Source organism: Ixodes scapularis, unplaced genomic scaffold, assembly GCF_016920785.2.
Source record: "Ixodes scapularis isolate PalLabHiFi unplaced genomic scaffold, ASM1692078v2 PGA_scaffold5__190_contigs__length_132052651, whole genome shotgun sequence".
NCBI lineage: Eukaryota > Metazoa > Arthropoda > Arachnida > Ixodida > Ixodidae > Ixodes > Ixodes scapularis.
Window position 1 is genome coordinate 47,765,176 of NW_024609880.1, and position 253,164 is coordinate 48,018,339.

The following is a 253,164-nucleotide window of genomic DNA, read 5'->3' on the forward strand; positions in this document are numbered from 1 at the left end:
TTTCTCAGTGAAAACTAAAATTTATATATATATATATATATATATATATATATATATATACATACAATCAGCTCCTAAGGGCTAGTTTCCCCCCATCGTGTCCGGTACCAAACAAATGTCGACACAACCGTCGCTCATAGATGGCGGTAGCTGTCCAGAGTGTTGTGTTTGCCGGTTGTCCGCTTGCCGCCGTCGCTCATAGATCGTGGCAACCTTTCCAGCCTCGGCAACCAGACAACTGGTTTCTGCCGTCGCTCATAGATGGCGGTAACATTTCTTTAGAAAAAAAAAGAGCGGGAACGGAACAAGCGGCGATGCGCGCAGGAGCGCGAATGGTTCCGCAACCGCCGCGAGGCCGCTATCGCCTAAAGTTCCACTGCGTCGAGTGCTTCAAATTCCCTTGCGAAAGAAGAGCAGATCGCTCGCCTGGAAAGCCACCGCCGAGAAGTAGGCCTGGGCGTCAATTAAAAATTTAACCCGATTAATCGCCACCGTTTAATCGATTAATTGGTCGCGCCGATTTTCAGGTATGATATGCCTAAAAACGAAACTATTCAATTACCTTTGACGTATTCGTTTACTATCTAATACACGGCGCAATGTACATTTCATACTGAGGATATGTAGTTCGGTGTGCAGTTAACAGGCGGTTCAAAGACGCTCACTGGCTGCTGCTCCTATTCCAAGGCAAAGAATTTTTTTTTTTTAATTCTTCAGCAGGATCGAGGTATTTTGTTTGTTGACATTGTGGTAATGGTAGTTATAGAAAGTAAAAGAAAAAAGATTTGTAGTTTACATTTTTGGGGTACCGATCAAAATATGATTAACTGATTGAAAAGATTGATCCCGATTAATGTCTTAAGCGATTAATAGGAAGGTTAATCGATCAATCGTCCAGCCCAACCGAGAAGCTACCAGCTCCGCTGCTCTTCCTTCTTCACCTGAGTGGAAAGGCTGAAAGTTTTTTGAAGTACATTCCGCTTTTTCACAAAAAAGTAACTCGGTGTGAGATGAAAACGGTTCATCGGCAAGTTTGATACTTCTCCATGCGAGAAGCCAAATGCTCTAAATGGCTGTCGTTAAGAAACCATTTCCTCGTCGTATTCTCGTAAACAAATAATCTTCTCCAATTCTACTTTTAGCCTTTTTTTCTGTCGGCCTTGTCTTGTACTTGCTTTGCGATGCCAAATTAGACGCGGCACTTGTGTTTGTTGTCCCTTCTGTTCCTCAAATGTAAACGATTTTTTTTGTGTGTGTGAGTGATGGTCTGTAAAGGGATAAACTAAAAAAAAAAAAGAAAAAAAAAACGCTCAAAATTTTGATTTGAAAAGTTGCTTTCACCGCTTACGAGTTTACGATGGACGAGTAACCGTTGTTACGGTCGTTGTATACATTCCTCGCAGATCCCGACGCGACGGTGTTAATGCGCCGAGAAAATGAGGGAGAGGAGGATACGAGAGGGGACGTCAGAACTCCGAGCTCTGAGTGGATGGATTAGTGGGTAGACCTAAAGCTTTATCTCTACTGCACTCTTCGAACGCGTTAGAACGCGAAAGCCAAACTTAGGACACCGGCGTTCCGCGCTCTAACAACGAGTGCAGTGGAGACAGAGGCAGCTAGCTTCAGGTCTACCCACTAATCCATCCAATCAGAACTCGACGTTCTGCTGTCCCCGCTCGCTCTCGTCCCCATCTCTCCCTCACTTTCTCGGCGAATTGAATCCTCCGCGTAAGCTGTGGTTCTGCCTAGTACAACCAAAAAAAAAAAAAAAAATATTCCAAAGGCGCTCTTAGTGCTCAGCATTTATAGGCCCCCTGTGACGGCACGGTGTCACGTGACGACTGTCACGCTGATGACGTCACGTGAACACCGTCCGCTGAAGGTAGCGCGACACTTCCCTCCCAAAGCTCACCTCCTCTCTTCTAGATGAAAGTTGTAGACCAAAGATCGCGAAAGCGCTACTGAGCCTATAAATGCTACGCATAAAAAAAAAGAAAAAAAAAAGAAGTGTGTTGGAGATTTACTGAACGAAAAGAACTGTAACAGGAACTCCAAATCGAAAGAACTCACGTTTAAGACACTTTTACAACTCGCTTTTCAGGCTCCTCCACAACTCATTTGGTCGAACCAGCCATGGGACAGCTGGTTCGACGTTCGAACGACACCCTTGTCCCAGACAAGTTTTCGTACATACCATATGCGCGACATCCACGATGTCGCCGGCGGCGCACCGTACAACTTGCGCGGTTATTTTCGCGTGCGTACAGGATACGCGTTCCCAGGACGCGCCTTTCCAAACCGTTCCCAATCTCTCCGCGGGTCGACAACGGCACGGCGACGGCCGCAGAAAACGGAGCCGTGTGAGAGACGGCCGCGCCGCCGAACTCGGGCAGGTAAGGACTTACTCCGTTCACACCTAAGCTGGCAGTGCGACGGAAGTTATGGATGCTCGTTGGACCAGTCGTACGTTCACCTTTCACGACGTGATCACTCTGCCTTCCCGGCACCCGCGCGCGGAGAGAGCGAGGTCAGGTGACCAGATGGAGGCTGTTGATCGGTCCAGCGAACGCGTATAGCTTCTACCGCACTGTCGGCTTAGGGATGAACGGAGTGTAGGCCTTGCGCGAGAAACAAAAAGAAGCGCGTGGGTTGATGGCGTCGTCGACTGTCCATTGTTTCGGCTTCCCATCGTTAACGGCCGATTGCCGAGTCTCCATGTGTGTGTCGCTGCCACGTTGCGTCTTCGCGCAGATAGTGTGCCTGGATTCCGGAGTGCTTCCAGCTACTCGATTGGGGTCACGTGAGTGACGGACCGCGTTGGCAATATAAGCTGCGCGTGAGGAGGGGACGAAAGAGTTGATCGTCTGTAAGCGTTTCCGCACGCCTCCTTGCGCGCACCACAGTGCGACGCACGCGCACTTGCGAGCAATCTGAGTGGAACGCGTCCGCCATTCAAATTGTAAGCACTGTTCGTGGTTTCAGCTGCTTCCTCCCTTCGATCCAGGTTTCTACGCACAAACCCCGTGTGGTGTTCTCTCCCGCGGCCGGTGGTGGCGCAAGCGAAGCTGCCGGTACCCTGCTACATTCATGCGGGGATGGACCTAATGACTCGGCAGGACTGTATGACGGCTCTCGGAATCGTTTGCGGGGTGCTCTGTGCGACGCGTTTCTCTTCCACCGAGTGTTTTCCTACTCGGTCGCGCGCAAAGGATTCACGCGAACGCTGTAATGCGGTCGGGCGAATCGGCACGCCCCAGCGCTGGTCAGTAGATAGTTTGAGTAGACCGTTTCGATACCTCCGATAACGATACGATGCTTGCGCAAAGGCGGCGGCGAAGTATCGGGTATCGCCGGAGCCAGCGGGACGATCTCCTAAAACTCTATAATGCTGTCTACGATCGGCGTGATCTCATCGTCAGCAGATTAGGCAAAGTCAACACTTGTACACGCATAACTTGGTCATCCCACCTCAATGTGTTATTTACTCGTATACTGGGCTTTTATTATTGTTCTTTGGCAGAGAGACAGGAATTATTTGTCGAGAACTGGCCAGTTTGTCCTTTATCCTTTGTTATTATCTCGTTTGTGTGGTGGACTTGCAGTTGCGACTTGACTGCGCGGGGCAAACTCAAAGCTATCAGCTCGCAACTTCGCTGGAAATAAGATTTTTTCTTTTCTAAAATGATAATAAGGAACGACCAGCAGCATGGTTTGATGACGTCACGCGGGCAAGCCACGTATACCAACCTATGACTTGCACGTGACGTCAATGTACCATGCTGGTGATCATTCCTTTTTGTTGTTGCCGAGAAAAGACAAGCAAAAAGCGAATTCGGTGGTATGAAACTAATACTGCAGAAGGTGCGCACTGAATAGCACGGCCACCGCAATCGCAGCTGATGCGACGTCAATGCGGGCCATGTATTGCATCTTTTCTCTACGCACAAGATGTTGTTGACCCCCTAGACACCGCAATGTTCCTATCATTAAAGAGAGCCTTGTGTGGGTTCCGCATCGCACGTTTTAATGGCATCTTTGTGAGTCACGGGAAAGTCAGTGAGGGTCGGCTCGGCTAAAGAGCGCGCTAAAAGCGTCACGCACCGGCTAAATGCTTGCTCGTCGCTGCTCGCGAGGGGAAAACCTCGACAGTACCCTTTCCGTCGTGTGCGGGTTGACACAAGCACAGTGGAGGGAATTGTTCCGAACTTTAAAGCAGCCTTAACGGAGCGACACATCGGGTCTCGTGGTGTCATAGCGTCGAGCAATCCAAGCACACTTAATCGATGGCAGAAAACAACAAACAAGGATCTACCAGACGTTGTTCTGGTTTTCTTCAACGTTCCTTCAATTTGCATCGTAAGACTTGCATTTACTTCTTTTTTTTTTTTTGACGGCGGGGGAAAAAGAAAAAGAGGGGGAGGAAAAGTGAAGAGGAATGAATAACAGAGCGATGAACTGCTTTATGCGTGACGAGAAGATTCCTGTGGACAAAAGTGTGCATCGTGTGCGCGCTTGGTCGTTGTTCGGCTTCCGGTGTGTGTTTCGAGGGTAATTTATCGAGAAAGTCACACACACACAAGAAAAGTAGCGCTCGTTTACGGGCGTTTCAATGCGCGAGGCGTTGTATAGCCTCGTGGATTTCACTTTTTGTCGTTGTTTTCTCGCGGCACGTTGCGACGTGGGCGAAGGACAATGTTCTCTGTGGACGGGGACATCCTTGAACTTCCGCGTGCCGCCGCGACTGCGATGACTCCGTCTTTTAATGGCGAGAGAGAGAGAGAGAACTCGTAGTCGTAAGTCGTGTCGCGTCTGTGTAAAGTGTCCGGGGACAATGAAGAGAGATGGAGGTCCGAGACGAGAGGACGACGCGCGGTGTGTTCTCATGGACGAAATGGTTTTAAATGCGGCAGCATTTCTTTACGTCAACGCCCTCCTCCTAAAAAAAATATGGTCGTCATATCCAAACGCATGCACATGCACGGGAGAGCGAGGTACATGTGCCGTCCTCGGGATGGCACATGTACCTCACTGTCCCGTGCATGTGCGTGCGACGACCATACGAGACGATGCGCTCGCCGCGCGCAGTCTTCGCACTGCCTTGCAAGAAGGGGGAGCGGTCTGAGCAGGAGAATGCTGTCAAGAAGCGGCGACGTTCTGAACATGACCGTGCTCGACGTGCCAGAGAGACGCCGGAGGAAAGGGGAGCGGCGTTCTGGCTATAGGGACAAAGAATGAAGCCTTCGTGTAAGACAAGCAAATACTATCGCTATCGCATTTCAACGTGGTCCTCAGCAAAGCACGACAAAACCACACAGTCGCTTTTTTTTTTTCCTTTTTGTATTTGAGGAAGATGAGTAATTAAACTAGTCCCTAATGTGCAAATGTGTAAATGTTTACACAGCGAAAAGTCATCTTCTTTGTTACCCCTTTCGCCACAGTAGGAGCGGTGTACTAAATCCCTTTGAGGTACGGTCGGGTATACATCGGCCGTGGGCGCGAACATGCCCTGTCACTGCGCTCAACAACTGAGGGACATCTGCCTTTACACTGTGCCACTTGCTTGTGTCAGCCGAATTTTGAAAAGATTACGATTGTGGGAAAGGGGGTGACAAAACTGCGAGAGAACTGCTGGAAGCGTACTTGATAGAAAAGGAGGGAGATAATTGTGTTAGCCAGGCTTCGGTGAATTTACATAAAACAGAAATAGCTTATTTTGAGCGTTAATGCGATAATTGTGTGGTTGTTTACTTGGGTGTGTTCTTTTCATCAAATGTTCAGCTGAAGTTTGGCGCTCGTCTTGTGCATTTCTCCCTTTGTCTTTGCATTTTTTTTGCGCGCTGCTGCCAGTTGTAGTCATCTTCTGACGCCGAAAACGTTTGGTCTAAAGTGAATTGCATTTTTTTTTCTAATAAAATAAAATGAAATATAACGGAACGTGCAATGCAGAATGTAAAATTTACTGATTTTTTTAAAAATTATTTTTGTGTACATGTGTGTCGGGGGGGGGGGGGGGGGGGGGTGTGGAGGAGAGATTGGATTTAGAGGAAAGAGTGTAGAAATGGAGGAGAAGATTGTACACTGCTGCCTGAAGTGGGAGTGCTCGAGGTCGTGATGCGCCCTGATCAATGTGTCAAGTTCCGCCTGGAGTGCAGCAGCCTGATTGGTAAACGTGAGAACGTCGTGTTGAAGTTACTCAGCTGTTACAGTTATGTGAACCTTCAGAGCGATCGTGTCGCGCCAAAACCGGGCTAAAAAAAAAAAAGTCTGCTGTAATGCGGTGGTTAAACTGCATGGAATAAAACTTAATTCGAGGTATTCCGTTTCCTTTTCGTATTATCATAAAAAAATGCAGGGTTCTTTAGAGTGACCTCTTTCTTTCTGTGGTACCTAGTAAGACGGACTCCTTCGAGTGTCTCAAAGATAAACAAGTCCCAATAAAAAGAATAATTCAACAGCTGAAGATAGAACGCGGAGACGTTCTTACGCAGTATCAACACGCTCGCCTCAACAACAACAAGAAAACTATAAACTGACGCTAATGCTGTCCTTACCTCGCTGTATTCTCTCGCTCAAAATGGGGGCATTTTCCACACAAAGAAAGCGAAACTTTTCATTCAATTTCGTTATAGGCACTTAAAAAATTTGCGGTCGCCGCCCGCACGTACTTTCAGACCATGCTTCGCGAATTCGCAAGTCCCATAAACCGCTACCGCCTTCTCTGGCACACAGACCAACAGAGCCAGCGTGCGGTTGGGAGGGCCTGATGTCTGGCCCAGCGGCCTCGTTCCGCATGCATCGAAGACGGCTCGCTCTGGTAACCCAGCAAGCTGTTCCGTGGCCATGGCCAGCAACGGCGTGGCCATGGTGAGCAACGGCGTGTCCAGCAGCTTCATGCGGCCGTCGACGTCTGTGTGTACCTCCCCTGGCAGCGCTTGTTTGGTCTTCCCTGACGGCTGCCGTTGTCTCCTCTGTATACATTCCACGTCCCCGGTCCGCCGCATCTTCGCCGTGGATGCTTGAGAGTCGAGAGCCCGTCAATCGGAGAACTGGTGTACGCGTTCGCCCACTTGTTCTGATGTCGTAGGTTGAACGGGATTCACCTGCCGTCCCTCGAGTGCGTCCGTGTGTGCGCGCCCCTGGGCGGCATCTGTACGTTCACGTGTGATGTATGTATGTATCCGTTTCCGTATATGTGTGTGCATAGCTCCGCGCGTGAAGATGTACTGTACCACGTTTGTGCTAGGCGCACATTGCATATAGTTGTGTGAACGTGCTATCCGGTTCATTCCGGTGGCGGAACTTCCAACGCACCACTGGCGCAGCGTCGATGCTTGGGGTTTTGCTGGGCGATGGTCAAACACGTCGTAGTAGGACGCACACCCTGGCCGCGCCCGACCCTCCACCTGCCGTTTTATCAGTTTCCGGTGGCCTCCAGGAGGCGTAGCATGTGTCGACGGTTACGCGCTCCAGAGTTCGCATTTCATTTGAACCCGATGGTATACATGCATGTGTTGTCAATGTGAGTGCGTGTTTATCTGTTAGTTTTTTTGTGCCCTGGAGGCTTTTCACGTACAGAGCAGCGAATTTGTTTAATAAAATATTCGGTTTGTTCTTTTTATAACTTACAAAGCGAATTGAACATGAAGTATAGCCATACTGTGCTCTTTACGCCATCATGTGTCGAGTTTGCCGTTTTAAGCACTATTTTCTCAAGTAGATGGCCGCCATGTCTTCTTTGATGCACGTGAGGATGCGGAACGTCGCATAACGGAATGTAGGGGTAAGCAGCAAGTTTTTTGTCGTAACGCGACCAGTTAACGAACCGAGTTCATTAAACAGGCTATAACCATTACCGGCAGGCCGGTCTTCTCATAAAATCATTCGATTTGGGGGCCTGAGTTCTGTCCTACAACCAGATGCAAGTCCCGCTCCGCGCCCATGCCATGGTTAATCCATCTTCCCTCAGCCCCAATATGCCTTCAAATGCCCCCCCCCCCCCCCTATTCCTCCCCTCCAGTCGCCGACCCCTCGGGGCGGGGGCAGCCTCCCCAAAGATAGCCCACAACCCAAAGTCATACCCAGAGCCATAGCCAGAGCTGCTTCACTCTTGTTCCGCCGCCGACGTATCAAATGACGTCTCCGCCACATGGTCGACGAGTCTATGGTTCCTTTTTTTTTTCTTTTCTTTTCCTATTCATCTTTCTCGAGGGCCATCTTCACTTCACGTCTCCCCCCTCCCCCTTCTCGTCTTCTTTTTTTTTCTCTTCTATTGACTTTTGAAAACTTGTGTTTGCATTCCCACGGTGCTCTGTTCCGTGTCGTCTATATGGTATAGGGCCGCGTCGTCTGTCTTCTGTCTCTCCATAAGATCCTCGCGAAGACGGATTTGCGACCGCGGGATCGTGCGCGTCAATGTGCTTTCGTTCCGTTCCTGGATCGTGGCTTCGTGCACAATCTTTTCAGTCCGGCAAATGTGGACTGTGAATGAACGCTATTCTTTTGCGCGTATTTCTCGCCGAGTTAGTGGCAGCCACAGCAACCCGTGGATATTGAGTTGCGCCATCGAGAGTTTATGGATACGTGAATTGCGCCGAGTGCTAAACTCGTAACTCATGCGTTGTAAAAAAAAAATAAAAAATAAAAATAGTTTATCAAGCAAAACGACAGAAAGCCGATTCGAAACATCCGCCACATAGGCAAGCTTACGCAACAATGGAACGCTTTGAAATTTGAGTGAACGACTTCCGGATAGGGGGAAGTGCGCAATGAGTTCTTGGATAACCTAAAATTGTGCAAAAGGTGATTCGGGGAATCTGTCAGAGCTCCTTTCTGTAACAAGCCGTAAGGCAGAATCTATCATACATAAATCCCGTAGCAGCCTGGTAGCCGTCGAAGTGAAATAATCACGAAATAAAAGTTAATAAACTTAATGATACGAACATTTTCAAGTGTATACTGTAGGTCCGTGAAGGGACAGATCTCTCGGGGAGCGATGATATAAATAATGCTGTACCCGCCGTTTCTTATCGTCATTTGTATTTTGACTTAGCATCGAGAAATAAGCGTGAGTTATTTAGCACTTTATTAGCTGTAAGACGCAGACGATGACCACGTTGGAAGAGCGTTTTCAGTGGCGTGGACACGCGCTATTAGTTCGGGGAGCACCTGCAATGCTGTACTCAGTGACCGCGCGCAATAATACGTTCTTTTATGAAAAAAAAAAAAAAAATGTAGACTCTATGTACGAGTACTTTTAGAGTGGAAATATCAGAAGCCACAAGTGCCTATAGACCTTTTCCGCTTACTCTCGCCCCCGACCGCCAAGTAGGCATATCTGGTATGGGCGACGAAAAAATATCGAAACGTTTCAACCTGCAAATAGTAAAAAAATAGAGGGGAGGCAAAACGAGAATGTGTGCCGGTCACTTTTATGCCCTAAATGCCTTCTTTCGGCGTGGCGACGGCAAAAAAAAAAAAAAATGTTTTCGCTCATACTGGAAGTGACGACAATGCAAGATGGCGGCGCCCTGGCGAAAAAGGTTTATAAATACTACTGCCTCACCAAGCAAACGAGGTGAAAAAGTTGGCTACTTACTCCCCTTTCATGGCTGAAACTAAAAGCGCAAAAAGTCGTAGTCTGCAGGAGGTGTTTGACAACGCAAATATAAAACACTTTTCTCTTTCTTTCTTCCTTTTTTTTTTTTTAAGACAAGAAACAGGTTTTTGCAGTCATAGAGGGAGTATCAAACATTCGTCCCAAAACCGTCAGACCCCACCCGACAAAGATTATCGTGTCCAAAACGCTCTCGATGCAGGTGGTCGTTCCTCCTCACGGGCTCGAAATACGACGCGTACTACAAGTCCACCCCTCGCTGAGTCGGGGGAAAAAGCGAGCGAGGTGGCGGACTTGACGCATGAGTCGGGATTACGTTCGCCGACGTTTTGCGAATGATCCGTCGCCGATCGTTTGTGCTTAAAGGTTATGCGTTCAACACCTATTTTTCGCACGTCGAGGTTCATCTTTTACCTTATCCCTGACCTAAATTCGTGACTTTTACCTCTTCACGCTGCATTCCATATGCATGCATTTTTTCGTTACCGAATGTTTCGCTCCGATGAACAATTGTTTCGAGAATAGAAGGAAAAGGGACGATGGCGCTGGTTCGGAAAGATATCTACGTCGATGCATTTTTGACCCATTTACAGTGGAATCTCCAATGGAATTGAGTTTTTTTTATTTTTTTTATTTTTTATTATTTTATAGGGAGCATTCACTGGCGGTCATAGCTGTGTGCGCGGCTGCTCAGCTTCCGTAGTTCTTTTGCAGCGTGTATACCGCACCATCGAAATTGCCGGTCTTAGCATAGGCTATTAATGTGAGCTCGTTCTGAGCATGCGCTCTAAAGATCGCCTTCAGATAAGGCGGCCAGTGAATACCTCTTTTTTATTTTATTTATTAGGTCTCTGTCACTTCAAAAGTGGTGTCACATTTGTTTATTTTTGGCATTATTATTATTATTATCATGATTGTTATTTTTAGTTTGGTCTTCCACCGTTTTTACAACGCAATTGTGAAAATTATGTTGTAAAAAATGTAATTTTTCTTTTTAAAGGACGGAAATAAAGTATTTTGCCCTTTTACATCTCTGTATAGTGTTTTGTATCCACCTAACCACGATTAAACCTTCCGTTACAAGCTCGCAGTATTTTATTTTCTCGCCCGATAGGTTTTAAAATAACATTGGTGACTATAATAAACAAAGGAGAGGATCCATCCATCATTCTGTGTTTTATTGTGCTACAAAGCTAGGCCTTAGGAGGGTTACACTTGCACGTAAGGCCTTAGGAGGGTTACACTTGCACGTTGTGAAAGACAATCGAACCCAAAATATTTTCACACTACAAAGTGAGCCTCAGATTATTGCATTTCTTTTTTTAAGCATGCAAAGGTAATGAAAAGGTCCACGTCAGGGTTAAAACACTTTTCATACGTGGTCTGCATTTGAGTCAGCGGAGGTATAGTTTCTAAGTTAGAAGGGTAAACAGAGACCATAGATCGATTTTTTCGCTGGGCGAAGTGGGATTCTACTCAATAATAGGGGGGAATCAATAGCAGCGTTGAGCAGTTTATATTAAGAAACTATGTCGTGAATCAGTCGTCTATCCGAAAGAGGATAAAGACCAAGTGTATCCGAGAAACGCACGTAATCATAAAAAAAAAAAAAAACCTCTCCGTCCAGTGTGGCAACCATAGATAATTCTTACAAATCGTCACTGTACGCGCTCTAACCTTAGCATTTGACTGACTCCCAGGGAATTCCACACAGTAGAAGAAAAGTTCAACCTTGATAAAAACTAACGACCGAAATAGGCGCAGTACTATGCAGGTGTAACCGCCATTGTAAAAAATGGTAAAATAAACATTGAATTGAATTGAAATTTGTGGTAACACGTGCAATTACGCCTAGGATTAGTAAGGAATCATTGACAGTTTTGGAAACATGGTAATTAAAATTGAGGCGTGAGTCAATCAAAACACCAAGGTCACGTACAACTGAAGATCTTGAAATGTTTGAGTCGTGCAATTTATGGAGATGAACAATCACATTTGCCTTAGGGAGAAAGATACAACCTTAGTTTTTGGTGGGTTGGTTAGATGGATGCAGTGTGCAAACTGCCAAGCAAGTGTTTCTCTAAAGGTTACTTGTCAACACGAGGTTTCGAATATACGTATGGTACGCACAGGCTTCGTGTATATCCAGCGATACAACGTGGACAAATGACTCTGAGATTTGTGAGCTTATCGACACTGAAGGCCCGTTCACATTCTTTCGACCGAGTAAGACAGAGAGAGACCAGACCGGGTTTTAAGCCTCTTGTGATCTCTTACGACCAGCCCCGCTTCAGCGCATCCGGTCCTAGTCGAAAAAAGCTTAAAAACCGGTCTGGTCTCTCTCGGTCGTACTCGGTCGCAAGAGTGTGAACGGCGCTTTAAGCGCCTAGCGGAAGATCACACGGATCAATTGCGAGGTTTTCCGCTGTCTCGTCACGAGTCACGCCGTGGTGGGTATTAGAAAATAACAAAAAGACGGACATAATGAGATTAAGAAAAAAATATCATAAAGAAGTGGTTTTGTTTTGGAGCGAGATCTCCGGGTCTTGAGGCCGCGTCGCTACATGAACTCGTCCCGCAAATAGCCCCCGACAACGCGCGCTCTGCGAACGCGTGGAAGGAACGCATTCGCTAACTTCCTGCGCTCGTGCATCATCTACCCTTACAAGAATAGATCCCGCGGTATCTAGGATAAAACATAACTCAAGAAGAAAAAAAGAGAAGACCTAATAACAACGCGCGAACGTCTCGCTTATTTCTTTTAGTGTTTGCATGAGTGTCGGCATTCGGCGTTGGCGCCTTTGCCACCTTCCGGTCCTTCGTCCGCATTCGATTGATGGATAGATGGAAGGATATCCATCGAACCATCCACTCAGCCACCTGGAGTTGGATTTATGGGTCAGGCCTTGGGGTGAAAGGGGGGGGGGGGGGGGGGGGGAGGGGAGTTTGCTGAGAGATGACGTTACGGCCGAAGCGTTACCCAGATCTATTTTGTTGACCCAATATTTGCTATGTCGCCAAAAACTAAATATTTGGCTAGTGTCTATAAATTTATTTTATTGAAAAAAATTTTTACCTTGAAGGGCTTAGGGGGTTGGGGGGGGGGGGGCGGGGGGGAGTCGCCTTTCGCCCCCCCCCCCCCCTTTTTCTAAATACGCCCACGCCAGACACCGTCTGATGTAACCGCGATGAGACGGCTGCAACCCAACTATTCAAAGGATACCCTCTGAATCGGAGAGCCAGTCTAAGCCGGGTTCTCGCCGACGTAGTATAAGCTTGCACTCCTTTCTATAAGGACGAAATGCTGAACAAGGAGCTGGAACTGCGACGGTTTGGAAATCTTAACGTAACAAGTGTATCGGCATGCGTCCGAACTCCGAAGGAATACATATACGTTGTGACTTTTTTTGACACTTGTCACTTGGATTGTAGCTCTTTATAGATTACCAAATCCAATGTAGCAGTCTCTTTTGAGTACCCTCACCTATAGCGACCAGAATGTCTGACGTTTGGAGAGTTTCCGCGATATACAGCCGCACATTGTTTGCAAACAAGCCCGCGTTTTCCCACACCAGGTGTAGCTGCTGGTGCGCACAAATCAGACTCGCGAGAGATGAAGCAACTGCGCATGCGGAGTAGCGAGAGCAGCGCCGCCGCAGTGGGGTGACGTACCGCATTGATAAAAGTAAAAATACGAGTCTTACCTCCGAGAACATTCGTACGGCGGAAAGCACTCGCGTTGAGAGGTCTATCGGTACATGCATAGTGTTTTTATTTTTATTTTTTTTTTTTGTCTGGGAGCTTTTTCAAAATTTGTATCAAATTGCTCGCTTGATTGCGTTCACGGTTTACGTAACTCAGCTTTGTTATTGTCGTGGTTACGTCACATGTTATCTGAAATGCCCTTGGTCTTGTCGACGTAGTTCCATGTTATTTCGCGCCTCTACTTTAGAAACGTCCCTCATTATCAGTGCCTCGCATGAGAACAAGTGCGACTTGGCGGGTTTTGAATTATAATTAAATTACAAAACAAGCTCTTTTTCTTTCTTTTTTTTTTTTTTTTACCGAGATTGAAAAAATTTGTTTAAAAATTAATTCGTCTTTTTTTATTTTTTTAACTGGATATTATGGGAATTTGGGAAGTGGTGAAATATACGTTTCTTTCTGCGGTCACTTTTTGCGCGATTGCACGAGCTATCTTTGGGACAGATGTACTCCGTTCACCCCATATGCTGACAGTCTGGTGGAAGGTAGGCGTGCCCGTTGGGCCAGGCAAACGTCTATATTTCGTCGTGTGATCCCGCCCCACATCCCACCGCGCAGATAACGGGGTCACGTGATTAATTGGAGGCTGTTGATTGGTCCATCGAGCGAGCGTACAATAGCTCCCATCTCAGTATCAGCTCATGGGTGAATGGAGCATAGTTGTAGATCGAGAGGCCCTGCATGGTTCGAGACATAACATCCAGCCGGCAGGTCGTAATTTCATAAGGGATAATTTCTTGCCCCCTCCAATATTCGGTCTCCGCAGGAGCTATGACTTATGCATGTACCTCTGTTATAGATGCCTGGGAGATTATCTCCAATAGTGTGTCTAATTCCTTCCCGTAATCGGGGGTATAGAACCTTGGAGGGCCTCGTATTAGGCCGCGACATTTCTCCGGCCGACGGTGGGGAAACGAGATCGTTATCTCAGGTCCCGATCGTGGTAGTCGTCGGGCCGTGAAAACCAAAAGCACCAGAGTGGTTTTACCAACTAAATAGACGAGCAACAAAAGTAGAGGTGAAATCGCCACCGTTAAGTCCGGGTGTGTTTTACTCGATAGAGAACACAAGCTGAATCACGCGTCGTGCTCGAAGTCGCGTTTTTTCTTTTTTTTTTTGCGTGGAATTTATTTGATTCAACGTTCTTGCACTGTCCCGAGAAACTTTTAATTGACCGGCTTGCGAAGAAAACGGGACGCGGACGTGTAGCTGCTCAATTAAGTGGCCGGATGCAATCCAGAAAATCCAATTAAAGGTCTCAATCATAGCAGGCACTTAGCTTGCCCGCAACGTTTCACTGTTCACTAGCTTAACGATGTCATCACGCTCGGCTAGTCACTAACCCGATGATGTCGTCAGACTGCGCTACTCACTAACTCAATGAAGTCACGGTTTGCCACTGACTCAATGACGTCACGAGCCCAGGGGCGTCGGAAGTATTTGGAGGGGGATGACGAGTGGCGGTTTTCCCCTCACTGGTTCCACGCCGCTGCACGAGCCGAAGATTTCCAAAGGTTATTTCCATGGCATCACGTATTACTTTTGGGCATTTAACTATATGCCCGTTCAGTAGACCGTAGAGTCCCGAAGATAGTGTACGTGGTTTTTCGTGGGTCTACATTTTCCGTAAGGCACGTGGAGAGGACTGCAATGCCGTTTATAGAAGGAGACCAACGACAAACGGCAGGGCGCAGATAGCGTTCTGGCTCACCCCATTCGCTGGCCCCGCACCATGAAGTCCGCATAGGCGATTCTTGTTAAACCGAGTGAGACAATGGAGGAAAATTCCATAGCAATTTGGTAGGGAGCATTTCAGATATCTGCGTAGTAAGGGAGCGTGTATTCGTCACCTTGGTACAGATATAGTCACACGTGCTAAACGAAAAGCGCCGAACAAACAGGGACAAGGAAGTAGACAAGACGAAGTGCACTCTTAAAGGGGAGGTTTATTGAAACAAGCCCGCACTATAATTACTATAATTCATTCATTCATTTAAAACGTAAAACCCTGTGTCTGTCAGGTGCGTTGCTCCTCGAACGAAGATCCAATCTTGCGTGGTCTAAGCATGCCTAGGGGAAAGGGCGACCAGAGAGAGGGAAAGAGGGAGCTATAACACGTCTTGCCATGGATCTCTAGGTTTTGCGAGGGGCGACGGCGAAGGGAGAGAGGGACATAGCGAGGCAGCGCTATCACTCCCCACGATGATGTGGGATTTTGCGTACGAACGCCGTTGGATTTCACCGGAAGGGGCGCTACTACCGCTGTAAAAACTCGTACTATCTGTAGTATACTTTAGGGTGCCCATCAAAACTTTTTTTTTTGTTTTTTGTTTTTTTCGGAATTTAGCTTGTTCGCGCACAGGAGCTGCCAGTGTGGCATATGTTCCCGCCTGTCCGTCATCATGGTCATAATATTAGACCAATGACGTCAGAACCGACAGCGAGCTGTCACGTTTTCAGCAGCTCGGGATGAATATCTCTCGGTGTACCAGATTGCCCGACTTTAACGCTCCGGTAGCCGAGGTTTTCGTGTACCGTGAACAGGAAGGTTCGTGCGGCGATAAACGAAATCGCCCAGGAGCTGCGCGCGCGCGCGTGTTTCTGAAACTTTGATGCGGTTTCCTCAAGTCCTTCCATTGTTGTCCGCGGAAATGAAAAAAAAAAAAAAAGAAGGTGTTGGCGCGTTGCAAGTCAGAAAAGGCAAAGGGCGAAGAAAGTGTCTGCCAGGTCGTGCGCTCTCGAGAAATCACGGAAGGAGAACGAGCTCCCTCAAAGAAACCTCGACATTTCTCTCCGAGCGTGGAGGGAAAAAGAAGAAAAAATAAAGGTGCAGAAAATGAAGCAGCCATAAAGTGGTAAGGAGGTGCGGTTTGGAGTTTTGTGCGAGGTGTGTGCTACGTAAACACGCAACTCGGCCTGACCCTGTTTCCGGGGATCGCCCAGCGTCCAGCCCAACTTGCTCCGCTTAATCTGAGCGCTGTGGATCGCAGCGGTGGCAGAACGATATTTCTTCTTCTTTCTCTCTCTCTCGGCGTTTGACTTTTGCGGAATTTGGCGTGATAAATGAATGCACGCGCCACAGACATAAAATCGGATTTTTTTTTTTTCTGTGGTTGTGGAAGTTGGTTCCAGCTGTGTTGTCATAGAACTTTTATAAAAACTAGATATACGATTTTTCAGAATCGTATTTCTTGCATATACACAATAGATGGTCACTATCTTCGGGTGAAGAACATGAGGAGCACATGTGTAATTCTGCCTCGCCAATGAGATGTAGGTTTTTCTTTGTACGTGCGACGTTGGAGACGCAGACCACGAAGTGTTGTCTCTCGAGCTTTTGAGAGGCCTCGTGGCACGCAAAATTCTAATTTGTGGTTCAGTATGCTTTAGGTATCCGTGGGCTTCTGCATAACGACGATGTTATTTCACCGCCGATTGTTCGAGTGACGGTATTGGAATCGGTTCGGAGAAAGAACAGTCTGGGCCGGACATAAAGAAAACTTGCCATCGCAAGTTTTCTTTTTGGAACCGCCTAATTTGAAACTGCTATATTAAAATCGAGTTTTTGTTCAATCGTCTAGATCGACTCATGCCATTTAAGTCACATTTCATGTTCAACATTAGCCCGCGTAATCTATCGCTTCGTTCAGTCTTCCGGACGAAACGGAAGACCCCTCTGAACCGGTCGCGGACTCAATCCCGAAGCCATGCCTCGGGAGGACCGAGTCTTGGCGGCAATTAACCGTTCCGTTAATAGGCGCGTCTTCTTCGGCGACGCCAGGGGGCCAGCTTCCGCCATCTTGCTCGGGGAGCTCGTCGTGACATCGTTGAGGAGACGGACGCGTTCGTGACGCCGAAGATTCGGTTGACTGATGGAATGAGGACGGACGGCATTCCTCCGTCCGAAGGGGAGATTGTCGGATGCATCGAGGATCGTTTGGAAGGCCGAGCTTGCCGCGCGTGTCGCCCGTTGCCCCTGCGGAAGCACGCCATTGAACACGTCGATAAAGAGCGGGCTCGTTTTGATTGGCAGACTGTTCCGCACGAAGCGGTTTCGTAGTATAGGGAGGGAACATATTAAATTTATCTAGCGGGTTCTTACAACTATAAGCTTGTATAAAAAAAAGAAAATAGGAGTAGATGGGTTTTTCTGCCTTTACCGCCATGTAACTTGGAAAGAGAGGGGGGGGGGGGGGGGGGTTGATTTTATTCGAAACGGAGTATAATAGGTATATGTAAACACTTCGGGGGTAGGGGAGAGCAAACCCCGCTCCCCCTTCTGGATTAAATTGGTGCATATACTTAATCACCAGTTCCCATATATCATTATATTAATGCCTGCGAAAATTTCAACGCATGAAGGCATTCTTTACCCGCTATATTTTTTGCCTCGTTCTCCATTGTTCAGAGGGAGAGCAAACTTTTCTTATTATTCTTTTTATTATTATTATTAGCATGGGCAGTGTAGCTCTCTCGTAAATTCCTGTCACCGCGAGCGGAGACATACATATGTCATTTGCCCCTGCCTGTGGGCGACAGAATTGCGGTGTCTTGAACTATATGCCATGCGGGGGGAGAGGGGGACACCTTCAAGCCGCGCTGCCGCTCCATTTATCAAGTGGAACGAATTCGCCGGAGTGCGGCTTGCTTCTGTTGCATCCGTCAGCGCTCTGTGGCCGCCGACAAGAAGGGGGGACTCAAGCAGATCCTCGAAGGACCCTCGCGCCGTTGTTTTTTTTCGGGGGGGAAAATGGAACACATTTGAATAACGGAAGTTGGTATAGGTCACTGCGGGTAGATCCGATAAAGGTATACGGATTTCTGCGCTTATTTTAAACGTTGCGTTATAACTTAGTGGCGCGTCCGTTTGGGTAGCAAGTGGAACTTTAGAAACTTGCGTCTACTTTAATCTGTTCTTATGCTGTTCCGTTTACGGGGACATTTGTATTTGCGTTTATTTTAGCTCGGGAAAGCCACCTGACGCCGCATAAAGGCCAGCGGGCCGTGCCGAGGAAGCCCACGGCGCCACGTAATAAGGCGAAGATGGGGTGAATATAGATGGATGAGTAAATGATGGGTGACGAAGGTTCGCGATTCAGGCTATACATTTAGGATGCTGCTACAGTTAGTTTCACTTAAAGTAGGGGGGAAGCAGACGAGCCGAGTGGCCAATCAAGCAGTGCCGAAAGCGCAACATTGTGGTTGTCACGTTTTTTTTCTGCGAGTGCTCCTCCGTCGACTCATCTTACCAAGAAGAGCTGACTGAGTGTCCGCCGTGACTTCGTGCTTTTAGTCTGTGTGTATAGGTTTCTTCTGGGCTCTGATAGTGAGTGACCTTTCTGATGGTGGTGTGTTTTCTTTTGTGTGGGTTGGGGTTGCGCGTGTGTATGTTCGAGTTTGAACGTGTGTGCGCGTGCGTGTCTGTGTGTATGTGCGTGTAATGGGTAAGATTGACAATGCTGACATCAGTGCCAGCAAATGTACCTCAAAAGCAAAAAAAAAAAAAAGAAAACTTTGGTAGATGCACAAAGTTCCTCAAGTTCAGAATACCTGATTAAAATCTTTATGTAGACGAACATACACGTAACGCTTTGTTTGAAACAAACGTCTCGAGCAAACTCGTACGCTACGAATCCGCGCATATTTTGCTTCCAATATAGGAATTCGATACTTTCGACATCTCCGCGGCGTTCTTTTTCTTGTTACGCGAGAGGACGCGGCGCGAACGGGGCCGTGATCTTGTTGCTCGAGGCTGTATCCGCACGCCTCTTCTGGCTCGTCGCCGAGGCGGCGAGACGGTCAGATGCACACGCCCAACCTTGAACCACTTCGAGCTAAGTGGAGGGGGGGACCCTCGCGTTCGTTTGACTGCCACGCGTGCAAACGCGCGTTCATGAGTCGACTCGACCTCTGAATTCGACTCGCATATCCGCTTTCACGAGACGAGAACGCGCTCGCTTGTGGGTACGTATACAGAAGGACGCGGATTAGCTTTCTGTAGTGTAAACCATGCACCCGAGAGCACACGATGGCCGACGTCTTTACAGATCTGGACAATGCGACTTCTGACTCTCGTTGTCATAGCAGAAGCAACGGCGCTCTTCATGCCGAAAAGCGGTGGTACATACTACCATAGCCTCCTCTCTACTCACAAAGCCTGGCAGTTCGACCAACGACGGAGCCATAGAGTGCCCGGTCGCAGATTTGGAGCGCGATGATCTGGTAGCACAGAGCATTAAAGAGCCATTTCTCGGCGAACCTGGACCTCAGCGCAGAGCTTTTGCAGCGGCGAGGACCCGAAACACACTTGTTTGCTCGGGAGAAGAGTGTTTCGGCGTCTCGCCGCAGCGGGGCGCCAGTCACCTGGCGCCCCGCTGCCGCTCCAGCTTTTCCATTTCGGCGTCCGCTTCTCGTGGCGATCTGCCAGGCTTCGTCAGTATATAGGAGGCTATGATACTACATATAGTACATGAAACGCGTCTCAGAGTAACGCTATAGGAGGCATTCACTGGACGCCATATTTGAGGGCGATGTTTAGGGCGCATGCTCAGAACGAGCTTACATTAATAGCCTGCTAAGACCGGCAATCTTGATGGTGTAAAGTGCACATTGCCAAAGAACTGTGGAAGGTCGCCGTCAGCACGCGCTCAGCAACCACCGCGGTCACACTGTTTGTACATAAGACAGTCTGCAAACACTGTCTGAGGTCTTCCTCCTTGAATGACTGTTACATTTCCCATGCAAAAACCGTCTGCAGACGTGTTCAAAGCATATACGAAGCAAGCGTGTTTCGAGCATGCTTCAGACGTGGCCGTAGATAACACTTGATTGAACGCCATTTCATCGAACGCTGTTTCATCGATTAAGTGGACATTTCATCGAATCCCCGATTCAACGAACGCCGTTTCATCGAATTTCACTTGACCGGATTTTGGAGCGTTCGAGTGATTTTTAGATGCTTTACTTACGCTTTTGAGTTGTTTTCACGCTGTTCTCTAGTCACCCTAGATATAATTACTACCCTGGTTACCTCTTTCACCAAAAGATTTTTTTTTAACCATTGAACATAACAAAACTTGAGAGGGAATGCGACTTAACTATTTTCAGGTAAGACAAGCGACTCTACTCCACCACATACTTCGTTCCCTATTTGTTCACGCATGAACGGTACATTGGGAAAGGAGTGCAACTATTCTTCGCTGCATCTTTTTTTTTTTTTTCGATTTATCTCTTGTGTTTTTATTCTATCCTAGGAGAATAGCTTCCGTTCTAAGAACGAATAGGTTGAAATGCCGGCAGGTCCACGGCTCTGCCGATTACAAAAAAATAAAGAGAGAAAGGGATACGTCTTTATTATTATTTTTTTTTTCATGCGACATGAAGACATGCCATTGCTTGAAGGACGGCTTCGTGCTTGAAACGGAATACGTATTTTTAACGACAAGGATACACTTTAGAAGGGACCTACCTTTGTCACCGCACCCGATGATCATAGGTTTCATAAAATGTCAAGGCGGTGTTCCCGTTTATTCTTAGCCACATTAACAGCACATGTAATCAGTTACTATAACGAAAAGGAAATGGAAGGTGTAGGAGAGAAAATAAAGTTCATTATTATTAGTTCCCCTCTCCGTAGAAAAAAAAACAAAAAAACTGCTATCCTTCCGGTGTTAAAAAAAAAAGGAACTATTTTCGAGATCAGTTTTCTACTGCTCAACTAGGCGGTGTTTGATGAAACGTCTTCGATGAAATGGCGTTCGATGAAACGGCGCTCGATGAAATGGCGTTCGATGAAATGGTGTTTGATGAAACAGCTTCGATTTGAAACGGCGTTCGATGAAACGGCGTTCGATTAAACGGCGTTTAATGAAATGAAGTTCGATGAAACGGCTTCGATATGAAACGGTATTGGATGAAACGGTATTCGATGAAACGGCGTTCGATGAAATGGCGTTTGATGAAACGGCTTCGATATGAAACGGTATTCGATGAAACGGCGTTCGATGAAATGCCCGGACCCAGCAGTGTGACTGCAGCTTTATGTGTTTTAGCGTAAAGGCCCGTTCACACTCTTGCGACCTCTTGAACCTGGGTTCCTTAAAAGTTCTTAAACCAGAGAACACACTGGCGCCATCTATTGGGAAGCAGTATAAACTCGGCGGTCCGGCATATTTTTTTTATTTCTCGCGCATTATCCTTTCTTTCTTGGCTCGAAAAACTTTTGTCAATGTTATAAACGAGCCTTTCTATGGGTATAACGCACATTTGACCTCGGAAATCCCGCAAAACCTTCGCTCTTGTGAAATGCAGTTCCAGGGACACCGCATAGATGGCGCCACAATGCCAGAGTGTTCCGTCATTCTAAAAACACTTAAGAGGGCGCGGTACCTCTATTTATTCGTCCGTTTCAGCCACCAGATGGCGCGCGGCTCGAAACGTGGTTGAACGCGCAACTTCTAGATGGCGCCAGTATCGAGGTGTGAAAAGGCCCGCGTTATCCGCTGCGTGAAATAGATCCCGAAATCTGCCGTGTTCTCCCGGCGGAGGAAGTTTCTGCATCCCTCGCGCGCGCTTGGTATGTACGCGCGGTGACCGAGTCCGGCCTCTGTGCTGTGTGATGCAGTGAGTGGCGCTCGTTTCTGTTCGGAGGTAGGAATAAAAATGCCGGTCCCCTTTTTTACGACGCTCGTTTCTATAGCTTGTTTTTCTTTTTTTTTTAATCTCAAGTGACCTACAGTACCGCCTGTTCGAAATCGTCCTTTGCGGTGAGCGATTGAGAGTCAGGTTAGCATTTTATTTGGGTCAGCACTACACGTTTAATGGAGACCTCGGGCGGCGATGTAAATATGCATTGCTTCCCAAAGTGTGTCCAAGGTGCGCAATGACAATTGGAAAGGGTATTGAAGGCGCGCGACCGTCGGTTGGTAAAATACGTGCGTTAGATTGACTTATTCAGTCTAATCATTTTTGCCAACGTCTTTAATCTGTTTCGACAAATAACATGGTCGAGTCTATTGATAACCTTAGCTAGATTGGACGTACGGAGTGTCCGGGCTTTAAATAAATTTGCTTCGTTTATGTGAATGAATAACTGTTTTCTCTTTTCCGTGCTCGGTGCTATGCAAAAATCGCTGAGATGTTATGGTAGCTCAGTGTGGCGGCGTTTTGCACGCTGACTCGCTATTGCATTCGCTGTGCACAATATGTGTTCAGATGGAATGTGCCAAATCGTATTTCCGATCGATATGATAGATTTACTTTGCTACAGTGTTAATTATATTTTCCTGATTTAAACTGGTTCGTCCCTGATCTGAGCCTAAGTTTAAATTCGAAGGGCAGCCAGACTTAACAGCCGTAATGCGCAGAAAGAAATTAGTACCATGAAAGAAAAACAAAAGGATACGAGGTGGCTCAGTGTTATAGAAGTAATGAGTGTGCAAAGGATGGGATACGGTCCATTCGTCACATGCACACTCGTCACAGGACGATTCGTCACAGGACGATTCGTCACACAGGAACATTCGTCATAGGATGACTCGTCACGCGGCCAACCGGTCTCACAATAGTTCGTCCCCCCAAAAATGTATTGTTCAATTTGGTTCGGGCGGACAAAGGCGAAGAATTTGTAAGGAACGTTTTAGCTTCTGATTCGGTCCCGAACATTGAATGTTGGTTGGGCCTCAGAAAGTCGGTCACCTCTTATCTTAGCATGTCTTTCGCTTCTCGAGGTCAAAGAATTTGTAACAGACGTTCTAGCTATCTGGGTCCGTCCTGAACGGTGAATGCGGAGGCCATAGAAGAGCGACTATTTTTGAACTACATTCAAAAGGATGGAGGTGATCGCAACAGAGAGAGCCATGATGCTGCACGAGGGGTACTCGTACACATTCGGCAGAAGGAATTCCGATACTTGTTGGTTTTGTCGAATAGGTGTATGCAAGGCAAAACTAAAAACTAATTTGGCTGCCAGTCGGATTATTGCTCGTTCAAGCCTGCAACTGAGATCAACCTGCTGAAGACCCGTAATATAATGAAAGGAAAAGCGGATGAGTATTGTAATATTAGTTTATATAACCATTGGTTTACGTGACAGTGGAAAATTGTGAAACTCCTCATCAGGGTATGTAGGCAGATGTTGAAATTTACAATTTACTATCGTCCCCTGCTCGATCAATGAGACCAGTTGCCCGCATGACGAGTCATCCTGTGACAAATGTTCCTATGTGACGAATCATCCTGTGACCAATCGTCCTGTGACGAATGCGCATGTGACGAATCGTCCTCATCCCGCAAAAGATGCCATCGTACGTTTTTTTTTTTTTATTTTTTTTTTGTTTTTTTAACTCTCCGCATTGCTGGGAAACGCTCAAGGTACCAGCAAAGACAGCGAGCTGGCGTGAAATTTCCATCGAGCGGAAAACGAGTGTGACTTTTATTTCATCATGCGCTTTCATTTTGATATGGCTCAAAATGGGCGCGAAATAGTAACAGGTAAGGCAACAAAATTTAGATGTTAGGTCTGGAGCACCGCCATACTCAGCCGTGTTGGGGGCATCTCTCGCGAGTCAATACGGCAAAGGTATTGCGCGTCGAACTGTACGTGAGAGTTATCCATTTCAGCGAAACCTTGATTTCGCAAAACTATTGTGGCTCGAGTCGTGGCTTCCAGTACTTGAAAGCCACGAGCGAGAAATAAATGACAGTTGATTTTGAAGGACAATCGCGACGTGGAAACCCATAAAAGAGAGTTCCAATAAGACGAGAGCTTCCCCTTCTCTTCAAGTGCGTGGGTTACGCTCTCAATCCTGCACCTGTGGTAACACCGCAGGCTCCTAAAATGGCTTTGAAAACGTTCCTGATCGCAACAACTTTTTTTTTTTTTTTTTGTCGAGGCTTCTTCATTTTTTTTTACTTTTTGTCTACCTTGATACCCCATCAGCGCAAAAACTACCATAAACTGAAAAAAAAAAAATAGTGGGCATACAACGACAACGCACCCACTGGGACCCGAGTCAAGGCAAGAACAACTAACTACTAAAAGGGGAAAAAAATCATGTTCGCATACACAGACAGAACGCCTCCATCGAAAGAAATGAATCATGCGCTTGTTCTGCCAGTCTCGTTGTGCGTCTGTCAAAAGCCACAAAGGAGGAAGACAATCAGCGCCTACACCACTCCCCTTCCCCCCCCCCCCCCCCCCCCCCCCCCCCCCCACCACCCCTAAAAAGAAGAAAAGAAAGGTTTCTTGGGCGCGCGCGCGGTCGCCCAAGCGATGACCTTGGAAGGGTATGCGATTGTAGCACGTTTGTCCCCCGGTTGTGCCCCTGTCTCAAATGCCACAGTCCGTTTCTCCCAAGTGCCCGTCTTATCTTCCCGAGTATCAACTCCGCAGTGATTCTGAATCATTCCGATGCTTTCCAACATTGCAAAACTGTTAGACGAATATTTGCACAGAAGTATACTCTGTTCGCAGAACTATCTACGGCGCTAAAATTCAAAAGCGCCGAGTTGGATTGGGGAACTCGTGTAGGTTTAGCTCATCGTTGGAACATTCTTATTCGCTCGATGAACTCCACAAAACGTGTAAATATTAGAATGAACTTTCCAGAGAACGAGAGTTGTTGTCGGGGTTCCAGGCGACCGGACAGGTCGCAATTATTGGCTGATTAAAAAATTTATTTCATAATCACAATCGTATCATCAAGGGCACGCCATTTCCTCATCACTTCTTCTACGAAAATAGTTGCTGTATTCGTAGCACACACAGACGGAAACGGTTGAGACTGCCCAAATAATATCTTCTTTTGGCAGGTACTGCGCAGCGATTACACACAATGCCTCTAACATAAACATGCTGCTCCACATGTCTATTCACAAGATGCAATACATCGTTCTCCCAACTTTGTTGAAATGGGTATGAAAGCGCGTAACCGTCACTTTTTTGAAGTTCTACTTAGAGGTGAAGTGTTTACCGTAAAAAGTCGTTAATTATTTATTTTTTTCCGTTTACTACAAAGCTCGATTCCCTTAAATTTTTGTTTTTATATCGTCTCTACAGCGCTTTTACGTCGGTACTTTCGTGTTAGAGGACATCACATAATGTGCGAAAAAAACAACAAAAAAACGGTAGGATCGATGCTGCATAGCCTTTTTTCTTTTTTTTTTGTGGACATCAAGAAAAAAAAAAAAAAAGATAGTAGTTGTCTTCACTTCGCACTGCATGTTTTGGCACGGAAGTTCCTATTTGGTTATGATGTCTTTACTTTCTTAAAAATTATATACAGTAATTTAAATTACCGAATTACAAAAACGTCGAAATTGTATAATTGCTTTTCGTTGGGACGCCATGACGACAGCGACACTCGTGTTCCCTCGTGGTTTTCGCCAGCATTTCTACGATGAATTGCCAGGATCGCGAGATGCAACAGCGTGACACTCCGTCTTCTGTGACGTCATTTGTTGCACTTCGGGACAACTTTTGATGTATGGCCAGCATAAGACGCTAACCACACCAGTCGGAGACGCGCTGCAGGTGCCATAGTACTGCTCGTAAAAGTAGCTGTCACGTGCTTTGCTCCGCGACTGAGGGTTGCCAAATTACGGTGAAACGGAGTATAGACAAAACAGACTGGACGACATTTACCGGGCATCTTTAGAGCTGCGAAGCTCAAAATCACGCGTACTCATAAGATTTCTTTTTCTCGCGTGTTTGTGATTTTTATGATGTCCTGCAAGCAAGAAAAAAATATATATGGTGAAGTCACTCCGAGGGGGTAGCGATAACTGCGAGCCACGAACATGAAGGACTCGCTAACATCCGTCAGGAGTGTGAACGGTAAATCGTCACGCAAACATATTCTCACAAGCTGCAAATATTTATTTGGCTTAGCAAGTAGAATACTAGTATACTAACGACATGTGATTATTGTACACAAGATACCATTTCTCGGTTCTTCAAAACCATTTCCCAAGTCTGAACGGTCGCGCTACGGGCCGCGGCTAGCCGTGCCCTCGATAGACTACGGAGCTGCGTTGTGTCGTCTGCTACTGTACCGCCAACAGGAGAGCGATAGCTCTGTGTGTTCCACAGATGCGTGTTGCGGTATAACTCTGTACGTCTGTCCTAGAGGAAGACAAAGAGATAGGCTCTGTGACCCCCTCCTAAGCTAACAAAAACAAACAGAAGTATACTCGTTTGGACTGAAAGGTTTACAAAATAGTGACCAGACATTGGAAAAGCATATGTCACAGAACTTGCCCTACCGAAAAATCCGGTATAACTTTTCACTATCCGGATTATGGAACCGGAAATTTGTTTCTGGAAACCCGAAATCCAGATTGCAGACAAAGGAATGATTTCTGAAAACTTAAATTCCAGATAGAATCCGGATAGAATCCAGATAGATTTCCGGTTCCATAATCCGGATAGCGAAAAGTTAAACCGGATTTTTCGGTAGGGTGGTTTATGAAATGGCATCATTGTTTCGAGCAAGAAATCACCTGCTCACCACTGGGACGATGAAATCGTCACTATTTATTGCGTCAGGTATATTTGCGCTCATGAAGAAAAATCTGAACACATCCTTCTCCCAAAATCCTATGTCGAATAATAAACACTTTTTTAAACATCTATGCACAAATAACTCATTTTTTTCTACACTTGTATATGCACGTTAATTGACGTCAAGCCGCATTTTTGATTAGATCTTGATGTCTACACCAACTACATTCATATTTTTTAGGGCTTTATTGAACGATAACTTCAACTATAGTTAATGGAACACGATGGCTCGATCTCGACAAAAACCTCAACGTGCGAAGCTTCCACAGACGGTCGCTAGCGAGTATTCTCAATGTGAGACTTCAGAAGCTTTCGCTTGCCATAGGGAGCTTGCTTTCGACTACAGCACTGCACGGGCCCGGAAAGCGCTGCTGTGTGGAGAGGTTGACTTACAAGATGACGTGTTACGTGGTCACGTAAGATGGCGTCATTTCGTGCAGCGTGATCACGTAAGATGACGTCATTTCGTGTAACGAGATCATGTAAGATGACGTGTTTGTGTCACGTCATCACGTAAGATGACGTCAGTTCGTATGAACTGACGTCATCTTACGACAACGCCAACAACATTAGTGCCGTCCGGAACCATTGACCTTAGAAACGCGCTTCTTCGCTTGAAGAGCTGATATGCGTTGATTGTTATTTGTTTCTTTTGCCTACTACAGACCATTCAAGAACTCGCCTTCTGGGTGCCACCAACTTCGTCTACTGGGCTGTGAAGCGCGTTCGAGCGTGCGCAATACCTCTCTAGGCCGAAAGATTGTACACTGAGTATGCGTTCACAGCTCAATGACTTTGGCATTTTTCGTCAGGATAGATGCTCCCACGAGAAGAGCGTAATGGATATGTGAATAGAATTGGAAATTTGAAATGTTCTTGTCCAATCGCATTTTTCTTTGGTTATCAACGCTTTTTAGCGTCATCACAAGACGTTCAACCCATAATACACTGGTGATTAAAAAATAAGCACCGAAAAACATGCACCGATTTTCGCTCAAAAATAAACACCGGAAAAAAACATACCGTAATCATTACCCATGTCACCTTTTTGGGTGATATGTGAATTTCCAGAAGAACAGCGAGTTATCACCCTCCCCTAGGAATACCCTGACTACAGAGCAGGCGACCCGTTTTTCCCCGCGTTAGATTGTGGTGACCACGAACCGTACGGAGGTCACAGGACGTCCGTGAAAAATAAAAAGGAGGCAAACAACGATCTACTCTGTGCACGCTTCATCCCCAATTTCCACGACCCCAAGGCCGAAGGACGTTTGTGTGAAGGATAACGATAAAAAAAAACTTTGCGTCAAAAAAAAAAAAAAAAAAAAAAAAGCCCGTTTTTAAAAGAAAAAAAAAAAGTAGAAACAAGCACAACGCGTTGACGGACCGCGAGGTTGTGGAACACCTCGCGGTCCGCTTGCCACAGGACGGTTGTCTTCGACCCATAGCTCCAAGGTGAATTTGCCACTTGCGAAAACACGGAGACCTACCCAGCGAGAACCAGGAAAGCAAGACACGCACACTGACGCCTCGGCGTGCAGAATGAAACAGGATACGGGCGCGGAATACGGGCGCGGAACACGGCCGCGGAAGAACACCTCGCACAGTGCCGATCCGGCCGATCTCCGAACGGACGATTTCGCATTTCGTGGACAGCGAGCGCCACCGCACGGGAGAGAGAGGTACCTTAAAAACGACGAAAACAAGCACCGACACCTTGGTTCTTTATATTTGCTGTAGTTACGGAACAAATCAACTTACATGAATAATTTGAATATTATTCGATTCCGTAATAAATTTAGAAGACATTAAACGCAATTCTTCTTATGTTTGAATTTAGATAATTTTGTAAATTCGCTCCGAACGCAAGAGTGCCGAATTAGCCGATTTTGACCATTTTCATGATTTTTTTAAAGAATATAATTAAATTTATGACGAAACATCTGTTGCGTTTAGTGTCTCGATAATGACTCAATGTCTTTAAAGCCGAAATTTTCAAGAAGATCCGCGCAGCCGTTATTATGTGAGAATTTTTTTAATTTGGTGAAAAACCTCATGTATTCTCTATGGGGCTCTGAGGTGCGAGATCTCGTCTCTCTCAGTCGTACTCGGTCGCAAGAGTGTGAACGGGCCTTAAGAATCCCCGTGAACTCCACACAGTGCGGATAAACATGACTCCCAGAACCCAACTTGAATCTGTTTCAGCGGTCCCGAATCTTTCCGAGTCAAAACCGCCTACAGTTTTGGTATTCTGAAACTGTCTCAAACCGGTAGGTCGACTTTCGAACTTTGTTTCGTTATAGACTGGTTCAGAACCGTCCTAAATTCAGGCTTTGCACCTTTTCAGTTCATACATCTTCGAACTATACTAGCGCAATATACCGAGCAAGCGCCCACTCAAAGGTGGTATATAATCTCACTTCAAAGCTTAAAAAGCAAAAAAACTCCAGAAGGGGCACATGATACGGTAGGCTTCACCGCTCTGCACCGGCGTGCTCGGAAAAGCGACTGACAAGGAGGAACATCATAGATGTCTGGGTTGGGCTTTTGATATCTCCGTTGTCTAGTTCTGAAATATTTCAAAAGCAGCGAGTGGGCACTTATCGTGACAGGATTGGTATATTACGTTATATCAGTATCAATATTCTTTTTTTGGATTTCAAATTTATATATATATATATATATATATATATATATATATATATATATATATATATATATATATATATATAGATATATATATATTTAGTGAATACGCTTTTAATGTGTACTAAAATATGTGTTTTGTGGAAGAAAACATTAGAAGGAGCTTTTGGAGGAAAATAAATATCAAGGGGGCCTCCGGGCACGCCAGTCAGCTGGTAACCTAGAAGACACGCAGAGAGTCCGCGGTCACGAGGTAGCCAAGATCTCAATTTCATTGGTGGAAACTAGAGGTACTGAACCAGGTACGCTTCAGACCTGTCTGCCATCTTGACGCTTCAAATCATGGTTGCCATTTATCTGTAGCTTCACGCGACATAGCAGGCGACGGTTGTTTCGCCCTCCAGAAATGCTAAAAAAAACGATAATTCCTGAGCTTTCTGACACCGCTTATACAAGTTGCATTTTTACCCGCTCTGCATTAAGCACGAAAATGGCGGCGCCTATCAGGAAATCGGGGAATGTGGTTCCGACACTCTATATACTCCCCTCTATACTCCATCCATGCTTCACTCCACAAATGTCTGCAGTCAAGGCAAAGGCACAGCCGCGTGAGCCTATACCTCAGCTGAATGCTTTTGTTTGTATGAGCAGTCGCGCATAGGTGGCGCTTTCCAAAGCCACGCGCTCGTGCCCCATGCCTTCGTCTGCGCTGCAGACGCTTGTGAGATGTTAGTGACTCTAGTGGAGGCCGACGGGAAACAAACGCGCGTGAGCTCATTTTAGGGCTAAACAAGCGCACAAGGTACGCAACTTGCGGACGAAGAACTTGCGGATTCGATTATTCGAATGAAGTTTGGGTTCAATTATATTCCGAAACGTGACTTGATTCATCGCTTCCCCTTTGCGCAACCTTCATTCCAACCTTCGGGCCTCAAGGACACGAACTAAAGAGGACCGGGGAGGGGGGGGGTTATAAAATAAAGAAGAAGTTTAATAGCTACTCAAAAAGAAGAAGAAAAGAAAACGAACAACAGCACGAATAGGCGAAGAGACTCGCGGCAAAGACTGAGCGCTCGTCGGACCTTCGGTGGATTCGGTTCGCGAGTCACGTGCGCACGCATCAGCGGCCATTCAGCGTAGAGGAGCGCTCGACGCGGGTCGCTCCACATACCTCTCTCGAGCCGCGAGATGGCGACACGGACTCCCGAGACATTCAGAGCGCCATTCTTTGCCGCTTCTGTCTGGTACAGGCGCTTTGCACACGCGCCAGATTACATCCGCCATTGCTGACCTTCTCTCGTCTCTCCGAGATGCCGAACCGCTGAAGCGGGCGTTGACAAGCCTCCACAAAAAGCCGATGCTAGGGAGAAGGACGCAGTCGAATCCACAATGTGAATAACCTGGCCAATGATGAAGTGAAGTTAGCGAAATACGAGGAAACGAAAACGGAAGGTCGCAATTATGGCGACGCCCATGCACAGCTGCTGCAAAGCGTCCATACTCCGCTACACCTCACGACATACCGCAGAGGACTCTACGAACCATCGACACCGATACAATGCCGCTTGAGTCTCGCGTGACCTTCGGGGGGATTTCAGCGACACGTAGTCACGTGGTACAGTCGGGGACAAAAGTCCCCAGGACGCGCGAGCTGCGACTGAAACGCATTGCTCTCCCATCTGCCGGCGGGTCGCCTGGTTTCGAGATCACACAAAAGCGCATACGCATCCTACTCTGCCTGCAAACATGTGTGTTCTCCCGCTCTTCTGCGGCGCGGCGTTTAACTCGAAATCGGGCGCGCTTACTGACATGGCACCTATAAAGCAAGAAGTCACGGCAGCTCAACTAGTTATAAAGCAAGGTGCGCTGACACGGCGAAATGCGGTGCAATGCCGCAAGCGCTATCTCCGAGGCGGTATTACGTGCCCGATTCCGAGTTAGGGCCGCGCCGCAGTAGAGCCGGAAAACACACGTTTGCAGGCACAGTATAGTACCGGCACAGCATCGTACCGGTGTGCGGTCGTGTATCACTACTGCGTGGTGCACGTTAAAGACCCCAGGCTAGCGGTTGTACCGCACTGGCTAAATTTCTCATCTACAGCTGAGACACCAGACGCCCACTGAGGCAGACTAACTTCCAGTTGTATAAACATTCACACAACAATTTGCTTTGCAGGCACAGTATGCGCATGGCGCTTTTGTGTGATCTCGAAACCAGGCGACCCACCGGCAGATGGCAGAGCAATGCGTTTCAGTCGCAGCTCGCGCGTCCTGGGGACTTTTGTCCCTGACTGTACGTTCACGGCGTTGGATTGGCTGGGATTGGCTCCTACCGTCGGCTTCGGTCCAACATAAGGACGTGCATCTACCTTTCCTTTCGACACACGCACCGGCTGCACGGGCGCACACAAACTCTCCGCGTTCCCTCCATTCTCCGAGGCCTCCGAAGAGCGAGCTAGTCACAGTGTTTCATCGAAAGAGACGTTTCATCGATTTAGCAAGCGGTGCTCGCTTCGTCGCACGATCGTTTCATCCAGCGATTGTTTTACCGAATTGCGCAAAACGGACTCTTGTTGAAGGACACGTCGCACGTGCCCCTATAACGCTTGACCCCACGTAGAAGGTTTATCAGCCGTGTTTCTCTGTCCAATAAATGTTGGATGCGTTTTTTTGAAAGAGTCGTTTAAGAGCGGCAGCAATATTACGCAAGCTTGATCATGTTGACCAGGACTGGGGATGTCTTGAGTGCAAACTACAACCTCGCAGAAATTGACGTTACGTGACAATAATTTCCCCTCTAAATTTATAGCGGGCAAATTGACGTGACGCTTCTTTGTGATGGATCTCTGTGACGGTTTTTTGATGGAATTCATCTGATAAAACACAATGATAAAATTTAGCTGCCGCCTTTTTGGTCTGCGCTTATGCGCCGATGTATAAAACGCAGGTGTTCCTGGTATTGCAGCCGCGTAGCAGCAGGCCGTTTGACGGAACTAATGTCGGGCATGGTATAGCCACTTCAGGTAGCTAAGTTATTGACCTAGAATAACCAATTAAAACTGCCTCCTCTTGGACACCTATTAGCCCTGAAAAATCGTCTCTACAATGCTCGCAATTGGTTTTGCGTGTGCTCGATACGGGAGCTTATTAGGCAGTAATGACGCTAACGAATGGCCCACAATAAGAAGATTAAAAAGATTAAGAAAAAAGAAAATTGTACTCCGCTAAATACCCGCTTACCTTTTTTATTATGGCCGCGCCGTGTCATTCTCTTAGTTCGTTTACTTCGATTGAGCACAACGAACTTCGCCGCGAACCACATGTTTAGTAGCTGTAAATCGATGTCCCCCTTGAGAGTGTAACAGCTGAATTCGGCAGATAATTGACTTTCCCGATATAGCTGAAGGAATCACTCTGACTAAAAACCGTTTCACTGTAAGTTTTCGTTTTGGTTAGGATTGCACGTGCCACCAGGTGTTTGTAGGATTTTATTCTTTTTACTTTTAATTGCGCAGTTCTTTTATAAAGTGTTCTTCTTTCTTTCTTTTTTTGTGCACTGTTCGAAAACATAGTAGAAGGTCTAATTGAATCGGCGTTTTAGATCAAAGTCATAACTTCCCTACTGAAAAGAGAAACATTTCGTATGAGATTTGTCCAATAAACGTACCAAAACTTATATAAAATATACAAGGCATATACGTATAAGTTCTAAATGACCTTGTACATTCTCATATGTTTATTGACGTTGTTTATTAAACACATTTATTATTTTTTTCAATAGTGTACTAATTGGTTGCACCAACGAAAGACAAGAGAAAGAGAGAAGGTATTCTGCAGCGACGTCTGAACTGAGCCTCTGGTCGTAGCTGCGGCTCATTTATCCACAGCGTAGGGTTCCAAATTTGATTGATTGCCTGAAAGCTGAGAGTGTGTTAAACTTTTTTTTAAACCTCAAATTAGTTTCTTAGAAAAAACAGCAACAAAGTAATTGAGTGTTTTGCGGCTGAGACATATTTCTAGAAAGCTCTTCCATCACCGCTACACGATCACCCAACGCTTTTCCGCCGCACACGTAAGGAATACAAGCAAAAAAAAAAAAAAGATAATAATGATAAGCACTCCGAATTTGTATCTATAAATGCGCATGCCCTCACGACATATATCTGAAGCCTCGACCATGATACCACCTAATCTGGAATTCCACGGACGTATAGCATGCAAGCCGGGCTTAGCTGCAGCCAAGTTCCGCGCTCATACTGCACACCACGAACCTTTGACGTAAGTGTATACGCTCCATCGCCGGAAATTCTTGGCTCGCAACCTATAATCGCCATCTTGCGGAAAGAAATTCTTGGCACAAAACGCTGCTGTCGCGCGATAACGCGCTTCGTTTCGTGTACGAGACGTATAAACGAAAGCTAGCCAATGGCGATCTTTCTTTTATTTTTTGTTTTATTATTAACCCATTTGAAGATGCGACTTCTTGAGCTTTATAGATACATTGTCAGGAAGCTCACGCGACATCGCAAGAAACGGGAAAACGCTGTAAGCATGCGGAGACACTTGGTTGGTCTGCTTCTTTTGCAGGGGGTTATGGTGACGTCAGAACTTCGAGCTCTGATTGGTTCTGAATGAAGGATAGTGGGTAGACCTCGAGGCAGCTTGCTTTGAGGTCTACCCACTATCCTTCGATCAGAGCCGATCAGGGCTAGGCGTCTTTTTGACGCCACCGCAACTCCTGCGCAAAAAGCAAACGACTTGCTTTCCGCATAGTGCGGGCAAACGCGGACTTGTTGGTAAACAGCATGTTCGTCTACAACTGTATCTGAACCTGGAAAGGGGGGGGGGGGGGGGGGGGAGGGGGGCGAAGACCACGTTTCAAGGCATTTAAAACTGTCAGATGCGCACCACAGCGCGTGACTATAGAATTGATTTGACACACTTGGAGGCGCCTTTGTTAACGTTGTGCCAGAGTATGCGGTCTCCGGAACAAACCTCCGTTAAAGGTGCGACCAGCCCGCTCGTGTTTGATACCGAGATCGTGGAAGCACAATGCGGCTACGCTTCTACCTCCTCCGCCGATAACATTGAGCCGGCGATTTCAATTTGATGATGGTATGAAACAAAAGAATAACCTCTGTTCTCCGACCCCGTGACTTACGACCATGTTAGGTAGTGACCTTAACGATGTACGTCCTTATAGAAGTCACGGGGCATTGCACTAAGGCGTAAATGAAAGGAAACATATTTAACGATGCTTAAGTACATGTTTCCTTAGTGCCGAAAAACATGGGCATGTGCAAGACGTTAGGGGCACCGCTGAAAGCACGAAGCCCATTTGGTGGCCACTTTCGAGGATTCTCAGGTCTGGAGAGCTCTTGTTGTCACTACCTAAATATACAGTTGCAGGTGTCTTACCTGCAACTGTATATTCGAACGCGTGCCGGTACGAGACTCATCCAGATCGAAACGGGCGGGGGCGGTGGGGAATCGAACTCAGGAGGTTCCCAACGCAAGCTTTCGCTCCACGCTCCGAGCTGAGACGCGTTAGCCCACTCGGCCACTTCCTTTTTTTTTTTCGTACATAAAAACAGGCTACCCAGGTCTTTTGACTCGGCCACTTCCTCCCGCTGACGCGTCTCTTGTGACGTCGCGCTTCTTGGCCTCGCAACGGTCACGTGAGATCAGCCTTCTCCTCGCTTCTCCCGCAATTCTCGGGACGTCGCCCCAGTCGATCCCGGCACGATTATTACCGCGACTTTTTGCGCGGCACACAAGCGCCGGTTTCGGCTGAAATTTGGGCATCGTGACCTGAGACGTGCCTGGAACCCAGTTCAGTCGCCAAAGAAATATCCGAAATTGCCTTCATTGTTTCTTTAAGGCATCTAGCTTTGAAATCTACCCCCTACCCTTCCAATCAAAGCGAATCACAACTCGGCGTCGTTATGACGTCACTATAACCCCTGCAAAAGAAGCAGACGAACTTGCGCTCCGTATACACCGACACGCGGGCTTGACGTCACGGCGCTGCGGCGGCGCTGCGATCGCGCCGGAGCCGAGGGGTGTGGGCAAAAGGGCGCACGTTTCACATGGGCGTCATAGCATTTCCACATGCCGCGAAGCTGTGTTGCCGTTCATCTCACCGAAATGTACAAGAAAAGTAGCGGACTGAGCTTCTACAAGTTCCCGGCAGGCTCTGAAAGGCATAGAAGGTGGATAATATCCGTGGATCGAAAATTATGGTCGCCTCGCGCGTTTGTGCGGCAAGCGTTTTCTTGGAGGCAAGTGCGGCTTCCATTTCAATCTCCGTCCCGAGGCTTGCTTATGTACAGGGAAACCGTTGTCTGATCAAAACCACCCGGATTTTGTTCCCATGGTGTTCGCGCACAATGCACCGGCCAAGCGCTCGTCGGAGGCTCGTTACGCCCGTGCTATCCAGCAGAAGGGGATCGGCGACAGACCGGCAGTGTTGTAGGCGTTACCAAAAAAAAGTAACGAAATACGTTACTCGTTACTTGCAAATCAAAGGTACGCGTTACCGAGCTACGTTGCCTAAAAATAAAAGGAACGCGTTACCGCTACCGATAAGAAGTAACGCACGTTACTTCTGCGTTACTTTTTAAATTATGATTTGCACGTTTTACGGTTTTGACGATACAGGTAAGCATAAGCACACATATCAAAAAACATTATGTTCATGCAGAAACAGAACATAATTACTTTATCTCTTTTTACGGTTGCACCTAAATACTGACGAGAAAAAACGCAAAGAAAAACATGGCTTGACGCCTAAAAACACGGAAAAACTTGAAGTGTAATTGTAGTAACGAGTAACGTAACTACGTTACTTGAAGTAGCAACATAAGGTTACCCGTTACTGTGTCGAAAAAGTAACGAGTAGGTTACTATGTTACTGTAAAAAAGTAACGCGTTCTTGGTAACGTCGTTACTTGTAACGTGTTACCGCCAAGACTGCAGAACGGACAAATCGTTACCACTTATCATGCCTTGTGGTCATGAGAGTAGAAAAAATAGCATACCTTGACTTGAAGACGCCGTGTGTATTTGTTTAATTAATAAATACACTTCCGCAGACCCAGAGTCTGCTGATCCCGCCGGCAGTGCGGAAACCGACTAGAAGTAATCGTAGGCCTCGAGAGACTTGTACGCCTGCTCCGTGTCGGCCGTGAACTGGCTTGGCGAAAAAACTGAATAAACTACGACGTGAGCCGTCGACTTCGGTGGCAGCAACTTCACGTCGGAAGTCCAGCAGGCCTTGTTTACGGCGTACGGATCCTCGTAGGCAACGCGGTCCACGCACGGTTTGTTTCGATACCGCCGCCGTTCAGGCTCGGGTAGCGAGCTCAAATAGTCGGGCATAGCATACGACAGACGTTGCCAGGAAATACGACTCACAAATAAAGCTAGAAGCGTCCCTACAACGTCAACAACGAGCGCACGCCACACAACGCAATGGCGAAAACACGGAGGGCCGGGTTGCTTTTGCCCACACAGCTACCGCGCATGCGCGGCCTTCCGGCCGTGTTGGTAAACAGAGCCGCTCCGCGTGTCGGTCTATAGAAGTCGGAAAAGCCTATACAGCGTTCTATACCGCCTTGCAGCAACTGTATTCCGTTCCACCTTTGTAAACGGCGAGACCCACTGCTCCAGCGAGCCAATCAGAGCGCCAGAGCCAGACACGTGACAACCCGTCGTCGGAGTGCACTCCTCGTGCGAAGAGCTGTTACGTGATTCGCTTTATCACCTTGAATGGCCCGAAGGGGCGTTTGCTCTTTGCCAGGTTACGCTGACGCGAAGTACGGTATTCGCGACTCCAGCGAACTATAGAGGGCGCGATGCTCAGACAAAATGGCGGACGAAAGGAGGTCGTTTTCGTCGTTCAGCACGCGGACCAGCACAAATTCCTGCATTGCAGCGTAAAATCAGTGTTACATTTCAAAGCAAAGCGATTTTTCGACGGTAGAAGCCTTCTTCTAGTCAGTGGGTAGGAATGACGCGGCAGAATCATAAAAATAATTACTGGAAACGATGTTTGTTTCTACGCCGCCTACGAGAACCCAGCAGCGATAGCAGACGACAGAGTCGAAACGACGTCCTCTCGTGAGCTTCTCGGCGCTGCCGCTACGCGGCGACAATTTCGCTGGAGTCGCGAAAGGCGGCTGACGTCAGGCGTGAAAATTTGTACGGCCTTCTCCTCGGGAGGTTCCGCGTATTGTGAGGAGTTTGTGAGGCGGGAATTGGTGGAAACACTTCCGACGTTCTGCGTTTTCCGCACGCTCTTGGCACCTCTGTCGAGTTGATGACCGCATGTCACGGGCATGCTGCTCACTTTAGATGCAGCCAGGGTTTCGTGATCGGTTGAAGAAGCAATGAAAGGCGTCGTAACTCGCAAGATGAAAGTTATGAGTTTTTACATGTTACCCGGAGGCGCGAATTTACTCGAATGAAAACATTGTAAAAAAGCAGAACTAGAAAAAAAAATTAGACGACATGGAAAAAACAATGCGCCGTAAAGAGAAAAAGAAATCGCGAATACGTTTTTAGCAAATTTACAGTTAAACAAAGACAAAATCACTTTGTTACGCCACACGGTGTTCATTACCGCTGAAACGTGCATTCGTTGTCTCAAACTTTTTTCTTTTTATCGTTTTAATACATTGCGACAAAAGAGACTAAAACTGGGATCATGCCGAAAGAATATGTTAAAAATGCTCCTTTCTCTCTTTTCAAGGTGAAATATTAGACAACTCGAATAAGTTTCCCACGTAGATAAAGCGACCTTGTCGGCCAGGGCAAGTACGGTTGCAGCGTGCCTGTCGATAAACACCGTAAACTAAGTAGCGTGGAATCGAGTCCTCCTCCGTTTATCGTTAGAGCGGCCCTCTGAGCCCTAAATGGGGCGGGAATCATGCCATCCGTGGTCTCGACAAGGACACGGCAGTCTCTCCGCTGGACTGGATTTCGAAACGCCCGACCGCGGCGAGAATTGCGGGTGCAACACGCGCTTGCACGGGGCCTGTTTGCGTCCAATTACCCTCGTCGTAATCCATTAGTGATCGCCCAGTGTTGGTAGTACGTCATCTTTTCCTCTTTCTTTTCTCTCCTTGTCCATCTTCATCGAACCTCGTCGTTTCTTTTCTCTTTTTTTACACCATTTATGAAGTTTATTGCTTTATTTTGAGCATGTGGCGCCGTGGGGCAAAAGCTCAATCCAGGGATCTTGGGTTCAGTCCCAGTCTGCCCATTTTGAAATGGATGAGCATCGTACCGGCGTGCGGTCGTGTATCCCTACTGCGTGATGCACGTATTACTGCACTGGCAAGATTTCTCATCTACAGCGGAGTCGCGACTCACCGACGCCCTCTGGAGCATGTAACCCGAATTTTAATATTCGGAAATTCTACTTGGCGTATTTCGTGCCCAGCCTGACTTTGTCTTGCAATGCTTCAAATCACACCTCTCTTTTTGTCCAGCTTTAGTCTCCCTCCTTCTGAAATTTACCAGCTTCAATTTACGTCATCTTTACATGTGTGGCGTTTATGAGCCATACCTTCTCATCTGCTGTATCCCTACAGCAGGGGTCTCAAACACGTGGCCCGCGGGCTGCATGCGGCCCGCAACGTTCTGGGAAGCGACCCGCAAGCATCCCGCGGCTGCGAGCTCCTGTTCATATGCCTCGAGTGCCACGTGCACCACGAATAATAGTTTTATAGCGTTAATTTATTTCCGCTCAAAAAGAAACTCTGCTTTTGTAACTTTTCACTATTCTGCTTATCTTTTGGACGGAGTATTGTTTCGTCTATATATTGGCTTCTCATTCTTTTCTTCTCTAAATCAACCGGAACGGCAATACCACCACTAGACTGCAAGCGCGAGCTCTTTGCCCAAGGAGTCATCCCGGCAGCACGAACTCTTTATCGGAGGAACCTGCCAAAAATAAAGCTGTGAGCTTGGGCTTCTAGCTGCCATAGAAAAGCTTTAAATTTTTTTTTTTTTTATAATGCTGCTATAAAAATTGCGAAAAGTAGAAACTGCCGTATGAAGTGGAATTTGTACATATATACCTCTTGAGCCTAGCGAATAGTTTGACAAGCCAACGACGGTGTGCTTGCTCTCGCTCTTTTAAAAACTGCGAGTGCTGTGGTGTGGCGGTATTTTAAATCTTCTTATGACATCATGTGGGTGCCCAAAGTAGTCGTATATGCAAATGAAAGCTAAACACGGCCAAACTGGGAGCTTACAAAAAGCAGACAGCACAAGATTCCTTGTCTGGAAAATCTTTGGGGTGTCGCCGGGACAGTCAGCTGCTTAGCAGCGTGAAACACCACTGCTGTTTGTTCGTTCATACCTTTGTCCCATAATAGCAAAATATCCCCCCCCCCCCCCCTCCTCCATCTTTGCTCTCATCCTTTCGGGGGTGGGATATCAGGCCCTCACATTCAAATGAGTTTGAGACCACTGTCCTACAGTGTTCGGTTTCTCAGTCAACGTTTTGCCGCCGAATCGCCTTTCTTGTTTTATTTCTTCCTCTCATTTTTTTATTTTATTTTCCATGATCTAATATTGTTCTTAAAGTAATTCCCAGGTTTATCGAGAGCTGCTTCATGGATGCGAGTGATACCAGAAATACATTCCACGCGGAGGGACAGCACCATACGACAACTTTGTTTTAGAAACAGGAGAAAAAACGTATTCCCAATTGTCATCCACAGTATTTTTTTGGACTTGCATGCGTTGGCGTCGTATCATGTGTCGCGACGTCAGCACTATGCCGCTAGCGTGCATTCTGACGAGTACCTGATATTACAACGAGCCACAATATCAGTATAGTTGTCATTGCATCTTTATTGAATTCATATTACCATCACGCGCCTCACATGTGCGCATATTATACTTTACAGTGGTTCAATACAGTAATGTCTCCTTGATATCTACCCGGTTAATACGAATTCTCCGCTATGACGTAATTTCATGGAATGAACGTGATAAATACGCGCAATGTTTTTCTCGTTATTATGCAACTTTTTTTTTCAAGGGGGGGGGGGGGGGGGGGGGCGGGCGGGCGGTGACCAAAGTGTCTGTATTCACGAGACATGGCTGTACATGATTTCTGTACATAAACAAACAAACAAAAAAACGATTTCTGAAGTACTTAATGTTTTTGAAACGCCGAATTTCCTATCCATATGGCATACACGCACGTGTCCGTGCTCGTGATGCACCGAGTCAATTAACCGCACGACCTTGCGAGCTAATGGGGCGCCTCAGGACAACATGAACAAGCTGCACTGCCCGGAGAGTCGAGTCGAGGCGAACTCGACCGCCTAACTGCGTCGCATAATCGAAAGGCCGAACGGCAGCTTTCCACCCTGCACGTTGCATTGCGTGCAGGGCCGTCGAAAATAGAGATTGGGGGGTTCCGCAGCCCGTCCTCGAAACTGTCGCTGGCGCACACTCTTTCCATTTGTGTTGCTTTGGCGAGGAGGCTTTTGTTTGTCGCTATTTTGGCCGTTATATAGCGTCGCGACGTCGTCGGACAATTTCAGACGATCGCTTCGATTACGGGGCAAACTCTCCTAGACTGGCGCCGAGATCTTTGGAGATGGTTAGTTGACGGAGGGCCAAATGCGGGGAGCGGGAGTTACCCACGGAATTTAGACGTGGAACGACGTCTGAAGCATCACGTCGTTGGAACGACGATAATCCGTTTCACCTTATACGATTGACCGCAGCGGAGGCTACTAACCATTCCAGCCAATCGAACGCTGCGGACGCATCACGTGACTTTACGCGACATTAGATAGTCTTAGATGACTCGTAACGTCCTTCGCGCTTCACCATAAGGTTAGACGAAGTCAGAAGTAGCCTTTATCAGACAATGAATTTGGGACAATATCAGTCCGGCTGTAACGCAAAAAAAAAAAAAAAAAAAAAACAACAGTCAGTTAATTTTAGTGGCAGTTGACTATCAAAATAAGGGCGAGACATCCAGCTGTATTCAGCACGTACGCGTTGCACAGGAATCATGAACATGTTGCAGAAAGGCAGGTGGGTTATGTTGAGCGCGTCACCTATAATCCCTTTGGCACACGCGGCCAAAGAAAGACGAGATGAGCGCAGAAGGAAAACCTCACGAGACCATCTGGGAGGCATTGCGTTCTTTGAGGTCTTCCTCCCGTCTTATTCGTCCTCGTTCCGCCGCAGTCTCAGGTAAGGCTCACCTGTCACCATGTTCGTATTCCGGCTTCGGGTGAGCCCGAACAAAGCACATGGGTTGCAGAAGCCTGCAGGAAGACTAAGAGATAGAGAAAGAGATATCAGAAAATTATAAGCGGGGAGATTAACCTATGCTAGGAGCTCTGGTTAGCGCGAAACAGAACCATCCGGCAGTTTGACAATGACTGCAGAAGCCAAGTTTTAGCGAAACTCCGAGCGTGCGGGATATTTTTCGAGTGCTTCGGTTAAATTGTGAGACGAGGATGTTTTCCTTACTGATCGCTCCCGGAAGCGGTTGACGACAGCGGCGCCACTTGTCTCGAAATATGTCGTCATTGTTTTCTTGTTTATAACTTGCGCGTAGGCGCGTGCTAAAATTAGCCGGAGGGATTATGAATAAGGGTTGTGGCCATAGATTGAGCTTTGAGGCCCTCCTTCCTTTTGTGGACGTAGGCCGCTCCGGAAAGAATTGCTTAACTTGACGCCGCCAACGCTCTGATGTCGAGAAAAGTTTCATCCTGTCTATTAGTGTTTATAACTCGCATGAAGGCGACGTAGGCGGGAGGAATGTACCAAATGAGGAGAGGAGGAAGAGCTTGGAAGGGCGGAAGGGGCACTCCCTTTCCATCCCCTTTACATCCTTGGGGCCGGCAAACCCCACCAGAAAACTTTACAGGAGCTGTAGGGCTGACTAAGCTAGGCACCTTCGTCAACAATTTATGCCTCCACACAGCGAAACATTGAGGCTGGATCCGCAATTTCCTTTTGACTGTGGCGGAGTGCGTTATGATCTTTAGTGACCGCTTACGAGAGATCACACTGGCGCCTCCTGTCGGGTAACCCTTTTTATTTTTTGCCAGGCGATTCGTTGTGGTGTCGGAAGACTACCCAATCAATATTTTGCTACAGCGTCTCATATATTTTTAATAAAGTAAAAACAAAAAAGAAACGCAACTGCTCCAAACCGAAGCCGAAATTTGACTGGGGAGGAAGAGAAAATATAGACGAGAAAACTTACGATTGAAAACGAACGTGTTGGTTAATAAATACAAAACTTGAAAGTATAAAACAGAGAGGGCGAGCGCGGAAACAAGACATCTTTTGTAAAAAAAAAAAAAAAGACAGTTTTTTTCTTTTTTTTTTTTGCGTAAAACAAAAATGTCCTCTTCCCGTCCTCGTCCTCACTGTTTTATACTTTCAAGTTTTGTAGACGAGAAAGTTACCGGAAATCACGGAACTGCTCATTTTTCTTTTAATTATTGTATTTTCAGCTTTTTAGGGGCCACAAAAAGTGGTATAACATTAGTCAACTTTCCGAGGGAGGGCCTGGACCTGGTGGTGTAGGGATGGGCGCGTCCTGGTCCGGATGGTGACGACCGATGACGGTGCTTGTCCGATGACAGCCCTCGGGAAGTTGATAATAAAAAAAAAACTAAAAGTTGTTCGATCCCGCTGAACACATTGCGACGTTGGTTGGATTTACAGTGGCCAGTGTGGTCACGTTTATTATGAAACAAAACAACTCAACATTGAGTTAAAATTCCAAAATTAAACCCCGTACTTTTGTTCCCAGTCTCCCAAAATCGAATCGAAGCCAATCCTCTAGAATCCTCTCGGGGACCCTTTTGTACCCTAGTAGCACCGAATGTTGCCACAATGTTACTGGAATGTGGTCCGCCAACGTTGTGTATACGTGGCTAATGTCCGCAAAATGTCATGTCGCTGGAACGTTATCTGAAAACATTCCCGTAACATCACAGTAAACATTTGTGCTATGTTATGCCCTCAACATTTGTGCTATGTTATGCCCCCAACATTTGTGCTATGTTATGCCCTCAACATTTGTGCTATGTTATGCCCTCAACATTTGTGGTATGTTATGCCCTCAACATTAATGGAACATAATTTATTAACATTGTTTATATATTTCCAATGACCACACAGCAAACATTTGTGGTATGTTTTGTCCTCAACATTCGTGTAACATTAACTTGGTGTCTCAAGTAGCAGCCAGGCTCTTTAAATCAACCGCGAAATTTGGTTTCTTAACCTATTGCGCTAGGAGTTTTTGCAGCGTTGCCCACAGGCGGTGCATTTTTTTATTATAAAAATTGCAAAGAGCGAACTTACCTGAGGAAAAAGTAAAGAAAGAAAAAGGGTTAACTCCTTTGGAAATTCAGCGAAGGCACCAGTCTTCAAACAATAGGGCGCCCTATTTTTGAAGACCGTTGGCTTCGCTGCATTTCCATAGCAGTTAAGCCTTTTTCTTTCTTTATTTTTTCCTCAGTTAGTTCGCTCTTTGCAATTTTTACAGAAAAAAATACACCACCTGTGGGCAACGGTGCACAAAATCCTAGCGCGACAGGTTAAGAAACCGAATTTTGTGGTCGATTTAAAGAGACTGGCCACTATTTGAGACACCCAATATATTGCCAATTGACCACTACTTTTCTACATGAGCTACATTATAAAAAAATCAATTTACCCACAACAAGGACAGCTAAAAACGGACAAGCACATATACGTAGCCGCAGTGTGCTAGCTTCGTTTCTATCTTTCCTCGTCTCGGGCAAATTAGTCGCAGACTAGCTCTCTCAGCGATTTCACCCCACCTTTGCCTGTGTGAAAGTCGTTCATCAAATAGCACTGCTGCTGAACCGCTCTAAGAAGTTATTCACTTCACTTGAGAAAACGTGAATACTCTTTTCTGTAATCTGCTTTCAATCATGTCGATCTATCCCAGTTTTATTTCGAGGTAATAGCTTTTATAAAAAGCTCCACTTTTTTTTTAAACTTTTTTCAGCCAATCAAAATGTTTAACTTTCAGATGTTTGTCACTCCAATGTTCTTGCACAAGACTTTTCTGAGCAGAGAAGTCACTAAAAAAGACATTTAGCCTAATTGTGAAGTAAACTTTGTGAGGAAAAAAAAAATCTTTCTTACGTGACAGAGAAATAAAGAACTTCTGATGATCTTAAAGGACAAACATTGATTTTAATTCCCAAAATAATTAGCACTTATAACCAACAAAGGCTAGACACATTTAGCTAATGAATGGGTATACTGAAGATAAAATGTTTGTTCCAAGTTGCCTTAATACCCAAGTTGACATCTTAGTAACTGTTGAGCACAGCACTTGTTGACAACATGTCGGTTACCAGAAATGTAGCCTGTAATATATATGCCTCACGGAACTCCAAAGCCAAATTTAGCAGCTATACTCCGTTTCACCTTCAGTTGAAGCACAGCATACACTACGAGCCATCCCAGTCAATTTAGCGTCAAGTCTGATGCGACTTTGAGCTCTGCCTCCCGTTCCACACAACTGGAAAGTCATGATACTCTTCCGGCGCTGGATCAGCTGGGATGGCCCCTACCGTTCACTATGCTTTAACTTAAAGTGAAACGGAGCATAGTGGAGACAGCACTGTAACTATTCAGACTCAATATTTCGAAATTAATTAGTGTTGATTTTCATTTCTTTTATATTAAACTTTCACAACCCACAAAAGTAAAAGGTTTCATGGATTACCAGTATCCCCAACCATTGGGCAATTGATTTGCATGATAACTTCTACAATTGTTTCTCCAATTGCAAGATTTTGAATTATTTTGGAGTGGATTATCTACTCTCTACAGTCTATTAGTCAGTCTCTACTGACTAATAGAACATGCATATCACAAGATGCATTCCCCCCCCCCCCCCCCAGACAGTATAATTTCAGCAAAATTTTCACTTTGTGACACAATTTAAAGCAGTCCTCCACTCTACCTTTCTCTCTCGCACCTGCTCGTGGCAAGCAGAGAAGGAAGCAGGGGTTGCTGGGAAAAGTATGCACATCCGTCTCCATCACTTCCTTCCAGCCAATAGGAAGTTACAAAAAGAAAGCTATCTCCTTGAAATAGCAACCACTTTTCAGGCAACCATGTAAAATCAGTCTTGCCAAAATGAGTCTTGCACCCTAAATAGTTATACTTTATTTTATTTTTTTTTCAAGGAAAATGCATTTCATGACATGGGTGTCCTATCCATGTCATTCTAACTTGTTCTAACTTTTTTAGTGGCCCTCTAAGAGGCACCTGTCACTGACCATAAAGTAGGACGCTTAGAGGAATCCAAAAGATTTGTTGAGATAGGGTTTATTTTCATAAATCTTCCAAGTTTTACATTGCACTCAGTAGAAGCTGTAAGCTCAGCCAACTTGATTAAAATAAACTGTGAGAAAACATCACGAAAAAGGTTGCAGCAACAGGACCAGACATATACTGCGGAAACATTTGCAGATTCACTAAGAAACATACTCAACTTCTCAAAAAGTATAATGAGTGGTAACAACCAAGCTTAAGTTAGCAGAAGAAACATGTAGTTTGAAAGTAACTTTGAGTTAAATAAAATTGACTAGATATATAAGCAAAGGTGTGTTACAAACGGATCATTCTTGCATCCATAGGGCAACTGCAAGAGGAAAAAAAAAAGTAATTACACAGACGAAAATTATAACAAAAATGTTTACATCCTATTCATAGGCAGTATTGACGTTTACCAGGAATAGGTGTGACAGCTACTCGCTTAGTTCTATATACACAGATATTAGATTGTGAAAATAGTGGTAAATAAGTTCAATAAAAAAAACCACTAGAGTAACCTGCCACTGATGTTACCATATCTGTTGCTGCTCAAAGTTATCATAAAACAAACATATGTCATATTAATGAACAGAGAAGGAAGAGGAACAGTTACATAAAACTAGAGGGCACACAGTCCCTTATCGCCATCTTGAGCGCAGTGTCACCCTTTCTCTACACCAAGTGTCATTATTAGCTGTAGATTACTCCCCGAAGTCAAAAACTTATTTTCGGAAACCTCAATGAGACAGGCAAATGTCCTGCTTGTCCTCTGTCAATAACATAAACGTCATAATTATTGTGATCAATAAATTGCATGGGTCCCCACCCCCTAACCTAAAAAAAGCTGTGCACATGGCAGGCTTCATGTTGCTTAGTAATGACATTAACGAAATAAACACTCACTTTTCTTAGTACTGTTTCTAAAGTGCAGTAAAAGTCAGCAAAACAAACTGACATATTAAGGAACATAATTTCCACATCAAAGGTCACTCAATGCCTGGAAAGTAGTTATAAAAGGGAAAGTCAGAGTGAAAGAAGCTGACTATAAACATAATAAGAGTAAAAAAAGTGCTTGCCTCTTTCTACAAAGTCACCTCTAGGCAAAAGCAGTGCCCTCCTGCAAAAAGCATATTAAAGAGTGAAGCTATACAGGGCGTTTCTTTAATTCTTTACGGAATTGAAAAAAAAAAAAAAAAAAGCTGATAGCTACGTGGATTCGCCTTCAGTATATGTTTGTGGGGCTTGGAGGGCATTCTATGAGGGGATAAATGTCACAGCATGTTGGCTAACAAAATTCTGTTAATTAAATTTTTCATAAACGGTTTAATGGGTCACGTTGCAATTGCAGTTTTAAAGGGAGCCATTAGTAAAGGCTAACCCAATTTATACAGTTTGCAAAAAAAAAAAAAACATTAAGATATTTATTGTTGAAATTTTGCCTTTCTTCGCTTGATTAAAAACCGCGTGCTGAATGGCGCGCCTGGTTAGGATTCGTAGAATAGTGAAGGATTTGTTTCTGGTTCATCGTCACTATCTCTACAGCGTGCCTTTCATAGACGCGCCGGCGTCACTCTTCTGAGATTGTCACAGATGGACAGAAGTGGCTATGTCACTCTTCTACCAAGCATAATCAGGTGCGCGTTTTGAATCAAGCGAAGAACGGCAAAATTTTAACGACGAGTATCACAAAGCTCATTGTCTTTTCGCAAATTACCTCCATTGGGATGGGCTTTATTGATTGCTTCCTTTAAAACTGTAATTGCAACATGGCCAATTAAGCCATCAAATAAAAAGTTAATTATCAGTTTTTGTTAATTAGTGAACATACTTTGACATTTATCTCCTCACCTAATGTACGCCGAGCCCCAGAAACATACAGTGAAGCGGCATTCACGTAGCTATCAGCTCTTATTTTTAAAAGATTTTGTAAAAAAATAAGAAAAAACATTCTGTATGCTCAAATCTTAAAAGCTTGCAAAAAAAAAAAAAAATGGGTTGTGGATATTTAAGCAGCGTGATGTTGATCAGCCATTCAAATGATACGCATACGTCTACGCTATAGATGAGATATTTAGCCAGTGCAGTACAACTGGTAGTCTAGGTCATTCAAGGAAATATCATCGTCTCCTTCGGAAGTAAATTCGGAGCCTCGTTGACTTTGGACTTCAATCAAACTTTCTGTTGCCTCGGCTTCTGCCGCCACCGGAAGAGCGCAAACATCTTCATCTGTGCTAGAGTCCACAGGATCTATCAGGGAAACGTCATCGTCTTCGTTTGAAGTAACTTCGGAGCCTTGTTGACTTCTGACCTCAATCAAGCTTTCGGTTGCCTCACCTTCTGTCGTCACCGGAGGAGCGCAAACGTCTTCATCGGTGCTGGAGTCCACGGGATCTTCTTTGCGGTACCTTTCTAGTTCCCTCTGAGCGTTTTGCGCGATTCTTCTTTTCTGGCGATCGGACAACTCCGACAGCGAACGCTTAACGCGCTCCATTCTCCACAATAACAAGTAACAAAATACCACGTACCTTGTTTTGTGTTATTTGCAGGGAGAACGGCGATTGAACGATAGGGCGATGGTGACGATGGTGCGGATAGCGCTTTCAAAAGCCTCGGCCTTGCGCGGGAACACTAACGGCTGCGCAAACAAAAGAAAAGTGCTACTTCTGGCTATGGCTAGAGACGAAAGGCCTAGAGCCCGATAGAGTCCAGAATGGCCCCGCCAACCCCCGGACGGATTCCATAGGGCCAATGGAGTCGAGTTTTGTACAGTAGCGCCGAATTCCTCGTCCGTGGTGGGGGGCTCTCATTACTTGAACGAGTTAACTTATTATTTTATATTCGGTAAATTGTAAAATTATATTAAGAGCTAACCATGCTATTAATAAAATATCTGGCTTACTTTTCAAAACGACTTCTATATACACGTTTGGGACGTAGTAGCCTACTTTGAAGCCGTTTCTAAGCCAAGCCGTAAAGAATCCAACATGGCGTCTCTCTATTTTTGTAGGGTGGTTCTCGTATGGATCGCTTAGGGGTCGTGCTGGAGCCTGGATCCAGGCTCCTGAGCATCACGCCCGGTCCCGGTAGTGTAATAATAGGGACTTTTAACAAACCGTGTTCCGCGCACTATCGGAGCCTTTGAAGCATGCTTTTAAGTGCGCGCCCCGCTGTCACGGTATCACTCCGGGTGCGCGCCTATAAAGCATGTTTCAAAGGCTCCGATAGTGCAGTACGCGGAACACGGTAACAGTTCGCTAAAAGTCCCTAACGTAATATACGATGTGCGATTTCGCTTTCAGCTGTATAAGGTGCGTAGTCATGTGTGTTCGTGTTTCTTCTGTTTCGAGGCGTCCCGCCGTCCAGTAAGCAATCCACAGCTGCGACCGAAATATTTCGAGGCACATTTATTGCACATATGCTAAAACGGAATTAAGTACAGCACTGCACCTGCATACGCGCAAAAATAAAACATTGGCAAAATCATTTCGTCAACCTCGCCCACAGCTGCAGTTGCACATCGCCAGCACCTCTCTGTCATCTGTGCACGATCTCATCACTTCATTATTACATGCTTGGCCGCACACCTTCTTGGGAATGGGCTTTATCACTAACTTTATCACTATCACTTCTTGGGAATGGTCACTAACATATATCTTTACAAGTGTACACATTGACCCAGATAATTACGCATTCAACATGCCAAGTTGGATCAGCTGTTCACTGAAAGTAAAGTTGTTCACTGATTTAAGAAATATAAGCCACTTAGGTGGCCCCCAGCAATCCTTAATTTTATTTTTACATATTCAAAGCTTCTCACGCAAGCAAGATGAAAATGTGAAATAAAGCTTCGAAAAATGTTGGCACTCAACAGGCTGGATAACTTGTTGGGAACCACGAAGTGTCCGAAGCTTTCTTCCTCCTTGAGACGACGTTCAAATGCTCGTTCTATATGTCCCAGCATCTGTAATGACAATGTGGTCATGATGTTTAAAATTTTAAACTGATTTAAAACAAAACAAATGTCCATCTACAGCGAACAAACTAATGACATAATGCCGTTGTCGCACCCGGAACCATGCAGAAATAAATGAAACTTCAGATTAATATATAGGAAGCCTCATTCTTTCGTTTTATTATCCTCCGTCTGTTCGAGGACCGCCAAACACCATTTTCAAGATTAAACCCAATTGTTACACTTTAAATAAGCAATTGTGCACAAATCGAAGTGGAGCTAAGTGTATACCATTAACTTCATTAAAACCGTACTTGTTCGGGGGAAAGCATATGTTTTTACTGCGAGAACGACCCTGCAAACTAACAGCTATGGGCAGCAGAAGTTTAATGGTAAGTTCGCTGAGCAAATAAAACTGAGTACGGGAGATACATACTCACCTGCCTTATCTTGAAAAAAAAAAATGAACAAACAAAAACTTGTGGACTTGGCATTTGCGCTGTTCGTGCACCATCGGGATATGGCCACGTAAAATGCACCTCTCAACAGTCTCTGAAAGTTCGCACCAAAATATCCATCGAGTTCGACAGGCGCGCGGAACGCCGGAGCGCGAAACTACGCTCGCACGACCCTTGGGTAAACAAAACCACGCGACGCCGCACGCCGCCGTCCGCCGTTACGAAGTTTCAAATTTGGGCGAGGGTAGAGCGAAGGGGGGGGGGGGGGGGGGGAAGGGCAGCGGCGTCTTCCTGGGCACCGGCGAGCCCAGCGGGTCGGTTTAGAGTTTTGTTTTTAGACCGAAAACAGAACGAACAGAAAGAAATATATAAAATAAATTGAATTTTATTTTCATGGTGCGGTGAAGACGTTTTGTTGAAATTACTGTTAGCGGACAAAGTTTCATATTTGTATTTTTGTATTAATGAGAGCCCCCCACCACCTAAGCGCTGCTGCCGGTGGCGACGCTATGCACAGCGCCGCTGATGGTGGCGACGCTAATGTCAGCGCCGCGAAACTGGGACTGTGACCGGGGGTTGGCCCCGCTTTCGATCATTTTATTAATGAACAAAATAAATAATTTTATTGTATATAGTACCAAATAACACGTATAATTTTTTTAATTATAAAATTGTTTTTAATCACTTTAGCACTTTAGTCGATAATAAAGTTTGGTTGTGTTGGTGAACATTGGTCGACGTCGCTAGGTGACGCAAGCTACCGCTCGTTACTACTCGTTACAATGGGTATTTATCTATCCATCCAGGCAGCGTACTCAAAATGGCAGCCGTGTTTTCCCGTTCTTCCTAAGCGTTTTTCCAAGCGTTTTTCCGATGACACCGATTGAGAGCAGACGAAGTGATCCGCGTACAAGCTTTTCATCATCAGAAGTTTAAAAACTCAGGTTTACGAGTGCTACATCTGTGCATACTCTTTGATAGGCGCTTCAGATGTGTGAGTTCATATCGCGAGTGACGAAACTGTAGAACGGAAGCTCTGCGAGCGCTCTACACGGCCCTCGTACTTCCCATTTTGGACTGGAGTATTGCTCGGCGACCTGGTCCGCGCCCCAGCAGCACCTCTGGGAACGGCTCGAAAGTGTGCAGCGCCGTGCGACACGGATCATCTGTGGCACAGCGGACGGCTCGTACGATGCACGCCTGGTGTGGGTGCCCTTGGTCGGCGACCCCCCACGAGAGGCGACGGGCCTCACGGATGCGCGCACTGTGCCGGATGCTCGATGGACCGCTTTCCGGGATCTCGTTGTACTCCGCAGTGCGGACAAGCAAAAGAACTGGGCAGCCTGAGCCTCTCCGTGGGAGGACCACCCGCCACTGCTAGCTCTTCTCTCGCCAACTGGCTTTGAGCTCGTGACGACCAGTGACTTGCACTATTATTTTTCTTGTTGCTGTGTGTGCTTGTTTTGTTTTACCCTACTGAGTCCCCTTTCTCCTGTCTCCTGCACTGTAGGGGGCGGCCTGCTAGTAGGCGCATATGCATAAGGGTTATCACCTTCTTGTCTAGCCTTGCACGTCGTCGCATACACGTCAAATCCGTGTGCAAATAAATTACAATCGCAGTTACAATTACAGAAACAAAAACAATGGTGAAAAATATTCCTGCACAACTATACACTGCATTGACCCTTAAATAAGGTGCAGCGAAGGCTACAGCCACTAGACCGCAGCTTTGCAGCGTGAGACGGCCCTTTGGACATGAGTGAGCGAAAGGGCACGTGGTGCATGCATCCTGCTTCGTGGGCGCTTGCTCACTGGGGCCATTTGAAAGCTTTTGAGCTTGCTCGTGCTGCATGCAGGTGTAGCTCTACCAAAACTGAAGTGGCAATTGGGGAGACTGTGCATTCCGTTTACTATTTCTGATTACTGGGAGGCCATGCTCCGTCCATTTTAATTAAATATTCATTAGTTAATTCAGAAATTACTTCAGTAAAACCAAACTGCTACATCCATTCAATGGAGCCCTTTACACACAAAAGTACAATAGTTTCCAGACCATAGTCTGCAGACTATACATGCCTAAAAGTTAATATTTCACTCTGCAGACTATCTGCAGGTGCAAAGGATACAATACATTTTGTGTCTTTCGTTCTAGATATTTTACAATACAATATTTACAATATGTTTTGCTTTGCTGAAGTGAGAAACAGGTCATACTGTCAGTGTGTCGTCCAGGCCTTTGATGTCTTGGGGTTGACAGGCTGTTAGCTTAAGTGCCTCCAGGCAATCTTTGTCTGTCAAGCTTAATCCTCATGAGCTCTGTGATTCACCACGACAAGCGGGCTCAAAAGGACCTCTCCCCATAATGTGGACCGTCTAAGGAAACAGATATTCAGTTTGAATTTGCCCCTGTGGACTATACACCGAGTTGGGACTGTATAAGAAAAACACTTTTTTCGAGCCAAAATTAACCCTTGTGGGCTTCACGCCGGGTGCGGACGAAGAAATATTGTAGCGGTTTATTTCCTTAGGGCATTGAGACATTAAAGAGTGGAGTGGACAGAAATATCTAATTGCAAACAAACACATTAAAAACTAAATCAAAATATTGTTAACAAGACCCCGAATTCATTATCACACTGCATCTTTAAATTCGGTGCAATCAGCTATGCCAGCGATAAGTAGGGGGGATGATTCTTGCCTAGTGATGACATAGGCGGGAATGACTGACAATAGGTGGAGGTGTGACAAAGGGGGATGTCATTGTGGTGGTGGATCTTATGAAATAAATACAGGCGAGATATGTTTCTGCAGACAGAAAGGCGTGTTGTCCTCTCAAGTTGCGGGATGTTTTTGTAACATTTTATAAGTTATCACAGATGCATCTCCTTAATGTTACCTTTGAAACATAGGCTCTTTGTTTCTGGATTATATTGCCCTAACATTTCTGCAGCAACATTTCAGTAACATACGTAAAAGTAGTGTAACGTTGCATCTCACTTGTGTAACATTGTGTTGATGTTTCGAAATAATGTTTTTGCAATATGGTTTTAGTAATATTGTCGTTACATTGTTACACGTTGCATAACGTTGCACAACATTAGCCACGTTGCAGTAACGTTCCTGCAACATCTCGTGCTACTAGGGTAGCCTCGTAGGGGCCTCCTTTCCCCTCAGGGACCGACCAATCCCTTCAAATTTCACCACTCCCACGTGGTACACTGTTCTCCAATGGTCGACGAGCTGTCAGTCTGGCACTCTAACCGCCAAATCCAAATTCTTTCTAGAGTCAACCCCTGCATTTTACGCAGACGGGCTGGAGCCAACAGCTAAATTATTACATCGGGTAAAAAGCGACAATTTGATACTAAGCGGCAAAACCGTCTATATACAGGCACATTCGGCTAAAAGCTACACGCTTCTCCAGGCGGGAGCTCTCCCGGTCCCGGTTCGAGCAGACTCCCGAAACCCGAGACGCTTCTTAACGACCGTGGGGGGAGCCGCTCCCGCACTGCGGCCGCTCTGGCCCCGCCGACACAAACAGAAAGCTAGAAAAAAACAATGCCGACGCAACTCTGGAAAGATAAACTTTCCTAACAAAAATCACCTTAACTAATAAGCAGGATTTCTACAAACTTAACAACATTTTTGTCCATTTTTAGTATTGAGTGTGTGCCTTCGATGACCCACGACTTTGATTATGTTTGGTGGTTATGTCTAAACAGTAGACAACGGCACGTGACCACAGGGAAGAGAGTAAGCGCGACTGAAACCGGCCAGTTCTCGATCGGCGGCTTTCGGGTTGAAAGGTTGAAACAAAACAAATTTCGAGTCGCGAATTGTGTTCTGAGCAGTTCATTGGGCTCTCATGTGTCATGCACAAATAAAAACCTTGGCGAGCGTAAATACCCTGTCAGTGTCCCTTTAAGCGATCACGAAAGGTCACAACGCGCTCGTTCACAGTCAAGCGCAAATGTGTGATTCAGCATTTACTGCTGCTGGCACATCGAGCAGAACGGGAGGCACTCACTTGATCGAATGACGTTTTAGCGAACGCCCACGTTTCACCGAATGACACTTTAGCGAATAGTCGGACGCCGCGAAGCGGCGTTTTCGGGTGGGCCAAATGGGTTCACATTTTTGTAATGAGCCGCCGCAGACTGTCGCCGCGAAGCGGCGTAAAGCGCAGCGCCGCGGATGGGTTAACGCGCGCCCCCGTTATTCGCTAAACGTCGATTCGCTCAAATGTCGCTGTTCGCTAAAATGTCATTCGCTCATGTGATATGGACCCATTTCGTTTATTCGGGCCTTTTGCTTAATTAACCGTTTTGCCTAACTCACATGATGTGATTATTATTATTTTTTTTTACTTGCGATTTTGCAGTTGCTACGTTGCTTGTGGGGCCAAAAGGGCGTTGTGGAAGCTGTAGTGCTAAGCGTCGCAACCGCCAAATCGCAAGCAAATTCGCAGCATGTGAATCGGGCTTATCCGCTTTGTGTATGGCACTTCGTGTTGGTGGTCGCTATGCAACTTCGAATGAGCGCCATTGTATGTATGTCGGGGTGTCTCGGCCTTCGGCTGTGCTGGGGTCAACGGAACGGATTCACGACAGCGCGAGAGCGAGCGCCAGAGAGCGGAGAGGCCGGCTACGGCACGTGGCGCCATCTCGTGAAGTCGGAATGAACCAGTAGCAAGAGCGGGTCACTTGAGCGTTATAATTCGATCTCTGCAAAGCATCTGCAAGCGTGCGTTAGATCTAAAGCTGGATCGCAGGTCACATAAAAGGCTACTACTACCAGTGTTGGGTAAAGTACACATAAAAAGTACTTGAAGTTAAGTGCAAAAGTTAATGAGAGCGTATGCACTTCAAGTAAAGTAGTACTTTCCTCGGAGTTGGAGTTGTAAAAGAGTTGTAAAAGGAGTTGTGCTTTCCTCGAAAAATACCGAAAAAAAAAGTGCAAGCACATACTCAGAGAATATACTTCAAGTAAAGTACAAGTATTCTAAACGTCCTTGAAATACTACTTAAAAGGGCTAATAAACGATATCGGGCTTGAATGTTCGGGATTTTGCATGGGCATTCATGTTCGGGAATTAGCATGAACATCAGTGTTCATGCAAATGAATGAACATGAATTTGCATGAATGTTCAGGCAAAATCAGTGATTATAAATTTCCATGAACATCAGCGTGCCGCTGACCCTAGTGACGCCACTGGTCAGGCAGCCCCCCCCCCCCCCCCCCCCCCCCCCCCCAAAGGAAAAATAAATTACACCAGCGCTATTGATAAACATTTAAAAAAAAGACACATATTCAAGATAGCGAGCACTGTATTCGGTCGTGACGGGATGTCTTCAAGTGAGATTGGAAAATGGAAACTGGAACTGTTGCCAAGGGGTCCCAAGATGCATTGCGCGGCAGTACGCCGGCAAGTCAGAGTGGAAAGGCTGCCGCCAACTATGAGCGACGGCGGCAACCATATACGTGGCTTGCCGCCGTCGCTCATAAATGGCGGAAGGTGTCCAGAGTTCGGTGTCTTCATTTGTTTGCGGGGGACACGATGCTGGGGAAACTAGCCCTTAGCAGCTCCGCTGTAAGAAAGGAGTGTAGTGTTGCATAGGGTGTCTAAAACGAATATCTGCGCTCATTTTACCTGGCGAAATTTCGAGTTGCAACTCACTTTCTGAAGAAAAAAAAAATAAAGAAAAAATGGATTAATAGTCTTGTTAGGGTCAATGGCGGGTGTGTTCCCAAACGACCGAGTTAGCGGTGGTTCTAAAATGTACCGCCATCTGCCGAGAACCGCAGAGAATAGTCGAGAAACACTTTATCTCCTCGTGCGCTTATCGGGGGGTGGCGCCCCAAGTTACAGCCACCGCTAACTCAGTCGTCTGTGAGCATGTCCGCCGTGGACCCTGACAAGTTTGTTGGCCTAATTTTTTTACAAGGGAGCTACGGTTTGAAATTTCACCAGGTGAAATACACTACACATTTGGCCAAAGTTTGAGCTTGCTATATGCAGATCCCGATTTTTCCGGCTCGTTTTACAGCGTCCAGAACCACTTCAGACACCCTATATATTTTTCGTATTTGTAAATACTATCGTCGTTCTCTCGAAGGCCATTACAGAGAATATTAAAAAATAATTATACAATTGCCCCAAACCTACGAAAAAAAAAAAATTTTTTTTTCACTTCGTGAAGTGGCCAAAACAAATCGGCCATGCCTGACGCCGTCTGGCGAAGTGCACGAAGTTATGTGAAGTTATGTGGCCGTGCTCAGACGCCAAAGTGGTCTCGTCTGCTATTTATTATCTCACGGTTCACTGCTGCGCTATTCCTTCGAAAGCTCGGTAGTACACACGCCCGGAATGAATGACCGGCGCTGTAAATACGCCCGTAGCAAAATAAATAAATAATAATAACAATATTCGCGCGCTGTCCGCCAGCCGTGACGCTCACTGCCGATTTTTGTTTTCTTTGGCTTTGTTTTGTTTATGTGTGTGTGTCTTTTCTCTTTTTTTTTTTCTTTTTTTTTTTTTTGCGTTTGGAGAGCAGACGACGGTGTGGTCTCCAGTCGTGGCCGATGCCCCTTTTGCCTTGTGTCATTACGACTCAGAAAAAATAAATAGAGAGAAAACGTTGTCGTTGGTCTTCTAAACAGCCGGAAGTAATAAGGAAGGAGAAGTAATGACAGAAAATACATGAATCGTGAAAAATAAGGGGAAAAATACGTTTTTGAGTAACGGCAAATGCGCGAAACTAACAAATGAACAATCAGTGAGCATACGAGCACTGCGTCAAGCGTTGGAGTGGTGCTCGTGCTCAATCACCGAGGACACGAGCTCCGGTCGAACACTGACGCCGCCTTCGTGTGACGGTCTTCCGTAACAGGAATGCGAAACCGGAAACGATTAGGTGCCAGCCAAATAACAGTAACAGAGCCCCCGGTAACCTTCGGCGAATGATCTCAATTAATGGAAAATGGCAGAAACCGAGAAACTGGTATCGGACGAAACTTCCAGAAATTCCCTTCGTATCCCAGCGTTGACTCTGCAAGTCAAGTTTGGTCGAGGGAACGAATAAAAGTTTTGTTATTTCTTTCCATCCGTTGGACGGAAGGTGCGCACATCGGGTTGCGAAGGAACCTGGTTTATGAATGTACCGTATTAAAAGGTTTGACCTTAATGTTTTGTACATCGGATCAAATAACTGTTAAAATTTAAATCATTGACTAGGTGGCGCAAGCCGCTGTCCAATGAAAGGTTTCAGGAACATCTGCCCATGCATCCATTCACCCATCCGGTCAAAGCTTTAGTTGTGTTTCTTCTTTCTCTTTGTGATTGTGCGACTGCATTTTCCGTACTACGACATATTACATAATAAACATATTTACTGCTACCACATATTATGTACTGTTGCCATAACAGCAGGATAAGCTCTTCACTTGCAGATCACTCCAAACTTCCTTCATCGTTTTTTTTTTTTTTTTTTTTTAATATTTGTTTGCGCCGGTTTGGTTGGCAAGCTCTAATTACACGTCCACATCAGTTCTAGCCTCTTTCCTTTCCCGTCATCTTAGCTAAATCTGTACTGTGCTATTTTTAGACTATTTTGTTTCCCGTTGGCGGGCTCAGCTTTCTGCTCTGCCGCTCGTCTACCATTGTTCGAAAAGGTGCTAATTGTAGCTTGTCTCGTGGCGCAGCAGAACGTTTAACGACAACGTCATCATTGTCCACAGCTCGATCTGGGCGAGAATTTAAATATATTTGGGTGCATGTCGCATACACAGTGAAGTAATTGTGCATTTTACGCCAAACTGCGCCGAAGTTCTTACCCTAATACATCCTGCTACATTTCGCCAGAATGGGAGGAATTTGCGCCGGTATAATAGCTAAAATATAACTATTATATTTGCATTGCACATAGTTGCATTCTAACACAATGAAAATACAATAGATAAAATCAATATATAATAAGACATTAACACTTAGTATTATTGTCTTATTATATATTGAACAATCCGGCCGTGTAGGCCCCGGTGCACAGCCGGATTGTTGCGGTATAGTTTTGCGAACTTTCAGAACTTTCGATTACGCTTCGAATAACGTGCTATTCGATTCGATCTATTTTACACTGACAGTACTCGAAAGTTTCGCAATATTTCTTATGTTCGTGGTCTGTTCTGGGGGTTAGTAGGTGTCGTTGAGTGCACTCCTCACCGGGAACTTGTGTACTGCAGTGAATTTGCGAGATTTTGCGTATCTTCTTCGCTGCAGCATACCGGCGTGCTAAGGGGAAAGTTCTCCAACAAAGCTGGACGTCACACACGCAGGCGCCAAAGGAATAAAAATAAATAAAAATAAATAAAGATAAGAATGTTGTGAGTGCTAAGGAAACAAATCCGCCCTGCAATTAACCTTACAAAATACAACTACGGCGATATATTTTTAGAAATCAAGATTTAGCAAGGATACTTGGGTTTTGCGAGAAGATTTTGGTGGACTGCTTTGCAGGTTTATTTTTTTACGTCAACTCTTTTGTTTAGTTTTTATGGGTTTTACGTGTTCGATGGCATGGTCAATAGAATTAATTAAAACTAAATTAGCTGGACCGGTAGATGGAAGCTTTGTAATAACCTTCACTAGTTCGTTTGTCGTGCCTGGTGCATCTACGCGCAACTAAACAGGCAGTCCTGAGATTGTGGGATGGGAATCAAAGCTGCCGTGCAGTTGATGCTGACAAAAGGTTGCAAGGAAGTGTCAAGGCAAAGTAGACATTGTCGTTTAGTTGGAGCTAGAGACCAACGTACAAATCTGACCATAATATTCCCAGTGGCATGCTCCAAGATAGACTTTTGACTGCTCCAACAGGTGCTCCGAAATTACTCAGACCAATCACATCGCTGCGAGGGAGCAACTCAGGACCATGGAGAGCTCTCGCAATTTCATCGCGGATGCCTCCTGCCAACGTTGCCTCCTGCGAATATTTGACGCATGTGCGCATGCGTGCGCTTTCACATGGCGAGGAGCGGGCGGAGAGGCCTAGCAAAACCTGGAGACTTGTGATGCAAAACTATGGAAAAATTGACTATCAATACTATATCGATCGTTTTTTTTTCTTTAAAACTATCGATAATGTCGAAAACTATCCATAGTGAACTATTTATAGTCAGATATCGATAGAATTATCGATAGTATTATCGATAGTTAACAATCGACAGTATTATCAATACTTGACTATCGATATTACTATCGATAGTACCATCGATAGTTGGCTTTTGGTCGGCAATTGATAATATCGAAAGTCAGGTTTCAGAAAACTGTCGAGTGTTACGGGGATGAAAGCACTACCCAAAAAGGGAATGACGACGGATATGTACGCGTGCTGACAACACGTGGTTCGGGGAAGAACATGAAATTGAGAGGAAACAAAGCATTAAGTTGCATTCTAGTACAATGAATTTAGAGGTGGAACGAAAATGGCGTTTCGCTCGTTTTCCGGCGCATATATTTTGTATATTCATGGGGATCAGGTCAAAAATAAAATTAAAATCAATTTATTTTCGACAGACAAGATACAAGTGCGACAAGAGGGCTGGAAATTCAGCTGCAGGTAGGCAGCTTGACGTGTTCCAACACCCCTGGAACGTGGTTTCAGCGGAAATGACACGCAATTAATATTAGTATACGCAAGCGTCCTCACTAAAATAACGAATACTTATAATACGTGGTGTAACGTAATGATTATATGTAGGTTTACACACTGGAGAAACGAAAAAAAAAAACATACAACAACACGTCAGCATGGACAGAATTAATGTAATATATATAGTTTAACATAATAATTATACATAGGTTCACAAACTGATACGAGCGTGAAGATATCATTCTTCCCCTTTTAGTATGCCCGCATTTGTCAAACTAATAAGTATATTCATTGTTGTTTTTTTACTTGGAGCTAGGGAAAACACCCGTTGAAGACATTAAGCATCAGGGTTTTCGCAAGTTTATTGCACGCTTGTGTTTCCTTTATTATTCAGTTGTGACATATTACTTTCATAGCCTTGTCTACTGACAGGTGAGAATGAACACTCTGCTGGGAATCAAATTTTTTTATTTTCTTTTGATGACCATTCATAGCGAATTCCAGAAAATCGGGAATTAGCTCTTGACAAAAGCAGTTAGGCTTGTATGCCATGATACGTACTCGCCATTTTTTGTTAGGTTTGATTTTGGGAGATTTTAATAACGATGTCCCGGAAGAGATTTACCTGTTGGTATATTACAACTTCAAGGTGAATATTTTTTAATCAATGAATGCAACAGAAATTTAGTTGTAAACACTTCAAATAAAAAAAAAAAACATACAGGATACAAAGCTTATACCAAGCCAACATGGTTAGTTGCTTACGATTTTAGATTTCTTTTTCATTCTTCAAATAAAATAAGTTTGGAAACATGACCTGGATCAAAAAGAAAATATAAAGACGAAAATTTCCTGTGATCCAAGGAACGCTATTTTTGACAATGAAAAAAGAGCTTGTGAATCCGAAAGGCAATATTGTTTCCTTCCTTTCTAACAACCTGTCTGGTTAAAAAAAAAAAAAAAAAAAAAAAAAAAGCCACACTTATATTTTCATTTAGGTAAAGTCATGTTCCCATACTTGCGCATTCGACCACCATCGCTAGCATCATATTCAAGCAGGGTTCCGGATTTATGCAATACGTAGTTTAATTATTAGGGGCGACAGGAATTTCCTTTTTTTTTTTTCTGATTGAGTTGTGCTTGTAAAAAGCAAAGGGCACACTTCGGAAAGCAGCAAAATAGTTTGTTGGCCTAGTAGGTTAAACATTAAGAAAATAAAAAGCGCGAAACACAAGGACAAGTAGAAGTCTACACAGGACCTGCGCTTACTCGCAACTGACGTTTTAATTCGGAAGATGAGGAAGACGAAGACATAAAAAAAAAAAAAAAAACTAACGTTAAAAGCTACACATATTTTTTTAAAGGAGAAAATATTTTCGTTAATTTGTTTCTTAAATTTGCTTTACCTTATGTTAAGTAACAAAGTATTTTGTTTGTAATAAGTAAGATTTGTTTTAGAAAGGTTTATCTTTCTATAGTTGCGTCGGCATTGTTTTTTTTTTTTTTTTTTCCTACGTTTGTGTCGGCATTTTTGGCCGTTTGCTGTATGCTCGCGGGGGAGCATGAACGGGAAGTCGTCTTCCGCCCCCGCGGGCGGGGGGCTTCGAGCAGCCGCGGGGCTCGGCAAAGACGAGTCGGACCCCGGTCGTTAACAAACGGATCGGGTTTCAGTTTGGGGCGCCGGAACACCCGTGTCTCGGGCAGAGGTACTTCTGTCCGCACTTGTGGCTCTTAAGCGGGTGTGCTTGTGTCCGGTGTATTTCGCCGCTTAGTGTAGAAACTTCGCTTTTAATCGAGGCAATAACTTAACTGGGTGGCGCCACCCAGGCGGCGAGGAAAGCATGCAGTGACTCTACAAAGAATTTGGGCTTGACCGTTGAGGTGTCAGAGGGGGGGTCACGTTGACAGCTCGCTGATCATTGGGTAAGAGTGTACCACGTGACAATGGGCAAATCTGAAGTGATTGTTCCGTGAGGGAAAGGAGGCCCCTACGAGTCTAGAAAAGGACTGCCGAGAGGATTCTCGGGGATTTGGCTTTTGAGATCAGGGAGATTCGGCTCTTGAGACTGGGGCAGTGGCGTAGCCAGGATTTTATTTCGGGAGGGGTTCAACGGCATCTCCTCCCCCCCCCCCCCCCCCCCCCTGTCTTCCGTCAATGACGGAGGGTGAGCTCGCCGACACGGACGCTCAGGCAAAGATTCAGGAGACGCAGTATAAAATGGGTAACGCTGCATTGTCATTTTTAAAAACGGAACAGGCTTCATTTACAGGAATACGGGCGGGGTGGCTCACTGTTCTACTGTCGTCGTACTTGCAGCCCACCAACTTTAAACGCTTTCTCACAACACAAAACTCCCTTCGCTTTTCCAAGTAGCACGCAATACCAACGCGTGAAGGCCAGAAAAAACACAAAAATAACTATACTTTCACAAAAAAAAAAAAAAAATTTAACAGCAAAAAAGATTTTTTTTTGCTGTTAAATTTTTTTTTTTTTTTTTTGTGAAAGTATAGTTATTTTTGTGTTTTTTTGACCTATTAAAATACCCGAACATCGAGAAGAACGCTGGAAGTGTAATTCTACGATCCGCGCGCGCTGGCCTTCCACTTATAAAAAATTTGAAGTAAATAATCATAATAAATCTTTAGGTTTTTTGCTTCAGAACAGTTATTACTGCAGACGCCAGCAGGTGCAGCGCGTGTAACTACACTCGTAGCATGCACCTCGGTGCTTTTGAAATTTAGCAAGAGGTCTATGGGAACGCTCTATGCTTCTGCGTGCTATCAATACCCGGCCGATTGAGTCAAGGCAATCCACTTTCCAAAGACGTTGCCATGCCGACAAGTATCGCGTTCATTTAGGCTTAGGAATGGTCAGAGTCGAAAGTCTATCTAAAAAATGCGGCGAGGTCATTGCTCATGTTTTGCGTTTTAAGTGAGGTAATGCAGCGCGAAAACCTCCTGCACCATTCATTGCTGATTAACGCGCCCGCTACTGCACTGCAGCTACTACGACGTATTAGTTCCAAAGCGAGCGGAGCTCACTCACCGGGGCACCGCCATGTTTCCCCGCCGTCCTTACTCTGCCGGTCACGTGACCCAAAATTCCCCGTCGTAGGGAAATCCGGTTAACCGCGGTTAGTTAACCAGCTTCGAGCAAACGGGCCCAGGGGCCCATATTTAGGGCGAAGGTAAGTCTGAACAATCACACAACCAAAATCTATTATCTATTAAAGGTTTAACAAATTTGTGCTACAGAACCAGATGCCGAAGGAAAGATAGTGTTATCTTTGCTAGGCCGTTTTATCTTGCACCGTGACCCAAAGGCAGCAGCAGCATATCCTCGGGGTAAGAAGTCACCAGTCCGAACTCGTCGTTTCGTCACTCGGAGAAATGACATGACGCACCACAAAGAAACTACACGCCGAACGTGGAAAGGAACTTGACTAGCCTTGCGCCTGCGCGTAGCGAGAATATGAAGGCTTGTCTCTTCAAGTTTCTGATGTTCCGTGCAGCGAAGAGATTAAGCTAATAGTAATAAGGAATTGCATCGCATGCCACCTTGACATACAAAGCAGAAAGCAGGACGGACTTCATCGCATTCGTGAGCGACGATCTTCGCAAAGTGAGAGAAACTTCGCGAAAAATAGGGAAATTTTAGGCGTCCACTTCGTGTGAGCGACTGCTCGGTCTATGCTTCGTTTCAGCTTAATTCCAGACGCAGCCGATGCTACAGGCATGAACATGTGACCCTAAACAGTGCTTGCACTGCACGAGCGCGCGTGCTTGGCAGGGACGCTGAAAGCCCGGAGCTCGCACTTGTAGCTTTGGCTGCGTCTGGACCGAAGCTGAAACGAAGTATAGCGTTTTTGAATGTTCACCGCGACATTAAAGTTCAAGCGGAGGACGTCCGGGATATTTTTTTTTTCGTGAACGCAGGCGGCTTCATTTTAATGTGTAGGCGCTTGGCATAAATGAGACGATAAAGAGAACCTGTGAATTCCATTCTAATATCACTAGTCACAGTTACCTATTTATTCGCGGTAATTTCTAGTCGAAAGCACGTAATTCTGATCACAAAAGGTGTGCGTGAGCGCAGCGCCACCCGTTGCTTACAGTGCGATTGTTTTTTTTTTACAATTTATTTATTATTCCTTACATCACTGACATTGTTTTATATTATCACCGTGTGTTCGTTTTATTATGTTCACATTGGTTTGATTGAACTGTGTATTTCAGTGAGGATAGTTTGTCATATTTTGCGTTGAAATTGCCATCCTTCACCCCACAAATGCTTCGAAATATCCGTTCTGTATATATCTGAGATCAAGTTCCGCATCCTATCGAATTAACATGAATTAAGCAATACTGCATATTTTTTTTTTTTTATTTGAGCATTTTCTACCCCACAATTTTTCCGAAAGCCTGTAAGTTGGAGATGGTCCGTGCTCCCCCGTTGCTCCGTGCCTCGTGCAAAACTGACTGCGTGAGCAGCGTTGGGGAGGGAAGGGGGGGGGGGGGTAGCTTTGGCATTTCGGGAGGGGTTTCGACCCCCCAAATTCCCCCCCCCCCCCCCCCCCCCCCCCCCCTCTGCCTACGCCACTGGACTGGGGGACTAAAGTATGGGTTTTAATTTTGGGAGTTTTGAATTGTAAGTTACTGTTGGCTTGTTGTCGTTTTGTTTTGAAATAAACGTAGCCACACTAGCCATTGTAAACCAACCAGCGTCGTAATGTGTCCAGCGAGATCAAACAACTTTTAATTGTTTTTTTTTTTTTTTTTTTTTTTTTTTTTTTATTCGACTTTTGGGGACTTGCATCGGGCAAACGCCATCATCGGTCGTCACCATCCTGACCGGCCCCTTCCCCCCACGGAAAGTTGACTCCTTCCTCTTTCTCTCCCTTTTTAATTTTATTCCCACTGTTACTTTACTCATGCCCACCATTTCCTCTTTGTTTTTACTATTTTTTTTACCTTTTTTTAGTGTTCAGTTTTTTTTTTCAGATCCTTTCTCTCCTTTCTCAAATATATGTATATATATATTTGTAGCTTTTAACTTCCGGGTTCTTTATGTTTTCATCTTTGGTCATCTTTCGAATTTAAACGTCAGTTGCGAGTAGGCGCTAGTCCTGTGTAGTCTTCCACTTGTCCTTGTCTTTCGCACTTTTTATATCCTGAAAGCAATCTGAAACAGAAAAAAAACTTCGACAACCTATCAGCTTGATATATTTTACTCATAGCTTTTCAATAACATTCAATCGGTATTTGTTAATAGTTCATTGTCAACAGTTTTGAAGGAGGTTTTCTACCAAGTTTCTGATTGTTTTCCAATAGGTTTTAAATTGTTCTCACTAGTTAGCGGAAGTCCCTAATTGCAGTTGCGTTTTTCTCGGAGCTACGCGACATTTTCTGGATAACCCACGTGACGTCCTTCGTCACCCGATAGATCCCTATCGATAGCTTTACGGTAGGTTGCTATCGATAGTTTCTCGATATTCGACTATAAATAATTTCACGATATTCGATTATAAACAATTTCACGATATTCGATTATAAACAATTTCACGATAGTCGACTATTTAGTATGCCATCGAGTTTCGCGATAGTATACTACCGATAGATGTACGATAGTCGACTATTGGTAGTACACTACCGATAGTACTATGGTATAGTTTTTCGATAGTCGATTATTGATTGTCGATAGTACGTACTGTCCATAGCTTTTACGATAGTCGACTATCGATAGCACTATCGATAGTTAAATTTTGTTTCCCCTATCGATAGTATCGATAGTTTGGCGCCACTACTGGAGACGCTTGTAGACTATCGACGCTTTCGCCTTCTCCTTGTATTGCAGATGCGACTCGCAGACCACATGGCGCTGATTGAGAAGTTGGTGAATAACGTATTCAGCGTTAGTTCAGTGGGTAAACAAAAGCAAGTCTGTTTACCGAACACACTGGAGGACGATATCTGACGGGCCCCTCGCATGATACTTCAACATCTTCTTATACGTGCACGTGGTATGGACGCTACTCGATGCCCTACGCGGCTTGCCAGGAACGCAACTGGCCGTTCGCCAGTTGCGTTCCTGGACGCGTAAGCAAAGCGTAAACACGCGTCTTCCTTTCCTGGAAGCTAGCCCAAGTTTATCGAGGAGAACTGTTTTTAATTTTTTTTTTATTATCTATAATTGATTGCGCAAACAGCAGCTTCTTTCGTGCCAGAGCGATGTGATCTGCCAAAAGACGATCACGTTTAGGCTCCATATACTCGAAAGAACGAGGATATGACCCCGTAAGAAAGTACGCGATGTTACAGTGGGATCGCGCTCTCAACCAGGGTTTTGTTGAGGTTTTGTTGTTTGTTTGTTTTGTTTCCTGGGAGGCTCGTCGGCAGACGCGCATTCGCCGACGGACATTCGCTTTTCTACTTCACCTCGCCAGTTCTCCTGGAAATACTGTGGCTTGTACTCTTGCAAATTATTATTATTCCTAACACCGGTGCGACTACGAACCTATCACTGATCCGTCCTACATCGCATTGTAAAAGACAGCATACGACCGATTCGACTCGTGAACTTGAAGACGCGCTTTTTCCCCCGTATTCCGCGCAGACATCCTTGCAGAGCGTATCTCTCTGCGCTTGCGCGTAATAGCCGATTCACACGACGGACTGATCCGCGGACGGATTGATCACGTGATGACATATCCGCGGTTCGGTCCGCCGTGTGAATCGGCTATAACCGATGGAAAGGGGAGAGAGGGAAGGGATCTCCTCTGATATTTCGAACGCCACCCGACCACCCGCGGAAGGGACCAAAACCAACATAAAAGCAAAGAAAAAAAAAAAGTTTTGCGCCTTGTTTATACACCGCGCAATGTACTTCTTAAAAGATTTGGTTGTCAGAGGCAGAAGCGATGCTTTTGGCGTTTGAAACGTGCCTGTCTTAATAAAATAACGTATATGTACTCTAAAATGCGCCTGCGAATTTCCTAACTTTACACATAAAGAAGGAAATTCGAAATGCTCCTCAAAAGGTCCGACTTTTATTTTTTTAATTTTTACTACGATCTTTCAGCTGAGAATGAGTATGCAATCAAGAGGCCACCGAGCGCCAACAGCGGGGGACATATATTGGACGCGAGAGCTGCCGTCGGCTGGAACCCTTGAGGATACGAGCGCCAGCCAAACGCCTGATAGAGCACTCGAGTTCAACCTGTCGCAGTTCCCAGTTAGCCTGGTCTTTTTTTTTAATTTTATTTTGCTTAACCGTGCATTAGACCGGTCCCGAGCGTCTGTCACGCTTATTCAAAATGCACTGAATGAGATTTCGACAAAGACTTCGATTGTCCCCTCTAGCGCACGCAGAGGAGACATTCGAACTCTTCGTCGAATCCTCGGTTATGCTCTTCTCAGTTTCCATTCGCAGCCTCTCCGGCATCCTACTATAAAATAATCCCTTTAGGGAAAAAGAAAAAAAAGAATTGAAGAAGCCTTTTGCTTAGGCTCGCACTCGACCTCCTTTTTCGTGGTTTTCAATGACGGCGGCGAACCTCGAAGCATCGTTTGTAGAGCAAGACAGGATATATACTACTAGAAAACTTCTAACCGTCCGGATCCATATGATGGAATCGCCCCGCAATAGATGCGCGGCGAAGCATTGTATGACATTATGACCAGCTGACAAAATCGAAGGCGCGACCAGTCAAAACTTATCTCTAGCGATGATAGCGTTGCAGAGTCTTTTCCGCGTGACTGACACCGCACACCCTCGGGATCCGGTTGCCTCAGTCACGCCGAACGAAGCGATGCGGCTAAACCAACGTTGGACCGAAAAGTTAGCGCACACCGCCGGACGTCCGGGACGTCTGAGCAAACTCAGCTGCTCGCGAGTGTTGTTTGGTTCCCCCCAGACTGTGGCGCAAGCGAACAGATGATAAAGCGGTGCGACTGGAACCAACTATCGCGGACACGCATCGACGCAATTGAGAGAGAAGAGAGAGAAAGGGAATAAACATCTTTATTAAGGGGGAGCTCCGGCGGTTTCTAAGCTACTCAAACTCACACTCTTAAGCCAAAATTAAAACTTCAATAACCTCTTGAAAACAAATTAACGTGACTTGGAATATGTGTTACTATAGTTCATAAGTGTCTACATAGTAATATGTTTAACCAATTTTGAGGGAAATCAGTGACTAATCCCCTTCGGGTCCGTCTTTTAGTCGACGACGTCGGCGGTGAATTCCTGGCAGCTTCTGAAGTGGTCCACCAGGTGCCTCCAGATTAGGTTGCGCTGTGCGGGAGAAATCTATTCCTCCTAGCCGTCGGGTGTGGACCTTTGTGTACCATAGTTTATTGTAGGGTTTGGAACGCAATCGATCGGTTTTGCCGTTGACACTTTGCACGCACATATATCTTCGGCGCTTCGCGTGAACAAGACTATATGCCTTGCGTCTTGCAGTGCACCGGAAGATTGTCTTTTGCTGCAACAAAGGTGGACGTATATATAATTGGGACTATTTTATCTTCGAAATAGTTTTGAAGTTTGTAAACTTTTACGAATGCCATTACCAAGCATGACTTACTGCTCTGTGCACAACATGGTGATCCTTTCATGGTCCCGTCGCTCACCTCAGCGACTTCCCTTTGTTGAGTGATCAGCTCAGTTTCGTCTCTGATCAACTTTTTTTGTACGAATTTGTGATCGCACATTTTGTGGGCTTGCGGAACAAACCAACAAAGAGCATCCGGCCCACCACAGTGGAGGACTGGAGGTTTATTTAGACCACCTGATGATCTCTTGACGTGCAGCAGGAATCCACCGAGCCTCCTACGCAACGTGTCTTTGTCAAATTGAGGGTGCGTCGGTCCCGAGATTCGATTCGTCAAGTGGGAATCTGTAAATCGGCGCGTTGTAGAAGCAGAAGAGGCGGGATCTTAAACTACCCGGAGAAGTGTCTTTGTTTTGCTTGCGCACCAGCAGTGCCCCAGATGTTGTGGGAGCTTAAAATAATAAACACATTTGCGTATTGCGGGTTGACATTCTGTCCGTGTAACAAACTCTTGGGATCGTATAGTTTACGCGCGGATAAAGGTTGCGAACACTGGTTGAATAACAAAAATACTCTCCGCTCTAGGGTCATCCCCATCTCGATGGGAAAGAGCCGTAGTGCCGAGTTTTCTGCGTCACCATACCCAGGGTTAGCTCGGGGTACACACTGCAGCATTCGGCTGTGACTCAACGTTCACTCAGCCAGACGACGAGTCCCGTGCTGAACGTACACACTTCACCCTCTAATCCGGGAGCCGGTGTGTATAGGGCTCTATTGCACCTCTGGGTGATCCTTCTATCGTACTTGGAATGTATGGAGTATCATTAATTTGAAAGCACGTGGCTGAAAGGATGAAATATACTTTTACGCGGTTGCGGTTTGCTCGCCGTGAGTCAGAGATATACGAACCACACTGATAAGTGAAGCGCACAGAGGCGTGTAGTACGCGATTGCACGGCAAGAGTTTGCTTTGGCCCAGTATACGGCCGCGGACATAAGCCAGCTGCCGGCCCGCTCTAACTTATCTCAAGGGGCGGGAGCTAGGGCAGGCACGCGAGCAGACGTGATTTACGGTGTATGCTTGTGTGTGCGGTCTCTTGATTTGCTCCCTCTGTTTTCTTTCTTTATCTCGAGGGCCTCGCAGCTGCTGGTCGCTGGGCTTACGCTTTCCGCTTTCAATTGCCGTGCTGTGCTGATGTTGCTGGAGCAGAGCCTGTGCTGGAGTTACCCGCACCCGCTACTCTGATTCCTCGTGACGTTTTCGCTCCGTGTGACTCTGGAGAAAATCTGGTGGGCGTCATCCAGATGGTTATCTCGTGAAAAACTCATCGTGCGTCATTTCTTTATCCGGTCTTCGGAGATGTGTCTGGGGACTCGTGGAACCGACGAGATATATGACTAACGGTCCCTGAATCAGATAGGATGTATTGCCTCGAGTGTCGGCAAACTGATTTCCTCGAGCACGGCTTGTGGAAGTGACGGCCAATAAAGTCTAGGAAAGTGTTTGTGATAAACTTGTTTATAGCCATAGCCGCCACCAATTTAATTGACCCTATACCTGAAAGTTATCGGTCAGCTTTTCATCCTTCTCACCCTCATTTTACGAAACTGAGGAATAACCCCACCTCCTTTTTTCGGAGAGAGACGTCAGCACGCTGGGAGTTCACGTCTCAAAGGCTATAAAGTCCCGACTTAGTTCGCGCTCGCAGCATATTTAACCGATCGATTCATACCTTCCTTAACGCCAATTCCACGACCGAACTGCCCACACGTTCCAGAAATTTCTCGTCTATTTGGTTTTCTGTTTGCTTTCTTTACTGGTTGGATAGCGGCGGCGACGTATTTCGTCGATAGCGTCTCCCTCGTTTGTACGCACGTATTTCATCGTTGGCTACGGGGAAAACAATTGGTGAAATAAGAAGAGAAACGAACACAGAAACTTTCCAGTCGCGGTGTCGGTTCCGTCACGGTGCTTGAGGCGTAACGGTTGCTACGCGTCAGCCGGGTCCATTTCCAGCAGCGCGTCGCCCGTACCTCGACAAGGAGTCGTGCAGGCGTTCGGCCGTGAATCGATCTCCTTCGACGCGCTTCCGTCGACACACGGCGAGACCGAGGAGCGATGAATGAGTAAAAAGGTCGGGAGGGCTAGCGACAGAAAACACTGCGGGTTCGATCGTTCTTGAAACTTTTGTACGAAAGCGAGATGGGGCTCAAATATGTGCCACTGCACAAACTCCCCCTTCATGTTTTTTTTTTCTCTCTCTCTTTCTTTCTACTTCCCTCCCTCCCTCTTTTGTCTGCGTGTGTGTGGGCGTGTTGTGTTTGCGTGCGGTTGTGTGCGCGCGCTCGCGTTTGTTGTGTATACGTGTGTACGCGTGCGTCTGTCGTGTGTGTGTATATGCACTTGTGTTGTGTGTGAATGCGCGCGTGTTGTGTGTTTGTGTGCGTGTGTTGTGAGTGTGTGCGCGCGCATGTGTGTGTTGTGTGCGTGCGTGCGTTGTGTATGTGCATGCGTGCGCACGTGCGTGTTGTGTGTGCGCATGCGCGTGTTGTGTGCGCATGCGCATGTTGTCTGTGTGTGCGTGTGTGTTTGTCTGCGCATGCGTGTGTTGTGTGTGTGCGCGCGTGTTTATGTGTGTGCGTGCGTATTTGTACGCGAGCGCATGCTCCCGCGAAGACACGTGTCCAAGCGCAGCGTGAGAACGCGCGCAGCAGGAGGTGAAGGCCGTCGCGTAACGAAGACTTCTCTTGACCTCTGAATGAACTTGTTGCAATCCATTCCACGATATGGACCGCAGAAGATGCTACGGGCCTTCCCAACCAATCCAGCGCTGTGAGCGCGTCGCTGCGCCCCTGCCGAAGCTCACGTCACACTATACACTGCACTGAGTTGGCTCCAGTGGCTCGCAGCGTCTGTTGCGGTCCATCGTAAGGTGAAACAAAGCATAATTATGTTGCAGACCGTGACCGCGGTCGTCCGGTCTGTCCGGTGACAATTTTATTCTGTTTTAATCAATCCATTTTGTTCTCGGCGCAGGCTGTAGTTCTTGCTACATGTGCATGCGTAGTCTGCCTACGTTTCTTTCGAGGAGTTATGCATAGGCATTGAAATAGAGCACCGCCTGCGGTGGTCCGCGTGTGTATTTCCAGAGCAAATTTAAATAGGGCGTGATATGAAGTATACAATGATGTTACGGACGAAGAGAGTGGTCACACGGTGATTCATCGAGATAGATGCGGGGTGCCAGCATGTTTGGGCACTTACCTTCACGGATGATACCACATCCGCTTACTCGCTTACATTGAAAGTATCTCCATGATCGTTTTTGGGCGGCCTTGAGCACACGCGCTTCAGTGCAATTCTCTGAGTGGTAACACGAGCAGGGCGGGCATACGTCCGCATCAAGCGGCGACTTCTTTCCCCGTGTCGGCAACCTCGGAAAATAATAAAAGAGAGCGCGCAAGCAACGACACGAACACCCTACCGCTCTCAAAACTCGCGTCGTACACATTTCTCTTCGCCAACACACTCCTCGCGAGGGTGATATGTCACTTCCGAGGTACGCCCAACACCAAAAACAAGCAAACAAAGTGACAACCACGTAATCAGAAGGCGCACAGAAGTGGGGCGGTAACAACCAACACTCACTCCACATCGTCCCCTCGTCGTGTAGCTCTTCGAGCCTCCGACGGCGCGTTGGCGTTGGTGGCGGCATCAACTACCAGCCCACTACCTGCATTCGTCTCGGAAGAAAGGAGCACGGAGAGTGGGGGGAGAGTGTGGCTCCAATTTTCGAGTAGCTAACTACTTTTTGCTTCGTCCGTCGCCCGCTTGCTTGCCCCTCCTTCGTCCGTCGTTTCGGTAGCGAGATCGGCCCGCGCGAGCGGCGGCGAAGATAGCGTGCCTAGATTTCAGAGAGTTTCCAACTGTACCGATCGCGGTCACGTGGTTTACGGGCAATACGAGCGGCGAGGTGACGACCAAAGCGTTGAATCGTCTGCAAGCGTCTCAACCTTTACCGCCCGCTATCTCCTCCTCGCCACGCGCCAACGCCACGCATGCGCACTTGTGATCTATCTGCCTGCCCCTAGCGGGTGTCTGCCATTAAACTGCGAACGCCCCTTTTTGGAGTTCGAGTTGCTAGCTCTCCTAAATCTAGGCTCTCTACAGCAAAGCTCGCGAAGCTGCGCCACCTGTGACGGGTCTTCTATCCGGGCGCTCCACGCAGAAGAAAGGGCCGCTACGCCCCGCTCCCCCAACCCCCTCTCGCTGCGTCTCCGGCGGCTCCCGAACACCGGAACTACCGAGGCGACCGACGGACCGACTTCGCTCTCCCTCCGAGTTGGCACAGTCGGAGCGGCAGACGTGCACAAGCGACCGCCGCTGCTCTCCTGTCGTTCGTCGGACGGTGTGGACCGCCAAGACTAGTTTATCGTTTCACACCGGTGCCGTGCGCGGTCGGATAACGGAGGAAACCAATTCGGGGTGTTGTGTGGTTTGATCAGTGGCACGGTGGTGGTGTTGGCTGGCTCTCTGGGGAGCGTGGACAGCGCGGCTGCTCGACCACTTTGACCCGCGTGGTGTTTGTGTGATTTTCGGAGCGACCGCTTCGTTTCTTTGGCAGCGTTTTTGGTTCGGCTGTTGTTTTTTTCGACGGGAGCTCGGTGCCTGCTGACGGCGTGGTTGGGAGGAAGCAGAAGAAGGAAGGAAGTGAGCGTGAAGGTGTTGTTTCCGTCTCGTGGCTTGGATTTGTACGTTTTCGGCGGACCGGAGGATTGTTTCCGGGCGGAAAGGACACGGTAACTGACGTGTTTTGCTGCGGTGAGTGTGCAGATTTTTTTTTGTTTTACTCGTATCGAAGAGAGCGCGCTGGTGTTAAATATTTACTCGCTAAGGACACCAAACACCTGCAAGGACGGAGGGAAAGTAATCTTTGTCCCTGTGTCTAGTCTATTTGAAATACGCGTTGTAAATCTTTAATTAGTTCCTTTTTTCAAAAAAAAAAAAAAAAGGAAAACGAGTTTTGAGACTGGGTGGAATCAACCGCCCTGTCTAACTGCGTTCTTTTTTTCTTTTTTTTTTTTTTTTGACGCATGTTTGCGTTTAATTTTGAATCTCTCGACGACCTTAACTTATATTCTAGCGATGTGCCAGTATCGATTGGGATCGAATATTACAGCGTCATCCTTAGCTTCATCACACACAAGAAAATAGCGATAAAACGACAACACTTTACGTCATCAAACGTATCTTCCAACTTTCTATGTAAGCAAAAAAAAAAAAGAATCGATTTGGTTTGTGTTTTGCAGCATTCGGTCACGGCGATAAGCTTCGTCTGTCTCGGACGAATTTCGGTTCGTCCCGTAGCCGCCTGTTTTCAAAGGGTCATTCTATGCCATATCCGAGGCATGATCCGAAAGACCACCCTGAAAGCCCGCAAACGAGACGCGCCGTGGCCCGAGAAAAAAAGGTTTTCGGCGGCACTGGCACACCGGTCTTCGTCCGGGACGTCCCGTAAACGATCCTGGAAGAAGCCGAGCCGAGGCGGGTCCCTGCCGAGAGGTCGTTATACAAGAGCCGAAGATGGGTTGAACGATCGGGCGCTCCGGTGTGCTCTTCTTTTTTTGGGGGGAAGAATCCATGACCGTGGGCGGTAGACGTTGCGCATACTTTGGAAACTTCCCGCGACCCCACGACCCAAGTTCGACCGTGTGGTTTCAACGCTGCACTTGCCGACAAACCCTGGCGTTTTAAAATAGCGCACTCGGGCAACGCCGTTGCTCGGTAAACAACCCGGAATACCGGCGCCAGGATCGATGACTTGGCCCCTTCTGGCTTACTTTACGGACGAACGCAACAGCGTCTGCGGGCAACAGCACCTAAAATTAATTGTGCGTTAGTCTAGACAGCGGGAGGTTAATCAACCCCAATGGACGTCTGGCGTCTCTTCTGTAGATGAACAATTCAGCCAGGGCTTTAGCTTGGTTCTTTATCGTGCACCAGTAGAGTGTTTTTAGTGGATCGTTCCGATGACTCCGATAACGAAACCCGATACTCCGCCACCGCCTTTACGCATGCATATCGTATCGTTATTGGGCGTATCGGTGGTTCGGAGGTACCCAAACGATCTACGAAACAGTTTTCGTAGACTGCGTTTCCCCCTCCGCTAAGTCCTCCGCAACGAAGATGCCGCTACTGCGCCTGCGCGCCAGTGGCCTTAGCTGTAGAGTTCTGGGTATCGTAGCGGATTCCGGAGAACGTTGCGGGACGGCGAAGACCATCTACGAAGACTCCCTAATGTTGGTCGCGCGTGAAGGCGCCCTCCGAAAATGGCGACAGCGAGAAGTCAGGCAAGGGGAAAAGGATGTACGGATGCGCATTGCCTCATTTCGCGTACACATTTTGGTACAAACAGATCGAAGGGATTGAATGGGTGCTTCTCCTATGAAGTTGGTCCCGCGGACCTTCTTACGGAGGAAGGGGGAGACAAAGTGCGTGCAAGCTGTTACGTCTCTGCGTGTTTGTTTGTGTTCTTCGTGCGGCCTGATTCTGTGTGACACGTGTAACGTGTGTGAACGCGAAGCGCCGGGAAAGGAAAGGCGGACCGGTGGGCGTGAGTCTGCACGAGTATAAGACGGAATCAATTACTCTCCGCCAGGTCGCACTTACGGGGAATGCGCGCTGGGTTCCACGGCTGCTGACCCACATGCAAAAAGACCTCCGGAAGGAAGCAGCCGCGGAAATGCTGAAACTGTGCGAGAGCGACCTTGATAACTTTTTCGACCGCCCCATCACTATGGACGAGTGTTGGGTTCACCACTATGATCCAGAGACAAAATTACGAAGCAAATAGTGGCAGCATGTAAACTCTCCAACGCAAAAAAAAAAAAGAAAGCCAGGACTGTGTTGTTGTTGAAAAAGGTCATGCTGAGCGTGTTTTGGAACTGCCGTAGTGTTCTCTTAACAGATTATGCTTACCAAGGCCAAACGATCGTAGGAAACTATTACCGTGAGCTTCTGACAAAGTTGCGAGAAGCTATCGAGGCGAAGCGCAGAGGGAAACTCGTCCGTCTACTTCGTGACAATGCCCCGGCTCACTCGGCACAGGCGACGTTGTCGCACGCGGTTTCTTTAGGTTACGAAATGTTGCGTCATCCCCAATGGACCCCTTGAAACGGTCGATCTGAAAATACTGCAAGGTGGCATGAGCAAAAAACACCAACAAGCTGGCAAGTCTAGACTATAACTGATATAACAGGGGTTATTCACTGGACGCCATATTTGACGGGGTATCGGTGGCCGAGTGACCTAGCCCACACCAGCTCGGAGCACGTGGAGTGGAAGCTCTCGCTACAGAACCGAGGGATCCTGGGCTCAATCCCCTCCCTTCTCCCCCCCCCCCCCCCCCCCCCTCCCCCCCTGCCCGTTTGATCTGGATGAGCATCGTAGCGGTCGTGCGGTCGTGTATCACTACTGCGGGGTGCAAGTTAAAGACCCCAGGCTAGCGGTTCTACTGGACGGGCTATATTGCTCATCTACAGCTGAGAGACAAGTCGCCAGTTGAGGCCACGTGGTTGAGGTAGACTAAGTTCAGGCTGGAACACAAGAACACATAGCGCCATATTTGAGGGCGATGTTTAGAGCGCACGATCAGGACGAGGCCGGCAAATCTTGATGGTGCGGAATGCCGTTAGCACGCGCTCAGCATCCGCGCACACAGCTATGACCGCCAATGAATACTCCCTTTTTTTTTCTTTTATCTCTACTGCGTGGTGCACGTTAAAGACCCCAGGCCAGCGGTTGTAGTGCACTGGCTAAATTGCTCATCTACAGCTGAGAGACTCGTCGCCCCTGTGAGGCAGACCAAGTTCTAGGCTGTATAAACATACCACACAACCCAATTTTTTTTTTTTTAATACTCCCTATTCGCTCTTTTACGCGTGTGGTGAAACATTGTGGCGCCACTGTGCAACTAGCCCCCAACCACTTCCTGTTCTGAACTACTCGGGAGGTTTCGCAGTATTTGCGAAACCAAATATACGCGCTGTCTTCTGGAAAAGCCCACTTTTAGCACTGTCAGACCCTATTCACTCTTATCATAAAAAAAGAAAATGATGAGTGAAGAATTAGGAAATATACGTGAACTTGAAATGTGCCGGGGCTACCCTTTAGATGGCGCCACTGAGCTTGTGCTTACAACAGGTATGAGGTGGTGAGAGAGATTTGGAAAGAGCCTGGCTTGACTTTTGGAAACGCAGTGCTATGCATGAAATCCGAAGTGCATGCAAGACTAGAAACAAAACAGCGCGGAGTAGGTAGGCTGGCCTTGGGGGCACATTGCAAAAAGCCAAACCAGGGAGTACAAGGAGACATGGGATGGGCGTCATTTGAGAGCAGGGAAGCGGTGAGCAAGATAGAATTAGAGGATCGGTTGAGGCAAATGAATGGGGAGCAATGGGCACGAAAGGTTTTCAGCTATTTATACATGAGGAGTATAGACACAAAGTGGAGAATACGGAAGAGCAAGTCTCAGTTAAGAAGAAAGTTAAGGCCACAGAAACAGATCGGTGGCTAGAGGGAATGCAGACAAAGACGGCTCTGGAAAGCTATAGATTAAACAAAACAGTTATTGCCAAAGAAAGCATTCATGACAATTCTAGGGGAGGCTCATTGTTGTTTGAGGCGAGGACGGGTGTTCTGCGAACCAGAACATACAGAGCGAAGTACCAGGAAATGGATACAGTGTGCACTGCTTGTGGAGAGGAGGGCGAGACGGCTGAGCACTTGATACTCTACTGTAAAGGGCTTCACCCTATGCCTACCGAAGACAACATAGATTTAATAAAGTCATTGGGTTTTACAGACCGCGAAGGGAGAGTGGATTTCAAGACTGTAGAGATTACCAAGCAAAAATTAAGTGAATAGTGGCAGAAAGCGAGAGAAAACTAGGTATTTTCTTATTAACTGATGGCAAGGGAGTTTTTATAACCTCACCTTCTTTGCAGTGCGGAGTGAATATATATTCCACATTTAAATATTTTAAGCTTGAATGGTAAAACAAAATGGCTAGGTGGCATAAGCTACCGCCCGATCCAAAGGGCTCAGCCGGACTCATCCATCCATCCATCCAAACAAAAAAGGGCGAATACTTACTTCCAATAGACTGTGTACAATTAATGGACTTGCCATTTTATCGTGTCTTTTGCGCACGCCACTTTGCAGCATTTTCAGATCGACCATGCGAGGGCGTAATTTTTTAAAGGGTCTATCATTCACCCGACCTCGCACCTCTTCCTATCCCCACGCATGAAGACTCCACTGCGTGGAAAGCATATCAAGGACGACTACCAAGTGATTGCTCAAGGGGAGCGATTCCTGAACACTCAACGTGGAGTTAGAACAATGGCAAAAGTGCGTGACTTTGTGTGGCGAATATTGTGGTTCTCCTTAGGGCCACTGCCTTTGGGAGTACCACGTTCGCGGCGAGACGCTCTACCGCGAAGCGGGTTCGTACTCGCGTGGCATGCTGCTCGTTGAGCGCAAACAGACACCAGTCACGTTGGTAACGGTGATAAACTGTTTATTTACAATGAAACAAAATAAACAACAACACAGCGGCTATGAGCTGGTGAACGCCGTCGGTGTGGAGATCGCCCACGGCCGAACGGTCGTTCACAAATGTACAAAGGACGGGGTAAACGCTCACCGGTGCGCCGGAAGGTTCCCCGTTGTCGCCGCCGCCGAATCCCAGGAAGAAGAGACCAGCGAGACTGCTGTCCGCTGGTTTTAAGATAACGGCGGGGGCGAAGTGACCAATCAAGGAGCGACACGTCGATCTCCTTTGTGCGGGGGTTCGTTACGGAAATCGCCCCAAGGGGGGAGAGGAGGAAGCCACTCAGAGTGGTAAGCAGCGCCACCTCTCGCTACGCCAGCGCGGCCGCCACGGCGCGCCAAAACGCTGACGCGACAGAATGTTGAGGGATCACAATCCCCACAATATGAAGAGAAAGACTAAACTTCTACCCGAGTTTCGTTGCTGAATGTCTATTCCTTCGTGACAATAACGCGAACTTGGAACTCTCGTATATATACACCAACTCATGTTTACAAACAAACCGGAGCGCCCCTAGCGGACGCCACCGGCGCCGCGCATGCGCGATGGGGGTGTGGGCAAAAAGCTCGCCGTCGCCCATAAACAAACCATTGAAATGCGATGTTGTCGGCGTCGGTGTGAGTCCCCCTGCCCTTTTTCGCGTTCGAATTGTTGATTCTACGTCTTCCTGGCGATGTCTGACTACTTGAGCGGTGTTAGCGAAATTATTGAGGCTCGTTACTCCGCGAAACTTCGCGTGAATAATGTGACATGTGGCGATTCATTCCGCGTGGACGCCGCAGTATGTACGCTAAAACCTGATTCGCATGATGAGATTTCGCTCGCAATTTTCAGTCGCGATGCCGCTCGGGCTGCAAAAGCTTGTACCGTAGCTGAGATAGTCGACGTCGATACTGAAAATCGCAAGTAGAATCGGATAAAGTCAATTAGGCATAGCAAGTCAGTGATGGTCACTCGTTACAATGATCATCTCCTTGTATTTACTGTTTACATGGAGCCTGCTTACCAACCTTCAAACTTAAGTCTTTTGAGGCCTGCACTTACTTCGTATAGCAAGTACCGGGCCAACATTTAATCTACGGCCGGCGTCGTCTAAGAGAGCAGACGACAAGCAGAAACGTTTGAAAGAGCAGACGAAAGTTCGAACGATCAGGCGGCCGTTTGAGCTTGAAGACGCACTGAACGTAGTCCGCAGGTGGTCCGCACAACTTGATGGTTTTCTGGCGTTCATGTTGGAATAAAACAAATAAATCTGATGACCACAAGTATCCGTGAATTCAACTCAAAGTGCTTCCCGCCCAAGCAATCGTTGTCCGACGGCGTCTGCTTTTCCCTTTTCACGGCACATATCCAGATTCTCGGACGAATCGAGCACGTGAAAACTGACATTCAAACCTTTCTCGACTCTTTTTTTACGGCCTCAGTCCCGGCGTTTTGACGAGAAGATAGGTTTTTGTCTGGTTTCCTTCAAAACAATGCAGGAATACACGTCTGGCATGGGGACTTCTGCCCACAGCCCCAGACCGGAAATGCGACCGACGCGCCACCACCGCGCCGTGACGTCACACAGATGAGTTGGTGTATAGGCGAGGTGCAAATTCGGGACGCGTACATGCCGAAAAGCTTCACTTAGAACTTAAACACTGCAAATCAAATATTCCTGAGCGATGCAAGCTCAGCAAAAGCCGCGCTAAGACAAACTTCTACGTTAATGGGCATCGTTGAATCGATGTGCCTTCTTTCTTTATAAAGGCGTCGCTCAAGCCCTCGTTTTGACAGTCGCTGACAATAACAAAAACAAAGATGCGTAGATTTTTGTTTCTTGTTATTGCTTGCTTGTTTTTCTGCGTTTGTTTCTTTTTATCCTTGAGATTCCTGTACTTTACCCGATAGACGCACCGCACCCAATACGTTATCCGCCATGTTTTTTTTTTTGTTTTTTTTTTTTTGTGTGTTTTTCTACTATTATACGACGCGTTGGTAAGGCGTGGTACGGTGTGATTTATCGCCTCATACGAGGATTGACAAGGTGTCATACGAGGCGTGATAAGGTGCGAAGGTCTACTAGAGTGTGTTCCGTTTATAGCAGGCACAATAGGTACATCACTCTGGATAAAAATTTAAAAAAAAAGCTTACACATTGCATTAGTCTAAGAAAGGTTCTCCCTAGAAAAAAGAAAAAAAGGGGGGGGGGGCACGTTTTAATAGTCGAATTTAAATAAACTAGATCAAATTGCTCAATTAGTATAGAAATCCGAACTTTTCTAGTGGTTCGAAAGTTTGCCAAACCGGTCGAACCTCAGATTGTACAAAAGTTACTAATACCACCCCAACTGACGGAGAGACACACACACGAATGGAGGCACGTTTATAGAACTCGTGCGAGCGCGTTGCACCAGTAGAAAACACTCAATATGTATACTTTGTTTCACCTTGCGTTGTACCGCAGCGAAGGCTAGAAGCGCGAGCTCGCCGAGATGTGCCCCAGAGCAAGGAGCTCGCGCTTGTAGCCTTTCCTGCGGTACATCATAAAGTGAAACAGAGTATAGAAGACGGGACATTTGCGTAATGGCCGCATGGCAATTGGACCCACCCTTTTTCTTCCTTACCCTTCTGCATTCCGAGGTACTTTCGGCACCACTGCCGGCTCCCAGGCAACCCCCTGGCCGCGGTTGTTGTCCTTAATTCGCCTACCCTGGTACTAGGTGCGGGCATCTTCATTTTCTTGCCACTCCTTCGCAGCGACGAAAAACAAAACAAAAAGAAGCGACTTTTACTTCGCCATCGCCTTTTGCTACCGGAACTTCCGTCACGTTTTTCTTTTTCTTTCAATTTTTTTTTGTACGTTTTCAATTTATTTATATCTCGGAGATGCTTGCCCGTGATGTCCATGCCTTGCATCCCCGGTGGCGTTTTGGGGGAGTGAAACAAAATAAACAAGCAAGAAGAAAAAAAATAAGTGTACCTGGTTTGCACGGAAGAAGCACCGCACACATTCCTGCTCTGTACAATCTGGAGTCGGTGGCTGCTCTTTCTGGGGAAACTCTGGAGCGAGCAAGCTTGGCCATCCGTCGTCTGCTCTATGGTCCGATCACGACCATAGGGCATACGTTTCTGCTTTCGTTTCTCTTTCGCGTGTTTCCGAGGGCTTCCTGTCTTCGTTGTAGTTTTCTTTATTCTGTTCGATTTCTGCTTATCTCACGTCCTGCGTGAAAGAAGCTCTGGACGCCGTTCCAGGTGAATGGGCGGGGAAAAGAGGAGTCGGGGTGAGACGATGTGCTCAAATGTCTATGATTTTCGCTCTCCTCTCTTACACAACAGGCACGGATACACACGGATATACCGTGCATACACAGAATCTCTCAGCTGGATCGTCTTCTATTTTTCACCACGTACTCGTTTTTGGAGGTCGCGCAGTGCCGTTATCTCGTCGGCGGACACGCTAAGCTTGGTTCTCAGTTTCTCGACGCCTGGGTTCTTTCTGGTGGTGCTTCGAGGATAAAAACAATCTTACGCTAGCGTCGAGCAGTGTCGGAATTTCTGTGTAGCCCCGTGTTTTAACTGTACTTTATAGCTGAATCGCTTGGGTTTTCGGGTGTATACGTAAAAATCACACAAGGTAAACAAAAAAAAAAATTACAAACTAATGCTGTTTCGCTCTAACAGAGTTTTCGTTGAGCAGCTTTTACTGATTTTAATGGTGTTATAATTAACAAGCCATCCTAAAACTAAGTCGAGGAATCATCTTCGTTTGGTAACTTTTGGGACATGTTACGCGGTGTCAGTGGCCAGCCAGGTAGCCAGCCCCTATAACCCAACGCCCACGCGCTTTCCTACCAAGTCGAACCTGGTCCGACTCGAACCTGGTCCGACTCGAACCTGGTCCAACTCGAACCTGGTCCAACTCGTACCTGGTCCAACTCGAACCTGGTCCAACTCGAATTTGGTCCAACTCGAACCTGGTCCAACTCGAACCTCGGTGGATTCGCAACATCGACACACATTGAACGGCGACTCGTTTCGCGCATGACGACTTGAGGATCTGGCACGTCATTGCTGTCGGTCACGCAACCGCGAGGTTTCTCGATGATTAGGCGCGGGGGGCGTTGTTCCGCGCTCATACTATACATTATCGGAATACACACTCGATCTAAATCGGGTCAGTATTGACGCAGTCCGGTGTTTATACGGCATACCACGGTCTTACAATAGCCACAGGGGCGCTTGCTACGCGGCAGTCGCGGAACAATATTATCGGTACGCTTAAGAGCTTGTGTGTGTGTGTTTTAGTTGCGTAATTGAAACAAACGAGAAGGGCCCGTATACGAAGGACGCGACGCTGTAGACACGATGACAAAACTATCGGCGGTGCACGCCTCCAGCGTTTTGGAAACATGTCTGCTTCACACGTATGTGTGCTTCGAGCATGTGTACATACACACAGGGTTTTGATGAGCAATGTGACAGGACCCCATACTATGGTGCATGGAGTGCGTCTCCGACTGGTGTGTTCAGCGTCCTATCCCGCGCTCACATCAAAAATGGTCCCAAAGTGACAACAAATGACGTCACAGAAGCCGGACTGTCATGCTGTAGCCTGTCGCGATCTTGGCGGTTGGTCGTAGAAATGCTGGCGAAAACCACAGGCGAACGCGAGTGTCGCTGTCGTCACAGCGTTCCAGGCGTCCCAACTTCCGGCTGCTTTAGCTTCCGTGTACTGCCGCATTGGAGAGCGACCTGCAGCAGAACAGGCGTCTGCCACATGCACCACAGCTATTGGGACGTCGCCAGGTTCGCGACCGGCGACAGCGTGACACTTGTATGACGTCATCAGGCGGAAATCGAGGGACCACTTTTTTGGACCCGGTAAGCACACCAGTCGGAGACGCGTTCCAGGCATTGTACCCATACACAAGGAAGGAACACGACGTCTGCAGTCTGTCTTTTGCGGGATGCATTAGTAGACTCCGCCTTGTGAACAAACTCGTGCACAGGCGTACAAAAAGAAGGTTGCTAAGTTATGGACAGCTTGACATGTCATGCGAGCGGTAATATTGATGTTTGCCCCGTGGGACATGTGGCGCGATGCTTTCAGAACTATGGCGCCTCTCCTCGAAGCTCCGGCTCTCGAAGTTATTCTATAACTTAGACTATATAGTAGGCTGGGGTGTCCGTTGCGCAAACAACGTTTTCGAGACCTATACGCAAAGCAGGGGCATGGCAGCGCACTCCATGTCGAGACCGTTGCGCTTATATTTCCTCGTACCACGACTGTCGGATACCTTCATCCAGTGCTTTGATTAAGAAGCAGACGATTAGAGGCACCATATACGCCGCGCTTAGAGTGTCGGCACTTCATGTCCCGATTTCCCCGTGGACGCCACTATTTTGACACCCTGTGGAGAGCGGGAGCAATAGGCCCTTTTCAAAAGTTCACCGAGCAACATTGGCGGTCGCCATTGCTTGGACTCGAAGCGCGTGATTGGATCCGAGTCCTCGCCGAACGCTGACGTCAGCACTCGTGTCCAATGCGAGCGGAGCCGAGTTCATGCCGAACGCTGACGTCACCCTCGTGCCGAATCCATGCTCAGAGTACGGGATCGAGCAACGGCGAACAGGCGGTGGCGCGGACTTTTGAAAAGGGTATAAGATCGTTACTACTCGAAACTGTGATTTCCTGAACTTTGTAATTACGGTCTCGGGGAGGCTCGGGCGACAAACTTTCTCGGCGCATAAAGGACAAACCCCCCCCCCCCCCCCCCCCCCACACACACACACACACGCACTTTCACGAGGACGTGCCTGCCTTTAGTGGAGACGACAGAAGGCTGGATCTAACCTTGACCGCGACTCGAGCGCCTCTACGTATATCTGACGTGCTTATTTGTCGCTTTTGTTCGGAAGGGTACGATGGCAGCTCGGAGAGTCACGCTCCTCCACGTGCATGCACGCCTGCTGGTGGTGGCGGAGGTGGCGCCGTTACCCACCGCGCCCTTTGCGGAGCGCGCATGCGCAACGATGACCTCAATTCCGCCTAAGTGCCTCTTCGGCCATCTGGAATTTGTTTGGCAATATCGGCCTTGATTTGTTGGCTAGATTTTTATTTTTTTTATTTTTTACGACAAGGGTTATATTTATGTTGCCTCTTCCGTGTGGCGTTTAGAAGCGACCACGTTTTATCTTTTGGACAGTTCTGTCATACCCACTGCCGGGTTGTTGCTTTTTCCATTTTTTTTTTCGCACGGCGGGCTAATGAGGAAGTAGGGCGTACATACGTTTTAGTGCCGCTTAATTTCTGCTTCTTTTTTACCGCCCCCTCCCCTCTCTTTTTCTCTCTCTCTCTCTCTACCTAGCTTCTCCTCCCTTCCTTGTTCCTCATATTTTTTTTCGGTCGATATTGTTGCGTGTCCTCTGCGTAAGACTAGGGTGTCCAATTTAACTGATGACCTTTTTTGTTTAATACCAAACTGCTTTTTGTGCGAGATTTTTTTTTCCTGCACGCGACTGTTTTTTTTTTTTTGTTTCTCAAGCTTAACGTAATGCTCACTTCTTTATTTGTTTTCCCCCACATTATTGCGATACAAAGTATCAGGGTATCGGTGCTATCGTCCTTTGATACTAAAAACTGAAAAAAAGAAGAAAAGGCGAACAAACAGGTGTAAATGCAAACAACGCGGAAGTGGTATTGGAATATCATTGCAGGCTCGGATACGTGACATACAGTACATATATGCATGCATATCCTTGGACTGAGCTTGCGTACGTTTTGGGCAAAATTCGTATCGACAAACTAATTTTCCCAACAAAAGCCTAATCTATGCATGCTTCTCGTTCATTTTCTGGGTGTGACCTCCATCCGGTTGTCGTTTTTTTTTATATATATTTTATATTTGAAGTAGATAAAACTGCGCTTAATCTCCCCAAGCTGAACCTGAATATCAGCGTAAAGGCGGCTTACGAAAAAAGAATTACAGAAAAATAGATTTTTTTCCTTTTTACGTGCTATTGCAATTATAAACTTTTTCCGCTAACTCCCGCCCCTGACCACCAAGTAGGCATGTTCGGTATGGGCGACGAAAAAATATCAAAACGTTTCGACCTGCAAATAGTACAAAAAAATAGAGGGGAGGCAAAACGAGAATGGGTGACGGTTACGCTTGTCTCCTAAATGCGTTCTATTGGCGTAGCGACGGCAAAACAATCATTTCACCCATACGGGAAGTGACGAAAATTCAAGATGGCGGCGCCCTTGCAAAAAAGGTCTATACGTTGCCTATTTGGTCGTTTCTGAAGCATGGGTTTCTGGGATCAGGAATTCAATCGTATTCATGATAGGTGCGTTGCACACCGCAGAGCACATCGTTAATAATATTTATGTAGAGCCATTTTTCTTTTCGACGCTTATGTCTGACACAATTCGGTGCAGTATATCGACGTTTACGCAAGTTTACAGATAAAGTCGGCGTTTAGCGCGCTGTCGAGAGCCTCTAAATAAAAGGTTATACGCTTAAAGTAAATTCCCACTCCATTTCCCGATTTTATTGTGGGCGCCGCCATTTTGGCGCTCCGGTGCATACGAAGAGAAATAAGCGATCGCAACGATTATAAAAAATCAACTTTCCGAGCTTTCGAAACGGTGTTGCGAAGCTTAGGAGATATCGTTTTGTATTGTAACGGTCTGTTTTAAACATTTCTGGAGGTTGTTAAACCGTTTTCAGCGTTTTTGGGCAATACGTGAGTATGCTTCAAACAAATCTGCAAAATGTTTATTTTTTTTTATTTTTTTTTTAATGGCCATTAGGGAGCTTTGGGGAACCGTTTTTGCACGTCCGATACGGCACGATGGGCCCTCCGGTACGAACCGCGCATGCGCTAGCAGGGGTCTCTAAACTTTTTGGCTAGGGGGCCGGATGGAGGCTCTGTCTCTGCCTCGAGGGCCGGAAACATAAATGGGCAGATATAAATGAGAAAAATCTAAATAAATAATCCTAGATATCTAAGCATTTAAATATACAATATTTAAAGTTAGAGTAAACATGAAACAAAAAGATTCTAAGGTGGATTACTGCATTCACTTTGTTATGAAATTTAATCATTTAGCTGCTTATGACATCACACAATAAGTGGAGCCCAGAAAACATACCAGCATAAACCAGAGCGAATAGGAACTTTGGCACTTTCACACAGGGCAGAAGACTAGTGAGAACGATAGAAGTTATGCTGACAGTATCTAATAGCTACGACACAGTACACCAAGCACAATATGCATAGAGACGTACACTAATTTTAACGTACTTAGTTACCCAGATATGGAAAGGGGGACTAGGAGTGTGGATTCTGCTAATGAGAATGCCCAATTACTAATATGACCAGAAGACACGCCTTACGGTAGGCAGTTTTTTCTCTTTTTCTGGTAACTTCGTTTACGTGGTTGGTGGGCGCCGCGGTGCCGTTTACACGCGCTTATTTTTTCGCCAGTAGCAGCGGGCGTGCTGAAAGCGGGCCGTGGACCGGGCTCTATTGGGAGGACTGCAGCCAGCCATGGGCCGGTCGGAAGACCTCCGCGGGCCGGGGTTTGGCCCGCGGGCCGGGGTTTGGAGACCGCTGCGCTACAGCATAAGATTCGCACATGCGCAGTGCGTACCGGAGGGCCCATCGTACCCTATCGGATGTGCAAAAACGGTTCCCTAAAACGCTCGAATAGGGAGTTTTAGGGAACAGTGTGTGGACATCCGATATGGTACGATGGGCCCTCCGGTACGAGCTGCGCATGCGCTACAGGATGAGACTCGCACATTCGCAGTGCGTACCGGAGGGCCCATGGTACCGTATGGGATGTGCAAAAACGGTTCCCTAAAACGCTCGAATAGGGAGTTTTAGGGAACCGTTTATGCACATCGCACATGATACGGTGGGCCCTCCGGTACGAACTGCGCATGCGCTACAGGATAAGACTCACACATACGCAATTCGTACCGGAGGGCCCATCGTACCGTATCGGACGTGCAAAGACGGTTCCCTTAAACTCCCTAATAGGGAGTTTTCGTAGATCGCTTTTGCCGTCCCGCAACCCGCTGCGCAACCCGCTACGATACCCGGATCTCCGCAGTGAAGGCCATGGGCGCAAGCAGGCACAGTAGCGGCTTCTTCGTTGCGGAGGGCTTAGCGCAGGGAGAAACGCGGTCTACGAAAACTCCCTAATGTTTCAAGACCGTCGCACGAGGAGCTCTAGTTCATACTCGTCCCGCATGAACGTCGAGAGGGTCGCTCCTCCGACGGATGGGGGCGGCCTCATGCTCCCACTGTATACAAACGGCGCATTACTACACGCGGCGGCATCTGATTACACTGCGGCGTGCGTGCCGGGCTGCTCCGACTCGAGGCTTTTCCCACACGTTCGCTCGCCGTAAACCGCGTGGCCGTGGCACAGAGAGACGGGCTCCCCGCTGCTGACCGCGCACCCGTTTAACATTCAGGATGGGTCGTCGGAGCGGGGAATCTCTTTCGCGCTCTTTCAGTGGGTTCTCCTCGCTATCGGCGCAATACCCATTTCGCTGCCTCCCGGCCAGCGCCTTTATTTATTTTTTTGCTTGGTAACGATTTTTGGAGCATCTGGAAAGATAAGAGAGTCCGGGAATGCGACACCCATTAGCGATTCCGTTTCAGCTATCGAATCGAATTTTCGTAATAATTACAAACTTTGAAACGACGCATTGATTGCTCTCGCGTTAAATCATTGTTGATAAAGCGTTAACGACGAGATTCAAGATTTTGGTAAATCGTTTCCTCCGTCCCGCAATGCTCTGCGGAACGCGCTAGCCTGGTAGATCTGGCACGCTACAAACAGGCAAGGCTATTCGGCGCGCGCATGCGCAGTAGTAGGGGTCTTCGCTGTGGGGAGCGCAGTTTAAGGTTGGAGAAGGTCTACGAAAACAAGTATGTCCAGTAAAATGCAGTTTCGGCCTGCAATAGATATTTTTAGTAGATCATTCCGATACCTGCAATAGCGACAGCCGACAACAATACGACGCATGCGCCAAGGCGTCGACGAAGTGTCGGGTATCCTTATTAGGGATGTCGCGAACCACCCTAGGTTCGATTTCGAAAGGTTTCGATATTTGCGAAGCGAACTGAGGTTCGATTTCGAAAAATTTCGATATTTTCGTACCGACCGAGGTTCGATTTCGAAAAATTCGCAACTTTTGTCCACAGCGGAGTTTCGAATTCGAAAATTTCGAAGCTTTCACGGTTTCTAAAATTTCGAATTCGAATATTTCGAATATTTTTTTTACTTCAGGTTCGATAAATTCGAAGATTTCGAAATTCTTTGTAAAAAAAATTCGAAAACTTCGAACGCTTCGAATTTTTATAGACATGAAGTTCGAACAATTCGAAGATTTCGAATTTCTTTTGGCATAAAGTTCGAAAAGTTCGAAAGTTTCGATTCTCTTTTAACGCTAAATTAAAAAAAAAAAAAAAAACTCTGAAGATTTTGAATTTTTTTTAATCCAAGTTTTCAAAGTTTGAAGTCCGATTTTCAAGTTTTTCTACAGTTTCAGTTTCAAATAACGTTTTCACGACTCACTTGTTTTCACAAAATCAAGTTTAGAAAAGTTAGGGTGTGATATCTAGATTCTGCGAAGTTGGTAAGGCAATTAAATGAGACGACGAGTGTCCCGGACGTGCTAGAATATTTGCCAGTGCAGAATTGTGACCGCCAGCCCCCGGGGGGGGGGGGGGGGGGTCTTTAACCTGCATCACGCAGTAGTGATTGCACGAACACACTGTTTTACGAGACTCATCCAGTTCGAAACGGCCAGGGGCGAGCAGGAGGTTGAGGCTCAGAGAAACCTTGAAGCGACCTGGCAAACTAGCTCGCCACCCCTTGCACGCTGGTAGTAATCCGATCCGGTGAAGTTTATAATTGTACTGGAGGTTTATTTTCTGGGACGGAGGAATCGCCTCGCAAAAAGCACGAAAGCCGACACAACTCGAGGTCGAGGAGCGTTCTACCAGACAAGTGGCGTCGGAAGAGGAAAAACGGGGAGAAAGAGGGTAGCGGGGGGGGGGGGGGGGGGGGCTTCAGCCTCATTCTCCCCCTTGCAGGTATTTCGGACTGTTAAAGAAAACAATACGGGGAAAGAGGGCGTGGTCGAGCTTATTTTAATCTGAAATTATTTATGCATATGTATAGCTACTGTCGCTCTTCACTGCATAAAAGGTTGCGTAGATGGTCATTGTTAGAAACTCGTTGTCAGAAGGCACTGCTCGTCACATGCTTAGTGGTTCGGAAGTTCAAAGCTGTCTTTTCGACCTAAACACCTGTGCCGATAGTAACAAAAGAAAAAAAAAAAAGAATAAATGCGGGAATAAAAAGCAGGAGAAAAACAAACTATCAAGAATTCGTCGGAAGTGTTCTATTCTTGCATATTCAGAGGTTCAGAACTTCGAAACAAGTTTCTTTTACCAAAATGTGTACAGGCTAAAAGAAACACGTCCCAGGAACGTGAAGCGAAAAAAAAAAAAAAGTTTTCTTTTAATGACATGCTGAACTTGAACACTACTAGAAATCTTCTGCCATGAGTTAATTTATTCCTTAACGTGAAAAAACAATAAATATATTATTTTGTATTCTGCAGATGGCAATGATATGTACTGTCTGTGGTGTTAATTTAAATGCGATACCTCAAACAACTTAGACGAAAATAAATATCAAGTTTAGGTCATAATTGCATGCAGATACATGTTTGGACATTTCTTCGAAACTCACGTTGAATAACAATAATCACATCTTAAGACGGCACTTACCTACGCTATACATAGATCATTCTTTAAAAAAAAGTATAACATATCTACCATAAATAGCTCCGGCTGCAGCTTGCTTCAAATCTGGCACAAACGATAATCGTCAAAAACCCGTCGTCCGTCCTCGCCCCTTCGGGGATTTATTTCTTTAAACCTAAGCATGCCAGAACATTGAAATAAATGGCATTGTCTTTCGTAAGGAACGCAGCACCGCGTGTGAAAGTTCCAGAAAAAAAATTACGAATGTACCCCACTACTTGAAATCAAATGAAACCGTCCGCCGGTCTTTCGAAGTTCGACGAACGTCGAACTTTTACCCTATAAGTTCGAAGTTCGTCGAACTTCTGACTTTTCAGAATTCGAAAGTTCGAAACTTCGAATTTTCTTGATAAATAAGTTCGAAAGTTCGAAATTTATCGAATTTTTTGGTCAGTCAAGTTCGAAAGTTCGAAATTTATCGAATTTTTTGGTCAGTCAAGTTCGAAAGTTCGACAAGCATCGAACCTTGCAGCGCAATAAGGTCGAAAGTTCGAAAAAGATCGAATTTTTTAGCGTAATAAGTTCGACGGTTCGAAAAGCGTCGAACTTCTTAGCTTAACAAGTTCGAAAATTCGACCTCCGTCGAATTTTACGATATAGACAATTCGAAAAATCGAATCTTTCGAACCTTTCGAACCGCTTGATTCGATCATCGAACCGCTTGATTCGAAAAAAGTTCGCGGCATCCCTAATCCTTATCAAGTCGTCGGAACGATCTGCTAAGACTCTCTAATGATTTAGGAACAAACGGGGTGCGTCGAAAGCCATCGCAACTAGCCACGGCGCTTTTAAAACAGTGAATAAGACCGTGCCAACACCAACTATTAGGGATGGTCAATTGATAGTGAGCATATGATTTTAGTACCTGAGAGAAAAAGTACAGGAAACGAAAGAGGCGGTCGTAGGAGACATTGATTGAGCCGGACTCACCGTCCCTCACTTAGACGGGGGCGTGTCGCAGAAGTAGTTGCGTGGGCAATCTTCTCCGAGGGGGTGACGTCATGCCGCACGGAAGGGGGCGGGAATTTGAACGCACCGGTGATTTCGGCCTGTGTGTGCCGCATGCTCGCTGTCAGCGAGTGAATGGCCTTGGACGAGACATTCGAACGGGACCTGGCAATTTTCACCGCACAAACTTCCGGAATGAAATAAAAAAAAAAAAAAAGGAAAGTGTTTATTGTGAACGAATAAGCCAGCGTTAATATTTCGCTTTCGTTTTCCTTTTTTTTATATTCTTCGAAATAGAGGTCGTTGAAACCAGTTGGAATGTGTAACTGGTGTGCGATGATATCACGGTGGATGATAGGGAAGTGTATGAATGAGCGCGCGTGGCATTTGAAAGAGTCTTCAGGTTGGACGACTGCTCGTGTGAACAAAGCTTCTTGCAAAGTTGCAGGAGGCTTTGTACGCTACTTAAAAGGCAAAGTATGGCGCCACCCTCGATCGGGAATTGCGGATGGGCGCTACCCGCATGAAATTCATTGGAAACTTCCGAGATGAAGCGGAGTCACTATATCGCTCGCTCGAGGTCGAATTGCACAAACACCCGACCTACCTCTTAGGAACTCCGAAGCGTACATGACCCCAACCGCCAACACTGATATGCACGAAAAGACATTGGCAGTATTGAACACGAGCTTATTTTCTGCTCGGCGTGGTCTGCCCTCTTCCGCCATTGAAACCGAAGAACTGTGAACAAAACCTTCAATGTTATCCACAAGTTTCTGCGGAACACGGGCCTGGTAGACCGCCTGTGAAGAGACATCCCTGACATGAGAGCCGAATCAATTATATCTTTATATTCGTTATTTATTTTTTTTTTAGTTTCTTTCTACTTGGGCAAATATGGTAAGGGTTCAGGCGAGCTGCTGATTTTGAGTTTGAGACGTCGTCCTCTTCATTTTCTGTCCCTTCTAGGATTTAACGTTTCTTCTCTACCCCAGTCTCAGGTTAATTCAACGCGGTTTATATTCGAATAGATAATTATATATTTGGACACCCCGCTAAATTTCCACCCCATCTCTTACGACCATTCTCGGTTTCCCTATGCCCTAACCGGGTAGTGGCTTGCCCCGTAGACTCGGGCCCCCACCTCTCCCGTTGCCTGCAGGTCCGCACCTCTCCCGGCTACCCCTCTTTCTCTCGACGACAACAACAACAACAGCGACTACGAGAACAGCAACAACCCTTCTTTTAGACAAGCAAGTCACCATATAACCAACACACAAAAGTACATAAATCTTTGACCGATGCCGGTACTGCAGAAGATATACGGAGGGAAACTGAGGGAGAGGGGGAGATGAGAGCGGGTGCGACGACGTCAGAGCGCCGAACTCTGATTGGAAGGGTTAGTGGGTAAACGCAAAGGCTAGCTGCCTTTTTCTCTACCCACTGTCTCCCGCCAATCAGAGCGAACAGGAGCGTCGTCTGCCCCTCGCGCAGGGTCTGGAAGTGAGCATACGACGCTCCCTCCTACAACTTCTCTCCAAATAACCTGGGTCGCCAAAAGATTTTCTATAAAAAAAAAAAAGAGAACGCACACACACACGAAGAAAAATGTTCGGTGTTTTTAGGGGCTAGTAGGATTGGGCCATGGCCCTGTCGGTGACAGGAACGCGAGACGGCTCAGTTGGTGTCGGCAGCCGCTGGTTCCCACGCCATTGTCTCGACACCAGCTCCCACGCGGAACGGAGCAAGAGGCGACAATGGCGTCGCAAATCAGGACCATTACGGACCGGCCCGTCCGCTCTTTTTGCCCGACTTTTTTTTGTGCACGGGGCGTCCTGGAATGCGTGACACGCTGCCAAGGAGCGCTCGCGTGTGTGTGCGATCCGCCGGGAACATATGTACCGCGATGACGCGACATCCGACTACGGTGAGCCCGCCAAATTCCTCCGGTGCATCCGGTGTCGAAACGGTACTGATGATGTATTTGCTGATTCAAAAGGCATGTCAAATGAGCGTTTTCCATCAAATTTCCAAATTACACCTTTTTTTTTTTTCTTTTGGAGGAGCAGTCTTAAAGTGGTTTTTGAGATTGTGTTTTAACACCCTAAACATAAAAAAAGAAATGTTAGAATAATGCTGATAATGCAATTAATGCAAAAGTGCAAGCGAGCTGGACAAGAATAACGATATTAATCCCTGGAGGAGGGGAACAAAGGACAAACACAAATCTCCGTGACTGAAAAAATCCGCCTGGTCCTGGTATGGAACCAGGACCAGGCGTTCGCTTTACTGACGTCTTAACTCCTGGTTAGCTCAGTTGGTAGAGCGCTCTACTGGAAATAAAGAGGTCCCTTGTTCGATACCAGGACCAGGCGGATTTTTCAGTCGCGCACCAGTTGCCTAGTTTTGTTTGTAGATTTGTGTTTGTCCTTTGTCCCCCTTGTTCCCCTTCTCCGGGGATTCTGATCTTTACAATAATGCGTGCCCTTTTTTTCCTCTCTTAAAAACGCGACCACATATCGCGATACGCTCACGCGTTATTGGATACATAAAAAAAAACAAAAAAACATGTCGCGTTGTTTGATTGCGTTGCTTAGTGTAAAAAAAGGCCACATATGATTATAGCACCTGATTTACTAGTATGTTTAGGGCAGGGGACCCTGTCGCGATGTGTCACTTTTTAATTAAAAGAGAGAAAAAAAAAATGAAAACGACACCGCACATTAATACATGTTTTTGGTTTTCTAGGATGCTTAGGAGGAGTAAGTTGAGTTTGCGTCAAAAACACGATCTTAAAATTCACTCTTACCCCTTCATTGAGCCGTGAAGTTGTCTCAAACTGTTTCACCTCAAGGAAAAAACAAACTGGAAGCAGGAAAGCGTAGCAGAAGACGCAAGGGACAAGCACGAAAGAAGACAAGCTGCCTGTTCGAGTCTCGTGTTTTGTGCTTGTCCGTTGTTTCTACTTGCGTTCAAAAACTTATTTTCTCGTGGATATGATATAAAAGAAACACATGACCTCCCTAAATGTGACGGTTCTGAAATGCTCTCGGAATTTTTCGTCGGCGTATACCTCCGTCATACTCATAACTCTATATTCCCAACTTTTGCTAATAAATAAATAAATAAATAAATGACGTAAAAATTGTATTTCCTTTTTTATTGTTTCTTTTATTTAGCCCGACTATGATGCCCCTGTTGTACTTATACGTATATTGTTTAACTCGAGCTCTCTTCAAGTCAGCGCATCCCAAATGATTCCCAAGGTCCGCCTGTTTGGCTCGCTTGACTTGGCGACTCTAAATTCGGCATGCCTTGAGTGGCGCCTACGCCATCAGAGGGTTCGCTGCTTCCTGTTCAACCAGGGATGTGCCGCGAGGTCAACATCGCGTGCAGTCCCTGGCGAGTGCCGTTGTTTATTCCAGCCAGTTACGAGCGACTGGGGAAGAGAGTGCGGACGGGGACAGCGACTTTTGTTACAAGCGAAAATTTTATATTTGCGTTCGCGGTGCTTTATATATATATATATATATATTAGGGGGGGGGGGGGGGGCGGGGGTGGCACCGTTGCAGGTTCTTAGATATATTTTATATGTATTCTATCTTTCACCTATAGATCTCTCAGCTATTCTGACTTTTGAGAGGCGACATGAATACCCCTCGTATTGCACTCCGGAGATGTCCTTGTTGACGACCCATCGCTGTACAGGAGAGTGAGCTCCGCGGGGATGCTACGTCTAGACAGCTCGCGGAAGTGTCTTAGAAAACGAGTCGCCGCGCACACATTTTGCCCCTACATTCGCGGCACCAACAAGTTCGGTACGCCACCGGCGACCCGCTCCGCTTGGAAGCACATCTCCGACGCGGGGGTTCGGCATTGGACCTGCGGCGTACAGAATGCGGAAGCTTCCCGAAGGCCGTTACGGCAAGCTTGAACTTGAATGGCGACGAGGGCGGACCTGTACCCGGTCGTGCGGCGATGCTTGCGACTTCCTTCCGCGCGTGTACGAACCCGCATCTTCGGGCGCTCCAGGACGCATCTCAGACTCTAGTGTGTTTAGCGTCCCATTCCGCCCATGCACCGAAAGTGGTCCCGAAGTTGCTACAAATGACGTCACCAAAACTGGAGTGTCACGCTGTCGGATATCACGATCCTGGCGGTCGATCGGATCGTGGAAATGCTGGCGGCAAAAAAAAGCGAGCGAACGCGAGGCGTCCTCAAACTTGCGTCTGCTTTGGTTTCTATCCACCGTCCGGCTCCAGAGTTTTTTGCAGCAGGACAGGTGTCTGACGCATCTACCTCCGCTGCTGCCACCGCCAGATGCGTGTCAAATCTACAATCATAAACTATATTGTCCTTATCTTTTAAGAGTACATTATCTCTTTTCTTAACCTGTATTCACTTCAAGTAACACCCCCCCCCCCTTCTTTTTTTTTTTACAATATTACCCTCTCCATCATTGCTCACAATATATATGTTTTAACTTGTTCAAGACTTCTAGTAACAATGCGTCATCAGATGTCCCGCAAGGCTCAGTTCTTGGTTCGCTTCTCGCTACAAGTTACTGATTTGCCTCATAACATCGTCACAAAAATATGTCTCTACTGTGACGACTGTGCCCTGTATTACATGATCAACTCCACCGATGATCATTCTTTAAAAAATTCATTTGCGAGCTTCAGCCAACGTTATTAGAACCACTCAGTTGGGAAACTGCCATAGAGACTGCTCTGAAAAAGTGGTCCCAATCTGTCCACCAGAACCGAGCTTATGGCGATCACAACGCCGCCATTTCTCCCGCAGCGGGCACTCGAGGAACTGCACGTTACTTCTATTTTGGCTTTGATCGACATTTTGGCGCTGAAACAGATACAGCGGAAGAGGTTACAGGGGTGCCACCCCCGTCTCCCCAGCGGACGCGCCGCGAATTACTACCGAAGTTAAAATGCACCTAGGTCAAGACGCGCTACCTGAAAGTACCGCCGAGGCATGGTTGTATAAAAACAATATTAATTGTGCCGCAAAACCCTGCAAACTAAAGATTTTAAAAACATCACGCGCCTATCATTTTGTACTAAACTCCAATAAATTTCATACAAAAAGAGTCTTTTCCTTTTGTTTTTACGCAAAAACATGCTTTCTAAAAGCTCGAGGTGACCACAGTACAGACAAATGATAAAGAGTGGCGCTGTTGTCGTATTCAGCTCGGTCTCAGTGGACGCCAGCGGCCCAAGTTTCGACGGCGAGTTTCCCAACTGAGTTTTCTAGTAACGTTGGCTTCAGCACAAGGTGTAACACCTGGCAAAGCTAATGTTGGCAAATTTATCTAAAACCGTCCTCCTGACTTTTTCTAAGAGTTCATCCCCTTCGTTGTTCACTTATTCATTTAACGGTTCTTCCCCGCAAAGAGTATTTGAACGCAAGTACCTTGGACAACTCTTCACGCACGATATGTCTTGTTCTAAACATTATGTCTTCTGGGCGATGTAAGCACTTCAGTCTCTTCCCGAAACCTTGTGTAATAAAGCCTCTACTGCTGTTCAAACATTTTTCTACGTTTACGACTTTCTTGGTGGAGACTTGTTTATTAATACATCTAATACAAAAACAAATATTGTAGCGAATTCGATTTTCGCACAAAATGGACCGGAGCGACGTACTATATACTGCGCGTCGGAGTTGATGTGTGTCGGCGGATCCTTTTCAAAGAGTTCCGCCTCTTTCATTACGGTGCGTGGTTGCGCTCCGAGAAAGATCGTTCCTGTCTCGTCCCGCTCTGTCTGTGTCGGCGTAATCAGCGTGACGGGTTCTCTGCCGAGCTGGTGTGGCCGAGTTCCTGAGGCTTGCCTCATTCATTCACGAAGCTTGGGCGAAGGACGGCATTCGGGAAACTAGTTCGTGTACCGCGCAGCAAACGGAACGACTCAATAGGCCGATCTCGATAAGCGTTCCACGCAGGCGTGACGCCGCCGTAGGAACTGTATAGTTCATAGAGACAGGCACCGGTTCACGAGACGGCTCGTGCCGCCTCGTGCAGACCTTCGGCGGAGTTGTGGAGCGTGCTGAAGGACAACACTTCCCATGATGCATGGCTGCAGTGGTGTCGTCACGAAACTGGCTGTGAGATCGGTCTATTGTATTTACATTGGTTATTCCGTTTTTTTTTTTTTAGATTATGGAATGAAAGCATTTTTAAGTACAGCGATCGCGAAGAAGTCGCCCTTGTGAAGACATACTCTGTTTTTGCCTGTGCATTTATTTGAATTATGTGTGAAACTACGCTTGCAGATTACGTTGAAATGGAAGCATAAATAAATGGGTAAACGAATCGGTCAATCAACAAAATTCGTGCTTCGATCTCTTCGTTTGCTACTTTATTTTTTTATGTTTGTCCGAGTTGATGGCTACTTTGCTGCTTTTGGAAAAGATGGGGGATCATTGGCAGGCAGTTTCATGCAATCTTTTTAGTCTCCACATCCGTCTTTGACATTTTTTTACCCTGGATTGAGGAAACAGAAGGACAGGTCCTGTCCTTCTGTTTCCTCACTCTCCAGGTTAGAAAAAAAAAAGTAAGTTTTTAATAAACTTGCTTGCATCGTTGCATTAACTTTCTCTCTTGTATCACTGCGCGACACTGTTAATCTCGAACACGATGTCAACACTAAGCTTAACCGCTTAGTTTAATGCCCTGAATGATGGATTTACACTATATAGCATAATTTACAATAGAAAAAAAAAAAAAAAAAAAAAAAAAAACCTGCAATCTCTTGTTTTGAGATAACAATGTCGCGCAATGTAAACAGAAAAAGTATTGAACGAATGATTTTGCGAGACGAAAATCGGTGCGGCACGTGCGTCCTCCGCGTATTCTTTACCTTCATTTCGTCCTCGTATGTGCATTTTTTTTTTTCGTTCCTTGCGTTAAAAACAGGCGCACTCGCCGTCACTCGTGAGCAAAACAAGCCTTCCCCCCGGAAGAATCGCACGGAAACCAACAAGGCCGTTTTCAATGGAGCAGCGTCCAATTTTCCCCCTCCCTCTCATCAGCTCCGGATTAATTGTCCCTCATTCGGAGCCCCCGATTGTGCTTTACTTCCTCTCCCCGACTGCTTTTCTCACCCAGCTGCCCTTGCCAGCAGCGCTTGAGTTGAGATGACCGAGATGGTGCGAGTTAGGTGCTGCTGTTCATCTGATCGGCTGCGGTGGCCTTGCGCCGCCCTTTGTCTTCGCCAACAAGCAAATCCCCCCCCCCCCCCCCCCCCTCCCCGTTTTTAAATTGGGGCAGACAAGTGCCTCCGTGCCTGTTGTGGATCTTGGCAGGGATGTCCCTCGCCCTGCGGACTCGCGTTGGAGCCAGTTTATGTTCCCGTGCCAGCGCTCTCTCCGCCCGGGCGTTTTCAGCACTCTAACGGGAGGAGAAACTTCGTGGCGGACGATTTGAACTTCCGTCCAATCGTCGTGAAGTGACTAGTGTCGACATTGCATATTGGTTATGTTGTGTTATTTTAGACCTTTCTCAAATCCTGTTCGCATAACGCGGCACCGTGGGGTACGTGCAACATACAGGTGTATGTTGCTCGATTAATCAGACTCGTTGAATTTCATGTTGTGAGCGGGGAATGCCCACGCAGTTCGACTATCCTCAGTTGTGGTCAAATATTTTGGGCAGTTAAGACCTTTGTAGATTGCGAGTCCTGAGTGCATGGGGCCGTAAAAAAAAATCCTAAAAATTATATAACGAAACTTTCCAGTTGCATTTGTTCTGTCGCGCACGGACTCACCAAAAATAACTTTCATATGTTTGTTTTGTTCCGCAAAACAGAGCAATCCTTTCTTAAAGACCTCGAGAAATTCTCTTCGCCATAGAACGCAAAATATAAAAAAAAATATATATATATATATGTATAACGAGGCCATTTAGCCTTCACCATGCAGCGTCCGGAATTGCGCCTATGCAGGCTGCCACAGCCCACTGACGAGGAAACCCACAGCCCAGCGCAGTCGGGCTACACTGACCGTACACTCTCAAAACCAGGGACGCGCGCTGTAAATCGATTCGTTCGAGACTGCCGCTGGAAAGGTCCCTTTCGGTCACGTGTAGATAGACTCCGCTTCCGGTTGTGGACAACAGATGTGCCACCGATCATCTACTTCCCAATTCTCTTCATCTTACTTCCTGCCTTCCACAGTGCCACGCTCTGTATACTGCAGTTGCGTTTAATCCGCGGTCTCACTTTTAATACGTCATACAAAAGACAGTTTGCAGTCACTGTCTGAGGCGTGTTTCTTTCTTGTCATCATGGGTGGATGGGTGTTAATGGCCCGTTACCCTTGGTAACGGGCGGCAGCTTGCGCCACCTGGCCTAATTAGTCTAAAAAAGAGAAACATACGATTCCTTTCGCCCTTCTAAGCCAATTTTCTCCCACCAAATATCACCAAGCAGTGTGGGATATCACCAGGATGACCTTTGGGGGATCGGGCAAAACAACTATATCACTTCTGCAGCGAGCACCGTGTATTTTGTATGAAGTATGGGTGACTGCGTCTTTTTAGGGTCGTCGCGTCACCACTCCGTCGTATGCCAGACCAAAGTTCGCAAGGAGAGTTCCGTTTCTAGCACGCAATTTTCTGTCGAGCTATCTGTGATGTGATTGCTGCGCCATTTGCGCCAAACTATGCCGAAGTGCTTACCCTGCTACACCGTGCTACATTTGACCCAAATGTAAGGAATTTGCGCCAACATTGCGCCAGAACTTAAGTTCACTTAAATAATACTGAAAATATAACAGCTGCAGGCCTCGCCACCGCGCCGGATCGTTAGGGTAGGCTCGTGCGGGTTGTCAGGACTTTCGATAATTGTCTCAAATAATATACCATTCGATTTGAGTTTACACCAAGCACTGACAGTACTCGGAATTTTTGCAATAAGTCTCGTGGTTTGTTCTGGTGGGTTAGTTAGCTTTGTTGAGTGCGCTTCTCACCGCATAGTGGTGTACTGCAGAGAAGCGACAATTTTGCGCTTCGCCGCAGCGCACCCGCGTGCTAAAGAGAAAGGTACTCCTCCAAAGCGAGACGTGGTGCAAGAACGTATATATAGACTCTTTTGTAGGTTTATTTTTTTATGTTTTGTTTTTTGTCTGAGTTAAGAATTGCAGTTTTGTTACAACCCCCCTAGAACTTGGACACATAAATCTAGGTGCTCAAAATGAGTGTATTTTAACATTTGTTTAGTGGGATTTCGTACCTAAAATAATCATTCACGGCAGTTAGCGCTGTCCTACATCAGTCGTCTTCTTGTTACCTTGTCTTGTGCTTCCACACGCAACTAAACAGCTAGCGTTTGTTGTCCTCCTAATATTTGCCGTCTCTCCTCCCCACATTTGCAGTGGTATAAACCAAAAATGAAGTGTGCAGTTACGCTCCAAAAGCTCTTTTTCCTTCTCCAAAATGAACTTTTCGCTGCTCCAATAGCTGCTCCAAAGTGACTACGACCAAGCACATCACTGAGCTATCCAAAATAAAATCCGACAGGATATATCCCAGCCAATCCAACTCTGCGGCTACTTGCCCCGCACGTTGCTTGTCCCTTTCAAAGGTCACGTGACACTCGCGCGGCATGTGATGGCTTCCATAAAACACGAAAGGGATTTTGTTTTTATCAAGTTTCAAAGTACCGTTATGTTGCTGCATTCTGGGACGGACCTGAGCCAAAAATGGCGGTGCGTCACCGCCAATCTACTGTGGACCAACAAGAGCGTGCTCGGAGACGCGTCGGCGCGTCACCGGCAGCCACAGCAGACGAGCGTGCGCTTCTGGATGTGGGATGCGCCATGAGCCAAAAATGACGCTAGCATCCAACAGCTGCTCCCGCGGCACGTTGGAACGATGGCGATACTTGGATAAGGCAGGATATCCAGCGCTTGAGGCTTCGGTTACTTTTGTAGTCTCCTCTGCGGTCTATCGCAAGACGAAACGAAGCATACAGAAGGGGATAACCCAGTGACGAATCAATATGATCACTTTACTTAAATATTCGCAAGTTTAACGGTAGTTCGGCTTCTCCGCAGTGACTCTCTGCTTCACGGGAAAGTATACCCACGAGCGTTTCTCACTGTCAGTCTGGTGAACCTCTGAGGCCCTGGTGTAAAATTGGTAATCTTACAAGTGTGTTCAGATTTAGACGTGCAATTAAAATGTTCTTACCCCCCCCCCCCCCCCCCCCCCCTCTTTTGTTGTCTCCCTTCCATTCTTTCTTTGGAAAAAGAGTGTGTACTAAGGATTCGCAAACTATTAGCAAGTTTTAGTAGATCGTTCCGATGACTCCGATAATGATACCCGATACCCTACCGCCGCCTTTGTCCATGCGTCGTATCGTTATCGTAAGTATCAGAGGTATCGAAACGATCTGCTAAAACTCCTTATTGTCGAAACTCCAAGTATTTAGAAAAATTCGAAGAACGTCCACTTATAATCAGTGTTGTTTAACGATTACGCAAATTGCCACATCTTTAGCAATAAATAAATTGTGCGGTAGTTTATTTTAACTTCTATACAATTCTTACCAATGTTTACATGATTAAGCAAATTTAACGTATGAGCTTTAGGTGCTTCCCGGTAAGTGTTCCACCCCCTCCTCCGCCAGGTGACGTCACACGCGCATGCGCATAATAGTCCAACTTAATTATGTCGAACTTTAGTCGAACGTTCGCTCTTTCCATCTACGCGCTGTGTGCGCGCGCTCCTTCTTAAAATCTACCGTTTGTTCACGCTGCCTTTCTTTTCTTTTTTCTTTTTCACGCTATGTTAAACTAAGTAGTCCAGCTCCAAGCCTTGTTATGTCGTCTTGCAGGATTTCTGGAAGCGTAACTGTTACGTGTGCATTAAATATAAAATACTAAAAACAAAAAAAAGATTGTTTTTTTTTTTTTTTTCCTATTTGGAGTTTTTGAAACGCCCTAAAGCTGAGCAGTCTGAGCGCCAGTCGACCGACTAATAAGCAGAACTGAGCGTATAATCAAGGGAGGCATTCGCTTTCCCAAGTGCTAACGAGGCTTCCCGATGGAGAAACCTGACTTGGATGCCGAGCCCATCTTCTCCCCGACGGCAGCAGCCTTGCGAACAACAGGTATATACGCGGCAGGAGAGGAAGTCATTAAGCCTAATTTCGCTAAGCCTACGTACGCAGGCTCCGAGTTAGCAGACGACGAACAAGCAAGCAGACGCCGCACTCCGGCAGACTACCAAAGTGAGATATGGCGCGGCGCGCGGCGGCGTGTCGAGATTCGAAAGTTCGCTCTTTTCGTCTTTGCAGCTTTTTTTCATTTTTCCGCGTGTTTTCTCCGACATCTTCCTGGTCCATTGCGGGGAAAGCCGACCCGCGAACAGTGACGGACCGTGGCGGTGTCAAGGACGTGCTCGAGCCCCCCCTCCGAAAAAGGGTTTTCGTCTGGCGTTCGGCCAGCTCCGCTCCCCCCTCCCTCTGCCGTGACGTCGATCCTTCTGGTGGCGTCCGCGCGTCCGCCCCAAGTCTGGGTGCCTCGGAGACTCGACGCGTGTGCATGCCGTCCTCTTCGTTTGTGGTACGCCCAAAGAAAAAAAAAGTATTTTGCACTTCAACGTCCAAAGTCCAAAGGAGATCCACCTGCGAGCGTAATACTGCAGTGCGAGACGAGTAAGAAAAGGGGTGCTGCGTTGGCTCCACGCATACCCAGCGTCGTCATCAAAGTTCCGCGAAAGACTGGGAGGAAGAGGTGACGGACGACTCTGGCGGTGAGGTAACTCGCTTTTGATGGGGGTACTTGCCTTTGGCCGCGGTTCCGCCGGGGCGGGGCTCTGCGGGGGAAGGGACTATTTTTCTACGCGAAGCAAATCAGGGGTTTGTGCGCGGCGGTGCCTCGGGTTATAGAGGAAAATATACGCGCCGTTTTTTGCTTGTGCGTATTTTGAGTTTGTGCGATCGCTGCTTTGACATTTTTTTCCGCACGAAAGATGGGGTTGTAATTTGCTGGACGTTTCTTTTCTTTTTTTGAAAGTGCCGTTGTAGTCTGGAGATATGTGTCTGCCCTTAACTTCAAATGGCTGAGATGCGTGTGGTCCTTTTGCAGTTTCGCGTGACCTTTTGTCCGGCCAAAGAACTTCAAGCTGCTGTCGGACTGCGTATACACCCCACGAAAGACACGGTGGTGTACGATGTATTTGCAATCTGACTGCCGCTCTAAACGCGCCCGGAGAGTCGTCCTTATCGTGGGCTCCGAGTGGCGTTCCGATCCAAAGTCGCTCTCGTGAAAAAGTCTTCCAAACGTTCAATAACGGCGTCCAATCGGTTTGCCCGAGCGTATACACACACCTCGCGAACAAAAATCGGTACATTAGGGCACACGCTCGTTCCACCGTTTTTTTTGTTTTTTTTTTGCACGATTTTATGTTAGTTATTGCGTCCTGAGAACGACAAAGTCACGCGTGTCAGAGGTGCAACGTCACTGCGTGTTTTATAGACACGACGACTTATACGTGGTGGTCGAAATATCGTAGGCGCCTCTTTATTTAGACGTCTCTTCACGCGCGAATCGGTGGGAACTGACGATCCAAGATGCTTCCGTGTGTTTTTGAGCCTTAGAAATGAAATATCGCGATTTTTGGGAGATCCGTAGTTTATTTTCACGTATTTATTTGCGGAAGACTTCGTTCGTGACGTAGAATTTTTGACCAAATAGGACAGGTGGTGCAGTGCAGTGTAAGTGTAAACCGCCAACCAATAAAACAGTAAAAAAAAAAAAAAAACAAAAAAAAAACATTGTTATAAAGGCGTTATAACAACATGCATTACCCGAACGCTCCTGTCTGGTATATGCGTCAGTGTGGTAGGTATTGACATGATTCCTCAATAGTATCCGGGCCAGCGCTGTCGGCGTTATGGCGTGACATTCTTGTAAGGGCCGCGGATTGTAAGAACGGCGGCACGCCGTTATAACTTTTTCTTTGACTCGTTACGCGTCAATTGGTGTGATCTCTGGCCCGATAGATATATAGATAGATGGATGGATGGATGGATGTTAATGGCTATACCATTTGTAACGGGCAGTAGCTTGCGCCACCTAGCCCAAATCTAAAAAAAAAAAAAAATCGCAAGCTTTCTTTTTTTTTTTTTTTTTTTTTGCTACAGCCTGAAATAACTATTTTTGCCGTGGAGTCGCTTGTAGCCCGAAAGCGCCCACGAGTAAATTGCGCGCTCAATGGACGTTTTACGATCTCCGAGCACTTTATTTTTTTTTTCTTCGCTTTATTTTAGTATATTACGGTGGCCGCTTCCTCGAGTTACCCAGAAGAAAACGGAAGACATAAACGAGGAGAAAGAAGGAAAAAAAAAAAGATGATAGTGACAGCATCCGTTATCGCGTTTGAGGACTGGAACTTGTATGCCCACAGCTTTCTTGACGAGGCTGACCTCTTGATGACCCTCTGAACTTCTTGCAGCGAATAACGCACCCTAGAGAATGGTATTGCTGGATAAACGAGCCGCACGGAAAATGGACCTTTTCCGAGAAGCGTTCTGCGCACGCGCGAGCGCCCGATGCCAAGCGGCGGAACTCGGCACAAAAAATCGAGGAAATTCGGAAGGAGGCTGTGGATCAGCGAGGTAGAACACGTAATTGCAGCATATATATAATTGTGCTACACACACACACAAAAAAGAAAGTGGACAGAAAGAAAAACACGACGTTTAAGTCGTGTTTTTCTTTCCCCTCTTTAAAGTCGCGTTGGGCATGCGCGCCAGCTCAGAGAGCGAAGAAACTGGTAGCGTAGCTCCCATTATCGATTGGTAGCGCAGGTAGGTCACTTCCTCGATTTTTAGTTCGTGCAGCCACCGCCTGGTGCCGTCGGTATGTGGAAAAGGTCCATTGGCATTTCCGTCAGAACGGCCAAGAAGAAGGAGAAAAAAAAAAGCGTTCCCAAACAATAGCTTTTTTTTATTGAGATACGCGATTGGGAACGGAAAACCTAAGACGTATAAAGGAAATCACATCAGTTTATGCACACGAACGAGTGTTGGGCGTATTTGACAAATGCCCCGTGCCCGATTAGAGGGAAACGTTTTTGTGAGATTCAGTGACCGGTGTCACTCGGCTGCTTTGATATCGTTCGTTTGTTGGACATGACCCCCAGATAAGAGAACACTGAGAGAAAAAGATACGCGCTCGAATGAATATGAACACGATATTAATTGCTTTTGCTATAGTCCAATCACTGCTGCTAATAAGCTCAGGCTAGCAGTGCTATATTTTTTTATCTACAGCGTGAACCAGTGCCGCCATGCTATGGCAGATCAAGCTCACGCTGTGTAAGCATGTAAACTCAAATTTGCTTTTTCACATTTGAAGAGTTTGTGTGCATGTTTGTGTGTGCGAGAAGAAAAAAACAGAGAGAGAGAGAGAGAGAGAGAGAGGGGGAAAGCTGAGTTGCCGTGTCGGCGTGTGTTATTAACTGTGTTCGGCTTGAAATATTTTAGAAAGGGCTCCAAACTATTTATTTTGCTCCAGTTTGGTATTATATTTATTTGCTCTCCTACAGGTCGGAGAAGACTTGGCTACCTTTTTATCGAAGAACTAATTCGTAATACGTTCTTCAAATTTTGGGCGCATTTCGAGCAACTTTAGTGCGCTGCTGGACACTCATGCAGCCAACGCTGGGTTGGGACCTTTTGCGTATTGAGCTCGTTGCCCTTGTTTCGGGGCTAATCACGCCTCTCCGCGCCACCATTCACGTTATGCATCTTTGCAACGTTCTCGCTCATCACCGTTCGCTCTCGCAGCCTGTCCTCTCGCAGGATTTTCGGAACGTATAATGGCAGTCCGCGCCACATGGACGGGTCAAGCGAGCTCGCGTCGACTTAGCGGTTCGGCGTATCCTGCCTGGAAGCGTCGTTTCAACCCCGTGTTTTCTGTCACGGTTGTTGCGGTTTGGTGTCGAATCGATTTACTCACCCCCGCTCCGCTTGCTTAGCGCGCTGGCCGAAGCGCGACCGTTCTGGGCCCGCGCGCCAAGTGTAAAGTTCACAGTCGTTAATCGTTCGGGTTTGCGTGCACGTTCGTGCTGACCGCGCGTCAACGTGCGGAGAAAAGCACACAACTCTTTCTGGACGCCACGGGTGGCTGTTTTTCTGGCGCCCACGCTGCGGCGGCGTCACTGAAGGAAGGCGGCTGCGTTGCTCAAGTCCTTGCTTCATTCTCTCAGCCGCTTGCTCGGTCGGTTCGTATACTTCTTTTCATCTTGGACCGCAGCGGACGAGCCATCCCGACATAGCGCTGCGAATTTATCACGTGACTAGGCTCCCCGCGCGCCTTTGCGCCTCTCTGGAAGGACACGTGACGCTCAGATGACATTGGATTGGCTACGATGACTCGTCGCGTCGGTTCATCGTAAGAATGGAGTGTAGGAAGGGCGACGCCTGTTTTTTCTGGTCGTTCTCTCGGGAAGGCATATCGACGATTGTTTTGGCGTCGTCGCCTTAAACGGCCTTGAAGGTTCGCGCAGCGTATTGTTTCTGCGTGTACGGTAGGGGTATCTTATTATAGTTTTAGCATAGCCATCGGGGGCACGGCGACGTTCCCGAGTCCTGGTACGTGCGCGCTGGAGAACGTGGATGGATGGATGGATGAATACGGCTGAGCCCTTTGGATCGGGCGGTAGCTTACGCCACCTAGCCATTTTGTTTTACCATTTAAGCTTAGAATATTTAAAGGGTAACTGCAAAGAAAAAAAAGTTTTTTTTTAAATAGCCTAATTGGGACAAGCATGTCAAAAAACAATTTTTCCGCGAGAAAAAACATTTTTTACAGCAATATTTATTGCGTGAGACTGATTTTAGTTTGCGGCTATTTCGCCCGTTTTAAATCGCGCGCCACGAAGTTGTGATTATGTGACGTCAATCCCAAAAGGTTCTCATTGGCTAAGAGTTTGATTGACAGCTTAGATCTTGGTTGTTAAACCTTTGTAATTCGTTGCAATTTCCTTTTGAGCGGCATATTTTTACGTTTAAAGAATAACCCATGTGATGAGAGTTATTATTCTTTACAAAAGGTTTACAAGACGGGCACTTCCGTTTGGATTCAGACAAACAAAAGCTTCGCCATCTTTCATGGCCGCCGAAGTCTGCTCCCGCCTGTCTCGCCTACCTCGACTAATCGTTTCGCCGAAGTGATCAGTGATTCGTCGTTTCGTGCTGACCCAGGTGCTTGAGTGAGACTTCTTGAAGTGAAGTAGTGTGTGTTTAGCAGCTGTCGCAGGTGTTAGTGATAGGAAGCGACGCGGGGTTTTGGCTTTCATAGCGCGGTTCTTTCGTTTTCCTCTTTGCTTGCTTAGCGTGCTTTTTTTTTTTTTTTTTGCTTGTTTGTGCGTGCAAATGCTGACTTTTCGGAGATGTTAGATGCGTGATCCCGACAGTGAGCCTTCCAGCAGCCATGTCGCCCCGAAAGGAATGCTATTTGGGTGGAGGCAATCGGGCGTTCGCGTAGCGACAAACGTGTCCAGTTACGTTCTCGTCATATCGCTCTGGAGGCCGTCGAGATTCGCCCCGTGTGCACCTAACGTCCGCGACTAGACAGAAAATAAAAAAAGCACTATGTCCACTACATAAAAATGGTCTCAGTTCATGCATCTGTAGGCAGGTACGAAATCGTGCCCAAATTTATTCACACCGCACGATGCAACACGTCGCTGTGCAAACGCAGTCCAACACGAAGCATAAAAACGGCAGATTTAGGACAACAATGCGGAGTCCATTGTTCAATTAAAACGTAGTAATTTTGTTGAAAACGCCCGCAGCTTTTTACTCACGGAATGCGTCGGGAAACTTCCACATTTTGAAACAGAACGAGGCAGATCTACTTTTAAGAACGCTCCCAGCGTCCTCCCGGACCAGTTTGACTGGATCAGCTGACGACGACGGGACTTAACTGGTTGAACGTCAACCCCACAACAACCAATTTGCGCTCCGTGTTAGCACCGCATTACACACACCACAAACGTTTCAGCTCTGTCTCATCGCCGTGTTGCACCAAACAGAACGAGATCGCCGAAACCAACGCAGCGCTGTCGTGAACCTTGGCTCGTGGTTGCGCACTCGTGGATTCTGTGACTCCCTTCGCTTTGAAAGCGCGCACGACGATTACGAACGATACTTTCCATCTTCCGAGAACATCACAGGGGCACTTCTCCGGTCACGTCTTCGCTACATGTGCTCGCAAACCGCACTCCGGAGTGCGCTTCGCGCGGAAATGGCTATACGCACTCCTCCGAGAGATCATGCCGCTCGGGCCACCCTTTTCGAACGGCGCGTGAATCACTGGGGCGCTCGTTAACACAGCCCCCCGCCTGCGTTCACGCCGCTTCGCGGCGACAGTATCGGCTGCTAATTACAAAGCGTAACCAGTACACGCCGCTTCGCGGCGTCCAGCCGGCAATCCAAGCCCCGCTGTCCCCGATCGCACCTCCGGAAAGGGAGTCCGATACCATTTAGTTCTGCGAAGTTTCTCGACAACATTCGATTTTTTTTTTTTTTTTACTGTTCATCGCAGAAAAGGAAATGTCGTAAATATCGCCAAATGCCTCGACAAAACAAAATGTTTGAGAAAAAAAAAAAAAAAAAGTAGGCCCACCGCGGATCGAACCCGCGTCCACTTGCGTATGAAGCGGACACCCTAACCCCTATGCCATGGCACCGCTTAGGAAACTCGTTGTGTCCACTCTTTTTATACGAGAAAAGGGAGTGCGTATAGCCATTTCCGTCCGAAGCGCACTCCGGAGTGCGTATAGCTTTACTCACCAAAAAAATACCACGGCCTGGCGTGGTTGCCAGATCTTGCCGGAAGTCGAGTCGCTGCGTCGTTCAACTCCGCAACGCAAGGAGAGTGAGGGGCGGGGCGTACTCCTCTTCCGCGGGGGTCGAAAGAGCGGGAGTTTCAAATGTGGAGAAATTCTGACTCTACTAAATTACGTCCTGTGGCGTAAATATTGATAAAAAAAATATTTTTTTTCGCGGTACATTTGTTTTGTGACATGCTTGTCCCAATTAGGCTGTTTAAAAAAAAACTTTTTTTTCTTTGCAGTTACCCTTTAAATGTCAAATCTATATTCACTCCGCAGTGCAAAGAAAGTGAGGCTATGAAACCCCCTTGCCATCAGTGAATAAGAAAATACCTAGTTTTCTCTCGATTTCTGCCACCATTCACTTAATCTTTGCTTGGTAATCTCTACAGTCTTGAAATCCACTCTCCCTTCGCTGTCTCTAAAACCCAATGACTTTATTAAATCTATGTTGTCTTCGGTAGGCATAGGGTGAAGCCCTTTACAGTAGAGTATCAAGTGCTCAGCCGTCTCGTCCTCCTCTCCACAAGCAGTGCACACTGTATCAATTTCCTGGTACTTCACTCTGTATGTTCTGGTTCGCAGAACACCCGTTCTTGCCTCAAACAGCAATGAGCTTCCCCTAGAATTGTCATAAATGCTTTCTTTGGCAATAACTATTTTGTTTAATCTATAGCTTTCCAGAGCCGTCTTTGTCTGCATTCCCTCTAGCCACCGATCTCTTTCTGTGGCCTTAACTTTCTTCTTAACTGAGACTTGCTCTTCCGTATCTTCGCTATAGCCCAAAAACTTTCCTCTTAATTTCCTAGTGCGCTGTCTCCACTTTGTGTCTACACTCCTCATGTATAAATAGCTGAAAACCTTTCGTGCCCATTGCTCCCCGTCCATTTGCCTCAACCTATCCTCAAATTCTACCTTGCTCACCGCTTCCCTGCTCTCAAATGATGCCCATCCCATGTCTCCTTGTACTCCCTGGTTTGGCGTTTTGCAATGTGCCCCCAAAGCCAGTCTACCTACTCCGCGCTGTTTTATTTCTAGTCTCGCATGCACTTCGGATTTCATGCATAGCACTGCGTTTCCAAAAGTCAAGCCAGGCACCATGACCCCTTTCCAAATCTCTCTCACCAGCTCGTACCTGTTGTAATTCCAAAGTGCTCTATTTTTCATTACAGCTGCATTTCTGTTGCCCTTACCTATTATATACTTTTCATGGTCTCTGAGATATTCTGCACCATCACATATCCATACTCCTAGATACTTGTATTTACTAGCTCTCTCAACTGTAATATTCTGTATCTTCAGCCTCTCAACTTCATCCTCGTTAAAAATCATGACTGCTGATTTTTCGCTACTGAATTCTAAACCTAATTCCTCTCCTTCCCTACCACAGATGCTCATTAATTCCTGCAACTCTGTCCTGTTGTTAGCCATTAGTACAATATCATCCGCATACATCAATCCCGGTAAGGATTGCTGAATTTTTTGGCCTAGCTTACTGTAAGAAAGGTTGAACCCAAGCCCACTCTTCTCTAGTCTATCCTCCAATCCTCTCAGATACAACATAAACAGCAAAGGCGATAACGGGCACCCCTGCCTAAGGCCTCGTCTTATCTCTATTTTCCCCGTCACCTTTCCTTCCCATGTTATAATCACCTTGTTATCTTTGTAGATGTTCCTTAATAGTGCTGTTAGTCCTTCATCTAGGTTTAAAATCTCCATTATGTCCCACAGGTTTCTTTGGTTCACATTGTCATAGGCACCCTTGATATCCAGAAATGCCAGCCAGAGCTGTCTGTTTTCTTTTTGCGCTATTTCTATACACTGTGTTAGAGAAAATAAATTGTCCTCCAACCTTCTTTGTTTTCGAAACCCGTTCTGTAACTCGCCCAGTATGCCCTCGCAATTTACCCATTCCTCCAGTCTGTTCTTTATAATCTGCATTACCAACCTGTAAATAACCGGTGTCACGTGTTTCGAAGTCGCGGCGCCCTCTCCCGACAGCAATGCTGCTCTGAACCAGGGGCGGATCTACGGGTCGGGGAGGGGGGGGGGGGGGGGGGGGGGGGGGGGTTTGCTGAGATATGATGTTACAGCCGCGACGTTGCCCGTATCTATTTCGTTGACCCAATATTTCCTGTCACCAAACTGAACTGTTTTGCCAATATATACCGTTATTTTTTTTTTCATTTAAAAAAATTTGACTGGGATTATGCGACTGAATCTGCAGCTTACGGCGTGACAAAAGCTCGCTAATATTGCATAAAAAATCTATCAATCTAAATCGTGTTCTACGGGTACCCAATACTCGTCATTTCTCCGCCTTCAACACGCGCTTTGGCTGAGCGTGGGACAAAGTACTATCGAGGGCAGAAAGCTCGTACTCGAGGTCGAACATCTGTTGGGTTAACTTAACCTGTCACCGACTGTAGAAACCTGTTTCTTGTGGCTCTATATATCGTGCCTTCTTATCCAGGCTGACGTGCATATGCAAGGCAGCGCCTCAGATTTCGTTAAAACCCCCGATATAGGCAGTGCCATATACTTGTTCCGGTGCAAATAAGAGAGAGCACGGCGGGTGAACCGATCACCCGTTCGTGTAGAGTGAGAACCATTCCTACTCAATATCGTTGGACGGTCCCTTGAAAACAGAATATGGCGATACGTCTCTCCGTAATACGATAATAGCAGACGGACTGGTTTTACGTGAAGGGCACGTTCAGAGCAGACAGAGTTAACACGAACAAAAGACCGCCAATTTTGCAGCTAAGGGGGTATATATGGGCATAGAAATCGCACGCTTCTCCGAAGTAATGTTTTTTGTTCAATTCTCTCTCCGAGTAAAACTGCAAATATGAAATATCACCGCGTGTTCGTGCCTCCTGTGGCGCGCGGGGTAGTATACGTCACTGATCAGTGTGCGAAGTGTTTAAATTACCGCGTCTTCGAGGGCCTACGTATAATGCAACGAGGTAGAGGATCTTGGAGCGTGACCGTACCAAATCTTGAGGCTCTTAGGAAAACGGAGCCGAGATTTGTATTGCGATCACTGTAAAAAAAACACGATCAACTATATTTAAATACTGTTAGCCCCAGAGACCAGTGTCTAGCTCCAATAAAAAAAAAAAAAAAAAAAAAAAACAATATTGCAACGCGGTTGACAGCATCTATCGAAGCCACTGCGAGCTGCCCGAGTTTTTGTCGTAAAAGCACATTTTTGACTTACAACAGACGAAATATACGTTATCTCGTCGGTACCGTTAGTAAAGCTCAATAAGCAATTATCTGTGCGCGGTACCTCATTAAAATCTAGACGTAAAACTATAAGGTCGCGTGTCTAGTGCTCAAAAATGTGCAACATGGCGGCGGCCGGTTGGGGGGTCACTTTCAGCTGCCAGTTTATCGCTCTAAGCCCCTCTACTTTGTTGACGTAATATCATATTAAGGCTTAGTTCACAAGACGTGGCACAGTTCTGTAAGCGGACAACTTATCATTTCCAACTTAACTCAACATTTTCCTTCTTTTTTTTTCTTTGCGTGTTTTACATACGGTCGGAAACGACGACTACACCCCCATCGCATATCCCGCTCAGCCCGTGCCCGGGCGTACGCTCTCCGAATACAGATTGCATCGAACGCTCGTCTCGTTTATCACCGCGCTGTCCCATGACGACGCATGCTCCGTAGCCTGTAACCTATACCGCGGCGCCGTCAGACAACTCAAGACGACGTAGCACCGTGCCCGATGATGACTCTGCTATCGAAAGTGCGACCGTGCATGTCATCGGGGAGGGAACTCGAGTGTGTGTTGTAGAGCGTCAGCAGCCGGCAGCCGCATAGCAGCGGCGACGGAGCGCGTGTTGCGCCGTTGCGCGCCGCCGACAGCGGCGGTGTACCGCTGCGCATCTTGGTCATTTTGTCACGCGGGGAGGCCAGGATCGAGACATGCGACCCCGGAACGCGGGCGAAGCGCACAAGCTCGTCCATGTGCTAGACCGCATCTACGTTACTCCAGAACGCGTGCAGAAACGGTGAGTGGGCATGCCTGTGTGGACAGACGCTGTCGAAGTATACAGTAGTTCACGACTCTACGGGTAGACACAGAGGGAGAGGAGGAGAGCGCGTTGCGATATACGAGCGCCGAGCTCGGGTGGGAATGATTAGTGGGTAGGCGCAAAGCTTTGTCTATACACTGTTCGAACAGTGAGTATAAGAAGAAAAAGGCAGCTAGCTTTGCATCTAACCACTAAGCGTTTGAACAGTAAGGGCAGCTATATCCCGCTTTCATCTCTTCCTGTTTCTACCCGTATAGTATAGCCACTGGCAAAATGTAAGGGAGCAGCTTCAGCTTTCCCTCCCCGAGCTTCCCTTCGGCGTCTCTTGCACCTCGGAAGGCATACGGACCACGATGGAAGCACGGTGGAAGACGCATACGGAGCGTGTGCTGGAGGCCGGAGCGTGTGCTGGAAGCCGGGGCGTTCGAAAAAAAAATATATCCTGCCGTTCTCATTCTGTCTAGGTCCCTTCTTAGCGCCGGACAGGGCGCTAAGAAGACGGATATTGTTAATGAAGTTTGGCAACACGACCACCCCACAGCCAATTGGAGCGTGACATTAGGGAATAGCAGCGCCGACGGACCAATCGCGAAGCTTGAACGTAAAAATAAGCCACGCCCGCGGCGACTGTTGTAAAAATAGACTGAAGGCTACTTCGAGAGTAATTGCCATATTTTTTTTATTATTTTCCTGGTTCTCGTGACTATGGGGACTACATACCCTATTTTCCGGTGCGGACTATAGTCCGGAAGATATGGTACTCGTTCGTGCTGCTTATATTTGTACTACGATGAATCGGATTTATTTGATGTATGCTTATTTATCATGGTATATTGTTTCTCGTCGTGTACATGACCGAAACAAGGGGAAAGGTGCGCGCGACATTTTGAAGTAAAATCTTGCCTAGGAAAGTGATTCATATATATGACCCCGGAAGTGATGATTACTAGTATTTTGATTGCCTCAGAAAGTTAATAAATTTGCCTGCCGCGTGGCTCATCAACAGAAAAATATCTAAAGACTACACACGATGTTAATTGCTCGTATCATTACTCGATATGCGCGGAGCACGAGCCTGAACGCCTGTTGCATTAGCAGTGCCACAGTGGAAACTTTTAGCAAACCGTTACCGCGTACCGCACTACCGGAGCCTTTGAAACATACTTTAAAGCATGCTTCAAAGGCTCCGGTAGTGCGGTACGCGGAACACGGTAACGGTTTGCTAAAAGTCCCCATTGTCGCGTTTGCACGTCCTTCCGATTTATTGATAGTGAAAACAACAACAACAAAACCCAAGCGCTTTACGTGTGTGGCACGGAACCGAGCTGTCAAAAAAACGGGCGCTTCTCAATTGAGTTTTAGTCGCTTCACTTTCGAACTAGTGTAATGCGATCACTACTTCTACCCGCCGTTTATGCCTACTGTGTGTAGCGTCGTATTTAGAATTGAATTATGGCCATGCGTATCTGACTTTCCAGGATTGATACATGATCGGCTTATATAATCTATGATCGCTACTGTGATTGGGTGCTCTGGAGAACTCTGGGCAACGTATAATATCCACTGATGTTGTAGGAATAGACCCCATTCGAAAGTCTAGCAGACTGTTGGAAGCTGCGGAATCTGCGCAGTGGTGGACAAGCAAACACGCTCACGATCTAAAACCGCTACGTCATGGCGCGCGCGCCTCTCGTAAGTTTTGTTGGTTTACAAGGCAATGACCGACCAGCAGAAAGTGATGACCGCAGCGACGTTGCACTTTCGCCGCTGTTGGATTGAATTGTCGGCTCCTGTAGCGTTGACTATACACTCCGACGTGTGTAATGACTTGCATGTTCCGCGGTGTCGGTTGCTTCCCCGTTGTCCAGTGGTTCCGACTAGTCAGTTGCGACCTTTTAACGATCCGCACCAAGTTTCGTCGGTGCTGTGGCCGATGGAAGTTTCTAACGTTTGCCACACCGAAGCTTGCATATCATGGGTTACTCACATATCTAAATCCACATAAAACTGCAGTGGTTTCTTTAAAAAAAAATTTTTTTTTTGCGCTTTGATTAGTTTGTTGTGACGAGGCACTTCCTAGATTGCAGGCGCTACGAGGCAGCTGCAGCTATACGATTTCAGACGCAGACGCTTCCACCGAGATAGCTGCCGGTGCAACTGGAGCCGGTACTGGTCGTAGTCGACGACATCTCCGATTTTTTTTTTTGTTTAATTAGAACATTGCTCGGGAGTGCGGCGTCGTGACGATTGCGCCACCGTACCGTCATCGGCGTTACAGCTTTGCCCGCTTTTGGGTATACGTTACTAGCATTTTTCGACAGCCTTGTGACGAGTTGTGCGATTGCTGATTATAGTTTCTCTCTCTGTCTCTGTGTGTCGTTGCAGGCATAGTCGGCACGAGTACCGCGCCCGGTAAGTAGATCAACTAGAATGTGATGGTTTTTTTCGGGCCGCCTTTTAACCTTTTTCGTTTCCGTTTCTGCTTGATAGCATCCGTTTTGGTCTGTTCGGTTCGGTGATTTGTCTCTTGGTTTTGAATTCTGTCTTTGAAAACAACTTTTCCTTTGGCTTGGTTCCTCCTTTCGGCGATGCCCGTTCTCGTTTGGTTCGGTTTTTTTTTCTCCAGTTCTCCCTGCAAGCTCTGCCTTGTCTTTCGTTTCCATTGTTGTGCCGATTAATGGGTTGTTTTTTGGTATCCCGCACTTTGTACTTACGGTGTGTGCTCGTTACACTTATTGTTTTCTTGAAATTGGAGTTGCATTTTGGTGCACTGATCAAGAGTGTCTTTCACTGTTCTACATCACATGTTATTCGCAAAAAGTGGGAAACTGTATACGGTATTCTTCCGATTTTGCAAGGACTTCATGTGCCAAGGAGTTCCTGTACTTAAACGTCCTAATAAGCCGCAATCGTTCTATTTTTTTACTCGACAACAACAAGTGGTACTAGGGAAAAAAAAAAAAAAAAAAAAACTGTACGGTGCTCGGGTTTCTAATAATACCGGCCCGCCGCTTCAAAGCGGCCTGCGCTGACTGGGCGCGAGCTCCCCTTTTCATGCCGGGAACGACTGGGCCGATAACCGTCTGCTCGCACCCGAAAGCAGACAACACAAAGCCGCGCGGGGCGAATGTAGAAAGATTCTGAAATACCCACTAGACGGCGCGTGAAACAGAAAAACGCAGGAAAAACGAGACTCGCGCGGCCATCTCGACTGTTTTCTGTCGTCTGCCGACGAAAGGTTTCTTCTAAGTGGGCCGAACGAAGCGCGGGAATCAGACCGCAGCAACCTATCCATTGTTGCTGTTCCGCTCCACCATGTTTTCTTTCGCCTTTATTGTTTTCTCGCAAGGCACCATGACCCGGCTTGCACGTGTTTCCAGCGAAACAAGAACAACACCGACGCGAATTCGGCATGATGGACTAACCGAATTCGGAACTGAAGTCGATGAAACCAATAAAAATGCTAGTAGTGAAGGGATGAATGAAGGGTTGTTGCTTGACCCTTTGAATCGGGCAGTAGTTTGCACCACCTAGGTTTATTTTTTGGGTATTAAGGTATTTGGGTTGCAGAGTGTATCTGTGTCGCCTCGGGCCCTCTGGCACAAAGGAGCCGATTGCTTATGCCGCCTACGCAGTTCGCCTTTCTGGCTTTGTCCGCTCACACTTATGCGCGGTTTATATCTCGCATGGAGCGGGCAGTCAGCAGTTCTTTGGCATCAGTCGCTGACGCTGCTGGGAAGAAGCATTTGCATTTGAGGTTATCGCCTCGCGCGGCGTCCCGCTTGTTCCTCCTTTTGTTCCAGTGGTCGAACGCGAAGAGGCGGACTGCGCGTTCGACGTACCAGCAGCATAGGCCTGTAGCTCACACTGTCAAGTCTTGACCAGCGCCGCTGGCGTGCAAAATCGATATTTTCAGGTCACGTTTTTATCGTGGGTTACCATGTTAACCCGCGGTGATATAAATTTGTAAAATTAAACAAGCACACGGAAGTTTGAGGGAAAGTATTATAGTGTTTTGATAGGACGCCGAAGACGCGATTAACACTGTTTTTGTTGCGTCTTCGGCGTCCTATCAAAACACTATAATATTTTCCCTCCAACTTCCGTGTGCTTGTTAAAATTTCATGCCGCATACTGTTCACACTGTGCATTCTTAAAACTTTGATTCATTGGATTAAGTACGATTTATTCATCTGCATTTGTTCGTTCATATATATATATTAATATAATTTTGTTAACGCTTTGTTAGCGCATGCGGTCGTACTATGAGACCCGATTAAATGGTCGCGTCTTGCGGACGCTACAGCGCCCTCTGGCCCAGAGAAACAGGCCTAAATGGGTAGAAAATGAGGTGAGGGTACGATCTCGAAGAGGAGATGTTTCGCTTGTGACGGCTATGGCGACGCGTGCGGAAGATACACCCATCTTTTTTTTAATGGGCCCCAAATTGAGCGACGGGTGTTTGCGATTCCATTGCGATTCGGGCCCGCCTGCAAGACGTGGCCTTTTTATTTCCATGTTTTGAGCCTACATGTGGTTCTCTGCTGCCTTCGCGATTTGATCGGAGGAAAAAAGCCTTTTGGATAACGTATGCGCATAAATATTCTCGGGGCTCAAGCGTTCCGCTATGCGGTATTTATTCGTAGACAGAATGTATATGTTAGAACGCTTTTTTCTTTTTTTTTTTCTCTGCACATGCGCATGGAAAAGTAGGTCAAGCGTACTATAGGGTGCGTGCTCATCAAGTGACGTGTATTTTCTTTTTAGGGGCGTGGTTGCATCGTTTGAAATCTGCCTTTTGACGGATTAATTTGGAAGTCTAGATATTCAATGTGTTTTTAACCGCGTGGAGGCTTGCCACGCATATGATTTAAAAGATTATGCACTAAGGGATGACGCCATATTCTGAAAGTGACGACGCGCGCTTTAGATGGTCATGTTTTAATATTTCGTGGTGTTTATATATAGAGTTAAAAACTGGTTTCAATTGGACCTTTCAGATTCCCTCAAGGAGGGTATTACAGAAGGTTTTAACACTCGCGTTTTTTTACAATAAGAAAACAAGAACAATAGGAATAAAATGAGACGAGAAAGTATACATGGTTAAACTGAAATCAATCAAGAAGTGAAATATTACTTCTTTTTTTTTTTTTTTTTTCTTTTTTTAATTATGAGGCATGGCTTCGCTCAGTTTCTTTGAAGTGAAGAAGTTCGGATATGGAAACGATGTTGTGGGGAAAGTAATTCCATTCCTTCGCTGCGCGTGGGGAAATGAAGCAGTCGAGGTCACTGTTCTAGTTTTGGTGCGCATTAAGTGATCACCAGTACGATAAGGAGTTCGTGCAGACGGCAGTGTGTACTGTGAATTTGGCTGGAAATCGTATAGAATTTGTGAAAGAGTGTTAGTGTAAAATATTTTCGGCAAAGTGATAGGTTATCTAGTTCAGCACGTTCCTCTAGGCCGGTGACACTTATTTCATATGAATAGCGAGAAATAATTAACCTGACTGCACGATTTTGAACTGCTTCTAATTGATGGCTGAGGTAATTTTGGAATGGGTCCCATATAGCGGCGTTGGGCAAATGCTTTATAGGCGGTAAGTCTTAAGTTTAATGGTGCGAATTTGAGGGGACGTTTTAGTTGTCAGATTGATCGGTTAGACTCGGAGATGACATGGTTAACATGTAGTGCCCAAGATAGGTTGCTAGAGAAGTGTACACCTAGGTATTCATACCTTAGTGCTGATGGAATTATGGTTTCATTGATAGAGTAGTTGTAGGTGAGTGGGTTAGAGCGCCGATGAGAGGAAACTAATGTACACTTACTAATGTTTAATGACATTTGTCACAAATCGCACCACGTTTGAACACTATTGAGATCATTTTGAAGTGATACTTGGTCACTTTGATCAGTAATATTACGATACACGACACAATCGTCGGAAAATGGGCGGATGTTGCGTGGGTGTGTATACGCGTCAATTCACCAGGAAATCAGTCTGCCTTGAAATTGCACCGCACGAGTCCTACGCTTATACAGGGTGTTTCTCGAAAGGTGGACAAATTCGACATTGCAAAAACTACGCTTCGCAAAATGTTTTGGTTCTGGGCCAGGGGCCTATTTATAAAAAAAAAAATATATTAAAGTACGGTATAATTAGATTGTTAATTATTTTTGCGTAATCAACTTTTTTAATGTTGTGTTTAAGGGCATGGTTTCAATTAGAAAATTGCTCAGCATCATCAGAAAACACTAAATTAACAAATTGCAGAAGAATGGAAGGCACGCGCGGTATTTTACAGCTTTCTGAAAAACCGCACAATTTCGACGGGTTTTTAGGTTTCGGTTTGCAATCGGAGCGCTTCTCGGCACCAACGGCACCGCACCCCTTGGAGAAATAGTTCAACCAACCTCTGCTGCGCTGTCCTCACGCAACGCAGCAGAGGCTGGTTTCGCCCACACCTGGCTAGAAAGAGTGGGTGTAGTCCGTCCAGCGGGAAATACGTGGTCGTTTTCTCCCGTTTCGTTTCTCGGTAGCGGGACTTCTCCGAACACAAAACGAGAAATGAGGAGAAATTGCAATTGTTTCTAACGTCTATTTTGACCTCGTTATCTATGGTGCCACTAGTGCCAAGTGATAACACACACAAAAATTTAATCTCGGGTACATCTGGTTAATGACGGTACGATTCAAGCCACCGTCGTATTTTGTGGAAAGCGGCTTGTAATTTTACTCCATATTGCTCGACTATACGCTCTGTGGTATATTAAAAAAAAAAAAAAAAAAAAAAAAAAAATTTTGTGTTTAATGGAATACACACAAAAAAAAAAACACAAAAGTACTTCGGCCCACTAAGGGCTTGCTATTTTAGGTTGTCAGCAAAGAAAGCCTACATGGATCCATATAAGCGCTGCCCACTAACGGCTTGCAATTGCTAGATATTTTAGGTTGTCGTAAGCAAAGAAAGCCTAGAGGGATCCATACACGCGCTGGCCCGGAAGGGTTTCAAACATTGCCGTAACAATTTATTTCGATAACCTTCGCTTTGTCGACGCAACGCTTCAACGAGGCCGCCAACACAAACGTGTCGAAAACAGACGTGTCTTCGGTATAAATGGTCTGCAACTCCTGACACACGTAGGCGGTCGCAATTGTCATTAGGCGTGTGCACGCCCTGGTGGCAGTGGGACGTAAAAAAAAAAAAAACGTTGTGACATTGGTTACCTTTTTCTGAACCGGGGGATCGGTGACTGAGTATGTCAACATCACAGCAGCATCCTACCGCGGCGTGCGGTCGTGTATCGCTACTGCGTCGTGCACGTTAAAGGGATACTGAACCGAAATTTGGATTTCGCAAAGTAAGGCTGCAGAAGTGTTGAACGGGACGCTATGAACTCCAAAACATCACTCGTACATCGATATCTCAAACGGATGGCCGTACTTTTGGAAAAGAAGGGTGCGATCAAGCGAGTTCTTTGACGTAACTGTCCTCCGGGAGAATGTGAGAATGAGGAGAAGCGGCCTCGCTTCTCTCCTCCTCGCTTCGGTTCTCCAGCTTGACGGGATGTAGCGAGGAGGAGAGAGAATGGGAATCGTGACGTGCCTTGTCCCGTCGGCCTCGTCGGCCGGGTTCAATCGCCGCACTTCTTTTCCAAAAAATGCGGCGATCCGTTAGATATATCGCCGTATGAATTATATTTCTTGGTTTTGCAGCTTCCCGCCTATCCGCCCGGCCTTGTTTTGTGAACTCGAATTTTCGGTTCAGTATCCCTTTAAAGACCTTTAAGCAGTGGTGTACTGCACTGGCTAAATTTCTCGTCTACGGCTGAGACAGCAGACGCCCGTTGAGGCTCACTAACTTCCCGCTGTATAAACATAAACACAGCACAGAAATTACCACACGGCCAGATTTTTTTTTTTTTTTTCTGAATTATATGGCATTTTGCCGGTCGCGATTTTACATGACAGAGAGGCGAGCACAACCATCGCTTGTGCTCGGCAATCCTTTTCATTTAGTCGCCTCGGATCCCGTATAAATTTGCGCGCTGTAGGAGTTCGTAGTTTTCGAATGTCCCTTAACCGTGCAGACACTTGTGCAGCAAAAGCGCCTACTAAAGCTCTGAAGTCCGGGTCAATATGACTTAGGTCCGGCTACAGATAAAGGGCAGCTCTAAGTCAGCGCTATAAACGGAGCTCGCTGCATCAACGCTCCACTGCAACTCTGTTTATGCACAGAATGCAGCGCCAAGTCGGTGCTCAATCATCACTGACACTGGTGCTGATGCAGCGCTGACTTGGTTTTATCTCGGCGCTGCCTCGTCTCACTAGCATTCGATGCATTGTCTCGCATCGACTCAGCGTTGCGCTTCGTCTCGAACAACAAACTCGCAAGGCGTCCGTTCAATCCCTTCTGAAATCTAGGCTCTCGCAAGTTAAGTCTGTAAAGGGAGTTGTGCCCCCTTGGACAACACGAGCTGCAAGACCCAATCCGGCTTTTTTTGTGCGTCTGACTACAGTTCAAAGAATGGGACCCATGCAAAACGCATGTTCGTTCGCTTTTTTTTTGGCAGGGGTCGTGATGACGTCAGAACGCTGAGCTATGATTGACTCTGATTGGAGGAAGGTGGGTGAGCCTCAAAGCAGCTGCCTCGAGGTCTACCCGCTAACCTTCGATGAGAGCCTATCACAGCTCGGCGTTCTGACGTCACCACAACCCCCGCAAAAAAAAAAAAAAAAAGCAGACGAACTTGCGCTCCGCCTGGGCTTCGCGTATCCATCAAACAATCTGGACCAAAGCTTTCTTTTTTATTATTTTTTTTTATTTTAGAAACCTGCAGTTACGCCAAAAATGGATGAGGACAGTCGCCGCTCGGATTGTCCGCGATAGTACGTATGCGAGAGTTCAACGTGCCCTAGCTGCGGTCACTTACAAAAACGTCTGGAGACACTGTCTGAGGCATGTTTATTTCTTGTATGACGGTCGGAATTCTGTTGCAGACATGTTCGAAACATGAAGCAAACATGCGTGAGGAGTAGATAATTCTGTCGGCATATCTCTAGCGAACACCGTGTTATACCCTCTAAGAGCAGTATACGTGACTGCGACTTTCGAACGCTCTCACGGTTACCGAAGGAAATGTAAGGATGGGCGTTGACCATCGCCTCTTTGCCTCGATCGTTGCCAGGAAGCAGCAGCAGCAGTCGAACAACAACAGCAGCGGTCAGCGCGAAGCCGCGGGCGGCGGCGGCGGGCCCGAGTCAGCCACGGCGTCGGCAGCGATGAAGGCCCTCTTCTACCTCCTGCTCCTGCTGGCGGAGGTGCTCCTCTTCGGGACCATCACCCTGACCATCTACTGGATCTTCAACTACCAGGGAGGGGTGGCGTGGGCCAACGACACGAGGAAGCAGTTCAACCTCCACTACATCCTCATGGTCGGCGGATTCATCTTCCTCAATGGACACGGTAACTCGACTCTATATGACGTATCGCGCACGTGCGATGGCGCTGCTGTCGGCACAGCGCATGCGCGGGACCTCGCTCGAGCCTGGTTTCCGCGCACGCGCAGTTCCTCCCCACGCAGACATGTACAAGTTACTCAAAAAAAGTAATCAAGTTACCGAGTATTGACGTCAAAAGTAATTTGAGTAGAGTAGAAATTGCTAAAAAAAAAAGCAATTGAGAAAATTACTAATGACCTTAAAAAAGTAGCGAATTTCTTTTGAAGTTACTTTTATATGTTTTTTATGGTAAAAATAAAGTACAGAGGTTTTGATCCGTTAGCAAAATTGTGCTAGCCAAATATGAATCGGCTTGTTTTTTCACAGAAATGCTTTAACAGCTAGTTCTGCTTTTGCGTGCTTAATTGTTTTGTTCTTTCTTGTTTGTTTGGTCAGTGATGTACTGCGACTGTGTCATTTGTACTTTGAGGTTTAGCACTGTCTGAGCTCGATTTTTAGACAGTGTTTGCTTGTTTACAGTACTGCGTAAAGTACGTCTAAAAAGTACTTGAAGTAAAGTACAAAGTAAATGAAAGGTTCTGTACTTCAAGTAAAGTAGTAAGTACATACTTGAAGTAACGTATATAAATACAGTATATTTCAAGGTAAAGTACAAGCACTTTTAACAGAATCTTTTATGATGCCCTTTCATTCCCTATAAAGTGTTTTTAACTGGCATGCATTGCTCCAAGGGTAATCGGAGGTGCATCAGTTTTTTACGGAAATGGCAGCACATATTGCATAAGGTCAAGTCGCCGCAGAGTAGTTGTTCTACTCTCGCTGTCGAGCTATTTAACACAATCAACTTGTAAGGCACTTATTTCCATCGGTCTTACAGCCGCCATTACTTCACTCAGAGAAATGAGCCGATGACGTCTCGAAAGAGCGCGTTTTCACACGACGATACCGCCATTTTTTTGTTTCCAAATTCGGGGAATGTACATTGAAGTCAGGAGTTTTACTTTCTCGGAAAATGCAAGTACATGTTTAGAGAATTTACTTCAAGTAAAGTACAATTTTTCTGAGCAGTAGTACTGTAAGTACCATGTACATAGAGTACGTCCCAACACCGTTTGTTTATTATATTTATATAAAAACGTTGGTGGAATTACTACAGGTTTCTTGAACGATCTTTGAATCTTTGAAGATCTGCATATTCTGAGTTTTGGGAGTAAAGGCAACGCAAAAAGATAATCTTTGCGTTGCCCTTTAGCACGCGATTCTTCGAGTATATCACAAACTACGGAAGCACAAGATGAGTTTCACAGCAGGTGCTGCATTTTGTTGCCTCCTTTGAGTGAGGATGCAGTGCGTGCACCTCCTGTAGTGGGCGAGAGTTTCTACGTTGGGGAGAAGCGGGGACCAGTCTTTTCTTCAAAAGGGTCGAGTCTCCTTGACCTTCGGGACACACAGAATCGCCAGTCTTCGGCTCTAATCCCGCAGTTACTCGACCTCTCTTGCGTCGTGTCTGTTCGCTCCGCGCGCCTCGTAGCAGTGTTGTTGCAGTAGGGGCGGGGGGTTCGGATTTTCCAAAGCATTCCCCCCCCCCCCCCCCTTTCCTACGCCACATGCTTCCCCCTCTTTGCAAATATCAGCTGATCTTCGAACAGCTTATCTCCTTTCTGCAGGAATGTTTGTTTATAGGCTAAACAACCCCTAAAATTCGAAAGTAATTCGTAACTTGAGTAGAAGTTACTCAAAAAAAGTAATTAAGGTAAACTACTAATTACCGAAATAAAAATGTAATTGAAAGTTACTAAACTACTCGGGAAAGTAGTTAAACTATTCTAACTTGACTAGAGTAGTTGAACTACGTACAAGTCTACCCCCACGCCATGGTGTGGGCAAAACGGGACCGGCGTGTTCCGCCTGTTGTATACACACTTCCTTCTATACACTCGGGCACTATCACCACCTCGTAGATAAGAAAGCCTTAGCGCTGGATTTTTCTGCGTCCTTCTGTGTATACCAAGCTGTCCCCGCTTTGGTCTTCTTTATATGGCGCTAAAAATTCAGGTGCTCTCTCTGCTATTAGGAGGCGTTGGACGAATCCGGCACTGGCACGCTGCGAGTGGCGAATCCTTCCGATCGGTTGATGGAGCTTTAGGGAACCGTGTTTGCAGATCGGCGTCGGATGTGCAAAACCGGTTCCCTAAAATGCTAATAATGCGAGCTGTTCGTATTTGTCGCCCACATCAACTTTGGCGGAATTAAAAAATGCGGCGACCTCAGGGTCACCGCAGGAGTTACATTCGTGTGCTGCTGTTCCGTTGTAGAGCTTTGTAGACCTCTGTACGCATTGAACGATAGATGGATCAGTGGAAGAATGTAAGCCTGTTGTCGGTTTGCCTTGCCGCGTACCCGACCCGGAGGAGTAACACGGAACCCATTGGTTTCATGCGATTATATATACTACATTTAATGGGACATGGATGGAAAAAGAACGTATTCTTGCCGCGGATAAAAGACAAAAAAAAAAAAAAAAAAGCGCGGGCGCGTTTTCGCAGGGCTTGCGCCTGTTGCACGAGGGCCAACTTTGGCGCACCACTGCGCTTTTCCACGCGCCCGAACTCTTTCGAAAATTAACTTATTTGGTGGTTTTCGATGACTGAACAAGTGTCCGATTGGGCCCATATATTTATCTTCAATAATTAAAAAAAGCTAATTCGCAATTTTTAGTTAATGAACAGACGTATCGTGCCGATTATCCTCCATATAATGCCCCCCTCGCCTCTAAAGGCCGAATTTGTAGCTTTTACGGCTTTACTAAACCAAATCTGTAAGTCTTAAAAAAAAGAAAAAAAGTATTATGGCATTTTATTACGCTGTCTAACGTCTATAGGCGATGACAGGTTAAGAACTGAGTAGATGCTCCGCCTCGAACCCAAGCTTTGTATCTTTGATAAGACTTCCTTGAACGCGCAGCCAAAGCGCGCTGCATGAGGCAACGAGCACGTGCTGGAGACGGACTTTGTACTGGGTTCTCAACCTGTCACCGACTATGGTATTATCTTCAAATAACAACCCTCTGGAAAATTAGCTGGATGGGACTCTTCATTTATCGTTCTAAATCATTAAAAAGAAAAAAAAAATCCGGAAGTAATTTTGCGGGGCATTGGAGGATGACGTGCCATTATTTCGCGTGGGGCTTACTAAGCGCGTGGTCTCTGGGTCTTTCTTTTCAGCAATGTTAGTGTACCGCAGCTTCACGTGCTGCAAGAAGATCTACAACAAGGTGCTGCACACCATCTTCTTCGTGCTGTCCATCTCGGCCATCACCATCGGCATCGTGTCAGCCTTCCAGGCGCACAACAACGTGGCCGACCCCAGGCACTTCTATTCCCTCCACTCGTGGATCGGCCTAGGCACCATGGGCCTCTTCGCTCTTCAGGTGGGGATCGCCTTTTGCCGCACCTTTTCGAGGGTGGAAGCGATCTGAAAGGGTGTTTCCCAACGCTTTTGGGGTGTCAAAAAGATTAATATAAATGAGCCAATGAACGGAGTGCGACGAAACTTTTCACAAATAGGTTCTTAGGATTCGCTGGCGGCCATAGATGTGTGCGCGGCTGCTGAGCGCGTGCTTACGGCGAGCTTCCCTAGTTCCTTTGCATCGTGCGTTCCGCATCATCAAGATTGCCGGTCTTAGCAGGCTATTAATCTGAGCTCGTTCTGAGCATCCGCTCTAGACATCGCCCTCAAATACGGCCTCCAGTGAGTACCTTCTATAATAAAATTGTGTAAGTATAGGGTGTCTGGAATGCCGAGGCTCGATCTAAAATGTTCCGCAAAGATCGGCGCCTGCACATAGCAATCCAAACTTTTCATCAAAGTTGTATTTCACAGGTGGGTTTTACCTTGTAAAATTGCAAAGCGTAACTCCCTTTTTGTAAAAAAAAAAAAAAAAAAAAAATTGGGCCAGAAATTTTGCCAGGGTCAACGGCGGATGGCGACGCAGACAACAGAGTCGAGTGGCGGAGCGCGTTTTAATAGATGGCGTCGGGGAAAAAAAAAAAAAAAAAAGAATATATGTTGTCAATCGGCATCGTCCTGTGTGTTCCTCCTTCTTGTCCGTGTGGTATTCGCGCTGTTTTTAAAAATGAATTCTATTATCTTTTAAATACGTGACGAGCGGTCGTATAGTATCTTACCCTGGAAGAGTGTTTTACTCCTCAACACAAGGCTGCGGTGCGGCGAAGCCACATACACAAAATCGCGACTTTTACTCCGAGGGTGCAGCTTCTCTGTACCGCACCAGTGCGCGGTGAGAAGCGCACTCAACGGAGCTAATTAAACCGCCTGAACAGACCATAGACCATGAGATATCCCGAAACCTCCGAGTATGTGTCGTGTTCGATACGAAGATCATATCAAATCGCACGTTATTCAGAGCGATACGCAAAAGTGTTTAAAATTCGTGCAAGCTTACCGTAACAATCTGGCAGTGTAGCGACGACTGAACTATTTATTAGTTTCATCTAATGCAGGGGTCTCCAAACCTGCGCGCGGTCCTTCCAATGAAGCCTGCTTCGCGGCCGGCGCAAAATGTGCGCGAAATGGCGCCGCGACGCGCTCCAAATGCGCAAACGAAGATACACGAGAGAACCAGAGAAACTCCATCGTAATGCGGGTCCTTTCGCCATATTATTCATTGAACATTGTCATCACTAGCATCACCATTCTTGATCCCCTGCTGGCGGGCTGGCAGGCGCACTTTCGTACGGGTTCTAACCTTTCTGCACAGCCTTGCACGGTGCCCAGGATCACAATATGTATGCAAATGAATATTTTGTTATTACGTCTATTTTACTCGGTTAAATTGCCTTTTAGTTAACATGTACACTGTGCTTAGTGTCCTCTAGCTGTCATAACTATAGCAACTTTTCAGCATTAGTTTTATCATTCCTGAGTGTTTTTCAGCGCGCGAATAAATTGATTTATGCCTGAGGAGTTTTCTTGACCAGAACTGTCCTGTAATGTCATAATTAGTTAATAAATTTAAAATCTACCTTGCCTTAGTTTCCTTTTTTTAGTACTTTAACATTTAGTTCTGTATTTAAATGCTTAGATTTTTTTCTCGTTTATAATTTTTTTTTCCGGCCCTTGAGACTCCGGCAGGTACCTAATCTGGCCCCTCAGCCACAAAATTTGGAGACCCATAGTCTAATAGAAAAGATGGAACAGAAAGTAGACTAAACACAGACGCGCACGTTCTTTCAACTCGCAACGTTTATTTTCATGTACGACCGCTGTATTCACCAACGCTCTTTAGGGAGAGGGGGAAAAGGGGCTAGGGCGAACACGCTTGTCACAAATATTCATTTTGGTTTTGATAAAATGAAATGAGCTTTTAGCGCAGCGTTGGCAAAAATTACACTAATTTTAACGGAAATGGCGTTGCATTCAGCCCTTAAAAAGGCCCATAAAAAGAAAAAAAAGTTATTTTTTTAATAGTTTGGTTGGGACACGCACTACAAAAAAATAAACTTTACGCAAAAAAAAAAAAAAAAAAAAAAATTGGAGCCTATTGACGTTGCGAGATTTATTTGAAATTCTGCGCGCAAAGCCCATGACGTTACGGGTCATTCCGGAATGACCATCTCGGTCGTGAAGGCGAAGCCGATCCACCTCGCCTCCACGCACGCGAAATGCCGAGAGAGAAAACAAGTGGAACGAAGGTGACTGCCGACTAAATCGCGTCTTGCGCCGTCAATATTGCTCTGAAATTTTTTTCGCGTAAAATTTATTTGTTGACACGCGTGTCCCAACCAGACTGCTAAAAAAAAAAAAAAAAAAAAAAAAAAAAAAAAAAAAAAAAAAAAAACCATTTTTTTTTTTAGGGGTTTTTTAGTGAAAGGTTGAGAGTGACAGGTACAGTGCTCCCCAAACTTAACGCCGCCACTGGGTTCCCAAACATCGAGCTCGTGTCGGCTACTTACTGTTAAATTTGTCACCAAAACGTTCGGGATGACTTCTCAGGATGGGATAGAAATCGGGAACACGTACATCCTTCAAATAGTTCCATCGGCCGCCGCAGGGACGGTCAGAAACGGCAAATGCCGTGGCGGCGTTAGTTTGAGCCGCCCTGTACATTATTGCCGTCTCGATAGCTTACGGTCGGCGACTGCCCGTCATAGTACGGCACTCATCTATGTGTGACTGTGGGCGTTGAATACGGCGCTCATTTTGCGTCTAAGTTCAGATGACAAACATGGGCGAAACCTATTTCAAAGACCACTGCTTTTTCACAAATTGTATTAATTGATTTAGCCAATCAATTGGTTTCGCCCATTTAAATTGCAGAGCGACCCATTTAAATTGATAGGGCGATATTAGTTAATTAGACAACTGATCGTGATGGTTATCGCCCCGTCTAACGTCCACCGAGCCCGATAAACATGCGGAGGAGAGGTTTTAAAAGATTGTTCCGATAGCTCCGATAACGCAGAGTATCGGGCATCAATCGGACTTGTCAAAACAATCTACCAAAACTCTCCATTACCCATGCAATTGTCACTTAACATTTTTTTTTTTTCTCAATGTGTTCGAATTATACGAGTGTGGGGTTACGGGTACAGACACTTTTACGACGATCCTGGCACCGATAGATTGCTTTATCCAGTCGCGCATGTAAAAGAAAAAAGAGAACTATCCTTCAACAAAAACCGTCTGACAACCTCCTCAGAAGCCAAGTTAATGAAACTTGAAATAAAAAAAAGGTAGCGATATTCAAAACAATTTTATCTGCGAAAAAACAAAAAAACAAAACAAAAACAATTAGTAAGTTATAGAGCTGCAAAAAACACGTTTCACTACTGCCCAGCGCGCGCTCTCGTGAAGTGGCCGCGCTGCGCTGACATTGGCCGTGCAGCCGCTCCGGAGTCTGCCTGAGCTGGCTTCTGGGAGGCTCTGGGCCACCCCGCAGCCAGCCGCTTCCTTTTACTGGCGTGCTGCGACGGGGGCCCGCAGCGCCATGGGGTGGTATTCCTTGAAACTGACGCGCGCCGGCCAATGGGAGCCTATCCATCAGATTTCGGCTTCACTTCGCTCCTTTTAAAGAGGTGAATTTAGCTGCAGTTCTCCGTGGCTTTTTGCGTGGCTTCAAAGCTGGGGGCCTCCAGATAGTGGCTTCAATTTGGGGGAGAGGGGAGTTTAGCTGCCGTTTGGCGCGGCTTCCAAAGCTAATGACGTCGGGTCGCTCCATGGGACAGTTAATGCTTTCACATTAAAAATCCACTTAGAAAATACCAGCCATGCTCCCATAAAATTGGCCGAAAATCCCAATGTCCTAATACCTTCCCGGGTATTTTGTCACGGGCAAATAACCAAGTTCTGATTCACAGGTCGAAAGAGACAAAACGAAAGCCTGTCCCACTCTTGATGCCACCTTTCTTGTTTCTCTCTGTTGCAGTTTGTAGTGGGCTTCATTTCATTCCTGGTGCTGCTGTGCTGTGACAAGGCCACAGTGACCTACAGGCAGCGCCTGGTGCCCATCCACACCAACTTTGGACTGATCATCTTCGGCATGGCCGCCGCAACCTGTGTCACGGGTCTCATGCAGACGGCCACCTATAGGTTCAAGTGAGTACCCTCGGACAGTTCCCTTGACTGCAAAACACAGTATGCGAAAGGCAGAGACGTCCACATGCCAAAACATACCGTATTTACATATTTACAAAAGTAGGACATATTTAGTGGTTCTGCTGAGCACGTCTAATTGTTGACCTGTTCTGCTACAGTCAACCTCCCGTTGTGATGGTCGTAAAAATGACTCGCGAATCAGCAGATATGTTTGGCTTAGTTCTGATATGCATTAGACTGGATTACTCCAACAAGAATTGCTGCATACTACTTCATGCATTAGGTAAGATTGTTCTAACATGTTCTACAGAAAGCATTGGTCCATACTTCATGCATTAGGCCAGATTGTTCTGACAGGTTCTGCAGAAAGCCTGATAGGTATAATTCTCAGCCCATATTCTACAGTGACAGCCCAGAGAAAGTCGCACACCAGATACTCAGAAAGACAAGCACACGCGCCGAATATGGTTCACCAACTCACCTAAGCATCCATCCTATCAAGTTACATTTCTCAGCCCAATTCATTCAGACATATTTGCAATGGGCACTATGCAAAACAGCAGCGCCCCTAGTGGTTCAGGTGCACTCTGGGAGCCAGACACTGTCAACAGGTGGTTTCGGTTTTGCCGGGTTGTGCATCTGTCGTCTGCTATTGTTTCCGCAATGTCATTGCTCACGTCGTCGTGGATCGCTCCACACTTACGCGCGATGCAGTAAGTACCCCCTTCTCGTCGCTACATATTAGACACGGCGAATAACGAAACAATTACGATTTTGCTGTCACGGAGTGAGCGCAATTGCCGCAACGGCGAAGCCAAGTGAATGCAGGTTGACGTATGCCAAACACCGTGCCGGCTCTCTGCGTGCATTTGCTTGCAACCTCGAGAAGAGCCATGGAGACTAGTACTCCAGTTTTATAACACCCTTGCTTCACCGATCGCTACTTTCAGTCAGGCCAACGCGGTACATGATGAACCTCGCTGTACGAGAATGCGTTGAAGCGCAAATATGCACCTCTCGCTACGTTGCTGTGAGGAAATTGACCATCAAGGCCCGTTCACACTCTTGCGACTGAGTACGACTGAGAGAGACGAGATCTCTTACAACTTCTTAAATGTTTCTAGAATGAGGGGACACACTGACATTGTGGCGCCATCTATGCGGTGACCCAAGAACTGCATTTCACAAAAGCGAAGGTTTTGCAGGATTTCGGAGGTCAAATGTGCGTAATACCCATAGAAAGGCTCGTTTATAACATTGACAAAAGTTTTTCGAGCCAAAAAAGACTGGATATTGCGCAAGAAATAAAAAAAAAATATCCCGGACCGCCGAGTTTACACTGCTTCCCAATAGATGGCGCCAGTGTGTTCTCTGGTTTAAGAAGTTTTAAGGAACCCAGGTTTAAGAGGTCGCAAGCAGTCGCAAGAGTGTGAACGGGCCTTTAGAACGATCAAAACACTGTTGCGGTGTTGGTGTGCCCATATCGTTGAATGTACAGGTTCCTTAGGCATTCATCTTTTACAGTGTTGGGTAGAGCACATCTAAAATGTACAGTGTGCTGCAATATGAAAGACCCACTCTGAGCGTGCGGCCGAGCGCTTCGAGTGGGTCTTTCATATTGCAGTGCACTGTACTTGATGTAAAGTACCTTTAAATGAGAGTTTATGTACTTCAAGTAAAGTGTGCAATGTACTTGAAGTGAAGTATGATAAATACAAGATACTTTCAGTGTAAGTATGAGTACTTTTTAGCAGAATATTCAATGATGCCCTTTCATTCCCCTGTAGTGTTTGTTTTCTTTTTCAACTAATATACATTGCCCTTGGAGTAATCGGGGGTGCAACAGTTTTTTCCAGGAATGGCGGCATATATTGCATGGCCAGAGTAATTATTTTCAGAAATGGCGCCAAATTCAGAAGTCCCCCAGACTTCTGAATTTGGCGTGGCTTGCACTGGCTGGCACCCAAAGGGGGTTGTTAAACATGCTAAGAGAGAATGTCAGCCACGTAGCTTTTGCAAGAAATCCTTTTAACCTCCTCGCTTGCACTGACCGATCGAGAAGTAGAGTTCAAAATGTTGTGGGAAAGGAGCCCCAGTACAAACAGAGCAATGCGTTGTTTGCAGTCTTGTACATATTACTTCGAAAACATAATTGAATAGAATAGATCTTGGATTTCTCTACAGCATTTGACTGCGTTCCTCATTGCCGACTACTCACTAAGTTCTCCTTACTCCAGATATACTCCCTCACACTCCTCGATACGCATCTTTCTAACACTATGCTGCCAATACGCAGTTTGCAAGAACTGCCAGTTCAACATGTCGGACGTGATCTCTGTCATACCACAAGGCACTGAGCTGGGCCCTCTTCTCTTCTTAATATACATAGACTTACCTCGCTCTATTTCTTCCAAAGTTTGCCTCTTTGTGGATGACTGCGTTATTTATGGGCAAATTACTAATCCCGACGATCACCTTGTACTACAACAAGGCCTTAACTCCATTAATAGTTGGTGCGACAAGTGGCTTATGTCCCTAAATAGTTCAAAACGCAAGCTAGTAACGTCAGTTGAAAACAGTCACTATCATCGTATTCATATCTCCTTGGTAACTCAGTTCTCTCAACCTCCCCCTCCTATAAGCACCCGGGCATTCATCTATCTAGTGACCTGTCTTGAAATACAACATAAATTTCACGTGTTCTGCATCCCGACCGCTAGGATATTTACGACGCAACCTTTACTCTGCCCCCCTCGCCTATGCCAGTTGTCTTATGAAACACGTTTTCCCAATCCTTGAATTTGCTTCTGCCGCATGGAAATCTCACCAGAAATACCTTGTTAACCAAGTTGAAACCATTCAAAATCGTGCTACATGGTTTACAACATCATCCTACTCCCACCATACAAGTCTCTTAAGCTAACCCCCCCTACAGCTACTCGAGAGGTGTCACATCGCTGCCCTCCTAGGCATTAGTCACAAATTGCGCTATACTAACCCCAAAGTCATCACCCAACTCCTTGAGCCTCCTAACCGAACATCGCACCGTCTAACAACTAAAGTTCTAGGCGTATTTTTGGAAATACATATGCTTTCAAGAACCCCTCGTTGCCACGCACAGTTATGCACTGGAATAGTCTTCCCTACAACATAACCTCACTTTCAGACCCTGCTGCATTTCGAGCTGCTATCCTAAATTACTTGAGTGTCCTATAGTTTTTATTCTCATGATAATCTTACCTAAATAGTGATTCACGTTTTTGTAAAATAGTTTTTTGTGGCTGGTGGCACTCTTGCCAAAAGAGAATTGCATTGTGTTTCTGCTAAAATTGTTCATGGTTGAGAGAATGGGAGCTCCTTCGTTTCATGTATTTTTTTTTTCAAAACTGTTTACACTGTACTTCTGACTAAATGCCCCCCCCCCCCCCTCTGTAATGTTCAGAAATGGACCTGCAAGGTATTTCGAATAAATAAATGAATAAAATACTATTACTTTTGGTAAAAAAGTATTCAATTATATTACTTGAGTACATAATAGGAAAAGCAGTTGACCGTTACTTGAAGAAGTGTTTCTTTCCGATTCATACTGTTCATTATTGGATTAGAATTGCCGAGTTACAAACTACATGCACCTTCTAAATCAACCACTATCACTACACCGCCAGTATAGCAGAGACTTGGTTTGAGGATTTTTTGGCTGTAAGGTTGTGGAAACAGTGTCATTAGGACGAGGAGGGAAAATAGTAATGCTTGCAATTAACTTTATTACTTCCAAAACTGGGAAGATTACGGTTGTGATTACTACCTAATAAAGGTAATAAAAATTACAAAGCTACTCCAAAAGTAATAGATTTCAAGTTATTTGATAACTTGTAACGAGGAACGTACAAGTTTAGTAGTTTGCTTGCGTTTTTGCTGAGAGTAGTATATCCCTCCCAGTATTTCTTCAGAGTTTACAAAGCATCGTGCCATAATACAAATATACCAAGACCGAATTTTAAGTATGTACTTGAAATTTGGAAGTTGTACGTTCCTCTGAACGTACCAGGAAAGAATACTTCAAGTACAAGTTTTTTAAACCTACTTGAAGTAGTACTTTAAGTACAATCCCAAGTAGTACTTTAAGTACACCCCCCAAGACTGGTCTTTTAGCACCAACACTTCGTGTTTCATAAAGTTTGTGATTATCTGATTGTTTATTGGCAGCTGTTTCCCGTCCTATGACCTTGCACTCCTTAGGGTCACACACATACTTTTGCCGAGGTGTCGCTGACCAAAGCTGTTGTCCTGTAGAGCATTACTTTTAGACTTCATTAGTTGTGCTGTGCTTGTGATTATTTCTGGAAAATTGTAGTGTTGCTACATTACAGGCACTGAAGTTATTTCACTAATCACAAATATATAGTTAAAATAGTATGAACGATAGGGCACGTGACGTTAAATATCATTTTATACTTCTTTGGGAAGCATTCTCTATTGTTGACACTATTTGAATACTATATTTTTGTCAAGTGAAATAACTTCAGTGCTTATAATGTAGCAATGCTTGAATTTACGAGATACTCGCATGAGCACACCGCAACAAATAAGGCCGAAAAGTAATGCTGTGCAGGACAACAGCTTTGGTCAGTGATACCTAGGCAAAAGTATGAGTGCGACCCTAACATGTGCGAGGTCACAGGACGGGAAAGAGGTGCCGATAAACAATCCAATAATCACAAACTTCATGAAACACGAAGTGTTGGGGCTAAAAATGAATGCCTAAGGAACCTGCACATTCAACGATATGGGCACACCAACACCGCGACTGGTTTGATCATTCTCGTGGCCAATTTCCTCACAGCGACATCGCGAGAGGTGCATATTTGGGCTCAACGCATTCTTGTACAGTGAGATTCGTCATGGACCGTGTTAACCTGATTGAAAATGGCAATCGGAGAAGCAAGGGTGTTAAAAAACTGGAGTACTAGTCTCCGTGGCTGTTCTCGAGGCTGCGAGCAAATGAACGCAGTGAGCTGGTACGGCGTTCGACGTACATCGATCTGCATGCACTTGACTTCGCTGTTGCGGCGTCTTCGCTCGGTCCCCATGCCATCAAAACCGTAATTGTTTCGTTATTTGCTGTGTCTCGTATATATCTAGCGACGAGAAGAAAATGGCACTTGCTGCATCGCGACGAAGTGAGCAATGGCGGTGGCAGAGACGATAGCAGACAACAGGTGCACAACCCGGTGCAACTGAAACCACCCGTTGAGTCTTCTGCTCCCAGAGTGCACCTGGACCTCCAGGGCACTGCTATTTTGCATATTCGAAGACCTCGAAGTTCAGATCGAAACAAAATCTTACTTCAGACTAAAACCCTTCATAAAAATTTTGTTTTCATTACTGGCTGCACATCTACACCAGCACATAGACCACTGAAGTAAAATTCAAACATTCTGCACGAATCCTTTTACCTCCCTCATAATCACACTGTTTACGAAAATTCCTCTATATCCCTGCAAAACAACAAAGTGAGGAAAAACTTGAAATAGTGTTCCTACCCAAACCTGAGATTTTACAGTAGTAATGTCTTAAGGAAGATAAGTACAAAAATTAAGTTCATTTTGGAAATTATAGATTTTGCTTTTTAAATTTTGCATGCTTTATTATCTTTAAACGTCCTAACAAAATCCCCCTCAAAAAAAAAGAAGTCTGACTAGAAGCATTGCAAGTTTACGTGAATGTCGGGCACGTTTTGGGAGACCCACTTGGGACAGCGGTGCTTTCCACGTTTCTCCATACTTGATTTGCAATAGGCAACACAAAAAAAAAGTGATTTTTACATTTGGAACACCAAAGCAAGTACGAGATTTAAGAAGGGCGGCGCAAACGCGAGCAGAGAACGCCAGTGGAAGAACGTTTACCGCAGAATGCTAAGCCTGACCACGGCAACGGCGACTGTCCCGATGCAGTTGACACTCGTGCACATGTGTCAGCACTTTGGAAAAGATTGGGTTCTTCAAAAAAAATTTACAGAACAAGTAGCTATGGCCCTGCTACTTCAGTGCTGAGCGACATTGTTGCACTGACAATACTTCCGAGTGATGCTATACTCCTTTCACCCCTAAGCTGGGACTGCAGTTGAAGCTACGTCCTCGTTGGACCAGTCGTGTGCCTCTCTTTCGCAACGTCGTCATGCTCCCGGCTATACCCAGGCGCGAAGAGCCGGTCAGGTGATAAGAGGGAGGCGCCTGATTGGTCCGACGGGCACGTAGCTCTCACCGTAGTCTCAGCTTAAGGCTGAACAGACTTTGTAGCCTGTCACGAGTGCAAATTCTTTATGCGTTTGACAGTTGGCTAGAGAATGCCTGGGATTTTCATAGTTCTATTGCACTTCTCAGTTTGCAGCTTTGGGTCATCTTCTCAGTTTCTGCACTCAGTTTTTGGTATTTAGTCTTCTCTTCATAATGAATTCTTATATGCATCATCTTGAGGATAACTAAAGTGCCAGTATCTCTTTGAAATTGCTATACCATAATTATAGGGTTTATTTTGCAAGTTTTAACAATCTTCTAAAGGGCTTCTAAAAGGAAGGCTTTATGACATCTTTATTTTTCCTTTCTAGACTACGCACACAGTTTTTGGCTAGTTACTACCACTATACGCTTAATGAGAAGCAAAATGAGCTATTGCAGTGCTCCTTTTAAAAAATTTGTGTGCCTAAATTTTTGTACCAAAAACCTTTTTTATGCAAGAGTTGTTTCTGCCTCTGAACACAACTATAGAATTTATATTAAAAGTAAAAATTATTTTGAAAAGTGAAGACAACACTTTATAACTAACTAAAGTTTCATTATTCAAGAGCAAGTATTAAAAACAAATGTTTGCGTAGCAACTTCTCTTCTTAAATAATGAACCTCGTAAATGCCAGCAAGATATTTCGTAGTTAAATTATTTGTGTTATCAAATGAAGTACTTTTAGGTGAATGGGAGCAATCTGCTGAGTGCTGAGTTAACACCTATTGCATTCTTTGTTTCAGTGGGAAGGATGGAGCGCCCCTCTACAGAGAACTGCCAGAACAAGGAATCTTCGTCAACACAATTGCCATTGCCATAATTGCGTTGACAATCTTACTTCCTCTGCTTGTCAAGAATAATCTTCGTGGTGGACAAACGGTCCTGTCAATCAACTAGCAAGGTGGCAAATCTTGTCAGGTGATGTCGTCTGCAATGGTCGATGCGACAGCACCTCCAGAAGTCATCTTTGTCAAGACGACCACAGAACTTTGAGATGATTTCATGACCATATGGCTCCAGTCCTCACAGTGGCCTTTTTTGAGAAGTAGCTTTTTGGAATTTTCTTTCTTTGTCTTAAGCTTCTTGGGCACAACTCTCAGCGCACAAATTCGCTAACAGGTTCAGCATATTCTCTGGTAGTTGGACATGATACGGTACTGGTGGCTACATTATTAACGCAGCAAAGGTAAAATTTCAAAATTGAAGCCTGTCTGAGATGTTTAACCTTAAGCTTTGTTCTTTTCCCTCTATATCTAAGATAAGCATGAGACATACCGACCAATTCTTGAAGGATTGGACATTGTTTGGAAGAGCATAAAATATTTTGACATGCATGCCTTATATTGCAAAAATATTTAGGATATTTATACTGCTCAACTGTTATAACTTGCCACTTTAATCATTAGGGCATGAATGTTCTGTCTAGCTCATAAACACCTTCAACCAAAGGAGAACACTAGCAAAGTGGCTTTTCATTAGTTAAGCACCAGTTTGGTTATTTAAAAAAAGTTGCCGTCTTTTCAAAATGGCTGCTGTAGGACTGGAGCCTTTGAAATGTTATGCACCAACCTAATTTCAAAAACTTTTTTTTTTAAGAGTTTAGATTGACATGCAGTCTGACAATTAGTAGTCTTGAAACAATTGATTTCTGGAGAGGCTGTCGTGAGCCAATGAGATTTCGTATCTCTGGGGAACATGGCTGCAGCTGCTACACGTTTTTAGTCTGGTTTAATTTTGTGCATGAGACCTCCAATGCCTTGTTAGAAAAGTAAGGTATGCTTGGAAGTGAGCCCATAACTTCCACAGCATTTCATGTTTTGTTTTTGCAATTCAGAATTTGCATCTTCCAATTTTGTAAAGGATACCCTCCAATTTGAGAAGGAATTCTTTTTTTTTTTTTTTTTTATTAATCAATGGTTAGCCATGAAAACTGTTACTTTAGATGAAGTGTGTCTTGCTTCGGAAAAGTTGTAGTCTGAGCAATGTTGCAGGAACTGCCAGCAAAGGATATGCAGTTGCCCACACTTTTTTTTTTTTTTTACACTGTTTCTTTTAACTATTTTGCATGAATATTGAGTTGTTTAGTACTGTATGAGACTCACACCACATATAAACATCTCCTCATAATGCTCATTTATACTCTGCAACATCTTGTAAATGTGTTGTTGAAACGTCTGCTGCGTTCTGTCCTGTGGCAACCAACCACCCTTTGTTTTGTTTTCTTTTTGTTGTGCATGTCGAATGCCATCCACACGCAGATGCACTTCTACACTCCGCACATGTTTTGCGTCCACATTGTTGCGTGTATGTGCAGTTTATATCAACCCTTTCTCCATCTGCCAGAACTGCGGGTAGTACAAGTGTTGCTTTTTCGAGGGGCGCATTATTGTACAGGACAGAATATGCAGCCTGAACAAAGACCAGTAAACAAATTTTTGAAGCACTTCAGTTCAACCGCACAAGTACCATGCGCAGCATTAGGCCAGATTTGTCATGGCCGCAACCAAGTGTAATCTCGTGCTAGCCTAAGTTTTCGCAGCCAGTTGGGTGCACTAAAAGGCATTACAACTTTGTGTTAAAAAAAAAAGGAACTTGATTAACTTACTTTAAATTTGTGATGTAAAAACAGTGTGTTTGCATGCCTCGCTTCAGCACAAGAACAGTGAAAAAACAATACCTTTCCAACTATAGCGGTCTACAACTTGGCAAGGGAGAGTACCGAACAATTCCCTTGTTGCACTGCATTGCAAGCAGGCAATTTCATCCAGACACTGCATTGGAGTACTTTTTGTTAGTGGAAGCAGGATGTACAAGCAGGTTTTGACATATTTAGCAGTTATAAAACCTTGGACCTGGTTACTGCACCATCCATACAAAAGTCTTGTACACTACCCGATTCGAGTCTCTTCAAAGAACAAGCTTTGCGTCCCCCATTATGAAATGGCATGCCCAACCGCATAGAGGGAGCCCCTCTTCCGTGCCTTTAGTACCTCGTAGTACAGAAAATATCAAGTTGTTGCAATTTTTCACTCGTCATTTGTACCTTGTGGTTATCTTTCTGTTTTGCCTGTACATAAAGAATGCACTGCTTCTGGAACGAAACAAATGCTGTTCTATTGTCTGAAGCATTGACATTTTTTTTTCTTGTGTACATACACATGTACTCGACGGTGCGTGAATAATCTGTCCCCTGTAATCCGTCGGCAAAGTATAATATAATTTTTTTTACTGTGTCCAAGTGGTTGCTGCTTTTTTTTTTTCTTTCTTTTTAGCAAGGGCATTCAACAACAACTTTTCTCGAAGTTAAACAAGAGGTTAGGATGCAGGTTGGTACAAGATAGGTTTGTAGGCAAAGTAATACTCGAGGACTAGTGGCGTTACAATTTTATGTTTACAAACTGTACAAAAAAAAAAATTGGAAGTGGCCCGTTTTGGAAGGAGCCAAAATATGGTTCCAGTAAACTACTGAAACGTGCCCGCAATTTCAGCTCGTCGTACTGATCTCGTAGACGCGCACAAAGTGGTCGTCGCCACAGCTCGCCATCTGGAACGTAGACTCTCCGTTTGTCCTCGGGGAGAACTCCAGCCTCCTCACGGTCAGGTGGTGAGCCAGGCTGTTTTGAAGTTAAGTGTTTTTCGGTCTGTGAGGTTTGTGCTGCACAGCACACAAGCCCATTGGCAAGGCTAAAGATTTCTACCTCAAGTACATAGTCATGCAGACTTGCATTTACTACGGGACAGATGGGTATTGATTGGTGAGGCTAAACAGAAGACTATGCACACTTAAAAGAAACTGGTCTGTGGCATTTGAATAAAAGTGTCTGAACACAAATCGAGAGATGAAGCTCTTTGGGATCGCAGGCGTAGAGCCGGGTTTTACAGCGCGTACAGTCGAACCCCTTCATAATGAACAGCAGGAAACTCTACGATCAGTTCGATATAGCAAAAACCATTTACAACGAACTTCCACGATGCGTTTGTTATATGCCAGAGCTTATCTTTCTTTCTCATCCCTTCGATCCTGCCTTGTAACAATGCGCTGAAAAAATAGTTTTTCTTTTTTTTTTTGCTTAAGTGCAAATTTTTTTGTAAGCAATTGCTTTGAAATAAATTTTTTTTTTTTCTTTTTTTTTTTTTTTTTTTTTTTTAGCTTTCTCTCTTTTTGATTCGCTCCTCTTCGCTCAGTTTCGTTAGCAACTTGAGCGCTTAAAATTTTTTCTTTCCCATTTTTTTTTTTTTTTTTTTTGAGGGGGGGGGGATTGGTTAGAAGACTATTATTTGCACGTTTTTGGGAGCCTTCCCGTGGGGGAAAAGTTCGATATAGCCCATATGTTGTTCATTATAAAAAGCACTTTTTACATGCATTTTTATTTAAACTTTCCGTGAGTTCGATATCGAAAATAATTCGCTGTACGTGGGTTCGTTCTAAACGGGCTTTTACTGCACTGTTCATGAATAGAGGACGAGGCATACATCCTCGCAATGTAGCAATGCAGTTTCGTAGGTAAAAGGATACGCCGAAGTCAGCCTGGACGACAGCGTCCAGTCGTGACCTTCGCTCCACCGGTAAAGAAGAACCGTTCCATTTTCCAGTCCCACTGCCATGAGGTACCTGAAGCATCGACACCAAAAACTTAAAACCCACCCGTTCGGGATTCGTCAGAGGGAACTAAGGTGCCCGCCAATGACCGGCGCGTTTAGCGCGACCAAAAAAAGCGGAAGCCTCAATTTCCGCCCAACGACGACGTGAAAGTGCCATGCCAGCCGCGGTCCCGGTGGCAACGCGGTGGTGGAACCGGCAGACGCCCGTTGGTGACGCTTGCATTCCCTCGCGCCTTTTTCCAGAACTTGTGCTCGAAATTGCCAGGATCACAACGCCCGACAGTGCAATGTTCCGGCTTTTGTGACATCGTTCGTTGCCGTTTCAGGACAACTTTTTGTGCGCGGGCGGAGCAAGATGCCGGCTGCACCGGTCGAGGATGCATGCCAGCTGCCGTAGTAAGAACATACCTTTTGTCCGCCGGGAGACCGGGTGCAAATGCAACTGCGGTGGCGGAGTCTTCTACGTTGAGCTGCGCCTTGCTTTCGAAAGGTCCCAGACAGTCGTCCAAAGTGTGGCTTTCGGGCCTTTTTCCCCACACGACCACCTGATTAGGAAATGCGAGTTTCACCGTGATTTTATTCGGGGGGTTCACATGCACAAAGACTCGCGGAAAATGGCGAAAACTCTTAAGAAAATACGTGGTTCCCAAAGTCCACACAAACATTTTGGAAATTCTGTTGTTTTTTTTTTTCCCCCTTTGTTAGTTGGCACAGAGGTGGACAATGTTTCCTTGGCGCAGGGATGGGCAAAATACGTACAAATATGTATTGAAATACAAATACAAAATACTTCGTCAAAAATGTATTTAATTACAAATCTAATTATATTTCCAAAAAAGCATTTAAGTACGAGATACAAACACAACCAAATGTATTTGGTCTCCTCCAAATACTTTTCCAAATACATTCCTCAAAATTTGAGTCAGCGACTTCAGGGCACCTGCAACGGGTTTCTGGGTATCTCATTTTAATTTTGCATCGCACACTCGGGAGTCAGTGTGCGAGGCTCTAGTAACGTAATAGAAATATAATCACAAAAAACAGATGTAATCAGCTTGGACGTAATAGGTGAAAAAAGTACAGAGCTTCACGCAGCTATAGACCAACAAAGAACCGAGATGACCAAGACGCGCAGCACTAGCTAAAGAATTCTTTATTGTTGCAACTCGCACCAGTTACAAAAGTCTGGACAACCCGCGCATTTAGAATGTTCCAGGCAAAAAATATGGATGGAAATCACGCTGGAAAGCATCACAAGTTGTCACAGGCACTTATTTAGCCAGTCTGCCTGTGAACGTTGATTTCGTCACTATTCTTGCCCTGGACCGTAATCACAAAGTCACTAAACGCTTGTGCTTGATTGAGATACACTGCATTCGGTGCAGAACGTGGTTTTCCTCCTGCTCTGGACAGTTACAATAAATTTGAGGGATGTATTTTCGCCCACTAAATTGTATTTAAATATGCACATCAAATACATTACCCAATTTGTAATTAAATACAAATGCAAAATACACAAAGTATTTTAAATATATATTTCAAATACTTGTAATTGAAATACTGCCCATCCCTGCCTTGGCGAAATCGTCGTGACGAGTTTTACAGTTTTGACAAACACTGGATGCCTCCTGATGTCTATTCGTGGGCCTTTCAACACCTCAGTCTTTCGTAATAGCTGACAGGGAGCACTTAATGTTGTAACGCCTTGCCTACAAAAAATAAAAAGCTACCTTCTATTCAAAAGCAGGGCAAGGAGGCACTCCGCAGGCCTTTACACCTCTACAGTTTTCGAAACACAAAAAAAATCTCGGAAATGCCTATAAGGAATCTGAGTGGCATACCACGTGTCGTCACTCAAATATAGTAATTTTTTCAGTCTTCCCAAACTACCGAGGACTCTGAGTGCTATGGTGGCCACTAAGATACAAAGTGAAGGTTACCAAAATTGTAGAGACCTTCCACTTCACATGAAGATGGAGGACCAGCAAAGCCTTGTCCTTGATGTCACCCTCTAGGACAATGCCTAGAGGATGACATCCTCTAGGACAATGCTTAGAGGGTGACATCCTCTAGGACAATGCTTAGAGGGTGACATCCTCTAGGACAATGCTTAGAGGGTGACATCAAGGACGACCTCAAGAACAATGTGTAGAGATAACAAGGGATCAGGACCTCACACTCTAATAACGCCAAGGAAGGCGGACTCATGCTGCTTAACCCCTCTTTTTATTTTTATTTATTCATACTTTTCACGACCAATGGAGAGTTTTCTGTCAACATCCGAGGACATATTTTTTTCCCAGATCCTAGCGCATAACTGCTTTGCTGTAAGAACTCACTTTTTTGTCTCTGGATGCCGTGGCGAAGTAGTTACAGTCGTGGGACCAACTGCAGCTCCAAATGATCCTCTGGTGGATGGCAGTGTTCTTGTCTGCATGAGCCACCTTCCTGAAAGTGGGGCCTGCAATAACCACATAAAGTGAGAGCAGTCCTTAAACATGTTAACACTCGTGACTCTAAGGCTCTGGGTCAACCATAGAGCTGGAAAAAACATTGATTCTGCGGTTATAGCATGTTTTCTAAAATCTTGTATTTTATGTATTGGAGAAAGAAATTGTGGATCAACCATTTAGTTCATCTACCTCAAACTGAATTTCAAATCAGCCAGAACAATGCACTGCAAAGAGCATATATTGGCTGAGTGACTTGCAGAAATCTTTACAAAAAATATATAGTGTCCGAAATAACCAAGCTCGATCCAAAATGGGCCATAAACATCAGCGCTTGCTTGTAGCAATCTAAACTTCTGGTCAAACATGTATTACACAGGTTGGTTTCGTCTTGTAAAATTACATAGCATAACTCCCTCTTTGTAAAAAATGGGCCAAAAAAATTGCCAGGCTCAACGGCGGACGACAACGCGGACGCAGGGGCGGATCCAGAACTCGGTTTTGGGTGGTGGGGTGGGGGGGGGGGGGGGGGGGGGCAGAAAATTTGTAAGGATACTATTCTCCCATTCTTTCGTGTGCACTGGGGGGTCCACCCATGTCGAATTGCCCTCCGAGAAGGGGGAGGAGGGGAGGTCGACTTTGTTTAGAGGGGGGGGGGGGGGGGGGGGCAACTGCCCCCGTCGCCCCCCCCGCCCGCCCGCCCGCCCCCCCCCCACTGGATCCGCCCCTGTGCGGGCGAACGAGTCGAGTGACAGGGTGCATTTGGCATACATATTGATAGATGGCGTCGGGAGCAGTGTCAGAAGGTGGAGCTGACCAGCGATGCAGTCCGTCGGCAGCAAGAACGCCGTTGTCATGCAACCGCCCTTTTTTCATTTTCTTTTACTTCAAGTTTTGCTTTTATTGCCTACATTTATTTTTAAACCTAAGATACATGACAAAAATAGTATGTTGATTTTAATAGAACATGGCCGCTGTTCTTGATAAGGAGGTAGCACCATCTATCAATATGTGCACCAAATGCGCCCTGCCACTTGACTCGGTCGTCTGTGTCGTCGTCCGTTCGCCGTTGACCCTGGCAAGTGTTTTAGCTCCATTTTTTTGCAGAAAGGGAGCTACACTTCGTAATCTTGTGAGATAACACCGAACTGTGAAATACATCTTTGACAAAAAGTTCAGGAAAATCGGCAGGCGCCGATTTTTACATTCCATTTTAGATGGAGCCTGGTTATTTTGTAACCCCTATAGTACAACAAATAAAAACAATTAAACATAAACAACTTGGTTGCACTTTTTTTAATAATTAATTATTTGCCAGGAATGGTGCAAATTCGACTTCCCAATCAATGCACAGCAAAGAGGAGAAAATTTATCTGTGCCACATGCACATGGCTGAAATTTACAAATTATGATTGCAATGATGAGAAATATGTCTAGGTCCACAGACAATCTCTGAGGTGAGGCATATATAATAATAGTTAATATAAAACAAACCAGCATGAATGTTTGCCCTGCAATGCTAATGATAATACACCCAGTGCTAAATCTTGCCGGGTGACGCTACATTAGTGTGCGGAGTCTGAATTCGCACAATGAGCTGCTTTGTCCTGCAAAACAACCTTAAGTTTCTTCGCGCTTGTTGGACACAAATTTCTTGGCAGGTACCGTCATCAGTGCCATTTAATGCTTCTATAACGAGTGACTTCTTCTTGTCTAATGACTTTCCAAACAGTCTGCTTATCAGTGAAACTAACAGCTTTACTGCAGTAAGGGTGTGTATGCAAGGCTTGGAAAAGATCTAAGCCCAGCTGCTCCTCAAGCATCAATGCTAAGAACAGAGGAAAAAAAAAAAAAAAAGCAACAAGTGGAAAAAGACAGCTTAGTTTGGGAGCAGTATGATTTACTGACGCTGCTGGTGTGCTTGCCTGTGGGGTCAATCTCGTGCATGCACCAGGACCTGTCTCTGGAGACGCTGAGGAGGTACCGGTCGTCCGGCGAAAATGCCATCTGGGTGATGGTGAGGTTGTGGAATGCCAGCCTCCCAAGCTCCTTCCATGTCTCAGTGTCCCAGAGAATGATGGCTGCATGCTGCTGAGTGCTTGCCTTTTTATAAAAAAATAAAAAGAAATTCCCTCTTTTTTCAGGAATGTCACGGTACAGAGGACAGAAAAATCAATTTCTACCAAACCCCACCATTTGGACGCATCCTTCAATTGTCAGCGGCTGCACAAACTCTGAAAGGTTACTTGCAACAGCAGCTTCACTTTACTCGAAAATAGTTGCATTCACACTGTATTTGCTCCAGGAAGGTTGGCTAGCAAAGCTAGATTGATAATGATATTAGCACGCTGAAACATCTGTTGTTAGTTCCTCAGAGGTGCCCTCAAACAAGTGTGACATTTTTTTTTTTCATATATTACGCTGCGAGCTTTATAGGCTGCAGAGAGGGTTCTGTATACGCGCAGGAACTATAAAGGCTGGCTTGATTGCGCCCAGCATGGTGTAATTTCTTGTAACCTCTGGCACCATCTTTTGGGTAGACCTGGAACACTACCTCCCTGTGTATAACTAGACTAAAGGTTTAGCAGTATTTGCGGGGTCAGATCTATGCACTATGTATGAGAAATGGTCGCTTATAACATTACAAGAATTATTTCAAGCCCACTATGAAAACATTACGCATAAAAGATTAGAAAAATAGATAAAAAGGTCGAAGGTGAACCAGCCTTAAAAAAGTTAGAATAGCAGTAGAAGTCACTTGAGCGCAACCACAACACCACTAGTAAGTATTAGTACAAAGCATGAATCGAGGCGTACAAAGAACGACAAAGGTAAGCTATTAATCCAGATCGACTCAATACCTCTGCTAGACAAAAACGTAGCGCAACAACAAGCATGATACACACCTTACAAGCCGAAGCCACAAGTTTTCCGTTGTGGCTGCCGGCGACGGCAAACAACTCGTAGCCGTGGCCGTACAGCTTCCTGACTTCTGACCACAGCGTGTTCTGTATCAGGTCCTCTTCTGCCGGTGGTTCTAAACACCTCAGAAAGAACCAAAAACTTATTTTAGCTTGAACAAAGATAGAAACGGGCACAAGGCCCAACACTGCAAGTAGCATCTCCTTGGACAAGTCTGTACCATACCGGTGAGTGCGACAGGAGTGAAGTAGAACTCTGGGTACTGGTCTTTTGGGTGCTTCTGTTCGTCTCCGGCACCGTCGTGGAGATCTGTTTCGTAGACCGCCTTGTTCGAGAGTCCCAAAGAAGGAACACTGGCCCCCTCTGCAAGCTCCTGGATGAAAGAAAATTGAATAAAAGCAATAGTAAAGCATTTTTCAGAGCTCCCAACCCACAAGTTTGGTGCTGGTGACAAAATAAATTGTCACTTGTAACCTCTGCCGAAAATTCAATTCGTTTTTACAGTAGAATAGTTACCCAAATCCTGTTACTCCAGTTTGTTGCCTGTGCAAAATCTCAAACATATACCGTATTTACTCGCAGAATGAACGCACTTTTTTTTTTTCCGAAAAATCGATGCAAAGTTAGGGGGGCGTTCATTACCCGAAGTAAAATTTTTGCGTCCGTATTTACTCACATAATGAACCGACCCTTTATCCTGAAAGATCGAAGTAACTTCTTATATCTTTGCGCGCGGCGCCCGACCCCGTAACCAAACTAAGCTGTGCAAAAAAAAAAAAATACTCCGCATTGTTTTCTTTTTCTCTTAGTTACTTTTTTTTTGCCGCTTTTCGCAAGCTGTTTTGTTTGCTTATGCGAGGGCTCTCCGCTTATCTTTCTTATCTCCTTGCGCGCGGCGCCCGACACCCATAACCGAACTGCGCTGTGAAAAAAAGAAAAAAAAAAAAAGCTCCTCTTTTTCTTTTGTTTTCAGTTCCTTGGTTTTTTTCTTTTTTGCCGCCTTTTGCGAGCTGTTTCGTTCGCTTAGAGCGCTTCTCCCCTTCTCTTTCTTACCTCCTTGCGCGCGGTAGCGCGCGAATCCAAAGTCCAGACTGCGCTGTGCAAAAAAAAAAAAAAAGCTCCTCTCCATCATGTCGTATTACACCTGAGACTGCGGTGGAAAAAATCGGAAGAACTTTCAGTAGAAGGAACAGACACAGAGAACGTCTCAAACTCAGCTCTGTGTCTGTTCCTTTTTTTTAACGCCTTCGGCAAGGCGTTTTGTTCGCCCACGCTGCCCATGCATTCGCGACCTCGCTGCACCAGGATAAAAAAAAGTGCGTTCATTTCGCGCGCGTGGGGGGAGGGGGTCAAAATTTTGACGTCCGAGTTGGGGGTGCGTTTATTACGCGAGTGAAAAAAAAAGTCGAAATTTTGAGAGCCGACTTGGGGGGTGCGTTCATTACGCGAGTGCGTTCGTTGTGCGAGGTAATTTTTTTTTACCAATTTAGAAAAATTTAGGGACTGTGCCACATCTACTTATGCCTCCAGGTTTAGCAATCAAAATAAACATTTTGATGAAGGAAAGAACTTAAAAACTTAGTTGTATTCTTGGGAACCAACAGACACTTTTTAAAACTGGTTATTACTGAAATCTGCCAAAGGCACCATATACCAACCACAACTCTTAAATGCTTCACACCCCTATACTCGGTCATGCAAATTAAAAATCGCCGCTTGATTTAAATTTAGGGATGGGTATTAGAAAGTTTAACCCAATCGTTTAGCACTGTTTAATGCTTCATCATCTCATCAGATGGTTTCATCCCTCTATAAATATAAGAAAAAATGAATAACACTCATTATTATTGGAAAGATCAGGTTTTCAGAGCTGGAGTTAGCATTTTGTCCACAAAATCCGTTATAATAGAAGCATGAAGCTTACCTTGACATCCGAATGATGCAAAATGTCCACGTGGCTGATTCTCTTGAAGTTGTCGACGAAGTTGCGGGTTCCCTCAAAGGCCCGCAGCACTTTTTCGTCGGCTCCAGAGACGAATCTGAGCTGGCCGATCGAGCTGATGCAGCTCATGTCGTAGCCATGAACTTGGGGTCGCGCTATTTCTTTCCACGACTGAAACAACAAAGAAAGAAATGCACCTGCATCGCCACTTGAGCGAACGAAGGAACACTTCCCAAGATAATGCATGGTGTTGCTACTAGTCAGGAAGGGAACACACATTTTTGTGGAGGGGTTAGGCAATTTTATATTTAGAAATATTAAATGAAACAACCCGTAGATTCTGCTTGTTCTCATTTCTGATCATAAAATTAAGCCTCCTAATGTTCCTTACTATGTCTCCCCATTCATTTTGCAAGCTCTATAGCAGTTGGCTCATACTCAAGTTAATAAGTATAGGGAAGGGAATGATGATTTTCTTTTTTAGGGGCATCTCCCACCACCCTATTTTATTGCAACTGAATTCATTCATGACCATGCTAAAAACACTGCACTCGTGACGTCAGAACAGGACAATTGCAACTACTAAAGCAGACACTGTTTTCCAAACTAGAATTTTTTTCCCAATGTGAAACCTCCTTAACTTAGTTTAGCAGTTAGCGTCGCTCGGCCTGACTGTTGTGATACGAGAGAGTAGCTTTCCAAACATTAGATTCCAGGTTCCAGTTGAATATTAAGTCATTTAATTTGACATTACAGAATTAGAAACATATTTATACCCCGTTTTACCCTATGATGGACCGCGGCGCATACTACGAGCCATCCCAGCACTGTGAATGCATCACGTGACTGCATGCCTCGTGCGTCACCGTGACTCTCTTAAAGGTTTCGTGACATTCACACGGCAGTAGAATGGCTTTGATGGCTCGTAGCACCCCCTGTGGTCAATCGTAAGGTGAAACAGGGTGAAGTGGTTTTGCCATATCTTGCTCGTAAAATAAAATAGGATGGAGCAACACTTGCCAAAAGGAACCATTGCTCACATTAAGATACAACACTGCTCAAAGTGCACAAAAAAAAAAAAAAAAGCTAGTTTGCACTAAGACATACGGTAGTTGCAGCACACTATACCATTCCCGCAGGTGCGACCCAAGGTGCATGCAGGCGTGTTGTCTTGTCCTTGCTGCAGCTCAGGAGGTACTCCCCACGTGGGTCCCAGGAGAGGTCTACGACACTGTCGAAATGACCGCCAGGTGTCACGGCAGGCTCCCACGCCGAGCTGGAACCGTCCTTCTGATGTGCAAAGTATGAGAAAATGAAAAAAAGGTTCTTTATGAGCCATTAAAAAAAGCCAGACATCTAACTGTTGTTGGCTACAATGTTCAAGCATAGCACTGGGTGCTAATGTTTTAGCCCGGCAAAAACTTTGAAGAGTGGGCGCAACGTGCGTTAAACATGTTGTGCTCACCTATCAAGGTTTTCACCACATCTGCATCCCGTGCTATATTTTGTGTAAACACTGGAGCTGTCTGCAGAGTCTGGACATTTAATACATATTACTATTTGGTCACTGAATGCGGGGTGTGGCGAGTCCCAAACATCTTAATATCGCCCTGCAGCCAATAAGATTGCGACATTAGCCAATAAAAATGCTGAAGAATCAATAGTAAAGCAAAAAGTGTAGACGTATTAAACCACACCCCGTGTTTCTTCAACTGTCAGTGACCATAATACTGCCCTGTGCATGGCCGAGTGGGCAGCATGTGCGGCTCGCACGCAAATGAACCGGGTTTGGATTTCGCCCTGCGTTTTGCTATTTTGACGTCCTGACGGAAACTTCCAGACATTCCTGTTGGCTATTGAATCTTCTGGGTAAGGGCCTTCAAGAAAACAGACCATCCATAAAAACGGCCATAGGATGCACCACCAAATCAGTCCCGCCAGCACCCTATCCTGCTGCTATGCCTATGTCGACGCCTGTTATTGTCTCTTTTGTTTTGGCACAAGTTTCACACATTAAACTTTTAGTTTCATCAGTTTTTACATTGATTCTTCACTTGTTATTCGTGATGCATATCCATATTAAATTTGTTATACATATTAGTAATATGTCAAAAGAAAATCTGTTGTGGCACTCACAGAGAGCGAGGTTTTCCTTTAGGTGCGAGATCTTGTTTTGCTGTCATTATAACAATTTAAGACACTGCAAATAATATAAATATCTACTAACAATTTAGATATCAACATATTTGATTGGAACAGTATTTTCTAATATTATCAAATAATTTTGAATATTAAAGATGTGTTATCCCGCCTACCTTCATAAGCCTGCCGATTACTCTTAGACACACCTTTTACAACAAACAAAACGTTAGAACAAACTATGGTACTCAAACACTTCATTATCAAATTGCTGACTTACTAAATAATCACGCAAATGTAGTTCAAACGGTACACAACTGTAGCAATCTCCATATGTTTAGGAAAATAATCAAATTGTATTTTCTTTCAATTGAATAATATGCACCTGCCACTTGTGCCATTAGTTCAAATGTGCAAATGTGATCAATTATATTATAAGTAACAGTTTTTGTTCTTTTTTACTCAACTTTGTGACTCTTCAAATGTTTTCATTCATGGACTTATTTTGATGTGGATTAGGTAATTGATGTTCATTTTTTTCGGTATCCTTAGAAGGTATGTGCCGAGTGCTGTAATGGGGGCTGGTGGCCACCATTACAGTTCCTTGAGTGCTCCTTGAGTGCACTCCCCCACCCGTACAGGTGGACTGCAGTGAAGCGACTCACACGGCGGCAGTGCAGGTGGCATTCTTCCGCAACGCGCGTGGAGAAAGAGCCTCTCCTAGGTATAGAAGTTTGTTATGCGGTATGTGAAGTGGCAGTGTTATTTTCCACAACTCTATTGTTTGGGAGTAATCGAGCAAATAAAAGGCAGTCACAAAGCCAAGTCACAAAATGCCCTAAAGTAGCCAAGTCCTTACTTCGCAGAGCCTCCAAAGGTGCAAAGCTCCTTGAAAACCGTGTGCGAGGATGCTGGTCCCATCTGGGCTGTACGCAGCCCCGTAAAAACCCATAGCGTTCCCTCCAACTCCTCCCAGTCGAACCTAGACGAGGCAAGAAGCAGTTGACAGGTTTTGATTAATGATATGACATCTAAAATCCTCGCTAGCTCAGGAATACCAGAAAATATCACTAAAAGTCGATCAAGATATGGAAGCACAAACTGACATCAGAACAGGCAACTTTGGAAGTTGATTGACCTTGTGTGGAAACAGGCAAATAACATCCTGAGTAGACCCAGGAACACAACCAACTGATCTAATACTAATCTGCCTTTTTCTGCAGTTGGATTCTTTCTCTCAGCTAGGTATACACAGAGAAGGACTGTGGGAATCAGGTCAACCTCAAGCCTCATTGGGTCATGCAATATAGTTTCCGGGACTCTTAATAGAATGCCTGGAACAACCAAAAGTTCCTCTGCATTCACGTAGCCAGTGGGGGGGGGGGCGAAAGCCCCCCCCCCCCTCCCCCCAAAATCTTCCATTTTGCTGGGGCCTCCTCTCCCCCCTCCCCCTCATACAGCATTTTGTCATGGGGGCAGGCTTCCCCCCCCCCCCGAATAAAAATCCTGGCTATGTGCTTGTTCCTTTGGTTATATACGAGTTAAACTGTGAAGGTGGCAGTATGTTCCGTGGTGGCTGTATGGTATGTGCACAATATTACTAAGCAGTTTGCACCTCAGTACTTGCATCTATTGCCTCAGTCAAAACTTTTTGAATTGGCATCTAGTCTGATTTATTGATTTGGTTATTCTCATTTCAAGAACAGCTGTCAGTGTTTTACTCTTTTCAAGATCAGCTACATCATCTGAATCTGGCCATTTACATAAACCCATCATGACTGCTATCACTATTTGCTATTCAGTGAAGTTGTGAACTTGACAGAGTTGCCAAAAACTTAATCACCGTTTTGTCACATCCCTGGCATCTACCCACATAAGAATAAACAGTGGGATCAAGAGTCAACTTGCTAATGCGCCTTTTAGTCCATACCAGAAAAAAGATTGAGGTACACCTAAGCACTTCTTATGAGTTGTGAATGCGAAAGCATATACATCAATCTTGGCCTATGCGTGTTGGCACGCTGGCTGGCGCTGACGGGCACACAGCGCCATGAGGTGGCCAGTCGTTGAAACTGACGCGCAGCATCAGTTTCAACGACCTGCCACCCCATAGTGCTGCGTGTTTGGCGAACGGGAGCCTGGTCCACGCGCGCTAGCCAATAGGATCGCAGCAGTGTAAAAGGTGCCATTGGCTGTGGACGCGCTCTAGCCAATGGGATCGAAGTGGTGTAAAAGAGCCATTTGGCGTGGTTTTAAAGCTGATGACGTCGGCTAGCTTCATGAGACAGTTAATGCTTTCGTATTAAAAGGAGGCATGAGCTCACATAAGTGCAAGCCACTGCACTTAACTTCACAAGATTTGAATGAATTGTACAGTGAATCAAAGAGTCAAAATCAGCCACCCCATGTGGATTAATAAGCTGTGGCTTCATACCTAGAAACACAGTGAAAATACCTTCTCAATCCAGAGTCCAGAAGCTTGATCAGGCTCCCAAACAATCAGGGTTGCATCCATGGATGCAGAAAGTAGGTTATGGCAACCCTTTCCCCATTCATCTGGAAAAAAAAGAAACCAACAATGTTCGTTTTTTTTTTTTTTCTTCTAAGTGCGAATAGGTGAAGTAAAATAGTGTAAATTTTATTGTTGCCTTTGGAAGGCTTGGGATGCCAGCGTGCACTGAAAGCCCAGTCTTCATGGCCAGAAAGTATTGTCTCGAGAGTGACATAGAAGGTCAGCCTGGGGCCTTGTGGGAGAGAAGCAATACAGGCATTAATCTAAGTTGCATTCAGGATGTTGCATTAGACAGCGTCAGTGATCTGCAAACTCGTACGCTGCGTCAACATACAAGTACATGAGCCAAAGCTAGAGCCCTGCGCGGATAACAGTTTGATCATCCGCATCCAATCCGCAGATTTTGTTTCCGCATCTAAACCACACCCGCAATAATTGTACCCGCTTCCGACCCGCATCCGCAGACTTCGTACCCGCATCCGAACTGCACCCGCAAAATCTGGAACCGCATCCGACCCTCAATTTGTGCATTCGTTTTACATCATATAATAAAACACAAACAAAAATTTAAAGAAAAAAAACATCTGGATTGTATCTTTTAAGCTGTCTGCTTACCTTAGTACAGAAAAGTCTTCGTGTCAGAATAAGGTGAAAGCCATTTTATTGTATTCTGTTTAATCATATTTATAAAATAAGTGATCAGACATTTCGCATCGCTGGAAAGATTATCGAAGTTATGAAATCGTCTTTGGAGTCCGAGACACTGACACTCTGTTCAGAAGATGCGCTCAAAAGGAAGGAAATTTTAGTACTTATTTTCTTCTTTTCTTTGTAAAACCCACTTCAAGCAGACGCATGTTATAAACATGAACATTAACAGAGCACGAACTAATAACATTGTGTGTTTTTATTTCGGCGAAACAATAAAGAAGTGTGACAGGAAAGGCGCTCACTTACCGCAGCAAAGTACTTGTATATATCGGGTTTGGTGCGAGTACACCACTGGGAAAAGAACACAATATTCAATAATGGCAACACCTCCTATCGGTTTCAGTTTTAAACACGAACCCTCAACTGCATGCTAGGAGCCATATACTTAAAAACAACTCGGTGCCAACTGTTGAGAAAAGGAAACGGCACATACACGCAATGTTTCCCTTGTCGATGTTGTTCTGTAGAAGAAACAGAATATCGTCAACTCGGACGTTTTCAGACTGGTTCGCCTCTCTTAAATTAATACCCGCTAATGAGAGGCCTCTGTTCGTTGATGCACTTGATGCTAGGATGGCATGCATAAACTGCGCTACAAGAATGAGGCTCAAAAACTCGTGCTGGCACAAGTTCCACCACTCCAGAGAATCGAATTCAGTCTCCTCGATCTACTTGCTGGCGAAGAAGCTACTTCTACTTTCTTGTGGCTTGTAAGTTTTGGGTTTTCTTTGCCCTAAAAACGTTTCCTCTTTTTTTTTTTTTTTTTCTGCCAAAAAAAGAACACGATTTCCCGGGACGATTGATCCTCCTGCAATCTTTGCTTTTTTCAGAGACAGTATTTTTGGCGAGATAGAACATTCTAAAGCGATCTTTGGTGAGTCAAATTTTTTTTGACATAAAGACCAATTTTCTTTCTGATTGATACATTTTATCTTTAGAAGAGTCGTTGGTTCCCGCAAAATATTCGATGATGCACTTCATAGTATCACTCACTTATTCACATACAGTGTTCGGTCGCGCACGTTTATGGGCCGCCTCGGCAAAAATGTAGATCCGGACACGCGGATATCCGCATCAATCTGTATCCGCAGCCCCAAGCATCCGCATCTGATCCGTATTCCGCCAAATATGTTTCATTTTTATCCGCATTCGCCAGTTTATTGCGGATATCCGCGGATAATCCGCGGATATGCAGGGCTCTTCCCACAGCAGCAGCCTTATGACTCACGAGACTTTGAATATTATAAGCCCAAAATCAGTGTGGCTTAAAAGAAAAAAAAAACTGCTTCAAGATAAACATTGGATGTCATAAGACAGTACATCAAGCAGTACCGTCAACTTGTTATTTTTATGTAGGGCTGTTTTGTTTTTACACTCCAGACAGTACAGGTTCCTTTTTGTTTATCTATTTATTTAGAAGAGTGTGGTGATCTATTGCTAGAAGTTATAAAGGAATGAAACAGACAATAAAAATGATTTACTATAGTTGCACATTGTTTGCCTTTATGCTGTTTATTATCAACTTATTTCTGATCATAAAAAAGGAATTCAGAAAGTTTATTGACTTACTCATGACTTCACATTCAAGAATATATACTAGAAGAAGTTGAGGTTCCACTGCTCATTATTTTACTTAATGATACAATGAGTAATGTAACCCGTTCCATTCACAAAAAAAAAAAATTTAAGTCTAATCACAAAGCCGAACTCACCAATGTCTTCCAAGGTAAATGAAGTTTCCTGAACCCTTACTTCGTCGTCAGGCAAGACACCTCCTTCTTCAACATCCTCATCTGAAAGCCCTTCAACATCCTCATCTGAAGACTCATCAACCTCGTCGTCTTCATCCTCCTCTTGCGACTTTCTCTGAGATATTCTCCACACCCGAAGAAGGTTGTCTTGGCTGCAGCTGGCAAGATACATGCTGCCGTCGTCTGTAATTCAGAACGAGAGGTACTTTCACCACAAAGCGACAAAGTGAGGACGGCTTCATAAAGATGAGTTTAAGGATGAGAAAGGAGATATTTTCCAACCGATAGCAAACTAAGGTCTGCCATTTGTTTGTTTCCACAGATTGAGTTGAGCTGCTATCTAAGAGCAGCTATCAGTTATGTAATTATTTCAAAAGGCCAAAACACCACTGCCTTATCCAAGCCACCAGGATTCACAAGAACCGGTCTCCATAGCAGATGAGCGAGTGTAAAAACATACAGATTCACCAGCACATGAGGGCACAATCTGGCTTTACGAGACAACCCCCTTTGAATATTTTTTTTTCAGGCATAACTGCACACCTTTAATTTCAACAAGACAGCAATAAAGTATCAGGTATAAGCCACGAGGTGCACCAACTCACCGCAAGTCTTGAAATCGAGGCCCCTGACCCAGTCGTCGTGGCCATGAAGGGTGTGACACTCCACAAAGAGCCCCTCAGAGTTCCTGTAATAACAGTGGACCAATGCGTCCGTTCCTCCCCAGGCCATCATCGGAACTGAGGGACAAATTCAACAGGAGTGTCAACAGCAGTGGTGAAAAGACGCAAGCGCAAAAGAAAGCACTGAGAAAAGCTGAATGCCCGTACTGTTTGTTCCAGGGAGGAGGGTTAACCTCACGTCCAGTGCAGAGTTGCGTTTCAGCTCGATTACTTGAGAGCATGTTGGATCTGAACCTGCAAAGAAATGCATTTGTAACCGTGCATTCAGTCTTCCGGAGAAGTTTCGAATATGCGGGGTGTTCTCCGACACGTGGAAAGCTCTGAAGCTTTACGCCGCTGGTTGTAGCCACTCAGTGGTGATGAGTAAAACCTCATATGTGTCTGTGTGTCAGTAGGATGAATTTGGGGACAGAGCTTTTGCAGTTGTCACATCACAACAAACTATGTTTCCAGCACTGTTACGGGTTTTTCACTTTCTAGGCGGACCATGCTGCATAGACAACCATAGTCACTGACAGGAATGGCAAAGTGTCTCTTTCTCCAGCACATGTTCATTGCCTTTGGACATCCTTGGGCTGCTAGTGCACACTCGAGTCTTACGATCTGCCAAAGTGATATCGAAGGAAGGAAGGTAGCACCAGAGGCGGGACAACTGAAAGAACTCCAAGTTGTTGTTTCTCGTCAGAATCTGTGTGCTTCTGAGGATAAGCGAATAAACATACCAATGCAGATGTCCCATAGCCGTATTGTAGCATCTGAGCTGCCACTGGCGACGAGGAATGAGCTTTCGTCCGTAACAGAGAGGTGAAATGCATCGGTCGTCGCAACTGTGCCTGTGTGTCCTCCCAGCACAGCAACAGGAGCGAACTGTGCATGCGACATTAAATGGAAAATAAATAAATGTTGCAACAGCTGATCTTGTTTGTCTGCGTTACACTTTCAATTTGCTTTAGTATATATGGATGGATGGATGGTAATAGCTATACCCATTGTAACGGGCGGCAGCTTGCGCCACCTAGCCTAACATTTCGTCATCCCTTCCTTTTTTTTTAAATTTGTATAAATTTTGTCATAACACTACCCCCCCCCTTTTAAAGTGTTTCCATTGCTTATTTTTATCTGTTTTTTTTTTTCCCTCCCTCGATCTTTTTTGCCAATCTTCCAATCTCCTCTTAGTTACTGCAATTCCTTCCCTATCCATCCGTCCATCCATGTCTGTAAATCCCCAGTGCCCCCTCCAAATCCGTAGTCATCCCCCCCAAAAGGGTGGGACGAAGCCCTGTGCACCTTAAAATTACATGTTCTATAGTTTTCCTTTCGCAGTTGCATATGTTGCATAGAGTGTCAATTTCCTGGAATTTAGCCCTATATGTTTTCGTCTTAGCACCCCCGTTCTAGCTTCAAACAGTAAAGAGCTCCCAAATGAATTATCATACAACTGTTCCTTCTTTATTTCTTGGTTTTGTGCCCTGTATATTGTTAAAGCTGATTTCCCCAGCACTCACTCTCCCCACAATTTCCTCTCTGTTTCCTTTACTCCCTTTTCTACTGGTATGCTCTGATCAGCCCCATCTCGTTGAATGTATTTAGATCTCAGCTTTCGGGTTCGGTTTGTCCACTTAGTGATTAGAATTTTCATATATAGATACTTGTAAACTTTCGCTGCCCACCGTGTCTCCTCAATTTCAGCTAGTCTTTGTCCAAATTTTGCTTTACTGATCGCTTCTTTACTCTTGAAAGATGCCCAACCCATATCCCCCTGTACTCCCTCATTCGGTATATTCCCATGTGACCCCCATGCCAACCTACGCACACTCCTTTGCTGTATCTCTAAGCCTGCCTGGATTTCTGACCTCATACACAATACTGCATTCCCAAATGGCAGTCCTAGCACCATGACTACCTTTCATACACGCCTAACGGCTTCATATCTATTATAGTTCCAGAGTGCCCTGTGTTTTATAATAGGTGAATCTCCTTTGGCCCTTCTTTATTACAATATCTTCATAGTCTTTTGGATACCATCTTCCTTCACTTAACCATACTCCCAGATATTTGTACTTTTCTACATGTTCTATCAATGTGTCCTGTATCTCCAGGGGTTTTCCTTCTCGTCGTTGAAAACTATTATACCCGACTTGACCCTACTAAATTTTAGTCCTAAACTGTCCCCTTCCCTGCTGCAAATCCTAATCAGTTCCTGCATTGTCACACGACTTTCTGATACGAGTACAATGTTGTCTGCATACATTAACCCTGGCAATACTTGATTTACTTTATGCCCTTTCTCCATGTAAGTCAGGTCAAGACCTAGATTGCTCTGCTCTAACCTTTTTTCCATCTTACTGAGGTATATCATAAAGAGCAGGGGACACAATGGGCAACCCTGTTAATGCTACCCCCCCCCCCCCCCCGCCCATATATATATATCAGGGGTGGCCAACGTTACTAAAACACTCAGTTGGGAAACTCCCATAGAGACAGCTTTGAAAAAGTGGCCCCAATCTGTCTCCGAGCACCGAGCTAATGACGAACACAACGCCACCATTTCTCCCGCAGCGGCCTCTCGAAAACTGCACGCGACTTCTGTTTTGGCTTTAAGAACAGATACAGCGGTAGAGGTTACAGGGGTGCCACCCCCGTATCCCCGGCGGACGCGCCGCGTTCGACCACTGACGTTAAAATGCACCTAGGTCAGGACGTGCTACCTGAAAGGCCCGCTGAGGCATAGTTGTATAAAAACAATATTAATTGTTCCGCAAAACCTTGCGAACTAAAGATGATAAAAACATCACGCGCCCACCACTTGGTACTAAACTCCAATAAATTTCATACAAAACGAGTCTTTTCCGTTTGTTTTTACGCAAAAACAGGCTTTCAAAAAGCTCAAGGTGACCACAGTACAGACAAACGATAAAGAGTGGCGCTGTTGTCGCATTTAGCTCGGTCTCGGTGGACGCCAGCGGCCCAGGTTTCGACGGCGAGTTTCCCAACTGAGTGTTTTAGTAACGTTGGGGGTGGCCAAGCAGCGGCTCGAGAGCCGCATGCGGCTCTTCGCCTGTTAAAGTGCGGCTCGCGGCTTCCTCTCCTACCTCCCTACCGGTCACACGAGCACTTCCCAAAAAAAAGAATGGATCGCCTTTTAACTTTTTAACGGCAAATTTAGTTTTCAGTCGACAAAAAAAAAAAATATATATATTTTTGTGTGAATGTGGTGCCTAAGGTGCTCTAAAAAAAGACAGAACCATAGTGAATTGCGACGAGTACCCTATTTGGCTAAAAGAGGTATGTCGCGAATTCGCGACAACAGGCCACGAAGTCAATAATTTTACCGACGCCATCAGAATAAAATTATTTTTTTTAATTAATTATATAATCGTAGTAAAAACGTCTTGAAAGGACTGAAACACCGTTTTGTTTATTGTGTTCCCACAACGAACAGGGACATCACAGAAAGCATCTGGCTTCTACTTTATGGCTGATGAAAATCAAAGAACCAGTTGGAGTTCTTGTTGAGGCAAAGATGTGCGTTGCATTTGCTGCACGTTACGTTGGTATGCCCTTGCAACCAGGTTTCTTGCACCGCTGCCTCGTGTCTTTGACAACCGGCCAATATCCTTTGCTGTCCGTGTGGACGTCCTCGTCGGATATGTGGCTCGTGGGTCCTCGTCGCTTCTTCATTTCGAGTAGAGCTTGAAGAGAACCGGAGAGTCGATCCCATTCTTTTGAAGAGAGGTCCTTTCCTTGCTTGCAGAGGGCTTCCGCAATTCCAAGCCGGAATTTCAGCAGGTCTCTCTGCTCATTGTCTGGTACGCCCAGTAACTGACAGTCTCGTCGGTAGAGGAGCCAGCTCACAACGATCACCATGTCCCAAAAGTGAAAAACAAAGCTTGAGGTAACATTTTTTTTACCTCAACTGGATCCAATAGTATGCTATCAGTGCATCAAAGAGATCAACACCTTCCATGTACTTGTTGTACGTCACAACTGCGCTAGGACACTCGACCTGGGCAGACTTCTTTTCACGCTTATTCAACCTCATGAGAGTGGAGACGGGTTGTGCACCGGCAAGGTACTTGCTCTCGTCACCGATCGGTTGTCGTACCACTTGACAACGATCACCTTCTGGTTATCCACCACTGCCTCGTACTCTTCTGCACTTCCTCGTCCTTTCTTGCAGAGTTCTGTGTCCGAGGCCATATTACAACCCTGCAGTCGATTCGCACGTACAATGCCGAGGGCATATATGCCTTTTTGTGCCAAAACCACGAGAAGATTCAGAGAAGTGAACCAATTGTAATAGTACAAAAGGTGGCCCAGTTGAGGCTGCACGCACTGAGCCAGCTTTATGATGATGTTACCACTGGCCCCGATGAGAGGAAACCCCGGCACTTGATCTATGTGGCCTGTGTACACGTCAAAAGGGTGTACAACACCGCTGGAGTCACAGAGTATGAATATCTTGTAACCCCACTTGTAAGGCTTCTTGGGGAGGTATTGCTTGATGCTGAAGTGCCCTTTAATGAAACCATCTGTTCGTCCACACAGAGACATTGTTTCTGAGGAATCTCTTCGAATTTCGGCAGCAGCATCTCGAAAAGCGGGCGAATCTTGAACAGTCTATCCTTCGGGGAGTTGTCGGCTGGTGGCATTCTGAGGTTAACGTTGAAGTGCAGCAAGGATTTGACCTCCTCCCACCTGTCGCGCGTCATAATATCGGCCACAACTGGTTGTCTGCATTCAGCTGACCAGTACAAACAAGATCGTGGTAGCTGGAAGACCGACATGTAGACTGTGCAGCCTAAAACGTGCTCAAGGTCCACACTGGGCAAGGCGAGAGGCTTATTCGGGTTTTGCTGTACTGCGTAGAGATTGCTCTGCTGCAGGATTAGATTGAACGCGGGGTCGTCGAAGAATCCCTGGAAGTACTCAATTGGGGACCTAACGGCCTCACTCTTATGCACAGGACCTTTCCACTGAGGGACGTCATTACTCAGAAATGCAGATGTTTTGTTTTTGACCAGTGCACTGGCCGATTCACTCTTTTCGAGGGAGTTAGCACCGATTCTTCTTCTTCACTTTCTTCGCTTATGTCATCATTGGGGGGCGCATTAAACTGTTGGGGAGGGTCGTAGTCCGCATCCTCATTGTGCTACTGCTATCTTACGTATACAGTTGGACTGCTTTTGACTCGGATAGATTGTAAGTATTTTGAGTTTCGTTTATTGCTCTACACGAAAGTTTGCCAGCCGCCCCGCCCAACCGCCCGCCCCCCCCCCCCCGGGGCCGGCTTTTGGAAGTTTCGTGGTTTTGTTTGCGGCTCTTAGGCCGGGTCAGCCTGGCCACCCCTGATATATATATATACCTTATTCGGATTTTTTTTTTTTTTAATTTATAATTTTATATAAAGTGCAAGTGCAGGATGAGGACGACGGCAAGACGTCTCTTTCCGATACCCGACCTGCAGCACGCGGTCGTTGTCTTTCGTCTTGCTCGGGCTGCGCGCGCACGCTGGAGACTCGAGTCGCAGGATCATAAGCGTCTATGGACCACGGTACATACCTCACTGTTCTTTTTGCACCATAGTGTCACGGTCTTGTCGTCTGACGAACTCAAAAAGGCAGTCTCTGGATCTGAGAAAAACAATTAAGTCAGTAACTCTTAATTAGAATAACAAAAATCGCGGCCTGTGCTGGTACCAAAAAATCATACCGTTGTTCCTTTTGCGGATCCACCGAACGCAGTTGATCTTCTGTTTGTGATTCACGTGCGTCGAAGTAACGGCACCAGTTCCACCGTTGGCCTGTGAAAGATTTGAAGGGAATTTTACGGGTGGCAGTATGACAGAAACACGTTGCTGAAGTTCGCGAGCGATTTGATGATACGCGTTGAGCAAGGCCCGAAGCCGATCCCCAGTACCTGGGGGTCGTACAACACGACAGCATTGCACGCCGCGTAGCAGATGATGTTGTTATAACCCCAATCAAGAGCTTGGGGGTTTCGATTGCAGGCGCAGCTCGTATAAATAGCTTTTACGTCCATTTCAAAAGTTTGAGACCTCGCACAACGCGCCCCACGTGCGGCGTTAGTTCTGCCTGGTACGATCGTAGCGCCACCGCTCTTTCCGGGTCCAGAACAGCTGTTCGAACCATTACTAATAGCACGCATAGTTATCCTTCGTTTTATTAACCAAATAATTTATATTGTATTTTAACTTGTTTTAATTTTGTACACGACTTTGTTATACAACTTTGAAGTAATGTAGAACGTCCTATATTTTGCTTATCGTGAAGTCTTGCCAGGTGGAGATTGCAAGATGGCCGACGTTGAGTTGCGGGAGTGATGCTCTGTGCGGTGAATTTGTGGTGATTATGCTCCGTGGCGCTTTTTAGGATTCTTGTGCAAGGTAAGCCTTCGGTTCTTCGTCTAGTCTATAGGATATCGAATGTATCCGCTCGACTGGACGCTTGAAATACGGTCTGCAGGGGCCTCGAATTGGAAACGCTGTCAGCTCCGATTCCAATTAAGCCTAACGTTTTGTACCGCTTTCGATGGGATCGTGGCGTTTAGTTGGCCCCATAGTCCCCTTCCAAAAATACCGGTGGTGGTTTTACTGACGGCGCTGCTCAAACTCGTCAGTTGCGCAGTTACGTCGACACCGCTTTTCAGTAGGTGCGTTAATTTGCCGCAGTACCGCAGCTCTCCGATGTCTGTGTCAATTGCATCGGAAACTTCTCACGCTGCGTGAGTCCGACCCTGCTGAATATGCTCGCGTGCTTACAACACGTACGTTGCCGCGATGTATGTCATAGAGGCGTGCTTGTGTCATTCGTCTTTCACCTCCAACCGGTGCCTACGTGGAAACGCGTCCTCGAAATGCCGCGATAGCGAACGCGACTGACGTTGACACCGTGTTGACCGTGTGGCATGTGTAAACACAGCGAGAGGAGATGCACGGTGGGGAGCACACGGGATACCAGTCGCAGCACGAACAACTCGTAATCCTAGTCGCACGTGCTGCAATGTCGTTGTTCAGACTCAATGCCGGCTACTATCATATGACGCCCGAGAACCCTCACTGCCCTCACCCTGAACTCGGTGGTTATTTCCAAGTTCCGGGATGTCGTGTCGATCACAAAGTCGTCTCCGATGATGATGTGTGCTCACGCCTCTTCTCTCTGGTGATCGTCTCCCAATGAGGTACGGTAAACAGACAATTTTAATGCTATAGTCAGGTGACCGTCTTGTAACTTTTTGTGTGCAGAATGCTGGAAAAGTGCTAGAAGTTTATAGAAGATTGTCGGTTTGCATCGTTTCATTGGCAGGCTGATACAAAATTCAAAGAAGGTACTGCAACTTCCGCATTTCCACTACTTTGTCGGTTTCAGAGTCAAGTACGTTTCTTCCCGTCTGGTGATTCTCTTTACGCATGTCGTCGTGAACACGAGAATCCACGGTATTATGAGTCGGGGGACCCCCGGTCTCATGGTGGGGACGCGCCCGCGTGTCGTCATCGTCGTTTTTCGAGTCGTGCAATGCCGTGCTGGCAGCGACGCTTGATAGTGGCGGCCTTTCCCGCCGGACGTTGTGTTTTATCATGCGCTAGCGTATTGTTGCTGTTGGATGACTTCGTCCCGCGACGATCTCTGCTCCGTTTGTTTGTCTGAGGGACTTCCTCTTCATTAAGAAAACGTCATAGTCTGGAGGTTGAAGCAAAAGGGGACATCTTTTTTTATTTCTTTCTTTTTTTTTTTATTATATTTGCCTACCTGCGGAATAATCACCCAACTGAAAACCTGCTGATGCCGTTCGTCATGTCTTGCATCAAGCTTGGGAGGAGTGGGGAGGCAGAGCGTTCTATGATGACAGTAACGGCAACACAAATATGATAGATGGACGGTGCATAAGTACGCCCGGTCGAAGCAGCACCGTTCTAGTTCGACGTTGAGTCGTTCGCCCGGTTATTTTTTTCTTTCTTTCTTTTTTTTTTTTTTTTTTGTGTCCATGCTATCAGTCGTGATCTCCTCAGCCACGCTCAATACTTCATTGAGTAAAGAGAAATTAATTCGTTTTTCGGCAGCGTTATTTGTACTCTCGGCGGCTGTGTGGGGCCTATGAGTATTCGTCTCAGTATGAGCGCGTGCCCTTCTCGCATTAACCGCAGCCGCGGTAGATGTGTGTGTGTGTCAAACACCAAAACGGAAAACTCCCTCGAACACGGACCATTAGGAACATTGTGACGACGTTCAACGATCGAAAACTACGATACATGGTGCAATGCCGTGTTGCCGCTCTTGCCCAAGTTATCTGTACAGAGGCACAGCGCTTGCACAATGTGTACAATGAAACGGCCCTTACCCCACGTTGGGCGCCACAGAACGAGGGAAATTCATTCTGCCTTTTTCGTGAACTGTCGAGAGTCTGCCCAGCGTCCACAGCCGAACAAAAAGTTCGATCCGATCAGAACTTGCGTTTGCTTTTAAGTTTCTCGTCTCAATGATGGCAGTGAAAGTGTGTCACTCTCCACGAGTCTGTCTAGTTCGGAATTAAACGAAACGATCTGTGTTTGGAGCGACATCTCGAGTGGGAGGATTTGATCTGTCCCAACAGCCATTGCTCGGTTTGGTTAGTCATGGGGAGACACTCTAAAAGATTCACGTAAGAACGGTTCATGTCGTGTTAGCAGGGAGCAAAACACATTGTGGAATAATCAGGAAAATGGAGGTGTCTACATGTTTTTTTGCTTACGCTCGGTCGATACGCGAGAGGTGCCAAAACGGCGACTACTTACTATTGCATCTCATATGCAACAAGTCTTTTCTCGCAGCTTGTAAAATAGCAATGATACATTCGAGGCGATTGGTCCAGAGTAAAGGTTTTTTGGTTCTTCCTGAACTGTCATTGTTCGTGTCTGCCTCTTTTTCATAGACCGGATGCTTCGACAATTTGCTTCGGACAGTCGTCGTAGAGTCGCCCGTGCATGGCTCCGTTGACTTCATTATTTTTATTTTATCTTTTTTTCGTTGGCGTCCTTCGGGCCGTGAATGCTCCCCTTTCTCGTTTCTACGCTCGAGTTCATGTTTTTATGTAGTACCCTGTCTGGCTCGCTGGTCCGAGGAACTGAATTTTTCTTTGGCGGCCTTCCCTTTTCACGAAGCGCCGCCGGAGGCCGAGAGGGGGGATCGCGTTCAGGGCCGCTGGCGTGCGCGTCCGAAGCGCGATAACGAGTCACAACACCGCGCCTTTTGTGTTGTGTCAAAACAGCCACCTTTCTCCCGAGGGGGGAAGACAATCGGGCTCGAGTGGGCGCCCGATAGCCCCCGCCGATTATGATTGTACTCTCGCGGAACAAACGCCCGCGCTACTTGCATCGGACGCAGATCGTCTCGGTGGCGTGAGCATCACTCCCTTGTTAATTGTGGATAGATTTACGAAATACCTTTGGGATCTATGACACTGCCGGAAACCCGTCTCTTTGTTCTGGTTAGGTAAGTTTGCTTTGTGTGTGTTGGGGGGATGTACGGCGTACTATCGAAATATTTTTGTTGCGCGTGAAACGTAAGGGCTCGAAAAAACCGTTATCCTGCCTGACTTTGGAAGTCGTCCGAGCTGCTGTGGTGATTGGCGTGCGACTGCGCTACGCGACTGCAGCTCGTTCTACTTCAGGACGGGTCAACTTAGTAGGGGGGGGGGGGGGGGGGGGGTTATTTTTAGCTGACGTCTCCTGGTTTATTTTCGCAGTCCGCTTAATTAGCGGACCAAACAAGAAACAGTGCCACGTCGCACGCACAAATGTCAGAACTCTTTTTTTTTTTTTTTGGTTAGCACAAAGTTTTAGAGACTAGTGTCACGTCACGAACTCCGGAGTGCCTTAAAGGAAGTAACGTATTTTTTTTTTTTTTTAGTGGGGAGGGGTTTTAGCAGAAGAAAAGGGAGGCTGCGAAAAAAAAAAAAGCGACGCCTGATAACTATCTCATACAAGCGACTCGGCCGAATAACATTGCATCCGCAATAACAGTCCTGTAGCTTCCGCAGTCCTCCACCGCTGTCGAAGCTTCTTGCTCGAGCGAACGCAAGCGAAAGTCACGTGCACGTGCTGTCGCAGCAGCACGGAAGCTGCGCAGCCTTGACAGCGTAGCACTCTATGACGTCACGTCACTGAGGTAATGCCGCTGTCGGCACTGTGGTGTGGGCAGAGGGGCTCGTTTGTAAACAGCGTGTTAGTGTATAGCAACTTCCTGTAACGCTCTAATGTAACGGAAGCGCGTCACACGAGTGCGGCGTCAGCGTTCGACTGCGACTCCTGTCTTCACTGGTACAACACGAGAATGGGGGCTTGGGGGAGGGGAGGGGGGGGGGGGGGCGTGGGCGGGCACATGTAGATATACGGAACATAAAAAGAATCTTCATACAGCCCGAGTGCAAAAAAACAAAACAAAAAAAAAAAAAAAAACCTTTACAAGGCGCGATATGTTTTTTTGTTTTTTTTTCCCAGATATTACAAGCTTTGGTGATAAACTGACAGTACTTGTCCATCTCCTCATCCCTGGCGTCTCTAATGTTGGGACCTTCCACGCAAACTTTCATTAGGGCATCTACATGGGCGGGAGTCAGACGAGACCTTTCTGAGGTAAGGATCCTGTTTATGGTTGAGAAGGTATCTCTACATCAGCAGTTCCAACAGGAAGAAGCGAGATCTTCTTTGCTGCAGCAAACAGGGCAGGAAACGTGGCTTGCCTCTCGACTCCGCACGCAAGTGCCAGCAGTTCTTTCTGCGAAGCCAGGTTGCCGGAATATCTTCCGTAGATCTTATATGCGCTGACCATGTCCTCTTCGCTCGTCCCGCGCATCTCTGATATTTTTCTGAAATTTGGATTTACCTCTCTTGATAAGTAAATTTCGTGAATTCTCGCCAGCTCTAGAAACTCGTCAGAAAAACCTTTTGTGCGTGTTGTTTACAACTTTTTCTTTGTGCAAAGCTGGTCTTTGGAGGTCTTTTCCGCTCTCCTCGTCGTCATCCTCCACTCGCACTTCATTTCTTAGTGCTTCTTGCACGAGGAGTTCTGCCTCCAACTTGAGACTTTCCATACTGATGTTTCCAATTGATGGCATGACTGCTCGGAGGTCGGTGCGCTTTATGGCAGCGTAAAATCGACTAAGTAAAGGATTTTGTTTTCGCTCCCTGCAAGCATTACTCCTGCCTTTCTCTACGTCGATGGTGCCGGCGGTGTTCAGGGACTTTCATTTTACGGGTGTCCGGTTTTCCCGAATTGGTCAGGCTGACAGCTTCTTTGTTTGCGGTTTGATCAACTCGGGGCTCGATAATTGTTCATGGTTTGACCTCACATCTCGAAGGACGAAGCGGATTAGTTTCCATCTGCGAACGTTTGGTTTGTTTCTCTTCGTAGACTCGTAGGATTGACGGGAGAGGCTAGTGGTGTTGACTTTCGAGAGGGTCAGCTCGGCGGCGTGCGACGCCGAGACGGTGTTGTCGCCATACTCCCGCCTCTTCCTTTCTTTTCCGTCGCGGGGGGATTTGCTTAATAAATGGGATTGTCCGGCGAACACCGGAAGTTATTAGGCGAAAATGCCTATATATATACATGTCTAGCACGTTCATTTCTTTTTAGGCTGCCCCAATATTCGCACAATCTACCATAAGCTGAGGTACGAAACTACACACTTGATTTCGCAATACTCAATGGCTGACATATATAGCAACCGTGTGGCGTCACATAACGCAAAGGATCGTCGGGTGGTGGGGATCATATTCGTGACTGCATTGTATTTTGTTTCTTAGTATATGATATTTTAGTCTAAACCACGTCGAAATACATTCCTTGTGATGCGATCCCCGAGCGTGTGTTTGCCAGAAATTGCGTCTTTTACCGGGATATTATTCGAAAATTGACACGAGCTCCGGGGAAACCATGCAAGAGTTCCACGCACTGAAAGATCATTCCTTAATGTGATTTTTCAGGCTTCTTGTATTTTATGAACATTCTTAACCGGGCCGCCGTTTAGACTCAGCCTTCCAGCTGCCGTAAAGCTTGCCCCAAAAGGGTGGCCGAGGAACAGGAGACCGCGTTTGTGACTATTCGGCGTGATTTGGCCGGGAGGTGTATGTTGGTATGAAGAAGAGTTTGCGGTTGTTTTTGTGCAGTATGGAGGGCGATATTTTTGTGTTTATTAATTTTTGCCAGTGACGCGTGTAGAGGGAAGCCACGGCTCGTCTTTTTGTATGAGTAGCAGTAGTATTTATGCGCGCTTGTGAGCGCAGGCGTCGCAGAAAGGCGTGTAGCCCGTACACCAAGTGCCTGTGACGCTCGACTTGATGGGACAAGGAGCCAGCTGCTGGTAAACCAAACACCTCCCGGGCTTGCACTAACCGAATATTGATTATGCTGCACCAATACTGAAATGATCTTTTTTTTTTTTTAACTGAGTTTTTAGAGACAGGGTTGGAGTGGCGAGGTACGTATCTGACAGTCCTGCAAGCAGTGCCTTCGGTCACTACGTGATGCCGCGCCGAACGTGCCAGTGGAGACCGAAACTTAGTAGTTTATCGGTACCGAGAAAGTTTTGCCGAGCGCTCCTCTCCGTCAGGAACGCTTCGAGTTTTCAAAAAGTTCACGAAGCTATGTTCTCTCGCTAGCCTCGATTTGAGACTGTGGCTCTGTTTTCACGATGTTTCTTTGGTCCGTCGAAGTGACTACATATATTGGCTTCTCAACTTGTCCCGCTATGATTTACTACTGAGATGCCCGAAGGTGGTGGACTGGTTAGAACGCATGAAGGCATTACTGCTCTAGAGAAAAGAAGGAAAAAATAAAAAAGATTTTTTCGGTGGCGAAAACAAATTGAAGTACAGAAGATGGGGAGAAGGGAGTGGTATATATATATATATATATATATATATATATATATATATATATATATATATATATATATATATATATATATGGGTGATTTCATCTCAAATCGGGCAGGCTAAAAATGTCTAATTTTTAATTTTCACGAAAAAATTATATGTTTTGGGGTATTTCTCAAATGAAGGAGGGCGCAAACCGCATGTTCTCCCGATTTTTTGTTCTCGAGTTACGAGCCGTAGAAGCCGTAGTGGCAGAAACTAGTGTTTTTGCCTGCCGTCGCAGGTCGCGTGTTTGACACCCTCTGTTGACGCTATTGCTTTCTCTACGCCCTTTTAAATTTTTCCCCCTCAATTAATAGGTATTATAAAGATACCTTGATGTATTCAAATATATTTAGAAATTTGATTGTTGTCTAAAACACATGTCAAACTCGTCACTCCGGTCGCTTTTCGGTCAAATTTGACAGGTCATTACTTTGTCTGTACTTAAGGTAAATTTTCTTTCTTTGGCTCCACAGAAAGCCCAAAGCAAGCCCATTATAGATATAATATCATTATGATCTGTCGACTAGCCGCTCCGCTACCTTCACGTAAACGTTGTAAGAAATAACAAATGTTGAAAGTTTGAAATCGATTTTCTCAAAAACCCCATTTTTGTAAATTTTTATTTTTTAAATTATTTTAGAAATATTAGTCGACTACAAGAAAAAAACAGTCTAGAAATGTAATATTTTGGTTGTATGTCCTCTGTTTGAGCCGCAATCGCGTGAAATGTGTGAACATTTGTTATGAAATCACCCATATATACAACACGGGCCCGAGTTCGATGCATGGTTCAGAAGAGCCGTGGCGTTTCGAAAGGCGAGGAGCTCATAACCTCCCACGCCGATGTCGACGTGCCGAACGTGAAATGAAAGCTTCCACATGCGCACAGATGCTGAATTTCGACATTGCGGCGAACGACTCACACCCCCCTTCCCGGGTTCGTTCAATCCGTTCCCTGCCCGTTTTGATCTGGATGGGCGTCGTGTACCTTTGTGCGGTTGTAGATCGCTACTGCGCGATGCACGTTGCTGGCTCCAGGTTAGCACTGGTACTGCACTGGCAAAATATCAGATCTACAGCGTGCAGCTATGCCGCCAAGGACTGGCAAACTAACCTCACGCAGTCTTAACATCTGACGACGAATTTGGCTTTTTGTTGTTGCAAAAAGATGCCTCAAAATATGTCTTAAAAATGTGTATGGACGAGATAAAACTATTCTTTTGTATGCACGATGCACGCTAGCTAGAAACGGACTATATCTAAAAGGCTGAAGTAGTTTCGCAAACTCCGTTGCATTCGGCGTGAATGCCAGTTTGAGCTGTGGCGTGGTACAACTAAACCCCCTGTAACGCGGATGACATTTAGATTTCAGGGTGTCTAGCGACCGGGAAAACCTGGAAAAGTCAGGGAAATTTTAATTACCGGAAGAAATCAGGGAATTGTTAGGGAAATTGTCAAAAAGCGAGCGCAATCAGGAAAAAATGAGCCGGAAACGCCATCGAGTGCCCTGAGCAAAGACTTGAGAACTCGGGGGCAGAAAAATAGGCAATAAATTCTCCTTAGAGCAGACCGCGGGCTCTGTTCACCCGATGGAAAGGGAACAGCCGACAAATCCAGTCCAACCCTTGGATTGGATTGAGGGCGCGACACTAGGCTAGGTCCAGTTAGAGCTACTAGAGTTAATAACAAATGGGAAAGCCACAGATCCGAATGCATGCATCTGGCGGCCATCACTTGGCCATGCTGCGCTTGAACGTCGTGGTTTCATCGTGTTTCCGGAAGTGGCCTCTTCACTGACGATGTCGGCGGCAAGAAAGTGCTCGTTTAATCCGGATTGGACGAACCCGAATATTTCGGAATATGCAAGTGGGATTAAGCCCGTGCAAAATGATCCTCACAATGCTCAATGCCTTGTGTTGTAATAGTCTTATTTAACCGCCTCTACAGTTGTCAGGGAATTTCACCTGAAATTGCCAGGGAAAACCTGGAAAAGTCAGGGAAATTCAAGATAATAATTTGCTAGACACCCTGGATTTCAATGACCTTTTAGGTGCCCGTAAAGGTTCCGTTCGACGAGCTTGAATGCGCATTGAGAGGAAAGATCCAATAGCGGATATTCAGGCACCTTGGGTAATCTTTCTCGTTGGATATTGAGGCCTTAGGAACATTCCGACCACAAGCGCCCGTGAAATAGGAGTGCAGTACTCCCTAGCTGAAGTTCTCACGCTCGCTCGAAACGAGGCGGTTGCCAAGTTCGTGAAATTGTGTGGGTCGCGGCGTTTACACGGGTGGTCTCACACCGGATGCGCGTGTTGTGGATACCTGCGAGAGGTGCGCAGAAGTCCGTCATAGTAGAAGTTCGATGTTTATTCTTCCTTCGGGATATATGCCGACATTCTTACACGCCTCGGATGTGGAGGGAATATCTGGGGAGCGCTCGGGTGACGACACCGCAGCCACCCCAAGTCCCCGATCCGTGCGCGGTGTTGGTGCACCGTCTGCCATTTGAGCTCTCCATCCTGCGCGCCGCGTCGCTGGGAGTTTTAAGAGAGGAAGAGCGAGAGAGGAGAAAGAAACAATCGGGAGCAAAGCTGACCGAGCAAGAGAGCTTTAAAACAATGGAGGTGAATCGGGCGCCGATGTCTGGAGCGTATGCGAAACGGGAGGGAGAGATTCCAAAGGATGTGTCGAGACGATTCGGCAAAGACGAACAAGTACAGGGTTCTGCCTCGTTGTTTCTTTAGGAATAATTAGCGACGTTTCGTTTCACCATAAGTAGGAGCGTAAGTTTAGACGCACAGACGCAAACCGCAAGGTCACGCGGATCCTTTCTGGTGCCCTGTTGTTGGTTTAGACCGGGGGTCTCCTAACGTTTTGGGCTAAGGGGCCGGATTGGGGACTCGTCGCAGTCTCGAGTAGCGGAAAGTAAATAGTAGAATACGAATGAGAAAATAACAAATAAATAACAAATAAATAAGCCTAAATTAGAATTTAAATATATATACTGATGCTAAAAAAAAAATGATGACAATTTATACGAGCCTTCTATGACGGGAGACACTAAGGCAAAGGGAATTTTAACGTAAGAAGGCAAAGGGAATTTTTTCATATAGTTACGCAGACGGGAAACTGGGAAGTACGAGTAATGCTGGCGATGACAAGGTACAATAAACAGTATGCGAGAGAGCCCGCGTTTTAAAGCAGTGTTTTTTTGTTTGTTTTTTTTTTTAGTTTTTTTTTGTATCTTCTTTTGCTCTTGTGGTGCGCGTCGTGGCGCCACATTTTTTAAATCACTTTTTGCGTGCATGCGTGCGTGCGCGCGCGCGCGCGTGTGTGTGTGTATGTGTGTAAAGAATAAGTGCGCAGACGAGCTGGTGGTAGCTGATGATGCCTTTAACACCTGAAACTGTTGTGCAGAAAAGGAAAACGAAAAAAAAAAAAAACGGAAGACTTTTTTGTCGAGGGAACATACACAGGTGGGAACGTCTCAAACTCAGCGAGCTGGTTTACATTTTTTTTTTTTTTTTTTTTTTTCCTCTGTAGCCGCGTGCCGTGCGTCACTGGAAAGACCGCGGCCATCTGCGGACCGGGGTTTGGAAACCCCCGGTTTGGACGATGGTGTCATACACGCCATGGACGACGAAAGTAGAGGGGCGTCGGGCTTTCGACGCTCCTCGATTAGGTCTGGTGCTCTGTTGAGTTGACTGCGCTCCTCTCGGAACTTGGGATGAAACGTAGTTCAGAAGAAACTCCTAGATCGTACCACCCAAAGTAATAGGAGACGGAAACTTCCTTTGACTCGCGCTCTTCGGACTGTAAAGATCCTGCGATATTTTCCGCGCGCGAAGATACGCTCTTTGACTGATGGTGCAAATCTCGCGTCTCAAGATTCGTTCTCGCGGGTTCCGATGCCAAGAACTATTTAAAACGCTCGCGCGTCTTTTAATTTTTTATTTTTTTTTATTTATGTATTTCGAAAACTAGAATAGGCAGCATTCTACGCTGCACAGGGTGATGCCACGAAGTGGTTTCGATTTCACGTCCTTTTATGTTTTTTTGTTTGTTTTTTTTACACGGTGGTGGTAGATTAGTGTAGGTTTCGCCTTCTAAATAAAAAGGGGGAGGAAGAAAAAAACACGGAGATATTTCAGTCGAAGAGCTGGTTCAGTGAATCGCGTTAACTTTCTCTTGCCTTTTTTTTTTTTAATATATATATTTTATATTTAACGTTTTCTCACACCGGAAGCGGGTTGCGTAGTTCCGCCGGAAGTTCGGCGGCGCGCTTCAAAGGCTAGAAAAAGAAAGAAAAGAGGGGCGCACGTCTGTCTCATTCCGCACATGCCTTCATTTTATTTCGTTCTTTCATTTTTCTTTTTTTTTTGAGGGGAGAGGTTTTTTTCTTGTGTGTGTGTCTGTGTGTGGGTGTGCGGCGTGGTGTCGGCTTTTTCGAGCCTCGCGTAAAAGGGCCTACATAGGCCGAAGTAAAATAAAAAATACAAAAGCGGCAATCCAGCGAAACGAGGTTACGACGGGGAAAGGTTCATCACGCCTATCAAGTGACGAAAGTGTGAAAAGAAGGGGGAGAGAGAGGTTAGGTGCTTGAAATGAAAAAAAAAAAAAAAGATTTTGAGGCAAAAAAAGTTTCTGGTGATTACAAACAATCCATTTTGCATGTGCATCCCCGGCACGCGTTTTCTGGTTTCTTGTAAACTACATCTTTCTTCAAAACATGAAAGAAAATTGCATTTTGAAATTACGGGTTATATAATTCAGGTCTTTCTAAAGGGGAGAAAAAAAAAAAAAAAAAGAAGAGAAAAGCCTTTTTTTTTTTTTTTTTGCGTTGCGGTGTCGATTTTAAGGCGGTAGTGAGGCCGTATTATGTACTATAAATACACCCCGAGGAGGAATAGTTCTCGCTTTTCGTTTCGGAAGAGGAAACCATTCAGGGTTTCTATTCAGAGTTAGATACCAGCGGAAGAAAAAAGAAAAAGGAAGGTATAATTTGTATGTTTGTGGTGGAGGGGTGCTGCGCACGCGTTATGACGCGGAGGGAATCCATTCTTGGCGGAAATGGTCCCCAGGAAGAAATATTGTCGCGCCTTCATTGCTTCGTTGCGTGCCGTGCTCGAAATTTGCTGGCGGATTCGATTAGTGCGTCTCCGTTTATAAGCACTGTTCGTGACTGGGGCTAAAGCCGCTCCTCGAAATTCTTTCTTCTATCATCTATGCGTCGAGAAAGTGAAGGAGAGGAGGGCAGGAGAGCGCGCGGGGTCGTCCGAACGCCGTGCTCTGATTGGCTCCGATCGAAGGATAGTGGGTAGACCTCAAAGCAAGCTGCCTCGAGGTCTACCCACTGTCCTTCATTCAGAACCGCTCGGAGCTTGGCGTTCTGACGTCACCATAACTCCTGCAAAAAAAGCAGACGAGCTTGCGCTCGGCAAGCTCGTCTGCTTCTCACTCTGTCAGTGACCGTAGTGATCATTTGGTGAGGGTGGGAACGGGTCCGTCGGAATCGTTCCCTTCGCCCGCGTGTGATGGAGTAGCCTGAAATCGCCCTGGAACGTCTTTTTCTGGAATGATGATAATCGACTTTTGCCGCCTCGTGATTGGTACTGTCATCGCGGTTGGGTTTCGATGGCAAAACCGCTTTGCGTTGTGTCCGTCTGCTTTTTTTTTTTTTTTTTTTTCTCTCTTTTTCTTTCGCGTATTGGTAATGGAAATGCGTCACGTGCTTTCTGGAGTCAAGTTCCTATGGTCCCCGACAGCGGGGCGAGTCACGTGCACATCATTACCGCTCTGCTGCAAATAAGAATGCGGCATTAGACGGTAAGTACGCTGAACAACCAATCACGAAGCAGGAATCTTAATAAGCCACGCCCCTGCGCAAAGGATTTTTGTTTCCAGGCAAATGGCAGTGGCGCACGGCAGCAGAATGGACTGAAAGACGCCGTGTCGTCGTCCCGAAATGCGCTTCGGTCGTGTTGATTTTCGCTACTTGCGAAATAAAGTATCGAGAGACTTTATTCTAAAGGTGGTTTTGTATGATTTTTTGACCTTCTTGTTTTCAAGCATCGCCGTTCAACTTTAAAGATACGGTTATCGGATGATGGAAAGTCTGAGGGCTTGCACCTCAGACCTTCCATCATCCGAAGACACCCTTTGAAATACTCCCCTCTGTCATCAGCTGTGGAAACCTTGCCCAATGGCGGGCTAGAACCTTAAAGGGGCGGTGCAACAATTTGCGGACTTTGGCTAATTAATTGCGGGAATTGATCCCGGCCACATATAAAACAAAGGACCGAAAACTATTCTTTCCTGCTTGCCCTAGTTTTCATTAAAAAAAATAAAAGAAATTGGTATTTCCGGCACCCCTCAACTCAACATTGAAGCGGCACCAGCTTCGCCTGTGACGTCATTCGGAGTGGCGTTGGTTTCCGGTTGGGTTCTTTTGGCTTCCGTTTCCCCAGCGCTCGCCGGCTCGCCAGGCTCGCCGCTCGCCGCTCTCCCGTCGATTCCCGACCAACATGGCGGCCCCGCGGAAGTCGAAGTCACAGTCGAGGTCGAGACACCAGGAACAATAACGATACTACGGACCACGACCAACGCACTCCGTCGAGCGAGGGAAAGACAAAACGTCCAGGTTGCTCGTGTAGCCGCCGTAGGCGCCTCGGGCGTCGACGGATGACGGCTACGGCAGGTTTTGTTGGCTTGCGGTAGATGGCGCCACAAATAATTTATACCCTTTTAGCGGCAATATTAGGCTTTTGAAGCGTTTCTGCATGCCTAAACAACAAGATTTTTTAAACTTAACCTTAAATCAAGCTTACAATTGCCTAACACTATCGCTTACAAAAACCACTCCGAATGACGTCACACCACAGGTTCCATTTGTGGCCACCATGTGGACGCAGGTTGGGAAAAAAAAGGGTTTTTTATTTTGCGATTACGCAGCGAAATAGAGGTATTTTGGGGTATGGTGGCACTTTTTCTCTTACTTATGCCGAAGTAAACAATATAAAAAATACAAGCTGCACATTCGTTCAGTGTTAAAATCATTGCACCGCCCCTTTAAACGTCACGGCGCATTGAAAGAAACACACCCACAGAAAGCGTTGGTGAGCGCTGAGCGCAGTGACGTTGCACTTTCTACGCTGTTTGCTATATTATGGAATGAATTTCACGTTTCTCGTTGCAGTTGTTCCGTCATTGTGCAGTGGTTCCGACTAGGGGTGTGCGAATAGTGGTTCGAATCAAATAACGCAGCGTCATCCCTAGCTTGCTTGGGAGAAGAGCGTGTTGGTTTTGGTCATGGATGAAGAAAGAATAAAACAATTAAAACAGGGACAACACAACCACATCTTTCAACTAGCAACAGACGAGTAAACTTTCAAACAGCGAGCAGCCGACTATACCCAGTAGGAGTAGGGAAAGAAGGGGGAGAGAAGGAAAGGAAAGAAAAGAAACGCGAAGTGCAAGTCAGGGTGGTAGGGTTATCTCGGATTTTAAAAATTCAACCTCAGTTTTCGTCAGCAGGAGGGAAGGGCTAGACACGTTGTTTTTTGCTGTGGTCATCGCGAATGATTCTATGATTTCCCTGCCGAATCTGCTGTCATGTCCCCCCAGGATTTTTGTGTCATCAAAAAGGGGATGACAACGCAAACACGAACGGGCATGTATGACTATGGGATGATAAGAATCTGGAGAGGCCTTAGAAACTTCGTTGTGGTGTTCGCGGAGTCTGTGATTGGTGCATCTGCCGGTCTGTCCTATGTATTGATGGCCGCAGCTCAAGGGGATGGAGTAAACTTTCTTCTCTTTGCATGGAATGCATTTTTTTGGAATGATGCACCAATCACAGACTCCGCGAACACCACAACGAAGTTTCTAAGGCCTCTCCAGATTCTTATCATCCCATAGTCATACATGCCCGTTCGTGTTTGCGTTGTCATCCCCTTTTTGATGACGCAAAAATCCTGGGGGGACATGACAGCAGATTCGGCAGGGAAATCATAGAATCATTCGCGATGACCACAGCAAAAAACAACGTGTCTAACCCTTCCCTCCTGCTGACGAAAACTGAGGTTGAATTTTTAAAATCCGAGATAACCCTACCACCCTGACTTGCACTTCGCGTTTCTTTTCTTTCCTTTCCTTCTCTCCCCCTTCTTTCCCTACTCCTACTGGGTATAGTCGGCTGCTCGCTGTTTGAAAGTTTACTCGTCTGTTGCTAGTTGAAAGATGTGGTTGTGTTGTCCCTGTTTTAATTGTTTTATTCTTTCTTCATCCATGACATCCCTAGCTCTTTCACTGTTGAGAGAACCGGCCGCCTTGGGTTTCCCTTGCATCGCCAAAGCTATGAATGACGCAGCGCTACTCGACTCGAACCACTATTCGCACAACACTATACTCAGCGACAACTTTTCTTGGCAATGCAGTGGAAGGTACAGGCCCGCGTCCCCTCTCCCATTTTGAGTGTGCGCGGGCTCTCCTCCTCTCCCCGGAAATGGGGGAGGGGGAGAGCCTGCGTACACTCAAAACGAGAGAGGGGACGTGGGCCTGTACCTTCCACTGCATTGCCAAGAAAAGTTGTCACGGAGTATAGTTCCGACCTTCGAATAATCGGCACGTGACTTTCGAGAGGTTTTAGAGCGAAGCTCTTAGGGGCCCGTTTCCGGCTTGAGCGGCGTCGCCGTCGGCGTCGGCGTCGCCGTCGGCGTCGCCGTCGCCGTCGGCGTAACCGCGCGGTGCATCATGGGAAATGTCCCATAATGCACCGCGCGAGCCCCCCACCAAGGTCACGTGACCTCGTGGGGGGTCACGTGACCCCCCGAAGTCACGTGACTCCCCTGAGGTCACGTGGCCGCCTCCTCGAGGTCACGTGACCCCCGCCGATGTCGCGTGACCCCCCGATGACGTCATCGTCACTGATGACGTCACCGGCATCCACATCGTCATCGTCATCATCACTGATGACGTCACCGGCATTCACATCGTCATCGTCATCATCACTGATGACGTCACCGGCATCCACATCGTCATCGTCATCACTGATGACGTCACCGGCATCCGCATCGTCATCGTCATCATCACTGATGACGTCACCGGCATCCACATCGTCATCGTCATCATCACTGATGACGTCACCGGCATCCACATCGTCATCGTCATCATCACTGATGACGTCACCGGCATCCGCATCGTCATCGTCATTATCACTGATGACGTCACCGGCATCCACATTGTCATCGTCATCAACACTGATGACGTCACCGGCATCCACATCGTCATCGTCATCATCACTGATGACGTCACCGGCATCCGCATCGTCATCATCACTGATGACGTCATCAGCGACGTCACTGATGACGTCACCGACATTCGCATCGTCATCGTCATCATCACTGGTGAAGTCATCAGTGACGTCACTAATGACGTCATCGGTACCCGCATCGTCATCATCACTGATGACGTCATCAGTGACGTCAGTGATGACATCATCGGCATTGGGGGTCACGTGACCCCCAAGGTAACGTGACCCCCCCCCTGGTTAGTTTAACCCCCCCCCCCCCCAGTGCCCTTCCCTCCTCCTCCTCAAGAGCTGCGCTCTAATTCGGCGTTACAGGGAGTTGTAAGCGGCTTTCATTTTTTTACTCGGCTAAGAGTTTCAATCTGGCGGGGCGTTCCAATTCGGCTTACCAATCCCTTGTTCAGCTGAAGTCTCCATTCGGCTAAAAACTCGGTTGAACTTTACAGCCATCGGGTGGGCGAACAGTATTTTCCCGTGACCGGGTGTTGCACTACAGCGATTCCTCGGGGATCTAAAAATAGCAGTCCAAAATACCGGGAATTTTCCGTCGCTTATTCGATTCTTTTTGTCAAAACCGCGCCTGTCCTCTGCCGTCGCTTCAAAACGCTGTGAATCGTCTTGTCAGGTGGGCGTTCGAATCAAAGCTTGCAGAAAGCACAACCTTCGGCTGCAATTATGTTTGTCTTATCAAGAACGAGCCTCTACTCATCGTCGATAAAAGCAGCAGCGTGTCCTTGATGCGCTTCTGATTGGTCTTCCAGACGCAGCCCTGGATCATAAAACGAACTTGAATTGTACTTCGTCATTCTTAGCTCGAGCGTTGGCGTTTCACGCGTGATGTCTTCTGACCCACTGAAAGAGGTTATGTGAGCGGCGCATCGACAGTCTATTTGCAACTCCATCGAATCCGGTTGGGCCAGTAGCCTCGAGTGTAACGTGTCAGTGTAACCGAAGCGACTGCAACCGATGTTACGGTAGTTGGTGCGTGGGACGCGCGCACCGTTTTTCTCCGAGCACGCCGCTTCCGTTATCTCAGCGGGTGGGGGACGAGGGAAAGAAAAAAGAAACGAAAAAAAGGGTTTGATTTCCGCAATGATAAGGCTGCAACGCGCGTTGGTAAAACCGGACGAGATTATGGGCGAAGCGTGACTGTCGGCCTTTTTTTTTTCGCACGGCTTGCTTTGGTGTGAATTGTCAAGGCTGACAGAGCCTGTTCGTGCTGCCGCGGAGAGACAAGGACACGCAGATATATATCGTCATTCTGTTGCGTGTGTGCGTTTGCTCTGTGTCAACCCTGGCGAACGACCTTTTCGTGTGAGCCATGCTGCGAGGCAGCTGGGATTTACTATTAGTCCTTCACCTAACAGCGGCATTTGTTGACGGGTCACCGACCATAGCCTTTTTCTGCTGCTTGGAAGCCTGATACACCGGCAGTTCTAAGCCATAAGGTTGATAATCGGGTAGTGATTTGCGCCACCTGGCCAGTTTTTTTTTTTTTTTTTTAATTTATTTTTTATTTAATAATAACGCTCTTTTCTGTGCAAGGCTCTTAATCGTCGAAAATAATCCCTGGAGGATGGAAACAAGAGGGACAAGGGACAAACACAAATCTCCAAACACAGCTAGGTGAAAAGTGCGCGACCGAAAAAATTCGCCTGTTCCAGGTATCGAACCCGGGACCTCTCCATTTCCAGTGGAGCGCTCTACCAACTGAGCTAACCAGGGGTTAGACGTCAGTAGAGCAAACAGGTTTTATCAGCTGCCACCAGTCCAACACCAACAAGGGTGAAAGGCTTGCATTTGAAGGTTTTTGTTTATAATGCAATTAAATGCAAAGGTGCAAGCGACCTAAACAAGAATGACGAAAATAGTCCCTGGAGAAGGGGAACAAGAGAGACAAAGGACAGCCACCTAGCTGTGTTTGGAGATTTGTGTTTGTTTTTTTGTCTCTCTTTTTCCCCTCCTCCAGGGATCATTTTCGTCATTCTTGTTCAACTCGCTTGCACCTTTGCCTTTAATTGCATTATAATCATACTCTTAATCGCATAGAGTTATTATAATGTACGCTAGAGGTTCAACTGGCGCTAGTGTCTATGCGACTTCCGTGACGCAAATTGAAGCAGACAGCAACCAGTCTACTTTTGCGGTGCTCCTGTGCATTCCCATGGGAAAACGTGCGTGCATTTTGTCCCTTCGCTTGAAAATAACATGGAACACTTTGGTTATTTCGGTTGTACCGAATAGTATGTGTCTTAATTAACATTGTAAAAGTGTAATTGCTTTAGTTAACGCATTTTTCTTCATCAGTGAGCGATGTTTAACTTCGCTGCATTTCAGTCCCAAACGTGTGTTCCGCAGCAGATGTGTAAAAACAAGCGACGATTCAAAGCAAAATTACGATCGAAACGAATATAGAGTGTGTTCAAGGCTTGCCAGCATTCCGGTGACGCTTGTATATTGATAATATGCCAGTCCTGTCACCATATGAAAATGATCCCGTCGTGCATGAGCGAATAAAAACCTTCAAGGTAGAGAATATAGTCCGTGGGATATGAAAGGTGTCTCTTCGTATTGTTTTCTCTGCCAGGAAGCTTTTATCGCGCACTTGTTCTCAAAGATGTCTAGCGCGCGGGGGATATTTTGAACGTAGAACACGCAGCTTCGCTCAGGACAGAAAGAATAAAGCGGTACTCACTTATTTAAAATCGGAATAGATTACGTGGCCTTCAATTTATTTTGATCGCACATGCACTGCGAGTTACTGATCCGGTGTTGCTGCGTAGTTCTTGCCGCCGCTCTTGATTTTCTAGATGTTTTTCGTTCGCTTGGCATGTATATCCCCCATGCTGGAAATCGCCGACGCAGCGTTCGCGCTAACAGTGTCCGACAGTGCACATAAATACACGTACGAAGCCGTTTTAGCACTGTTTTTAGTGCGATGAAATCGAGAGAAAAACGCCGTAACTGAGCAATTCTTTCGTCGGCCTCGCTGAGAAATGTTCCAAACTACCTAGTACGTACGAATTATTGGGGATATTTGCTCTCATGATCGAGCGCAGGGAGAAAATGCGCTTACTTTTTCCCATAGAAATGCATTACCGGAAGTCCATTTTCGACTGGTTGCTGTCTGCTTCAATTTGCGTTAGCACACTAGCGCCACTTGAACCTCTAGCGTACATTATAATAACTCTATGCTTAATCGTAATGTTTCTAGAAGTTCCGATCGTGACAGAAGTGCCTTACAGAAAGCAGTTCTGGAAGTTTGGCCTGTACATTTAACTGTCGAGTTATTTTACTGGGTTTATAAAGATATATATATATATATATATATATATATATATATATATATATATATATATATATATATATATATATATATATATATATATATACACACACACACACACATACATACATACATACATACATACATACATACATACAGGGTGTTTTTTGTTTTTTTTAAAGCTTAACATATTTGTTTAAAAAAAGCCGTGAGAGTTACACTTATGCCGCTTGTTGAGGTGAGTTATACGGCCAGGGGGATATATTATAGGGGGCTAACCGTAACGATCAGTCGTCTAATTAATTAAAATTTGTTAATTAACTTTTTAGTTAATGAAAATAGACTTATGATTCCAATTAGAAACTTGCTCAGCGTCATCGAAAACCTCTAAATCAGTCATTTTCAGAAAGACTTTTTGCGCGTGAGAAGCGTAGAAGTGTACTAAAGTTACCAGTCGTGGAGCAGGTACAAGGCTGGGGCTAGATAAGAGACGGAAAAATTGCGCGGGCGCCTGATCGCAACCTCTAGCTTTGTACCTGCTCCACGAGTGGTAACTTTATTGCACTACTACGCTTCTCACGCGCTCCAAGTCTTTCTGAAAATGACTGATTTAGTGATTTTCGATGACGTTGAGCAAGTTTCTAATTGGAACCATATGTCTATTTTCATTAATTAAAAAGTTAATTAACGCATTTTAATTAATTAGTCGACTGATCGGTACGATTAGCCCCCTGTAATATGTCCCCCTGGCTGTATAACTCACCTCCACAAGCGGCATAAGTGTAACTTTCACGGCTTTTTTTATACAATTCTGTTAAGCTTAAAAAAAACACCCTGTATATATAACGTGCTTCATTCAAAGTTAATTTTACTTGCAGGTGCTGTGTTTATTATATTAACAGTCTTTAGATGACTTGATGGGTAGTGAATCTTAATAGGGTAGTTCTCTACCCACCTACTAAATATCTTATTTGATGATCACACTGGTCACGACATTTATCTTTTCTCGTTGTGTAGATGTTGACTAAAGTTTTTGTTGCTAATGGCATTCAAGATCCCACAGTGGGGTGTCAATGCATAAACAGTTTGCAAGAAAAAAAAAATGCCAATACAGCTTACAAAAGTTTTTTTTTTTGTTCTATAGTATATGCCTTTCCTTCAATAGTATTAGCAACTATATAACTTGAGCTAATTTATTTTGCAAAATGGGAAAAATTCAGGCAGTACTGGCAATGTTTGTTACTAATGTACCATATTAAACGCCCACCCGAATTGAAGATAATAAATGGTGAAAAACAGAGTGGACTATCTTTAGATGCGACGGAAAAGCTTTATAAAAAAAAATAACGATAAACACCCGGGCACCTGTTCTGACGCGGGAACTGATATGGTGGACACGACGAATTCTTGTTTCACAATGCGAAGGACCGGCAGCAACCCGCCGAGAACTCTCATCTCACGGCAACGAATACCGCAGATCGTGGACGCAGTAGATTCGAGTTTTATGGTGCAATAAACACGGGGGAACCCGCTACAAACTTGCCTGTCACGGGAACCGATGTCGCGCGCGCAGATCGCAGACAAAAACGCGGGTGTGCGCTACAAACTCTCATGTCACGGGAACGGACACCGCAGATGGCGGACGGAGCAGGTTCGCATTTCACGATGCAATATACGCGCTGCAACTCGTTTGTTACGGGAGCCGATATCGCACGCGCAAACCGCGCACAAAAACGCAGGAACCCGCTACGAACTCGCTTGTCAGACGTATGTCGCTCAGGTGATGCGATTCCCGCTGGATATCACTTGACTTCCGACGGGAGTCAAGCGACCCGCCGAGAACGAGGGTTGGGCTATGTTTCTGAATTTTTATGTTACGGATATTTAGCCAGAAAAACGAAATGGGAGATATTTAGGTGGTAGAGCGTCCTACAGAGTTTTACGTGCATATTTTCACGTTACATTTAATTTTTTTTATTTCAGTCAATCGAAGAAATTAGATTTTATGATACATAATTGTCATAAAAGACGGTTTGAGTAATTTTATAAACTTGAATAATGCGTGGGGCTACGGGCACACTGTCTTTTTTTCTGCTCAGTCCACGTAACTCTGGAAGTTTATATTGGTTGTATAAATCAATGCAAATAGAACAGTATATAGAAAATAAAATTTTGCACAAGCAACAATTTGTTTAAAAATAAGCTGTCAAAGTAGACCTCAGTTGACACATCCACAATAGGTGTGGCGTGCGACATCTGAGAACAAACAGGTTTCGGTGGGGTAGGGGGGGCTGGCGAAATTCCTAGTGTACTTGTTTCTGACAGATTGGTGTCAGGTCACATATGCCGGTTTTGCAGCGGAGAGCTGATGAAGTATTGTTAAACCTCTTGTTCTCGCAAACAGTTGGGAGCGAACCGTCATCTCGAATACATTCTGTGCCAATAGGCCACTTGAAGGAACGACCACAATTCTTCACTTTCAGTTTAATTAACCTCTTTCGTTCTCGAGCACAACTATCCAGTGATCCGAGTTGCTGCCTCGTGCATCACAGAGCTTTTCTGTTTTTATTTCGGAGGGGGTGCTCACCTCAAACATTTGTTATCCTCTTCTCATCTTAGATAATTTTGTTTGCTGAAAAGCAGAGAAGGTTAACCAACCAACACAAATCAGCTTCTTGTCGACACCAGCCTACACTTGGCTTGCTCTCAGATAGTAGCTGTCATAAAATGGGTAATGTGAAAACGCACATAAGAGGCTGGGAAACCTGTTGTAATACAGCAACAGTTAGTGGTTAGAAAAACTCGGTAAGCTAAATTTCAGTGAGACTTTGTTATGGGAATCAGCTCGTGCCCCTTTTGTCTTCCACGCTTTGTTTGCTTTGTCTGCCTCGCTAGTTTTGAATCGGTGGTGGTTGCACGCTAAGGGGAAACGATAGGATCTCAAAGTTGCTCAAGGAAGCACAAGAGCCGGAGCTGGAAGGAGGAAAAAAGAATTTGCGCCGTGAGGGAACGTCTGAAATGACAGAAGATGAATGTTTGGTAATTATGGTTGGAGGAGTATGACATAGAGTGATTCTTCAGGAGTATTTTTTTATGATTTCTTTGTTTGAAATATTTGTTGCTGTCTGCTACACCAGTTTCCGTCAAAAATTGCTTATCAAAGTGACCCTTCCATAGCCACTGACATTATAAAAACGGCAGGAAGGTCTTTCAGTCGTTTTGCCTTCAGTGCAAGCTTGTACTTGCAAAACTCTTGCAGCTCCTGAGCTTCAAGCTTGCATCATAGCATAAGGCAATGAGCACATGCTGGAAACTGAAAGACACCTTCTTGAAAAGTGTTTGCTTTCTAATTACAAAATAAATCATGCCCCACATATAGTGGGAATCCTACTCGTTTTTAGAACCCCTCATAACCTGCAAAAGTTATTTGGGGGAGTTGGCTACGAAGTATTGCAGATAACGCTCTGAAGATTTTTTTTTTAATAATGTGTTTTTACTTTGCATGGAGGCTCAGAAACCTGATGTTCTTATTTATTATTTTTAAAAATTCATGCTTGTGTTTTTTTGTTTTTTTTTTTCTTTTCTTTCAGAAAACTTTGCATACTTTAAAAAGGACTACCGTGAAGTTCCGAAAGAACGTCCACCCAAAATTAAGAGATAAATGGTGAAAAACATGGGATGGGCTATCTTCAGGGATGCCGCAGCAAAGGTTAATAAAAAATTAATGATAAACAACCTGGCACCGGCCACAGACCACATGACGTGAGAACTGATACCGCAGATAGCGGACACTGCAGATTCGCGTTTCGCGGTGTGAAGGATCCGCGGAAACCTGCCGAGAACTCGCATCTTAAAGGGCCCTGCAGGGACTTTTTTACTGGTTTTTAATTTGCGCCGAACCTGAGCACACTGAACGTAGTAACTTAATGAAGCTTTTCTTTTCCCGAATTTCGCTTTACTTTACAAGTTATAGGCATATTAAAATTACAAAAACAAGCAAAAAATAACCTCCTTCATGACGTCCTTGGTTTGCTTGAGTGGCCGTGAACTAGAGGGAGGGTAGCGAGCTCAGCGAGCGCTCACTGCTGCTGCACTTTGGGTTGACGGCTCAAGAATGCGCCACTAAAGCGTGTTCTGGGTTGGCTGTATAAAACGGGCAGCCAGGGCGGCTCGCATTGCATTTGCTACGCGATTATATACTAATTCGGCATGACACTTCATTGGCCACAAACGACAGCAAACACGGGGTAAAGATCAGTTCAGAACGGGAGCCACTTCGCGCTGCCATACCGCCAAAGGGCCGAACCGCAAGCGAAAGCTGCTTGCCTAAGGCCTTCGGAACACTCGGAACTGGTTGGGTTCTCGACTGCAGCACCGCCGCGTATATCCGGGACCTTTCTACGCTCGCTGATCATCGGTGCCTGATCCCACTACACCTATGCGCCGCCTTTTGCACCGCTTGGTGGCGGGTATGTCGGCGGGTCATTTCTTGTTTCCATACTTTTTTCTAAACTGCATTTGTTTCTTTTCTGATCTAAAATGCTGAACAAAAACTACTTTTATAAATAATTGAAACGGTTCGCGCCACTTATATTTTGTATTTCGACTAAAAAGAAGCTTTTAGCGGCTTTGACCAGTAGTAAGCCCAGGACCAAAGACGTCACATTTTGGGCGCTTTCGGCGCCACGGGTCGCCCCTGTAGGTGGAGGAGGTTTCCACGTCGTCCGGTTCAAATATGACTCACTGATATTTAGTTACTCCCTCCGTGCCCGTTGGCTTCCCCGATCCCCAAGAGACATGGAAACCGCAAAAAAAGTAGACGCTTAAATATGATTGCAGGGCGGGGGGCCCCTTTAAGGTAACGGATATCGCGGACACAGCAGATTCCAAGTTTTATGGTGCATTAAACACGCAGGAACCCCTTACAAATTTGTCTATCACAGGAACCGATATTGCGCATGCAGGTCGCGGAGAAAAATGCGGGAATTCGCTACAAACTCGTATGTTATGGGAACAAATACCGCAGATCGCGAACACAGCGGACGAAGCTGGCGTGAAATCGAGATTGCACGCGCAGATCGCTCACAAACCCTCTTGAATCCGCTACAAACTTTATATTACAGGAAAGTATACCGCAGACTGCGGACGTAACAGATTTGCAGTTCTCAGTGCAACGTACACGCGGGAACAACTCGCTTGTTAAGGGATCCGATATCGCGTGCGCAGATCGCGGACAAAAACCCGGGACCTCGCTATGAACTCGCTTGTCAGACATGCCAGTACAGCAAATAGTGTGGTTGATGCGACTCTCGTGGTACATCGAGGTACACCGACGAGAATCGGGGGGTGGGCGATGTTTCGGAATTTTTATGTTAGATATATAGCCAGAAAAACGCGATGGGCGATCTCTCGGGGGCGGGCATTCTTTCGGAACTTTATGGTATAACAAGAAAGAAAAGCTTTGTGTCATTCTCTTTCCATCACAAGGACCATGGGGGTACATCGAACCAGAACGATTGTTTGGGACGTTCTTTGGCAGCAATATGCGAGAAATAGCTGTCAAAGCGCTCCTTATACCTACAAGCTCGTGTCTGCGCATTCGTCACAACCGTGCAAGAAACCTTCCTCATTTTAACAACTTTATCGATCTGTTGAACCGACAGACATTCTTAGGTAGCAGTTTTCATTGACAGATAATGTCAGGCAGCAGTTTTTGCCAACAGACATTGGTAGGTAGCAGCCTTCAGCACCAGACGTTGTTAGGCAGCAGTTTTTATTGAGAGCTAGACATTGTCAGGCAGTGGTTTTTGTCAACAGACATTGGTAGGCAGCAGTTTTCATCACCAGACATTGTTAGGCAGCAGTTTTTATTGAGAGCTAGACATTGTCGGGCAGTAGTTTTTGTCAACAGACATTGGTAGGCAGCAGTCTTCATCACCAGATATTGTTAGGCAGCAGTTTTCAATGAGAGCTAGACATTGTCAGGCAGTAGTTTTTGTCAACACGCATTGTTAAACAGCAGTTTCCATCGAAACACATGGTTAAACAGAAGTTTTCATCAACAAACATTGCTAGGCAGCAGTTTTCCTCAGCACACATTGTAAAACAGCAGTTTTCTTTGACAGACATTGTTAGGCGGCAGTTTTAATCGATTTCCGACAGTATGAAGCCCTTTTGCACACATAGCTTTGTGGAGGTACCGCCCGTAAGTATTGATCGTCTCAAAGTTTCATTTGGGAGTGCAGCCCTAAAAGAGCGGCCTGCGTCTGTTTCTTGCAGAAGGCGTTGTCCGTTGCGATGAGCGGCGACGGAATCGCTCCGCTGCAATGGCAGGGGGCGCGTGCCGTCGCCGCCGGCCGGCCATGATCGCCGATCGGGGCCCCCTCCACGCGGCCGGCAGTGGGCTCCGACTTTCAGCCGCCACCCCGGCCCCCGTGGCGCCCTCGCCACACCAGCAGCAGCAGCCGCCGGTGCCCCGCAGGTAGGGAGCGGCGCCCTTACTGTGGTCAGTGACTGGTTAAAGGGGAGGCTCCGGCGAAGTTTCGATAGTCGCTGATTTGCCTCGAAAGTGGCTTAGCATATTAATAGGCACATCTGAACTAGTAACTCAAAATCCAAGGCACAATAATCTTTTTTTGCAAAGTTATTGTGAGGTTTTAAATTTGGTCGGAGAGGTTAAGAGGCTCTCATGGCAACACCGAAATCGAGCGATAAAGGCAGGGCAGTGGAAAATTGGGACTCTCTCTTGCTTGGCTCCGGTCCAAAGTCTCAACCCTGCCTCCCAGTGGGCTCGGTGCCGGGGTAATATCAACTAGGTTTGACCAGATGTGAATTGGCTACTCCGTCAGGGAGAGGGGGGCTGCTGATGTTTTTTAGTTTTTTTTCTATACCCCGAAAGGTCATCCTGGTGGTATTCCACATCACCTGGTGATAGTTACGAAATTACAGAGGGGAAGAAAATTGGATTAGAAGGGCGAAGGGAGGAGGCACACTTTTGGTTTTTAATTTCTAGGCTGGGTGGCACGAGCTAACGCCCGATATAAAGGGTGCAGCCGTTAGCATCCATCTATCTAGGGGCTTTTCAGCTTGTTCCCGACAGGTTACAAGAGGTTTGTTGGTGCAAAATTAATGCTGATTAAACTCACATTAGCAAAACGAGAAAAAAAAAATGCAAAAACTGCTGCGTTTTTTAGGCTGCCTGCTCGACTTGCAAGTTATGCAACATCAGACGCCACCCCACTGGAGAGTGGGGGAAATCTTGAATGTCGGTTTTGGCAACTACTACGTTTGCTGTCTCCTCAATAGCTTCATTGAATTTAGATATAAATAGCATGCTGGAAAGAGTAAAGCCCGAGTATTCCAAAACTGTGTTTAGCTTAGGTTTCTCAAAAAACCGCTGGACCCTTTAAGAACGCAGTAGGTGGTTCGCCTCGAGCGCTACCTTTCTGCCTCTGATAACATTTTGTTGCATATGCAGCTAGAGCTCTGTGGAATGCAACTAACGCATGCTGGATTCATGCACTCGTTGCGATGCAGACCACTTTCTTAGGGCTACCCTCCCTAGTTACGAAATCTGCCGATTTCTTAGCCTATCACCAACTGCAGATCACTTCAGTTATGGGACCATCTGTAGATGCCGCACGACGGAGGGCGTTCAAAGCAGGGCTCGATCTTTTGACGTCTCATGAAAGAGTGTGTAGGCTTTGCGGTGGTGTCATGCCGTCTATAGCCGTCAACTGCGGCAAGTAGTTTCGTGGCATCCTAGCGAAATAAGGTTAATGCAGTAAAGACTTTGTTGAATACGGTCAGGTTAATGTGATTTCCTTCTTTTGTGCTTTTGGTGCTTTGCGTAAAGAAAAACCCTGTCAGTGCCATGAAAAGTGTGCTCCACTCAAAATACTCCCAAATCTCCACACATAAGATCAGAGAGTGGTCCCTCTGCACATGTATTTACTTGCTAGACTTTTTTTCAAAGCCTACCTGCTCATGCTGAAATAGGCTATGTGCTATAAAATGCCGGTCATCTGTCCTCACCTGTGTAAGTACCTCTTCCATTTGCTGAGAATTTCACTTTTTTGTCTAACATAATTGAAAAGTGTTGGTATACATACAGTCTTTTTAAATGGTGCAGATGAGATGGCATATTTGGACTTTTATTGACCGCCGTCTTGAATATTAATCTCATCCCTTGAGATTACTATTCTGTTTTTCTTTTATTTGAAAAGGAGGGTGAACTCTAAATGCTTTTTTTTGCAAAAATAGCCTGCTATAGTGTGTGTTGCCTCAAATAATTACTTCAACTGAATGTGCAGGGTGCACAAGAAAAATATTTACATCAGTTACAGACAGCTGATATTTCACTTTCAGGTGTTGTAAGCAGCAACCATTAGGACTTCGGACTGTAGCATCACTCAAATGCATAAAAAGCATTCTGAAAAGTGTTTGCGACAGGGTAGGATAAGTTTCCCATTGGCTGTAGTTTGTGACCAGCCTCTTCACACATACTGCGCAGTGCCGAACCATTGCTAAGAGCAGCGCTGATGCAGCGCAGACTCGAATCTAACTTAACACTAGGGATGTCGCAAACCGGTCGATGTTCGAGTTTGACCAGGTTCGACTTATTCTAACTTATTGTGAAAAGTTTGACAAAGGTTCGACTCGGGTTTGACTGCTATGCGCATGCGCGACAGGCTGGCCAGTTGGCTTCGGATTGGATGGTGACGGCTAAGGGATGAATTAAGGACAATACTGGTTGGTTATTTCAGTTAATGCAGTACAAAAACAAATGTTAACTTTTTGTGATTAGAATTAGTTTCTGTTAATTGCAACTGTTCATAAAATTAAAATAACCCTTTGCATAAAAAAAATTTTCCAAACCTAGAAATGCTAGTATCAAGGTCTGGCCACACTGTTCACAAAGTCGAATCAATCGAATCTGGTTAAAAGCTGGAAAATTCGACAAAAGTTTGCGACATCCCTATTTAACACTTGTGCAAGACAGTTATACAGCACTATATCACCGCTGTATTACTATTTTCTTTGAGGACTAATAGCATTGAGATAAAGCTGTGGTGTATCCGTGAACAGACTATGCAGCACATGGCTGGTCTGGCTTTGCGTGTGCCTAAACCTTGCAGCGAGGTTTAGGCGTCTCTTGACACCCCTGGGGCCCGCTCGTCCCGCAGGGGCACGGGGTCGGTGAGCACGGGTTCGTCGCCGCCTCCCCCTGCGCCGGCAGAGGCCCCCGGCGTGCCGCCCCGGCGCCTTCCCGCACTACAGGGGCGCTCCAGCCTGAGCGTGTCGCGGTCCCAGTACGTGCTGGGACGCACGGAGGCCCCGCTGCTGGTCAGCTGGGACATCCGGGAGGAGGTCTCCAAAGAGGACTGGATTGGCCTGTACCGCACGGGTGGGTGGTGGCCTGCCTGCCACACGTCGGGGCTCGAGCTGTTCGGCAAAGCTGACGATTGAAGTTTTGGGCCAAATTGAGAACAGAGTCAAACTGAAGTGTTCGGCCATATTGAAAATCAGGTTGAACTGAAGTGTTTGGCCGAATCGGAAATTCTAGCCAAACTAGAGGTTAAGTTGAACTGTTCGGCCAAATGGAAACTAAGCTGAATTGCAAGTTCAGCCGATTGAAAGCTTTAGCCTAGTTGAAGTTGCGAGCCAAATTGAACTGACATGGCAGAATCATAGTTTTAATGCGAAAATATTAACTGTCTTATAAAGCGAGCCGACGAAAAATATTTTGCCGAAAGATCTTTTATTTCGGGTTTTAGTCTGTTTTATTAGTCTTAAATTTTCATTATTTTTGTACAAAAAATAAGAACCGAACATGGTTGCAAAATTAGTCGTACAAAAAATAAGAACTGAACATGGTTGCAAAATCAGTCAAATCCACATTTGAAGACCTGGTGATTTAGAAGGGCATAGATCTAAGCCAGGTTCGTGTGCGCGGTTCTTCAAATTGTGATGTTGGTGCCATCGCAATTATTTTAAGAAGGCCTGGCCATCTCCTCTCCATCGCAATCTTTTTTAGCTTCGATTTCTTACAAAAAATAATAACAAAAATTGTTTTTCCCAGTGCAAAGGAGTGCCACCATACGTCTGAGATAATATTCAAATGCGTTTTTCCCTTTGTGTAATTTTAAAACATCTTCACAGCTTGTGCACAAGAATTTTTGTGTGTTAATATTGCCTTATGACAACCAAATTTGGCATGCATAAGCTTGAGGATATGTAGAATACAACTATCAAGGTTTAATAAGAATGCATAATTTTTATGTTTATGAAAACATTAAGTGCCTTTTAAAGCCCTTTGAAAGGGGTGTTTTTGCACTTTTTACTTATTTTAAAATAAGAGTTCTCATACACATTATTTTTGTTGCTCACTGCACTCAGTTCTTTAAAAAAAGTGAATTAGACTTTTTTTCACTAGGCCCTTTAAGTGTGTTGTCATGCCCCATGCACATGCAAAAACATGGCATTCAGAACATGAAAAAACCAGCTATATCAGAACTAACACCAGATTTACAAAAAGGAGATCAAGCCACTTGTAGCCAGAAAATCTTGACGAGGAAATGTAATTTTGCCAGATTGTTTAATCACATACCCATTGCGGGAACTGATTGCTATGTTGGGCTGAAGTTGGCTAACCTGCGACTTCACTCGTATTTTCTAGCCAGATACTATGTACTTTAAAGACTTTTAACATTTGACAATTTTTTTTTTTTCTCGTCACATTTAAAGGGGCGGTGCAACAATTTGCAGGCTTTGGCTAATTAATCGCGGGAATTGATCCCGGCCACATATGAAACGAAAGGCCGAAAACTAATCTTTCTTGCTTGCCCTAGTTTTCATTAAAAAAATGAAAGAAATTGATATCTCTGGCACCCCTCAACTCAACATTGAAGCGGCACCAGCTTCGCCTGTGACGTCATTCGGAGTGGCGTTGGTTTCCGGTTGGGTTCTCCTGGCTTCCGTTTCCCCAGCGCTCGCCGGCTCGCCGGGCTCGCCGCTGTCCCGCTCTCCCGCAGGTTCCCGACCAACATGGCGGCATGGGCGGACGGCCTGAGCGACGTCGAGCGCAAGATGCTTGCGTATAGCAAGTCTTGGACTTGTGCGGCGGGCAGTCGACGCGGCGGGCAGTGGAAGTGGAAGTCGAAGTCGAGACACCACGATACTACGGACCACGACCAACGCACTCCGTCGAGCGAGGGAAAGACAAAACGTCCGGGTTGCTCGTGTAGCCGCCGTAGGCGCCTCGGGCGTCGACGGATGACGGCGACGGCAGGTTTTGTTGACTTGCGGTAGATGGCGCCACAAATAATTCATACCCTTTTAGCGGCAATATTAGGCTTCTGGAGCGTTTCTGCATGCCTAAACAACAAGAGTTTTTTAACTTCACCTCAAATCAAGCTTACAATTGCCTAACACTATCACTTACAAAAACCACTCCGAGTGACGTCACACCACAGGTTCCATTTGCGGCCACCATGTGGCTGCAGGTTGGGAAAAAAAGCGTTCTTTATTTTGCGATTACACAGCGAAATAGAGGTATTTTGGGATATGGTGGCACTTTTTCTCTTACTTATGCGGAAGTAAACAATATAAAAAATGCAAGCTGCACATTCGTTCAGTGTTAAAATCATTGCACCGCCCCTTAAGACCATCGAGCATCAGTTAAGATTAGAGCTGGAAAAACTTGGTGAGCAAGTGTCATTTTGTCAGACCGTTTAATCGCACACCCATGGTAGGAACTGATTGCTGTGTTGGGCTCAAGTCGGCTAACCTGCGGCTTTGCTCGACTTACAGATGAGACGGATCCTCTGCATTTCCTGGAGCACAAGAACAAGCGATGCCTGAGCAACACTGTCAAGGGGCAGGTCCTTTGGAGCATAGACTGCAAGGACGCTTTTACCGAAGGTACGTCCTTTATACCCTTTATCTCTTTTATCTTGTGAGAAAACTTTGCAGGGCAGAAACTGGAGCTGAAATGTTTTTCCCATTCTCGTTAAGTAGTATGTATAAATACAATCATCATGAATGATACCATCATAAATGAACATTTGTAGCCTAGGCAGCTTAGAAATATGGTTTTTTGTTAATTGAAACATTTGTTCCTGAAAATTATTGGAATGTTGCAAATAAACCCCCATGAACGCAAGGAGGCAGTTGCAAATAATAAAAATAGAAATGAATTACCCATTAATTGGGCAGAGGAGTGAACAACAATTTTATTATCATTTCGCAACATCTTTTTGGAATGTGTGACATTGCATGGATGGAAGAACAATGAGGTATGAAATACTTTCTGGGAGAAGATTGCTGTCAGATAAAGTAACTCGCTGAGCATTCCAATACAAAGCAAGCAAAAGGAAACATCAGTTTTAAAAAAAAAAATGAAAAGAAACACGTGGCTATTTTGGCAGTACCATTTATGGGGGGCCTGAAGCCAAAAATATGCTCCCTGCTGCTCAGAGTCAGCAAATCACAAGAAATTGCAGCACTGAAGCAGGTTTTGCTTTTTTTTTGCATATTATGGATCTTCTAGAAGCATTCAGAGCCTTTTGTTGGGTCTGCAGTGGTGTGATGCAGCATGTCTGTGCGATTCCAGAGAGGACCAATGTGTGTTTCCGCTACTACCACGGCCCTACGGGTACCCTGAGGGCCGTGAGCCCGGTGGTGACCGTCTGCAGGTCAGCCGACACCACTGGAATCGTGGTGAGCGACACCCTTTGGTATAGTATTGTTGTTTCTTTGTGCGACCTGTCGATGTACCGCATGCGTCTGGCTCGCATGTCTCCACGACACTGTTGGCTCGATCGAGGCATTGCCCGGTTTTCTCTGCTTTTCTCTCAGTATTGAAGGACTGTCATCAAAACAATCATACTGGTGGAAAGAGTTCAGGTGGGATAGTAACCTAAGCGGTAAAGTTTGATACCTGCCAGTAGCCTTTCGAAGCAAAATACTAAGAAGCGTCGATGTTGTGTTTGCGCCAACGGTGTCGCACAGTATGCATACGGACCTATGTGAGGTGGAGGGCGTACAGTTTACGGTGTACCAATGCCATCTCCTTCCCGACGGTGGTGCTGTAGATCGTTATGGTTTAAGGAAAGGATGAAAATAGCCGGGCTATTTTAAGTGTTGTAGAGCTCGTGCTACTGTGCTTACAGAGAAGAAGTTGCAGGCCTGCAAAAGCTAAGTATGTACGTAAAAAATCATGAGCCATTCCACTTTGTGAAGATGAATGACCAACGAAGCTGTTTAGCACATGACACAGACGTGACACAGAATTTCAAACAAAGGTACAAACACATTTATTGCCATGATCGATGGTCATCATGACGAAAGGATACGCACACACATTTATTTGATGTGTCCTCCGCCCTGCGACGTTTGTCGTATTGTCTGGTTTGCTGCATGCGCTTGGCATTTTGTGCACAATGTTTCTAAAGCAAAAGCCTAAAACAAATGGCATCTTGCACGCACGTTCGTCAACTCTTCCGTGGATTTTTCATGTGCGTCAACAAAAACTCTACGCTCGCACCGCCGCACGCGTACGCCTTCCCGTATAAAAGATTCGAAGTAAATAGCCAAAATAAAGCGTTGACGAACGTGCGTGCAAGATGCCATTTGTTTTAGGCTTTTGCTTTAGAAACATTACTGCTGCAGACACCGGCACGTTGAGTGCGTGGAACACCATCCCCTGCATCCTCCTTAATGCTTGGGTAATTTAGGAATATGTCTATTCAGTAGATTAGTTATCAATAGGCACCATTTTCAAGATCAGCAGACTCTCAGTTAGATACTTAAGGTTTCTCAAAGATTTGCCGCTGTGCGACCCGTGTCGGCCATGCCTACGCTTGCACCGCCCTCTCTTTGTCGCCGTTCCAAGTGCTTGCATGCCTAGTTTCCTTTCTTTCCGCTTGGGTGGCGGTCCCGTCGCACGTGTCTAGTTTTCTCCGGCTCCTCGGGGCGGCGATAGTCGTCCACGCGAAATGATGACTACCAATCAATACCTTTCGTTACGATGACCACCGAACAAGACAATAAACGTGTTTGTAGCTTTGTTCAGAATTCTGTGTCACGTCTGTGTCATGTGCTCCACCTTCCATCCACCATCCACCTTCAGTCTGAAGGTGAAGGTGTGTCATCCACCTCCACAGAGTGGAATGGCTCATGATTTTTTTAGATCGGCCGCATTTTTAACTGGTGACGAAATACAGACTTTAGCGCCGCCAAATACAAGCCTCTGCTATTTGTCAAATTCCCCGATACATTAAGTATAGGTTGGTGTATAGACAACGTAACACCGGATCACGTGGCGTCACTTGATGTCGCAATTCAATTTCCCCGTTAAATTTAGCAGGAAATGCATAAATGGACGAGCGGACAAAATCTTGGGATTGCGGGGGGGGGGGGGTTAAAAAGCATTCGCTTTAATAACGAAGCCAGGCCATTGCACTTCCTCCAGGCGGGTACCATAAGGCAACCACAAAAAGCAGAGTGGAAGGCAGTTGGGAGACCGTGACACTTTACCCGCCTATTTTTCTCGAGTGACACAGACATTGTACGAGGCTCGAACAGTCATTCATTTACACTTCACATGCTTTCATGGACTAAGCCACGTTTCTGTCACATTTCTTCGTAGAACGGCCACGGGTCCGAGGTCCTGGTCGGTTACTCCTCGCAGCAGATACCGATGGAGATGGTCAAGTTCTATTTGACCAGTAAGTACCACGCCGTTTCCAAATGTTTTATCGAGTATGCGTCGAGGCTGGGGGTTTCAGTGTGCCCAGAGGGTGCCTCCGGCTGCTGCCTTTAACGCGTCCTCAAATGGGGTTCCTTACACCCCCAGCAATGACTGAAGCCAAGAGACGCTGTTGGACGAAAAAAAGAGCTGACTTGGCTCCAACAGCTGTTTTGGTCACCCTGCGGGCCCCTTGAGGGTGACCAAAATGGATATAGGTGCCAAGTCGGCTCTCCTTTTTGTCTGCGTCCCTTGGTGCGCGTCCCTTGGTCTGCGTCCCTTGGTGTTGGTCATCGTTGGGAGCGTGTCACTCCGCACTTCTGGCTTCACCTCCGGCAGCCTCATGTCACCTCCAGAGGTTTCCTACCTCCATGGCTGGAGGCGAATGTGGTGCACGTCCACTCTGCCATAGGTTGCTCCGTGGCCATACGGTCGACGGAAAGAGCGGCAGATGCGAGATGGGGCGGTGCGAGGACAGGCGACCCTCGCCGTCCGCTCTTTTCTTTCGCCAGCATATCTACAATCACCCGCCAAGATCGTAGCATCCGACGGCGTGACAGGTCGCTTCCCGCGACGCACTTTGTTGCCGTTCCAGGACCGCTTTTGACGCGCGAGCGGACGGGGCGGTGAACGCGATGGTCAAAGACGCTTCCCAGGCCTCATGTCAGGGTCACAAAAAAACGTGGCACCCGTTGTTTTCAGACCTGCATGCCCGCAACCTGAAGAAGGGGATGTTCTTCAGCCCGGACCCGTACGTGAAGATGGGCATCCAGCCGGGCCTGGGGGACGGGGTCCTGCTGCTGCCCCACCACGGCCAGATCTGCCGCACAGGGGCTGCCGAGTCCACCGTCCATCCGTCCTGGCCGGGGCAGTTTGAGTTTATCGGATACCCGTCGGACGTGCTCGAGTTTGAGGTCAAGGACAAGTTTGCCCGGAGCCGCCCCATCATTGGCCGCTTCCTGGGCAGGCTCGTGGTGCGCATCTGGGACCTGCTGGACCGATGCTCCGGGTAGGTGGCGCCGGTTCGGCTGCGTCGGTCTCTCACGTACAAAGCGGCCAGGGACGTGTCATATAAAGCACTCATCCACACATGCACCTGCGCCACGCAGGTGCATGTGTGGATGAGTGCTTTATATACGGGGCATTCCTGAGAAAAGAGAACTGTGCTTTTTTTGCCCGTATAAATGAACTATGCATTGCGGAAAACTCAATCTCTGTGGGAGTGTGACACTTGGTTGAATTAGAATGCGAAAGTTTGAGAAGACGACGTTGGATCACATGATAATTGAGAAAGACTTAATTTCTCTTTCTGCCGATGTCCACCTAAGCCTAATGTTGTCAACATAAAAAATGACATTGTGGGTGCCTTTAGCATCTACAGTGGAACCTCGATTATGCGTCCCTGGTTTATGCGGCATCCCACATTTTAGGACAAATTTGCCCGGTCCCGACGAACTCCCCATGGAAATGATGTATTAAAAGTTTGGTTTACACGATGCGTGATTCTACGCGTCCCACATCATACATCGTTCCAGCAGGAAACGCGTGACAAATTCGACGGCTGCATGAGGAGGGGGGCGGCGGCGCGGCAACGCGGAAGATTTTTGCACACCTGCTCACCGTTCCAAAAACACGCTGCCGGCAACCCAAAACAGCCGCAGCGCCGGGAGGAAGCTGAAGACACCGCTTTCCCTTTTTCTCCTCGGGTGTGAAATGCCTTGGCGTTTTCCCATTGCCTCCTGGCTCCGCTCATCCTATCTTTCTCTCATTTACCCTCAATCTCCTGCGCGCCACTTTCTCCAACTCGTTGCTTCTCCCAGGATTGAGCACACTTCCCTTGGTTCCCGCCATTCCTGCTTTCAGAAAGCGTGAAAAGCGACGTGGATAATAATAATCTGCTGAACTTCGTCAAAGCACAGCAAATTATTTGCTTAGACATCATTTAAAACCTCCGTTTGTCTTTTTCGCGTAAGCCAATCACTGTATCCGGTAATTATAGTTTTTTCGGATGATACGACTCGCAGATTGTACAATGATTCTGTGCGGTCCCGCAAAGCCGTATAATCGGGGCTCCACTGTATTTCAGTCAAAAAAACTTGTCAGCGTGGAACAAAATCAATTTATTTTCTTTTTTGCTGACGAGTGTTGTTCACTGAAAAATACATGTCCACAATGTCAGTTCTTGTTTTGACGATGTTAGGCTAAGGTGGACGTCAACTCATAAAGAAATTTCATCTTTCTCAATTATTATCTTGTGATCCAGGCAACGTCATCTTCTCAAACTTTCGGATTCTATCCCAACCACTAGCGTCACATTCTCACGAAGTTCGAGCTTTCCGCGATGCATAGTTTATTTACGTGGGACAAAAACACTGTTCTCCTTTCTCGGGAACTTCTTGTACACTGTTTAATACTTACCGTAAAACACGCGGGCCGCATGCGGCCCGTGACTCGCTGGGACGCGGCCCTCAGGCAGCCTGCTACTAGTCCCGGTTCCCATGTCTCGAGCGCTAGAAATGGCATAGGCCATAAAGATCTCATCTTGTCGAGTCATTTTTCCTCGAAATGTAGCTCTGCTCTCGTATTCGCATAGTTCGTACTCATCTGTGTTTATTTGACCTTTGTTTTGCTCTATTTATTGCTTCCCAGCTTTTTGTAATGTGCAACGATTCCACTGCTAGGCTGTAGGCTCGAGCTATTCGTTGAAGTATGCACCTTGGCTGCGCAGACTCTCGAATAACAGGAGCAACTGCCAAAGATGAAGTTACCGTATTTACTCGCGTAATGAACACACTTTTTCCCCCGAAAAATTGACACATATTTGGGGGGGGGGGGGGGGGGGGGGAATTTATTACACGGGGTAAATTTTTTTACATTTACACACTTCATGCAAATATCATATGAGGGGCCAATGTGACACAACAAGGTTCTGTGCACATCTCCAGTGACGGAGGCGCACCCAGGGCTGGTCGGGGGCGCACCACAGTAACCATGCTTTATGTATTGCAAACCTTTTGGGGTGCCTTTTGCGGAAGGAAAAAGCACCCCACGAAGCTCACTCAGCATGAAAAGCAACACCACCGTTCAAGCGTTAATAAAAAATTTTAAAAAGCACCTGGATTGTAACTTATAAGCCGTCTGCTTATTACAGCGGAGCTATAAAGGGCTAGGAACAGATGTCGGCACAAAACTCTGGATAGCTACCTTCATCTATGAGCGACGGCGGCAACCAGACAACTAGCTTGCCGGCCTCGCTCATAGATGGCGGCAACCTTTCCAGCCTTTCCCCTCTGGTGAAAACCAGAGTGGAAAGGCCCTAAAGGTCAGAGTGGACGACACCTAGCGAAATTCAGCGTTTCCACTCTGGTGAAAACCACAGTGGAAACGCTGAATTTCTCTAGGCGTCGTCCTAGATGTCGTCCTCGAGGTCGTCACAGAAGTCGTCCTTGAGGTCGTCCTTGAGGTTGTCCGGGAGGCCGTCCTAAAAGTCATCCTTGAGGTACCCTAGAGGTTGTCCTAGAAGTCGTCCTTGAGTTCGTCCTAGACGTTGCACTCCAGGTCGTCTTAGAAGTTGTCCTTGAGGTTGTCCGAAACGTTGTCCTTGAGGTTGTCCGAAACGTTGTCCGTGAGGTCGTTCTAGAAGTCGTCCCTGAGGTCGTCCTAGGCGTCGTCCTTGAGGTCGTCCTCAAAATCGTCCTTGAGGTCGTCCTAGACGTTGTCCTTGAGGTCATCCTAGACGTCGTCCTCTAGACGTCATCCTTGAGGTCGTTCCATCATATACAGCTTTGCTGGTCTTCCTTCTTCACTAGAGTAAAAAGGCTGACAGATTTTTTTATACGAAGAATGTTTCTTGTCAGAATACGGTGAAAGTCATTTCATCATACCCTGTTTTATCGTGTTTATTACATGAGCAACCATCCTTCCAGTGACACTTTGCATCGCTGGAAAGATGATTGCAGTTATAGATCATCTTGGCAGCCCATTACACTGACACTCTCTCCAGAGGATGTGCACAAAAGAAAGGACATTTTAATATTTATTCTCCTTCTTGCTTTGTAAAACCCACTTCAAGCAGACACATATTTTATAAATACGAAACTTAGCAAAGGGCAGACTTGTGTCATTTTATTTAGGCCAAACAATAAAAAAAGAGAGAGATAGGCGCTCACTCAGCACAGCGAAGTCCTCATGTATATGTGGTAAAGTGGAGTACACCGTTGGGAAAATATCACAGTATTCAACATTGGCAACACCTCCTACCGGTCTCAATTTTAAACACAAACCCTCAACTGCATGCTCGGAACCATATACTTAAAAATAACTTGGCACCAGCTACGGAGATAAAGAAAACGCACGCACACGCAACGTTTCACTTTCGAGGTTGCTGTGTTGAAGTAACAGAATATCGTTAACATGGACGGATTCAGATCAGTTCCGCTAATGAGAAGTCTCTCTCCGTTGGTGAACTTGATGCTGAAATGGCATGCACGAACTGCGCTGCAAGAGTTATGTGAGGAAACTCGTGCTGGCTCAAGTCCACCACTCCAAAGGATCGAACTCAGTCTCCAAGAAGTCACTTGTGGGCTTCTAATTACATGTGGCTTGTATGTTTTGGGTTTTCTTGGTCCAAAGAACATTTTCTGCTCTTTCCCCGCCAAACAAGAACATGTTTACCTGGGACAACAGGTGCTTCTGCATTCTTTACTTTTTCTAGAGACAGCCTTTTTGGCGAGATAGGACGTTCCAGTGCGATCTTTGGTGAGAATCAATCTTTCTTGACGTAAAGAACAATTTTCTCCCCGATAACACCTTTCATCTAAAAGAGTTTGCTCCTGCAATACATCCGATGATGTACCTCATAGTATCACTTACTTAGTCACTCTATGGTAAACTGTGTGGTCGCACACGTTTATCGGCCACCTCGGCAAAAATGTATATCCGGAGCCGCGGATATCCACATCCAATCCGCATCCGCAGCCCCTGGCATCTTTTCCTATCCACAATCCGCCAGATCTAATTAATTTTTATCTGGATCCACCGGTTTACCGCAGATATCCGCGGATGATCCGCGGGTAATCCGCGGATATGCAGGGCTCTAATTATGTGCCTGCAAATTTGGTTTTCCCAGACAATATTTAATACAAAAATTGTTGTCCAAAAACTGTGAAGATGCCCCAAAATTACATCAAGAGAAAAACGCATTAGAACGTTACCATAGATCTGTAGCGATACCCTTTCGTGGCGAGAAAAGGATAATTTGGTAATAAGAGAAATTGAAGCTACAGAAGACTGCGATGGAGAGGAGACACCTAGGTCTACTTGTAAACAAAAGGTCGGCCGACATCACAATTTGTAGAACCATGCATGAAAAAATGGTTCAAATATATGCCGTTCTGGGACACCGGGAGGTCTTCAAATGCGTATTGTGACTAATCTCGCAATCATAACTGGCGCTTATTATTTTTATACATAAAATATAAAGATTCAAAGCTAATAAAACACCATAAAACCCAAAATCACATTTGTTATGCAAAATAGTGCCATTTCTCGACCCGCATCTCCCCTTAACGTGCATCATGCAGCAGTGATACGCAACTGCACGCAGGTACGGTGCTGATCCAGGTCATAATGGGCAGGGTTAGGGATTGAACCCAGGATCCTCGGGTTTTATAACGCTAGCCCTTGATCCACATGCAGATTCTCTGGGGTGTCGCATTTCAGAATATTTGGCAGAAAAGATTCTGCTGTCTGGTCTGAATCTGTTCATGGATCTCGTGCATTGGTGATATTTTTGCAATTTTCCTGGCTGCCAAATTTGCAGAAACAGAAAAAAGAAAGGAAGTTATTACAGAATGTAAGTTATCAACATCCTAGTTTCGAACAGGCTGTTCTAGAAATAGTGAGTGAAAAATCAGCAGGCCATGAGTAATTTTTGTTAGTGGCAGGTCGACGTTGCATGCAACCAATGGGGAAATTATTGAAAAATTTGTATTGTGAAGCGATTTGTTTGCAAGGATTATTTAGGAATGGTTGTGGACCCATTCCTTTACTCCTCGTTATTAAAGGGGCACTGAAGTCGATTCTGAGATCGTCCTTTTGTGGTGACAACTTAATCTAGTCTCTAAGCACCCCAACAAGCCCGAAATCACAATTGTGCGTAGCTTATTTCCTCGTTAAAAGCGTGTTCAAAGATCGCGAAACACCCTTTTTGGGAAGAGAGTTTTTCCGAGTGAAGTGGTCGACGAAGGGCGCTTGTCGGTGAGTTGCAAGTGATGGCTTCGCGCGCGGTGAAAAAGAGGATTCTTATGTGAATGTGTACCTATCAGACTCCTTGAAACAAGTTATAATAAAATCATTCGGCATCTGCGCGTATTGTAGGGTGGGTTTTCATTGGTCCACACAGTGTAGTCCGCGAGAAAAAAGAATCCGCATGTTTTTCTCTTGCCCTGAGATAAATAGGCGGTCTTATAATATAGGACTTGGTAAATGTGAGAACTGACCCATTTTAAGCAATATAAGATAAAGAAAGACCTCCAAAATTGACTTCAGTGCCCCTTTAAAGGGGTTATGACACGCCAAAACTAAAATATGAGATAGCTATACCGCTAGTACCCATTGTATGTTCCTATAATCCTGCTAAGTTTGTTTTGAAAATGGTGTGATAGTTTCGTGGATAAATCGATTTATATGGAAGTCCCTCGGAAAGGCGGATCTGGGCGGAGCTGGAGGCCGGCTACATAGCCATTCTCCCGCGCGGTGTCCTCTTGCACGTACTCACAAACTTGGCTCTCGTGGCGTCTCGAGCTTCAGCTTCCTCGTTTACTTACCATGTTTCGAGCATGCTGTTCGTAATGATTATGTCTTCAGAATTGATCGCAGCAGTGGTGAGAGTGATTGCTATCAAGAGATGTGGGAAGCTGTTCATTTTGACTGCGACTTGCTGGCAACCAGCTCCAGCAACGGCAAGTTACAGACAAACTCACCGTGGTCACCGTCGTCCAGGAATATCCCTCGCAGGCGCATGCAAGGTTGAAGGTCAATGGGCCGGGGGCGAGAGCGAGAATAGCGTTCGGGTTACCGTGTTGCGTGAGCGGTTGTGATTGTACCACGGCGAGGAGAGCTTAAGCAATCGTGGGGGCGCCTAGAATGAGAGCGTTCATGATCACATGGTTTATGGACACCATATTGAGACTTACTTCGGCAGTGTTGCCTGGTTGCCAGATGAAAATTATAAAAATTTGTAAATTGAATATTGCAATTACCAGAGCTTTAAAAATTGTGTAACTTGGTGTATATACTAAGTAGCCTTTGAGCATTTCATTTCAAGAATAATCTTTCCGTTTAATTTTTGGCGTCATAACCTTTTTAAGGAAATAAGGTTGGTGAAATAATAATGGGTTCTAGATGGTAGGCACCTTCTTTTGAAGGCACCAGTATCTCATTGTCCACATGGGCTTATTGGTATTGAACCGAGGTTCTGAGGGAGGCGACTGATGTTGTTACTTGATAAAACCCTGCATTGTGATTCACCCAATATGGTCCTACCTTCAGCGGCTGAGGAAAGGCTGATTGAACTCTCTTCCTTTGCAGGGGCGTACCGATGGAGCTCAGCTACACTCTGTCCAACAAGACACCACCCGAGCACATGACGGGCCAACTCTTCTTCACTTTTGTACTGGAACATGGGCCAGGTGGGTACTCCTGTGCCTCGTTTAGCTTTTGCTTCGTCGTTTAACTTCGCTTCTTTGATATGGCTCAAACGATGTAAAAGGTAGCTTGGTTGACACCAAGAATGGTGGTGGTGGTTTTTTTTGTGCAGGTGCGCGTAGTGATGCGCTTCTTCTCAGAATGAAAGACAGTTGGTGGTAGTGCCGGTAGTGAAAACATACTATAGTAACAAACTTAAAAATTTAAACCTCATGCAAAGGAGGTACTCTTAAGTTTGTAGAAGAAAAAATCTGGGCACTTTGTGCGCAAATAGCGCGATAATGCTGTCACATTTCAAAAGAATCGCACAACCTCGCAGCTGCTGCAATCTTTTGATCTCGCGGTATTTTGCGTCGCTCGACGTAGTTCGCCCATCAAAATATTGTTCCAGAATGGTGTCTACGGTACGCCCTCAAGCTTTACGCCGATCCATTTGTCGGACCGGTCCGACGGCAGGAAAAACCACATTCGTCCTCTTTTGCAGTGGACCCGTGGACCCACATCCGCCAAGTCCACAATCCGATCTACGTGTCGGACGTCCCGCCGGACCCCTGCCCTTCCAGCCCCCCGTCCTCCGAAGTGCCTCCCCCTCCGCCTTCCACCCTGCACCAGCCGCCGCTCACCGCACGAACGACCTCCCTCCCCAACGGGAGCGGCCACCACGCCCCTCCGACCTCCTCCTCCTCTTCCTCGTCCTCCTCCACCTCCTCGGCAGGAGATCCGGAGCCGGCCCCACGGCGGGACGCCGCACGGAGTCGCAGCGTCCGCTCCAACAGCGAGCACGGCCTCCACTCACCGGGGGCGGCCCCCCAGGCGGCCTCGCGGCGCCTCTCGCAGACGCCGCGACCTCCCACGAATGCATCGTCGTCGTCCTTCGTGAACCTTGAGTACATGCTGCAGCGGGAGGCCGTCCCCGGGACCGGCGCGGACTTGCCGCCGCCGCTGCCTCCAAAGCAGAAGGGTAACCCCCGGCGGCATCACCATCATCATCGTCACCGGCCGTTGGAGAGGTCGCGCGCGTTGGATGTGGCGAGGTCGACGACGGAGGAGGTGACTTCTTCGTCGTGGAAGCACGCGAGACACCGGGAGGCGGGCTCACCGGGACCGGGCACGGGGGGTGAGGCCGTCGACTCGGACGGGAGCTCGGCAAGCTTGGCATCTTCAAGTGCAGCGTCCCCGACAGCGACGACCGGCGAGGAAGAGGCGAGCCCGCCCCCAACGCTGCCCCGGAGGACGGTGAGGATCCAGACGTCCGAAGGGGTTTGTGTTATGTGTGCATGGGGTGTCCCCTTCATCTCCTAATGCTGTGAAATGGGCTTTCCTCGTGCGTGTGCCGATTTTTCTGGCTCGTCTTACTGCGCTAAGATCCATTGTGGACACCCTGAAGGTTGTTAGTAATTCACTAGATAGCACCATCATACCCCATTTCTTTTATGGAAGTCTTTTGACCAATGATTTCAACTCTAGAGGCAGTGATGCGCAATATTTTTCGGTCTACAACTCATAGCTGCTCTTTTCCCAAAGTTTCCGTCGTGCATTTTATTATACAACGACGTGGCGTATATGTGATTTTTTTGGTGTGTAAGTATGCAGTTTGACTACACAAATTTGCCACGGGGCTTACTTTTGTCGTTTTATTCCATGGCGAGGATATTGAAACTGGCTCCCGCTTGTGCATGTGTCGTGTTTACAATACACATGTGCAAGTTTATCAATGCAGTTTCGCTGCATTGACCACACAAATATATAGGCGTGACTTACAAAGGAGCTACTCGTATACCAATTTATTCTGTGAAAACTGCAGTTTTTAGGGGGTACTGCTGTTTTTGACATGACGGTGGTTCTTGGTGGTTTCTTGTTCTGGGTTATAGTTATAGGTCAGGAATCTCCGTTACTCCCCCCACGTTCAGGCGAGACCCGCCGTGCTCCAGACAACGTCGGGCGAAGCGGGCACCGTCGGCAGCGGGAGCGCAAGGGCGGCGCCCCTGGCGACTCCGGAGCAGGACTCGTCGCTCCAGGAGGGGGCACCCTCCTCCCTGGAGAACCTGAGCGGGGTCCTGGACGCCCTGGACTCGGACGAGGAGGTGGGACGGGCCGAGGACGAACGGTCGGCGTGCGACTTTGACCGCGCCAACAGCGAGCCGGCCAACCTGGAGTTCGACGCCGGGGGCGTCGCGTCCCCTTCGGCCGGAGACGAGGACAACAGCCCCTCTCCCGCGCCAGGGGGCAGCCGGGGGGCCTCGCCGCAGCAGTCGTCCCTGGGGGACTCATCCGTGGACGCTTCGTCGTCCCAGACGCTGAGCGCGAGCGAGGAGGAGGAAGAGGACAACGCGGAGGCGAGGAACTTCGAGTGTGAGTGCACCCCTCGTCTCAACGCACGTCTGCCTTTTCCTCGAGCTTTCCAACGGGCTCTCGAAAACCCTGGAGTCTGGGTGGCGTGTTGGGGCTCCTCCGCTGTGTCCCCTTCTCTCCCAGGGGATGCCTTTTGAGCGGGCCAGTCGTACCACACATTCTTAAATGTAGACATGTTACAGAAAGAAGAATAGTATTGTCGGACCTTCCTACAGTAAAGCTGACCTTTTCGAGGGAAGTCTCGACTACATCGTCACTTCGGTTGTTGGAAGCGATATTGCGAGCATACTTAAAGTTTGCTTCAATGCGTCCATATCTTCACTTTATCGGTTGTTACTATTGGCGATTTTCGTCGCGTGTTTTTGGACCTACTTTTGCGGCTTTGCCTTTAGACCACCAGGTGCTGCGAAAATGTGATTATCTCAAATGTGGTTTTGAACAAACCTACGACTTTCTGTTTGAATCGCTAGGTGCCGTTGATTTAATAGAAGTCGCCAATAGAGAAGTTATACTATTTCATAGAAGTCGCCAAGAGAGAAGTTCTACCGTAACTCATAATACAGTCGAGCCTGTCGCTGCGCAACTCCTGAACCCCAAAATAAAATAAGCAGACAAAAAGGTTTTTGTCAAGTTTAGAGGGTTGACAACAACGGTTGAGCAATTACGCTTTGAATGCCTTTGTTTACGTTTTTCTTTTTCCGTTTTTGCATTGCCCTTTTTTTTTCCTTTTTTTTTCTTTTTTTGTTGCCTGAATTTAGTGAGGTTGCTTTTTTGTTACTTGCTTAACTTTATTCTATGGATGGAGTTCTTTTTTTTTTTTTTTATGCAACTCATTTTTTTTTTTCTCTTTTCATTTTTTTTAAATTATTTTTGCGTTTTGTTGGCGGCGTCGCTGTGTGGAGGTCGTGGCCATGCGTAAATGATTGCAAACACCTTTGCATAAATGCAGCGGTGTTTGTGATCTTCACCAACTAAGCTCTGCTGTATTTAGCGGCTCTTAGAGGCTCTATTTGATTTTTAAGTTAAAGCAAATAGGCAGGCGAGCTGGTTAAGGATAGACATAGTAACCGTGGAGCTAAAGAACAAAAAGGGATGGAAAGACACCCCTTTTTGTCGTCTAGCTCTAGGGTTGTCTACCTGGTAAGTTCCATCTGTGGCGGCTTTCGGTATTAGCAGAAACGTGCGGAAATTTCAACTGGAGCTTAAGTTAACATATTTTTGTATATCAAATTATTGATATATCGAACTATTTTAGGATCCCCTTTGAATTCAATATATCCGAGTCCGACAGTATGATGCTTCGAGCTCGGAAAGCTAAAAAGTAGAGCAGATTACCGTATTTTCCGGGCTATAGTCCGCGGACTGTACATGTTTAAAAGTTGAAATTTCTGGCTGTGCGGACTATCTACGTGTGCGGACTATACAGGAATTATGTTTTTCAAGAGCGTTTATTATGACGAGACGTGACGAATTTTGTGCACGAAAGTGTATGTTAATGATGATTTATGCACATTATAGGCTTTATTGTGATCTAAAAAGCAGACATTTGTAAACGTGTGCCGTCTATGAGATGATTTTCGTGTCGACTAAGCACCAGGTGCGGACCATGCACTGGGTGCGGGCTATGCACCGGGTGCGGGCTATCTACGCAAAATCTTTTATTTTTGACCCCAAATTTCCCCCTGCGGACTATACACCGGGTGCGGACTACAGTCCGGAAAATACAGTAGGCTTGTCATTCTTATTCTTTTTTGTTTTTGCATGACCACATCATTTTTAAATATTTCCTTTGTTTCATAATTACTTCCATGTAATTTGAAACTGAACACCTTTATAGAGGAGTACTCCCCAACGTGCGGTAAAATATCCTTGAAACGTCCGTTTGCTCATAAATTAAGGGATTTTGTGATTTCTCGGATTTTGAAAGTCTCCGCACGTCCTTAAAACCCTATGGAAGGCCTCGGTATGCTTTCTTTAGAAACCTCTAGAAAACGTTTTTAAATTTTTGTTGCGGTTATCAAAAAGCACTACGACTACTAGTCCAGTGCTGTGTCATTAAAAGAGTGATCTGAGATACCGACACTTACCGTTAGCGCAGACCGACAGGTGGCACTACTGAAACTTGTTGAATATGGTCGACCAATGTACGGCGCTTGTCAGCCACTCGCGATCAATGGGTTCCCGTGGGGACGTGCGGGACTGGTCAGGTCCACGTCCACGCGGGAACCCATCGCTTGCGAGTGGCAGACAAGTGCCGTCCGTCTATCGGCCATATTCAGCAAGGTCCGGTAGCACCATTGTCATTCTGCGCCAACAGTATGTGTCGGGATCTTGGATCACTTTTTAATATGCAAATCAGTCGCGCATAAATGTTACTGCGGGTCTTTTAGGATGCTTAGAGCTCGTAGATTGAGTTATGACCATAAAAGGAGGATCTCAAGAAGCACTTTAGTGCCTCTGTAATCTCTGCGAAAACCTAATTTTGCAAACTTCACACTTTGAAAAATATAATTGCAAATGGCTTATTCTATGGTAACGAATACACATCGTATTCCTCCCAATTGCAGAATCTTGTATCCACCGAAAATTCCACAAACCTACACTTTTCGAAATTTGTAGACTTATCGAATCCACGAAAATGAATTAAGTTGACGTCGGACAATACGGTGACGTCCTTTCCGTCTCCTCACACCCGCGTCCGCAGCAGGTCGAGAGCAGTCGTCGCAGCGCAGACGGCGTCAGACGCCGCAGCGATGCCACTCGGACTCTGAGTGCTCGTTCCCACGCCCACGCCGGCAGCACAACCGCCACAGCCACCACCAGGCGCACCACCGGAGGCGGCAGCTGGGAGCCGAGGCCAGGCCAGATCCCCCGAGGTTGGACCCCTCGTCGAGGGCTGCCTTCGTGTTCCCCGTGGAACAGTCCGGTACGTGCGGATCGGGCGGGAGCGAGACTCAAAGTGCAGCCCATCTGGCGAAGTCCTTCGGGCTGCACGAAACTTTCATCTCGGTTGTAAGAGCACTCTGCCATAAGGAACGTCTACACTCCTGTAAAGCCTCTATGCGGAGCTCGAGTTTGTCCGCTTCTTGCACAGGGACTGCGATGATGTCGGAATGTCGAGCTATTATTGGTTGATTGAGAAAAATAGTTGGTAGACCTCGAGGCATCTAGCACTGAGGTCTACGCACTATCCTTTCAATCACAGCCAGTCAGAGCTCTGCGTTATTCTGAGGTCACCGCAACTCCTGCGCAGGAACCAGACGATTTGCTCTCCGCATTGGGAATATAGAGCTTGGGAGTTGCTGTCAGGGGGTTTTCTTTTTGTAACCTAGCAGTGAAGATGCTTTGTCTTGATCCAGTATGGAAAGCATGCTTCCAGGCACTTGGAAAGCAGAGCGAAGGTAAAAAAATCAGCAGGTGCAGATTGCTGCGACAAACCTATTATGGTGCCTGGAGTGCGTCTCCCAACTCGCGTGTCTACCGCCTTCTTATCTCTCGTTTCTCTAGTTCCCTCTGATGATGTCGTACGTGCCATGCTTTTGCTCGCTGTAATCCTGGCGACGGCACCATGGCGGAGGTGTATGCGGTGGACGCCATTGCAATTTGTTCTTTAGCCAGAGTGTCTAGAGACACTGAAGCAGATGCAAAGTGGGACACTGCGACTGCATCAACCCTTGCGTCCCTTCACCTTTTTTGCCCGCATTTCTACAACGTGCTTCTAGGATCGCGGCGTCTGATAAAAACGACTCCTGACGTAATTTGTTGCCAATTTGGAACCACTTTTGATGCACGGGTGGTATCGGGCCATAAATGCACCAGTCAGGACGCATTCCAGGCGGCATAGTTATACGGACATCTTCACTACCGTGATGCACCTGATAGTGCCTCGAAGTTTTGCGGTTTGTCTTTGGATGGATTCGTTTTCATAACCTCGAAGGGAAAATGCTTTGTCTTCTAGCGTCGTAGACTTGCTTGTAAACACTTCAAAGGGGGGGGGGTTGAAAAAACGGCATGTGAAGGTCATTGATAGCTGCCATGGCAAGGATTACTGCACCAGCCTTAATGTTCTCCTCGCTGCCTTTTAATGCAAAAGCATTAACTGTCCCATGGAGTGGAGCCAGCAATGTCTGTAACCGCAAAAACAGTGTAATAAATTCCTATTCTCCCATTGGCTGCGACAGAACATAGTTCCAAGAAACGTCACCCCACAGAGCAACCCTCTTCCTGGCGCTGCAACCCGCACACCGGTAAAAAGGAGAGGGTGGCATGCTCCTCTGCCGCTCTCGTGTCGGACATTGCGGGGAAGGGGAGGGAGGGGGAGTGAAAGAGGGAGGGAGGGCTACGGCCGCTTCTGCTCCTTTCGGCGTTGAGAAATATGGCGGCGCCTGAGGCATTTATATTGTCGGCGGCCGCAGTTTCGGCAGTAGCGAAACTTGGCCGTCCACAACAGTACACTGCAGGCAAACTAAGGGAGTGGAAGAACGACATTCACGCTTTCGCATTCACAACTCATGAGAAGTGCTTAGCTGTCCTCGGAAGTCTGGCATGGTGCAGATATTCATGTACCGTAATATCCCGAAAGATGCCCCAATTCCAAAATGCTGCACACCTCTTAGCATGATTAGCTTTTTTTTTTCTTTTTTCAGGAACATTGAAAGATGGCTTATTTCTAGTAATTACAGTGGCCTGGCTAATGGTGACCTTGGCCAAAATGGGTTTAGGTAGCTATGGCGGGAGATAAGCATACATCGCTGACTGGGAAAGACAGCTGTCTTATGCTCCAATGCCCCTCAATGTGAACACGGGTTTGGCAACTCACAATGTACAAAAATAGCATTTAAAATAAATGTTCCTTCATTGCACACCAAAAGTTAGCCACTCCCCGTGTTCACCCGCTTTGCTCTCGCTTGTAGGTGGGCAATCTCGGGATATCATGGTAGTGAAGGCCCTTTCTGCAAATAAAGGGGCCGATTTTGACTGTTGAGCAGTCGCTTTCCTCCTCTCGCGTGCTCATGGAAACGGCATGCTTGCAGGCTGCCTGGCGTCGTCCGGCAGCGTGCCCCTGCTGCTGCCCTACAGCCAGAGCGACCACGGCAGCCTGTCCCTGGGTCCCCCCGAGGAGGCGTGCCCCTTGGGGCCCCGGGGGGCCCTTTCCCGCATGCGCATGGGCCCCGAGGAGTACGGCAGGCTCCTCCCCGTGGGCGACGGACTCGTCCTGGCGAGGTGCGCCCTCTACCCCGTGCCCCCTCCATAATGCGTTCACCCTTAAGTCGATCATGTGGTTGTTGGACCGGCCGTACGCCTCTGTTTAACCACACCCTCGTGCAGAGAGCGGGGTCGTTTGAAGAGAGGGTGGTGGTCGATTGGTCCGGCATGCACATAGTGTTGTATGTGAGACATGACATACGTTCCCAGGCCACGGCAGATGCAGACCGCTCACTCGTACTGCACAAAATTCTCTTTACTACCGTAGTCGCACAATTTATATACAAGGGGGCAGACGTCCATACTTGTGGTGCCACCTCTCACGCCGAACAACAACTAGCAAATACTACACAGCTCTCACCTCACTCTCCGCTTGGGGGTGAACGGAATTTATCTGACAATCTATGCCAACCTCTATACTTGTTATCACCTCAAGGACCGTAGTAAAAAAAAAGTCAGACCCCTTGTGGAGCTTGACAAATTTCCTTCTTTATATGTAAAGTTAGGATATATGAAAGTGCATTTCAGAGTAGATGTATGTTATCTTATCGAGACAGGCACGTTTCAAACGCCAATAGCATCGCTTCTTCCTCCGACAACCAAATCTTGCAAGAACTACCGTATTTACTCGCACAATGAACGCACTCGCGTAATGAACGCACCCCCCAAGTCGGCTCTCAAAATTTCGACTTTTTTTTTCACTTGCGTAATAAACGCACCCCCAACTCGGAAGTCAAAATTTTTAACCCTCCCCCCACGCGTGCGAATTGAACACACTTTTCTATCCTGGTGCAGCGAGGTCGCGAATGCACCGGCAGTGTGGATGAACAAAACGTCTTGCAAAAGGCGTTAAAAAATTTGCAAAGATCCAATGGAAGCAAAAAAAAAAAAAACTTGAAGAGGAGCTTTTTTTTTTTTTTGCACAGCGCAGTCTGGATTTGTGTTTGCGCGCCGCCGCGCGCAAGGAGGTAAAGGCCCATACGCACATTCGCGTTTGAGTGCGATGCGTTCCGTAGCGGCAAGCGGACGCGTTGCGTTGCGAAAACCGCTTGCGCCAAACTTGTACGCACAGTTGCGTTGACACGGAGTCAACCGCAGTCAAGAGCCAATAAGAATGCGCTATCGTCGCTAGTGGCTCACCAATAGTAAGCGAAATCCAAGGCAACATGGCGGCGCACGGCGACAGCGTCGAAGCGTTCGATCTTGGGACAATCTTGCCGGCTTCCCCGACGTTTTGTAAAGCTTGAACCATCGCAGCCTTGAAAAATACAGTGTCCACCGCTCCCCAAAACGAAAAAGCAAGCACTGCGACCGGCGAACCGGATACGTCTCGCCGAGTCGGCCGGAGCGAACATGTCACCCCCTCTCAGTGTTGCCAGACGGGAAAAAGAAAAAAAAGTCAGCAGATTCATCCCCAAAAGGTCAGTAGATTTGCTCAAAAATCAGTAGATTCTACGAAATCTGTGTTTTGCCATGTTTTCCTATTTCCATTAAACCACACTTCGAAGAAATAGTACAGAGTAATTGATTTGTGTGGCGATTTCGAGGATTATTCTTTGAAATCGAGACTGAGCCACTTTTGGAATCAACAGATGACGGCGACAGTGCGACATCCACCAGTCGCTATTTTCGAAATGAAAACAAAACAAGACGTTCCGGCAAGTGCGCGCTTACATGTCCAATGGAAGTCCTCTGCAAGCTGCCATCTTTCCTTACTGGGCTGCGGAAGGTTTTTGAAGCAACGCTGTCGGCGCGGAGTACTGTTGAGGCTACGCGTCGTCTGCTACGGGCTTATTTCTTTTTCTCCTGACTGAAAGTTTGCGTTCAAACGTGGAGGAACTTAGTTCGTTAGCTTCTTAAGCCACCGAGGATTAACATATATCATTTTCTTGCCAGAGCCTGCCAAATAAAAGTAAAGAACCAAGATTTGGATGTCGGTCCCATGCATTCCGCTGTGCGAATTAATGAAAATCGCGGACCTCTTCGCTCGGCTGGGAGCATATGGCTGGGAACAGCCGAGAGTTCACGCGCATGCGCTCACGCCTCTCGCTCTGCGCCGCAGGCTGATTGGCTCACTTGGGAGGGGGGCGTTACAGCGGCGAGATCATAGACTGGCCAAACTCTCACCACATATGGCTCTGGTCCGGGTGTCGCCGTCGAACCGTCCAACGTAACGTTGAACCGTTGAACCTGCTTTGGGTGAATAAATAGATGAATATACGGCTAAGTCACTCGAATATAGGACGGGCTTCTGGGCCATCTAGCCAGTGCTTCGTTTTTAATTCTGGGAGAATATGAGTTTCCTTTGATGGCCGGGCGACCCTAGGAACTGATGGGGCCATAATAAATTTTAATATGTTTACAAAAAAAAAGTCAGTAGATTTTCTTTTTTTTCAGTGAATCAGGAGACCCGGAACGAAATCAGATCTGCTGATAAATCGGTAGACCTGGCAACACTGCCCCTTCTCCTCTTTTGGCTTCTGATTGGTCGAACGCGCCCGAACGCACCACAACGCTTTGGAAAGTTGAACGAGTCTCTACTTGCTTGCGTCGCACTACCGAGCGTTGCGGGAAGGCACGCGTCGGTCCGCAAGCGACCGCGCCTGGCCGCAAGGACTCCGCAACGTACTCAAACGCGAATGTGCGTATGGCGCTTAAAGGCCCGTTCACACTCTTGCTCCCGAGTACGACTGAGAGAGACGAGATCTCTTAAAACTTCTTAAATGTTTGTAGAATGAGGGAACACACTGGCATTGTGGCGCCATCTATGCGGTGACCCTGGAACTGCATTTCACAAGAGCGAAGGTTTTGCGGGATTCCGAGGTCAAATGTGCGTAATACCCATAGAAAGGCTCGTTTATACCATTGAGTTTACACTGCTTCCCAATAGATGGCGCCAGTGTGTTCTCTGGTTTAAGAAGTTATAAGGAACCCAGGTTTAAGAGGTCGCAAGAGTGTGAACGGGCCTTAAAGACCGGCGACCAGTTCGCGCTTTCCACTATTCCCTCGCTTCCTCCTCTCCCCCTTCTACACTGCCCACCGTTTGCCGGTTTCCTCCTCCCCATGGTGAGGAGGGTATTCTGCCTTGCAGAATCTCTAGTCTGGTCGTTGGCCTTTAAGAAGGAGAAGCGGAGAAGCGCTCTAAGCGAACGACACAGCTTGCAAAAGGCGGGAAACAGAAAAAAAAAAAAAAGAGCTTTTTTTTTCTTTGTTTTTTCTTTTGCACAGCGCAGTTTGGTTACGAGGGGTCGCGAGGCCGCGCGCAAGGAGGTAAGAAAGGAGCGGAGAAGCTCTCTAAGCGAACGAAACAGCTTGCAAAAAACGGCAAAAAGAAAAAAGAAAAAAAAAAAACTTACGGAATTCAGAAAAAAAAAAAGAGGAGCTTGTTTTTTGTTTTGTTTTTTAGTTTTGTTTTTGCACAGCGCAGTTTGGTTAAGGGGAGTCGTGCATCGCGCGCTGCGCGCAAGGAGATGAGAAAGATTAGCGGTGAGCCCTCACCAAAGCGACGCCTAAGCAAACAAAACAGCTTGCAAAAGTGGCTAAAAAAAAAAAAGACAAAAAACTAGGAACTAAGGAAAAAAGAAAACGAAGAGGTTTTTTTTTGTTTTGTTTTTGCACAGCTTAGTTTGGTTAGGGGTCGGGCGCTGCCTGCAAAGAGATAAGAAGTTATTTCGATTTTTCAGGATAAAAGGGCCGTTCATTATGCGAGTAAATACGTATTCGGTAGTATTCGGTAGGTACTTCGTCTTCGTGCGGCGTATGAACAATGCACAAAACTTGATTTTTTCTTGAGGTGAAAACGAGTATAGATGACGAGAGTGCTGTATTATACATGTCACATACAGGATTGCAGCATCGGGTGCAGGTTGGGACATGAGGGCCGCGTAGGTGTTTGGCCGGGACTCCTGTTCGGTTGACGAGGGCACGAATCCCGGCATAATGCCGTTACGGTGCTCGTTTCCATCGCATGTCCTACTCTGGTCCCTGGTGGGAGACAGCAAAAATCCAGCACTACGGCCTTGTCATCTAGGAAGCGTTACCCGTGCCAATTCGAACGGCTCAACGGAAACAATCTTTGTACTTGCAACGCCGGTTTGCATCTGCGTACGAGTAACCGTTCGTTGTCGGTCCTATTGGCACCATCTATTGGTAGCCCTGCAACGCGTCTGATCTGCATATGAGGTTTTTCGGTGTTTTGCGAGATCAGACATGAGCGCCGTTTACGAGGAAAGGTTTCTTGTAACATTTCAGGAATTATTTCGAGCCCACGGTGAAAGAATTGTTTGTAGAATAGGTGGAGATCAAAAGGGCATAGACAAAACACTTTTTGTTTTTTGTTATTTTTCTGCAAAATAAAAAAAGTTTCCGAAATGTTTACGTTGTTAGACGCAATTTAGCTGGGACATTGCGGCATGCTCTAAGCCCCACCCACAGATCAGTGGCCCTGCCCATTAATACTGGATTGGCTTGGCTGCTCTGCTGAACACACAAACAAGCCCAGTGTGTCTCTTTCGAAACATCGGGGACATCTAGTCCGACATCAGACGTTGCCTGCTTGTCGTGCGAGAAGAAGCGCGGCAGCCTCCGACATTGTCTGCTATTGTACCACCATCTATTGTTGTCTGCAATGCCCCCAAGACATAGACACGAAAGCTGCATGTTGGCACCCGTCTTTGTCTCCGTCCATCTGCTATTCCGTCCCCCGTCTGGAAACTTTTACAATGCTCCCAAGACTTGTCCATGAAAGCGGCGTTCTAGCATACCTTCTTGCGCGAGCCACGGTCCAATAGAAACGTTTGTTGGCGTCTGTCGATGCGCTATAAAAAGCTACCGCAAGGACTAAATTATTTTTGTGTTTTGTTGCCGGCGCTGTGTGGCGTCGCGTAAGCGCAGTGGTGTTTGTGATCTTCACCAACTAAGCTCTACTGTATTTAGCGGCTCCTAGAGGCTCTATTTGGCAAGGTCCCGTTTGTCGCGGCCTTCGGTATAAGCAGAGATGCGCGGAAATTTCAAGTGGAGCTTAAGTTAACATAATTTTGTATATCAAATTACCGATATGTCAAACTATTTTACGATCCCCTTTGAATTCTATATATCTGGATTCGACTGCCCTGCCTTTTCGAAGCAAAATGATGCGAACATAAACAAGCTTGATGCAAGCCGAACACCCGATTGCCTCCAGCTAAATGGCTCGCTAATACTTACCTGTGTAGGTATCTTGTCGGCATTGAACCATGGTTGCAATAACAACGGTTCCACTATTCACAGACCAGTGGGGCTGCTTTTACGGGAACAAACATCTTTATTCAGCGTCAACACGTGCAAAGGAACATATCTAGCCAGATCAAATAACATTGTTCACGTGGGACGCTAGACTTGGGCCAGTCCCACTACGAACACAAGCATCCGCACGGCACTTCAGAGGGCACATACTTGCATCAGTTGTTTGCTGTAAAATAGGTCAATTGAGGAGATCTTCCTCTAAACACCTTGGTGAACATAGAACAACTCACACTCGTAAAAATACGAGCAGCCGCACGCCGCGAACGCCAGAAGCCATGTTTATTATCATTTGAATCCAAAGCGAAACGGCACTATCGGGGTATCTCTAAAAACAACAGTGACTCTATCTAGATCACTTGTTCCTTAAACATAAGAATACCTATTGTTGATTAAAATACTATTATGGCATGGAGAAACAATTTTACAACAAACATTTTACAGGTCAATCATCTCTCAAACCAGTGAGGGCCGAGAAAAGGTGCTTAGTCTTGTAAGCGCCGGGCAGGGCCTAGAGCAGGGCTACCTGCACCTAAAATATGTCCAATGGCGTAAACATTGCTAAAAAAAAAATTTGTTCTTTCTGGAAAGATTTACAGAAAAATGATGTATCCCATTTAAGCCCTTTAAACAATATTTTTTTTTTTATTTCAGTTTCTTAAAGTTTTTAAGTTATGTGAAAATGCTTGTTTTTTAGGTCACGACCCGTACAGGAGTGAAACGTAATCTCGCAACATGGCGACGACGTGCTTTCCTCTCCTCGTGCACAGTGTGTCAAGCAACAGAACTTCCACTGTGGAGCCATCCCCCGCTGCGTCGTCGGTTGCCACCCTGATGAACGTGCAGCCGCAGCAGCACAGCAACACCACCCGGCTGCCTTCCATACCGGAGCGTACCATCCGCTACCAGCGCGTCGAGCTCGAAGAACCGTTACCCCCCCGTACGTCGGCTTCTCCGTGGCTCCTTTAGGCTAGCAGTTAGAGACAACGACGTGTACGAAAAACTTTAATGATCTGTGTCTGGTAGTAATGGGTGGACATTCTTTACACAGTGCGAACGCAAAAATAGCACTTTTTTTACATTTGGTTCGAGCGGGGACTTAAGGCCCGTTCACTCAGTTTCATCAACTGCATTGCGACGTGCAGCGCGGTGCCTCTCCATTGGCTCGTCATAAGGGTCGCCGTAGCAGCAGCTCGACGCAAGCGGTCTTAATGCAGTCAAGTGCAACCGTGTGAACGAGCCTTTAGGTGCACCAAAGTTTCTCGTTGAGGTTAGTTCCCGAAACAAGCGCTTCACACCACGTTGGCCATTTCGAAGGCATTCTTTCAGTTCTAAGAGATGCGCGGGAAAAACCGACTGTCGCTCGTTTTTTTTATTACAAGCGTCTCGTTCCGTGAAGCTTGTTTAGGATCGGTCTTTTCGCAATATGCGATAATTGCGCGCAACGATTACGTTGAGCGGCCTGCTCCGAATGTCGGCTTTGGTATCCCGAAACGCTAGCATTTGCCGCTCCGAAATGTGCTCTGGAAAGCTCTGGTTTACTTCCAGCCCCGGGATGAGACTGTTTCAAAGAGCGGGGTCTCTTCCTGAATTTGCAGATTGGGAGGCCCGCATCGACAGTCACGGACGCGTCTTCTACATTGACCACCTGAACCGCACCACCACGTGGAACCGGCCCTCTCTCTCGCAGCCCGTCAGTGTCGTCGCCTGCAACGAACTCCAGCGGCAACAGTTTGACCGCAGGTGGGCGACTCGGGTTTGAGTTGCGGCGTAAATTGGTGGCTGTGTTTCAATTTGTCTATAAAATCGGCTATAAAACCGGCTGCGACTAGGCCGGCCAGCATGTTGTGTCAGCCGCATCGGATGAGGGTTTTTGGACGCGAGAGTCAGGAAGGAAAACGTATTAACCAAGAATGTATCAACGAGGTTCTACTGCACTTTATTAGAGAGCTTCTCTATATCTTTAACAAAACGGCGTTGATGCAAGTAGACGCCGCCGTCGGTTCCCACCCGGTGAATAGCAAGTGAACAGACGTTGCTGCCGATCAGTTGGCATATTAATCGCTTCTCGAAGCATTGGCTAGCTGATTCCGGAGTAAAAGTAATTGTATTTATGTTTGGAAGTTAGTCTGGCCCAGTGGACATCTGTTGTCTCCGCTGCGGATGACAAATTTAGCTAGGGCAGTTTGACGCTAGCCTGGGGTCTTTAACATGCAGCACGCTGTATTGACATACGACTTCACTCTGGTAGGATGCTCATCCAGGTCAAGACGGGCAGGGGTGGGAATCGAAACCAGGGTCTCTGGGTTCTGTAGTGCGAGCTTTCTATCCGCGTGCTTTGAGCTGCGGTGCGTTAATGCACACGGTCACCGATCTGCCCTCAGCACCGGAGGGAAAAATGCCTTTCCTCGCAGGTATCAGAGCATTCGACGCACAATGACGCCACGCATGACGGCCGCGGCTGCGGAACGAGCTTCGGCTGCCGCGGCGGCTGCGGCGGCAGCAGCGGCGGCTTCATCTCCGGTGGCGACGTGTGCCGTGGGCATGGCCGCGGCCTCCCCTCCGCCTCCTCCGCCCCCAGCAATCGAGGAGGTTGTCCCTGGGAGCTGTTCCTCGGTGGCGCCCTCTGCACCCCCGGCTCCGGCCCCGGCTCCAGTGACACCGAGTGCCGACAGCCTAAGGGCGCTGTTGCGGTCGCCCGCAGTTCGCTTTGTTACGCGCTCCGACTTCTTCAACGTGCTGCACATGAACGACGTGAGTACTCGGACTCCCAATTACTTTTTAAGGCAGAATGTCTTTAAGGTCTGGAATGACGGAAAACTGCCATGAATTGTGTGACATGAATTTCAGGGGAAAAGATAGGTAAAAGAACACATGATTGAGTAGAAATGGTGGTAAATTGAGGTGAAAGAACGAAATTCCGAACATCCCCCAATGAGAATCGAAAACAGGATCACAAGAAAGAATCAGAGTCTGAAGCTCTACCACTGTGCCAAGGGGGAGACTTGTGAAGCAATAATCAGTTTGCTATGCCAAGGGCAGGAAGTGCGTGGGTGACTGCATGACCGTATCATATTACCATATCATGTGACTTGACGTTATGGAAGAGATTCGAAGGAGTTATGGGAGAGTAAGGAAACGAGCGAAACAAAAACATTTTATGTGTACTAACTTTATAAGTTTTTGAAAATTACTAATCTGATGAAAAGTAGGCACACGCTGTATGCTAGTTGTTGTGGCATGCGTAGCCAATATGTTTCTGCGACTGGAACGTTTTCTTATTGCTGTTGAATATGTTAACTCCGAAGTTTCCGCAAAGCATTTTAAGTCCTTGTGTACATGCACTATCAATCACATGCAGTGAGTGTAAAGAGATTTTGAGGACAATTGGAGGAGGAGGAGGAGGAGGAGGAGGAGGAGGAGGAGGAGGAGGAGGAGGGGAGGGGAGGGGAGGGGAGGGGAGGGGAGGGGAGGGGGAGGGGGGGGGAGGGAGGGAGGGAGGGAGGGGGGGGGGGGGGGGGGGGGAGGGGCTTGTGACAGATGGCTCAAATTAACCCTTGGTCAGCTTCCAAACTAAAGGGCAAATATGCAAACTCTTGCCTCGGGTGTCGGCATGCTGTGATGGTAAAAATATATATGTTAGTGAGTGACGATTATTCTTTAACACGCTGCTTTGCCTTCTGTTTCCTCGCTGGGTCACAGGATGCCTTGGCTGCTTACAATAGAAGCTCTTCCTTGAAACACATGATCGCCAAGATCCGGCGAGATTCCGCCAATTTCGAGAGGTAAGCTCCCAAGCGTGGCTACTTTCTTCGTTGAATTTCCCGGGCTAGGACGGTCCTCCAACTCTGCTTTGCCAACAGGTACCAACATAACCGGGACCTTGTCAGCCTGCTGAACAAATTTGCCGACAGGGGAAGAGAACTGCCTCGTGGCTGGGAGACAAAGCTAGACCGCACGGGAAAGGTAACGCCCCTCTGCTTTGGCGGCCATTCGACGCTCGTTTCTTTTCAGTCGCGTCCATACTAGTCGTAGTGAATTTACCAGAACCATACCTCTTATGTGTTGGGAGGGCAAAAGAAAGCCAAAGTTCATCCTCCACCCTGAGGGCTGGTCTACACATTTGGGGACATTCTTCCACCGTGTGCAGGAAATAATTCTGACACTGTTATAATCTGACATTTCTCATAGATGGTGCGTGGATTTGATCTCGCTAATACTGCAAAACTTTCTGTCTGTTGTACGCACATCAGAATTTTTCCACAGCTGCTCGATAGGTGGCACCAGTATACAAGTGTGTAGGGAAGCGAATATTCAAAATTTTGAATATGAATAGAGTATTGTAAATTTAATATTCATATGAGATTTGAAAACTATGTTTTTGGTGGGTTTTTCTTTTGACTATTTAACACTAACTGCTATTTAAAACTATCTGAATATTTGAGAGCACATTCATTTGCAAGCACTAGTTTTGCTTTCGGTTTGCATATTCGATTTAGGAACTACGTTTGGTGGGTTTTTTTTCGAATATTTGAAACTAACTGAATATTTGAGAGCACATTCATTTTTCAAGCACTAGTTTTGTTTTCGGTTTGCATATTTGATTTGAAAACTGTGTTTTTTTGTGTGTATTTTTTTATATTTGAAACTAACCGAATATTTGAAAGCGCATTCGCAAGCTCTAGTTTTGCTTTCGGTTTGGGTGAGCGGGGCTCATAGAAAGTGACGTAGCAGTGTGGCGGCTTTGCACCCAGAATGTCCAATCAGTGATGCGGTGCCGGTAATCTGCGGCTCTAGTTAGAGTGTCTTCCTGGCTCTTTAACCTGCGATCCAACCGATGGGTCTCTATAGGCAGTTGTGCATTCGAATTAGTGCTACTACACCCAACTGTGTTATGGCGGACGTAGATGATTGTGGCGAACTATGGGTTTCTTTAGATATACTAATCTCGCAAAGCTCGGCTTCTAATATTTGGCAATATCTGCCGCATCAGCGCCAAGTGAAAGTGTTTCATGTAGCTGGAAACATTTCTGCCCAAAAGAACGCCTCCTAGCTAACCATGTGCAACGATCGTTTTCTGTCTGCATGACAACTCGCAATGTTTTTGTCTGCTAGTGGGCCTTTTGCATTTATGACACGCTATTCATACCTTTTTATTCTTGTCAACACAGATCTGGTGTTCTAACATGTTAAAATAAAAATGCTGTTTCCAATAAATACCATTTCATTCGATACTCGACGCTAACTATTCATATTCAAATTATATTTAAAAAATGTAATATTTGCACACCCCTACCATTGTTTATCTCTCGTAAGCAATCGCAAACGGTTGCAACATAGTCGATCGCACTCTAGCATAAATGTTGCAACCACCCTTCCGGAAGCTGACATTCGTGCATGCAACATTCGCTCCGATGACCTTTAAAGGCTTCAGACCGACTTCTTAAAAGCTGACGTAGAAATTGCTTGTTGTAACAATCGGGTGCCGTGGCGGTGCAGCAATTCTTCATCGACCACACGGCGCGGAGCACGACGTTCATCGACCCCCGGCTACCCATGGACGTGCCCTACTTGAACCCGAGCCGACTGGTGGTGCCTTTGGCCAGGAGGCGCAGCCGCAGTGCAGGGGAGGACGACCGGGCAGAGGCCGCTGCCAGGGTGCGCTCCACGTCCCCTTCCGTCCTCTTTTGCGCCGTTAGCTTGGTATGAGGAGAGCAAATCGTCGTCTTGTGCAGGAGTTGCGGTGACGTCAGAACAACGCGGAGCTCCGATTGGCTTTGATTAAAGGGTAGGGAGTAGACCTCAATGCTTGATGCCTCAAAGTCTACCCACTGTTGTTTTTTTTTTTTTTCAATCGGCCAACAAGAGTTTGACGTTCTGACATCGTTGCAACCGCTGTGCAAAAAGCAGACAAACTTACACTTCGCACAGGAACTCTGTACAGGCCTTGCTCGTTTGTGTTGGTTGGAGCGTGTCGGCAGCGAATTAGAGGCGCAGCTGTTGGTTTGATGTCGTAGCATACTCAACTAGTAGCTTTGCACCGCGCGAAGGGGACACGGGGGGAAAGTGTCAACGCGTTATGCCGAAGCACTATCAAAGATGGGAAGCTTGCACTGGAGGAGGGACTAAAAATGCTTCTTGCCGTCGTCATCCTGCCAGTGTCTAAGTTGTCAGCGTAAAGTGGAACCCTTTGTGTGCGAGCACATTGCCCCGTTTTCGTGGACAGGCCGGAGGAGCGACGGGGGGCCCCGTTCCCCCTCCCCGGCCCCCGGCGAGCACGGCGGGGGGCGCGTCCGGGGTGGCGGGCGGGGGGCGGCAGCGTGCCCACGGCGTACAACGACAAGGTGGTGGCCTTCCTGCGCCAGCCCAACATCCTGGACATCCTGAGGGAGCGCCACCCGGCCATCGCCTCCAACGCCGCCCTAAGGGACCGCGTCCACTGCATACGCGCCGACGGGACCGCCGCCCTCGGAAGGCTCTCGCACGACCTCGACCTCACCATCCTGCTCAGGTCGGTCCCTCTTTTTTTAATGCAAGGTGCGTTCGGACGAAAACTGTGTAGGTGCTTTACCAAATACTCGCTTTATACGCGCATTGATAGATGTTAGAAGATCTGGTGTCTTATTTACTCGATTCTGGCAAGACCACATCTCTAATGCAAGGGGTAACTTTGAATACTGACCCACGGCAAAGACAGAAAGTGAAACCGCGAGTGTGACGTGATCGAGGCTAACTGAGGAGTATTAGAGTACACATTCACGGTGCTTCGTTCTGTTTGGTTAGAACTCCCGACAAGAACGAAAGCAGTGAAGGTTTTAAAAAAAACGTACAAAGCCAAGGCAAAATACTTACAAACCTTTGAGCCGGTTTAGTTATCTTAAACGCAACTATGGATGCAGGCTAACATCGAGAGAATCATACAAAGCGCCAGGTTTATGATGGGTTGGGATCTGGATTCCATGGTTCCTATTTCAAGAATTGAAAATATGTTGCCAGCATAAGACTGAAGAACTGTTATAACACGGAAGGTTGCAGTTTTTTCGGGATGGTGGCACTCGGGAAAGAGGGGACACAAGCCTAAAATTTTTCAAATATTTTTTTTTTAAATTCATTTTTCAATTTTGAGTTTTTTGGTTTTAGAAACTAATTATACACCCGTACACCAAATTTGATAACCATACGCCAAATAGTTACATTGATATAAAATATTTTCAACAAATTGTGAGGCAGTAACAATGTAAAGAAGTTCATTGTTCGCACGCATTTTTCTCAGTTTTCCACTTTTTGCTGCAAATTTCATTTGAAGGAATCTTGTTCAAAGGTGACTTGGTGTTTGTGACTTCGAAAGTGACTTGATTGTGGTATTCTGATACCACAATCAAGTTGTTTCTGGACTGAAATTTACTGGGAAATCGGGCTATCTACTTTATTTTGATTTAAGTTAAAGTCCTAATTGAGTAAAAACAATGTTTTCAAAAATTGACGTAGGATGGATATGCACCTCATAATTTGAGGTAATAACTCTTCCTCAAATATTTACATTTGAGTTATAAAAACTAGATAGCCCGAAGTCCCAGATCCCCCACTTTATAGTCAAGCAGTCAAAATGGTGCTTAATAGGTTTATTTGCATGTCATAGATTTCTTAACAAAGAGTGACACATCTTCTTATGCAGGTATGTAAAGTTGTCCTAGAGAGCTCAAAGTTTTCACAGTACATCTACATCTTATATTAAATCTCTCCTGCAAATTTCATTCCGATCAAAGGAGTTCTTAAAAATTATTTTACAAAAATTTTATTTTTTATATTGCGTTGAAGTTCAGTATACTGATGTATTTCTCAGTAATGATTTCACGATCATAATGTGAGGGTCAAGTTTAGAGCACAGTATTTTTTAGAAAAACTTGCGTTTCTTAAATGTGGGAATATGGTCTACTACAGTCTACATGTTGCTTGTATTCCAGTACCTCGGAATACAAGAAGCATCTTATCAAAGATAGCAGTCCACCACCTCTTATGGTGTCAAAAACATGAGATCTGACTGCAGTGGGCAATATTGGGTGTCAGTGGCTTGACTCGTGCTGTGCTTGCTTCATTTCAGTGCTTTGATGGTGGCTGTCGTGTAAATGCTTCCCGCGTCGCTGTCCCATCTGTCTTTGCAGCCTGTTTGAACAGGAGATCATGTCATACATTCCGGCCCAGTACACCTCTGGGAGCAGTTCTAGTCATCGCTCACCAAGAGATTCTCCGCAGCCTTCGCCACAGGCCTCCCCAGGTGAGCAGCCGACCATGACAACTGGTGGAAGGACTCTTCCTTTTGGTATTCGTTTATGAATTCCTACTCGCCCTTTAGTTGAATACTCTAGTAAGCCTAAAATTCTAACATGCAGATAATACAGAAACCCAGCAGGTATTCAGGTTTGGTTTGTAGAACCCGAATGTACACACACTAATCTCAGCCGTGGCCTCTTATATCAGTGTTCTCCATCGACCGAGAATATCCACGCTTGGGGCTGCCGAGTTGGAAAGTACCATCGAAACTTTTTGCCCCTAGGTGATGCCACTCGGCCATGCACAACGTTGTGAAGTACTCAGTTCACTATTTTTAAAATAACTGGCACCACCTGGTGAAAAACTGGGTTCGAGGATTTCCAGAATGAAACAATGTGTTTCTTTAGAAAGAGAGGGTAGAGGCGTCTTTGTACAAACCTAGGAGCAAAAGATAAGTCACTGTAGGCATGGACGGGGCGTCGTGGAAGCCTAACCTAGGCCATTGCTGCTCGTCGAGCCAGCAGGATCTAGCTTTTTTGGTCAAGGAAGTGCCCTGTCTCGCTTGAGCATGTGCTCAAGCATTTTCATACCAGAACTTCCTGGACCGACGATTTCTGAAATAATGGATTTTTACTGTCTATAGTCGGTTACAAGTCAAGAAGGTAGGAGAAGCTCCTCCCACAAGCGTAATGCGCCCGTTTCAAATCTCTCCGCAGTCGAAAGAAGAGTTCACTGGAAACGCTCCTTGTTCCGCTTCAATGGATTCCCACTTGTCTCCAATCCCACTTTTTAAGAAAGTGACCTTTGTATTCATCGGAGAGGGAACCGAGCCCCTGAAAGCAGCCTTTGTATCCATCGGGGGGGGAAGCTAATCCCCGAAAGTCGTATTTGTTTCCGTCGGTGGGGGAGAACTCTAATCTCCCTCTCGTGGTTTCCACAATGCTAAGTCAAAGTCGAAAGATAAAGCAAATATGTACAGAAAGGCAAGACCCTCCTCGCGCGTTGTCCGCGACGTCACGGAAACGGTAGGACGCTATTGGATGCGGAGGTGGCGGAGGGATATCTGATTCCCTTTGAGGGGCATTTGCCGCTACCTTCTTAACCTGTAACTGACTATAGTCCGTGCAGGCCTGGTTTTCCTCCTAGGTTGATTATGTCCAGCTTGATTATATATCTATGGTATAGTCCAAGTTGTTTTGCTCGGTTGCTTGGCTGCTTAAATGCAAGTGGCAGCTGCCTTTATCAAAATCTTTCTTCTCACACCCTGCAGGACTTCAAAGGGCCAACGTTCGAGCGCCTGCCCCTTACCGACGGGACTTTGAGGCCAAGCTGCGGAACTTCTACCGCAAGCTGGAGTCCAAGGGCTATGGTCAGGGCCCCAGCAAATTAAAGTGAGTACAAACTTCCAGTTGCTGCGGAAGCTTTATTGCTGGCTGCGCTGGGCCAGTGCCGTGAGCTCCAGGAGCCACGTGGCCCACGCAGACGTCTGAAGCAGCATCGTCTGCGGTTACTTGTCTTATTGGTTGATAGAAAAAGAGACGACGATACCGCTGGTGTCTCTTTTTTTCTGTACCAATGGTATCTCTTTCTCTTTACCTTTTCTTGAATCTCTGTTTTTTTTTTCATGTTTTTGCCTTTTAAGTTCATGCTGGCTCCATCCCAGTGTCATGCGCCAATTAGCTCAACTCAGGCCGTTACTTAGTCAGCTGGGACCTTTGATTCTAGCTTATTTATTGGGAATAATAACTATTGTAATGGTTTCCTTAAATGCCTTCAAAAAGTGTGTCTAAGGGAACATGAATAGATAAATAGGCAATAAGCAGTACTACATTTTTGGTGGCATGCCCTTCCCCTGTGGATTCGAAATGTGATGCTGGGCAACACGAGCTGTTTGGTGGAACATCTGAGCAAAGGAATGAAATGCCCCACAGGGTGTTGCCCCCAGCTCAACGTCATCAGGATGCACCTAGGAAAGCAGTACAGCAATCCCTCGTTACAAAATTGCTTTTTTTTAATTATCGCTTTTATCGAAGTTCAAGGTGGTCCCGACCGAAATGCATGCATTTTTGACCGGATTATTCGTAGTGTATCGGTGGCCGACCACATTTATTACGAAGGCCGAGGTGCCGAAAGCATGCAAGCCTACACGGAGGCGCACGAAGACACAGCTGGCAGAGCGCCGCTTCCGATGCCAATGCGCCGACGCGGAGACGCGGGCAGGGAGCAGCGTCAGTGTTCCAACGCCGCTCATGACGCCTGCAGCCGACACTGCCCGACTCCTGTCGGAATCGAGTCAAGGGAGCGATGGATCCCAGAGGTCCCTTCGGGAGCCCCCGACGCACCCGCGTCTGACTGCATGCGCTTGCGGCGTACTACACGCACACGTGCGTTGTGTGGGAAATCCGGAGTGTTTACCGAAAGTTGCTTAGATCTGCGAGGTTGAGAAAAGTGGCCGGCCTAAGTGCGAAATCGCCAAAGAATTCGACATTCCAGCATCGGCTGTTCGACCCTGTCCGGCTTTTTGCAGAACAAGCAAGGAATATTGGACGAGTTCGAGAAGTTTCTCATAGCCGCCTCGGTGGCTCCGAGGCGAGAGCGCTGGCCTACGGATCCCCATGTGGCGGGTTCAAATCCCGACCGAGGTGCCCGCAATCTGACGGAGGTTTATTGCAGAGGAGGCGCCGTGTAACCGAGCTTTCGGTTGCACGTCAAAGGATCCCCAGGTGGTCGAAATTAATCCCCAGTCCTCCGCTGGGGCGTGCCAGATGCCCGTCGTTGGTTTGGCACGTAAAACCTCAGAATTTGACTTTTGATTTTGAGAAATTTCTCATGCAGGAGAAAGCGCACCCACGGCCCGAAAATGAAAGATCGCCAACTGCTTTGCGCACGTCTGATTTTCTCTCACGAGCATGCTTTCCGAGCCGGTGCATGATTTCCATAGCTGCAGCGCTCTCAACAGGGGTGCGTAAAGACATGGTGGCAAAGCCGCCGAGGATAACTTTGATTTGATAGCGCTCGTCGATGTGGACGGGTCCGTTGTTGCTCCAGCTACGGATGCTGCAATCGTAGACCTTGCGTCCGGCCAGGGGAAACACGACGTGATGTCGGAAAGGTACCTCGGGAAACGCCAACGACTGCGGAGACGCACGACATCCTACAACTGATTCCATGGAGTGCAGCGGTGGTGACAGTGTTCTTGCGACGTCTGGAGCAGTTCGAAAAGAACTGATGCCCGGATGAAATTATTGGCAAATTCCACTTAAATATTTTCTTACTCGGTAAAGCCGCCACGAGATGTTCATAATTAAGGTTTGTTTGATTAAATATACGGTCGATCCGCAGTGTTCCCGTCCATCTTCAAGGCTGCTGGCACTGTTTTTTTTTTTTGGCTCTATCGCTTTTATAGAATTACCGCTTATATCATATTTTTTGTTGTCCTGTTAAGGGATTACTGTATATGTTGCACCTGACTGTATTTGCATTAAACATAGTTCCGAGCAATGACAGTGGCTTGCCTGCATTCCTAATTTTGAATTGTTCTCTAATTCCAGACTAAACATCCGTCGGGATCACCTACTCGAAGACGCATTCACAAAGATAATGGCTGCGTCCAAGAAAGACCTCCAGAAGTCGAGGCTTTACATAGGATTTGCAGGAGAAGAAGGGTAAGCCGAGCCTTCGTTAACTTACAGAGGTCATGGGTTTTCTTCGAAGGTAGTGATGGTTACTACATTTATGGGCAGTAACAAATTGCCTGCAGGCATTGAGGAAAGTTGCTAACTTATACCTTGTCACATCGGCATTTTAAAGGCTTCCGAAATCAAAAGAACTTGAGCAATCAGCAGAACAGGGCTTGACACAAGTAGCACAAAAAACGAACCGGCAACCTTTTAGCTGAATTCCTAAGCTGAGCAGCATTTGGCTAAATGCCATTTGAAGTGCCTGTTTGACATGAGTAAAACTCTGGGAGTGCCACAAATGAGCTAGGTTTTTCTCTAGTCTTTGAACAGTCAACAAAAGCTGTGAGCACAAGCTAGAAGCTCTGAGAGCCATCTGCTCACTCTCGCTTCATTTGGAGAAGCGAGAGTAGTCTTCGCATACGGGGACAAGGCTGGATCAGCCACGTTAGTAGACAAATTAAACCAGATGTCTGTCCGAATAATTCTTGGGGTAAAATCCATAAAGTGTATTATTCCTCGGGGTCCACGTTCCCGGGAATTTTCTTTATTACAGTGGTAGCTGGTGTGGATTTTTCCCTCTACAGGAAATGACGTTCATTGTTGATGTTGTAGTGTTTGTAGTTGTTGTCATTGTTGGTGTTGTAGTTGGCATTGTAGGGCATCTGTCGTTGATGCCAAATCTTTGAAAACAATCGCCTGCCGGAATCGAACCTGGGTCCGCTGTGTACAAAGTGGAGGCATTACCACAGAGCTACACCACAGCGTTAATAACCCGCCCTATACTTAATTTTTCTAGTGCCCAATGCCATTGCATGTGCACTCTGAAAAAAAAAAAAAAATAGCCGATAACAGAATGCCTTTGTAGCACTGTCAATGCCATGAGTTTGTGCCAGGAGATGTGCCTTCCAGTGCCCTGGAACAGACGAGAAACAAAAACGTTGAGAATAAAATAGTTGGATGTCTATTGTGCTCCGAGCGTTCACGCACCCCCCAGTGCGTGAATGCAAGGCTGATGCCCGACAACTTCGCCGTGACTTGTTGCACCTATTGTTATGACTGTACTGTGGTTTAACACGAGACTGCTCCTTTTTTTCGTTATTTTGGTTAGACAAAAGTAAGCATTGATCGGAACTTTTGTTAAAAAAAAAAAACAAGACACGGCCGTGGGATTCCCCAACCTCCACTGAAGGTGCGCGTAACCTGAACACTTGGAAAACATCCCAGTACCGATAAGAGAAGGAAACCAGACAAGTGGCGTGGTTACCGAGGAGAGGAGCATCCTCGCAGACAGTCCAGTGTTGGTTGTGTTCCGGGTCAGCACAAAATAAAGCTGTGTTTAAAGATTTCTTTCCACGAAACTTTTGTTTTTTTTATTCAAGGACAGCTCCAGCTTTGAGTTTTACTGTTTCCTCAGACTTTGATGAAACCAGCCCGGCGGTCACTTATTGGCAGTTCGTCAGAATCTACTGAAAACATGGAGCCCTAATTATACTCAAACAAAACCGAAGTAGAGTTCGGCCAGACGAGGGGTGGCCGTGGTGTCGTAAGTAGATGTAGTGTTTGATTTGACGACGCTGCAGAGGCCTCGTCAAGTTTTTGGTGAGGCCTCTGCAGTCTACATCAGTGACTGGTGATGTCTGACGTGAAATAAAATATTGATTGATCGGTTCATTCCTATCGCTGCGCTTTCCCAGGCTGGACTATGGGGGCCCCTCCCGGGAGTTCTTCTTCCTGCTCTCGCGGGAGCTGTTCAACCCGTACTACGGCCTGTTTGAGTACTCAGCCAACGACACGTACACGGTGCAAGTGAGCCCCATGGCAGCCTTTGTGGACAACCAGCACGAGTGGTTCCGGTTCAGCGGGCGGGTGCTGGGCTTGGCCCTGGTGCACCAGCACCTGCTTGACGCCTTCTTCACCCGGCCCTTCTACAAGGCCCTGCTCAGGCTGTGAGTGGATGGGCCAAGTCGCGTCGGAAAGAAGGCACGACTGCGGCGTGACGGCCGTCGCATTTGTGACAGCAGTGAGGCGGAAAGGCCGGTTCACATATTTACGTTTGAGTGTGACTGAGAGTGTTTGTGACCGCTTCCGAGGAGAGAACTCGTCGGCATCATCGGTCGAGTCAATTTCGAGCTTTTCCGATTCGAATATTACTTCTTGGAGTGTTGCGAGATTGAATCTACGCACTACGAGAAATGATCACCTATAACATTGTCCGAAATATTTTTAAACCCACGACGAAAGAGTGAAGCATACAATTTTTCTTTAATTAGACTCATGTCAGGATTGTTTTAGGGTTATCCAGTAGATGCCACAAGCATGTCATCGCGAGCGGTGACAAGCGGTTGCGACATACTCGAAAAACGGTGCCCAAAAGAAGTCCTCGACTTTTGGGCACCCTTTTTAACTTAAAGGGGCCCACCAACAATTTTTTGACAGGTTTGAAGTTCGCGCTGAAACGGAGCTCCATCAAAGCAGGAACACCCAGGAAAAAAAAAATTACAGAAATTCGCAATATTTTGCGAGTTATTAGCAAATTAAATTTTGCAAAAAACAACTTTTAATAAGCAAAACATTGCGCTTCATGACGTAAAATGAAACAGTTTAGCGATTAGAGCAAAGCGGTTGGCCAATTGGACGCGAGTTTGGTTGATAGCCCGTCGACCCGGTCGGCTCATCGGCCATTAGGCCTAGTTGCAACCATCGCAGCTTTGGGATCGGGTTGCCATCATCGATGAATTTACCGGGCTTATCGGATTTTGAGGGCGGATCTGGGCGTCGCGCCGTACGAGGACACTCCACGCAATCGCCGCGTCTCTGCCTTGATCCGCTTCGACAGCCGCGGAAGACTCGTCTCCCGCAACTCCGCCACCGGAGCCGCCTGGGCGACTAGGAGGTACAAACTGGGGAGCTTTCCCGTTGGGCATGATATAAGCTGGGTCCCGTCGCCGCACTTCGCTCGAACAGTGAAAAGTCTGTCACAGCACTAAAAGAAAATAAGGGTTCCCCTCGCTCCTCTTACTGCTTTTAGTTGACCGGGACCGGGGGCGCACAAGTGAAAATACGATGCGCGTTGTCCGCACGGACCACTTGGCGTCTGCTCGCGATGGTACATCGCGGACGCTGCTGGGAGGCGCGCATGAACAACGAGGCGTTGTTCTCGCCGTTTTTTGAACTTTACTTTGCAACTTTATTAGCTCTGTAAAAATGACTTGTTTGAGAAATAATGTCTGTTAACGTGTGATATACTTTATTTCGCTTCAAAATTCCTGGGACGGCTCTCGCCAATCACGAAACCCAGAGAATGTGACGTAGAGTGAAAGGGAGCGCCGTTTTGCGCGCGCATTCGGCACCTCGCGGCGCCACCGTCGGAGAAGGTGTTTCCGAGTTGTCAAATTAAAATATGATTCGCTAATATTTTCAAACTCTTTTGTTGTCCAGTGGGTTTCCGGGACCACTAGCGTGTAGAAACCGCAAAAAAAAGTCGACGCTCAAATACTGTTGGAGGGCCCCTTTAACGGCACCAGCTATCATTTTTCCCCAGCACGCTTCCGGTCCGCGTATATTTCCACGTTTTTTATGCATTGTCCTTTTACCGTAGGAAGGAATTGTGTCGACGGCGTCATGAGTGATTGTTTCCCGAAGCGTAGCGCGTGGGTTTGGTCTCGCAGATGCTGCAGAATCCAGCGTCCCGTTCGAAACCGTAAGTGTGCACTTGGGGCGAGAAATGGCGAATTCGGCACGCGCTTCGGAAGCGATACCAAAGCGGCGACGGACGGCATCACGGAAACCGGCGATCATGCTGTCGGACGTCGTCATCTTGGTGGTTGATCGTAGAAGTTTTGGGAAAAAAGTATGAGCGAACGCGAACGTCACCGCCGCCGTTGGGCTCTGACTCGTGAGCGTGGACGTGATTCTGAGTGATCCTGATGGCATTGTCTGGCCCCCTCCCTCGCAGGCCCTGCTCGCTGAGCGACCTGGAGTACCTGGATGCGGAGTTCCACCAGTCGCTGGTCTGGCTGAAGGAGAACGACATCAGCGACATGGGCCTGGAGCTGAGCTTCTCGGTGGTGGAGGAGGTGGCCGGCCACGTGCTAGAGCGGGAGCTCAAGCCGGGCGGGCGCTCCCTGCCCGTGTCGGAGCGCAACAAGAAGGAGTACATCGAGCGCATGCTCAAGTGGCGCCTGGAGCGGGGCGTTGCCGACCAGACGGAGTGCCTCGTCAGGGGCTTCTACGAGGTGGGCCGTCCTCATTCTCGGGGGCCGTGTCTACTCCGTCTCTCCTAGAGCCGCCTAATAAGCTACGCTTCGGAGTGGTGGTTCTCGAATGAGGATCTGCACATCCTTTGAGGTCACTTTCTTAGGGTGCCCAAAGCCCTCGACCTTGGCTTGGACCCACACATTTATGTGTAACTAAATCAAGGTTAAAAAAACCAAACCATGTGCACTGAGTGAGTAGGGTTGATAGTTATCCGTCTCAAAGCTTCAAAGTTGCCTCGAATTGACTATCGTCATTGTATTCATCCGATAGCCCCACCTGGTGGTTGTCCTCCATATATTCTAAGACAGCCTGAGCTTTCCTACTCGGCATCTTAAGGGGGGATACGGCCCCGAAATTCCTTTTTTTTTCGAAAAAATGCATTTTTAAAAAATATTGTATTTGGGTTCACTATATTCTGGAGCATAGTTTCAGAAAGTTTCATTTATAAATACGCAGTATTTATTTCGCAAAAAATTATTTTCGACAAGCTCGCGGCCGCGCGGGCTGCGCGCGGAGATCCGCCGAGCGAGCAGAACAGCGAAGTTCGGCGTTTTCAAATTAGGCCTACTCCGCACTCGTTCGACGCAGCCGAGGTATCTTACCCTCGTTGGAAGCGCCGTTTCTTCTAGTTTCTGCCCATAGAAGCTTGCTACATTGGAGGCTATCTGTGGCCCGGGAGAACCCCGTACAAACAAGCCGAAAAAACGTGGGAACTGTGATACCAGCAATCCTATTGGTTGCGACCCGAAACGGGGCTCATGATTGGCCGCCTTCGGTGACGTCGCTCCTTGTTCGCCTGATACGCGCGCTTTCGGCTGCTTCTTTCGCTTCTGATCGTATCGCTACTTCGCCGCTGTTTAGATTCGTTTTCCCTTTTTGTTCCCGGTAGCTTTGATCCCGGTAGTTTTTCTGCCGAGGAATGCCTGCCTCCAAGGTTAGCACTCGCAGTAGCTTTGGCCGGCGTTCTCGATGGCGAAAACCGAGGGGTCGATCAGCGGCACTCCACGCAAAGGACGGGGACCCGTCTCCGCCGCCGCCGTCACCATTACCATCTTCAAGCTCAAGTGCGGCTTTGCGGACATCGGAGCCTACAGCTTCATCTCCGAATGCTCATCGGCTTCCTGTCTCCTCCGAATCGGATGTGCTGACCACGTTCGAGAAGAAGCTCAGCCTGCTCGATTTTGACGCGGGGACTACGGACGACCCGGAGCCGACAGACGCTCCCGTTGAAAAGCCGCTGGACGGCTATCGGCTCCTCAGTGTGTCGGCCGTGCAAACTCTTGTTGCGGCTTTGCTCTGCCCCAAGTGCCACGGAGAACTGCTGAGCTTGCGAGAAGAAGGAATTGGCGTCAACCTTCAGTTCGTTGTTAGCTGCTCGACTTGCGGAGACATCGTCACGACACCGCATTCACCGTCAATTGGCAAGTCTCGACAGAACGAACTCGCGGTGCGTCTCGGCGTCGTTGGAAGAGACTGTGGCATCAGTTTTACGAAGCTCACGAATCTTTTCGGGGGCCTCAACGCTCCGCCCCCGATGCACGTCAAGTCGTACCAGAAGATTGCAACGAAAGTACACGATGCGGCGATGCAAGCGGCGAGTGACGCAATGAGGGACGCTGCGCAAGCCGTGAGGGACGCGCAACCGACCGGGAACCCGAGCGCCGGCAGCGATCGTTTAGATGTCTGCATCAGCTACGATGGCACGTGGCATAAACGTGGCCATACATCGCACTTCGGAGTTGGCGTTGCTATCGAACTGGAGACCGGCTTGGTGCTTGACTTTTCGGTCCAGAGCAAGTATTGCCACGGGTGCGAGTTGGGCCCCAATGAAGACGACGAACACTTCGAGGAGTGGGCAGAAACCCACAAGGCAACTTGCCAGAAGAACTACGAGGGATTGTCCAATGCAATGGAGGTACAGGCGGCTGCAACCATCTTCAGCCGGTCTATTGAGCTACACAATATGCAGTACGTCACTGTTTTGTGCGACGGCGACAGCAAGGCCTTCACGCATGTGTCCAGCCTTGACCTGTACGACAAGGACATCCACAAGGAGGATTGCATCAATCACGTAGCAAAGAGGATGTATGCAGGTCTGGAGAAACTCAAGAAAACAAAAAAAGGACTGGGAGGAAAAGGGAAGCTGACCAACGTAGTGATGAAAAAGCTGACGAACTACTATGCTTGCGCTTTGAAGGACAACGCGCCTGATGTCGTGAAGATGCAGCGAGCCATCTTTGCCAGCCTGTTCCACACGTACTCCACAGACGAGGAGCCCCGTCACGTGGGCTGTCCAGATGGCGAGGATTCGTGGTGCCATTTATAACCGCCACAAGGCCCTTGAAGCAGCCTTCGACACCACGGCCACACAGACCAGCATTCTCCAAAGACGTTGCAAGAGAGCTTGTTCCAGTGTACAACCGGCTGTCGCGAAAGGAGTTGCTCCTCCGATGCTCCCGCATGATGACACAAAATGCGAACGAGTCTTTCAACGCCCTTATTTGGAAGCGATGCCCCAAGACGGAGTTCGCCTCCTTGCGAACTGTCGAGACAGCTGTCGCCCTAGCTGTCCTCGAGTTCAACCTTGGACCTAAAGGTTTCGAAAGGACGCTCCAAAAGATGGGCATCACCCCAGGAAGCCACCAGGAGAAGCATGCCCACAAGGCGACTCTGGGGAAGATCGTGAAGGCCAGAGTGAAGGCACAGGACTCATCAAAGCTCGCACACAAAAGACGGAAGCTGGAGGCTATTGCCAGGGAGCAACAGAGCCTGGAGGTCGAAGGTGCCACCTATGTCCCAGGCGGATTTTGAGAACAAGCCGCAAGCTGCTGCCAGCAAGCAATGCGCCCATGAAGTTGAAGGTGCCACCAATGACTCGGTTGGATTTCAAGTTTCTGGCATCGTCCGAAAATAAAAAAAAACAGAAGTTGAAACTTCAACCGCATTTTTCTCAGTTTCACTTTTTGACAGGAATTCTTGTTTTAGGAAAGCTATCGTTTGACATTCAGAATAATGAGGGACATCATTCAAGGTCCTCTGGGACTGAAATTTTCTGGGGAACAAGATAGACTACTTCACAGTTAAAAAAATACACTCCTTCATGAAAAAAAAAATAAAAAACTGAAACATGAAAATTTTAGAATTTTTTTTTAATTTTGGGATGTTGCTATTTTCATCATAATTGAATATTTTGCAATATATTTTTTATCTAGGTTGCACTGTGGGTATTGTTCTTCTCATTGAAGCAGGTAGTTTGCCACCAGCTAATATTATTTTTCTACGATAGACTTCCTAATGAAGTGTCTTTTTTCTGAAGTGTAAAAATCGTAGCATACTGTAAAGTTCACCGATAATGCTAAAACTTGGCAGATTATCCTTCCTCATAGTGCTGAAATAACCGTCAAAATTTGAGCCAAATTGGGTGAAGGGTTCAAAAGTTGACCCTCCCAGGCCATATCCCCCCTTAAGCTTGGGACGTCGCATTTTCTAATCGCAACAGTTGTCGACCAAGGGGTCGATTGTAAAAGTTCTTACGAAGGGTATTCACTTGCTTCTTGTTCTGCTTTGAAACAAGTGTCAAAAGGAACGTGTTCATGTTTTGTGTCTCGTAGGTCGTCGACTCTCGTCTGGTATCCGTCTTCGACGCCCGAGAGCTGGAGCTGGTGATCGCGGGGACGGCAGAGATAGACACGGCGGACTGGAGGAAAAACACTGAGTACCGATCGGGTGAGGGACTGTGCATTAAGGGCCTCCATACCCAGCTTTTGTTAAAGACTAAAGGCTGTTTCTCACATTTGTGTTTAATGTGGCTGAGTGCGTTGTTGGGGCTTGTAACTGCCAGTGAAGAGTGATCACACTGACACTATTTACCGGATGGCCCTGAAACTCTTCCAGTCAGCGTATAGACCAACGCGCGCCATTTACAAACAAGCCCGCATTTGCGCACACCAGGTTCGCGTGGAGGGAAGCGGCTGCACGGGCGTCACGCCGACGGCAATGCCACCGCAGCGACGTGGCGTTGTACCCGAGCATCGATGTATAAACTAGACCGAAGCTTTTTTGAAGTGTTTGCGAGATCCAATTTACGCTTTGTGTACGAGAAAGGGTCACTAATTACATTAAGAGCATTATTTCTAGCCCACGGTGCAAAAATAGCCCGTAAAACATTTGAAAAATTTGTGCAGTTTGGAAGTGTTTAAAGGGTAACTGAAGCAGTTCTGTATTTGAGGAAAAACACTTGAATCGTCTTCATTTGACCTCCAGGATCGGGAATATCGAGATTATTTTTCAATTTGGTGCGTGAAGGCTGCAGAAAATCGTTTTCAAAGTACCGCTAGAGCCCATCCTTCTCGGAGCGCGACATCATATTGTGAGTTTTCGGAACTTCTGCTCTCGCTTATCTTCAGCACGTATCAAAGCTACGCACGTGCACTCTTGCTATCTTTTGAAAAAAAAAAAAAAAAAGGTCAGCAAAATATGTCACGACTGGTGTCAGGGGGGGAGTATACCTGTAAAGCTTGCAATTGCACGGGCCGCCCACACGAGCAACACGCACTTGGTCGCCGAAAGATACTAGTACGACATAGTGACAGGTTGGAGGTTTTTCGTGTTTTCTCGCGTTTAGTTACATGCTATAAAATTCACCTCCAACTCTTTTTTTTTTTTTTTTTTGTTTTCCCCCAGAACTTTTTTTGTTTTTTTGTAAGGGCTACACTCGCGCTCTTTCGGTCTGCGCCCTCCTCCTCCCGTGACGCACGTCTGCGGGCATTCCTTGCAGGCTACCACGACGGCCACCCCGTCATCCAGTGGTTCTGGCTGGCCATTGAGAAATTTGACAACGAGCGTCGCCTGCGGCTGCTCCAGTTTGTCACGGGCACCTCGAGCATCCCGTACGAGGGCTTCGCCGCGCTGCGCGGCAGCAACGGGCCGCGCAAGTTCTGCATCGAGAAGTGGGGGAAGCCCACCAGCCTGCCCAGGTGAGCTTCGGCACAGAAATGTGGGAACGTTTGTTGAATGCCTCGAGCCGTGCGCCACGAAGATGAGCAACCCTCGTGCGGTCGACACGAGCACCGCACAAACTTTCGATTTGGGCGCGCAACAATCGATGCCTCGAGTTGCGTTCGGGCAGTGGCTCTTGCCCAATCACCACGACGGCGGGAAGGGTCGATCGTTAGCAATGTGCGGAACTCGGCACTTACCGCGTGCTTTGCCGAACCCGGCACGTTGCTACAGTAAACCTTAATGGCATGTTATTGGTTGCAGGTGACGTGACTGTTTGTTCTGACTGAAAGTTGAGGGAGTGAACGCTGCTCGTTTTTTTGCTAATCTTTTTTTTTGCAACTGCCAATGCGCGAAAAACAAAAAAAGTAATTTGTGTTTTATAGGTAGGATTCTGTGTTTTCGGAGTTGATTTTTCGCCAAATTCGGGGAGTGTTTTTGGAGTTCATTTTTTTCAGAAAACTCAGTTTTTGGAGTTTATGTTTGTTTGATTCCCGATTCTCCACAATTCTGTGTTTGATTTCACCGTGTTTTCTATTAAAAATAAATAAATAATATACAGGTGTAAACATATACTAAATAAAACAAAATAAGACGCGCTTGTATCGAATAATATTTCTTTAGCTGGATTTAGCATTGGTGCCATTACCATTGGCAATACTAATTTGTCCCACGACAAAAGTTGCACTCAGGTGTTGATTCAATAAACGTCGATACCTTAAAATCAATCAACTCCGAGAGGTAGTCGCTGGAAAGCTCGTATTCATCCCATTCTATTTTATCAACCTATCCCGTGGCCGCGCAAAGTGGAGTGTTAAAGGATGTAACAGAGAAGTTTCAACTACCCCTAGCTCTTCCCTATTTTATGCAATCTGTAAGGTCCATACCTTTCACTGTTACAAAAACACAACCTTTCCCTCCTCTAAAGCACAAATAGTATGGTCCAAACTGGAAACCAAAACAGTGGCTTTTGTCATGACCCGAAAGTACAATGACCTGTTGTCCTGAATGAACCTTGATGAGATAAGCGCTGAGACCCCTCTTGACAGTGGTCTGAGATGTGAAAGATAGCTGTGATGGCATTCTACCAGGACCATTGACCCTGTATAAGGGTCAATGGTCCTGGTAGAAGCTAATCCCTGTAGAAGGGTCAATGGTCCTGGTAGAACTTAATTGCAAAAAATGTCCTCTCTTTTTTCTTTTTTTTTAGGGGGGGGAGGGGTGTATTGGCACATCAAAATTTGGAGATTATCGGATAAATCAGATTTGAGTAAAATTTCTATCCGAAAACACGGTATCAAATGTGAAGGAATAATTCTAAGCGGTATTTACTGAAAGTACAAAAACTGTTGCGTTGTCCCTTTAATTGATGGCTTCCTGAATGTATCCAACTCCTCTCTTCCTTCGTCCATGCAGAGCTCACACCTGCTTCAACCGTCTGGACCTTCCTCCGTACACGTCCTTCGACATGCTGTACGAGAAGCTGCTGCTGGCCGTCGAAGAGTCCAGCACCTTCGGCATCGAGTGAAGGCCGAAACAAAGGAGACCGATAGTTCTACCACTGGACACCCAGAGCGTCGTCGTCGTTGTCTCGGTGTCCGGAAGTCGAGCCGAGCCGGCATCACGAGCCACGCTGCCCCAACGAGGCGGCCCGTCCCCCAGAGCTGCCTCTCTGCCACGTGTGTGCCAGCCAAACTTTGTACGTGCCGGACTGCTAGCTGTGCGCCGTTCCCATCCATGCCGACCAAGACGACAATCCCGGAGGCATGGATGGCGACTTCTGCTGCCTTTCCCCATTTCGTCCCGCGGCTACGGTTTCCGTATATTTATTCCAGTCCCTTTTTTCCGCGGCGCTTCTGCGTTTACGGCTCCAGGGCTGCTTTGCCAAATACAATTTGTCGACCGTTTTCTTTTTTTTTTTTAAGGATGTCCCACGTGCTGTTATGAGCACGAGGAAGTTACGACTTGTGTTGCTTATATGCAATTGCGGGACAAACACCATGGCAATCACCGGTTTTTCTTGCACCAAGAAACTGGCGTCTCGCAAGCAAGTAGCGTAGTCTCCAAGCCGCAAGCCTTCCTCGCCGCGCCCCGGAAACAGCGCGACGCGAGGCGGCCGCTTCGGGTACGGCGACTGTCATACATGCGCGGTGGGCACGGTCACACCCAAGTACCACGGTGGGAAGGAGCCAAATGAAACGGAGCTCGGTCTGTGCATGGGAGGAATCACCCTGGTGTCCTTATTGTTTTTGTATTTTTTCTCGCCTCGCTGAAATGCACGAGAATAGAATCGTGTCAAGGCGGTGCGTCCGATGTTCCTTTGCATTTGCGTCCCACGCTGCCGACTTTGAAGGGTCAATCGATTCGAGGCGAGGTGTTGCATTTTTGCCAGGTATTGTTCATAGTAGTAGTTACGACGAGTCCTTTAACATATTTATTCTTTCGGTTTCTCCCTCAGGACACAAACGGGTGTAGTAGCATATTAGTCGATTAACAGTTCCCCCTATTTATTTTTGACGCTGCCACAAAACGGAATCTACCGTGTTTTCCTGTCTTTGTTTTCTTTTTTGTATTTGAATTAATATTTGCAGATATTTAGGAAGTATTTGGTTGTTATGAAAGTATAGTGTTTTCTAACACGTTGTCCATTATATTTTATTGCTGCTCCTTGTTGTGGTACAACTGCAACAATTTTTTTTTTTTGGTGTGTCGCTAATGTAGTCGCGTTTGCTGAAGCCTTCGTTGTTGTGTCCAGCTTTGTGATAGGTGCGACAGAGAGCAGTAAGGAGTTCCCTACAAACCACTTCTCATTCCAGACAGCAGGAAGCTTGTTGCAAGCAAACGTCTGTCTTTCATTTAGCATGCGTTATGACAATTTGTATATGTTATGTGTACAAACTTTAGACTGTTTTTTTTTTTTCTTTTTAGAGGGGGGGGGGGGGGGGGGGGGGGAGAAAGAAAGGAGAAGGAGAGACTTGTCGTACAGCCTGTTTGTAATGGGGTATTTGAATCACTGGTGTACAGCTTTTGAGATTTGGGTGTTTTAATTATTGCCTCCTGGGTGCCCTCTTTTGTGCATAACTTTGACTCGTGTTGTTTTCAAGGATGCCGGGATTAATGATTCCCGAAAACAAAATATCCTTGCGAAAGGAGATACATTTAGACAAGGTGTTTTTTTCACCGACAGCGTTTGCCCCTGTACAACTATGCTCGGCTTCCCATTGTGCCACCTGTCGAAAATGAGGAATGGCCGATCCATTACTGCATGGAAGACAGAAGGTCAGCTAAATTGGCAAGCTTTCTGTGAAGTAGAATCGCTGCCGACTGTATGACAATGATGAAATTACGGGATATTCACTGCAGGGTCACATTTTTTTATGGAAATTATGCTTTGCAGATGTGTGCAAAGGAAAGAGAGTTCCCGAGAAAAGAGAACAGTTTTTTTTGGCCCGGGTAAATAAACTGTGCATCGCACGAAGCTCAAACTTCATGAGAGTGTGACCCCAGGAGTTTGGATATTACACGAAAGTTTGAAAACACGACTCTACCTTGATCCAAAGATAATTGAGCCGACAACCACCTAAGCCTAATATCGTCAAAACAAGAAAGGACACTGTGGGCACATGAAGCATCTATTTCAGTGAACAAAACTTCTCAGCAAGAAAGACTATATTGTTTTCTTTCTTGCTGACAAGTTGTGTTTCACTAAAAAAGATAGAACAGGTGCAAACAGTGTCATTTCTTAATTTCACAATATTAGGCTTAGCTGGGCATCGGCCCATAAACAAATTTTGTTTTTTCTCAATTATCTTTTGACCCAGGTGACGTTATTTTCTCAAACTTTAACGTTCTATCCCAATTGTTAGCATTACATTCTCACGAAGTTTGCGCTTTCTGCTATGCATAGTTTATTTACTTGAACCAAAAAACTTGGTTCTCATCTCTTGGAGACTCCCTGTAGTTAATGCTACTACCAATTTCAAAGGATGTCTAATTTATTTTTAGCCTTGGGTCAACTGACTTCAAATTTTCACTGCCTTTATGCGCAAACCTCAGAAGAAAGGTCACAGACGGAAGTCTTGTAGCATGACTGCTGCTTGAGTTCGGTGAAGCCTTTTTGTTAGTTTGCTTTTTATTCCTGTGAATTATAATGGCCGGTTTTATACTGAGTGAGAAATGCTATCTACTGCCATGAAAAAAAAAACTTGTTCACCCGGTGTCATTGATCAGTTGTCACTGTTTTTAACCTTTTATTTTGTTGGTGTTGTCTGCCTGTTTTATTATTTTAAGTTTTTGCCTTGTAGGTTTCGAAAATGACCCCTAACAAATGACGCATTTCAAGCTTTGTCTTCGCTGCTGCGACGAAAGACTTGAGAAACTCGGCATAATATTTAGTGTGACACTCCCCAACAAAAATATCATTGTTTGTGAATGCAAAGTTTGTTGATGCGGCAAACCTTCTGTGGTTCCGAACAAAGCTACCACCGCTGAGTGGTGCATCTCACACTCGGAGGGACTCGCAGTCATTCCTCCATTGTCTACTTGGTTGCACTTTGGCGAGGCTGGAGCACAGTCAATACAAACCATGTCACATAGGGCTCAGAAGTGCATGGTTTGAACCATTGGAATTTGTTTCTTGGTGCATGGTGCCGCAGCTGAGTGCCGGGATGAAGTTGGACTGTGTATACCATAACAGAAGTTTTAAAATGAGATCTTGGCTGAACCGAAAATGTACGAGAGATCTGTTCTGTGGTGGCACCTTGCTGAGGCAATAGGCCCATCTGGTTACAAAACATGCTTCATGGTAGCAGGTAATTGCTGTTTTGAGCAAGGTACAAATTTCGTTTATGCTTTTCCTTAGCCTACGAAAACAACTCTAGTTTGAATGCCATATTCGCAACGTCGCCGTTGAACCAATGAAAGTTACTTTGCGCCAGATTACCAGTGCGCCACAAAGAAATTTGGAAATTAGTGCACTCCACACAAAGTGTTGCCGGTTCCTTTGTGACGCCCTGTCGACGACAGGATGCAAGGCTTCGTGGCGTGTTCTAGCATTCCCAGGAGACTTTGTACGAACCCAGGCATTTCCAGGCTCGCTCGCTCCCTCTCGCAGCCCAGCAGTAGTCGCCAGTGGCGGCTTGCAGTGATAACCGCTTCGCATTCTCGGATGGCTGCTGCTTTCTTGCGGCCCTCCTTTTCTAAGCCACGGAGTATTTTGGTATACGAAAAACAAAACAGGAAAAGTGGCGACGCTGAGATGGCTGCCCTCTTCTTTGCCCGCTGAAGGGGTGAGCGTATGCTCCGTTCCTTTTTGCACATGCGGCGGGTTTTCGACGGGCGGGTAAAGTTGCACACGGCTTTTTGTACAAACGACATGTGTACGCACGGATGCGCCCATGCACACGCAAAGTGGGCACGACTGTACAGTGAATGAATGAAACGGCAATGCTCCTGTATATTATAGAGCAATAAAAAAATGGGTTCGCAAGCCAAGGAGTTTTGGTGAGAGGCTCGCTTTCTGTACGAGTTTTTTGTATGTGAAAAACTAAAATACCAAGCCCATGCCGAAATGAGCGCCCATTTGCTACTTTTGAAACATTCTAAAACTCACGTGGAATTCTCTTGGTAGATTTGGAACGATCCAAAAGCGCTGCGTGCTCGCGCCTTTAGTGCGGTAGATGAGAGCGAGCGCTCGAACGTTCAAGGTACGAACAGAAAAGTGCTTCAAAACCGCTCCAAATCCACCAAGGGAAGTCCCCATAAGCAAAGGACATAAGCGCCCACCCAAGACTTTCGGGTCTGACATCAACTATGTTGTCTAGGCTAGCTTTAAGGCTGGTTCACACGCTTGCATGGGTACGACCGAGTGCGACTAGAACGTTAATCCTCGTACGGGTTGCTATGGCAATGGGGTTTTAGGCCGCTTACGACCGCCATCGCTGCTGCGCGGCCCGGTCTAAAGCTGTCGCAAGAGGCTTAAAAATCGGTTGCAGTAGCACTCAGTCGGACTCGACGCGAGTGTGGGAATCGGCCTTGAGAGCACGTGGCTTCCTTACGCGTCTCGTTCGTGCACGCTCCCGCGCGAAGGAATCGCCAAACGAAGCCACGCGCTCGCGCAAGTAGCTTTGACAGCGGTGAAGCACTGTGGAAGCTACAGTGGCCGTGACATTGTAGTACAAATTTCTCTTCGTCGACCACTTCTTCGAGCACCCTGTGATCAGGGGCTCCGGAAGCGGGGGGGCAGGGTGGGCTTGAGCCCCTCCTGTCCTCAGGACCGAGCTGCCGAGCCCCCCCTCCCCCTCCTTTTCTTTTTTTTTTTTTAGTTTGTGTGTTTGCAGGTTATCTGTTATGGGCCTTCGGCCTATCTGCTGTACCTCCGTCTCTCCTGAACCGAAATAAATTAAATGAAAATGAAATGACCCTTTATGCACGCTGACCTACCACCCGCCTCATCTCCGCCAAGCACGAAAAGCACCGGGGCGAAGGAGAGACTTGCTTGAAAAGTCAAAACCAGAAGAAAATGACAGGCAGGACTCATGAACCTGATTGACAACCAGTTGAGAGCGAGCAAAGAGGGGACAGCGAAGTGAATGGATTCCGACAAGATGACGTCGGCGAGCGTTTGTCTGCTTCCCCCGTGTGGAAGCAAGAAGCCCAGAAGATGATGATGCTTCTGGCCCGCGGACAAAACAGGCAGGCGGTACTACCGCGGCGCTTAAAGGCCATCATTAGGAGAGGGGGGGCTGGTGAGCTTGAGTGGGGATTTGGGAGTGCTTAGAAGAGGCGAAAGGCTACGAGCTCCCAATTGTGACAAGGCGCCTTCGATGGCGAAAGCTTTGCGCTCATGCGGCGTTGTGCCCGCAGGGGGGTCAGGTATGAGGCGACACATGTTTACAAAACTCAGGAGAAATATTGAGAAAAGCCGACAGGAAAGAGGAGTTTGGTAGCTGGCCTGGAGCTCTGTGTTTGCGTAAATGAGATGCTATTATTTCGCGAGATCATTGTGATGTAGTTTGTAAATCTCACATAACACGCATCCACCGTTTTTACTCCGTAGTGTACTTTTTTGGTGGATGCCTTTTTCGGTGGATGCATGGAAATGATATCTATCAGCCGCGCTTAGCCGCTGCGCAATGCCAAAATCTTAGACTCTATGAAGTGTTTTGAACCGACCCGATGCGCACACAAGGACCCGATGCGCACACGAGGACGTAAGCAGTTAAAAGCGGTGGCCCACGAGTGTATGAATATTGGTTTTTACAGTGACTATCCAAGTCTAGCGCTATCACCAGTCGTCGCTGCGTTGATAAAAAAATTTGTGTGCGTGCCACTGGGCAGTGGCGATGCGAGCTCATGATTTTCTGGTATTTGTTTTTCACCTCTATAACTTCACTTTCACATCCTATTAGGAAAATGCGTTTGAGGCGGAAATCAGTAAGTAGTTAAATGGTTGGAATGATCCACTCTCTCGTTGCAACCGTCGGATTCAAAAGTGCTGCACACGTCGCGCTGCAACTTAATTATTATTTTTTTTTTTTTTGCTGGTGACGATTCTTTATTAATATTCTCTCCAAGCGCTACATGTTTCAAAACAACTTACAACCAAGGATTTGGAATACAATAATAAATATAAATATTAAAAAAAAACAAAAAAAAAAAAAACACAAAGCGTTTACTTCTACGAAAAGCGGGGGTTCACCGACCAGAAGGCAGGTCTCAAATAAATGTATTATGATGATGATGGTTACGTAGAAAATCACCACGAACAACTGAACAATTCTAGCGAATTACCACGATTGGAATATTATTAAACTTCACAATGCCTTGTACTCTGCGACACTGGGCATGACGTTTTCCTTGCATGATTGTCCTATTTTGGTTTGGATTTCTTATATCTAATTGTTTATATGTCTTTGCCCGTGACGTACGACGTTCTTTACCGTCGTACTTTGGTACCAAGCGCCCTATTAATGCAGTGGAAGCTATCTTGTCAATTGCCTCAGCGAGCGTTTCAAATCATGATACGTTTGCACACCCAACGTCACGCTGCCATATGCGAAGGACTCCTGTTTGCAGTACAGTATTACGTCAATGCAAGGCATCTATTCCGATCTTCGTTGTTAGCTCAAATTCCTCCGTTGTTCGATGTGATTGGATGAACCTTCTGTTCTGCAAGAAAATGAACGCGGAGGCTCCTAAACTGTGAAGGCGTCACGAAACTCAACATAAAGGGGGATTTCCGCACGAACGAAAGCCAAAGGGGTTTGGGTTTTCGAGTATGAATGGAAACTTCGCAGGAAGGAGACTGGCTGGTACAGCCTCCCCCAACCCTAACGCCGCCACGAGATAGCCCTCTCTGGTGACACTTTGACTTGTCGGTATACCCTAACCAGGGGAGGCATTCAAGCTGGTCTGTTGTCCGATTTATCTCTTAGCAAGCGGCAATATCTTAATAACTGGAAAATCAAGTGACGTCATTGAGGCTGGAGAGGAGCACTGTACTTACCTATCCTTATCTCGACTTCCTTTTTCAAACTAAAGTAAAAAAAAAGGCTGTTACAAGCCGGCAATAGTGACAGTATCACTTAGCGCCCTTAGCTTTAAGATGCGTCATCGATGCTATTCATGTATCGTGAAACCTGAAAGCACAAGGTGAATGCAACCGGTTCATTCAGGCTAAAATATTGTTTTTAGACAAAACCCCGAGACTGGGGGGAAAAAAGGACAACACAACACGAAGTCTCAAACACAGCTCTTATCCTTAAGCGCCTTCCTTTTGTGATGCCCCCCCAGCTTGCATTGACGCCAGGAGTCCGAAGCGATCACGGTAGATGTACTTGATCCTAAGGCACATACCGATGTACGTAATCTCTGCCTCCAATTGAGAATTCGATGGTCCAACTTGCTGTGTGTGAGACTTCGTGTTGTGTTGTCCTTTCTTTTCCGCGAGTCTCGGGGTTTTGTGTAAAACTTTTAACACTAGTTTGTCCACGTCTGCGTTAATACATCATGGTTCCCCGAGAATCCCTAAAAGAAGGTACGTTTTCCTTTTTAGACATAGCCAATATGGCATAGGCACAGCTGCGGTTGATATGTAAAAGTTGGTATAGAAAAGAAAAGAATAAAGAACGCATGGGGCGGCTGATTTAAGTGGTTATTCAATCATTGCATGAGTTGTCAGTGCAAGCTTCTTACTGTTATTTTACTGAACCATTGTTTTACTTTGTTTTCTATGGATAAGTGCGTGAATATGTGAACGCACTGCATTAATATGTTTTCATTCAAATATGGCAATTAATGTCAACCTGGAACCAACCTCACCTTGAGGATTTCAGGGATGTCGAGCCCCCCCTCGAAAGAAAGACTTCCGGAGCCTCTGCCTGTGATGAAGAAGCCCACCCTACCCTTCTGCCTTTTTGCCCTTGGAGAGGCTAACAAGCACCCATCCCCCAGTTTCTCAAGATTATCTACAAACTTCGGCTGGGCGCTTCTTCGGTATTTTACATACTATTGCACGAAGCACTCTCTTATCAGTGTTTGTGTGTGTGTGTGTGTGGGGGGGGGGGGGGGGGGGAGGAGGAGGAGGAGGAGAAGAACAAGCAGCAGGAGCTATTGTTGGCATGAAACAAAGGAAGATTAGGTTACGACGAAGAGGAAGGACGAGATGCGGAGCTAAGTTTGAGCCGAATTATCTTCTTTAATTAATAAGCCAGCAAAATCCCTGTCAGCATCATGCCACTGGGAGCCTCCATATTGGAGGGTTTCTGCCATCTTTTAAAGGGATACTTCAACGAAATTTGAAATATTCCCGTCGTGTTCAACAATAGGTTGAATATGATCCACAATATCCGTAAATGACAATCGCACATTTGTATTTTGAGCCTGGTGGCTGTATTTTTTGTTATAAACGGCCCACTCTGGCAAGCGCTTGGAGAAGGCCCAGCGGAGACCACGTGACATCCAACGCAATCGTGACGTAGGTCGTCTCAAGACGAGCAAAGCTACGGCGACGCTGACGTCGAGAGGATGGCCTAGTCGTTCCAGCCACCGAAGCGGCTGCTTTTGTACAAAGTTTGAGTGACGGATTAATCTTCCATAATCTTGTAGGGGGACAATAGCGACTTCTGTGACACACAAAAGGCATTCTCGGGAAGAGGGGAGTTCCTCCTGCCCCTCTTCTCTCGTCGTGGCCGGAGGCGAGACAACCTCCGTCACTAGCTGCCAAGGTTGCTAGACGGGCATTACAAGCGAGGCGTTCGCGACATCCACCAGGTGCTCTTTGCTAATCGTTTAATTCGTTTTAAAATTCCTTTTCGTGACTTTTTTAACAAGATATTGGTATGTTCGATTTGATGGTGCTTTTTTGAACACATATAGACCAAAAAATGAGCGCCGAAATTTCGTTGTAGTATCCCTTTAACATAGACCAGGCGGCGCATCGGCATTCAGCAGGTTGGGACAATTTGTACATTCGAACGTTGCTGTTTAGTTTAGGTGCAATGAAGAAAAAGACGGCCGCGAGATTGAGGGAAATGGGCCGTCGGCAACAAGGTCTCCAGACTGGTCACCGAAGCTATGAAATAGGCTGTCCATGTAAGTCAATGGTCTTTAATGGGGACACTGCGTGAAGGGTTTGACTGCACTGGTAGTACATTATCATATTTTAGATCTGACTCCCACTTTGCCGCGACCAATGTCTTTCGGGCGGAACTGTCGGTACGTGCGAAAACTTGATCATAAGTACACAAGATGGCGCGTCTTTTTCAATATGGTTTGTTACAGCATGTCGGATCATTAAACAGCAAAGAGTGAAAAAGACACGAGCACACTCAAGACGCATAGGATGGCATTGGCATCTGTTCTTCACCGAAAGGACTGCCGTAGTAGTCCTTCCTTTAGTACCTTCAGCCAAATACACCCAGCTGGCGAAAACGATAACGGAAGTTCTCGGTGGTACTTAGGCATTGCAAGTGCCAGTTAGGTCCTCTTGTGTTAATAATGTTATTCAACTCCTTTGCTGATTTGTTATGTCACCCTAAATATATGTTGCTGCATTCCCGCAGACAGGATTGACAAAGGTTCAGGCACACTCTAGTTCGTTTCATATTACTGAGCAGAAGAGTTCAATGGCTCAGTGCGCTAGCTCTCAACAACTGTGGATCATTTATGTTTCGGGGAGCCCTTGTAGACTGGTAGAACGGATCGGTTACCCTATTCACGTGAAAGGGGAAAGGGGAGGGGGCTACGTTGACGACAGAATAAACTAATGCTTGCACTGCGCCGCTCGCGTCAAGCTTCTGTCCCGTTGCGACAGCGCTCTGGCGTCAAGCTTCCCCGCTTTACATCTGTGTAGCCTGAGAAGCGTCTGATGCCATAAAAAAAGGAGGGAGGGGGGGGGGGGGGGGGGGGCGGGGGGATCTCGGTTACAACTTACAATAGTTTGGTTGGGTCGGAAATAGTCACGATTGCGGGTATAAGTACCTCTAATTTGAAAGAACAGCGCCGTGACAAAATGTCGATCTACAAATATATTCGATATAAATGCGTAACTACGGAAGAAACTAACACGATGTGTGATGTTTTATCCGTGCATGAAGAAAGAAATGTTTGATAACCTGACATTATAGTGGGACTTTGTGGATCCTAAATATCTAAAAGGGCCTTCGCCCACCCCAAAGGGTCAGCGGAGGCCCATTTGAGGGCCATTGACCTAGTGCGACAGGCACTGCACGAATATAAGTAACAAAAACATTTTGATAAGAAAAAAAAATTATTACATTACAATTTTTTAAGAAGTCAGTATTGCCACATGCACAGTTTTTCTGCTATTTCGATTTATCGGTCGAACTTTCGTAATCAAAATTGCGTCTTATGAGGATAGCGATGCGAAAAACTTTTTTGTGCTATGCTGTGAAGGTCGTAGCGTAGTTTCCGCAGCGCTATCAAAGCTACTAGCGTGAGCGCACTCTAAAGCCTGGTTCAGACAGTTGCGCTTGACTGCGTTGCGGCGGCGAGAAACCAGGACATCTCTGCTGCCTATATCGCGTGCCAAAATGATTCCTTGAATTGGATTTCACGCTTCATATGAAGCACAGATGTGCCGGTGACTCGCCTTCGGTTCTCAACGCAACGCAGTCAAACGCACTCAAACGCAGGGCCGGTTTGCTCATCTTGCGGCTGCGGCTGCGGCCGCGGCCAAAAGGGATTTTTTACGTCACGTGACCAGCTCCATGGGGACAAGGAAGTACCTAGCGTCCCTGCCTAATGGCGGAGAGATCCGCATCGCTTCAAGCACAAAAGCCTAATGTCGCTCGCAGGAACTGATTGCAGGGACTTTCAACTGGAGTCCAATTGACCGCCCCGTTCTACTGTAGGAGCGGCAGGTAAAGTTACGGCCAGGGAGGGGTAAATAGGAGCCAAAATAAAGAAAAAACCGCACGAGATAAAAGCGGTAGCAGCATATTTATCTACCTCCGCCGGCGCCTGCGCCTCGCGCGTTCTGTTGTGGTCGAGAGGTTAAACCGCCGGTACTTGTCTTCGCGGCGTGAAAGTTCCGGGTTCAGATCGCACTAGGGTCTTCTTTTTTTTTTTTTTTCTTTTTTTTTTTTTGTATTTTGCGCGTGGCTTACTTTTTAACTGTGATCCTTTTTAGGAAATCATCCACTTGCACTACTGCGCCTTACACGGTTTTTACTGTTGGTCCCACCTGTTCAATCGAAACACCGGGAAGAAAAAAAAAAAGGATCAACGCAAGTTAACGCGTTAATACAATCATTTCATAATATTCATTAAAAGGAAACCAAGATAACAGCATCGCTATGGCTTTCACACTAACGGAGCCGAAACAAGCATCCTTTCCCCAGCAACTAGTTTTATGTGTTTTTTAAATATACAACGCTCTTGCTACGATTCCTTTCAATAACAAGAGACGCCTATTTAGGACTAATAAAAACTGCAGTTGTGACAATTAAAAAAAAAAAGAAGCAAAAAGAGAAAAAAAAAAGACTAGTAACTGTGGCTACACCTGATTGAGCGAAATCCTACAGGCAAGGCAGCAAGTCAAACGTCTGAGAAAGTAGTAAAACCGAAATAAAAGCGATCATACTTTTACTTGCATGGAATGTGATAAAAAGTATATTTATACTCTTTACATTTTGTGTGTGGCAATCGTTTTGTAATATTACCACATTGCTTGTTGAATTTTAGTTAGATTAGCGGACGATCACGACTGAATGCAAAAATGAATCAGGCGTCGACATCGCAAACCCTCTCTCTAATGCAAAAGCCTAAAATGACTTTGGAACAACAAATGAAATTCATTATAATTAATTCCATTTATGATCCAAAGTCATTTTAGGTCCCTAACTCTAATGCAAACTCCTAAATGACTTTGGATCAACAAATGGAATGAAATGATTGTATTAGCGCGTTAACTTGCGTTCATCTTTTTTTTTTCTTCCCGATGTTTCGATTGAACAGGTGGGACTAACAGAAAAAATGGAAAAGCCGTTTACAACTCCCTGTAACACCGATTGGAGCGCAGCTCTTGAGGAGGAGGAGGGAAGGTACTGAGGGTCACGTGTTCTCGGGGCGGGGGGGGGGGGGGGGGGTGGTCGCGTGACCCTCGGGGGGGGGGGGGGGGGGGGGGGGGGTCACGTGACCTCCAGAAAAATTTTTCCGCTAGGTTTAGCGGGAATTTTTTCCGCTATATCTAGCGGGGAAATTTTTCCGCTAGATTTAGCGCGGAATTTTTTCCGCTAGATTTAGCAGGCAACTTTTTTCCGCTAGATTTAGGGGGAAAAATTCTTCCGCTAGATTTAGCGGGGGAAATTTTTCCGCTAGATTTAGCGGGGAAAATTTTACCGCTAGATTTAGCCGGGGAATTTTTCCCCGCCTAGATTTAGCGGGAAAATGTTCGCTACATTTAGCGGGAAATGTTTTTCGCTAGATTTAGCGGGGAAAAATTTTTCGCCTAGGTTTAGCGAATAATTTTTCCGCTAGATTTAGCGGGGGGAAATTTTTCCGCTAGATTTAGCGGGAAATTTTTTAGCTAGATTTAGCGGGGAATTTTTCCGCTAAATCTAGCGGGGAAAATTTTCCGCTAGATTTAGCGGGGAAAATTTTCCCGCTAGATTTAGCCCGGGAATTTTTTCCCGCTAAATCTAGCGGGGAAATTTTTTCGCTAGATTTAGAAAATTTTTGCGCTAGATTTAGCGGAGAATTTTTTCCGCTAAATCTAGCGGGAAAAATTTCACGCTACCATTTAGCGGGGAAATTTTTCCGCTAGATTTAGCGGGGGAATATTTTTGCTATATTTAGTGGGGAAGTTTTTCCGCTAGATTTAGCGGAGAAATTTTTTCATGCTAGATTTAGCGGGGAAATTTACCCCACAACGCCACCGCGCGGTTACGCCGGACCCCGCCCCCCCGACGGCGACGCCCGACGCCGACGCCCGCTCAAGCCGGAAACGGGGCCCCCTAATGAGCTGCGCTCTAAAAAAACCGTCCTAAGGGCGCAGTAGTGCAAGTGGATGATTTCCTAAAAAGGATCACAGCTAAAAAGTAAAACGCTCACAAAATAACAAAAAAAAAAAAAAAGAAGTCCCTAGCGCGATTTGAACCCGGAACACACGCCGCCGACGACACAAGTACCGGCGCTTAAACCTCTCGACCATAACAGCAAGGGCGAGGCATCGGCGCCGGCGGAGGGTAGATAAAATATACTGCTACCGCTTTTATCTCCTGTGGTTTCTTCTTTATTTTGGCTCCTATTTACCCTCCTGGCCGTAACTTTACCTGCCGCTCCTACAGTATAAAGGGGGGCGGTTAATTAGATTCCAGATGAAAGTCCCTGCAATCAGGTTCTGCGAGCGAAATTAGGCTTTTGTGCTTGAGCGATGCGAATCACTCCGCCATAAGGTAGGGAACGCTAGGTACTTCCTTGTCCCCCATGGAGCTGGTCACGTGACGTAAAAATCCCTCCTGGCCCGCAGCTGCGACCCGCAGCCGCAAGATGAGCAAACCGGCCCGGTGTCTGAACTGGCCTTAATGAGACGCAAGACGAAGCCCCCGTGCTCGCGCAGCAGTGCAGCCTTGGCAACGTAGCGCACCATACAGCAAACTTTAATTTCTACCAGAAAAAGAAAAAAAGAAGAAATAGTAGCATCTTCGTTTGCACTAGCGCGTGTCTCGCTACACGTAAATCTTTT

General features: G+C 46.4%; 3 protein-coding genes across 5 annotated transcripts; 2 read left to right on the forward strand and 1 right to left on the reverse strand.

Annotated features, from left to right (window-relative positions):
* Positions 1 to 112,347: 112,347 nt before the first annotated feature.
* LOC115308210 (lysosomal membrane ascorbate-dependent ferrireductase CYB561A3) lies at positions 112,348 to 139,469 on the forward strand. Of its 2 annotated transcripts, XM_029992985.4 has the most exons (6): positions 112,348 to 112,855; positions 115,265 to 115,291; positions 122,067 to 122,344; positions 125,565 to 125,770; positions 129,788 to 129,957; positions 136,980 to 139,469. In XM_029992985.4, the coding sequence occupies exons 1-6, from the start codon at positions 112,770 to 112,772 to the stop codon at positions 137,131 to 137,133; spliced, it is 921 nt and encodes a 306-aa protein (XP_029848845.1). In that variant the 5' UTR covers positions 112,348 to 112,769; the 3' UTR covers positions 137,134 to 139,469. The 2 variants fall into 2 exon arrangements, with proteins under 2 accessions (XP_029848845.1, XP_029848851.1); XM_029992991.3 differs by lacking the exon at positions 115,265 to 115,291 and having other exon boundaries at positions 112,689 to 112,855.
* LOC8033838 (probable elongator complex protein 2) lies at positions 138,143 to 162,068 on the reverse strand. 2 transcript variants are annotated; one of them, XM_029992974.4, is made up of 20 exons: positions 161,868 to 162,068; positions 161,661 to 161,751; positions 161,511 to 161,581; positions 156,671 to 156,815; positions 156,096 to 156,182; positions 155,871 to 156,005; positions 155,227 to 155,448; positions 153,761 to 153,805; positions 152,940 to 153,035; positions 152,747 to 152,847; positions 151,151 to 151,273; positions 149,281 to 149,442; positions 148,135 to 148,323; positions 146,436 to 146,583; positions 146,195 to 146,325; positions 145,214 to 145,391; positions 143,178 to 143,299; positions 141,247 to 141,383; positions 140,753 to 140,848; positions 138,143 to 139,850 (listed from the first exon to the last, which is right to left on the reverse strand). In XM_029992974.4, the coding sequence occupies exons 1-20, from the start codon at positions 161,988 to 161,990 to the stop codon at positions 139,721 to 139,723; spliced, it is 2,532 nt and encodes an 843-aa protein (XP_029848834.2). In that variant the 5' UTR covers positions 161,991 to 162,068; the 3' UTR covers positions 138,143 to 139,720. The 2 variants fall into 2 exon arrangements, with proteins under 2 accessions (XP_029848834.2, XP_040065281.1); XM_040209347.3 differs by having other exon boundaries at positions 152,934 to 153,035; positions 161,868 to 162,044.
* A 197-nt stretch (positions 162,069 to 162,265) lies between these two features.
* Positions 162,266 to 243,462, forward strand: LOC8033840 (E3 ubiquitin-protein ligase HECW2). The gene is given in 28 exon segments (XM_029993004.4): positions 162,266 to 162,354; positions 187,737 to 187,938; positions 190,643 to 190,863; positions 193,269 to 193,379; positions 194,071 to 194,177; positions 196,108 to 196,186; positions 196,909 to 197,215; positions 203,797 to 203,897; positions 204,398 to 205,149; positions 205,824 to 206,265; positions 208,973 to 209,191; positions 211,299 to 211,488; positions 217,521 to 217,690; positions 218,349 to 218,493; positions 219,165 to 219,504; positions 220,453 to 220,535; positions 220,614 to 220,716; positions 222,250 to 222,408; positions 222,977 to 223,057; positions 223,059 to 223,261; positions 224,913 to 225,025; positions 226,292 to 226,412; positions 228,573 to 228,686; positions 230,396 to 230,647; positions 232,657 to 232,936; positions 236,570 to 236,684; positions 237,736 to 237,934; positions 239,373 to 243,462. Coding segments are annotated over 27 exon segments (5,274 nt in total). The 5' UTR covers positions 162,266 to 162,354; positions 187,737 to 187,783; the 3' UTR covers positions 239,485 to 243,462.
* Positions 243,463 to 253,164: the final 9,702 nt, after the last annotated feature.

What these genes read in the sequence shown, in the direction of transcription:
- LOC115308210 (XM_029992985.4), top strand. Translation starts at nt 112,770, where the DNA reads ATGCGACCCCGGAACGCGGGCGAAGCGCACAAGCTCGTCCATGTGCTA. An exon ending in CCAGAACGCGTGCAGAAACG is followed by an intron (nt 112,856 to 115,264) that starts GTGAGTGGGCAT and finishes GTGTCGTTGCAG; the next exon opens with GCATAGTCGGCACGAGTACC. An exon ending in CATCTTCCTCAATGGACACG is followed by an intron (nt 122,345 to 125,564) that starts GTAACTCGACTC and finishes CTTTCTTTTCAG; the next exon opens with CAATGTTAGTGTACCGCAGC.
- LOC8033838 (XM_040209347.3), bottom strand. Translation starts at nt 161,990, where the DNA reads ATGGACGTAAAAGCTATTTATACGAGCTGCGCCTGCAATCGAAACCCC. An exon ending in GCTATGGGACATCTGCATTG is followed by an intron (nt 156,183 to 156,670) that starts GTATGTTTATTC and finishes ATTTCTTTGCAG; the next exon opens with GTTCAGATCCAACATGCTCT. An exon ending in ACCTTTGGAGGCTCTGCGAA is followed by an intron (nt 149,443 to 151,150) that starts GTAAGGACTTGG and finishes TTTGCACATCAG; the next exon opens with AAGGACGGTTCCAGCTCGGC.